The following is a 230,931-nucleotide window of genomic DNA, read 5'->3' as shown; positions in this document are numbered from 1 at the left end:
CTTCTAAATTTATCTTCCCCTGCTCCTAGCTGCATATCTCCTCCTACTCCACTGGCTTTCAGCATTTGACTGACTCTGGCACTTGCCTGGCCCCCTCTGTGAGGCAATTCTGCTCACTAAGCTGGCAGAAAACAATACTTCTGTGGAGGTTAGTTTTTGACTATCATAATTGCAAAAGTACAAATGTGGAGTAAGCTAGGGGCAGAAAGAAAAGGAAGAGGAGGAGGTAGTGGAAAATGTCCCTTTAATGACCAGAAACTGTGGGATAGCTCTGTCTTGTCCAACAGCACTCTTATTTAAATACTCTGAAGATTAACATTAGGCCTTCTTTTATGGAAAACTTGGCTTCTGTGTACTGCAGTTTTTAAAAACAGACTGTAAAATAAGCTTTAACATCCCATGTTTTAATTTTATATTTCCTATCTGGTTCTGGTGCCTTTCAGGTACCTTTTCCTTTCCACTGCCTCATCCACTCTCATCAAAGTTTATTATTTGCTTATATGTATCTTTATTGCACATGATTACAAACTTTTTTTTGTTCAGTGCTGTCCATGCTGCAAAGCAGAAGTGGGAAAAGATACCTTCTAAAGTATGGCCAAGTTTTCAAATGTTATCAATAAAACTTTGCTAGGAAGGCAAAGAAGCAACAGCAAAAAAGTCCAAATCTTCAGATAATTTCAAAGGACTCCAGTATTTTTTCAGCATTATTTTGATTAATGCCCTAAACTTTCTGTTTTCATTTTACTTTTTATTGCTACTGTAATCTTCTCTATTACAAGTGGAATGTGCAATACGTCATGTTTTTCCCAGACAATTTTGGATGTTTATTTGGAAAAAATAATCCTATGTAATTATATTTATTTTTAAAGAAATGGTTTGACTTAATTTTTTAGACAACTAAATCATTCAGCTCTGAGACCCTACCATTTGATGATACAAATTGTCTTACCTATGTTGAATTCCCTTTATAAGGACCTGGCTATTTATTAATGAGAGCGGGTGAATCACTGGCTTCATTTTCTTGGAAAACAACATAGGAGTTAGAATCATTGTTTCACCAAGACTTTAAAAGCTGCAGGCATTTTTAAAGATAATGCTCTTTATCTGTGTCTGTTTGGAAGGCTAGTAGAAGTTATTATGTATAAAAACAAGCTAAGGAGGATTTCTAGCTGTAAAAAATAGGTTCTTAAGAATAAATATTTTCTTCTTGTTTCAGGTCCCAAATTAGTACGTGGGTATGCATCGATTATGAAGTCCTTAGTGGTAGTGTTTGCAACCCAGTTTCACAGTATTTAGATAAATTTATTTTGGACGAGACAGTTTGAAGACATCTGTTTGGTTTTTTTTGTATTATGTAACTCTAATCCTTCTAATATGACTGCTCAGACTTTCTTCAAAACAGCAAAATTCCTTTGTGTTACAGATTCCACGATATTATTGTCAGTCCTTTTTTAATACACTTTCTTCACTTGTGGTACCCATCTGTCTCTGTGATTAAAAGCAGGAGTATGGAAGCTTAGAAGATTCTAATAATACTCAGCAGTAGTTACATTGATACCCTGTTGGCAAGCAGCTAGTTACTAAAGGCTGAAGCCAATGTCATCCTTTTGTTTGTATTACCATGCTGAGTCCAAACTTTGCAATTTAAATTCAACCAGATGTTCCTCAGCAGAGCTACTTTGTATTCAGCATGCTACAGTACAACTTCATCAGTGCTGACCCCACTGACGCATCTTTGCTTTTAGTGCACTCCTGTTACTTTTCTCCTAATTACTGAATTACCCTGAAATGTTTGTACAATACAAGTAAATTTGTACCTTTTATAAAAGAGTTCCCTCCCATTTTACGTAGAGAACTTGTAATAGCACAATACTTTACAGTGGTGGGAACAGTTGTTGGGTGAACAGATGATAAGGACAGCCTTTATTCCCCAAACTTTCAGACTTCTGCAGGATCCTGTAGTTGTATTTGCTCCAAATTTAGGCTGTCTTTAAAGTTTTCCAAAACATAAACCCAAAGACTTTTCTGTATAGATTTCCACTATGTATGCAAATCAAATATGCCTATGCATGTTGACCCAAATTAATACATTTAGCCTATAAAGTGAACAGACTAATGTGTACTCCTTTAAACGTGTGGAAATACAAGTTCTAATTCTTAAGTTTATATAGCATAGACATTCCTTGTAAAATAAACAAAACTATGTTTCACAAATGTGAGATCAGAACCCCCTTGAAGTTCTTGCTGAGTGCTTGCCCAGTGCTGCATGTTCCATGAGTAAGATTTTCAGAATGTCTCAGTATTTAAAAGTACACCTTAAAAATTGAGATGTAAAATATTTTAACTTTAAGAGAGTCTTGAAGGTCAGGGAAATTGCATTTTATTGAAACACAGGACGATTTATTGCCAGTCCATTTACGTTTGCAATAAATAGGATAGCCCTATTAATGGATTTAGTCTTTTGTCTGCCAGCACAGTTGTTCCAATTTCTAATCCATTCTTTGCTAATATTAGAAGGTATTCAGCCCTAAAATTAAAATTATGGTTGGCTTTGCTGACTTTTCAGAAATGATTTCTCAGCAGTCTATTTGTGTGTATTTTGCACTTTGCTCCTTTGTTCCACACTTGGGTCTTGATTACTTGGTGCATAGAGTGTCCCACAGAGCAAATTGTAGTGGACTAATTAAGAACTATCAAGAGTTTCCCAAGTTATGCAAGATCCCCACAGCTATGAAAAGCTCTTTCAGCCTCCCAGTCACATCCTGTGAAGTGCCATAAAACAAACTTTTGAAAACACTCAAAGCTGTGCTGCGTGCACTTATAGGTATATTTTAGTTCCAGAAGAAAGTAGTTACTTTTATTAAAGTTTACTGCTGTTTTTTTTTCAGTACTGTTTTTATTAGCTTAAATCCCACAAGCTAAGAGCATTTTGAATAGCAGTAACATCAATTTAGTGAGACATGATCACGTATGCAACATTGGTGACAGTGTTGTCTTTACTTTCACATGAATTTGGAAGAGTAAGTGAAGTGAGAGCAAGCACTTGGGCTTCTATGTCAGAGCTCAGGCAGTATGATAAAGGAAACTAAATCTCATGGTTATGGGTGTCATATTACTGCTTGTGGAGGTCAGGGAGATATTTTTACCTCGGTGTCACTAGTAAGGGAAAACTTGCAAGACCTCAGCTTATTTTGAAACTACAGGAGATGGCCAGGTTAATTGTTAAGATGGGTCGTAAGTGTCATCTCATGCAACAAACTTTATTGGAGTCCTGTAAGCGTTCTCGTGTCACACTTAAATCGGTTGATCACATAGGTTGCTCAGTGTCACACTGCATCAGCAACTCTCTATTTATCCTTATTGCAAAGGACAAATTTTATTACTGAAGTGTTGTATCACTGGAGAAATTGTTCTTTTGGATTATTCTGTGCTGCAATAACATGTATTATAGGTGTCCATAATGTTTTGTCATTAAAACAAAAACCAAAGCCAGATTTACATTCGGTGGTTGTACTGAAACGGTCAGAAGACAGCTGCATTGCATGCTCTCGGAGTTAAATCCAGTATATATTGTACAGTAAAATACAGCTGTGAAATCCTGATAATTCTATTTTACTTTGTTCTTTAAAAAGGCTTCCTTTGTCCAAGAAAAAACATCTGTGATTAAATAGTCAGCTGTAAAAACAGACAAGAAAAATCGTTTCTACATGCCCAAGCACACATTAAACTAACAAATCCATAGTGAACCTTTACCTCTGCAGTTGTCACTGTGCACTGTAATTGGTACAGTTAATTGGCACTGTTATAATCAGGAGAGGCCTGGCCACAGTGTGTGCACCTTCTCTTGCTACCAAAGATGAACATAAGGAACACTGAACAAGAAATGACAGCTTTCACTGCTGGGGGCTAGTTTGGGTGAAGAATCTGAGAGTTGCCATCAGATTTAAAAAAAAAATTGTCTCAGACAAGCTAAGAATTAATTAAATTGCTATATTGATATACTAGTAATGGAATAGCAGAAAACATTCCTACTAAACACATTAAAATAAAATAAAATGCAACAGCTGAGGAGTTCAAACACTATTATCTCATATAGAAAATTAAATCAAAGACTATCCAATTTTGTTTTTGAAAGACACGGTAATATAAACCAGCATCCAAATCTCTCTTCTCTTGAATATTTCATTAATTCTATACCTAAGTGTGAGATTTCTGTAAAACAAATAAATCTGCAGCTTTGAATACCAGCATACAATTGATTTTAGCAGAGAGAACAGATTTTAGTCAGATGCCAGACTGCATTTGAACCAGCTCTGCAGGAGTCAGAGCAGTAGGGAGGAGACAGGAGTACTGGCTTGTTTTGCAGAACGCTTCCCTGAGTTGAAATATTTCTTTGGCTGTAAATCTTTTTGTCTCATACAGGGTTTGGTAAAACTTGTCCGAGACATGCAGTCTATCAGAAAAACAATCCAATGTCTGTGTGAGGTCATACCAGTTCAGCACAAACAACGCTCTATTTTTTTCCTATGAATTTGTTTGCGTTTTAACATTGTATGTCTTAAGTTTTTCTTTATGTTCTTGTGGTTCTGTGCAAAAAGTGGGAGGAAAATATATTAATGTGAAGATAATCCCATTGTAAAAATAGACAAAGGGGAGAGAAGAAGGTTCAGGGTAATAAAGAATCTTAAACAGTTTTAATTAATTTTTCTAAATGAAAAGATTGCTGAGAGCACCACTAAAACAAGTAAACGTTTAAGAGATTGACAGAAATCTTGCTTGTTAAAGAATGCCTTTTAATACAGAAGGAAAAGATTTTCGTTGTATTTGAGAGAAGATGACCAGCTATGATCTGCAGAGAAGCAAAAACGTAGGAGCGCCTTCTTTTCTTTTTAGAATTCACAGAAACACTAGAGTGGAAGTAGTCTTTGGGGCTCTTTAATTCAGGTTCTCTCCATTCCATCTTCCTGATGCAGACATGCTAACAGGAGCATGACTTCACAGGTAGATTTTAGTGAAATAACCAGTGATTGAGTTAAAGGGCAGTTATAAATATTGATGTTTTGTAACTCCCAGCAAAAAGGCGTTAATTTCTTCCTTAAATCACTTTAAACATTTGTATTTTGCGTAAACAAACTGAACAGGCTGAGGGAAAAGGCTTAGCAAGTCACTGTTGTTTATATTAATTTTGTCAACTAAAACAGTTCTTGTTCAGGTAAAAAAAAGTGCCATGAATATTGCTAATTGCTCTGGGTGTGGGAAAGGAGACTGTCTTCATAACCGCATTTAAATCTTTTTGAGCACCTGCTTGAAAGCCACTCCAGAATCATAAATCCATAAGAACAGACAACTGGTTGGTACTAGGTCCTGTTTCATTACTGGGTGTTTACTACCTCTGCTCCAGACTCCTGTATCTTCCTTGTGCCTCCTGTTTGCTAGACCAAACACACACAATTTTATCAACTTGTTCTTACATGTCAGGTTTCCTCACTGCTTATCAGCCTTCCTCTCCCTTCTGGGCGCTCCTCAGTCCATGCTTAGAGCTGAATACTATTTTCCAGCTAAAACATTGCCAGCATGGAATGGAAAACAATGGTTACTTCAGCACCTTGCACATACACAAGTGAAAGTGGCAGGCGCTCACCTCACAGTGTTTTCCTTCTAGTTTCCTGTTCTTTTGTGACAGGACGCTATCACAGCACATGTAAGTGGCATAAAGACAATTCTGTTGGGAACATATTTTGCAGCTATTCCAAGGTCAAAAGTCTTGTACATTTGTGTGGTGTTTTTTTGTGTTTTTTTGTGGGTTTTTTTGGTTTTTTTTTATATATTTTCCAGCTGTATTCCTTAGTCACTTCTCTCAGCTTTTATTCTCCAGGTAACATTCTAATGAGCTGAGAAAAAGCTTTGAGCCCTTTTTGGTTAACAAAGGAAAATAAATATAATGTTGGTAGTCATTCTGTTACCTAATATGAATGCTTTTCCTTGACATCTAAAGAAAGGACTAACTGTAGAGAACTTTCTGGAATACAGCCAGGTTACTTCTGAAAGGGTGAAATTCAGCTGTGCTTTCTGCTCATATGCATATTGCTGTTGCTATGTGGAAAGTTCAAGACCAACAGTTGGAAATAGGTGTTGAAATACTTTGGAATGGTATCACATTTCAAGGGGTGGAGAAGTTTTAATTCTAAATCACTATCTGCCATTTAATTCAGCCTGTTTGAAGGAGTCCACAGTTTCTTCAACTGATGTATCTCTTACTTCTGTGGAAGAGGAACGGTCAACCTTAAAGCCCAGCAAAGATGGCAGTTTGAGGCTATAGATCTCTGTAACTTACTTGGGGAGTGTATTCTTGGTAAAGAGAAATAAAGACAGGAAATAACAAAATACTGATCACAAGTTTCTGTCATATCAGCACAAGAGCTGGAAATAGTACACCTGAGCTTCTTGTCTACCATTTTTGTCATGTTGGGATTGAGCAAAATGCAATGCTAGAACTACCAGCAGCTTTTCTTCAACACACACTGAATTTAACTGTGCTATTAGTGTGTTCTTGCAGCTACACTAACTTTAATGTAACACAAATAACTCATTTAATATGTTCTTTGCAGACCCTGTCAGGTAGTTTAAATTATGGTGGACTTACCTTCAAAATCCAGGAGTTTTGTTTAACTATGCTGACATACCAGCTGTCAAGTCAACCGTGTGCTCGGTAAAGGGAATGTAGTACCAGGCAAGGCAAAGCAAGGGATTACTTCCTTTGATAAAGAATAAAATCAAAACTCTGCTAAGGCCTTTAGAGCTCCAGCATAGTAATTTGCAAAAGGGGCAGGAAAAGAATGAAATGGAGTATTTCCAGCACAAGGCCAGATTTCTTGCATTAAAAAACCAACAGTCTTAGAAACGACATATATTACTAGAGGAGAGCATAGTTAATAGGTGTATAGCACTATAATCAGTAAGTAGCAGTGAAGAAACCTAAATTCTCTGTACCCACCTTGAGGATGGTTGGGTCCTTCTCTAACATACCATTCCCACAAGTCCCCATATACACACTTAACCTTCCTTACAAATCTTCACGTGAATAGCTCAAGTGACTAAACCTGTGCAAGCATGAAAATGTTTACAAGGTTATGTAGAATTCGGACTTGGAACAATAAAATAAAGATCTTTGAGGTTTAGTATGTTTCGGTTAGTGTTTTAGTTTTTGTACATTTTTACTACCTGCCCGGTGTAAAATTCTTCTGTGTACATTAGCAGTCCATTAATGCATTTTTAAAAATTTTGTGGATTAGTATTTTATGAATATGCACGTGTCTTCCTCTGTTGTTCTCTGGAACTCTGTTTTTGACAGGCACTGGTGACAACTATTGAGTGGTATTTATAACTTGCTTTGTTTTGCTCTCTACTGGAAGGACTAATCTCTTAGACAGTTCATTCCAGTACCTCAGATTAGTTTTCCACAAATTAACCTCAAATTGTGGCATGGATGTTCTTACATTGCAGGAAGTATCCCAGCTAAGATAAAGGTGTTATATAGATAGGAAAAAGGGCAAGGGAAAGACAGCTTTTTACAAGTCAGCAAAAGATAGCTGCAACCAGCATCCAGAGGAAAAATATATTACAATCAAGTCCAAAAAATAACCTTCTGCCTACTCCATTTACTGTTCCTTTAATAAATCTAAATAGCTTCATGGAATTTGGATATGACTTATCATTTTTAACATCTATTAATTCTAGTTTTGTCTTTTCCAAGTAACTGCAAGAGAGAATTTTACTAATCACTTTGTATGGTCAGTCCTGAAGTGACTTCTTTTTATTATTTCCTTTGTTGTTTTCCAGAGTTACTCAGGTTATGTATTTCCTTCCTGGGACTCCAGACATTCTTCAGATTCAGGACTTGTTTCTTCCCATAGATACTAAAGAACAGTTGATTTTTCTATCTTTATCTGTCATTTATTCTATATTGTTTTGTGATACCAAGAGAACTGCAGAACAGAGGCAAGGACAATAAAAACCGTAGCTAATGAACTAGCTTGGATACAAGCAGAATACCATGAGCAATCAACACATTACATTAATGTCTTTGTTACATAGCCAATACATTATAGGCCTTATAAGAGTATGTATTTTTGGTGAGATAAAATGCAATTATGCTAGTTTCAGGTCTCTGTATCCTAGTTTTGTATCTACAAACTGTATTCTTGGGTTATCTTTTAAAAATTTGGGTAAGCGTGATAGTAATAGATCTAACTCTAAGGTCACATCCTATTACAAATACTTAAGTTGGAAAGCTAAATATGAGGAGAACAAAAATACGTCTAGAAAAAACAGATGACTTGAGCTCCCACTGGTTTAATGCCAGTTCTGCAATTAACAGTTAAGATCGAGCGTTAAGTCTGGCATCAGATGATATTCTTAAGTAGGCAGCTGTTTCAAGAAAAGAGCCAAAACTGTTTCTATGTCAAAAACAAAGACAAAAATCAGCATAGCCTGCCAGCTGGCACATCTTTCACAGCAGTATAAAGTGTCCAGCAGAACAACTGAATGGAATAATTTTTTAAAGCTGATAATTAAATTTCAACAATATTGCCAGTTTCCTTCCTAAAAGTCTGTAAATATTTCCCACAGGTGAATGATTATCTGGTTTACTCTGATTATTTTATGCCTTCTAAATAGGCAAAACACCAGGTCAGGAGTTCTTTTTCCTCACAAGCAAGATATCCTTTTTTAGCAGAGACTGATCTAGCCTGTGAAAGTTCTCATTTGAAGTGTGTATTGAAAAAAAGAATTCAACAGTGAAGTAGATGTTTAGCTCCTTTAATAGCAAAACTATTTTGAACACATTCTGATAGACATTGCTTTTAATTGTAAAAATGTTATCTCAAGGCAGTCTTAAAGCTTAATGAATTGACATTAAAAAAAGCTTATGGTTCCAGCAGCATTGTAGTATGTGATGTAACAAATTTGTTGTATCTTAAATGTGCCTAGAAAACACATCATAGCTGTATTTAAAATTGCATCCTGCCAAACTACTGAATTCAATATGCAGTTTGAAACTGCAGAAAGAACACAGGGAAACAGAGTAACGTGGTTTAGCATGTGAAATACTTGCAGATTGTCTAACAAGTTATGTTAATCCAGTGCCATGAAGCTTGAAGGAGTCCCACTGTGCCTTCAAAAAACCAGCATCTTATATAACCTCATTTTCATTATAAGTAAAATAATCTTATTACTTTCCTTTACAGTTCAGCAGAACCACCATTTCAAAATTATCAGCTTGGCACCCCTTCTTTCTGGTTTAATTTTACCTTTCAACTACAGACATACTTAGAGAACGACATGGATGTAAGGTATTAACATTTTTCCATTTAGTAGATACTTTAAGCCCCACCTCTCCAAAGTGCTGCTATCAGTGCCCTGTTTTGAGAGCGTATGACCATTTGTGAGTGAAAATAAAATAATATATATGCATAATATAAAATTTCCAAGTCTTACTTAAGGCCCTGTTGAAGAAATATTTCTTGATTCTCTCTTAAGCCTTTGACTCTAACAGCTGGCTCAGATATGAGGTCAGTGAAAAGCAGTGCTTTTTTTCTCCTCATCCAGTACCCTGTTGTTTGCTATACTTATTTGGAAGGATTTAGTAACAGCTGTTCTTCCATAGTGTAACCTCCAAAAAGTCATGATCCATTTTCCTCCCTTCTAAAAAAAAAAAATCAAGGAAATAAGGTATCATCTGACTTGAACTATATTTGCTCTGGCACACATTGCAGTCCTCCCATCTCTGAGGTCCAAATCAGAATTTGTTATACCAGTCTTGGTAATTTCTGCAGGCAGTGGTTGACTTGACCTTTTAATCCAGCTAGCTTTTTCCACTAGAGGACTAAAATCATGGGCTGTAGGAAGGATTGACTTCAGTCAATGGGTTATGAGGAATTAACATGAATCATTGCCATTCCAAATTACCAGTGCTCTGGTCATGTAACAAACTGCAAAAAAGTAAGTCACAACAACAGCCTATTTACCTTAGGACAGTCTGGACAATGGCTGCCTTGTCCCAGAGAACTACCTTTGATCACTGAAAGTACAGTCACTACAACCTGTGCTGCCCTCTCTCCAAGGCAAAGGCAAGTGTCCAACAGTGCTCGAGCACGACCAGTCACTGTGGGGTAAGAGGTAATTGTTTCATAATCCATTCGGGACAATGTTTGCTGTGAGCGAAGGACATCGAGGATGTGGTTGAGGCGTCCTTCTGTCATGCAGCTTAATATGGTCTGTCTCTGGCAGACTAGTATTTGACAGCAGTTTCCTTTGCAGCAAGGATCTTGAGTGAAAAGGAAACAAAATGAGATAAACTAAGTGCTCTTTTCTTCCAGAAGTTGTAAGTGATAGCATCAACACCAGAAATATAAACTCAGTAGAGGAAAGGAGTAGGAATAGTTTATTTGCATTCTTTGTTCAAAACTAGTCCAATGTACTTTCATCTTTTCTTCAAAACTCATGAAGATCAGATTACAGAAAATAAGTGTTTCCAAAGATTATTAAGCGCTCAGATTGTGTAAGGGGAAGAGATTTTTACGTCTCGCACTGTTCATCTAGCATCTGTATCAAACTTTATGCAAAGCAGCTTGCCTCAACATAGATGAGAAAATTTTGTTCTGTAGAAAGTGGAAGAACAGATAATTGGTAGTTCAGGGTAGTAGGACTGTTTGAAACATGTATTGTGAAACTGGGAACTTGAATATATGTCAAAGGCAAACTAGTAACAAAAGTAATACTCTTGGCAAAACGATCAAGAGCTTTGGGTTCTGTCTCTTTTCACAAACTGATCAGAATACTTGGTGCTGACATTAGGGTTTTTAGTGTACAGTAAATACCATACATCAAGAGAAAATTAATAACCAAAAGCAATTCTTGCTTTGGAGAGCATGCCTCTGTCATTCTGATTTCTGGTTATTGCCAGAGTTCTGTGATGAACTCTTCCTGCATGAACTAGTCTGTTGACTATGTACAAATAGACACATGAGACATTTGTCTCAAGTTTGGAAGAGTTATTACACTAAATACCTGAAAAACGTGCACAAAATGTAGAGAGATTTGTGTCTTCCAAACTTTAAACAATTTAATCACTAAGATCTGACCAAGGAGAATATTGCCACCTCAAAGTGGAAATGGGATCTTACCTGTGACTGCTTGTTCAAGATGTATACGTTGTGGTCTGTGCTTAAGAGCCAGTGGTGAGTCTTTATGCTGACTGCTTGCTTTGCCTGCAGTTGAACCAGATAAAGGAATTGTGCAAAAGGAATTTGATTTTCTACTGTCAGAGCCTGGGTGATCTAGAAAAAAGTTTAAGATGAGTAAGATGAGACCCCTGAATTGAACAACAACAGAACATTATATACATGTCAGACACTGCAGAAGACTGGAACTGAAGTGAAAACTAACTTGAGAGCACTTACTTATTAGCTAGCTGTTCTTTAGGCCCTTGTTAATACATCATTATTCCTAGGAAGATTTTGGCATATATTGCTACATACATCTGACTTTTTCAAACTGTCTGTAGGAATTTGCTTCTGAAGTTACGGTACTTTCTAGTCTGCCCATAAGTCTGACAGCTATTTCCAAGCTATGCTTGGAAATGCAGATGTTGCTATAAATGAATTGGTTTCCTGTGGCTCAACTTTTGTATCCAAAGTCATGAGGAATACAGAAAAAGCTTTTAAGGAAATATATTGCTTCTTGACACAAATTTAAACACTTTGACAGGACAAATCCACATTGGAAAGGCAAAGGAAGTTATTTGTATAGGAATGGTGATTACTAGGAATCATTCACATGTTCCTGGCAACACAGTCTTTTAAAAACATATTTCCTTTTCTTATTAGCAAATTACAAAAAAGCAGTTATTCCTGGTGGCACAAGACACTGTGGTTCCCAGGAGGGACTAGTTCTGTCAAAAGCAACAGGCAATATTTGATGTGCGAGGGAAAGGCAGCTGTACATTACAGGTCAGGGTTAAAAAAAATTTAGCAAAGGAGGCTTTTGATCTATACACAATCAAAAGTTATTGTGGCGTCTGTTTTTTTTTGCAGTGAACTCGTGCTTCATATTATACCAGTAAAGGGCACAGCTGTACTCTGAAGAGGAACAATTTTACATGGAAAATAACGTGTATATGGAACAACTGGTAATATTTATCCTTTTCTTAGAATAGCTGGAGCTGAATATGTTTCAAGGTAGAGACCTTTGTCTGTTGTTGCATTCTGTGGGATAGTATTTGACAGACCCGTCTCAAGAATATTTTCTCTTCCTGCATTATTTGCACTGCTATCAAGTAGAATAGTTGACAAGCTTGGCACTACAAAAGGAATTTTCTTGCTGATTAAGTGGCTCTTTTTTTGTGGACAGATGACCTGAAAAAGATCAAAATAGAGAATTATCATCTTCTTGGAAACTTCTGTTCCAAAACCTTTTCTAAGCAGTTTTCCCTTGGAATGTAAGGCAGTGCAGGGCAGGATGGGTATGCAGCTGTTGAGCCTGCAGACGTACTTAATTCAACTTTAGCTAGTTACCTTGGGTCACTGTGTCAGCACAGATCCATAGGCTAACTGTCCTAGATCACTTCTGCAGCCTGTGCTGCCAGTGGTTGTGGTGTCACTAGAACACGAGCTGCTTAGTTTAAAGCTACCTCTGACATGAAAATAGGAGTTAACTGTATTTTGGAGTGATCACAAAGTAGTTGGCCTTTCTTTAAGAAAATTGGTTGAAAATGCTAGAATTCAACCTAGGACTTTTTCCAGCCATCATTTTGAAAACACTACAAGAAAGGTCAGCTTTTTGCCCTTTCATTAGGATGTCTTCAAGGAGGAGAGATTCAAAGCAACTCTTAAGTGGAAAAGGTTGTTTTTGCAAGAGCAACATCAGAGTTAGCTGCTTGGAAGAAGGTAAAACAGTGGTTTTTGTTGGTTAGCTGGATGGAGTTGTCCTGGTTAGAGGCAAAAAGGGTAAGGGACATTCTGCCCCGGAATGCTTGTATTATATATTGTCAGGGCTGGCAGGAGAAACAAGCAGCTTATGAAGTACTCCTGTAAGACTCTCATGCCATGTACTTACCTCTGAATTGCATATGCCTGTCTGCAATGTGTATGTTTCTGAACCTTTGCATGCATTAAGTGCTGTCTCCTGGAAAAAATAGCACAATAACTCTAGTAAGTATACATACAGTTTGTTTAATTCACAGTTGTCAGGAGCAAGAATTTATCCTGACGCTGACAATTTATACTGACAACATATATTAGACTCTCAGGTGCACTGATATATAGTAACAGTGAATGGCACAGAGTGATTTTGCATTTAACATGTGTAAGTGGGCATAGACTCTGACACACCTCTACCCTGTTACTGTTTCTGGTGTTTCAAATTTATTTTAAAACTCAGTTTTGAATCATGCAGGGGAGGGTGAAAATAGCCCTGTATTGAAAGAGAGAGAGATATTGGGCTAGCTATAACATGTTTTCCTTTAAGTAGCCAAACAGCAGGGCTGTCCTGCGTTTAGTAAGCCAAACTGTCTGCAATAGGGATGTGTCAATACTTGTAACTTTTTTCCATTTTGTACATCTGCAGCAGATTTGTTCAACTATTTTTTAATTTATATACTTCAACACTTATCAATCAATTTTTAAGAATCTCCAGTGGCATTTTCACAGTCATTTTGGACATATTATCAGTTCAGGTGTTTGAACAATAAATAGAGCTGTTTGCTAATTTAGCAAATAGAAAAATAAAACCTTGCTCAAGGGAGACTGAAGCATTAGATTATGGAATGTTTGGCAGTACAGTCCTAAAACTTCAACAGTAGTAAAAATGACTTGGACTATAACTATTGATCAAGTCTGTTCTATAATCCCAGAATGTGATTGCAACATGTAGAAAAAATCCAGCACACATTAATGTAAACAACTCACATAAGCACAGCAATGAAACCGACAACACAGCATGGGTTGTGTAAATCCAGATAGAGTCAGAATACTTGTTCAAGGGCTGAAGCATGTTTGCCCACTGGTTTGCCCACTATGACTAAGTTAACTAAATAGGATATAGTTACATTTGTGGCTGTAAGATTTGTGCCAGATTTCCCACGGCAATGTAGACATATATGGAGTTAGCTGTATCCCTCAGTTGCTGGCCATTGCCCATCCATTCCTGTGATATCGCAGAACCCTCTTAGGCCCTAGGACAAGCAGCGTCTTGTGCCTGAAGCACATCAATTTAGCAGCAGTGAAGCATACAAAAAAAAGTACTGATACTAGTATTGCTGCAGCAGGTACTAGCACTGTCCAGGTTCTGGAATAAATATCTTCTTACCAGTACATACAGCAAAAATTGTCCCTGATTCTAGCCCTGATCTGATCTACTTGAGGCTGATATTTGTTCGCACTCACATGGGCTTACCAGTCTGACTACAGGTGGTGACTGGAAAGGAGCTATCCTATTTTTATAACTGCAGGTTGCAATTGATATAGTTTCTCTAAAATACGTTTTGTGAGGTTGTCTACAATTCCTGAATGAACCTGAAGTGCCAAAGGGTACCCTCCATCTCTCTGACATGTCCAATAAAACAATGAAGACAAAACCTTTCCTGGTTTTGGACCACAAAGATTACAACTGAAAGAATCGGGCAGCATCCTTGTAGGAGAACAAAACTTAATTTTGCACTAACCTTTGCATCCATCAGATTGTAGATTGCGGTGGAAATTGCCTCCTTATTTATACTAGTCAAAATTCCATTTAGAAGGTCTACACATTCTGCAGGGGGAATAAAGCATTTTAAATACCAGATTGCATATGAAAGTGTGTATATATTTAGGCTTCAGTGTATTGCAACTATCTTTACTGTTATGTTGAGTAGCTAGATGAACTATACGAAATAAGTTTAATGCAACTTCCACCTCATATCTCCTCTTGGTTTCCTTTTTAAACTGATTTTAAAGACTGGTTACAGTCACATTGAAATAACATTTTCTTAAATGTTCATACAAATGTAGGGGACTTACTTCAAAAGATTTACACATGACTATAAATCTATCACAGTAAAGGTATATGCAGATTGCTTCCTCAGCACTTGCATATTTCAATTCTGAAAATTTTCTCAAAAGTCCTTAAATATCACAGTTTTACCATTTCTTGGCTATCTTTTTAGAAACAGAGGATAAACATAACAGTTTCACTAAAGTTAAGAATGGTTACACACTTCAAAACGGATCTGGTTATGCATTGGAATCAAGACAGGTTGATATTTGTTGAAATAGTATATATAGCTGACAATATCCCTTCCTTTATTTGTACTCATTTTTACTTTATACCAAACACAATTTTGGAGGTAAGTAAGCACCGCTGGTAGGAAGCTTCAGTTAGAAAAACCATCTACAGTACTCTGATGATCTAAAGACTGCTTTGCCTTCCAGTTCAATTGTTCTGTCATTGACTTAGAGTACTAGAGCAATGTTCCCAGCAAAACTATCTCCATTACAAATCCTGCAAAGAAAGCAAGTAGTGAATGTTACCTGCAGTATGTGGTCTGTAATCTGGTTCTTGATGCCAGCACAGAGTGATAAGGTGCAACAATCTGTTCCTCTCAGGCAAATTGCCTGGTATAAACTTTTCTGAAATGCCAGGCCGCAAACTGCTGCAGATTCCTGTCAAAACTTCCAGCAGGGTTGTCTGACCTGCAATTTATAGGAAAATGTCACTGCAAAAAACATTAAACACCTCAGAACTCTCTTAAGATGATATTCAGCATAAGTTATTTTGTGTATTTTAAAACAAAGAGAGCTTTTAAAAGCAAAAATAAAAAATACATTAACACTCTTGTAAATAGACATGCTAACCTGTAACAATAACCATAGCTACTTATTCCAACAGGCCGTATCAGAATAGATAACTCTGTCCAAATAAGTCACAAATGGCTATGGATACATGCATTGTAAACTACACACACAGATACCTCAGTTATACATGTAATTTTTACGGGTATATTCTAAGCACACAGTTTTATATAAACCCTTACAACTGCATTATAAGAAAATAACTCCTTTTGTACAAAAAAACCCCTGCTTTGGGCAGCCGCAAGATGGCAGCCATAAGCTGTATGAACATTAAGATACTATTCTATGCAGTATTTCTAAAAACTTCTCCAGCCTGTAAAACACAGGGGTCCTTCCCTTTTGTCATGCAGAATGGAGCCCATAGCAAAGAAGCCTTTCATTGATCTCCACCTCCATGAAACAGGGATCATTCCTAGACTGTGACAATTATTATACGATGCTTTGCAAACTAAGCTCTTTGAAACTGCTCACACTTTTATCTAAGAAAGTAAGATTCCCTGCTTACTTAAGAGAATTCAGCATGCACTGGCATTTCTTGATCAGGAGTTGAACCTCATGGCAACTTTAAAAATGAACATTCTGCTCATCCAGTTAGCTGCTTGTCACTAAAATGTTCCCTGATTTTAAAATGATGACTGTCAAATATAAAATGGTACTCTTGCTCACTGAAGGTAAGAGGAAAACCCAACTCAGTAAGAGTACTTGAGCAAGCACAGAGAGATAATACAAGTGGGGTAAGAAGCTATGCCTTTCCCCTGCAGAAAGATAAGCTTCTTTGGAAACACTGAAGATTTGTTGAGGGATTCTAATCTTTACATCCCATAATACAGAGCTATGTGCTGTAACAGTAATATAAGGTAAAGGGACATCTGAAAAGACAGTGCTGTTTGTGTCATAATTTCTGTACAATAAGGGAATTTGTGGAAAAGATTAGAGCAACATAAAGTCTGACATGAACAATAGATATAAATACCTTCAAAAGGTTTCCGTCTGCTTAAGGTCTCCCAACACAGTATTCCAAAACTGAAGAAAAACAGCAAAAGACCGTTCATTAGTTTGCAATCTGCATCTATGTTCTCATTTCCAAAAGCAAGTTTATTAGTTTAAGAGAAAGGAGTTTTTCAGGACAAAGGTGATCTGAGTCTTTCCTAGTTTGATGAGATCCTTTTTCCTGCATTATTAAGTTTCAGTTTTCAGCTGAGCTGTTCTTATAAAATAATGAATCTGCTAGAAATAAATTTTGAAAAATTTTTTTTAAACATAGGAATAATGAGAATTACATTTTGGATTACCACCTTATCTCCATTTGCTCTTGTGAATTTCAGAACCTTCTGTTCTTTCTCTACCATTTTTGGTTTGTTTTCAAGTAGTATAAATAGCAACTCAAAGAGCCAGACTTTTCAGCAGGTACTGACAAGCACGTCCGTTAACCTACCAAAAACTTCATTCTAACCCACTGTGTGTGTTTTCTTCAGCAAATTTTGATGGAGCTCCAAATACCTTTTTTTTTTCCACTAGGAAGTATTCCACTGATACCATAGATATACATATATAACCCACAACTCAGATGGTTTAAAATACAGGTTTTTGATAAAAAGCTCAATCTGCAAAATCAGAGACAGAGGCAAGGAGGCTGCTGGAAGAGACAAAGCAGGCTATGGATGAGTTAAAAGCAAAGCAATCAAAAGCAGGAGGCACAGTTCTAGGATAAATGCATCTGTTTACTCATACATCTTGCTGTAGTGCTGAATTACAGCGTTTAAAAGAACCCTTTCTTCTGCCTTATTTCCACATAAAATCTGAAAGTACTTTTACTTAAATACCCTCTAGGAAAGTATTAATGTAATGTGGACACACATGCAACTTACATGTACTTAAGTAATTTTTCATATATGACACATACTTTTGTTTTCTCTGTTGCACCACTGTCTAGACGTGCACCTATCTCGTGCACTGAGTCACATCTGAGCATCTGAAGTTATATAAGAATGACATGTTGGAAACGAATTTATGCTACCTGAAAGCAAGCCTCCACTCTCCCTGTGCAAAAAATCTTGTGTTTATGAACACCATCAGGTTAGTCACATCATTTGTAGGTCTCCTCAAGTGTATGCTTATTTGACTCATCTTAGAGCCTGCCTCTGTGACAGTAAAGCAGGAGTTTAAATTTGTTGCCTCCATAATAGGTCTGAAAGCAGAAGAGTGGTCATACTTAAAAGTTATTTATAACGTTAGTCCACAGGCTCTGTATGCCAGTTGTAAAGCTGTATGTCCATACAGACAACAGTTGCAATTTGAGGTTCTCTCATTTATTGAGGCAACCACAAAGCACGTAACATATCCAAAAGGGACATGTGGCAGTATGTACTCTTCCTCCTTTGTATAAATCACTTTATTAAAAAGTACGAATGCTTGAGTGACTCAGTAAGTTATTCCAGCAGAGATTCCATAGGACCTTAATGTGACACTATTGAGAGAAAGGTCTTATTTTTACCTGGGCCTCATCTAGGCGTAAACAGTTCTTCCTGAAACTAAGGTCAACGACAGTTCATGCTTATAAACTACATGAAGTAGTTATTAGGTTTCTAAATGTATATGAAAACATTTTGGCAGCGATGTTACACTTTTTAAACATTTCAGTCCATTATATAAATATTTATATGACGAACTTTGAGAACAGTTCTTAACCTTGATATATTATTCACCAAAAATGGAGAATTTCAAATTTAATTCACTGCTATAATTGGCCTCATGTGGAATACTATCCTACTGCATTATGTAGGTCTGGCATTTTTACAGTACTGTCTTTGAAAATAAGTATTTCAGCAACATTATAGACCTGCCTTTAGAAATCCCATTTACCTGTAAATATCACCTTCCTGGGAAGGAAGGCCTCCTTCAAGTATTTCAGGAGGGAGATACACTAAATCCTGGCAGTTTCTCTGATTGCAGTTCTGCAGGTCTGACCTCAGTTGCTGTTTCCTCCAGTTGGTTAGACCATAATCTGATATCTACAGAGACAGGAGAAAAAGTAAATTTTAGAAACAATACCTTAAGTCTTGGTATTAAATGTTGACTGTTAGGATAAATATATGCAACAATAGGATAATCACTGGATTTTAAATTAATAGGCTAAAAGTAGAAGCTCCCACCTTGGCTCTGTACTGTGCATCCAAAAGCACGTTGGAAGGTTTCAGGCTGCAGTGGCAGAAAGCAGGCTCGAGGCTGTGAAGGTGATGCAGCCCTTCAGCCACATCTGAGAGGATCCTTATGAGTAAGGGAAACGGAAGTTCTGGGTACAGTTGATGCTAAGTAACACAAAATATGGGTTTTGTTAGTGTGAAATTGTTATTATTCACGTTTTCATTTGACAACAAACAGAAGTACAGTACAGAAGCTAAAGAACAGATTGACTGTGACTACTGTCCATAATTTACATGCTGATTGCTCTCTTTTGGCTGACCTTGTAATTAATTTTGTCACATAAAAGATTGCTTCTTTTATGTACCTCATGGATGAGTGAGTGGAGGGATCCGTTGTTCATCCATTCAGTCACTATCCCCACAAGTCCGCGGTACTGGTAAATCCCAACAGAAGGCAGAAGACGTTCAGACTCATAGCATCTGACTTTTGCTATATCCTGAAGCAGCAACTTCCACTCTCTGTAAAAAATAGCGAGGGTTAGAGGCAGATTAGACTGAAGGGAATTCCAACTAGAGACGAGATAGTGTAAGATGTGGAAATGAGAGAAAAACATATGGTTGAACAACAGCTAATATAATTTTACCAATAAAATCAATATTATATCATCTTCCAAACAATTCTAAGAAAATGAAGCAATTCCTTGTGTAGTGTATTTTTCTAATATAATGTGAAAGACTTCTGGATGCTTTAATATGAACATAAGAGAACAGTTTAAAGCAGGATTGAAGTGCAAAGGCAGGAAAAAGCTGAATTATATGAAAAGCTAGATTAAGAAAAATCAAGGTTTTTTCCCCTTACTGTCCCCCAAGAACTTGTATCCTTTTTGCTATTAATGAGATCCACATTTACAAGTAAATTATGATCTTCCATGCTTATCTAATGGGACCATGTTATATAAATGATATATGATATAGCATGTCATAGCTTGATATAAAAGCGAAGTCAAATTCAGATTTGATGTAAGCAGTACCACCCTGGTGACTTTGCCAAATTTGGTTCAAGGTCAGCTGTGGTTGGATTGTATACATGAATTCAAACAGAACTTATTTACAGAGAATAACAAAGCTTTGCTTTGAACATCATCAGAAGAATAAAGTTTTGTTGTCTAAGGACTTCAAACAGTTACTTATTTGTGCACAGGAAACACTGAACTATCAATTCAATTGTGCATTTTCATGGAAATAACTGAACTGCTGCTGCAGGTTCAATTTTTGTTAGTTGTCTGTTTGATTTTAAAGATCTGATTATCTCTACTCTATGGTACTTGTGAGCTGAAAACTCATTGAAATTAATTCAAAATTCAGTTGATTTCAACAGACCTGGAGCTCATTCTCATTATTCTAACCAGCCTTTACACTGAGACTTCAGTTTCAGTTTCTCATATTTACTGTGTTGATTCACAAGCCTGTAAACTAGTCACTGGAAGTAATTCACAGCCCCACCTGTTTTAACACTTATTTCCACACATCTAAATATTTATCATCAGCACACAGCCAAACATTTTGCAGCTGGAATAAAACACAGTTTATTCTCCCAGCTTTCCTAAACACTGTGTAGTCTAAACAAGAGATCAGAATGTAGAAAGAGAGAGAGAAAAGCAAGACAGTGGCTTTAGTTTTAGGGAGCAAGTTTGAGTGAAAAGATGCCAAATCAGGATAGCATGTTAAATTCAAAGCAAATTAAATTGTTGACTTCTGTAACTAACTATTTTGTTTTGGGTTTTGTTTGTTTAATTTAAAGAAAAAGTGGACAGGGGACAGAGGAAACTTCTTTCTTTAAACAAGCTACCAAACAAATAGCATTTGTTCAGATTACAAAATTGCTGGACTTCCTTTGTCTAAAACCAAGCAATCCTGCCCTCCAACCACAAAAAAAGACCTTAAAATTTGTAACTGTTCCCAAATTCTGGCAGTGTGTCATTTTTGGAGTGTCACTGACAATTCAAACTGTCAATTTAAAAATATTTGTATGAAATACTGTTTTTTCCTCCCTGCATTTATAATGGAACAAATTAAACACTATGTATTCGAGTAGGACACTTTTGTATTTTACTTTTAACAAAAGCCACCTGAATGGCAGCATTCTCAGTTAACAAGAGTAACTAGTCCCTGGGTGCACGTCAGACACTCCTTTTTTGATAAACAGTCAGGTCAGTGCATTCCCTAAAATTCTTTGGTCTTGCTTCATCAAAAGTAGCTTGTGGTTGTTCTTGGAAACTTTGTCTTTTTGTTGCACGCTGGAATTTTGTGGTCAGTAGGCTTATGCCCATCAGTTACTGCTTATTTGTTTTTATAATTAGGACACATACACATCTCACTGCCGTGTAACTCTAACCATTATCCTTCCCTCCTCCCATTCTCTACTCTCTCACCTGTACATGCTGTTTTAGATCAAATTCAACTGAGATCTCTTCAGAGACCTCCAGAAAGATGTAATACCATAGCATGTGAGTATTACTGATCAGGTTTGTAGACATTATTATAGTAGAGATAATTAATGACTTCAGGATTGATCTCTACTTCTATAAAAATTTGTAAAAAGCCACAGAGCTTGTTTCTCAGTATAACTGCCTCCAACTCGCCTCTTGGCTAGTCAGGATTTCTAGGAATGGAGATGTGTTTAGGGATCAGATGATCCTGGGTATGCCACAATTCATTCTGCTGCCCTCGCTGCAGGTCTGTGCTGCCCACCTGTGTGACTAGTTGACCAAATAAGACACATACCTCTCCGTAGTGTCCTGGCTGGTCAGCAGCTTCACCGAGATGTCAGTGTTCCATGAAATATGAAAGGCTTTGAGTGCAAAGCCCGAGCTTGTTCTGGTCAAGTTAAAGCTATCCAAATCTTCCTGGGCTACTACAGGTAATGATTTGGCCATTTCTTGGTGGCTGGCTTGGGGGAAAAAATGGCAGAAAAGAAAAAAGTTTTAAGGACTTCTTTTTGTCACTACTACCAAAGCACAGTGAAGTTGCACCACTCCTTACCTACCAAATAACTATTACCCTGACAGGCTTCCTTTTACCACTCTGTGTCAGACTTTCCTTATAAAGACTAGAAAAACACACTAATTGCAAAGGAGTGTCCGGACCATAATTTGCCATCTGAGGCTACAAGGTGCTAATTAATTGCTCATTATTATTTCTGTCTGATGACTTTGAAATGTGAGGCCATTGTGTATAATACAAAATGTGATTTTAAAGTGACGCTGAACTATGTAGACAACAAACTAGTATCTTACATGCTAGGCAGAAATAATTTCCCTGCTTCTTATGAAAAAAGGCAATTCAATAATCATGCAAGTCTATTCTGCATCATTCTTGCATACCTTCTTTAATACAACATCATATGTCAACACAAAAGCAAGGTAAAAGACAAATTTCTTGCTGCTGTGAGCTAGCAGAACTCTGCTAAATGGAGCTGTGTCTTTATAGCAGCCACCAATTTGGCCTATACTCTGTACTGTAACTCTCTAGGGCCATCTAAATGTTTCAGACACATTGCGTGGCAATGCACATGGATTAGAGATAACCTCTGCAAAGCATCACTGGGTTACTACATGAGTAACATTTTTAATTACATCTGTGAAGCTACGTTAGACTAGAGAATAACCAGAAGTCAGTGGTGAAAGAAAAAAATGAGCAAGCAAGGAAAAGAGATGGGATAAAACCATTGGTAAGGATTGCTGCAAGATCAGTGGTCAGTGAGTCAGAAGAACTGAAACTGGAGTACTCCCTTTCAGGGTCCAGTAGACCAGGGCTAGAAAAGAAAGCACATGAAGAAACTGAAGTAACAGGGCCAATAATTTGAAGTAACCTGTAAGGACTGTTGAGTGTGAATTGTGTCCTTCTAGAAGATGGGATCTACAAAAAGAGCTCCTGGGATGCAGAAGGCCTGAAAGTCTTCGGACTTTAAGCAGATCACTTATTCTCTGTGACTAAAGTAGAAACAAAATCCTGAAGATAAATTAGCCTGTGCTCATGGGCTGAACCGCTTCTAGTTTATGACCAATTTACTTTTGGTTAATCTCAGTATCTAAGCTGTGCCATGCAGGCATGTTCACAATCACAGAGGGGTACTAAGCTCAGTTTTGCATCTAATCGCAATCAAAATGCCAATGAAAATTCAGCAGCTGATTTACCAGTTCAGCTTCAACAGTATTTAATGTTGACAGGAAAGCACAGTTGAATTTTTTGCTTTTGTTAGATTATTGTAGTTTGAAAGCAATAACTGCCTTAGGTGCCTCATTTAGAGTTTCCTTAAAGAATATATCCACTATGGTATGAGGCTAACAGACAGGTTGAGAGTTTCATAAAATTTGACAAGATTGCTCTGGATGAAGATAAATTTCCAAATGAGCCATTTATCCTTTAAAGTTGCAAAGACAGGCCACACAGATCTACAAATCCTAAATATGAATGAGGTAATCAGAAGGCTGGCAGGAGCAAAATTGTGTCTCATTTTTATTATATAATATGACAAAAAATCATTTAAATAGCCAAAATATTTTACTCATATCCAAACATAGTAAAAGGAAGATCAAACAATGAATACTGGATCTAAACCATTCCTGAAAGGATCTGTTTCTATTTAAAATTGAATCAAGTAAAGCTATAACTGTTTTTAGACTCTTGCTAACTGGCTACTTAGATAAAAATAAAACCTAGCCATCAGGTCCTATTTTGGATTTGCAAAACCTAATTTAACTAGAGATTTTCTAAAAACAAAATGAAAGCCACTTCAATCTTTGTCTGTTACAAACCATGACATGCTAAGCACCAATGTCCCTGTGTCTGAGTTTGTACATCTTTTTTTCACCCCTAGACTTAGAGTGATTCACTGATAATCTCTGAAAGAGTTTAACCCTAAAATGAGAGATATTTTATCTATCCAGGGTGCTACCCAGATTCCTAAAACAATTGGAGGGACTAATCATAGAATACAGGACTATCACAGAATTAGAGATAACAAAGTCTCTTTCTACCGCTAGATTGCAAGTTTGGTACCAAAGCAATTTTTTCAATAGTTTTGCTCTTCTGAATGCCTTTTCTCCTAGACCCTTTTAAAAAACTCACTATCAAACCACAAAACCAGTATTTCTTTGGTGACCTTTACAATGAAGCGTTTTGTATTATTGTTTAGCAAGACACTAAAAGTCTCAGACAACTTTGTCACCTTCCCATAGTTGGGCAGGCAGGGGCAGGATGGAGACTGCTATAAAACTGTTTATTTCAAGTTTCTAATTTTAAAGGTAATTTTTAAAAAAGTAATTCATAGCAAAGATATTTTCCTTAGTATGAGAGAAACTACATTATGTTAAAATTAAGATGTCTCCGTAAAAGAAGTTGGAAACAAAAATCAACTTACCTCTGGAAGTACGGGCATAAAAGCTATGGAACAATGGAGTGAAACTGTTGCAGGTACCAAGTGCGAGTCAGCTCTGAACTGCATTCAAGCACAGCTCGAGCTTTCCTGCGTGAGTCAGCTGCGTTGTTGATCTCTCCTTTTATTGGCTGTCCGCAAACATCGAAAATTTCCTGGTCAGATATACAAGCTGTAACTCTTTAGTGACTGCAGATGGGTTTTCACAGGCTGGTTTGTTAACTGCCTGTAGTTAACGAGAACAATTACAGAAAAAGAGGTTGGGTAGCTACTTTTTGCCACAATGAAGAATGCCAAGAGCAAAAGCTATATAAGAGCAAAAAACCACCATATTGGATACAGCCTAGATACAGAAGCATGTAGAGCTGCTAGCAGATTTTGCAGCTGATGCTTATCTCTGCAGTAGATCAAGCCAGCAGCACAAGTACAAGATCCCTTTAAACTTTTTAAGTCAAGCTGATCTTAAAACAGGATCAAAATTGCTGGGTTTTGTGGTTACAGAGTAGGTAAGCATAGGTAACAGTAGGTTGCAAAGTAAGGATCAATTGGCTGTCAAGTAGCCCTGCTGAAAAGGAAGTAGGGGTTATGATGGAAGTTAAGTTGATCATGAGCCAACAGTGTGCTCTCATTGCAAATGGGGAAGATTGTGTACTGAGCTACATGAGAAATGCAGTCAGCAAAGTGAGAGAAGTCATTATGCCTCAGTACTCAGAAATGGTGAGGCTGCGTCTGAAATACTGTAGTCAACTTTAGGGCCCTCAGTTCAAAGAAAATGTTGAGAAACTGGAGAACACGCAGTAGACAGCTACCCAGATGGGGCCCTAGAGCACATCCCTTACAAGGAGAGGTTGAGGGAGCCAGTCTTGTTTAGTCAGGTGAAGGAGGCTAGGGGAGGGTCTACTAGAAGCCTACAGCTACTTGAAGGTCAGTTATGAAGACAGAGCCAAATTCTTCTCCATAGTGGCAGATACAATTGGCATAGGCACATGTCTCTACTTCAGAGGTTCGAGCCAGATGCTAGAAAAATTTTTTCGTCATGTAGATAATGCAATACTGGAATGGGCCACTCAGGTTGCAAAGTCTTTATCCTTTAAGGTTTTCTAGACTCATCTAGGCAAAGCCATGGCTGACCAGATCCAGCACTGCTGGTAGTCCCACTTTGAGCAGGAGGCTGGGCCAGAAAATGCCAGAAGTCCAGAGTGTCTTTAATTTTGTGAAAACTCTGTAAGGCCTGTGTTCCTGCTAGGCCCCCAGCATATACATTCACACTGGAGGCTGATGGGACTGCTGGATGCAGGGTGGAGACTTTAGGAGAAAGCAGTCATTTCTGTTGACCACATTTATTTGAACTTTCCACTCTGTGAAGACCATCTTTATTTATAGAGTCTGACTTTAAAAGCCAGTGTTGGTCAGTGAGATTCTGTCCACAGACTTCTGTTGGTATTGGGTCAAATCCTAACCCCCCAAGAGGGAAGGAACAAGCAGTATGGCAGTTACCTAATCCTTCTATGATCACAGGAAAGTCCCTTATATCTAAAAATCATGTGGCTAGGGCTTCGTGGCCTGAGAGGAAGCACAAGACAAGTAGGAAGTGTGGAGTACGCCTTCATGTACAATGCTTACTCCCTGAAAGCTGTAGTTATCTGACCAGCATCAGATTTCTCTGCCCAGCACCAGATTTCTCTGCCCATCACACCCCTCCAAAAGTGAAATTAGTATGAAGGAGCTGAAGTAGCAAAGGTAAAACAAGTGGGCTGTAACAGTCCTGGAGAAGGCTGGAAGCATGTCAAGTTGCTGTGGCCACAGGATCTTCCTGCCCTTGGCTTTGATTTATCAACAACATATTCGTGTCCATAGCCTACACTTCTGTAAAAAGTACAATAAAAATGTTTTCCCTGTTTAAGGTATTAGCCTGTCAGGCTCAGACTCTACTGCAGCAGAATCACAGCTGTTCAAAATCCTTACAACTAATTAAAGAAACTTCTTGGGGGGAGTTTTGTAGACAGTTTGAAGGACTTAATTTTGCAGAAATTCTTTGATGCTTAAAGTAGTCTTAGGTACTTCTGTATTTTTAGAATATCACATGCTGGGGAAGCAGAGTACTAGAACAACCCTGCATTACTCCTTTTGACTATTGTTTTCAGCTTAAAAAAAACCCTCAGTATAAAACTATAAAGCTTAATTTTAATCCGTATTTGGAGAAACTGGAAACATACAGGCCACTTTACAGTGCAGGTCTGAACTAATTATAAACATCATTATTACTGAACATGTTAATTAAAAAGAATCAGTTAGTATTTTACCTACACATAATTTGTCCAGAGAAATTTAAAGCCTCTCACATAATATGAAAGCTTATAAGTAATGGGCAAGGAAAAAAACCTCTATAGGCTCACACAAGGGCTGTCTTGTGCAGTAATTAGACAAAATGAAGAAAACTAAAGTTTAGCTTGACTGTCAGTAAGTTGTTAGGTTTTTTGGGTGGGGTTTATTTTTTAATTATGGAAAATACTTGGAATAAAACCTTCCAGCAAGGAATAATGGGTAAGACAGACATTGAATCTTTCTAATCTCGTATGCATAGGATTCATTCATTGCCATACAGATACCTAAACACGTAGATACTGGAGAAGTACAAACAACTCTTGCCAAAACCAGAGGCTGCTTGATGCCTAGAGACTGCATGCTATCATCAAGGACAGGGAAAGACCGAGACCCTAACAGAAATACCACTGAGTGCACTTCCAACCATATGCAAGGGAATCAACAATGAACAGCAAGGTAAACTGAAGAGCACTTAAGATGATCATTATGTGTCTGCAGGATTCCTTATTTAATGAGTGAATCCAGCCATCACAGCAGGACTGGAATTACACATAGCAGATAGTGTCTGACTATAACTGCAGGAAGAATTCAGACACAGTATGTTATTTCTCATATGTACATTTGTTCATGCTAAATAACAACCCAAGTCTTTCAGAAGAGCCATGGATCTCAAAAAACCGAAAGATCAGTTTTTGTTTCGTTCAGAAGACAAAACTCTGAGCCTCTGAGTGTCAGAGAACGAACAGTAAAAAAACCACCATATTTAAATTTTTCAAAGTGTCCAGAAAAGGTCTTTTAAAACCTAACCATAACAATACAAGAAGAACTAGAACATTTGCTTTTCAAATCCAAACTTGTTTTTGTGGCTCACTCACAAGCTAAGACAGTACATAGGGAACACAAACGTGTTCTTAACATCCTGAAAGTGGGAATAATAGTGATGCCTAAAGGATAACACGGTTTAAGACACGAGAGGTTTGTAGGCCTCCCTCTCATAATAGTCATGCAGAGTGAACCCAGTTACAATCAAATTTAAACAAAACAGGAGCTTTACAGGCAGCAGTATTAAAGGACCACAGCATAAGATAAAGCAATAATAGAGCATTATGCACAATAAAAGAATGACACAGTACCAGAAGACTGAAGCATTAAGATGACCCAAATACCAAACCCTCTGATGCATGTTCAGTGAACACTACACTTTGATATTTCAGAAGAGTTCCCATCATCACTTCTCAATCTGGTTATTCCAGTTGAGCATCTGTACAGGATAACTTTTGGCAAAGAGGTGGGTTCTAAGGTGGTATTTATTTGGCACCTTTTGTATTTCAGGAGGTCTTGCAAGAAGTGAATATTAAAATGTTGTTAGGCTTCAGATTTGTGGGATTCAAATGCTCTGTATTTCACCTTTATAAAACCTACACCATAGTGCATGAGCGCAGCCAATGGTATAGTTTTCTTGCTCTAGAAGATCGGACTCCAAACATGCACAATACTTGCCCACTGTAATGGGATGCTTCAAGATACAAAATTACGGTGTCCATTTCATGGATTTGCAGTTGAACTAAGGCTTCCTTTTTTATTTTTTGTTTAATAAAATTGTTTCCTCAAACACCCATACAATGCTGTTTTGGAAAGTAGCCCTAACATTCACCTTGTCATTAATGAGATGATTAAACAAGCGTATCACAGCTGCTGGCCTTAGGCAGCTTCTGTAAAATCAGCAGTGCCAAGCACCTCTGCTAACTAAATTGTACCAGAGAAATGTATGAATTCTTTCCCCAGCTGTTTTAAATAGTGGAATCTTAAACAGTTATCACACAATTAATAATTCCTGTAAATGTGAACAACAAGATGAAGAACTCCTAGACTGCCGAGAGCTTAGGGTATGATACCTCAGCTTGTTAAATGGTTTGCAAATAGTGCCCTAGTCCACATCCCAAGCATTTGCGATCTGCTTTGAAACATGACGTCCTAAACAGTATTAAGACAGGGTGGAGAAATGCTAAACCTCCAGGTCCATCAATTATGTACCTGCAGATAAATAGTTCCAGTAAGCTACTGGTGAAATGACAGAGGCCTAGATTGTACGACCTTGCTGTGAACGTATAGCATAGGTATGTGAGAGAATATAAGCAGGCTTTCAAAGCCTTTACACATACCAAGCAAAATGCAAGCTTTTCTAGGCAAAGGAACATAGTGAGCACTCCCTCCTTGCTCCTCTAAGGATACCTGTTCCAAGGAGAGAGAAAGTACAGCCGTGTTCATCACATACCCAAAAGAAGCCCATCCTACAGAAGAGCACAGCACTAACATCTTTACCAATGCCATGCCTGCATCCTGGATTTTCCACTGGAAAGTGGGCAAGTTTTTAATTGGCTGGATCCTAAGTGTTGTGTTTTCTCTACCTGACAACTCTGAAATATGAAAATATGCAAGTGAGCACAAGTAATCAACAAGGAATTTTTAAAAAATCTAAACTAATTTTTTTTTCCATTGTGAGGCTGGTTTGGGTTGGTTTGTTTTGACATTTTTTGTTTGTTTTTTTCAAAGTGGCAACAACATGTACCTTAAAGGCATCTGAAAGATACAGTTGCTACTGACTTCCTTTTAAGTGTTGGTATAATCAAGTCTGCTTGTAGGCCACTTGCCTTTGCATGGAGAAAGAACTCTGAATTGCAGCAGTAAACATCAGTGGACTTTCAGTCACCTAGGAAAACACCTTGCTTGTGGTGAAACTGTGCTCTATAAAATTGACTTCTGTTGAGTTCATATTCTTTGAATTTGGTCATTAACATACTAAACTGGAATTAAGTCCAACACTGCTGGAGATGATTACATCCTCTGTGTTAGCTGGCTGCTTTCCACAGAAGAGAAGGAAGTAAAAAAAGGAGAATTTACCTTGGTTTCCCAACAGTCTTTCCAGCCACAAGTGTCATTGCCCTTTGCAGATCAAAGAAGCCTTTGTCAACCTGAGAATTCTAGCTGGGCTGGAATCCATGAATTGCATGAGTGATGTGAAGAGATAGCACCTAAAAAAAAAAGAGAAAGCAGGTCTTTTTATACCAAAAAATCTACTTATGGAACTTCAGTGGTGTTCAAAATTTGTTAATAAAATAGTTTTAACAGATCTTGCAGTAATCAAGGGGCTAAGTACAAATTTCAGCTTTCATTTGGAGGCTGCCACATCAAAACCCTCTGAAACTCTATTCATTACAGACCCAAGAGTTTGGAAGACAACTAAAAAGAAGACAAGACATTGTTTTTTATTACACATAGACTCATTGAAAACATATTTGTTTGAGAGGCTGAATTTTTGAATGTTTGAGATGGCAACATTGCATACAAACTCCTCAAAGGAGGCCAAACATTGCAATGTTTGGCTTTTGCTTAGCACTTTCTTCCCGTAAATTTTTAATTGCTTAGCCCACAGAGATCACTATCATTTCTCCTGTGAAAGTGATGAGAGAACAGGGACACGCAGCGAGAGAGACATGCAGGCAGTGTCCAAACAGGCTAGAAAACCCAAGTGCTGTCTGTCCTCAGTAGTGTGTTGCCTCTTTAGCTAGCTTGCCAGCTTTCTTTGAAAGACAGCATTTCATCTGTAGCAAAGATACTTGAGCCAAAAATATAATTATTAATAGTCACATGGTTTAAGAAAATGTTGCAGCAATGCAGCATAATTTCTTTTGGGACTAATATTCTGTCTTTTTAATGTCTCAATTATCTAAGTGTCCATTTTAATACAGGCAAATTAACTTAACTGAAAAGTAAACTGTTCTTCTAATAATATCACCTTAAGTACTTTTCTGCCTTTTGCTTTCTAAAGCTGAAAATAGCAGTGTGGCATGAGTGAAAACAGGCTGCACAGGGCAGGCTTTGTTCTATTGTGTTCTTTCCAGGAAGTAGCAACAAAAAGAAATGACCTGTTGCAAATTCCCCCATTGTACTGTGAGAGACAAAAAAAACACCAAAGCTTATCCATGTCCTGAAGTGACATATACACCCACTTTCTCTTGGCTTCAGTAGGACAGGAAAGCATGTAGCAAACCAGACAGCTGTATGGAAAGCATTAAAAATGAAACATTTAGAAATTGTGCAAGAGAAGGTGATGACCCTTAACACTGGCAGGCATAGGGAAAAGCCATGGTCTTTCTCGCTTGTGTAGATGCCAGATGTAGGCTCAGGTTCATGATTGTGAGAAGCAGCTAGCATTAAGTATATTCGCACAATGGGATGCACATCTCCAGAAAATATTTTCCTCTTAAAGCAAAATACAGCATACATTTGGCAGTGTGTACACCAAATTTAGTGACTCTCTGGATTGGTAGGCAGTAGTCATGCTGCCACTCAGAAGCAACTCAACAGGATGAAGGAACGAGCAAACAGGAGTCCCATGAAGTTCAAAGAGGAAAGCCAAGTTCCACACCTGGGAGGAATAACCCCAAGGACCAGTACATGCCGGGGGCCAACCAGCTGGAAAGCACCACTGCAGAGGAGAACCTTGAGGTCCTTATTAGATAAGCAGCTGAATGTGAGCCAGCAGTGTGCCTTTGTGGCAATGGACAACAAGATCCTGGGCTCCACTGGGAAGAATGTTGCCAGTAGGTCAAGAGAGATCTTGCTCAGCACTGGTGAGACCACATCTGGAGTTGCATCCCCGGTTGTGGGCTTCCCAGTACAAGAAAGACATGGACATACTGGACTGAGTCTAACAAAGGGTCTCTAAGATGATTAGATAAGTAAGCAATTGGAGTATCTGACATAGGAGGAGAGGCCAAGAGAATGAAGACAGCTTAGCTTCAAGATAAGGCTCAGAAGGATCTTACTGAAGTATATAAACACCTGATGAGTGGAAGTAAAGCAGATGAAGGAAGACTCTTACTGTTGCCCAGTGAATGGACAAAAGGCAATGGGCAGAAACTGAAATACAGAAAACTGTTTAAACATCGGAAAACAACGTAAAGGTGATTGAACACTGGAACAGGTTGTCCAGAGAGGCTGAAGACTCCATCCTTCAAGATGTTTAAAACCCACCTGGACATGGTCTGATAAGCACAGCTTGATTACAGTTCTTGTGTTTTTCTGAAAAAAGCTTTCTGCAAAATAACTGTGAAATGTAGCGCTAAGAAAGGATGTGACACCAAACATTTTCAACTGCTTAACATTGTTATTAGCTTTGAAACATTGAAAAGTTTGGAAAAATCTCTGCTAAGAAAAGCAAACTGGGAGGTTTTTAGCTCTTTTGCTGGGTATGCCAGACAAAGCTGTCCAATATTTTAAATCTTGGTGTGGAAAACACTTGCTATAGTCTGGCGCATTTTATTATATAAGATGAGGCACTTCTGGTGAGTCTGGTTAGCTACGTACATATATAGGTAAGAAAGTTGGTGGAGATGAAATTTATCTCGAGAACCATCAAGAGGAAGGGAGGCCCATTTGAGATTATTTTCTCTACAGGTAGTTTTATATGTGTGACATTCAAATCTAATAGCGAGAAAAATAGCACTGCTTGAATTGCTTGGTTTTGCCCAGACTGCCTGTTTCCAGAAAACTTCCGTGTGAAAAGTGATACCTGCAAACAACATTGTAATAAAAATAATGAAATAAATAGAGGCATATTCATGGTTAAGCAACTAAGGTTGTTTTGGTTTTGTTTTTTAAATGTCTTTGCCTTCTAATCTTGATTTTAAAGACTGTTAACATCATCGAAAATGGGGATTTCCACAGTTGCCTCAAGTTTGTATATGCACTTTCATCAGTAGCTGCTGTCTTGCTTAAACAACATTAGAAAGCAGAGCCATCAGAAAGATCAAACTCAAAAATAATTTATTAGGTACTAAATGTTATGTATTATAGCAATATATATATTCTTAAAGTATTATACTAGCATCCTGAATTTTATCTCATCTTGTGCTTTTGACTTTCCCATGATACGGTATTGTCTAGAAAAAATATATATTATTTTTCCATCCTTATTTTCTCCAGACTATAGAGGAGGATACAGACAGTTAGCTTGGAAAGGTTCAGCTAATCTTTATCAGTTTCTAACCGCTTAAGTTTCAAATGACATATAATACCTGTTATCGTTAATATATAATAAATAGGTAAATTGGGCCTGTCAGCCCAATTTGAGTTGTTACATGTGGCTTCATCATATAACCTGAATTATGGTTATGTAAGGTTTTTTTTCATAGGGTTTTTCCCTCCCCGCAATGTCACGAGGAAGTTCGGAGTCAGAGGCGCACGAGTTTCATCACTGCCTTTTCTTGCTTGCCTGCAGAGAGCAGCTGCTTAACTTTCCTGTCTTACATCTTAGAGTCAAAAATTATTGGATCTGCATTGTTAAATCAGATCAGGTACAGCACAACTAGCAACTTCACTATGCTCCTGTAGCTGTAAAAGCTCAGTTCCTGACGCTTTCAAAAAGCACAGCAGGGTCTCTCTGCAGTGTCATGTGGTGATACATGTGTTATAAGCATACTGTAGATAGAAATAAGAGTGAATGAAGCCATCAGAAAGGCTGACAACAGTGATAGACAGAAATACTAAGTCCTACCATTATATGTCACAGTTTATTAATAGCAATTCTAAGTATAATTCTCAGAATTCACAAGCAGGAGTTCATGAGCTTGGTCTACAAGAAACACAATGCTAAAGCCATCATAGCACATCTCAATTTGTACTCTTTCCATAGTATCGTAATAAATTTAAAAGTCTGAACTATTTTTTACTCAGGAAGAAGATTCCCAAAGAAGAGAAAAAGAGAGAGAGAGCACACATGAAGTTGAATCAGCTGTACTACAGCAAGAGGTAAGTTCTTATAAGACTCTGAAGAGTCTATTTGTCAGTAGGTTCATGCTACAGCTTCAATATACCTGAACTTAAAAAATTATTAACCACAAGATGCAAGTCTTCAGAAAATCATGCTGTATTAATTTCAACACCAATGCAACTACTTATAATTAAAATAAGTTTTCAGTTCTGTCTATCCCAGCTGCTCTTTGTCTCACCTAACTTCACACAGGCTTGATTTCACTTCTTTTGTTCACAGAGAAACAAAAACAAAACCGTAAGAGAAAGGCTACCATAATGCTTTATCCTATACTGATGTTATTCTGTATCCATTAGAATGCTTGTTTAACCAAAAGAAAGTTACTGTGTTGCTCCTTTTAGTCAATGTCCATGATTATTCATATGGGAGAGCTGTTAGACTGGGCTGCTCTGCCAGGGAAGGCAAGCAGGAGCCACAGAGGACAGGGTGCAGGCAGGGACCATGTCCTTACCAGCAACAACTGCAGTGCCCAAGCAAGTGGCGTAGAACAGAGCAGGCCTAGTAGTCAACTTAGAAGTCCTGAGCAAAGAGGCAGGTCTGAGTGCAAATCCCAGTGAGCAAGGTACCAGGCTGAACCCAAACACACCAACAAGGTAGCTCAGAGAAAAAACATGACTGAGGGCCTGAGTTTAAATGCAGTTCCTGGGCCAACAGGCAGACAGCATGTGGGTGGAGGTCCCAGATGATACTGATGAGGATAATTAGGAACTGTTGGTGCTCTCAGAGCCCTGACAGAAGATAAATTCCAGTAGTCATAGCCTATCTTCCTTTATAGGTAGGCCCTTTGAAAGCACTGAGTTTGTACTAAAGGGTTTAATGTGGATTAATTAGGATATAATGAATTTTAATCTGTAATTGTTCAGTAGGCTTTGGTAGGATCTGTTCCTGAATGTCTAACACTAATCTTAAAAAGAATTATTTTAGTAATATTGTATGCTGTAATGCTACTTTCATGCAGTTCTGATTAGCTATTGGCCAAAGCTACAGAATTTAATATTGTTATCTCTTCTGAAAAAGGCTCTGATTTTAGTGCTCTAAGTGTCTTCTCCTTTCTCTTTTTGGTGATACTCCCAAAAAAGCATATTTTGACAGACTGGTGAATAAGTTTTGTTTCTTTTAGCACAGGGACTGTTTCATAGTCATTGTAAGCTTCATGTCTGTGATATCCTTCTAGAGAAAACAGTCATAATTTATTTAGAGGAACTTCATCAGCAGGTGAAAAGCCATGAGGGAAGTATCAGAAGAAAATAAGTTCCTCTAAATAGTTTCTAATAGGCTTCATATGAGCTAGCTTCTTCCTAAACTAGGAGTTAACACATTGCAGTCTGCTAGAGACTTTAGGAGATGAAGGCTTTGTTCTTTTTGCATAATAGTAGGTCTGGTCAGTATGTAAAATCACAAAAGTCATGACTAGAATCAGGTTTGACATGAGAATGGTGTTCAGAAAACACTGCATGTAACTTTTTACAAAAGCTGTCTTTAGGCCTCAATGCTGCTTGGCAGATGGAGAAGGATTACCCTGTTCATGAAGCTTTCTATGCAGTCATACAGTGACCACTCAGAAGTGTCTACTGACTACCACTTGACTTGTGGCAGTAGAAGCTACGTGCTCCATGTTCAGGATGACTATAATGAATTGAGAAGAAATACTTAAAGGTGAATAAAGATGTTAAAAGTGAAATCATCCTTGTCATGTAAATATACTATATTGATGTTGTGACACATTACATACCGTTTGAAAGGTTGCTGCTGCTCTGTTTTGTCTTCCAGGAAAATACTATGCATACTTTGAAAAATCAGTGTATATGCTGAATTGCAAAGACAACGATGCTTTGGTTTCATGAGGTCACATATGCTAGTTTGAGCATTCAAATCTGAGAATTGAAAAACTGAGCTTATTTTTAAAGACACTAAATTCACAGTGCTGTATCCACAAGAACAAAAAGATGTTAAAGGAAATCTATTTTTATTTTGCCTTCTTGTACCTCGACATAATTTAATTTTGTCCAGCTACCACATTACCACTACTTCTCTCTCATCCTTTCGGTATTGGGAAAAATGTGGTTGAGGTTTTTTTCCCACTATTTCATCAGTGGGGTTTTCTGGTAAATTTTTGTAGCCTTACTTGCAAAACTTCCACTTTCATTCTGAGAATCTGGGAGCTATTTTTAAATTCACTTTAGAGGCAAAACTGTCCCTTTCAGCATGTGGTAACGTAATTGGTTTTCCAGGCAAGGGCAGCTTGAATGGCTATGATGGAAACTGAGGACGAAACTGGTGTATTACTTCATGTGGTCCAAGGTGTAGAACTGAAAAAAAAAATAAAACGTTAGGATGAAAAGAACAGGCCTGCCTTATTTTAGCAACGGCAATGGCTTGTTCTTAGATGGTGGTAAAACTATTTGTAATTCAGAGATCAGTACTAAAACTCTGTATAAATCATTTATTGCATATTGAGGACAAAAGCAAGAATCTGATTGCTTGTATAAGCTGAGGATTAAAAATCACTTTAATTGTAAAGTAACCACAGAAACTATTAAACAACATCAGCTGTAAGAAATATTTTTCATTTGACATGAATCATTTGCAATCAAAAGTTCTCAAAAAAAGCTGCTGAAGAGATCTCGTCTCCAAATACTTAGCTTTGCCAAAACTTAGAGTACTGGTGATAATCCATTTGTTACCTCCAGATTTAGTATATATATATTTTTTTTTTTCAAAAAGTCAAGCAGATAAACCTTACTGAGTTCATAGATGAAAGATATAATAAGCTGAAAAGCCACCAATTTACATATTACTCCTGGAGGAAGGATGGTATCACACTTGCTGCTATGAACACCACATTGACACCAGTCATGACAAGAGATTGTTCCATGGATCTAGCAAGCTTTGCAGGCACATTTGAATCTCATTTAAGAGGACAACATTCAGGAATGCTAAGTCGATATATATACTCACTGTTACAGAGTATGTATTGGCTTGGTATCCTTAAAATAATCTATTTATCCCAGCTTTCTGGGGTATTTTTACACTTAGCTCAAAGAATGTTACAAATGTAGTGCCAATATGGCAGAAGTACAAAGCATTCTAAACGTGTGAATCCAGATTATTACTTGGCTCAAACATGAAATATGTTGCAGGCATTACATACATTGTAAAACTTGCAGAGTTTTGTGAGAGCCGAAGAGCCAGGATTTACAAAAGGTGAATCCTGATTGATTGCCCAGTTTCAAAGAGGAAATGAAGTAGTAACTGCAGATGACTTTGTTTGACATAAGTTTTGAGCAACATCATAGGAAAGCAAAGATTCACCTGGGAAGTAATCAGAATATAATGTCAGCTAACATATTTTGATAGGAAATATTTATTTCTGAGAAAACTAACTTTATTCTTTGAGATGACAAGTTCAGAGGATAGCTGCATAGATATAACAAACAGTTTTGTTAAAAGCTTTAGTGTGCCGTGACATTTCAAATAAAAAAGTTTTACAAAAGTAAACAGGCATTTTACAAACGTTAAGCAGACATGAAGTTGAGGATGAGCTAGTTTACAGGAAAATCTAAGAAAGTAGTTGTTGGAGAGAACTGCCATTTATTAGATTTACCCTTATCTAATCAGAGACTAAATGTGAAATATGATAAACCTTTGTGATTGATGCAAAAAATAGTAGAATATTAAAAAGCAATATGGAAGAGAGCTAGTTTGCTTGCTGGGCTCATTCCAGCAAAACGCATTTTTTGTAAAGGTAGGGCTGAAGAAAATGCATCGTGAAGCACAAAAAAAAAAGTGAGCCAGCCTAGACAATAAGTCTTCTCCTGGAAAGTAGCACCTCCAAAACTGAAAGGGGGCAGGGGAGATGATAGAAACAGGGCAGTAACATTTGTGTAGAGGCACCAGTGAGGTGGAAATATGCACACAGCTCCAGCATGTCTCTGAAAAGAATGTTGAAAAACTGGAAAGAGCAAAGAATGATTTGCCAGAAAACTTGAAGGTTGGCAAAAACACCTCGCAGCAAGACACTAGAGAATGTTGTATGTTTTATTTGTCAAAAAGACACTGGGAAATAACTTGTTTACAGGTTTTAAGTTCTTCCATGAGGAGGGAAGATGAGGCAGGGGTGCTTTTACAGAAAGAGCAAGGACCCAAGTAATGATCGAATGGCTGGAGGCAGAAACAGGCAGTGTGAAATAGCAGCACACCTTTTTAACACCGGGTGTGATCAACCATGGGGAAAAAACCAAACAGGCACGGAGTATGTGGTCTGCCATTTGATTTATTCAGACAGTAACTTGAAGCCTTTCAGAAGAGGTATGTTACTCAGGTAAAGTTTTCACCTGCAATACAGGAGCTAGGGGATCAAGCCGGATCATATATAGGAAGTCTTACAATCTGAAACAGCATGGACATGTGTGTATGCATAGTGCTACCAAAATACAGCCAGATCATACAAAAACCAAGCTACTGCGGTAGATCAGGGTTCATCTGCTTTTTAAATTGTCCTCACCGTGGCTGTTGTCTGTAGTCAAGCCCATATGGTTAGACACATTACATACCTTTTACTTCTGGGCAGGATGACTGTGCTCTTTTTGCATGTCACTCAGTATATTCTTTTGAAGGCCTGTGTTTCTTCTTCCTTTCAAAGCCTGGTTTGAGGACAGAACAGTTTGCCGTGTTCTTCTCAGCAGAAGTTCCGGAATTTGTGTATTTTGAGAACGGCTGCCTTTGGTCAGCAGTACAGCATATTGTACTAGCTTTCATTTTATATTCTTTAAAAAAACCTTTTCTTTTTTCCATAATTTCCTGATACTGATGTATAAATAGAGATCTTCATAGCAGTCCTGGATGCTCAGTAGTCTAAGTTGAGTAGTCAGAGCCCTCGTACTTCATAAATCCCACCCTCCAGTGCTCTCCTGAGGAAATCCATAGGCACAATCTTAATCCACAGCTGACATCAGTGTTTCCCTGATACCACCAGCAAGCCCGCTTGCCACACTTGCTCACTGCCCTTTGCCTTTGCACATCCGAGATTCAAATTTTGAAAAATCTTTTTACTCCTGTTAGCAGCTGAGTTGTATGTCATTGGCAGTAGTAAATGAGTAATAACTGCACAGTGCTGCCAGGAAGCTTTCTGCTTGTGGCTGGAGGGTTTGAGTGAGTTCGCTGCTTGCTCCAGCGTTGTTTCACCACACAGAGGCAGTGTGGGATCACACAGCTTTGCTCCATGCCAGCTTTAACTTTTTGGGGCTGGGCAGTGTACACTAACGCTGGACTGTTGCAGGGGCCAGACTCAAGCTGCTCATGTATATAATACAGGGATGGGTCCTGGTCCCTTGGAGGACTGAACTTGATGCCTCTGCCATTGATTTTTGGGTGTGACTGTGGCCAAGTCACCCAGTGGCTCATGCCTCAGTTTCCTTCCCAGTAAAATTCATAGGAATACTTTTATGAGGGTAGTTCAAGGTTCATTTAATGCTAATACTGTTTTTGATAATCAATGAAAACATTAAAATGTACTTGTGGTATGTTCATGCCATAACTTGAAAAAATAATCTTCTGTGGCTTGCAGCCCTCCTGTTAGTATAAAGAGGAATGCTCTTACCTTGAGGCAAGAATACTTGCTTTTGAAAAAATTATTGTTTTAACTTATCTGAAAGAGTATGAACAGCAGGTTTAATTTAGCAGAACAGTGTGAAATAGCATCAGCTGTGCAGCAGAGGTCAGTGCTGCATTATCTGGATAAATGTTGCCATGTGGCTGATAGGCCTGATGAAAAGGATTTCTAATTCACAGTAAATATTGTAATTCCAACGAAATAAACATTTCCCTGAATTTTTTGTTTCTTAGAAACAGAAAAAAGCACCAGATGATCTATATATACAGAACTTCCACTCCTGGGATTCTGCAGCTATTTGAAAAAACTTGGTCTTGACAGTTTCACAGGCTGATGGGAAACTCTCACAGAGGTAACACAGACAGCTGTTTTCACATCATGTCTTTCACTCTTAACACTCACAGAATTGACAAGAATCAGTTTTACAGAGAAGTAAGCCCATGTTTGTGTCTCATTGGAAACAGGGCACCCAAAAGGCTCAGGCTCACAGATCCATGGCAGAGATCCTCAAATACCTGCGCTGTGGGGCTGATGGTGTGCCCATAGCTGGTCTGCCCATGCTGTGCAGGGCAAAGTCCTGGGGCTGCTTGGCCTGCTAAGGAACCAGAGGAGTCATGCACATACCTAGTGCCTGATCCTGGAGCTGTTCAGGTCACAATGTTGGGGTGAGTCCACTTGGCAGGTCTGTTTTGGCGACACTGATTTGAGGCACCTCTAGAAGCCTACCACAGAAGTGAACAGCTCAGAGGTGAAAGGATGGGAAAGTAACAAATCCTGGAGTAGTGGACCAGGACTGTAGGCAGGAATTCAGGCAGACCTGTCTTGGTTTTGATGGAAATTCATCATACCTCAGATAACTTGAATCATTTTAGGTTTAATACATTAGCATTTTCAGATGTAGCCAAACTACATCTGCTACATAGAAAACTGCATTTTCTGCAGAGAAAATATTAGGCCTAACGTAGTTGCGCAAAATAGCAAATGAAGCCTGGAAGAGCATCAGTCTCATTTTCCAGTGTTTCAGGCAAGTATCACAAGTGGGTCCTTTTCACATACAAATTATTAGCTCTATCCTATTTATAAATGCATAACAGCAGTAAATGGGATGAGTGAAGCAATTCAGGACAACTGGTGATATTCCTTTGAGCAATGTAAAAATATTATAGAAAAACTATTCACACAATATTTTACCTTTCGAATCAAACATTTCTGAATATTAAAATCACTTATTATAATGCAAAAGGACCTCTTTCTCAATGTACACATTGTGTGAAACAATGTGTTAATAAAAAACAGCTCATGTGACATAAATTTGCAATTCTGTTACTCCTCATGCATTATGCCTTAATAATACTTACTCATTTAAGAATGCTTACCCATTTCACACCGTTCATCACCTTATAGATCCCTGCAGAATTTCAGCACCGTTCTGAAGTGAGGTGGGATAGAAGAGTCTAAGATGTGGTGTCAGTTCTGATGATGTTGACTCAATAGCATCAGGCATCTGAAAGTTTTTTCAGTATGCTTGTTGAGATGAGAAGTAAATTCCACCCAATGTTTTACTCTGTGCAGACTATCGAACCTGGAAGAAAGATGAAGAAAGTGGTATTTTGCCAGGACTTTGTTTTTCCTTATTTATGCAGAAAGATTCATTGGTAACTTTAAATTCAAATCTGTAAATCAGCATTTTTATGCAATCCTGAAAAATGTGAGCCTGTTGCTTCTCAATAATTTTTGGAGTGTTATCAGGGGTTACTTATCAATTTAGTCATGGTTTTAGAGAGTGTTTGGAAGTGTGGTGAACTTCCTCAACAGAAAAGTGTAATGAATGGCCCTTGTCCATTAAACGGAGCAATAATTAAGCACAGCACCAGATCTCTCTGTTCCCACACGTAATCCTGTAAGAACAGTGATCAAGGGATAAGCAAAGAAAAAGAACAGTGACCCAGTGATTATGATTTTCAAAATGTTAAAGACTGCATTGAGGTCAGTCGGGATGCACAGACCTAAGGGAGACAGAGAGAAGGGGGCAGTGCAAGACCCCACTGTTGTGAAGAAGCCTGCCAAAAACATAGCACAGGTGCAAGGAAGAAGAGGTTTGTTACCCTCCTTTGTTCCCAGAGAGCAATCAAAAAGGATTTAAAGCCAGAATTTGGGTCGTGGGAGAAGTAAGTGGCAAAGCCTTACTGAAATGAAAGGAGTTGTGTAGATAAAAGGGTTTCACCTCTGCCAAACAGCTAGCAGGGTCAGTGTTCAAACCATTTCTGAACAGTATTTACACAGAGATTATTTCCAATCACAACTGAGCCAGGTTAGCATTAAAGTCAATTTCTGGGCTTGATTATACAGTGCTGTACATTCTGGCTCCAATCTAGTAGGTTATTTAAGTGTGTCCTTAATCTGCCTGAGGAAGGCTGTAGAATTCAGGAGGTGCGTTGTGAGATGAAGGCCAGAGCTCCTGAGACTAAGCAATACCAAAGCTACTCTGGGCCTTTCTGTACCCCATGCTCAGTGCACCAAGCAAGACACTCTTCATGTGACTGATTACATTGACCACTGCTTCACGTCTTCAGGCTATATTTTTCAACAGGAACTTCTGAATTATTAGATCCTTAGCTCTTCTTTTCCAGAAAAGTCACAAGCTCTCTCTTCTCTTCGTAGCTAACAGTTTGGTGTTGGGAGTCCTCAGGCTCTCTGAAAAATGAGTCCAAACTATTTATCAAACTGAGATACTAGCACAGAGAAAAGTATAAATATAAACCTCTAACAAACATGTGGATCTGCCCGTACCAGTTGCAGTTCTGCAATGGATACAGAGAGTAAACCTCCAGTTATTATGGATCCTGCTGAATTCAGTGCTAGCTGAACATTTTTAAAGCAGGACTGAATATTTCCATCATCACTTTATGCATGGAACTTGTATAACTCTTTCCTGGAACTTTACCAGATTTTAGATAGTAGATTTTTACATGTTATGATCACACTTCAGTGTTAGCATGAGGAAAAAATTCCTACAGTTAATAAATAAAACCAAACTGTCCCAGGAAATCTTAACATGAACACTCCAGAGTGATTTTGGCACTTGTCCCTGGCATTAAAAGTCCTTTATATTGTTCCATTATAGTCTGTTCTGTTCCTAATTATTTAAGAAACCAAGCACCTTGGATAAACTCCCACCTGATAATAGCAGGCAAGTGCTGTGGACTCCTTTATATAACTGTCCTTCAGCTATGAAAGACAGCAAAGCATTAGCAGCACAGGCTGGAGAGCAGCAGTAACAGAGTAAGATTTAGTCAAGTATGGGAATAAGTGCAAAAACCTGTTGGTGTTTTCAAGCAAGTTGCACCGGAGTTGTGCTGCATTCATGGTTTTAGTTAGCCAGGAATGTCTGGACCAGATTAAGTGTTCAGCTGTCTGCAATGCTGACAGTGCAAAGCAATGGAGATGAGTTTTTTTTAGAAGCATCCAAGGGACTTATGTGCTTTCAGAAACCTTACCCAGAAACTTTTGTGTGTAGGAATATCTTGAGTTATAAAAGATGATTAGTGATTTTTTTAGAAAAAAAACAAACAACAAAGCATTGCTTTAGTATTTTAGTTAGCGTTTAAGTCAAGCAAAAAATGTGAGCTATTTCCTGAGTCGATGCTTGTTCTTGCCAAAGCCTACAAAGAGTGGTACTTCATCCTCATGATCCCTGACCATGCTGAAACACAGTTTTGAAACCTCCGGCTCCCTTGACTCCAGTGATTTCCTAGCCCTCCCTCTGATTGTTCCCCTTGGTGTATCTTTGGAAGTTTTTCCAAATCCTCTCTCCAGTTCTCTGGATGTGATTTTCTGGCTCAAATACCTCTTTTCTGCCACATGTTTTGCTATCATTCATATGCAAAATTATCCACCATCACTTGTTGAGGACTAAGAAATCTACCTTTTTATTTCTGTCTTCTATCCAGAAGAGAGCCTTGGCTAAAATTCATACTTGTGGATAATTGTGGATGACTCGTGCAAGTAATTTTATCTAAGTCCCTATGAAGATCATTGTCCTGCTTGTCAAAGAACTCACTTTGGGTTTAGACTTATTTCTAGGTTCTCAGAGTTTCCAGTTGTCGCTACAGGACAAATACAATGACTAAACTTTCACCAAGATTCATCCTGCAATTGAATTCTCAGCCCGAGATATTTTCTTCCTTTCCCCTGATAAAAGTAGTCTTGGCAATAGAGACATTTATGGAAGGGTATTTCTTTTGAAGTCTTCCCAGCCTGCTATGTTGGCTTGTCCCTTTTTATGGTTGTTTCCACTGTAGTTGTCTTGGAGTGATGTAGAGATGGGCTCAATGATGCGCCTTCCCAATTTTCTTAAACCAGGTTTGTCTATAGGAAGGTCAGAAGAACTGCTTGTCTATACTTCCAGATCTGTCTCTGCATGACATGTCATTGGTTATTGTCTGCTCTTGAAAGCTGTCAAAAAAACACTCTTATTTCTCTCTCAAGGTGCACTCCATGCTCAAGAATGATTACTTCTATCACATTGTATGGGTATTGGGAATATGCCTTACCAATGACAAATAATGCTGACACAAAAAGCATATAAAAACTGTGACTTCTTTCTACTAATGTCCAATCTGATAGCCTCATATTCAGCAAATGCAACTGATGTTGAAAGTGATTGTAAGGGACTGTTTTGTGTTCTGTAACCAAGATTTGTAATTAATGTAAAGAATTGGAAATTTACTGAAGCCTTTGGAGTCTTCTGTACCTATCTGCAATTTTGAAAGTTGCTGTCACTTGGTTACTAAGTTATTGTTATTACTCAACACAAAGCATGATCACAAGGGTGAGATGATGGCTTCTTTGTAGAGAGTTATCAGGATACTGATGCCAGTGTCACCAGTGTAAGGGACAATACCTTGACTGCAAGTCTAAGTTCAGAGAAGCAGGTCTGCTATTAAAATAGCAATATAGTCAAAGAGCAAAATCAGAAAATAGCTGTTCCTCATTATTGGATCCCAGCACCTCACATTTCCCCCCAAAATAGGCTTTAGAGCAGCAATCTGAAGGTTGATCCATCACATATTCCAAGACACATCAATAGATCTGTCTTCTACTGAAGATGTTTATACAATCCATTTTCAAAAATCTTCTGTGATAGGGACTCCAAGGCCTCAGGCAGTTTGTTCCAGGCCATCTATTACATGGGTGACTCCATTTCCTGAGAGAGTCCTCTCAAATGCCCCACTTAGATCTTTACTGTAATTTTACAGCACTGCATCCTGCCCTATCTGGTCTGCACAGAGCTCTGCAGCAGCCCTTTATGTTTTTGAATTCATTATCATGCCTCAGCCCAGTCTTCTCTGGAATGAGCAATCCTAATTATTTCAGTAATTGTGTGGGTCATAGTGTTCTCAGTTTCTCTTCTTCGCTATGGACTATACTTTATTTTCTGTATATTCATTACCTAGAAACAGTATGTGGGTTGGTTCTTGGAACTGGAAATGAATCACTGATTCCTCTTCTGGTTTCTGGCTAGACTCTGGACAGGATCTGAAGGCAACTTTCAGAAACCATAAGAAATTATGGTGCAGAAGTTCTTGGGGTGAGATTCAGTACATCATTACATTATTTTTCAATCTGCAGTAAGCATACTGCGACTATTCTAGCTTATCACTGACGTTATTTAGAGTGGAACTGACCTTTTTATTCCTGTTGGGAGTTTGTGGTGTTTTACTTTGAAACCAGCATATACTTAAGTCTTTGTGGTATCCTGTGCATATCATCTTGGATGGAAAAAAGCCTGCACTGTCATGTGACTGAGATAATTTTTATACTTAACATGCTAAATTCATGCCGTGAGCTGTAAGCACCAGTAACAAAGTACATCTATGAGAAGGCTTATTTAAGCTTCTTTGGACAGGTTTGATTTTAGTTTGACTGTTGTCTGCGAGGTGCTGCATACTTAAAATAGAAACTAGAAGGATTTTTTAAGACCAGGTAATGAATCTATGGCATCTAGAACACATATCTCTAATCTGTTTCTGGACTAAAGATCAGAGTGTAGGAGTTATTGGGATTACAGAACCTTTAGGTTCTGACTCGCAGAAAGCAATTGAATTCTGATAAAACTGTAAGTGCTGGAAAGTGATTTTTTGAGAATGCTCACAAGGATGGGAGTTAATAATATATGCAATGAAAGATTGCATCTCATCTCAAACATTTTAGACATGGTTTGAAACACAGACTGTTAGTTCCATGCATATTAACAAATAAGTAAATGTAGTAAAACTTAGAAAAACACTTAAAAGCTTACATTGTATATGAATAGAAAAGGGCCAAACTGAGCAATATAGACCCATAGCAAAATAAAAGTTGCCCAAAGGATCTAGAGACTCCATTCTACTGTTTAGATTCAACTTGTTTATGAAGCAACTGCTTCCTCTCACAAGCCATCAGCAGGCATGCACCTTGGGTGGCTGAAAGTGTCGTTACGTAAAGCAGAGCCCACTGAAGGATTCCAGCTATGGCTTTAGCTCCAGCAATGAGTAAATTAGACACCCTGAGTAGGTTGTTCCTTCTCTAAGTGCTCAGCTTACCTGGAGAGATTTGTGGCTACATCTTTCCTCAGCCCACTTTCCTTTGGGAAAAGTTTCATTGTTTTTCAGCTTCATCTGTTTACAACGCCTTGCTTTTCTTATAGGTTACTCACCAAGCATACTGTCAGGGAGAAGCAAGAAAAGGATGCTCTGCAAGCGATGGTGAACAGGCAGAGGTAATGTCCTTCTCAGCAAAGGCTGCAGTCCTCCTGTACCTGAGTAAGACAGCAGAACATGTCTGGTGGTCCTTGCACAAGTCCCAAGCAGTAAGATAGGCCTGAGAACAAGACAGGAGCAGTAAGGCACTAGGCTGTGCACAGGTCAAACAAGATCTAAGAGTCAAGCCTTGTGTTTAAATGCAGTTCCTGGGCCAGTGGGACAATGGTGCGTGGGTGGAGGCCCCTGATTAGGTTGATGAGGGCAATTAGGACCTGTTGGTGCTCTCAGGGCCCTGACACATTCCAGCAGGTAGAAAAAACTTACACAAATAAGATTTTGCTTTTGTAAATGGAAGTCATATGTTTAGCAATGTGAGGGGCTAAAAGAATGTGAGTGCAGCATTAGCTGAGAGAGCAGGAGCAGATCTGGACTAGGGTGCCAGAAAAGCTTTGTATAAGGGGGGTTTGTTATTCGGACTGTTCCAAGGACGCATGGTTTTGGAATGCCTTGGAACAAGAAAACCAAGTTATTTTTCTAGGTGTTTTTTTTTCTTTTCTTTGCCTGCAGTTATCTAACACTGTCTTGGGTAGCTGGACTTAAGTTACCTTTTTCACTGTCTAAATTTCTGCAGGAAGGCTTTTTCTCTACATTTCCTTCTTCCACATAACTACATTGGTGTAGGTATGTCTTCAACTTAACTCTTCAATACTTTTATTTGGACACTGGTCTTAGAAAACAACAAGGACATTGACCGTTATTTAGTACAGAACACTAATCTGGGTGTATTTTAGCTTCCAGTACAGTAAATATTTATTGATTTTAGCTTCTGCTACAGTAAATATTTATTGGACAGTAAATAAAATTCCTAAATAAATGAATTCTTGCAATGAGGAGGATGGAGAAGGATAGAGTATCCAATCTGAGCTGAGACAAGAATGTCAGTTAAAGTTATTTAAATGTTTGCATGTTGTGGGAAAACAGCTCCTTCATCTAATGGATTTTATTTCTCAAAATATCTTTGCATGCTCCTATCTCATTTAGAATTAATATAAAAATTCCTCTATATAAAAATCCATTATTTCACCAGTTACTGGAAGGTACAAGTACATATAGTACTGTGCTCAAGTTAGTAGACTAGGAGAAGCTGGCTACCGATTTCCCCGAAACAAAAGGCAGAGATCATTTTAAAGCTACTCTGTGAAGAAAAGTCACTTAAACTTATTTGAACCTAGAATAGACATGGCCATTCTCAAGCTAAATTGTTTTCCATTTCTATTAAAACAAGTGCCTGGCAGCAGTACTGTCCTGTGAATCACAGTTTAAAAATCCAATGGAAACAAGTTATCTACTTGAAGTCCTTTCTGCCTGTAACACTGGCATTAGGATATAAATGATAGAGTGAAACTTTTTTTTTTCTATCTAATGAGATAAAGTGAGTGTATAAATCTTGACTAACAAACCTTTCTATCTATCAATAAAGTCTTTGGACTCTCTAGGAACATGGACTTTCTTATTCTCTTCCATTTCCTTTTTGAAGGTAGGCAGAGATCTTAGCTCTCTGAGGATGTTCTGGTGGACCTGGAGGAGTCCTTGTGGATACACTGCACAGGTGAGAGCAGAGAATTATGAACCGGTATTACACTGTATGTCTTCACAATTAGTCAAAGTTTTCACTCTGACAGCTGACAGTCACAGGATATAAAGCCATTACTGAAGTAGAAGCAGGTAAGGTTGGGTAAAGTTAATGTATGTTGAAAGATCTTTCAGTCAGGAAGGGTTTGCTTTATTTTTTCAAGTTAATTACATTAAAGACGAATAATACAGCCAGTAATTGCCTATACCTTGCTATTAGGTATGGAAGCGAATTATGAGGTTGGAAGGAGACACCTTAACACCGAATTGAAGTAGGAAGTATTTCTTAACAATGGATTTATAGCCTATTTAAGGTTTCAGAAGAGCAAAAGATAGTTTAAACGGGCAGAAAATTCCCAGAAGGAACAGAAATTCATCGGAGACATTTTGAAACATTTCGGTTTCAGAGTCAATGCCTGTGAGACTTGCCTGGAACTCCAGGCTGTGCAAGCTGCTGTCCACAGTTTGCTTCCCATGGCACCTGGGCAGTATCCACTGCTCCTGCCACCTCTAGTTTTTGCACCCTGTGTATCGCAACTGGAAGAAAGGGGATTATCAGAGGCGTCAGTGGGATGAAGCAGCCTTAGGAATTCATGGTGCCAGAAGAGGTGTAGAGGGTCAGACAAGGTGACAGGGAACAGCTCATCCTCACATGAGGCTTGAGGCATTTTCTCTCTCTTGAGAATAATTGAGATCTTCTTAGTGCTTGGTAGCCTTGTCATGTGCTCTCTGCAACTGCTTTGCCTAGAGGACATATCAGTGAGAAACTCGTGGGAATTTAATTTTGTATGTTTTATTACAGGAAGCTACACAGCTAAATTCAGCCTCCTCTTGCTCAGAGAATGACAAAATGTTCTGCCATGCCAGACAGACTAGTTTTCTGCTTTTCTACTAGGAGAGTGATGTGATGAGGTAATGAATGCTAACCTGCTCCTATGATTCAGGTAACTCTCTTACCTGTCCCCAGAATCCAGATTTCAGAACCGCCAGTGTCAAGTTTATGTTTTAAGTTTTTTAAACCCAAAATAACAGAGATTACATTGGTCAGAGCACTGGCAGGACAGCAGTAAGGACCAAACAGAGATCCTATTTCATGCAGAAGAAAATAGGCTTTATATTTGAGTGACATGGGATGAACGTGGGTTAAACTGATCTTTATGCATACTGTCGTAGACAAATTTTTCTATTCAATCCAGAGCTGTTCTGGAGACAGCCCAATCTGGTTGGGCTGAATAAAATGTTAAAAATCATAAGTTGTTCCTGAACTCACCTCCAGCACACACTAGTCTCTGCTGTAGTTACCCCTTTAATAACTCCTATTACTCCCGAGAACCGTGTTGTCTGCACTGCTTTCACAAGCGACAACAATCAATACTAAATTCCACACTGTTAAAACCCAAATTTTTCATTCATTTCATGCTAGGAAATTTTAAAGGACTGTTCCACAACATATCTTCACTTTCTTCCATTCTTCCTTTTAGCTTCATTTAGTATATTGAGGCATGATTCAGACTATTGAAGTGAATGAAAAGACTGTTGCTGATTTCACTGGGCTTTCAGTTAGGGCCATAGAGCCCAAGTTAGATACCAGTCATTTCATATGCGTGTGTATATATATATGTACATATATAATAACTACCAAAAGCTTAAGGAGAGCAGTAGTGCTTATGTGTCATTCAGATTAATAACTGTGGAGATGGAAATCACCTATTTATCCATACAGCAAGAGAAGGAAAAGTTACCCGTGTTTTCCTGAATGTGCTTATTTTTGGTGCAGAAAGATGAGTTTCAGAGTATTAGGGTGGTCTTACCGACATGATTTATTTCTTTGCCTCCCTGGACAGACTGATAGGAGACTTGATGGGGCTTATTTTTATAACTGTAAGAACCTGAGGGCAGGCTTTAATGTCCCTGGGCAGCCTCACCTGGGATCTCCATCCCACACCCCCCCCCCACCCATGGGCCCAGGAGGCCATTTAAGCTCACTCCTGGGCCTACAGGCCCTGCTTGAGCTGTGGATGTGCTGGTCTCTGTGCCTGGTGCTGGTTCTTGTTCTTGCTGCTCCTGACTTGTGGACTGACTTTTTATTCTGACCTTATCACTATGGACCTGTTTAGCAGTCACTGGCCTGTGTCTGACCTTGGTTATCCTCACTGGAGCTGACCTGCTGTTGAATTCCTTGCTTGACCTTGGACCTGCATTGTTACCATGAGCCTTTCTCATGATCTGGGCTCTTAGCTGGCCCTGGCTGTTTTCCCTGGACCTGGTCATGGGAGCCTTCAGACAAGGTTTCAGGGCTCTCTTTCCAGGTAGCTACTGATTTTCATGAACTACCTTGATCTCTTTCACTATTCTTAATCAGCTTGGAAGCAATGGAATATTAGTCATGAGATGAAAAGCAAAGCAAGAACCTAACTTGTGCTATGATGACTAATGTAGTGGTTGGAGCCACAAGGCAAAGTGGCTTGGCGTTTACTGACTTAGAGAAGATGCAAGCAAGTTTTTCTTTTTAAAGAGGAATTTGCTCCTGATTCTAATTGGCTGTCACAACAAACTGTGTGTTGATACAACTGAGGGCAGAGAGTGGGTAGGATGAGAAACCACTGACAGGAAAAATGGACAAATAGGAAGATTTAGCTCTTTCTGCTGACAGTTTGTATCATCAAACCATGTTCTGAGAGTCCTTTTCTTAGTTACAGCATGGCTTTGGGGGTTACAGTGGAACACAGTTTATAGAAGTGATTTTTGTGTTGAGATTTTAAGGTGGTTTTGAAGTGGGTATGAACCAGTGCAATGAGATTAAATTCACTGAACAAGCACAAGGGGGTTGTTAAGATTTCTTCCCTTCTGTGCCAAGGCTTCTTCACTTTAACTGTGATGCTGAGTCCATTTTTAAATATAAGCATTAATTAAGAGTAAATTACTTGAATATTTCTTTCATTTGTTTTTTATAGGATTTTAGTACAAGATCAAATATGGGTTAAATAGTTCTTGAAACTCATCTCTAATTTTATAGTAGTGATATGATCTGTGACAGCTAACTGGATCTGAATCTTCTGCTGAATGTTCCTCTCTATAAATATGTTTTTATTTCAGATCTCTATCTAGTGGTGGGCATCTTGCATATGTAGCTGTTTTCTGTGGAGCTGCTAGGGTGGGAACTCACAGGAGCTGCAATCAAGCCGTAGGCAACTGCATTTGTATTGCAATAACATCTAATTGTCAGTTGCACTAAATGTAGTGCTAATAACCTAGTGTGAGACAAACCATTCCTGTCTATGTTAACACTTCAGTTAATCTTTAAAGCAATATTAAGCAGCCATTGTGAACGAAGTTTTTATTTTCTTGGTGTTATCTTTCTGATAGAAAACCTGGAAGTGTGAAGTGTTAGCAACTTGAAACTCTTGCCTGTTTTTTTTTTGACTGAGAAAGAATGCCTACTTACAGGCACCTAAGTTTGCTTTTAGGCCACTTTTAAAATTTTTTTTCAGTGGTTCGGAAAGTACAGATTCCACAGAAATCAGCAATATCTGCCAGGGTGTAATCTCTGAAATTAGGGCTTTGTGATTTTAAGTCACCTACTTGGGAAAATACTGATCTTTAATTGTCCTTATGCACTTACTAATGATATAAAGCAAAGCATTTCTGGTAGCTAAGTGGAAGGTGGTGCTAATACAGAGATGCTATAATGTAAAACACACTGATCTTTCTAATATTGCCTTAGTATATTTAGAAAGCTGGTTAGTTATCTTTGAAGTGGTGTGTATGTGCATGTATATGTATATATTTGGAAATCAGAACAGTGTGCATTACCACTGTGCATAAACAATATTGATGTAATCTAAAAAGGAACACTTCTGATATTGGACTGGAATGTTATAAAGTTTCTGTAAGCTTAGTATTGCAGTAGAGAGAAATAAATGTGGTAAATAAAATGGAAATTTTTTTTTCTGGAACATTTTCTTCTTTGTATAGCTTTTAAATCATAAATTTAATTACTAATGTCTTCTTGAGATGTGAGTAGCTAAAGGTTTTCTCTTCCTCATCTTAAAGTACACTTTATTAAATATAAAAGTCTAAGCTTAGATAATGTTGCAGCTGTTCAATGCCTGCTAGTATTTATTAGCTGTGTATTAATTTGTGTAGTGTACCTTCCCCTCTACCTTCTGCAGGAGCAGCTGTATTAGTTCAATGTAGCGGGTGGTTAAAGGCACAGTGTGCTATTTTAAAGAATTTGTTGGTGTTTTCTTGCCTCCTTTTATTGGAAAGAAAATACTTAATCTTAAAATACACATTTGCTCTTCTTGGAGTTTCATGAGGCAGACTTTATCCTAGCTTTTCTTGGCTTACACTTACGCTATAGGGACTGGAGTTGAGTGTATTATTCACCTCGTAGTTATGGAGCCAGAACCCACATTGTTACTCTTGTGAACTTGGTGGTGTGGTGTTTGCACAGGATTTGTTCTGCCCAATAACTTACAGCTATATTATTTCAAAAGCAGTGTCCTACATAGTGCCTTTCATCCAGAAAGTACCTCATACCTGTCTAGAACCCCCTTTTCCTCTCTTTTCACACCAGCTATTGTTTGTTTACCTCTTCTGGCTGCAGTGGGATGGTTTATGATTGAGCTGGACTAAGTAGACTGTCTTCACCATATTTATTTATCTGTAATGTAGACCTTCTTAATTTACCTATCTGTAAATGACTGACCTTCCACAAGATGGCACTTCAAGTATCCTGATGGAATTTGTTCAGTACTAGCATACAGAAAGCATACTGCATTATAGATCTCAATTAGTAATGTGCTGCCTTTGATTTTTTTTTTTTTCAGTATCTTAGGACTGGAATCAGAATGGACACCTATATCCCCAGGTACAGACCCTCTGAATGCAGTCACATTGTATAATCTCATTCAGACTAGCCTGTTGTGCTTTTATGCTTGTTAAACTGTTTTCCTTGGAAATCTCCATCTAAATATGGCTTGGTCAGTCCTGATGTGAAGCCGTATGAGATGAAAGCTTTAGGAGGTATGGCTGCAGGCCACTTAATAGAGATAATGTGGCCAGAAGTTTTCTGAGGGTGTCAGCTGGAGTTCACAAGGACCATGATGGGTTTAGAGACATGACAATGAAATACCACAGGAAGAGAGGCAGGTTTTTTTATGGAGAGGAATAGGTATTATTGATTCAATACAAATGTAACTGTATATAACTTTAAAAGCCTTCAAGAAACCATGAAAATGTAATACCGGAATATGTTCAGTTTCTGTTGTGGTGTTAATATACCAAGTGCTGGGATTTTCAGATTACTCATCCAGAGGCATGAAAAGTATACTTACATATTTGAAAAGACCTCTAATTATGTGGTAAAAAAATCAGATGTTCATCATTATAGGTCTGTGGAAATGATCCGTTTAAACTGTTTGTATTAGCTTTTCAAGCTGTAAAAGGGATTGTGATCTAATTTTTCTTAATGCTGTACAAACATGCTTTGAAAAATATTCCCTGCCTGTGCAATATAACTGCCATCAGAGGACAGGGAGTTCAGAGAGCTCAAGTGACTTGTCAAATCTCACTCAGGTCTGGAGATAACCTTAATATCTGTGTTTTTATCTATCAGGTAATGCTTTTGTTAACTAAATGTAAACTCTTGTTTTCACATAGATGTCTTCTGTTATTCCTCTGCATCTTTCCCACTTTCCATAGAAAGAGATCAGGAAGTAACTCTTTTTATGCCAGAGTGGTTGTGTCAAGACACAGGACCTCTAAATCGTTCTACCCATTGCTTTTAAAAATCATATTCTGAGTTTAAGTTAACACTTTTAATATCTAGGCATAGCTGAAAAGTGCTCTAAGGCACAGGACAGACAGAAGTAAAGCCTGTTCTGCTGCTGTAATGCGACTGTGGTACTGTCACAACTTCCAACAATTTGAGTGTTGGACAGTGAATAGAGAACATCCAGGGAGCTATAACAAGCTGTGTAACTGAGTTAATCCTTGACAAGGCTAAAAACCTTTTTATCCCTCATAGGACTCATTACTTACTCTTGATCTCCCTGGAGATGCACAAGTCAGTAGCGGATCATGTCCCTAGGCAGACCAAGTGCCAATATTTTCTGCTTTAATATAGTTCACTATCTTAGGAAGCTGGATACCTTTGCAAAGTAACAGGCTTCTGGCTTCTCTGGGTATGAGTCTTTATCTTTCACAGCATCTCTGACTTGTTCAGATTGGATACTAGTTCAAGAAAACATTGGAACCCTTTCCATTTTTGAATTCTCAGATGTGAGTTTCATGCTTTGATTATATAGTAAAGCTGAACTTGAAAGTGAGGGGAATGTGATTGCAAAACTGTGGGTACTGTTGTCTTGATTGAGTTCAGTACTACTTGCAGCTGATCTTCATATGTGAGCTGTCTTCAGCAAATGTTTTCTGCCAACTGAATTGTAGGAAATAGCTGGTTGTTAATCACCCTTGATGATGAGACTTCCATTTGCCTATTCCTTGTTTGATCAGTGTGTGTATGAGATGCAGATAAAATCCATCTTGTAATATAAACAGGACTTTTCAGACACAACTTGATTTTTCTGAGATCTAATGAAACACCCTGAATAGGGCAGTTAGAATAAAGGTAAAGTGAACTCACTGGCAGACATTTAATAAGATGAGTCGGGGAGGAGGAAGTTAAGAGAAAAGTTATCAGTATGGTCTCATCACTGTGGGTGAGGGCTGCATCCTGGCTTTGTCAGCATGAATAAAACCCTGGAGCTGAAAGGTTAAAAATGTACCTGTTGGTCTCAAACTAGCAATTCTGGAGTTTCCTGCCCAGCTTTTGTAAGGGGCTAAAAATGTGCAGATGTTAGATTGGAGAAACTAGAGCCCATCTGTGCTGCTCTCAGCAGCAGTTGGGGAATTGAAAGAGCAGCTGAAGATGTTTTGAAAGCAAAAAAGGGATCTCTGAACTCCTGTTTTCACATAAATTGAAGCAGCATGTGGTGGACTGCAGCAGGCTTGTGTTCAGATCAACTCCAAATTGTTTGCACAGGCTGTAGCCGTGAGCCAGGGGAAGAAAAGACTTGCAGATACAACTTAAAGAAGCTGCTACCATAAATACAACTGCAAGCCAGTTAAGGTTTCTATAATCTGTTTGGTTTTATTTATTAACTCAGTGTTTTGTGCAAACATTTAATATTCTTGCATCATGTAGGGCTGGATATTTACTGTGTGAATAGTCATGTACCTTCTTTCAGTTCTCTTCTCTTCTGAGAAGAGTAAACAAATGGCTTTGGTAGAGCTTGTACCAGAGACAGGTTAGGAGCACATCCCCAAGAAATGGAGAGGGACCAGCAGCCCACAGAGCCATAGGCCATACTTTTTTAACTGGTTACTGTTATTGTGTTTTACCTATGTGCATGGACTGGAAAACATGTGTCTGGGCTTTTCTTTGATAGATGTAGGATGGAGGGAGACTGGTTCAGCTCAAAGCTCTAGAAAAGACTTATGCTCACTTTTAATATTAATTTGTCTTTTTTCCATGCTTAAAAACACAAGTGTGTTTTCTAGGAAAACACAAAACCATACTAGAAAAGGAGCAATCTAATCCTAGTTTGATTAATCTTTTCTTTGCCAGGTTTCTTCCTAAGACTTTGAGGTTACTGCCTTGGTGTATCGAAAAGCATTGTACCTTTTCCTATATTACAAAAGCATAATAATATATCAATTATATAGGAAGGCTATTCCAAATGCCCTTGAAACTAATTGGCATGTTTACCTTTGCTTCAACAGGCCTTTCCATTTAATGTGGTGTAATTTGGCTCAGACCCTTCTTAAAAACAAAACATGCAAGATGTTCCAAAGGCAAGTTTTCAGGAGTGTTGATGGGTACCTTCCCCCCCAACAACCTCATTCTTTTTAGTGTTTCAAATGAGGAGGTTGAAGTGGGTAATTAACATGTATGAGCTGCATTTACAAGCTGAAAAAATGTTTATTGTTTTATCCCTGAAAGACTGTCTGCCATGCTCAACACTAAACTGAGTAAAACCAGGAAGAAAGTGATGCTAGTTTTTATGAAAAATGTCCTTCTGAAAGTAAGGAACTAACTGGCTCAGGGTATATGCCATTCTGGCAGCTATCTTATGGTATCTCAGCTAACAAATCCTTTTATCCATCACTGATACTCAGCCAGGAAGAACTCCTTTGTGATACCTGATACTAGGCTGTTACAGTGAAACTCTATGAACTTGAAATTCAGGCTTGTTTCAATGTGTTGCTCAGACACCTTTTGTATGTCTTGGACTTCTTTCAAAACAGCTTTATGTTTAGGAGTTTAAAAAAACAAACAAACAAACCAGAAAGGTTTTCTTTTTCAGTTAGAGGGATATTAAGGACCTGCTGGCTTTCCAACAGGCGATTCTCTCAGTAGACAAGGTATCTCTGCAGATACGGGCTAGTGTCATTCAAATGCAATACACCATGATCTGTATTCCCAGTTTTTAGAGCAATTCTGGGGTGAGAAATGTCCTGTGGAATAGGATGTATTGTGTGATACCTATCTCCACTGGTGGAAGCTGGTTGCTTCTGCAACCAGCAAGTTTCCTCCCAGGAGTTGTTGCACCTAATCACCCAGAGATGGGTTTATTTCCCTTAAGGCTTTTTCTCCCTCTGCCAGCTGTAACTAGTGAACCTGCCTTCTTGTGCTAGGCACATTCTTTTGATGCACCAAACACTCCTTCGGCAAGCTGCTGAAATATCTGCTCTGCTCCAGTGAATATGCCAGTATTAATCCCAAAACGGTATTGTGCAACTGATTTCCAAAGGCTTTGGCAGAATCTTTAAAGGACTGGAGTCGATATTAGGCAGAAGAGGTTTGGCGTGGAGTTCTGCCTGACTCAATTGTTTCACTTCCCGACAGAGTCCCAAACACAAACTCTCTGCTTTGTGGCATGTTGCTTTTGACGAGCTTATACCTGCACCTGGGCATGAAGCTGTCTTTTGCAAGTTTTAGAAAAGTATATTGCTTTTTGGCTGAAGAAATAAGGAACAGAAAAAAAATCACTTGGTGGTAAGTTTCAGTAAGGAATTTTTGAGGGAAAAACCCTTGGAGGCAGCATAGTTGCAGTATATGAGTCATCTGAAACACATAACATGAATTGGGTAGTAAAGTCACCATCCTCTTCTCAGAAAATTAAGTTAATTATTCTTTCTAGAAGATTAGGAAGACTGGGTAGATGTTTAACAAGTTGACCTTCCAAAGTTCATGGAAGTAATTTCTCAGTACAGGCTAAAGATAAGATCAGAACCTGCGGGACAAACATGCCTCCAGAATAAATGCAGCATACAAATAGTTTTAACACAAAGTTCAACAAAATTGCTGTAATAGCTGCTTGTTTTGGTTATTCACATATATATTAGGAAATAAATGCTTGTATATTGGAAAACATGCAAAATTTCTGTAGAAACTGCAGTTCTGTACAAAATTGCGACATCTTGGGAGAGATGTGAAACTGAAAAATAATGTAGTTATAAAGATACGGGAATATCTAAATCATACTGTTTCTGTAGTGGCCTGTTACACAGGAATTGTTAGGGAGTTTCAGCAAGAGTGACTGATAAGATGTAATCTATCCTGGTGATGCTGAAGGGTTTAGCAGCTGTAGCAGGAGGGATGCCTGTTTACAGCAGAACATACCTGAACTGTGCTTGGGTATGTTAAAGGATGCTGCATGGCTGAGGAGACTGCAGAGCTGTCTCGGGTCAAAAAAAACGTGCTCACAGCATGCAAATGTGAATTCATTCCTGGGGGATCACATTCTGTAATTAAAAATGAATTGGTATTGTAAATAACTATTACAAATCACTTAGTCTATTGTATTAGAAAGGTTTAGCACTTTTTAATGAGCTGCTGGTATTTGTGATCAGGCACAGAAAGGTGTGACTCAGGTTGTTCTCTTGTAGCACAGCAAGAAGTCTGGATAATTTTTGTGCTAAAGTAGCCCTGTGGCTGAAGCATGGGCCAGGTGATCTGGGTTCACTCCTTGGCTCCGTTATGGCAATTACTAAGCAGACACTTAATCTCTGAACTGTTTGTGTTGTTAAAAGATTGACAGCATTTATTTGACACTCAGTCACACCTATGTGATACTCATGTGACAGACTGACACCCTTTTAAGATTAGAGGTTTTCCTTGTATTATGAAATTCTCCTATTGTTTTGTAAGAGGATTTCTGCTTTGTGTGCCACTCACTTACTTGATTCAACTTCTTTCTTTTCTGCTACAGTTTTGTGTATTTGTGATGGACTGTGCAATCTTTGAGTGCATTCTCAGGACAGAGCTTAGTAATGACACTCCGACTTCTAATGGTGTTCCAAGACTAACAGCAGTACTGTGGCAGCAGGACAAGTTTGCTTACGCTTTCCCAAATGACAGAACAGGGAGAAAAACCATCGAGACTTCACACTGAATGCATTTCACTTTCAAGGTATGAAAGCATCCTAAAGCTCAGTGGTACTCAGAATCCTGCAGCGATGTTTTATGGGGAACTAAAAAACCCATGTATTTTCTAAAATGGTGTTCCATTGTCATATGAATGAAAATTCATGAAAATGAAAAAATTCCTAAAAATCAGAGGGATATATGACAATCTTGCATAATTCTATAAATGAATGTAACTAAAATTATTTTGCTAAAGGTACCTTTGTCCCATTCTGCCTTAAAATCACTGACTGCTGTAACACTTGACCTGAAGTGTAAAGCTTTGATTCAGCAAAGAACTTGAGGATCCTAAGCATTTAAATGAATCCTTTCCTCAGCAGAAGTACTTGATCCCATGTCTACCCTTAACCATGAGTGCAGCTGCTCCTTTATAATCACATCTATGCTTAAATTCAAATTAAAAACCATGAAACAGAAAAGGAAAGTAATTCAAGATAATTGTGATAGTTTTTTTGTTACCTTGCAAAATTTCTATGAAGTGCAATTTATTTCCCAGTGTAGTTGTGGTCATAGTTGATATTTTTATTCACAGGCTGAATTGAAGAGTTGAATAAAGTGTCAGGTATATTTATGTACACTGATGGTAGTGGCTTTGGTAAGTGATGTGAGAAAATGAAATTTCCTTTTAGAATGGAGTGAAGCATGTTACTTTCCTTATTTTTTTAATCTTAAGTTTAAATTTTTAGCATTTTTTTTAAAAAAGTAAATGAATAAATAAAATATGCTTTCTTGGTGTTAAAATTTCATAATATTTACAAGTAACTGAAATGATTACATGTTTTCTGCTGAATTTACAAATTCTCTCAACAGTGCTTTCAGTGGAAAACATTTGTCTAGAAACTCAGTTCTCAACTCTGGAGTCTCAATCCTTTTTCCACTACAAATAAAAAGTCTCTGGTAAAATTTTAAGTCTCAACAGATGTTTAGAATTGCATTTTGCAGTACCAGTCAGCATGCTGGAGCGATTGTGGGCCAGGAGCTGAATTCCAAAGTGCCACAGAACATGCCCATGGCAGGGTGTGCAACTTGATTTTTCAGAGGCACTTTGTAATGCACTGAATGACAGGTGCCAAAAATCTAGGAATTAAGATTTCTGTTACAGCTTACCGTACTGGAGACATCAAACATGAGCAAATTGACAACTGGCACATGGCTTATTGCTGCTGCTGAGATATTTATGAATGTCTGGCTGGCTTTCTTCATGGTCACTAATAAAAAAGCTTTTAACATAACTCAGTGGGCTCTATAGGGATGAGAAAAGGGTAGGCAGGTTACCTTGGTGCTGCTCAATATCCATTGTGTCTATTCCAGTAGCTGAGGGTTCAATACATTCACTGGCTGTGCATGTACTTTCTCTTTCAAATATGTGTGAATAACAGCCACTCCTGAGGCAAACCTAGGAGTGACTTCGCATAAGCTCTTCAGGTATGCTTTTTTCCAGGTGAGAGAATAAGAGCAGATCAAGATCCGGTCAGGGGATGGAGTGCAATATGAGCTCTTCGTGCTTTTCTACAGTGTTTACCTAAGACCACCTCCCTCCTGAGGTATAAGGTAAGAACATGCTTCTTCCCACATGCTTGCCCTTCAGTTTTTTAGTTGAGGTTTCTTTTTGTGAACAAGAAGTATCCAGAAAGTCTCCAAGGCTTTCCACTTTGCTTTTTAACAGGCATGTGGGTGACTGCATTGGTTTGAAGTACAAGCTGTGCAATGCTTCTGTACTGTCACATTACTTCACACTTCTGCACAATTCCTATGTGTTGTCTCACAATGATGCAGGTCCAGGCAAGAAAGTTCAGTCAGAGTAGGGACTAGCTTGAACTTGAATCTAAGGACATGATAAATAGTCCTGTGGAACTGTCAGCTCGGTGCTTACTGGTAGTGAAGTGAATGAAGTGCTAGGGAAGGATGGAGGCCAAACCAGAAGGCTGCTGCATAAGCCTGTGGTTCATCTGTGCTTAAATTACTGGATGATATGCTGTTTTTCTCATCTCAGCATATGAGAGATACGGAGAAGGTCTAGAGGAGGTAAAACAGGTTGATATAAGGTATGGAACAGCTTCTGTATTGGGAATAAGTCATAAGACTGAGGAATATAAGTATATAGAGCTGAGTGGTGTGGAGAGGGATCAGTTGTGTAATCTCCCTTCAACTAGTACTAGAGGCCACATGTGAAATCACTAGGAACTAGATGAAAATAAATGGAAAGTGCTACAAGTGAACAAACCTCATCAGATTTCAGCCAGTTCCCTCAGCTGCAGATAGCTGGAGGTAAGGGAAGACACAAGACAAGCATCACATGCTTGTCCTGTTCTATTCTGTGGATGTCTGCTAATGCCCACTGCTGAGGATGCGATATGAGGCTGGATGGACCCTTTAAGTCAGTCTGGCCTGTCTTATGCTCATGCCCCTACATGCAGTGCAGATACAGTGAGCTCTAGTTACGTAGTGTGACAGCTCAGGCACACAGAGCTGCAGAAGCAGAGATGAGGGCATAAGCTCCCCATGACATGGCAGAATAGCTCTGATCTCCAGTTATTGCGGATAGCCTTGAATGTTAGCCTTCAGGGTGTCAGGAGTGCAAAAGAAGGCTTTAGATAACACCCTGGTCAGAGCTCCCAGGGAACTGATATCAAAGATAGCCCATGTTCTGGTCACCTTAGTACCACACCATTCTGCCCTGCTGAGTGCATATCAGTCTGGACTGATAAACAGAGCAGGTCAGGTACGTCATTGTCACGGCTCTGCTGCATGGCTTCAGCCTCGAGCTAAAGGGTCACTTTATATTACGGTCCTAGTCTCTTTGGTAGAGGTTTTGCTTGATGGTTCAAACTTAGCATTTTCACAATCAAGACAAATATTGACCAGGGAACCAGAAACACCACCTCCTTTTCATCAGTGCTTGGGACAATTTCTCTGTGGAAAAAACAGAAAAATTGGGGCATGCTGCAGCTGGTCTGACAGCTCCCAAAAATCTGAGTGGTTTATAAATAAGTAATTTCTCTCTATAGAATAATTATTGGCAAGGGCGTAAGACTGATCTAGAGTCTCTTTTCTAGTCTAGAAATAGCTGCTTGATAGACAAAACCCCACCACACTGGGGGGAAGAAAAAAAACCCCTAAACCAAAGTAATTCAAGTAAAAAATACACCTGAAACAGGAATAGTAAGCTTTTGGTAAAATATCTGGGGAGGAGAAGCAAGGAAGTCACCTTTAGTGAAATTTCTCCCCAAAAAAGCAACTTGAACAAGATCTTCAGGGGATTTTGGTTCTTATCTGTTAGATGCTGAATACATATATTGAAAGATAATTCTTACTACAGCAGCATTGCACACTTGTTTCATTGACCTATGCTCAGCTTTAAGCTTTGACATGTGCAAAAAATGGATGACTATCAGCTAAATGTGGAATTACACAAATTGCTAGTTATTTCTAAAACAATGCATTGGGGAATTAGTTACTGAATGGCTTTATTCTTGTGCAGAAATCCTGCATCTTTTTTTTTCCTGCAAATTCACTGTGCCAAATCTTTTCAGAGTTCATAGGGAGTATTTTGTTTGTTCTTAAACCACAGAAATGACCCTGGAATATATGCATGTATAAAACAGCACATTCTGGTTTACAGCAAGTGGCAGCTCCTTTCATGTTCCAGCCTCCTTAAACTAGTTTAGAAACAGAGCTGTCAATTACGGGTGAGAAACCTTGACCTATGAAATAATTTTGTTACACTTTAATGCATTACTGTTACACTGTGACTAAGTGATAAGACTATCTTTGAAAAAGATACTGGTTTGTCCAGTTCTATGCAGAATAGGGACTTCAAATTTCACTCCTGGCAGTCAGTGTTGCAGCACGTGATGCTACTGTGAGGGGAAACTGGGGTCGAAGAAACAATTCTGTTTGAATGTATCACTTCAGCTGATCTTTGAATGTGCATAAAAGCCCTGTTAAGAGAAAGGAACTTGCATGCTAAAATTTCTTAGAATTTCCCAGAGACTCTTAAAAGTTACAACAGAAAGAAAACGTTGCAAGTTGGGAACATCAGAATTGGTGACCTGGATTTAGGCAGCATCTATCTCTGATAGTCAGTATCAGCTGCTTGAGAGAAAGGTGGAAATAAACCCTGAGGGTGGGAAGCTGCAGGATAACTCCAGCACAGTCCTTTTCTAAACACTCACAGCTAAAAACTATTGTGCTCTGCTGCAGTAATGCTTATTTTTCTTCGAGGAAATCGATGGTGTTGGCTATATTAGCTCTGGATGCCCTTAGCTGTACATGTTTCTAAGCTTTTCAGGAATGCTACTAAATTCTTTACCTTTATTAATTGATTCTTGATCTTGATAAAGTGAAGGGAAGAAAACTTTAAAGTTAGGCTAAAGAGCTGCAGAATGGCTTAAGCTGTGGCAAGGGAAGGAGTCCAAGAATGTCCAAAGGCTCTCTGCAGCCCTCTTTATGAAATTTTGTGCCACTGAATTAAGTGCATTACGTGCTCCTGTTCCAGTTTTGAATTACCCACTTGTATTTGAAAAATCACTGTTTTGCCTCGAGGGAACATACGTACAGAAAAGATGCCCAGTGCTCGCAGTTAGGCTGTACCTCCTGCTTCAAGGTTTCTTTTGTGTTGGTTATTCCAGTCAAGAAACTATGAGCATTAGCTTTTGTGGATATTTTCTGCTTTTGGGCATATGCTTGCTAAGTCTGGCACATCATAATATGATACAGCAATTATTAAATTAAGCTATCAGTTGCCAAATGCCAGTGTAGATTAAAAGAACATAACTGAACACTGACTATAAGATTGTAGAGACTAAAGGCTGTGTCTTCAAATGATCCTGCTATCCTGAACTCATGTAAATATTTATGAATATATTGACATTAAGATAAGAAGACGAAAATTCCCTACCAGCTTCATGTGCAGTTTAATCTTTGACTAGGTCATAGCTGCTGTTTGTTTGAAATGAAAGTGCACATGTTTACTTTTTCCCAAACCACATCAGTGTTGAGATCATGATGGAGGTCTGAGTGCAGTGCACATGAGCTGAGCTTTCCTCTGCATGTTGCACTTGGGGAACAAGGAGTCTGCAAAGGCCCAGTCCTTCTGGGAAACAAGCATGGCTGTAGTCCCTTGAGCCTGAGGACTGTACCTCTTCGCATCCTGCTAGTTTTTGAAAGGAAGCATATGTGCTGGGAGGTAGAAAGCACACTAGATTTGGCTGTCATCCCCATACACTGCGGGGGGATGTCATCTGAGGAGAGAACAGTGATCCTGGCCTGTTTTCTAAGCAGGACCAGGGGAAATGCATGCACAGCCACCCAGCACTCTGCACTGCTTCTCTACATGGACATGTCACATGTGAACTCAGAGGGACTGTATTTTTGCAAGATATCCACTGCTATCTCACAGTATAGCGGGCTACTTTGTACTTGCTAGGGACATCTTTTCAGCGTGTGTTTATGCAGACTAGCCAGACCTCTGCTAATGCTCTCCAGTATTGTTCCCTTAGCCTGGATAGAGCAGATGTGCGAGATCTCCCAATAAGGCATTCTTAGTATGCACTAGAGTGCACACAAAAGTCTTTACTGCAGAGTAACCAAAGATATGAATGCAGAGAGTAGAGCTTCATAGCTGTCCTGGGTAGTATGATCAATTCTCTCCTTCCCCAAGTTTCTTTTGTAATGGATGTTTTCAAGACACAGTGGTGTAAGTGGCTGATGCCTCTGGACAATGAAGGTTGGTGAAAATCTTTGGTTTGGCCTCGTTGATTTAGGAAGACAACCCTCTTAGAACAGACGGAGAATGATTTCAAGGTAATGAGTTGAGAGCTGGGAAGAGCAAAATTCACTGTTTTAAAATGGTTCCAGCAAAATGTAAGGTTTTGCTTTTTACTTTCCCCAAACAATTTTCCAGGTTACTAGGACAAAGTCATTTCAATCATTTATCTGACTGGGAGGTCAATGTTCCTTTGAATAACAAATGGGTGCGGTGAACCTTTAGTTCTCTCCCCTTGGACCCAGCTGCCTAAACACTGCACAAAAAAAAAGTATGAACACAGGACAGATATGGCCTTGGCAGGGACATGGGAAAGCAGGACACGTGCTCTGGGCCAAATCTTTCTTTAGAGGAAGCCATGTGAAAGCACAAACACATGTAGGAAGTCACAAGTATAACTGGAAGCAGAACCAGGTCTCACACTTGCAAAGTTGCCTCAGCTGCTTTTTCTGACGAGCCTAGCAATTATATGGGCTTCCCCATGGCTTTTTTTACCTCTGTTATTTAGCAGAGCAAGTGACATACTTCAGAGATCCAGGTGCTGTCAGAGGTGGCATGGCCACAGCTTGCATATTCTGATTTGGAGGGTGCCAGGACATCTACAGGGTGCATCTTGCTGATATGGGTCCAGGTTGTGGTGTTGGTGACAAATGTGGGTTGTTTTTTTTTTTTTAGTTAAAGCAAAAAGAAACCAGGTAAAATGTTTCACTATTGATGTCAAACCATATATTATCATTAAATATGTGGGTTCTAGTTTTGGTGGATATGCTAACATAGAGTTTTGTAAGTGGAAGTTTTCCTGTGTGAAAAAGGTGGAGCTGCTTTTGGCAGTATCAGAGTGAAGCTGGATTTCAGGTACTGCATGGAGATCATACAGAAGCAAAATACTTGGTCAGGTCTTCTAATGCTTGAATTTGAGATTCTGCCTTAGATTAAATGGTCTGCACTGGAGGGGTGAGTGAAGCACTTAATTTTCTCTTAGACAGAAAGCATGCAGAATTTTATATTTGTGTTTTACCATAATTGGAAGAAACACCAAAGCATCAAAGCACTACCATGGCCCATGGAGGATCACACTGGGAGTGTTCCTCTAATTATGAAAAAACAGCAGAAGATTAAGTTCTAATGTGTGAAACAATGTAGTATGCCATGATAATTTGGCACAGAGTGAAGCCTGGCTAGAGGGGAGGGTGGATGCTAGAGAGGTACTGTAAGAAGTGTTCTGCTGTGAGCTGTCAGCAGCAGAGGTAGCAGCAGTGAATTCTGACACCAGAGGGATGTTACTCCTTAAGCTCCCCCAAATCAGGAGAAAGCAGAATCTGGGCTATCTGACAGGTTGCATGAGTGGGACATGGATGGGTAGAACTTAATGACCTGAGGTGAAAAGTCAATTCGCAACAAGGAAATTTCTTGCAATAGGGAATGGTTCAGGTGCAAAACGTTCCCTCGGAACAGTGCTATGGCTCTGTCCATGCTTCTTGGCATATTCTTCAAATTTTACCTTGGTAAAACACAGCATCAGCTTGTTGGAGTTCTGAGAACTATATCGTGGCTGCCCTAAAGGGAAACAAACTGACCTTGGCAACAAATGCACCCAGGGATTGCTGATACTGTGAACTTCAGAGTGTGACTTGAAGGTAGAATGAATGACTACCAGTGAAGTCTGCCCCTCTTTTCTGCAGGCCAAAACCTTCTCAAGTGAGGACAGATGAGTGGTGCAGTGTTTTGAATTGCTCCCTACACACTGATAGAGGATTATTTGCCTAGCTACCATTATGCTATGGGCAAGGCTCATTCAAATAAAAGCAAATGTAGTGCTCTAACCCTGTGCCCTGTGTTTTTGCAAGTACAGACAAAGATAGAATTGATCCTTTACATTATCTGAAGGCAGTCCTTGATGTCATGGGTCCCATTTAAAAAAAACAAACAACTTTTTTTAAAGAAAGAAGCTTTTCACAGGCTGCTGCATAAGTATTATTTTGCTTTTGCTAGATCATTTGGCGGTGTCTTGCTAATATATCTTAGTATCTGTTTTCTGGATAATGTTTATTAGAGGCTAAACTTTACTATTTTATTTTTAAAAGGGAAAAGTTTAAAGAACAGAAGAGAAACCCTTGCAAATAATTCATTTTACTGACAGTTTCCACTTAAGCCTGAGAAATCCATTTGTGCCCTTGTCACGGTTTAAAGCTGGGCCAGTTATTAAACCTGTGGCAGATGCCCTCTGTTATCCCCCCCCCTCCCCCCAAAGGGAAAGGGAAAAGGGAGAGAGACTTCCGGGTTGGAAAGTTAAAACAGTTTTAATAAACTATAATAATGAAAAAGAGTATAATAATAATAATAGAAATAATCAAATATATACAAATATATATACAAAACCAAGAATGAGCTCCCCTGAAGTCAGCCACGTCACCACCGGCACTGCAGGGCAGGCTCCGGGAAGGCCCAGGCTGGGCCTAGCAACGGTCGAGAGCTGTATTCAGGGATGCACGGATCGGGATCGGGGGCAGCAGGAAAACAGACGGAGTCCTCCTTGGACACCGGCCATAGCAGAAAGGGGCGAGACCCTCGTGATCCCCCCCCGCTTTATACCGAGAATGACGTGTGTGGGATGGAATACCCTCGTTGGTCAATTTTGGGTCACCTGCCCTGTCTGCTCCCCACTGCAGCTGCAACCCCCCTTCAGCTCTTCACTCATAAGCAGTGAGGAATTCAGCAGTGACCTTGGTTTCTCTAAGAATAAGTACAGCAAGAGCCTTACTGCACAACATCCCTACCGGTGCCTCAGCGATAACTACAAACTTCGGGCGTTATCAGTCTTGGAGGCAGACACTGTCTGCAAACATGCAGTTAGTTTCAGAAAGTGCAGTTACTTAGAGGAGACTTAGCTGAAAGCAAAAATCACTGAAAGGAAAATCGGCCTGGTTTAGGCCAAACCAGGACAGCCCTGTGTGACAGAGATGTGGATTCCTCAATCTCAGCTGGAGTATAGTGCAATACACCTCAATGAATGAGCCTACAGATTAGTGGTTTAGAAGAGCTTTTCCTGTAAAAATATGAAGCCCTCTAAAGACCTTTAAATCTGTGTACCAATAAAATGTTTTTGTTTGTTTGTGCGAAGGAAGAAGTTAGTATTGTTAGTCAGCTGCACACTCTGACAGCTATGAATAGAGATAGTGCAAAGTCATGCTGTAAATCTCTAGATAAGCTTTTTTTACTTGGGCTCTTAACTAATCTGAATGATACTGCTTGCAATAAATCAGGAGGAAAATATAAGTGAATGACATAAATTTGTAGGGCAAAGGCTAGCTGCCAGGCCAAGTGCAGATTGCACAATTATTTCCTCTTCTGGAAAGTTTGTGCAAAGTGTTGGACTGAATTATTTGTTTCCAGACAAGGTATGCAAGGAGAAACAGTAACATTGATATATATTCCATGTGATGTGTTTGTTGGCGTATCTAAAAAAAAAAGAATCCCCCAAATTGCTGTATTCAATGATCTTATCATACAAGCAAATAAAGGACAGTGGGTTATTGTTGTACATGAACATTTTCCTGTAAAGAATTGAACTGTGTGTGAAAATATGACAGAGCTTGCGGTTTTGGAAAGACATCCTGGTTTTATTTGCAGAAGTAATGGAGATTCTAGTTTTCCAAATTCTAGTGGGAAATGGAGAGGATCTCCTCTTCTTGTACATAGTGGACAACTTTATTTCTGCAGGTTTGCACACATAAGAAGTATTCCTGATTTTACTACTTATAAAGCCTGCCAAACCATTGTATGGTTTCCTCTTGTGTCTATGCTATGAGCAAGTATGGACTTGAACATCTTTGTTCTAAAATGTTTGACATGCAACACTGCAATATATTGAAGATAGATTGTTTTTGAAAAACCTAGTAACAGGACAGTCTTAAATCACCTCACTAAACAAATGCCTTAGTTTCTCTGGAAGCTTAATTTTTCCTTGACTGATATGGATACATTTGTTATCTGCCAATAAATATTTGAATAATGCATAGAAAAGCCTTTGCTCCTGTCAAAAAATCAGTATGAGTTAGAGCTGTGTGCAAACACTACCTTGGATAAAGGCCCAGACAACTTGAAAGAGACCTTAAAAAAACCACCCCTCAGTCTGACAAGTATATACTGAGTCAGATTTTCAGAGGGATCACTATTAGTTAAATTTTAAGTGAAACTGGCTTCATATTTATTAAAACAACTTATTCTGGTGGAATTAAATTAGATTATGAAGTATCCTACTTTGATGTGGGTCTTGGGAGTAGAGAATTCCTTCTCATCTGTTTTTTTTCTTTTATATCACATGGTTGAAAGTATGCATCTTAAGTGGGTATCAGCAGTCCTTCCGATTATCTGGAGAGTTGCAAGATAGATGACCTCAGATTAAAAATATGCAGTGCTTACTGAACTGCTTGAACTGAACACTTTGGCACAAATTTATGTCATTTGTTTAGGGCACTTTAAATTTAGCAAGCTTGATTGATTATTCCACTGAATTGAGTAAGATAGCTTGGATGAAAATCCTGGGATGTTGTAAGTTTTACAGGAAGTAGTCTGACTCATTTTACTGCTACTGGGCAACAGGTTTGTAAGAGTTTACCTCACTGAAGAAAAAAATATAAACTGAAGTCTGTATTTTTCTGACCCACTCTATCTATGATATAAGGTGAAACAAAACCCACAAACTGTCCAAAGTAGGAAGAAAGTAATCACATTTTCTTGTCCTTTTGTGGCCAAAAAGATAACTTGCTTTAAAACAAGCATACAGTGTTATCATATCACTTTTATTCCCACCTGTAATTATAGCTAGCAGTTTTTCTTTTAAATACAGAGGAAAAACCCAGTTCTGCCCCAGGAAGCATTGCATTTAATGAATTCTCAGGTTTTAATTTGCCCTGAGGGTTAAAAATGAAGATTTGTTCCATGCAGGACTTGGGCCATGCATGGCTTCTATAAGCCTGCTGTTGCTGTGGTCATGTAGTCAGCTGAACATTACTAAGGAAGATCACTACATCATTCATTCACAAGCTGGGAAGGGAAATATTCCTGCTGACTCATGCTTATAAGTATTTTCCTCGCTCCGCCTCCATTCATTTCAGCTCCTCCTCTCCTCTTTTAGTGCTGGTAGCCTACTATATTTAAACAGCTGTCTTAGAGCAGAGGCAGGATTCAAGGCTTGTCGTTTGGTTGGCTTTCCTGAGTGTACAGGCATTTTCATACAGATCTTGCTTCTCATCAGACCTGCTGCTAAAGGTAAGAAGGCTATAAGTAAATGCAGAGAGCTTTGTCTAGCATACTGTAACATTGCTTTCTGAATATCACAGGGGTGTGTTTAGAAAGGTATTGTTTTTATGTACCATAAAGGCAAATTTTTTCCACATAGTTTAATTGTGTTTGTGGGGTAACTAGTTTGGCATGTAAGAGGGATAATGCAAGTGGAGGGGAAAAATCAAACTTCTGAAACTTGTAGGCAAGTATAAAATGTAAAAGCTATTGAGATTTCTGTTTTTTAAAAGCACTAATGAATGAAACTTTAAAAACTGCTGGTGAAATGAATGGGTTGATGAAGAAAAGCTGAAGAAAACTGTTGAATTTGTGTTAGCATTGTTCTTGTTTAAACCTGAGTGTCATGGTAGCTCTTTCTGTCTCTTCCATTATATATAGACTGCACTGCTCTTTCGAACTCTCCACATGTGCTGCACAGGCCACACTTGGTGGTCCTTGAGCAAAGGTCTCATTGATGTTATAGGGAGAGTTACTTGCATATGGCTGATGTAACTTGGCTTTTTATTTCTGCTAAAGATCACTTAGTGTCATTGTCTTGCTAAATGCATCTTTTTCTTTTACTCTTTTAAAACCTGTTTCAGTTGTGCAGCTTGGAACTACTAGGGGCCACACTGACCGACTTTGTGTGAGTTATAGTCCCTCTAGGCTTAAGGCTGTGTCAGGAAGGTATGCAGAGTTTGGCCCAGAATGAGCTGGGTGCTTTTCCAAGCCAGAACAATTATGTAACATCACATAGACATTGAAATGCTTTGGAAGCAGTGAGGAGACAGATTCTGGAGCTTGCAGCATGCTCCCAAATGAAGAAGAGGAAAGAGACACCCATTTAAAGCAGGAAGCCTAAAGCAGGAGCCAAAATAGGGATCAGTGTCACTAAGCTGGCTAAGTGTGAGTGACCAGCAGCCTACTTTACATAAAAGGAGGGTGAGAAGAGCAGTCTTTGGTTTCTTGCTAGCTCAGGCTTTCTCTTGCTGTTAACTAGTTCTGTATAGATTTGAAATGAACTTCAATGTCCTGTAGCTTCTTTCCAATAGCCTCTGCAAGAACAGGCTTTCATCGGCTACACTGTATTAGCTATACAGGTTATCAAGCTATGTGTTGTCCCTTGATTCTAAGATTGAAAAAAAAAAAATTAAAATGATCCACCTTCACTTCTAATGGTAGGAAAATGGAACATTTGGCCTGAAACTGAAATGCCTGAGATGCTCTGAGCTCAGTTTTACCCCCAGAAGTCAAACATTTACCCTACAGGATGGGAATAGCTATAAACAGGTTCAGCATCTGGTTCACTTTCTACTTAAAAAGATGTGGAAGGGAATTCTCCCATTTGTAGAGACATGCTAGGATAAACAGAAGCATCTCTGGTGGTTAATCTTGTGTTGATAGAATTGTCTGGTGTCAAAACTTCAGGAAACAAAGCACATAGCACTAAAATGGTCATTACGGCATCTTGTGAACCGTGATCCTCAATGAAACCACGGCTAAAAAAAAGTCATGTACGTGCATGGATCTAATTTAATCAGAATAACAATTGAGCTCCTCTAGCCATTAGGGTTTGGTTTAATTCCAGCAAATGCTCCTTTCATGTGTCAGAAGGTACGGAACGGAGGAGGAGGAGGGTGAAATGAGGAGAGTGTTATCACTGAGTCTGCAGCTGCTGGCTTTGCTCTCTATCAGGGTGGGGTAGGGTGGCATAGTGCAATGGCCAGGAGCCAAGGCAACCTTCCTCTAAAGCACACAGGATTGCCAGGCTGACTTCTACTGTCTTGTGCCTTTTTTTTGTCCCCTTCAGGCTCCCCCAGAAAAATGCTGGCACACAACAGGATCGCTTTGCGCCCAAGTCTTACAAATGGGCTTGCAGGCTCATTATTTATGTGCTGGCTTTGCTGCTCTCCTGGAACTGTTGCCATGTGCTGTACTGGGTTGGTTCAGCAGTCCTTGCTTCCAGCAAAAATCCCACGAATGTTGCTGGGTTACCACTGTCTACAGAGTGCATATGGCCTTTCTGTGCATGCTGCTGCAGAGTGCTATGGAGCAGAAACCTGGAAGATTGCTTCCAGAGATCTTGCTTCCATCTTCCAGACTCCTGATAGTTTCACAGAAATAAGATGTGCACTCTGTGTTAGAAAAAAATAGTACGAACTTGTCATCTTATGTAGCACAGCCATGGAGAGGGATTTGTTACCATGGAGAAGAAACCTCTGCTAACCTTCAGATAGGTACTGTGGTTTAGCTGGTTTGAGGGGAATACCTTACTGGTCACACCAGTGTCCTGCTCCTTTGGTGTCTGGTCATCCCAGGATGCTAGTGCTGCATTCTACCAGTTGCAACTCTGGATCTTTGTGGTAGGGAATTATTTGGGGGTAAACTTACCCAGCAATCTGCTGAAGGTGGTACAGGTTAATGCTTGGTGCTAGATGCTTGAAATGACTTAAATTAGAAAGCATCACTATTATGTCCTAAGTGGTTCTTGCCCTGTCAGGCAAAATGCGTGAGTCTTAGACTAATGCTTAGTAAAGTGGTAACAGGCAACCAGTAAGTGTTACTAAACTGTGATCAAAATGTTTGGACAAAGCTGCTCGTTCTGAATTCAACTTGTAAGCCTTATGTGTCTCTACTTAGATGAACCTGGTCCTCTTGGAATAGCTTTATCTAGCCCAGTGATGGCTGTATATTGGTGTATATGAGAATTGCCACATCCTTGCAGGCAAATGCACTTACAAGACTCTTCCTGAAGCCTGGGATTCTGCAAATCCTAAACTCACCTGTAGCTTTCTGGCTGCTCATTCAATCACCATGGTCTTACTGCATTACTGTAGTTGCTGGTGACGTAAATGTCAGGCTTAAAGTGGAGCATTACACTTGCAGGATGACATTTGCTTCAGTACCTGTGTCAAAGGCAGTGATGTGCCAGACCTTATGGGAGTGTGCAGTATGCTTGCCAAAGATCTTTCTGTGCTTGAAAAGGGTGTGGAGAGCATGCCCCACTGAACAAAGTCATGCCATTCAGTGAACTTTTACTTAGCTTTCCCAAATGAGTGATCTTTTTAGAAAAGACTGTGTTCTCTGTAGAATAACTTAAAAGCTTATGCTGAATTTAAAAAACTTCACTTTTACTGTGGCAAAAATCTTTTTAACTTCTCTAGATTAGTGACAGTATAGTTGAATTCCCTGGAAACCTAAAGAAGTCATTATTCACATGGTAGGATTTCTGCAGGAATCGCAAAAAACTTTGATTCACTGGTCATTGAATATCTGCCCAACAATCAGATGAGTCTTGTAGATTCCCCTCTAATGATACCTTAGTCTCCAAGATAAGAAATTTGTCGTATATTTTGTTTAAAATGTGTTGTTATTTACTTGTTCAGATCTAGAACTCAATTTTCTGGAAAATTAAGGAGGAAGGTTCAGGAACTAAACTAGCACTTCTCAAAAAAAAAAAAACAAACCACCAAACCTTTAGTGATGGAAAATGCAGCCAAGAGATTTCCAGTCTTTGAGCAGAAGTCTTGAATGAGGTTTGCTCTACTTATCAATAAAAGCACAAGTTGCTTTAAAAAGTACAAAGCATTCATGAATGGATCCATGATAATTAAAGCAATAATATTTTTCATCTTTCAGTATGGGCAGAAGTAAAGTTTAACAAGCTGCAATACATCAGTTACTGTAGTCAGAGGGTTGCTGAAGTTGCCAGCTGTTCTGGAGAGTCTGGAAGTTGTATATGGAAGAGAAAGATAAGGGTCCTCTCCCTTTTTCCTGGTATAATCAGGGAATCATCCTTTGGTTTTGGGGGCAGGAGGAGAAAAAGATAAGCAGGCCTGTCCTGAGTGTGGAAGTGTAATGTGATGGTCTGCAATGCAAGGATAATACTTTAGATCAACCTGGGTTTGTAGGCTGTAGGAAGTCATGTGCTTTGTCAAAAAAAGCAAATAATTAAAAACTTAATATTTTAACAGGTAGACTCCAGGACCTAAATGCTTCCGGACAGGAAGATGTATGCATTATTGAACAGACCCCAAAATAAGAGTGGGTTCAAGCCGTTGCCTGTTGTGATCATAGGTAAGTGTTTTTTCCTGCCAACGTTGCTGTTTTCTCTAGTGCTGTGGTTGCTTTGGACTTGCTGTCCAGCTCTTGTTCAGCATGTTCTTACTCAAACCACTGGCCACTGTTTCTGCCTCCTTTCCCTGAGAGCCAAACTTTCTCTAGTACTAGGAGAATGACCACTAAGAGTTGTGGGAAGTAGAGAACCAGGTATTTGACAAACTAAAACACGTACATCTTTTTTTTTTTTTTTAATAGAAAAATTGCTAATCTTTTGGGCATCAGTTCATCTGGGCCTGTTTTTTTTTCTGTTGGATATTTAGAAGGGTTTGAAACCTTTTCACTACAGATAGTTAATTAACTTGCTGTAAAGTGCTTGAATTGGAGGTGAGTTTGTGTGATCTGTTTTTGTGTTTAGAAAGTGCTTCAGATGCTGTTAAAGTTTCCCAAAATTTTTCGCAGATTTCTTTCAAAATGCAAGTCACTACACTGATTTTATACTGGTTTAATAGAATGGTAAAAAGCTGTGGGTTTTCTACCGGTTTAGAAAACAGGTTATGTAGTAACTGTCTTGTCTCCCTTGCAAGACTGGAGCTTTGTAATGTGAGGTGATTCTTGGAGCAAAGAATGAGTAGTGATGTCAGTGCCTGTCCCTCTGTGACCGATCATGGGCTGTGCTTGAGTGCAGGTGTTGGACTCTGTTCATCTGAGCATGTGTTTAAAAGCCTTGTAGAGCTGGGTTCCTTCCTTATCTGTCATCTAATTTATAGCCCCCAAGAGAGCTAGTCCAAAGTTAGTGCACAACATAAATCACACTTAATCCTTGGTAACAACAAGTTTGACAAGGACACTACTACCAGCATGTTCTAGTTTGAGAGTGACTTTTTACTGCCCAGTTGTACAAATCTTCAGGTGGGAGGGAGGATAATTTGGTACATCCCTAGTGCACCTATACAGGGACCCAGTGTGGATATATCACTAAAGCCTCAGAAGCACCAGTGTGAAGATGTGCACTCTGAGGAGGCTGTTGGACTGAAGCACATCAGTTGTTTCACTGCAGCTGGACATTGCACACAGGTTCCAGCTACTTCCCCAGGTCCTCCTCCAAGAAGGCTGCGGACTCTCTGCTGTGCTGGCAGCCTCATGAAAGTTGCTTTCTAGAATAGTTTGAACCCCAGAGGCAGCTGTGCTTGTGACCATCCATGTCAAAATTAAGTGTGGTTCAGAGTAAGTCCTCTGTGTGTGGTGTTGAGTGCGCCCTCAAATGATTAAGTTTGTCTTAGTTACCTTCTTGTACTTCCTAAAGCAAAGGAGTAAGCTGAAAGGTGTTACATTTTACTATAGCTGCAGCTTAGTTTGCTTTTGTTTCTGTTGCAGTTGGTTTTAGATAACTTCACTGCAAGTGGAATGTTCCAAACACTGACCTGCAGCTGCTGGTCCTTGCTCAGCACAGCAGACTTTGGCTCCAGCTGTGGCATGTAACTGCCCTTCACATAGCTCAGCTCGCTATTAGCTTTACAGCCTGATCCGCCCTCTGTCTCAAATCCTCAAGCAGCAGCCTTTGCTCCTGTTGCTCACACATGTGGCACAGGCACAGTGTCAACACAGCCTGCTGCAGGCTGCCGTGTCACTTCAGCTCTCCTCCCCAACATCGTCACTGCATTATGTAATGGTGGTTAGTCACATACTAATGTGCAGCAAAGCCTGAGCAGCCAGAGAGGCTGACACCTAGTTATGCAGATACTGTAAAATATTAAACATACTGGAGAACAGCCATGTGAAAACTTTCCATGGGCTACTCTCATTGGGCTTTGGAGTCACATATATCAAGTTTTTCCACTGGCTGTTGAGTGATCAGCAGGAGTTCAGTCATCCAGCAATCTGTTCCAAGTGCTCTATTCTGGGAGGTGTCTTGGCATGGCAGAGAGACTTTTTTCCTTAATACACTGCCTGTGGTACCATGGTAGGGCTGGTTCCCATTTGAAAGTGTCCTCAAGACCTGTTAGTCAAAACTGCTATGGCCCGATATCCCTTATTAGATGGGATTTCTTACTGAGCAGAGCTGTTTTCCCTTCACTTCAATAGTCACTCCCTTTTCTGGACTTACTCTGTATCTTGTGCACGATGAACTACTCTGTACTCATGTGAAATGTGCACCCAGGAGACCCGAGACCTTCAGTCAGTATGTGACCAGTTTCTAAACCTTTAAAGAAGTTAATGAGCAATAACTCAATTCATCAATGTGCTAGAGACTTCAAGCTTCAGGTGAGGTTAACCTCTGGCTTGTTTAACTTGATGTCTTTTCAGCAAGTTCTGAAGACCTTGCAATGCAAATAGATGCAACTGAGGAGGAGAAGGGGACATAAGAGGGTAAAATGACTTCCCCAACTCCATCCGATAGGTCAGTGGCCAGCCTGGAATAGAAAGTCCCCTGTGTCTGCAGCAGTGTCTTATCCTTTGAATTGTCTGGATATTAGAAACGTTTCTCAAAGGGCTGCTCTACCTGCAGGAGTATAAATTCTTCTCCATTGTGTCTTTTTAGGGAATGGACCTTCAGGAATCTGTCTCTCATATTTGCTGTCAGGCTACATCCCTTACTTCAAAAGAGACTGTCTTCATCCTCATCCCATTCTTCAGAGGAAACTGGAAGAGGCACCAGATGTCTCCATTTTGGACCAGGTTTGTGTAAAGAGAAACAGTATAACATCATAGTAAAGCATCCTAGGGGTATATTAAAGTGATAACCTCATTTGAATTTTCAAAGTACACGGACAGAATGAACCTTAAGCAAAGTACTTTTAGTTGTCTGTATCCCCTTTGTATGAAATGTCAACACTGCTGAGATCCTTGAGGTAGTCCTTGGGTAATAACAGGGTCTGTGAGCTTCACAGAACACCAAAACCACTGATTATAAATACTAGGGGAACAAGCAGTCTGCTGCCTGGCAGGACATCCATTTTGAGCATCTGATCTGCCTCTCTTTAGGATTTGGAGTATCTGTCTGAAGGCTTGGAGGGACGATCCCACAGCCCTGTGGCTCTTCTGTTTGATACTCTTCAGCGTCCGGACGCAGACTTTGGTGGAACAGCTGAATCTGTCCTCACTTGGTGGCATGAGACTGACAGAGCCATCCCCCACCTGGTCCTTGGCAGAAATGCTCCTGGAGGTGCCTGGCATGTATGTGAATTGAAGCCTAACTGCTTAGGTCTGCATGTTATAAGATAGCCAAATGAGTTGACTGGAGAGGCAAAAGCTCCTCTAATATGCCAGTCAGACATGTTTGATTTTATGTATATAGACAAGCAAAAGTTTAAAAGGAAGAAGAGCATGAGAGACATTTATATTTCCAGTCTGTTGTTCTCTTTGGACGTCATGGATAGTGTCATCCATGACAGCAGATCAGAGGAAATCACTGATTTCATGATCTGTGCCATACTGAAATATGACGAAATTGCATTTCATGTCTTAATAAAATGACAGTTATTTAATGTGTGTTTCTTGTTCCAGTCTATTGAGGGCTCTATGGTTACTCTGAGCAGAGGGGAATGGATGGGACTCCCAGATCTCCCATTCAAGGACTGGCTAAAACAAAAGAGAAGGTAAGTTATCTATGATGTGATTATTTGCAAACATTCAGAGGTTATTTGGGAACGTGGAGTGGAGTGGACTTGAATGTAGCTACCCATCTGTTATGGATGATTCTAGTGAGAGGAAGGATACTCTCCCACCCCCCAGTAAAAGTCACTGACTGCAGAATGGATTCAGGTAAAGTTGCAGTGCTACTTGGAATGTGTCCTTCTCATCACCCACTGGGAGGTGGATCACAGTGACCATGAGTTCTGAATAAAGCTTGTAAAAAGGCATGGTCATCTGACTGCTGTGTCTACTGCTGCTGTCCCTAATGACAAGTATAATCAGCTCTGCTACTGTGCAGACTCTGAGATGCTTCTGCTCTTGAATTGTGTAACAGTTAATCTTAAAAAGTCCAGGAGCTAAAAATGGAATAGAAGCAAGATGTGAGAGGAAGGCATAAATGAGCAACCGTGTTCTTAGGGATGGGATTCATGCTAGAGAAAGCTGCCTCTGTCCAACAGCTTGTGGACGTGAATGTTAGCTCTATATGCCAGGAATAACTTTGCTGAAGTCAGGGAAACTATGTAAGTCTTCTCTGGTAGTGCCAGGGATAGATGGCCCTAGGATACATTCAGTGGCAGAGGGGAGAAATTCCAGTCTCTTACTTAACTGCTGCTTGACCTTTGTACTATATTACAGAGGCCTCAGAAACAATAGAGCCACAGCAGAAGACATTGCTCAGTATTACCAACACTACGTGGTGAAGAAAGGACTGCAGAAGAATTTCAGATGTGGTACTGTTGTGACCTCTGTGAGGAAAGTGACTGCAGAGAACATCTCCAACCACGCACAGGAAGATCTGCGGGAGAATAGTGACTCACTCTGGAACTTCAATGAGAAAAGTACGGAGGTCTTTCAGGTGGATGGATTTTTCAAAACTGTGAAAGGTGATAAAGAGCCCTTCTCCATCTACGCAGAAAATGTGGTCTTAGCTACAGGAACATATGATAGTCCTACTTGGCTTGGGGTCAAGGGAGAGAACCTTTCCTATGTCCATCACCAGCTGTCTGCCCTAGAGGAAGCAGTGAGGAACAACAGCATTGGCATCATGTCAGATCCGGTCTTGATTGTAGGTGCTGGTCTGACAGCTGCTGATGCGATTCTCTTTGCTCACCATTGCAATATTCCAGTGATCCATGTTTTTCGGAGACGAGTCAGTGACCCGGGTCTTATTTTTAACCAGCTCCCCAAAATGATGTATGCTGAATACCACAAAGTCCATCAGATGATGAAAGAACAGTCAGCTGATTGTGCTGGGCCCTATGAGTGTTACATTAGCCTTCCTGAACATCATGTGCTATCCTTTGGCAAGGACAAGAAATGTATCTTTCAAGACAAGAATGGCTACCAGAAAGTTTATAAAATTTCCATGGCTCTTGTTCTAACTGGCTCAAACCCCAACCTCTCCTTTCTGCCAAATAATGGCATTGACTTGGCAATGGACAGTGACCAACCAGTCAATCCAAAGAGGAATCCCATAGATGTTGACCCATTCACCTATGAATGCACTCAGGAGAAAGGGCTTTATGCTCTAGGACCTCTAGCTGGAGATAACTTTGTACGCTTTGTACAGGGAGGGGCTCTGGCTGTTGCCAGCTCTCTGTTAAAGAAAGCAAACAAAAATCCCCCCTAACAAAAAAAAATCCCTATGCTAACTGTCTGAACGGGTTACTGCTGTTTTCTTAGAGAGGCAAGTCATCTGATTCGTATATCCTCAAATGTAAAGCCTGCTCCTGGTATTCTCCAAGGTTATGCAGAGAGTTACCAAGTTCTTGCTTGTGAAGATTGTCACCAAATATAGAGTGGGTTTCACACACAGCACTACCTTCAGTCCCTGGGGATTCAGCTCTGTTCCTGCATAGCTGTGCATGAAAGCTACAGGGGCTTTGAATCTTCTGCCTGGAAAAGTGGGGGGCAAGATCACGATTGCTCTTCTGTGCAGCACCTTCCAGATTGCTGAAAACTGAATTAGGGAACAATCAATTATTTCCAGACAGCAGGCTGACAACCCTGTGTCTGTTAGTGTCTTACAGTGATTTGTCATGAAACAAAGTAAGCCAACATGGTTTTATTTGCTCCTGTGGCTTGGCTGTATGTTTTTATAGACCAGAAATCACTGAAAGATGCTGCAGGTACCTCTCTGGCACATGAAGTGGTACTCTGCAAATAAAAACTGACATAGAAACAGTCAAAACTGTATTGTCTCACTGACACCAGCAACAAGTAATATGTAATATCCTTTAATCAAGAGGTTCCTGTGATGGTTTTTCTTTTTCTCCTCCTTGAGAAGAGATGGTACTGATTTACAAACACTTGCTTTGCCATCTTGCAGCTTTCTACTATCCAAGTCCTAAAACTGTGATGGCCAAATTCCTGGCAGCTGCTGTAGAGACAGCAGAACTAAAGGGGAGCTACTGGTCTGTCTTGTAACTGCCCAGGTACTGTATAGGGCTTCTGCTGCACAGAGCATTTCAGAAAGACGTAATATGTTATATGTTGTGTGAATTTCTAATGTAATGTGATTATTTTTTTTAAGAATACTATTTGTGTAAAGGGGAAATGGCACAGTCACTCTTTGATAGTTTTATACTATATATAGCAATTTTTTATACTGGTTTTCTAAAAGATTTTTATTGGCAAAATATTTTATTACAGGCTTTCAATCAGTGTTTTGAATGAGATGGGGTGGGTGGGAATTATGCCTTGGGTTGCAAAGAGCATTCTCAACAGACCTACATGGCCTTTCATACCTCTCACAGGAAAAATCAGAGTCATAGCTAATCTTATTTGGTGTAAAGACAGACTCTGCTCCCTGTGCTGCACTGAAACTCACTGATGTGACAAGATGCTGCACATGTGTTTGGAAAGCTGAGTATGTGGAGACAGTGGCTGTTTGTCAATGAATCAGTCTCAAGATGTATAAGGTGCTTGTCTGTGGTGTTGCTGTATTGCACTTGAATATTTTTGCCACTGACTGTTCCTGTATGAAATTTTTCAATAAAGTGATTTCAGACTTAGTCTGTGTTTGGTTTTTAACTCTGACTTTGAATCTCTGACCTAGAGAAGATCTAATGAACTGTTCTTCATCAGCTTCCTGGCAAGCACCAGGGTGTGGTTTGATGTGCATGCTGAATCCTGCATCATTCCCCTCCCTAGGAGCACAGCACTATGGATTTCCTTTCTGTGTATCTATCTTCTCTCCTGTAGGATGAAGAACCTTTGTAGAGTGCTTTGGCAGCATCTGTCTCTTGTCAGGCTAAAACACAATACCAAACCAAGCTATTTGCCAAGCATGTTCTTGCCTAGGGTGTCTTAAATCTCTTTCCTGTTACCTAGTGTCTTCTGTCTGGAAAAATCCCAAATCATGGCCTAGTCCAGTAAGTCAATAAGACAGTTTAGATCAGAAGGGACAGTTGAAGATCTCTGGTCCAACCCCAATAAAACAGGGCAAGCTTTGAAGTTAGACCTGGTTGTGTTGCTCAGTGCCTTGTTGGGAAAAGCTTTGAGTATCTCCCAGGATGGCAATTGCACTATAAATGTTTGATTGCCTTGTTCAGCCTTTGACCACCTTTGAGAATTATGGGGTATTTTCTTAACTGGTAGAAGTGTCTCTATTGCAACTTATTGTTTTTTTTACTGCACAGCTCTGAGAAAAGTCTGGATCAATGTGTTAAAACACTAATCCTCAACCTTCTCTGAAGGCTGAGACTGGAGGGCCCTCAGGATTTTGGGGGCACAGAGGTGTGGTGTGGATGAGTTTCCTGGTCTGTGTAATTGCTCGCTGGCCAGAGGGGTGGCAATGCCCCCAGGCATCTCTTTGGCAGCATTGCTTTAAATGAGGTGGTAGTTGTTGCCCTGAATCTGTTATCCTGACAATATGGGGATTCCTGAGCATGGATAATATGTGGTCCTGTGCCATCTTACAAGTTTTTGGTACTCCTTTTGCCCACTTTATGTTCATCCAGACCAGGTCCCAAGCAGTGCAGGATTGTGCTGTTCCTCCCCTGCAGCTGACCTTTGCTAGAAAAAGAAAATCAATGATCTAAAAATACCATTTTGGGCCAGTTCTCAAACTCCCACATCAAAAGCAAATGAAGCAGAGAACAAAAGCCAAAGGGCATCTTAAAAAAACAAGAGGCATCAGAGCATGCTGGGGATAAGGGTGTAGGATTGGTGCCAAGTGAAATGCTGCTCTTCCCATCACTGAGGTCAAAGTCACAGTGTTCGTGCTGATCATGCCTGTATCCTGTATTGCATTACTGTCATCTAATTTGCCCTGTGCCGGGGAGCTCCTAACTAGGGCAGCAGCCTGTGCCTGCGTTGGGGGAGCTTGGGTGACCACGTTTTAAATAGCTGGCTTTCTTGCCCAGAAGGGATGAGCTAGTTGCCTGCCCTGTGTAGGACCGGAATGGTAAGTGGATTTCCAAAACTGATACTTAAAAAATATCCTATGTTCTGCCCCGGAGGGATGTCAAAGCAGAGGACCTCAATAGCAGAGGAGGTGGTTTACTCATCAAGAAGTCCTCAGGGCAAGGCTGCGTGGTGCTAATCCAAGTTGTCATGTAGTTCTCTGTATCCAGGGAGACAAATATGAATTATTGTTCTGAAACATCAGGCATGAGAGTCAACAGTACCAGCTTTGTTATGCATGGGATTCACCTGTGCATTATAACCTTGACCTACAGCATATGATGGGAAACAAAAAAAATTAGTCTCCTCCTGGGCCTTCTGCACATCACATGCCAACCGGTGGGAGTGACGCAACTTTGTCAGGCGAGATACTGAACACTTTCACCACTGTTTCCGTTGCTGCCAGGGAGTTACCTTGGTGAGTTAGCTGGCTATTTGAAATAGGAGACCACTCTGCCTCGTTCCTCTGTCCCCTGCAAGTCCTTTGGTGTCCTCTCCGTGCTGCCCAGTGGGAACCTTCTGCAGCCATGGTGACCAGAACAGGTCACCCTGGGAAGCCTCAAGCAACTCCCTGTTCTGCTCAATTAGGGTAGAGCAGCTACATTTTTATTCAGACCTCTGGCTGCTGCTAAGAGGTGATGTTCGTCTCTCCACGTCAGGCACCCATGTTCTGCCCTTCAGGCCTCCTCAGCCTCCTTTGGTTTCCTCCCTGGTCAGTCCCCATTTTGAGTCTTTGCAGAACAAGCTCCTGAGACCCACTGGCACTCAGCAGGAGCAGGGGAAAATTACGCACCCGGAAAAGAAACAAGGATTTGAAGTTTACCAACAAGGAAAAAAAAAAAAAAGAGAATTGTGATTTTTTGATTTTATTGTATTTGTGAGTCCTTGTAATCAAGGCTGATGTGGTTTAAATAAACATGCCTGCGGGTGTGGCAGAACTGACTGTACAAGTCTAAACTCAGGTACCTTTTATTATGCAATTAACGTACAAACTTACTGCTTCTACTTTTCACTTTGGTGAAGGACTTACAAGATGTCACAGCACGTTCGTTGCGAGCTTTTCCTTCTTAAATGAAGGGGAGAGTACCTTCTTTTTAAAAAAAGCCATCTTTTACATATCATCTGGATTGAAATTATTTCAGTAAAATAGTCTTGGGAACCCCTTTGGTTGTTCAGCATTCCCTTTTTTTGGCCACACTTCTGTCTTTGAGCACAGGACTAAATCCAGCCGCTTCTTGGCCAGACCACTCTATTTAAAAGGTCTACAGAGCATTACAATATATTGCAAGGCCAGTGATTGCATGAATCTTAGCTTTATAAGGACCCTTAGGGAGCTGTCAGACTATTGCAGGCTGTCATGGCTTAAATTAACCTGCTTTATTTGTGAAATAGAGATACTTGTGGGCAGGCCAGCAGCCAGCACACCACCGCTAACCAACATCTCCTGAGGCTGGGCTAAGCTGCTGGTAATTGGGGGGCACTTGGGGGGTAGACAGTGATGGGGAATCTTCTAGCAGAGGGGGTTTCAAGCTGGAACCAAGCCTGGAGGCTCCAGGGAAAAACATCTGGCTTCCAGGGCTCTGAAGCAAGCCACGAGGGTTGAAGCAAGCCATGAGGGTTGAAGCAAGCTCCTGGCTAGAGAGTGGCTAAGTGAGGAGTAAGAAAAGGGAACACAAATTTTGTTGCTGTTGTTGGCTGGATCCTGCCTCCTGCCAGAGCCTGGAAAGCTGCACGGATCTGCTGTCCAGGAAGAGTTCCCTTTGCCATCCCTGGGGACCAAGCCCTGAGGACCAGGACAAAACCTGGATCCTCTGCTGTGCAGCTCAGAGACAGAGAGATTTTGCTCCAGTGTGGGAAGGAAAAATGTCTCACGGCGTTTCTGCCTTTGGCTGCATGAGCACGCCCTTCTGCTGCATGTGGGCACCCGGACACAGCTGGGCTCGGAGGAGCAGGGCCTGCTAATACATCGGTTTACAGCGGCCTGTCCGAGGAGGGGCAGAGCGGGCAGCTCCTGTGAGCTTTCTGCGAAGGAAGCAGAATGGATTTTGTTTTCCAGCCCAATTTTTGCTGATTGCATTCATTTCTCAGAAGCGCTGTTGACAGTTCTGCCTGATTTTATGGCTACACCACGGCAAGCTGGAAACGAGGGAAAGGAGGGGAATCCGGAGCCAGGCAGCACGCGTGCATGGGCAGCGTGGCCCTGCTCTGCAACCGGCGTCACCACGGGCAGGGAAACCCTGCTGGGAAGGTACAAGCACTATTTATTTAAGATATTTACCCCGCAGGTGAATTTCCACACCTCGGTCTCACTGGAAGCAAAGGGGCTGGTGAAATAACCGCAGGAACCGCCTTTATGAACGGGGACGCAGCTGCACAGTGCCGCAGCCCCCGTGGCGGCCGGCCGAACAGGCGGGTTTGAGTCCAGCCCAGCTTTCTCCGGGGCAAATAGAGCTGGTTTGGCCGCGGTGTCAGACCGGAGCCAGGTCAGAGCGGGTTTGCTCGGTGAAATAGCGGCTAAGTGCAAGCCGGGAACAAAGAGGAGGTTCAACGGGGTTGTGAGTGTGTAAAGTTACTGCTGATGACGAAGTGCGGATTTGGGGTATTATATTGGGTAAGTCTCCAAATTTGAGCTGAGCTTTTATAAAAGGCTGCTGAACCTTTTGCCAGGGAGGCAAACTTTAACCGGAGGACAAGCAAAGGGCAGGATGAAATCACTCCTTTAATGGCAAAGAAACAGAAAACCAGGAGAGCTGTGCTTTTTTTATGAGACCACAGGCACAGTTTCAGGCCTAAAACATTCATTCCTTTTGAGAGCCGGCCCAGCGGAGCAAACCTCATTTGCAATTTGGCATTAATACCCGAGTTATCCGGTATTACCGTAACTCCGAGTCAGCAGAGGTCTCAGAGGCACAGATAGCTTTCAAAGCTAATAAACCGAGCGATAGATCTTTCATCTGAAAAAGCCAGGGAATTTGTATGTCAGGAAAAAAAATTCCTTGGTGTTTTTCTGTGGTAATAAATGGATTTTTCAGTTTAAACATTAAGGTCTAGCAAAACCAAGCAAATGACAAAGTGGTGGGATGCTGAATGTGGATGCTCCAGCAGCTGCGGTGCCGGGAGCACCGCGGGCCGTGCCGGATTCAGCCCATCCCTCTCAGGGCATCCTGCCTGGGGACCGAAGGGGACACAGGGGCTGTACGGCCTCACCCAGCCGGGAGGAAAGGGGTACGTGTGATGGGCATTGTGACATGGAAGGGGGTGAGAGGTTTGTCTTCCCAAGCTACAATGGCAACTGCAAAAAAAAGATGAACAACAAGTCAAGTTGCACAAAGTTAACTTAGCAGTGCCATTTCTAAGCAAATTTGAACTGGTGGAAAGTTTGTGCCATGTGAATCCCTTGTGCTGAGCAGCTGAGTGCTCTTTTTCTTCTCCTTTCTTTTATTTTTTTTTTTTAATCTGGTTGCTGGGCTGCCAGCACTGGATTGACCGTTTTATCGAACCGCAGCCTGGGAAAAGCAGCAGCAGCAGACGCTGACACGTCGTGGCTCGGGGCTAGAGGGGTTTCACAGCCGATGCTTCTGAACAGCTTCACGGGTGGGATGTGCTGTGGGCTCGCTCCCACAAGGGTGGTGGGAGGCAGCCCTGCCCGGAGCTGGCAGCCCTCCCCAGGGCACATGGGGGTGTCTGCTGGGTCTGGGGGCCGTGCGGGTGGGAGAGGAGATCTGACCCTGCACGTGGAAAATGCAAGGAAAGAGAAACTGGAGACACGGGGTATCCAGTCCCCAGCAGTTTTCCTGCAGCTGGCTGGGAAGGACGGTGTCGGCATGGCCAGAAAGGCGAGAGCCCGTCCTGGCCGCTGTGGTGGGAGCACCGGGTCCAAGCTCAGATGTTGCAATCAAAGCTTTCCCTGAGCCCCTGCCAGCACCTGTTTGCCAAACTCCCTTTCGCAGGGGCTGCCGGAGCGGCTTTCCTGTGAACGCTGCTCTTGTCACGGCATCTCTGGCAGCTGCCCAGGAAATTAAGGCGATTAATGAGCAATAAAACACATGAGCAGTGAGAGGGAAGGGCGGCGTTTCGTATGAATGAATTACACGTGATTCACGCTGCTTGAAGTAACCTATTTGCAAAAACATACCTCATTCCCCGTATGGCACTTTCACAGGGTTTAAGCAAAAGAGATTTCTCAGGAGCGTGAATAACTGGCGGTATTTTTGCTGGCTGGAGTGTAACTAAGATGGCTTAAGGCAGCGTGTTAAAGCAGGCAGCACACAACCTCTGCCATATATTGACCTGATCAAATGTGTAATGTAAGGTTTTCTTCCCTGAAAACAAAGCCTTAAAATTCTCCGTCTGTTTTACATAGCCGTGGAAGCAAGACCTTTGGGAATTTTTCATTAGAAATAGACAGAAACCAGTGTTCAATCGGGGATTTATAGCAGAGCCTCGGGATTTTAGGGTGGATTTCTGGTTCCCATTTTGGCTAGCGCTTTCATCTCAAGGCTGAGAGACCTTTCCAGATTTGTGTTGCACCAGAACTGATTTCTTCCCCTGTATAATTCTGGTTGTGGTGAACTGGTGTTTGCAAGAAGCAAAAAAAGTTCCCAGGCAGTGCTGCAGAGGTCTGCAGCAACCGCTTGTGCCATTTTACAGCTAAGGCGACTGTCATCCTGCGGTTGATATAAATAAGTTCACGTTCCTGAAAAGATAAATATTTATATAAATATTTTTCAGGAAGATGGAGAAGCAAGTGACTGAGAAAAAGATAAAGTTACATAAACAAATGTTATCTGTGTGATGTAACACTTCAAATACCTCATCCGCTGAGTAATCTGGATATGACATAACAGGGGAGCTGGCCGAGAGCTGGCCAAGTGAAATGTTCTCACCCTGAACAAAGGAAAGCAAATCAAAGGGAGGCAGGATCGCCTGTTCCCAGGCTGCCTGTCCCCTGTGACCTTCCTTGCGCTCTGTTACATCCAGTTCCAACAAAAGGCTTTTTTTTTTTCCCCCCTTCCTTTAATCGACGTAATGGATACCCCTCCGTCCGGGTGCTGGGAAACGGCTCGCTGCAGAGAAAGAGATGCGGTTCTGCTGGAGCAGATCCCAGTTTGCAAGCGGAGCGTGTGCTGCTTTCCCAGCATTAGGTGAAGAAAATTACAGGGCTTTGAAAGCAATCCTGCAGCTGAAACAATAAAGTCTTGCTCTGGTCGAATATCATTATGGATGAACCATCTTTCCCCCTTTCCTCATGTGAGCAGTCCCAATAGTCATTGAATACTGCACTGATGAGGGACTTGGAAATGCACGGGATAAAAGTGCTTGTTCTGTTAAGGGCTGAATGACTGAGCCCCATATTCTTCCTCTCTCTGAGCCCAGAAGGTCCCAACGGCCCCTGCTTGGTGAAAGAACTAATACAAAGCATTTTCCACACAGAAATGTAATTTCCATATTCCTCTGATTCTCCAATACTCAGAATTTGTCAGGATGATATTTCATTAATTATTTATTACTTTGAAGTTTATATGACATGGAAAAAGCTCAGTGAGAAGGATGGTGACAATGTATATTCAAGCAAGCACAGGGAAGAGGTGAATGAGAACATTGCTGTTCAGATGGGATTTTTTTTTCTACTGTCGGCAGAGGATATTTTTTTTTCTTTTTTTTTCTCACCCAGTAAAGTGTTACTTGTAGCTCTAGCTGTCCTTGCTCTTTCCCCAACATGCTGCTGCTTCTGAAGACAGGAGCACAGAGGAATTCTGGTGCAAGGCAGCAGGTGATGGGATGAACGCTGTGTGCCCCGTGACGCAGCTCCTCTGTCTCGTGGTGCAGCATTAGGCTCTGTGCTGATGGAAATTCAGCATAGTTCAGGTTTGAGATCAGAGCGTAGCTGTTCATGCGTGGAGACATGGTCTGCTTGGTGTGCTTACCTCGTGTCGACAGCCTTTGATTTAATACATTCAGACCAGACTGCCTAAACAGATAACTCGACAGCCTCACTTTCTCCACGCAATTTCCCAGCTTGCATCCTCTGATTTCTCCCCAACTCCTACAAGGAATCTCCTGTCCTCTGCTGTGGTTTATGACAGTTTTGAGTCTGTATCGAGTAATTCCTCTCACCATCCCCCCAGATATCTCCCTTCTCCTGAGCCATTTGATCACACCTTGAAACTGCCGCCTGAATGTGGGTTTTTTTTTCCCTTTCTGACAGCTCTTACAATAACAAATGGGAATTACATTCTCTATAAACAGTCCACCCAAGGGAATCTGACTGCCAGCCAAGTCTGGCCTTGAAATCCTTACAGGGGCTGCAGGTAGGCAGCCACTCCAACTAGGAGAAGGATTTGATGTGTCCTAGTGATGGACAGTGCCCGGTTCAGCAAACAGGGCTGTCCAGAACAGGGAGCTGAAGGAAAGGCTTTAAAAGGCCAAAAGGGGACAAGCCTGAAGAAAATGAACTATTTGAGGAAACTTCCTTGGATTGGGGCTGGAGGATCTGTAGGGATGCCCTTCACCAACCCCATGTGGCCCTGGCGTGAAGAGGTCAGGCTGGACCCTGCTGTATTTTTAGTCTGGGAAGGACACTTTGCTGTGCTTCACTGTCATGTAAAGGTGATGTGTTCAACCCAGCCTTTCTGGGAGACACAGGTACACCTGATGCCCTTTTCTTTCCAGCTCTTCTCTCCGTTTTCAGCTATCATAAACCTTAATTACCTCAAGAACGCCTTCAGTGCAGGGCACAGGCGAGCATCCTCGTGCTGGTTTAGGAAGCGCAGTGTTGTATTTATTGCAGCCTGCTCGCCCAGGCTGGGACCGCAGTTCCCCACTCCCCTGCCAGCTCTCCTCCCAGCATGACTGTGACCGTGAAAACTTCCTGGTGTGAGCTGCTGCTTGTGCTTCGGTAAACATGAAAAGAAATCACTGTTTATTTGTTGAAGGAAGGGCCCCAGATACGGCCTCGTGGCAGTATCTAATCCAGCTGTCAGAGCTGGAGGGCACTGCCCATACTTCTAGACATTTTGCGGTTGATACTGGGCCAGGCTGTTACCCAAGCGTGTCGTATTGGGAGTTTTGTTTATAATGTTGGCATGTGAACCGCCATGAGAGATCGAGCACGGGCAGCAAGTCGTTCAGGAGGAGGAGGATGAGTACACGATGGGGTTATGTTGTCATAACTCCATCCCCAAAAGTCATCAGGAAAACCTCCTCTTGGCAGGTGGACTAGGAAACATATGGGACTCTTCTGCTAGCCAAAGCTTTTGTATTTCGTCGTAAAATTGGAGCATCCAGCGCTTTTCTGCAGCCTCCCAGGGTGGGTGAGCATTGGTGTCTGTGGCGGGGGCAGTTTTACTGTCAGGGATGTCGTGATTGCCAGTGTGGAGCTTGTCAGCGTGACAGAATATGAGTAAGAGCCATAAGCTGGGGCTGGAAAAGGGGTGGGTTAGTCAGCCAGCATCACCCGTATGGCCATTTTCCAAAACCCCAGATGGCTGCCTGGAGGGAGTTTTTCCCCAGCCAGTTCAGGACCATGACGTGTGGCAAGCTGTAATTCCAACCAAATGCCTCCGGCACCCATCGATAATTTATCTCCCCACTCCCTGAATTTCCTAGCAACGAGATTAGTCCCAGCAATATGCGGTCGGTGCAGCCACACCAGCCTGGCTGGCCCAGCTCAGGGACTCTGCAGGCACCCGGGTGCTTGTCACCGAGTTTCATGGCCTCTCCCAGTCCTGCTCCCCCTCTCCCCCAGCCAGCAGCCCCCATGTCCTCCAGCCTGCTGGCTCTTCGGGACCCAACCGTGCCTGCTCCCCTCAGGAACGGTTGTTGGGAGACTCACATCTCCCTGCTGCAATCAAAGGCTTCATGCTATTTATGTTTGCAGTGGGCCATTAAGGTGTGCCTGTAACACCATAAAATAAACAACTCTAAATTATTTTTTACAAGGTTGAGACTAACAGCTAGAAATGCTTCACAGCCATAAAGACTATATAGTGGGACAGCAGCATTGCACTGAGAATCTGTCTGCTGGAGGGGGAATGGTTTTCAAGTCTATCATGGGCTTCTGGAGTCACTTGCCATAATCCTGGAGGTAAAGGTGAAGCAATAAATCTGCTGTGACTCGGAGTGTGCACCTGGGAGAGAAACCCTTCGAAACATTACTGCAAGGCACCGGATTTATTCTGGAGGCAGCAGGTGAGGCACATCAGGGAAACCCCTCTAAAATTGCCCAGAAACAAAGGGAACCCAAACGAGGATCGGAAACAGCCCATGGATGCAACCCATAGGCACTGTTTTCTCTGCCAGGAAGAAAACCAGATATTCAGGTAGTTTATCTAGTTGCAATTCAAGATTTCTCTATTTCTGCAGTCATGGATGCAAGCTTTATTCTGCTATTTAATGTAGCCACTCTTCACAAATCTGAAGTGATGCCTGAAGAAAACTGCTGGTAGATCCTGTCAGTTGGGAGCCGTGCGTCCCGGTACCCCACATCCCACCTGATGCTCGCGCTTCCTGGGTGCCCATCATGGGAAACGGGCTTCTACCGTGTGAGGGCTGGTGCTAAGGAACCCGGGAAAGAAACCTCTCCTTTTGAGACAGAGCTTGCTGCAATGAACTCGGGCAATCCGTGTGGCCTAAGAGTCCTTTGCAGTTACAAGTATAGTGTGGTTCCATTTAATAGCTCTATTTCTGCCATTTTCGTGGGAAAAGTCATGTGGTAAATAATTAGCTGCATATTTTTGCCCATGTGTCTCATACTGCTTTGTCTCCTTCTGAAATATATGGACCATCAGGTGCACCTAGAAACTGGGAATGAAGGCACCATTGGAAAGACATTACAATAGGTCTTTTACGACTTCAATTTGTGGTTTGCTTCAGATCTTTTTCCATGATCTTCCAGAAGTTACAAAGTCGGAGTTATCTGGAGTTTAATTGCCACCCTGTGTCTTGCTATCTGAAATCACTGAGTAGCAGTCAGAGGAAGGGTAAACCAAATTGGCTATCTACCTCTTGTGCTGGAAGAGGGGTTTCTCTGGAAATGGGTGCCTGGGAGCCCCCCAAAGGTGCTGTTCTCTGCCGGGCTGAGGGCTCCGCACGCTGGCCTGGCTGCAGGAGCAGACAGCCCAGGCTCTGCCAGCGGTGCTCAGGGTGCTTGCACAGAAATGACGTGGACATCTTCTCCATCACGATATTTTGGATGTTGTAGTGTGTAATTATCTGGGTACAGACATGCTTTCAGGGAGGTGATTAGCAGCCTTGCCAATCCTGAAACACTGATCTGGACTTGCACGGGGCAGTGAAGCTGTCAGGACAGGTTTTGCTGGGAAACAGTTTCAGGCTTCTGAAGGTGTGATTCAAACCCCAATTAATAGGATAAAACCTGTGTGCATGTGCCTCAGGATGCAGTTGGCAATGGGAAGGTCAGAGCTGAGGTCTGTCATTTTGGTAAAGAGACGGTGGGTGGGATGGGGGAGGATGGGCAGATGCCTGGGGGTGCCAGGGTGTCGCACAGAGGCTTTGTGCAAGCAGGGCAGCACCAAGACGGGGGGTAGCGAGCTAGTTAAAAAAGTGATTTTCAGGGGGCCCAAAGTTATTCATAAACTTGCACCAATTTTGTGAATAGCTAGAGGGTTTTTTTTTTTAGCTTCCAAGGAGAGAGGGGAAGACAACTCAAAAAATGTTGATGCATTCAATTAAAACCTCTTTAAATCGATATTTTATTTAGGAAACATGAGCACATCGTGCTGCAAGGTCTGGTGGAAAACAGGCTTTCAGCCCTCCCTGAGGTGTCCATGTGTCTGTCCCGCAGCACACAGCTCCCTCTCCTGACTGCGAAGCTCTCCAGCACGGAGATGAAGGGTTTATTAAAGCCCCTGTGAGACAGGTTCATTTTTGCAGATGTAAGTCCTTTAAAGCACGAAGGCACGTGTCCCTGCCTGCGGGGATGGGCTAGATTAAGACATCCCAAATCCGTAATTATTTCAGGTTCTCTGTTGAACTGCGTGTCCCAGTGGGACCTTCCCCATCTGCAACCATCTTCTCCAAGTCTCATTTAAAGGAAATCTCTATTTTACAGTGGGAGGGCTGCTGCCTAAGGAGGGGGTGATAGGCAGGGTCGCCTGCCAGCAGCGCCTTGGTGCAACAAGTTTCTGACCTTGGCTGCAGCGTGTTGCAGCGCTTGGCCAGGCAACTGCCCTCCCTGCTGCCATCCCATGTCCCGGGGCTCTGCAGGGACATGAGCACTATGGGCACTGTGCAAACAGGCTTTGTGCCTAAACTGCTGATACACCTGTGTGTCAATCTGTGATGCTCTGACTTTTTAGCCCCATGGGGTGGTCTTGAAATCTTGACTGTCCACCTTTCTCAACTGTGGATAGCTTAGATTATCCTCAGAAATATAGTATTTCTGCTTGTGGAAGGGCTTGATGAGCCCTGTTTGTGTTGCCCATGCAGCTTTAATGCACCAGCTTGGCTACGGATAGCTTGGACGGGAGCGTGTCCTTTGGAAACAGGATTGGTTTCTTGTGCTGCAGCCGCGTGGCCAGCTGCATCCCCAGCCACAGTGTTTGGTTAGGATGCTGTGTCTGTGCTAGACTTTGAGGAGCCCACAAAACAGATAGAGGGATAGAAAGGTGGGCGCTGCGAGTAGATGGAGACACAAATCTCATATTCTCATTGGCCATGCTGCGTTACCTGCACTACCCCATGAGCCGTGTGGGATGTGTCGAAGCCAGGCTGGGGAAACGGCCCAAAACTACCCCAACTGGACTTGCCAGAGGAGCTATGTTTCAGGCAAGGGGCCACGGGCTGTCAGGGAGCTCCAGCTGGTGAGACAAAGCCCCATGTCAGAGCCTCGCAGTGACCCTCCTGCCAGGACCCTGCCCTATGGAGAACAGCTGGTGCTGGGCCCACAGGGACTTTTTGTTGCTGAGAGGAGGTAAACCACCAGAAAAACACACTTTGCCGTAACCCAGTCCCTCCTTGCAGCCTCAGCAGCAGGCACTAGATGTCCTTGCATGCCGTGCCACGGGTGTGCACCCTCCGGTGCCGCACAGGCTGCAGGCGTGACATTGCCACAAGGGTGACAACCACGGGAGGAAGGTGGCCCTTTCTAGCTCTGGCCTTGCGGGACAGAGGGGACTTCACGGGGGAAAGGCACTTGCTGCTCCGCTCATCGTCACGCTCCCCTGGGGATGCCAGGTCAGGGGCTGCCTTGCTTGGGGGGACATTTTCCGTGAGATCCCAGCGAGCTCTCATTGTCTGTGTGCATCCCAGCACCTGCAGCTCGAAGTCTCTTAACGGTGATACCGTTAAATTATTTCAAGAGCAGCTCTTTGTTGTGGGAAATCGATAGGTGCCTTGTGGGCCTGTTGATGTCTTGGTGAAACCTATTAAATTACATGAGTTTGATCCCAAAGTGGTGCACACAGCAGCATTTTAAAATAGCTTCACAGCCTGGAAACCCAATAATGTGCTCGTAAAGTGATTTTTGTGGTGTGTCTAGTGGTGAGCAGGACTGGAGAAACGGAAGATGTTGCTCACCCAAACTCTTGGTGAAAAATTATTGGAGCGGTGTAAGATATAAATAATTTCCCCACTTCTGTCACTTTGAAGAGAGCAAATAAGGGCAAATAAAATGCTGCAGGAAAAATGAATGTGCCTGGTGCTTGAGTAGTAAGGAGCAGCCTTGAGTATGCTACTGAACTGATGGTCTGTGCATGAAAGATGGGTTAGCTCCTGGGAGCTGCAGTGAGTACCCTGGGGGAGCCCCGACAGACCGCTCCTCCTCGCCGCCAGTGCTTGCTGCCATGCCACGTGCCCACCCTGAACCTCGCTTACGGTGTGTGCTTGTGGCAGCGGTCCCTTGCCCCTGGGGATCCCATCTATGAGCACAGCCGCCTGCGTAGGTAAATATACCAGCAAACCCTGGAGCTATGTGAAACTTTTGGTCCCGGGTGTCCCCAGAGTGGCTGAGGGCAAATTACAGCCCCCCGGCAGCTGCTCAAGCAGTGCCCGAGCGTCAGCACAATGTGCCAGCCTCCTCTTGTGTTTCCCCATCCAACTCTTCCTCCGGCCGTTCAGTTCCCACAGAGCAGGTCAGAGGATGCTCCCACCCTCCGGCTCCAGCGCCATGCTGGAGCAAGCCTGGCTGGTAGGTTCAGCCTCTTGCAGCACGGGGTTTGTGCCAAAAATGCTCCTGTCCTGCAGTTTCAGCAGCACTTTGAGGACAGAGAGCAATGCAAAGCGACACTCAGGCAACTTTTATGCCCTTCTGAATAACCTCCATGTGTTTGCAGCTTTAGCCACAGGCTAAGTATGTTAAGAATAAAAAACGTTTCTATTTTATTTCTTCAAACCAAGCATCCCCTTGGGCAGCTCTCGGCCAGTGTCCTGCCCATGCCCTGGCTGTGCCCTGCGACCCTGCCCAACCCTCAGCGGGGCTTTGCCATCATGCCTCTGTTGGGTACCCCACAGGGAGTCCCTCTTACATGGAACGCTGTCAGATTTTACCCTCCGAGCAGTAATTAACAGCATTTATTGTCAGTAATAAATTGGGGAAATCTTTCCTCTCACTAATGTGGCCAGAGGTGGTACCTGCTGGGCAAAGGAGGAAATTACTTTAGAAATTAATTATGAAGGGCGTGAGCAATGGGAAAAAATGCCAGTCCCTCCCTCCCCACTTTTGCTATGATGAAGCTTGGTAGCTCTAATTTCAGTGCATTTACAGACACATTTTGTCCACTAAAATAATGTAAATTAACAGTTTTATGTTGCAGTTGGGGAGAACACGAGGTCAATTGTAAAGAGGCATCAATTTATTTGAGTGCAACAAGTCAACTGTTTCTCTAATTTATGGTCATGCCCACACCCAGGCTTACGCCTCTGGAAGTCGGCAGTTCCCCATTTCTGTGCTTTTTACACTGTTCCATACGATCCGATACGGGGTGTACCAGGCACGAGAAACAAAGGGTAATTTTGAAAGGTCACTAGGAATGGATTAGCTTATTCCAAGGGCTCTTAATAGCGCTGACCTAAATTGCATGTTGAAAGGAAAATATTTTGGTCTGCCTTACGTGAACGCTATTATAAATAATAAACATGCAAGAAAAATGTTACAATATCCTTGTTACAATGTTACAATGCCTCTTTCCTACAACTACACTATTACAAACTCTATTAAAGTCAGTGCCCTGTAGCTTTAAGCAAGGGAGGGTCAGTATTGGTGTTAAATGCTCATTTTCTCAATTACCAACACAAGGAGCTGGGTAATGTCCCCTTAACACCCAAACAAGCAGGCTGAAAACCACCAAAACAAGCCCACCCACCGCCTCCGAAGGCATTTAGCAGCCAGCAGCAGAGGGGTTTTCTGCTCTTTGCTTGCAGCCCTGCACCTCCCAACAACAAAAATGCAACATTCTCTAGTTTTTAAGGTTTCCACTCAATGGTGGCGGGTTTCCAGGGGAGGAAAGGCCGTGCCTGGAGCTGGCACGGAGCCCCCAGCTCAGGTGTCCTGAATTTCCTGGGGTGCCCAGAGCCTCTGGGCAGCCCCAGCCAGGAGCTGCGCAGCTCCCAGGCTCTCTCCAGGATGAGCCTGTGTACGTTGTGGGAAGGTGAGTCTCTTGTGATTTGGAGCTTTGTTTTTTTTGTTTTTTTTTTTAATTAATTTGATTTTTTTTCTTGTGCTGGTAATTCCTCGTACTGCTCTGGAGAGCTCAGAGCTCTGGGAAGTCTGAGCATACGAGGACTATGATCTCCCAGTGCTGCAGGAGTGTTATTTGATGATGAGGTTAGTCCAGGTAATTCCTTTACGAGGTTTCCAGGCTGTCTAGGGGTTGCCTTTAGGAATAGGACCAGGAAGAACTTCAGCTCTCACACTGCGCCTGGTCTCCATTTGCCGCAATTGGGTGGGCTGAGTAGTTCCTCAAAACCCCCCTGAGGAGGGGATGTTTGGGTGCAAGCAGGAGGGCTTTAAAAGAAGGGATTTTTTTTTTTGCTCATTAGTGTAACTGCAGTTGGAAAAGGCTCTGGAGGTATTTGAAGTCAAAGTCTACATTTTGCTTAAAGCAAGAACCAGTGCAGCGCTCTAAGATCAATGCGATATAAAATGGTGCATTTGAAGCTTCGTACTCGCTTCAGCTCCTGCCTTCGTTGCAGGGCTGGGATCAGAAACCCGTGATCCCAGTGCTTTATTTGATGCTTTATTAGCAGCGTGGGTGAGCTGTGTCCCCCAAACCACGAGCTCTGCACCCCCCAACTCGCAGAGGGGAGAGGGTTTTGTTGTATTTTTAAGGGTGAACATACATTGCACGTGCACATGGTCTCTCTGGGTCTTCTTCAGTTCAGACCAGTGTGTTACCTTGGTACTGTTGGCAGTGTGGTATTTTCAAGCTGAGGTATAAATTTGTCATAAAATCACCTGGCAATTACATGTTGCATTTTAATAAACATAAATTAGTACAGGGACTAAAGCAGCCTTTCAGCCTCTGAGCTGGGCAGCCAAGGTTGCTCTACCCAATTCCCATCTCTGTAATGGGGTCACCACTTCTTCTTCCTGCCATGGAACAGTTGGATTAACCTCAGTCATTAGTAAATATTAGTAAGTCATATGTGACATTTTGTACCAAGCAGGCTGCAGGTCCTGCCTGTTGGAAGTTTTTAATTAAATAAAGCTCCCTGCTGTGCGCAGAGGGGCAGGGGGGAGGAGGCAGAACTCAAAGGGAGATGAAAGCTGCTGTCTGTGCCTGCCGCGCTGGGGTGCAGGCAGGACTTATAGTCTGTCTTGGACCTTTCTTTTAGAGAAGTCCTTGCGTTCTTCAGGTGGCCTCTCACCTGAAATTACAGCATGGGGTTCGAGCTCCTTCTCCCACACCTTTTCCAGAAGCTGCTGGAAAAATGTTGGGTGTAGCACCTGAAAAAGCCCCGTATGAAAGCTTGTAGGGCAAACATCACTAGTGATAGGGGTAAACCGATGCTTTGTGCTGAGCACCACGTGCACCAGGGAGGACGAACTGCTGGGCCAAGATCAGATCTGAAACTGGAATGGCAATAGCCTTTTCTTGAGATCTCTGAGTTTCTGAACTTGGAGCTAGAGGTGAGGGAGAATAGGTCTGATCTCTCCCAGCCTTCGACAACCTTTCTGTCCTTACTGTATCCTTCATTTATAAGGCTGTAGTGGTCTGGGACCACGCCACGGTGAGGAAGCTCATGGTTAAATGTCAAGGAAGAGAAGGTGGAGCTGCAGGTGCTGCCTTTCGCTCCACAGCTCACCCTTGCCGCTGTTGGGCAGGGTTTGAGCGTGGAAAGCAAACTGCCCCCGGGTCAGCAGTGGGGACAGCGGGCTGTGCTGCGGGCTGGGCTCTGCTGCTGTTGGGCGCTGCACGGCCTGACCGCTCTGGGTCTGTCAAGACCTGTAATTAACACTTACTGCTTTCACTGGGATGCACCATGCCTGGATTTAACTGTGTTTTTGTTGTCTCCTCTCTCTTCTTTATTCCTAAGCCACTCAACATCTGCATTATGCATAAAGCTTTCAAGGCAGCTGGTGGCTGCTTGTGGTCCTGCTCTCTCCACCATTAATGAAAGAGCAGGCAGTGTACTGGACACCAGGCAGCAGCAGCTAAAGGGGCGGGCAGGTGTTGTACAGCAGGCAACACCCTATGGCCTCCACTTGTCCGTCGCTTGTTTGGTTTCTTCTGGCCCTGGTTGATGGCTCCTTGCCTGGGACCTGGGCAGTGCTGTGACCAGTAGCACAGGGTGATGGGAGAGGTTGGCAATGCCTCGATGCCTTGGCTGCAGTCATGTTTATTTGCACAGGACAGTGTCCTGTCGCCCTTGGCAAGAAGCAGGAGATGAGTTTTGGCACACAGAGCCCAACCTGAGGTCTGCGCCTCTGACCCCCTTGGCTGTGGGGGACACGTGGGCTGGCACCAGCCTGAGCGTGTGCCTTGGGGGTTCCCGTGCTTTCTCACCTGGCCCAGGTAAGTACAGAGTTGTCTTTTCCATTTATTCCTCAAAGGGAGACTTAAACCTCACGGAAACCCAGGAGTAACTGAGCTCCTATGATATGGCCAGTGCACTTCCCAGTGTGAATGGCTGTCTCCTTCCTTATGCTGAAACTTTTTCTATCTAGATCCATTTAGGAGGAAAAATGAGTATTTAAATGCCATAGAGCTGGTTTTGACATTAACAAGAACTGATTTTGACAAAAGCACAGAAATAGCCCCAAACTTCCAAGCTGAGTAATGAATCTTCATAGCACACAGAAAGGAAAATTCAAAGAACCTTATTTATAAACTTATTCAATAAATATTTTTAAATAATGAGCATATAGTAATCCTCAACTGGGAGTGATTAATACAGCCTGAACAAGCCATTTAGCGGAGGGATGTCTAAAGGAGAAAGAAGCATATGAATAATCTGAGGATTGTGAAAGTACAAAAGAGCACAATAATTCAGGCCATGAGAGGTACGGGCCGATTGGCACCAGCAGCCGGTGCGTAGGGATTCAGCCCACCTTGCCCTTCCCATGGCAAGGATGGTAAGATGTGTCCTGCCTTACATCTCACAGCAAAGATAATCTAAGCGGGGAATGAGCAATGGCTGGGTTGCACACCAGCCTGCTCTGAGCACCCCTGGAAATGGACACAGAGCCATTAGCATGCTCCACACAGCTCCCATGAGCTGACATAAACTCCCTGAGGTTCCTTTGTTTTCCCCCATTAATTTTGTATTGCTGGAGAAGAAGGAAACCCTGAAAGGCAAGAGCTCGGTGAAAGAGGGGCTCAGCCCACAGGTATCCTGGCCTACTGCCGCACTTCTCTGTGCCCCATCTATTTAAAAGCCTTCCAAGAGCCTCCAGCCATTATCCATGTACTCCAGCAGAGAGAACTGGGCTCCCACTCATTTTCCTTTGAGCAGCAGCTGAGAGGAAAATGTGCATTCTCCCACCTTTCTCCTCAAACACCAAAGTTTCACCCTAATTTACCTGAATAAAGAGGGGTAGTTAGAAGACGAGGCTAAATAATACCTCCAGGGAGGCTTTGCTGGGAGGTCTGGGCTCTGGTGCACTGCAATACATAACCTCTGTTTAAAGAAATCATTTGTTGCTGGTTATTTTCCTTTTAAAGCAGTAGCTGGTCAGCCTTTTGGAGTGATTGTGCTGCTCCTCATTCGGAGATCAGGCACAGGGCTCAGCGTGGGAAGTGCGTAGTGCTTGCACAGGGGTCCCGGGCTCGTCAACTCCTGTGTCCGAGATGTTCAAATCTGGGGACCTGGCGCTTGTGGGGCATGAAGCCCCCTGGAGCTGCCTGCAAGAGGATCTGGCTGCCACGGGTGGGCAGGGTGGGGAAAGGCCATTCGGAGCCTGTGGCTTCTCCAGTGCTCTGGGGAGTCCTCCGAGAGGGTCTGGGTCGGAGCTCTCTGCCTTTGGTGCCTTTCTGAACTCAGACTGGGAGCATCTCCTCAAGCGTGGAGGGGGAGATGAAATGATTTAGTGTCATTTTGGCCAGAAGACTTATTGCCCCTACTGCAAGTGCAGATCTTCACCTGTGTAGGTGAGCACAGGAGCATCACAAAGGAATATCCTCGTAGTACAGGATTACGGGATTAGAAGTATTTGTCCAGCTGAGTGCTGTGATTAGCTCTGTAGCCATGAATGCTGCAGTACCCCAGCTGGCATCGCTGGCTATTCATTGTATAGGGGCTTTCTGGAGTAGGGGTAGAGGGTCAGGGGCAGGTTTTATTTCCTAACAAATTTCTTCTCTGCTATCCTTACAAAGAGCTGCTAAAATCTGTTGTGAGGGTAGGGAGGCTGCAGAGGGGAGGGGGCATGCCATAGGAATACTCTTTTTAGATAGAAAATGCCTAAAAGGATGCTTTGTGTTGGAGCAGAGGGGCTGTATGAGGGGTGGGGGCACGCAGGCAGCACCCACCGGGGTTGCTCCGGGGTCACCTATCCCGCCCCAAAAATCCCCCTCTTACTCTTCGGGCAGGAGCCCCCCCGCGGGCCCGCCCCTGCCCGCTGCCCGCCGTGGGGCGGTGGGAGGAGGAGGAGGAGGCGGGGGAGGAGGGGGGAGTCCCCGGCTCCGGCATGAGGCCGGGCTGAGCGATGTGCGAGCAGGCAGCGCGGTACTGCCGGGCCGGCGTGCAGAGGCTGCTGCGCAAGCCGCCGCCGGCGCTCCGCGGGCTGGACGGGCTGCTGCGCTGGGCCGGGGCCAGGATGGGCGACAAGGGCCTCGCCGAGAGGGAGCTGCTCGGCCCGGGCGCCGCCGCCGCGCAGAGGAAGGGCACCTCTGTCATCCTCGATGTGAGTGGATGGGGGGCACCCCGCACCCCCGGGATCCTGCCTCTCCCCCCGCCCGCGTCCCGCACCGGCTCGGCATCGCGGTTACCCCTCGGGTCCTGCGCGCCCGGGACCCGTCAGGGACGGGCTGTACCCCGGGTCCTGCACCCATCCAGCCAGCTCGGGATCGGCGTCATTGCCCGGGTTCTGCATCCGCGGGGCTGCGCCCGGGTCCAGCATCTCCCGGACCGGCTGGGCAAGAGGCTGCACTCCGGCTTCTGTAACCGCTTGCCCAGATCCTGCAGCCACAGGCTGCACGGGCACGGGGGTGCACCGCGGTTCCTGCACCCCTCGACCGGCTGGGCATCAGCTTTATTCCTCGGGTCCTGCAGCCCCGGCCGGTTGGGGATGGGGTGCAGCCCAGGTCCTGCATCTCCCGGACTGGATGGGCGTAGGGGTGCCCAGATCCGACAACCCCTTTTCCAGACCCTGTTCCCCTGGGCTGGCTGGGCGTGGGGTTGCAGCCCGGATCTCGCACCTCCTAGACTGGCTGGGCACTGGGGATGCAGTCCGGGACCTGCACCCTTTTGCCCTGTACACCCTGGGACAGTTGGGAATAAGGCACACCTTGGTCCTGCATCTCCCGGACCAGCTGGGTGTGCGGGTGCAGTCTGGATCCTGTACCCCCTTTCCTGAGTCCTGCATCCCCAAAGTGAGTGGGCATGAGGGTGCAGCCTGGGTCCTGCACTTTTTTTGACCAGCTGGGCATGGGGATGCAGCCTGTATCCTTTATCTCCTTGCTGGGCATGGGGGTGCACCCTGTTTCCTGCACTCTCTGGACCGGCTGGGCATGGGGGTGCACCCCAGGTCCTGCATCCCCTGGACCAGCTGGCGTGGGGTTGCACTGTAGGTCCTTAATCCTGGTATTAGCTTGACTGGATGGGGATGCAGGACTCCAGGTCCTGCAAACCCCCAATATTGCACCGTGGGTTGTCTCAGGTTAGCTGGGCATAGGGGTGTTCCCTGGGTCCTGTGTCCGCCCCAGGTCCTGGACCCCAGTCCCTGAAGGGCTGTAGCTGTGAGGGTCTGTGCAGCGGGATCGGGGCAGCATGGTCCTGGATACCTGTGAGTGTGTGGGACCCGGGGCTCCCTCGCCCAGGTTTGGGGTGCAGGCAGGGCTGTGCTTAGTGCCTCGGCTGCGGTATTTATAGACTTCCTGATTAGGGAGCTAACGAGGCTATTTGCACTTAAATGAATTGGGAGAATGGGGTGGAATCAGCCGGAGTGCAAACGATGTAATTACAGAGTCTTTCTGCAGCATCTAGTAATTAAACACATACATCCTCAGCTTTGCTACCTCCTGGTTTTAAAAAAAAATGTAGTGAATGCAAAAATAAGCTACTGAGGCATTGGCTATAGTAAAGGATAACTCACACTCTCCTCCAGCCTCTTCGGAGTTAGGCAGTAGTAGCTCTTCCAGGCGAGCCCTTGCATTTTCTTAATAATTGCTGAATCTTCTACCACATCCCCGGTAGGCGTTGGCATGGGCTGGCGAGTCCGAAACTCGTTACATCTCTGAGCACCCTGGGCTGATAGGCATTCCGGTTCCCTGAGTGAACCAGTTTGAGTGTGTCTATTGAGCTGCCTAAAGCAGCTGGGAGAGCAGAGCGCTTGGTGGATGGTCGTGCCTGGTGAAATGGGCGGGCAGGTGGGCAGCTGTGGGAATCGCTGCTTCGTGGGGAAACTGAAAGGACAAATGCAGCTAACACCCTTATGTCTTTTATGTTGACTTGTTTGGTTTGTTTGGTTTTTTTTTTTCTTTTTGTTACCTGCCCTGAAATTACCACAATTCTACAACAATCTGGAATCTGGGTTTCAGAGCATAAATGCAACTGGGAAGTAATGTTAAGTTTATACAAAAAGTTCTTGAGTTAGGACTGTTTTTCCACCAAAACGGTATCTTACCTGCTCGACTTTACCATCTTTAAATGGATTTTCCTTTTTCCTCTTTGAGGTTTGAGCTGAGAAAAATGAGCCATGAACTTTCAGAATAGCTTCACCGGTGGGAAATACAATAGAGCTGGGTGTACAGCACCTGATCCTTTTTCCCTTTCACAATGGGACTGGGAGCCCTTTCTCACCTGCTGAATATAAATGGATGCTGGAAATGTAAGGTTTGAGGGTCTGGGGTTTTTTTACTCCTCTCTTAGAACTTGCTTCTCTCCTTTTTCTCCAGTTACAATAGCAACATCAATAGAAGCTGTGGCTTTGCTGTAACAGACTCTTTAAGTGCACTGTGAGACCCCCCTTTCATACAAAGAGTTTAAAAGTGGAAACACACATTTAGGTTAATTTTCACGCATTAGCAGGAAAGAAACGAGAATCCCACTGAATCCTCAGGGATGAGAACAGTTTTCCAACTAACTCATTCATGTTCTTGCATTACGTGGATGTGCTGGGGAAGCAGTGAGTCCCAGCCACGCAGCAGTGCGGCTCCTCAGTGGGTGGGGATGAGGTAAGAGACCTGTAAGATTTTATTTTTAAGTAACACGTTTGCGTGAGCTGGTGTGCTCTGTAGGCAGTTCTTCGGGGGCTGGGAAGGACGGTTAAGCTTGGTTTTGGCTATGAATTAGATAAGGCGGCTCTGATGCTAACGGTACCTTAGTCACTTTTTCTTCCTCATCTGTTCTGGCTTTCTTTTGACGTGCTTGTTCTGACTCCTCCAGACTGTGAGAGTGGCTGGTGGGTCAGGATGAAGTTGCCTACACCCTTTCCACCAGAGAAACAAAACCGTGGTGTTATGGGGCAAAACAGGGCTGAGGAAGAACAAAATGCAAGAAGGGGGTTAGATATCTTCTGCCGTTAACCTGGCTGCTGCCATTTGGAGGAGGAATCTTAACTTAGGGCTGTTTTCAGTATTTTTCCTTTATTTTGCTTGTGTCCTTTTAGGTAAAGGATTAAAAAAAGGTTGAATACTATTTACTAGTTCAGCTCAAAATCATAGGTTTCCAAGTGTAAAAAGTAGCTAAAATTGCAGATTAACTAAACCCTGGAAACAAACTAATGAAGATATTTAAGTCCTAAGCATTTCCTAAAATAGGTAGCAAGTAAAACTAGGGAGTGACAGTGGTGGTAGTAGATCAAGCGGAGGTGATGTGTCACTCTAGGAGCCTGGAAAACATCACTTTGCCTTTGATGGTCAGCTCTTACAATGCCAGTCAAATCAGCGTAAGGGGTTGAGGTTGAGCAAAGGGTCTGTACCTGCCCTGCGCTCACCCTCAGGTGTTTATCTCTGGGTGTTTGCTCGGGGGGTCTGGGTTGCACACGGCTGCTCCGTCTGCAAGAGCCAAGTGCTTAGGGTTGGTTGGCAGCGTGTGTAATCTGCTGTAGGTAACTAGTGTCTATCCACAGTTTATGATGTGAGTTTGTGATAATGCTACATTCTCTATCTGCCCTCTGGGCAGCTTGAAGATGCCCTCCAAAGGCTCTGAACTTCTCTCTGCATCCATGAGGACAAAACCCCGTTATTAAAAGGAAGCTGAAACTGTCATGGTGCTGCTCAAATGCATGTGTGGTGATGGTGGCGCTTCCAGACCAGAACAAATCTGCAAATGTCACAAGACTTAGGAAAGGGAGAATATAGCATGTGTGAGGGTAAGCCTATATGGGATCATATTTGCTGAGTGTGAGTCCACATGCAATACAGAGCTGCTGTGGATGGCTCCCAAGGTGTGGGAAATGTCCAGACAGGTATTGCTCCATCTGGGAGTACTTCAGTGCTGACTTACTGACTGTCCTTACTCGTCTCTTCCTGCCTTTGACTCTCTTTCAAAAGCCTGAGTTGACAGCAGGAGTGTGAACTGCAGTGAATGCAAGATCTGGTCAGCCACAGCGGCTGCAGGCAGAGGTGCCCCATCTGCTTTACACCAGGGAGAGCCCACTGAAGAGCTCATCTCCCACTTGGTGTCTAAAATAACTCCAGATCGGACAATGTTTCTGTACCAATGACATATTTCTTACTGAAACACCGAAATCAAACGTTTCCCCTTGCATGGGGAAAGGTTGTTAGCCTGATGATGTCTAAAGATGGAGTCCAAGGTGGCAAAGCTTCAGGTCATTATTTTCTCACATTATTACCAGAAAGAGCGATATAGAGAGGCTGTAGGAGAGGAAATTCCTACCTGTACCTTAAGTTAGAGAGCTAAAGGCCATACCTGATATAAAACCTTGTCTCAGCTCCAAATGAGGTGTCAGGACTTGTAGGGAGAGGAACAGAAAGGAAGAGCAGGAATGTAGGAACATAGTGAACCGATTAATCAGGTTTTTAGGTATATCTGGATGCTTTCTCATCCATAGGCTTTCCTCACCCAGGAGACTTAGATTTTGTTTGTCCTTGATTCTGCACCAAGATTATGATGGAAATCAAAACTCTAGCTCAGTTGCACTCTATTTTAAATCAACATCATATTAACCTGCTGAAGGGATAATGAGCTCTACAAGCCCTGTAATAATTCTTAGGCTTGTTAGGGGAGTGCTTGTGTGAATTTAATAAAATTGCCAAGAAAACCTCCATTAAGCAGCCTCCAGTGTTGCACATTGTCATCCAGGAGCTTTGTGAAGGCAGAACTAAATGTTTAAATTTGAAACCATAAAAATTTTTTCTAGTTTATTATTGCCACTAGCGTTTTGAATTGCTTACTTCTGCCAGCCAAATATCTGTAGTAGCCATTTGAGACTAAAGAAAAAATGCACATTTTTAAAAAAAACTATTGGAAATCTTGACAGAGGCACCTTGCTCTAAATAAAATAGATTTTATATTAGTCTAAACACCTGGTAAATGAAACAAGTATGCTGCAGAGAGCAGTGCCTGTGTAAATCCTATAAAATGGATTAATCTGGCCCATATTGTGGGCATCCTGCGAGCTCACCATGCAATTACCCTGTGCTCCAGGAGATTTGCTTAATAGGTTTAAAGCGTAGCTGATGGGGGAGTTAGTTGCTGTAGTACTTCTTGGACTGGATAATTTCTTGTTTACCATCTGAAAGCGGCACGTTACTGTGATGGCTGGAGGACTGGGGGTGATGGAGCAGAGACAGCATCCCTAGTCAGGCTGTGTGGTGCTGCCGGCTCCTGTTTTGCGAAGCCCTCGGCCACTGGAGACAGTCCTCAGCCGGGGTGGAGGCACGGGAAGCCAATCGCCACCAAGGGCCTGGCAGGACAGGGTGTTTCTCCATCAATATTTCATTGTCTCCACTCGCTGACCTCCAGGGCTGCTGCCTTAAGTCTAAGTGACTTTGCTGCTGAGTGAAAATAGCAGCGATGGAGTTACTGCAAGCCTCCAAGAGTAACTGTGGGGCGGGCCAGCTTTGCAGCCTCTGTGTTGGAGATGATGCAGCATCCTTGCTTATACAGGGGAACAGCTTTAAACTGAAAGATTTAGATTAGGTATTAGGAAGAAATTCTTTGCTGTGAGGTTGGTGAGACCCTGGCCCAGGTTGCCCAGAGAAGCTGTGGCTGCCCCCTCCCTGGCAGTGTTCAAGGCCAGGCTGGATGGGGCTTGGAGCAACCTAGTCTGGTGGAAGGTGTACCTGTCCATGGGGGGCGGGGGTGGAACTCGATGATCTTTAAGGTCCCTTCCAACCCAAACCATTCTATGATATTCCCTTCTTCCTGGAGCTGGTTGGAGGTTTCCTTTCCCTGAGATCCCTGGGAGCCTGGCACTGAGCTTCCCTTGGAGCTTTGCCCCGCTGGTCCATAGGGGAGGTGTGAGGGGCTGTGGTTTCCCTTCCCTCACCAGATCTTACACCTTTCCCTTACCAAAAGCACACCACGTCCTTCCCACAGCGGAACAACTAATTCCAGACATGAACGGAGGGCATCTTCAGCTTGTGAGTGGGATGGCACTCCTCTTTGCTGAGCTACAGCGTAAATCCTGGGTCCTCACAGAAGCTGCATTTTTGGCAGCATTACCAAGCTATCACGGAGTGTATTACGTCTTTATCAGCCTCCTGATGCTCATTCCAGTGTTCGTACCGTGATGTACTGCCTGCCTGTGTTGACAGATGACTTTATCTTAAATTGCTTTCCCTGTGGGTGTCCTGTTTTAAATTTTTTCGTGTGTGCAAATTTTAGGTGGTCCAATTAAGTTGGAAGAATAAATCTTGCTTATTAGCAATAAAAACTAAACAGCTTGGTGCTGTAGAATAAACCTTGGTAGATAACACAACTGATGTGATTTTCCATCAACCTGTTCATTTACAAATAGTCATACTTTCTAGGAGTACCTGGGGGAGTTAAAGCCCTAACAAGTTCACTTAGTGAAGCTGGACATAAATACTTCAATTTCTTAACATTTCTTTCATGTCTTAATTTTTATTTTTTTTCCTCTTGCTCCGAGAGTTTGTTGCAAGTTTGGCTTCACAGAGCGGATTGATCCTCGTATGGAGGTGCTCATGGAGAGTGAGAAGTTGGGGTGTCCAAGCCAGGAAAAGAGGAATATTTCCTACTCTGGGCAGGGCATATTTCACATGGCTGGGTGATGGGTGCCAAAGCTGGGGCTGGCTGGGGTCCTGCTTGTCCTGGCTGGATTTATTCTTACTTCCCATAGACGAGCCATGACTGGCTGGTCCTTCAAAACCCATATTTAACCTCAGTGAAGTCCATAAGTACGGAGACAGGTAGGATTTTCCCAAAAAACTTCTAATTGTTCTAAAAAATGAAGGTCAGCCCAAGAAGTACGCAGTTTTGGAGTGGTCACAAGATGTAATCCTTGTAGGGTTTTTATGACCCTCTCTTGAAGCTGGGACTCAGTGACTCCCACCGTTTGGGTTTGGCTTAAGCAGAGGGTGTTTACCTCTGCTGAAGTATGCCAGAAAGTCCAGCTTTGACTTTGCCCTATGCAGCCTAGGAAGAACTTTGGGCAAAAGAATTATTAATGTTCCTTAATTAAGCCATATTCACTTAAATAGCACATTCTGCAATTCAACTTGTCTCTTGGGTTTCTTGTTTTGTGCTGCAGTTTCTCTTCTGATATTTTTTTTTTTGTAATGATTTTATGACCCAGAAAAGAAGAGATTCAATTTTATGGCTGATCTGATCTGTCTTGCTGGTGCTTTTATTCCCTCCACAGGGAAATTTCTTTGTACAGCCAAAATCTCTGTTCTTGCTCAAATTAATAGGGTCAGGTCTGAAGAGACGATGATAAAGTTTTCCCTTTCCTGCCCGGCTCATGAGCATGCTAATTTTTTGGTAATTTATGGGCAAACGTGTGCTAGCAGCCGTTTTTGGCAGGAACCTATAAGATTTCAGCCCCTGCACAAGCCTTTTGTTATTAATTGCATTCTGTCAGGGGACTATTCCTAAGATGAGACTAGTCAGAAAAATAACAGTTGTTTCTGCTGTCTTTCTCCGTGGCAAAGTCTCCTGTACTACACATTATTGCAATTTTTTCTTTCTAAAAGGGCTATCTGATTCCTCTTTGTGGGCTGTTCCTCCACACTGTAGTTTTAAGTCTAAATATAATCTCCTTCCCATGCAGGAAACTTGTGGGGTTTTTTTAAAAAAAATGTAAATAGTTTGTTTCAGAAGTGCAGAACTGTGAAACTTGGTTTGAGAGATAATACTGGTGCTAGAGAAATTGGCTGGGCTTGCTGCATGGCTGTTGTAGGGTTTTTTTTTTCTTGTGTTGGATCCATGTTTTTGGCTTTCTTCTGTGAGGGAGATGTGAGATGCTGGAAGTGCTGGAAGCGTTTTGTGTTATCTTTATTTTGCTAGTTAGCTGCTTTTCCACCGATTAGTCCAAAGCCAAACTTGTTGATACTCTCCCCCAGAGGTGGTTGTCCATTGTGTGGGGTAGAACATGGTCCTGGTGCTGAGGGCTTCACCCATTCAAGTCAAACAACACAGTAAAAATGTTTCTCTCTCTCTTTCAATTCTAGATTTTCAGAAGAGCTGACAAAAATGGTAAGTCTGTACATTCATATTTCCTGTTTCTTGATTAAACTTTTGCCAGTATTACCATTTTTCCTGATAGTAACATCTAACTGTTTAAATGTCCTTCAGTTTACTGGGTCTGGTGCTGACACGGTTTAAGCCTCGGAAAAGGTTTTGTTGTTTCTTTGGCTCAGATACATTAGAGCAGATGTGATACTAATGTGTAAGTCTGCATGGCGAGATCCACCAGATTTGGGCAATTTCACAAAAAGAACATTAAAAAAAATCACAGCTAAGTGAGGATCCAGCTCTTGGTAATCTTGGAACAGCTTTGCAAAGCAGACCTAATCTGTGAATGTTAGTCCGGTTCCTGAAGGACTGGATGGACGCACATATTGAGGAGCAACGTGTATTGATGTGTGTTTTCAGTCTGTGCTTGTAGAAAACTGAACTTTGCTGAAGCCTAGTTTTGTCCTTCGAAGGGGAGTAGCATGGAGATGTCTTCGTTAAATGACTAGGGATCCTGAGAGGAGAGAGCTGTTCTGCTGCGAGAGAACATAGTTATGGGAAAAAGTAGCAAGGGGGTCCAATCCCAGGATCTCTCTTCACCCTGAAAAGCAGTTTAATTTTAGCTCCTAGATAAAATCCCAAGAGCTAGTCTCTATTCTTTCCCTGTTGTACAACAAGAAAATGAAATATGCATCAAACCAGAGTGTGTTTGCAGAGGGACATATGGGAGGGTTGTGCAGAGGAGCACAGGGGAGAGTTTGGGTTTTTTTTCCATGCCGGATTTAAGAGGGAGATACCTGATTTCTGTAAGAGCTTGTAGGTATGATCACTGCCCCTAGGTAAGGCAGCGAAGGATGCTGTGAGCTGGCTTATGCGTATAAGCAGTAAATGCCCTGTTAACGTGCACATTTGGTTATAACAACTGACACTGTAGTAAGACATTGAAATTTGTTACTCGGGTAAGCTGAGCGGTTGTGCGATGGAAGGGGGGTGTTGGGGGGGCTGGCGTGGGGGGAGAGCGCTCCAAGTGCTGCTTACAGGGCAAATGAATTTGTGACACCCAGCCTGTGGTATTTCACGGCCTCCTGAGCACTTAATTGTTGCATAATTGGAGACCCGGAGGTTTTGTCTGATGAATTATAGATGCTGCCTCTGAGAAATGCTGCCTGCTTGCTTTCTGCTGGCTGGCGTGCCTGCCCCCGTGGAGCTGAGTGCCGGCATTGCCAGCTCGTAATGAAGTCTTACCTGTCACTTGCTCTCCATCAGGAGAGTCTGGTGATACGCAGATACTGGGCTAAAATCTGCGCTTACTTATCCCCCTCTCAGTTTGAAGTTGAAGATGCTGCTCCAGACTTCAGCTTGTGAAACTGTTCCCTGCTAAGCCCATGTTTAGCTCCCTCCTGCTGCAGCCAACTTCCAGTTTCCTCTATGTTGGGCAGCTGAAATCAAAAGCTGTGATTTTTCTTTTCAATAACAAATGTTACACCTACTACAGCAAGAGCAAACCTGTTGTTTTTGCCTCTGCCCCTCACCCTGGGAAAAATCTCTCCAGCTCCTCCATGGCCTTCTCCCTGGCTGTTCCTCCCTTTGTAAGGCTCGAGCAAGTGATCCATGTGGATGGCAGGTGGGATCACTCCACTGCACAGGGAAAGGAGGACAGCAAGCCGCTCAGGTACAGCGTGACACTTAAAAATATTTTCTTGTCCTGCTCATCCGACCAGAGGGAGTTTGGGTTTGGGCAAAGAAGCAGAGAGTAATACCCCAGAGCTGACCTTGGGGTGTCCATCGGCCACCCTGGGCACCCAAACACCTCTCCATGGTAAGCGTATGTCTGGCACAGCAGACATACCCTCCTGGGAGCCAGGTACCCCATAACCTAATGCCCCCAGGGAGCATCACTCATGGATGAGCAGTCTCTTTGGTTGGCCATGCTGTGCAGGCATGAAGAGGTGTTCACCCCTTCACAGGTATTCCCCTGGGTGCTGTTTGTCTGAACACCTTTATTCCATGTTAACGCGTAACAGCCCAATTAAAATTCAAACAAGGATGCTTGCACGGATCAGAAGAACTGGACCTCTTCTTGTCTAGGTCCCAAAATATTAAAATGAGAGTGGATTGTCAGTGATGTGCCTGCCACGTGGTAGCTGTTAATGTTTAATATTTAATGGGTGTGAAGGTGATGAGCTGATGTGTCAGGACCCATAATCAGCTTGGGGTGGTGTGAATAGGCACCAGCAGGACAAGCCCTACTCTGATGTCTGATGGGTAGGTTGGTGGTTCTGTTAATAAAGGCCAAATGTTCTCAGAAGAAAGAGTTATCTCCATCTCCACTTCCACTCTCATTGCTTGCAATGCAGGTGACCTACAATTTCATTGTTTGGACAACAAAACATGGTGCTCTCCATGGGACTAATGCTGCCAGGCAAACTGGATGCTGTCTTCTCCGTTTTATGACCTGGATGACAAGCTGTCACAAAGTAGTCTGGATTTAAGTGGCAGTTCTATCTCCATGTTGGCTCCTGCAAGGTGAGGTGGCCGAGAGTGTGTCAATCTTGGCGTGGCTGCTTTCCACCCCACTGAGTAGGGTTGTTTCTGCGATCTTGGGGCTGTCTTCTTGAAGGACTGTATGTCCTGCAGTGCCTTTCCCTGCATTTTTCCAGATGTTGCTTTTTTTTGTTGCGATATCTGCCAGTCATAGTGGCCAGCTTCACCAACCATTCGTATTTGCTTAACTCTTGATAACAGAGTTTGCCACTCTTCATAATTAGCTCAGTATGTTCCTCCACAGCCTTTTGGGGTCACAGCTTCCCACAGCCACCCTCCAGCACCCCACAGCTCACAGCAGCTGCTGCAGGCGACGTGCAGGAATATTCCCCTTGGTACAGCCTCCCCACAAACTGTGGCTTAGAGGTTTCCAGAGCCAGCGGTAATATCTTTGTATTGCAGATCCCTAGGGATCTCTTTTTCCCAGTTTTCTCTTTGACATCCTCACCTTTAATTTATTGATTTGTTGAAATTCGGTCTCTTCATGGCTTTACCTGGTACAGCTCCAAGGAGCAGTGGAAGCATCAGCCTGCTGCTCGCTCGTTTCGCCGCAGGTGGCCCATGTGCCGTACAGAGCCCTCTGCTGAAAAAGGAAACCTTACACTTTTAGATGTTGGTTAGGATCCCAGGAAGGGGCTCTGAGCCCTGTACGGGCTGCTGGAAACACAAGCTCACTGGTTCCCCAAATATATTATTCTGTTAACAGGCTCCTGTCTCCACAGCTGCCGAGGTCCTTGTCTGGCAGGGACTTTCTAACTTACCAGCTGAGACAGTCATTATCCGGTGCTGTGTGACGGTGGCATACGGGAGGGGAGAGCTCCCAGGGCAGGGAGCGCTGGCAGCTTTACCCAGAACTGGCAGCTCTTGTTTTCCTCAGCTGTGCTAAAACCACCCTTATAGACCTGGATAGGGGGCCTACAGATATAGAGGGGGCGAACCTGAAGAAAGCTTCAGCTCTTGCTCTCTAGTTTAACTAGAACATCTCATTTAAGTTTTGCCATCCAGAGATCAGATCATTAAATGGTCACCTAAAAGACAAAGCGGGGGTCGTAATCTTAAGGAATTCTCTCATTTAATGTGCAGCTTCCTACAGTCAAGAGGTCATAAATTTGGAAATTTTTCAGCATCCTGATTTCCCCCCTGCCCTTCAGCCTGGTAAAAATGGCACGTATTGTGTTAATGCAACATGGCTGGGTCAGACACGGTAACTATGGAGCCTGATCATGTGAATTCAAGAGCTTCTCCCTCCTCCCCTTCCTGCCAAAGCTCCTCAGCATAAATTGTTAATTCATGTAAAATTGGATGTTTTCGGTGTAAGATGCTAAAACACAATATTGTTCCTGCCATGTTCAGGTACTTGTATCAAGGTGATGTGACTCAGTGCCTACATGTACTAAGAGACTTCTAACGAAGCAGCTCTTGCTTGTTAAAAGACCTCTTGGTCTCCTGCCCCAGAGAAGTAAGATTCTGTGTCTAATGGGAGTTAAGTCCCCAGCCTTTCCCCCACTGATAGTACCAAGCAGCTGGACTTACAACTATATGTATGATAAACTCAGCAAACGGTCTGAATAGCACACCTTGAAATGGTGAACACATTGGAGACATGGGGGTAAACTGGCAAATGGTCTGAAAAAAGGGAGAAGGGCTGAGGTGTAACCTCCTGACAGTGAATAACTCAGCTAGCTCTAGTCGTGCTTTGCAGGGGCATGGCTGTTAGTCATTCAAAATAATCTTTTTTCTTCTGTGTGGGAGTGTTTTTCCTTTCTCTGCTAATAAATCCACCTACTGTCTTGTAATCCTCCCGGTCCCAGTAAACAATACTTCATCGTTTAATTGGCACGTGGTAGGAAAACGGAGGCATCTTGGTTTAGGCTGGTGAGGCAGAGCTGTCAATCATCTGAGTTATCTACTGTGTACTTTAATCCTCTCATTAGAAAGCTGTTAATCAATTATAAGTTAAATAGCCCAGGATTCTCTTTGGAAGATTAAGATGGTTTTATTTTGACAGAGCAGCCTAATTGCTAACGATTCATTACAGAAAAGTTGCTTCCCGAAAACTGGAGTTTTATTATCTTGAAATCTCCAGTCACTGCAACTGCCCAACTCCCATGTCTTGAGCGTAACTAAACGTGAAGTGCATCCAGTTTTAATCTTGTGGTTTAGTTTGGAGGTTTTGCCATAATTACTAGGTCTTGTTCATGGCAATGTCTGTCAGTCTGCCCCATCCATGGGGCTGGCTTGCTGGGCACTGGGGGTTAGGTGATTCCTCTGGACCTCTGCCACAGAAGAAGAGAGATGCAAAAGAAAATGTGCCCAAAATTCTGTGTATGGTTGTAAAGCACCTACAGAAAATGGCAGGAGGAACTGGCGGTGGTGCAGTATTTCACTTGACAGTGACAAGGAGTGAATGAGTATCGTGATTAAGTCAACTCAGCACCTTCCTATTGCTACTGTCCTTGTGACATTTGCACCAAGAATTGGCCCAGAAGGTTGCCCTCCTTCCTTGAATTTATCAGATCTAGGGAAGGTGTGGATGGGAACAAAGCCATTCAGCACATGCTGTCTTGGATAGCTTCTGTTGTTACCAGAAATGAAATACGATGAAGTGTGAACATGGATTAAACTGATTTAATTTATAGATTTAACATAGAGATCTGGAGTGTAAATGATGAGAGGAGTTTTTAGTTGATCTGGATGATCAGCTGAAGGCCTGCAGAGGACGTAGCAGAACTAATAAAGGGAAAAAGGAAGCATGAATGGAGCAGGAATATGTGGTTGGAAAAGGCTTTTTGGTTAAGAGCCATCAAGGACAATGGAACTGTGCCCGTTACTATCCCAGTAGAGCTTGTCCTTTAAATAGCTGCACACAGATATCTTGTTAGTCACTTAGGAGCCCATTAAAGGAGGTTTGTGCTGTTATTCTTTGTAAGTGAAGGGCTGCATATCGCAGTGTCGCAAGCCTCGTAGCAAATTGTGCTACAAATGATGGGGGCACAGATAGAGCCACTGACAAGCAGGGAACTTAAATATCTTTGGACATCAGCATCATAACAAACTGGCTAAGGACCCTGGTTAGCTGGCAGTGGGGTTGTGCCCTTGGGAGTAGAGCAAGCACGTCCTCTTACATATAAACCAGCAGCGCTGCTCTGCCTGATGGCTTTGTGCCGGTAGTGCCTCGTGCCACCACTGTCCCCTTGGTCTGTGGAGCTCACAAGCTTGGCAGAAAAAGAAAACCAAGTAAACAAAAAGCTTCAGGCGAATCTCTCAGCACCAGCTCGATGTATTAAGGAACTGAGGCATGTGGTAAGTGTCACCTAAGTAGAAATTGGTCTTGTTAATCACCAGTATGCAATAAAGAGACTGAGGCTTGAGATTCTTCCATGGAATGGGTTTCTTGGTTAAGGGATGGTGGTGGGAGAGTAGGAAAAGCCCTGGGCTCTCAGCAGAGGGCTGAACAAGTCCTAGTGTGGTGGGTCTCCAAAAGAGTGTGTGGGTGAAGCTCCCAGCAATTTCCAGCCCTTCCCAAGTGCCATGTGCCTGTCCTCTGTGTCTTGTTTGTAGGCAGAGACTGTTCCTCTAAGGACTTTGGGGATCTGGGAAATTTGCAGGATTTGTAATGGTACTAGTTCTCCAAGTCTCACCCACCCTTTCTGACCCCCACTTGGAGAAATGATTTTGACCACCTCTAGTGAGCCCAGAACAGGAAGAAAGGGGTGTTTGTCTATGTGTGTGCTTAGAGCCCAAATTCACAGCAATCAGACCCAGATCACCGTGTAAATGTTCCCTTTGCCCCATTTCAGAGGGTGCCTCTTGCTGAGCTTGAGTCAAATTTGGGCAAAACGGGGTGAAAATGGCTCTCCAGATATAGCAATCGGGGAGCACAGGGAAATGCAGGAGGGAGGGAAGGAGAAAACTGACACTGGTGAGTATTTGGTCTAAAGACTCCATTTTTAGTATTTGCTTTCAATGCTTTGCATCCTCATGGGCTCCTCGCCTGCGGGGCTGCAGGTCAGAGGAGTCACTTCTGGGTCAGGAAAATCGGATTACGGTCCAAGCACAGGACTGCTATCGCAACGTGTGCCAAATGTCATGTATTGCTTGCTTGGTGTCCTACCTGCGGTGGTGGTCTTACCTTAGTCCTTTCCTTGTTTTGGAAACCCAAGGAGCTGTCACCGTTCAGCTCACTCGCCCTGCCTGGGGCCATCTTTTTTTTTTTTTTTTTTTATGGCATCTGATTGATGGGTAGAAAACTTTCATTTTGGAGTTGTTCTGAGTTTAAAAATAGCAGGTGTCTTATTAATTACCTTCTTAATTTATTGAAACATTTTTAGAAAACTAGTTGATCAGAATTCAGCATGGTAATTGTCCACAAGGTGGTTTTAAGACTCAAAGTATTTATCTCCCCATGTTCCCTCATCAATTTGAGGCCCTTTTGGAAAATACCCTTGCAAGGACTTGAATGGTAGCAAGCAGCTGGGACTTCACTAATATGGCAGCCAGAGCATCATGGAAGAAAAATGAAGACATGGTAGCTTTGGGTGCTTTTGTCAGGTCTGGAAAAGATGCCAGGCTAGGTCTATGATATCTCGTGTTATATATCAGATTAAAAAAATCCCAAACATCTAATAAGCCTCCTGTTGTGCACACAACTCTTCCTTCCACAGCCACAACTGTGCACCTGTTTTGAAACTATGCTTTTACTCCCGGGAGCCTCACAGTCCCTGCCAGAATGGGCTACCACTCATCAAAACCACTTATCTTCCAGTCCTGAGTAATCACCTTCTGCGTGGCTACTGCTCCTCACGTACAGGGAAAACCTTCAGCTATTCATAACTCACTGGTGCGTCCAAATTAAATCATTAGTTCTAAGTGAGAATATTTATAATTCTTGCATGACAAAAACAGTATTAGCAGCCACCCACATATAAGTGGAAAAATGCAGTGATGAATCAGGTTTTCTAAGTAAGGATAAATCTGGCCGGTTCTTCCATGACCAGACGACTAGTCTAAATGTATTTATCTTGTGTAAAAAAAAAAATAAGTAAAAAAAGATTTGCATATAGATAGTCTAGATTTCGTGTGACAATCAAAAAAGCACCTTGTAAAACTGTGTCATGACATTTATTTACCAGGAGAAAGTTTGGATCTGTTTTCAGTTATTTGGACTCCTGTATAATTTCCTGGCTCTCTCTATTGCATATTCAGTTATCCTTCCAAGTCCTTGCAAAGTTCACAGCACATGGTTTTGAAGAGATGACATCTGTTTAAATCAGGACATGCTATTCCCAAAATAATAAACAAACCTATCATCAACTACATGATGAATTTTGAGATAACGTAGAAACCGTGAAATGTGATTGCTAGCCATGCTCTACAGGCTGTCATGAGATGTGTCTGGCACTTCTGTCCACCCTTTACACTGATGAACTTAGTGTACTGAATCAGGGTTTGACTTTCTTCATTAACTAGGTTGAAAGCGCAATTCTCGGCTGCTTGTGCCCTTTCAGAGCTGCTTTTTTCTTTCAACAAAGATATGAAGGTATCTGGTGCACACTGTGTGCAGCACGAGTGAAGAGCTGAAATTTTTTAGGACTTGTTTTGCTTATCATGTCTCCTCTTGTTATCAAATGCATGTTAGAACCATGCTTTTCTTGTTGTTGTTTGTTTTTTTTTTTTTTAAATATTTTTCTGGCTGGACTACCTTAAATCTGCAAAGTCGATTCTGAATTGAGTGCATAGGCTTAGGACTTGTATCCTCATGTGCTGCAGGCTGTCAGTTATGCAGCAGTCTGGCTTTGCCAGACAAAGTTTGAGCTGGGCAAGGTTTGAATCCAGCCCAGAAACCACCTCAAGAACTCAAGCCAATGGTGTAGCAAGCACATGAGCCTTAGTTTCCGAAACAGAAACGTCCATATCCCACCTATTTCTGCACAGCATCAATTTATGGCCCATCACTCTCTAAAATTGTTATTCCTGACCTGTTCCTAAAGATTTTCCCTGCTAAAAGAGCAGGCTACCAAAATAGAAGGTGTCATGAAAGCCTTCATGGATGGCGGGCAATGGAGGCGCTGTTGGTCCAAGTGTGACCTGTACATGTGGGAATGGTGGTGGTGGGGCTTCCCTGCATGGCAGGGGGGGGTTATCCACAGCTGGGAAACTTGCTCTATTTGAACAGAGTACTTGGCCGTACATGCAACAGGCTTCCTGATGCTTCAGTTGATAGCTGATAGCTCAGGTGCCTGACTGATATCGTGCAGAATGTCCTTTCCTCATTATTCAACGTACAAATCATTGACCGTAGTTGCAGTGTTGGTGGCCATCACCTGTGTCCTCGCCTTTTTGCTGTAAAACCTGCAGGTAGAATATCAAGCCAGACTTAAAGAAAAAATTAAGAAGTCAGCATCACCTAATATTTGGCCTTCTTCAGGCCTGCTTGCCAGTCTGTGGTACTTACTGCTTTGTGATTAAAGCATATCTGCACATTGGTCCGCCCTGGGGCTGTGCTGGCAGCTCCTGGCTGCCCTCTCTGCCCAGCACCTTCCCTTCTTGAGGCTGTCGAGCCTTTCTCTCCACTCTGTCTCAAAAATTCAGCTGCTGAGCAAAACCCATGGGGAAAGTCAATAACTGCTGTAACCTTCAAGGATTTCTGACATTTCTGTGTTGACGATAAACAGATTTGAATGTCAAAGACAGTGAGATACTTAAACACATGTCATTTTACACCTTCATGCTTTCTTATTAGGCTGTCCCTCAGTCCATCAAAAACTCGGATGGTGGTGCTGACCTGAAGGGTTGTCTTCCTACAAGAGCTGTCTGAGCAGACGTATCAGCCCTGGGGCTGCGCTGACCTCTGCTCTATGCCAGACCTTGCTCAAAGGGGACAGACATGGAGGAGCAGGCTGGATCAAAGGTTTTGCATTGGAAACCACCTACCAGTTTGCCCCAGTGCCAGGATTTCCAGCCTGACCCATCAATTGAACCTTCTTGCTGCCTGTGTATGTCACTGTTAGAGGTTCAGGGTGGTCTGAGACCTGCCCATGAGCATCCTCCCACGGTTCATCAAACCTCTTGCTCTCGGAAAATGTTTCTTCCTGCATTTAGCGAATGCTGATCCGGCAGAGCAAAGAAGTGTCCACATTTGGGCTCTGACTAGTTAATGCAATCGTGTTGCATTGGGAAGTGGGGCAGCGTAGTTGTGTTCAGCCTTTGACATGGGTTTTTGTGTGAGTGTGTGAGGGAGCCTGAGCGTTTCTATAGGCAATGCTCTTTCTGCTGTATCTGTTCTCTTGCTTGGCTCCTCCTTTCAGTTCCTTTAACACAGAGTCAGAGACAAACAGCAGTGCTTGGGTGTCCCTGGGAGATTTGGGGAGGGGACATGGAGCAGGAATTACTGCTTTAGCCTGGCAATTTGAGGCTGAACATTAGATCTGGATGGCAGCGTTTCCAACCACTCTCACTGTGCTTTGAAGTGCACCAAGTAAGGTTTCACAGACAATGTAACCCAGAGAAGACAGGGTTTATTTTCTTCTTGTCTCTGTGAGCTGGGAGATGTGGGGTTTCTTCTGCAGCCTTCATTAGAGACTTCAGGCTAGACAGGAGTGAATGGGATATATTCAGGTGACAGATTTAATGGCCTTGTTGGAATTTGTGGAGAGTGGGAATAAGGGATTGCCATTTCCCAAGGAGCCTCTGGAAAGTCACCCAATTAGCCAAGAAGATTTTAAAAGATGCTTCTTTCTGGAGCCAAAGTTGAGAGATTTAATTGGGGGCTGCACAGCAAGTGTCTACGTGGCATGACGACTGCCAGCAAAGGGCACTATGAAACATTTACGATGCTATTACCTGCTTGTGATCCCTAGCCAAAAAACGTGAGCTTTATTGGTAGTGCCTTAAAAGCCATGGTTCTTGCGCTGGCTTTTCTGGAGCATGGAGGTTGCTAGATGCTGCCAGCTGGCCTGGAGAGCTGCGGCTGTAGCTGTCCTGAAGGCCGTTTCCGTTGAAATGTTACATTCGTACATTTCCCATGCCGATGGGTCAGTCTTTGTGCAAAACCACCCTGCCATCTCTCCTGCTGAGACACAAATAGAGCAGGCTCGGTGGGGAGGGGGGAGCTTCCCCCACCGCAGTGAAACTGTGAGCCCGTGGAGATGTCAGTGTGTGCATTGGCCTAACCTTACCGTAACGCCGTGCTCCGGTTTCAGGAGAGGCGGGTATCTACAGGAAGGTCTTCTCTGCGTGAAAATGGCAGCACGGGGCAAAGGGAAGGCTCTGGCTGTAATGGCAAGCCAGGGATTGATGGGTGTTGAGGGCTTAACACCTACAGTGCTTTTTGATCTGTCTCATTAATAGCTCATGTCACTGTATCCAGGAAGCTTTTCAAAGTAGATCCAGCAAATCAATATTCTTCCTCCTAAATTCTTCATGTTGTTTTTTTTTGGCAGAGATGAAATTTTAAAGTGCTTGGAAAGGACTTTTTCAACTTGGCTGGCAGATTAAATGGGTGCAGCTCCCTGCAGGCTTTGGGGACTCAGCTGATGTGTAGCAGTGGCCATGGGGCACGGCTTGGGTGCAGGGACAAGCTCACAGGGTGGACGTTTGCATTTTGAGTGTTGGGAGTTGAACCCTACAAAGTGTGGGGCTCTGACTGCTTTGTGTAACTCTCTTCTCCTTTGGCAGGCAACGCACTTGTCCCTCACGCAGGACAGCCAAGGAGCTTGCTGCTTCCTTGTGCATCAAAGCTAGGTGTAGCTCTGGTTTGAGGCTCTTAAACCCTTGCGATATCTAGTTTCACTGCTAGATGTTAGTCTGAAGGATCTCAGCTGCTCCTCCCTGCTCTGTATTACCATCCCTGCTGCCCGTATGTGTCCCTTAACAGGGGGATGTCATACAGGGCGGCAGGACCTCGCCAGGCACTGGAGCTGATGGTGCACACCGCATCTGCCTGCCCTGAAATTTTCCTTGCAAAATCTGAGCCCTTTTGCCATAACTGAGCTTAAAAAAGGCTTGTTTTTGTCCTGCTCCATTGGTGGGAGGGTGTCACGGCTGCAAGTGTTTCCCAAGCTGCATTCAGAGGCGCGGGGTGGCTGTGAGATGGTTTTGTGCGTAGCTTCTCTCGTTAGTGTTCAATGAATTTCCCTTGGAAGCACTTATGCAGGATGCTGCCTTTGGTGGAGAGACGTTCCAGCCTGGATGTTTTACCTTGTTTTTAACTGGATCAGTGATGTGGTTTGTGTGGTCCCAGTGTATTACAAATGAGTGACAGGGTGCCGTGTGGCAATGGCAATACACACCTGGGTGGAGGTGACCAGCACGTAGGAACTCCTTAAAATGCCTTTGCCACTGCCGCAGGCATCTTGTGTGACCCCCAGCTTGTGTTATTTCCCTGGTCACCCCACCTAAATCTCACTTACAGCTTCTATTGCTACTTCTGTCTCTCGGTAGCAGGACTTTCCTGTGTTGGCCTGGGAAGCACAGTCCCTCAGGGGGCAGCGGACCAGATCCTGCATGGAAGAAAATCCCTGCTTGTGCCTCCTGCCCCGGTGCCTGCATGCTGTCCTCTGCGTGGGAGCAAGGGGCAGCACCTGGCTCTGGCATCACTTTTAATTAGGTATCTTCTGCAGATCAGCTGTATTTATTGAAGATGGTTTATTATAGCTGTTAAAATTAAATAAGGCAAAAAATTGAATCCAGAACAAATACACTGCTGCAAGTGATCCTTGTAATTTGCTAGCAATTTTTGCCAGACAATTGTGAGAAAATATGTTCTGGCAGCCTGCATTCAGGCAATTGGCCAGGAACAGCTATAAATCATGTGTATCTGTTTCTTCCTATTATCTTTCTCGCTCTTTTAAAATCTATGGGTTACCAGATAATATACATTGGAGAGAGGGCAATAATTATCTTACTGACTTGCAGTGGGGAAAGAAATGTCTGAAGCTAAAATAATGATACATCCAGATCTGTGACTCCCAGCAAGGACAATCTGGGGGACAGAAACAGCTAATTTTTTTCCTGGGAGGATGTGTTAGTGAAGATGGATGTTCATGGATGTGAGATGCAGGAGCTCGAGTGTCTTTGGTTTATGCTTGGTTGTTTGCCCTGTGGGAAGGTACAGTGTCCCTCTGGAAAAAGCCTGCAGTGCTTTCAGGAAGTTTTACAGGTGGAAGTCATTGACTATTACTTCTAGAGTGGAAATTTCTCTTCTGTGACCCTGCTGCAGCCTCAGTGCAGAGGGGGAAACCTGTCTGTGATTCGGCCAGAGCTCAGCTGCGAGGGAAGATGCTCTGGCAGCACTTCTGCTGCTCAGCAAAACTTTTAAGGGCAGGTACATGCTGGGCTCGGGTTCAAGAAACAACTCAGCCTGGGCTTTGGGTTTGGATCTGAGATCGGACCCTGCTGCCAAGTTTCTGCCTTAATTAGACACTGGTATTGAGGCACCCAGCCTGGCACAGCGCAGGCACGAGTGGTTCCAGCCTTCTTGTTACTCATCGCTTCTTAACCTCAGTCTGTGAAAGGGGGCAGGTTGTGGGGTGCTGCTATCAGTAATGATCAGAGTGGGTGGGTGGCTTCCGAGCGCTTCTGGTGCTGGGCATGTAAACATGGAATTTCTTTCCCTTAAGCCAAAATAATTGACTCCAGGAGCCCACAGAGCCTGTGTATTCTTTAGGCACATTGTGGTTTGGTTATGGATTGCTCTGCTGTACCAGCACCAAAACACAAGGTTGCACCTGGTCCACTATAAAAATAAATATGTTGAGATTTATTTTCCTTTGCAAAGGATTTTCTGCTCATCATGGAGATGTTACTTTTCCAGCTGCCTGGTTTGCTGGCTTTCAAACATGCTACAGTCTGTTAAGCAAGCTGCTTTTCCTTCCTTGCCTTTGGAGTACCATCCGTTGCTTTCTTTGCTTCCTTACACTTCCCTCTACAGTTTCTAAAAAAGGTTGAATTAATACTGGCAAATAGTCCAAGATTAACCGAAATCAGTGTATTTACATTATATGCTCCTCACAGTATAATATGCTCTTTGCTTTCTTAATCTGTAATACACACACCTGTTAGGAATTAATATCTGATGCTATCTAGTGGTTTGTTACTCTTAGTAGAGCACGGAGGGATTACTTTTGGCTCTGTGGGAGATAAATGGGGCAATCGGTGCTCTTGGCAAGCTCAAAATGGTCCTGTTATACCTTTGTAGCTGGAGTGATAGTGGTATTAATTAGTACACTTGGTATGTGTTAAACAGTGGGAGAAAAAGATGTGTACTGTAATTGGAGGTACTACAGATCTGTATTTTTTTAAATATCAAGAACCTTAAGCTGTGGGCTGCTGGAACCACTCACTTCCTTCCCATGTGCTATCTCTGAGAGCCCCGCACTGAACTGAGCAAGTGCATTCATACAGCGAGCGACCCAATAACCACGGCAACATAAAAGCAAACAGTTTTCTTATATTCATAAATCGCTACAGAGCAGGACTGGGACGTTGCAGTAGAGCTCATGTAGAGGGTTTTTTTCCCCTTTTAGCTCCTGTCTTCTACAATTTTGGTGTTCAGGTTTTAAGCCCACAGTATGTATTTCTTTGCTCTGATACTTGGATGTTGGGACTGCTGAACCTTTGAATTACCAACACACTGAGCATTTTGATCCTTCTATAAAACAAGAATGAGGATTAAATGTTTCTCACGGCACTGCCACTGCAGCACTCGGCGCAGATAGGTGCAGGCTGATCTTGCGGTAGGAGCTGAGTTGTTCTGTAGCACAAACATCCCACGGGACTTGGGCAGGTAGGAAACCACTGAGCCGATCCTCTGCGAGTGCCTTTCTCTCTGCAGCAGCACATCGCTGTGCTCCATGAGACAGATGGACGAGGTTTGGAATTAGCTGCTTTGTAATTAGGGTGGAAATAGCAGGCAACAGCAACTGCTGTGTCATCTCCCATGGCAAATGTCATTTCAGCCCTCGGTCACAGGTGAATGCGTGGCACCAAACCCCACAGTCACCCTGGTCACTGTGACCCGCAGCAACACCAATGTTTTTGTGAAGACTGTTTTGTTTCCTGTATCCTAGATTATTCTTATATCTTTTTTTTTTTTGTCTGTAAATAAGACACAAACATTTCAAGCTCACATGTCTACAAAGAGGCAAACAGGTCCCTAAGGATGTGGGATGGCTCAGACATCCTGTTAATTTCACCCATAGCTTTGTGCATTGAACTGGCCTAGAAATCCAGCTTGTGCAAATAGTTTGGAAATGCAGGTAGGTTTAGTGGGTTTCCTGCAGGCAAAGGAGAGCCCAGAGAGAGCTGTGCTCCTCCGAGGCCGCGACGACGTTTGTCTGCTTTCTGAAAAGCTTTTCCATGACAGGTTTGGCAGTGACATGTGAGCTGTTAGTGCTGGGAGACAGAAAACATCTCTAAACTGTTCCTTTGATGGCACTCTTAGATGAGTTTTCTCCTGCACCAGGATGCTTATTGCTTCAAATGGGTCCACTCTCTGCTAATAAATCACCTCCTCCACATGAGGAGGGTTTGATCTAACATCACAGGAAATATCATCGAGGGTTAAACCTAATGTTTTCTATTCCATTAGCTCGTCACGCTGACTATTTCAAAGATATATCGTGTTCCCTCAAACGTTTCTATCGCCAAGCCAGGCAACCCAAAGTGAAATCTCTGTGTGCGAAGTCACTCCTGGTTTTTCTTTCTTGGTTGCTCGGTTTTCTTTGCTCCTGTTGCAAGTCCCGAGCAGAATGGAGCAGGGCTCTATGCTCCCCGTCTCAGGGCTCCCCAGCTTTGGGAAAAAAAAGCCAGCAGTTTAGATTTCCCATGGGTAGCCTGTATAATGTTTCCTGGGATAGTGCTTTTATGAAATCTAGATGCTGTTGGGGTTTGATGGGATTTTTTTTTTTTGTTTTTTTTTGTTTTTTTTTTAAAACTTCAAAAGGATTCCAGTGATTTTGTTACCAGACCTTGAGGGAAGAGAAGAAAGCTCGAATGAGGGTGTTTTATCTTGTAAACTCTTGAGCGTCACTGTAAATGCTGGAGACCCCCAGTGCTGCCATGCTCCTGTGTTAATTCGGTTCTGCCAAAAGCAGAAGGTCGTTCACACCTCACCCTTATGTTAAACAAGATATCTTGACTTCCATGGCCCACACTACCATTTTCTCCACCTTCAGGCTTTGTAAGACCTTGAAGAGAAGAGAAGTGAAGAGCGCAGCAGTTCCCTGTGCAGAGGCTGCACACAGTGCTGTGCTGGTGGGTTCGGAGATGCCCGTATGAGCAGTGTTGCTGTGTGTCCCTGTGGGTGCGTCACCTGAATCCACGTTAAACCTGGATGGTGCCTCGGGGAGTTTTGCATCGCAGAGCTCTGCAGCAGGGTCTGGCAGCACCTCCCTGCGCTGCCCGTGTGCATCCCCTTGGGATCTGGCTGGTCATGCCGGGAACGGCTGTGTGCTGCTGCTGCAGGTCCCATAGCTGCAGCGGATGCTGCTGAGATGGCACGGAGAAAATGTGGATTCAGCAAAAGCTAAGTAGCACACAGCATTAAAAATTCACAAAGGCTTCTCTGAAACCCGGTCTCCTGGAGAAGTGTTTTAATGAGCTGCAGCCTGGCTGGGTGAGAGAGCTGTGTTAGGAAACAGCCTCCATACACTGGTCACCCTCATCGGTTTATGCATTCATGGTTCTCAATTTTCAATGAAAAACTACACCAGAGGGTTTTTCTCTTCTTTTCATGCTGTCTTAGGAACTCAGAGGGAACTTATTCAGGTTTGCTGTGGAAAAGTAAAATTAAAAATTGAGGGGCTGTTGCCAGTGTTCAGGGGAAAATGTTTGGGTTAAACTGAAACACTTTGGGTCTGGGATTTTCAGATGTTCCTTTGAAAGCTCCCTCTAAGAAGAGAAGCCAGGTAACCCCATTTTCCCCTGGAAAAAAAATAAACCCTTGTGGGCATTTTTCCAATGGCTTTGTCCTTCAAATACTTTTTTTCCTCATTTTAGTTTAGCCAAATTAAAGCAGGCCAGGCTGAAGTGCAGAGCCCCAGAGCCAGTGGCTGGGATGCCGGGGATGGGGGCTGAAAGGAGCCAACTGGGAGATGATGAGACAGGGCAGGGTCAAGATGTGCTTTGAAACAAGAGTCTTGGGTTGGTACACAACCTTCCCTCAGCCTTTTGTGCCGATACTAACAGGCTTTGGCTGCTTTTGCAATTAAATCATGAGTGGAGCACATTGAACGGGCGCTTTGGGGATGCTCCGCCTCAGCCTTTCTCAGTGCTGTGCCGTAACCTACTTGTTAAACCAGCGCCCGTGTGGCCTGGGTCGGGGGGTGGGTTGTGCAGCTCGATGCTGCGGTGGTTCTTGTACTTTGATGTGGCTGGTTATCTTATTCATCATTTGTTCTAATTTACCCTTTGTCATTTGTGCTTTATCCCCTATTCTCTACAACATGGGGCATTGTGGAAAACACAGCAAAATATCTTTCACCTCCCTTAAAACCGAAAAGCCTGGTAAGAGTCCTTTTTTTAAGCTACTTTTGAAACAAACTGCTACAAAAAAAATAAGCAGAAACAATATTAATGCTGCAGCTTTGTTAAAAGCTAGTTGCAGAAGTATGTGATTAAAGATGTGCTCGTTTAATTCGCCGGAGCAGAAAAACGTATTTGGGTTTTTTTTTCTTTGCAATCTTTTCAGAGCAGATGTGCCTTCCCTGCAGGACTGCTCTACTTCTGTGCTGCTCAGCTGATTTGCTGAAGCAAACGGATGAAAGAGTGTGGAAAAGATCTGTGTTGTTTGGTTTAGAGACATTAAATATCTCTGACAGGGCTGAGACACCCATCCTGCCCTGGACAAATAGCTGGAGACACTGAGCATAGGGCTTCCATTTATTTTTGGTGAAAATAAATGAGAAATGCAGAAGCTTATTAAGTGGGAGCATAAAATTACGAGCAACTGTGCTGGACTGAGCCAGGCTTTGCTTGGCTGCTTTCCCTGTGCAACCCACAGGGAGCCGGGATGGGCAGCGCTGGAGACCTGCAGGAGCATCCTGCGGGGAGGGACTGCTCTGGCTCTCGTTTACACTGAGTCCTAAAGCAAAGATTACCCCAAAAAAAGAAGTTTGTGGAGGAAATCTGGCTGTTGCCAAAGTAGGTTCTCAGAGAGGGACAGCCAAACATGAGCAGTAGTTTGGTTTAGATCCTGAAACTTCTTCGACGGGAATTTTGAGACCATCGAGTTTCGAGAAACAAAACGTTCATGTTGCAAGAGATCAGCATTGTAGGCTTATGCCTGGACTTCACTGTCCACGGCTTAAGACGAGGATGCAAGTTATTAATTATGCAGGTTCTGATTTGCCATTGAAATAACTCCTTGTCAGTCCTGGCACAAGGACCTGCATATCCTATATGCGGCAATTGATAATGCAGCAGGGTAACTTTTTCTGCCTTCTGAGAATGCAAATGAGGGATCTGCTTTTCGCATTAGTTTAATTTGCTGTCTTCATCTCTGCGCAGCTTGTTAGCTGAATGGAAAACTGTTGATGCTGCCAGCGCAATCTGGATATTGTTTCACGGGACTGCAGAAAGAGATGAGCTTGTCGCTCTCTAATCTGCACTAATTTGCTGCTAATTTGTCAACAGTCAACAACTCCAGTGGCTACCGCACCAGAACAGCCACGAACTCCCTGCCTTCCTTTATCGGTGATAGTAAAAGGTCATTTATGCTTTTCATCCACTGCGAGTGTTCTACTAAGCACAGAATAATGCTGATTTTACAAGGGGCAAGAAAAGTCATGGTGTGACTGTTGCCAGTGACAGAAACCGGGTGAGGTTTCACGCTTGCCCGTGGCTGGGAGGCTCATTCCTGACGCAGAGAGACCCCTCCATCCCACTGGGACCCGGTGCAGCCGTTGCACTGCTGGGCTGGTTCTGGCTTGTGTACTAAATCCTTCGGTTAGGACGAGAGGAAACGGCCTCAACTTGTGCCAGGGGAGGTTTAGATTGGAGATCAGGAACAATTTCTTCCCTGAAAGGGTTGTCAAGCACTGGGACAGGCTGCCCAGGGCAGTGGTGGAGTCACCATCCCTGGAGGGATTTAAAGGCCGTGTAGATGTGGTGCTGAGGGACTTGGGTTAGTGGTGGGCTTGGCAGTGCTGGGTTAATGGTTGGACTCAAATCTTAAAGGTCCTTTCCAACCAAAATGATTCTATGATTCTATGATACTAAATGCAACTTCTGCTATCACAGATCAGGAAATTAAATAAAATGTTATAGTTGCATTCATAGCAAATTTTTTTAACTTAGTACTCTGCTTCCCCGGGAAAGGGCAGCAGCTGAACAGCTGCCCGTGGCTCCTGGCCGGGCTGTCCTTGCGAGAGGCCAGCCCCATGGCACAGCAGCAGCCATCCCCGCTGAGCGGCTCACGGCGGAGCTGGCAGCAGCACCGGCTCTGCTGTCCAAACCAGATTGAGTGCGGTGGGGCTGTGAGACCCACGGAGAGCAGCCTAAACCCCAGGGAGGTCCTCTCCCTGCCCTGCTCCGGCCACACCAGGACCACACTTCTGAGAGGTAACACCATGCGTTTTCATACATTTTTCCTCTTTTGCTCAAACATTTGCCTCTTCCTTTTTTTGAAGCCGAGTGCTGGGTGTAATGAGCTGAAAACAGTGCAAATCCTACCCTGGCCCTCTGAAATATTCATTTGCACCTTAGAAAAGAAAAAGCAAGTGAGAGTGGCTGGTTAATGAGAAGCAGAGAGGGATTAGCGCTGTTTGGTGCCTGTTTCTGAGCTTTCCAATAAATCTGGATTTAATAGGCTGTTGCAGAGCTGGGGTGTAGTGGAGTTGGTAGCGTTGGCCTCTGCTTTGGATTGATTGAAACCTCCCGATATGTCATCCTAGGTTCACTTTTTTTTGATGTTGCTGCCATAGTTTAATGATCAAATTTGAAAACTTCTGTGCTGGCTGGCTGCCTGGAGCTGGTGGCTCCTGAATGTTTCAGCTAATGCACTCCCAGCTGGGGCACAGCGCAGAATTACATACATTGCCTTTCTAAATCTGCTTTCAGAGTTGTCCCCACTCAGAGGCAGGGACATTAATTTGGCAGAGGAGATCAGTATGATGCCAAGATCTTCCTTTCTTTCTCTTCCAGTGAAACAACACCCAAATTTGGACAATATTGTAGTCTCAGAGAAATGGCTGCGTACACGCTCGCTGGACACGCTTGCTGCAGGTCTGCAGCCCCGTGGGCTGGGCTCTGCTGTCGTCTGCTCTTCTGCAAGTATGGTATATATGGTCCTCTCCCCTCCCTCATCAGAGAGCGGCTGGTTTTTCTGCTCTTTGGGGAGTGAGAGGGCCCTGTACAGACCGCAATGTGTTTTAGGAGTATGTGAGAAGTTACTGTTGGTAAGCAATGGTGTTTCCACACATGATATGACTTAAGATGGAGAATCTGCTATCTAAAATCATAGAATCATAGAATCATAGAATGTTAGGGGTTGGAAGGGACCTCTGGAGATCGAGTCCAACCCCCCTGCCAGAGCAGGACCAATCTAGGGCAGGTTACACAGGAAAACATCCAGACGGGTCTTGAAAGTCTCCAGAGAAGGAGACTCCACAACCTCTCTAGGGAGCTTGTTCCAGTGCTCTGTAACCCTTACAGTAAAGAAGTGCTCTAGCTTGCATCCATTGCCCCTTGTCCTGTCGCAGGGCACAAGTGAAAAGAAGTTGCCCCTTTCCTCTTGACACCCAGCCCTCATCTATTTATACACATTAATCAGATCCCCTCTCAGTCTTCTCTTCTCCAGACTAAAAAGCCCCAGGTCTCTCAACCTTTCCTCATAAGGCAGGTGTTCCAGTCCCTTAATCATCCTCGTAGCCCTCCATTGGACTCTCTCTCTAGTAGATCTCTGTCCCTCTTGAACTGGGGAGCCCAGAACTGAACGCAATACTCCAGGTGAGGTCTCACCAGGGTAGAGTAGAAGGGGAGGAGGACCTCCATGGATCTGCTGGACACACTCCTCTTAATGCACCCCAGGATACCATTGGCCTTCTTGGCCACAAGGGCACATTGCTGTCCTATGGATAACTTGTTGTCCACCAGGACTCCAAGGTCCTTCTCCACGAAGCTGCTCTCTAGCAGATCACCTCCTAACCTGTACTGGTGCATTTTATTACTCCTTCCCAGGTGCAGGACTCTGCACTTATCCTTGTTGAACCTCATTAGGTTCCTCTTTGCCCAGCTCTCCAGTCTGTCCAAATCGTGCTGAATGGCTGCACAGCCTTCAGGTGCATCAGCCAAACCTCCCAGCTTTGTATCATCAGCAAACTTGCTGAGAAGACACTCTGTCCCATTCATCAAGGTCGTTGATGAAGATGTTGAACAGGACTGGGCCCAGCACTGATCCTTGGGGTACTCCACTAGTTACAGGTCTCCATCTGCACTTGGCATCATTGATTACCACTCTTTGGGCTCTATTGTGTAGCCAGTTCTTAATCCATCTCACTGTCTGTTCTTCTACCTCACACTTCCTGAGTTTGCTCACGAGGATGTCATGGGAAACTGTGTCAAACGCCTTGCTAAGGTCAAGGTAGGCTACATCCACTGGTCTCCCATTCAGTCACAACATCATAGAATGCTATCAGGTTAGTCAAGCATGATTTCCCCTTGGTAAATCTTCTTCCTTCTCTCTTTCCTGGTCTTTGGCAAAGCATGTGTCTGCTTCTGCTGTCCGAGGAGACTGAACGCTGGGTAAGCTCCATGGTCCGCATTTGCTGCTGGTCTCAATGCACAGAGCTGTGGGGCTCCTTGTCTTTGAGCTGTTCCCTAAATCCAGTGGGATACGGAGAACATCCGACAGCTGTGCTGGAGCTGCTGTGCCCACGCTGTGGCTGCTCCAGCAATTTCCTGCGATTATCAGTCGTCCTCTCCTGGTCTGGCTGGGTGCAGGAGGGAGCTGTAACTCCAGGGTCTGTTTTTCAGCAAAACGGAGCTTTTGGCTGCCCTCGCAGAGATGGAAATGAGGTGACCTTCTGATAAGCTCCAGAAGTGATGTTTTGACTTGTCCCTACAGAGGAACCCAGGTTTCCCTCTTTGCTGCTGAACATGGCAGGAGATCAGGCACTGGTGTGTGTATGTGGTCTGTCCTCAGCCACCCTGGAGAGAAGGGACTCTGCAATGTGTAACCCATGGTAGCTTCTTAGAGGCTTTTTGTTCAGATAAGGTGAAGGTAACCTAGAGTTCAGGAACACACGAACTCCCTTAGGCCTCATCTTCAGCCAGGACAAGAGCTGGGGAGCACTGTACTAGGTGGAGAGGAGGTAGAAAAGCTGCTTTTGACAACTGGAAGTTGACTGTCGTGGGCCAGAGCTGAACCCAGCGTGGGCCAGAGGAGGGAGAGGATGTGTTAAGCAGGGGAGTTGTGTGCTCTCAGTCAGCAGCAAGGTGCACACCTTCCAGCAGCTCGGGTTGTGCATCTCCTCTATTTACAGCTACGTATTGATATTCAATCAATTTTTAAAATTTAATTTAATTCCTCTGCTCAACAGCTATAATGCAGCCTTCCTCACGCGCTGCTTGCATGCAAGGCAGTGGTTCGATACGGGAAGAAATGTCAGCCAGAAAAACTTCCTTTTACAATTATGTATGGGGGATGAGGGGTGGAAGGAGTCTTTACAGGCACTTCTTTGTTATGGCTTGGAGCATTTGCTTGGCATGAGTTTGGGTCATTTGGAGAGATGTGCATGAGAAGAACTTCGTTTAAGTGCAAACTTGAGTGGTAGGAGACCTGAAGGAGAGCATGCCGAGTGCTGCCGTGGTTTTTTGTCTCTGCCCATCACCCTGAGCTTTTTCTGCCTTTCAGCCTGTCCAGTGTGATGCATCTGGAGGAGGACCGTGACATGGCAGGAGAAAAGAGCCTTGCAATAGCCCGAAACCATGTGTGGCTTTTGATGTGTGTGGGGGGAATTGCAAAAAAAGTCTTCCAATGCACTCCGCTGCTTTGATGGTGGCAGAGTTCGTAGCAGATGTAAATATCTTTCTGTGATTCCCAGGTCACCGCTATTGTGCATACAAAGAAATCCTTAACCTTGCAGGGAATTACGTAGAACACTGTGGTTTGCTGATGCATAGAAATTAACTATTTGTTGCATGCAAAAGTAGCAGCTATACTATTTAATATTTTAATATACGTATCCAAATACCAGTTTTTCTCCCACTGTTTATTTTAGTGTATTTTTCATGGTTTGTAGTGCTTACCATGCAGAATAGTCATCTTCAGGGCACTGTAGGAGTTCTGTTCTCTTTTAGCAAGGTCTCCTTGGGAGAATTTTCTCTTAAGTGGAAGGAGGAAGTTTTGAAGTCAGGATTTACAGCTTTGGGATTGCTGGAGCACGGAGTGGTCTCGTATTAATGACAAGCTGTGCTGTCTTTGTGTTTTATTTCCCCTTTAGATCAATTGTTTAGAGAGGCTGTTGGTAGCTCATGTGCTTTGACAGGGAGTTTGGTAGTGGAGAGCTTGCTGGTGTTCTTGAAATGCAGCGTTTCAGAAGGGTGACTGACGAAGGGGTCTTCAACAAGGCTGCCTGGGCAATAAACAGACGTTTTGGGGATCAAGTGGTAGGGATCAAAGGTTGATGATGTTTCAGCCACTTCTCTCCATGCAATCTTTTCTAAAACAGAAATCCGAGTTTTGTTCTACTGCATCCCCGACTCGAGATCAAAAAGGAGAAGAGGGTGGGAAGTGTGGGGAGGGAAGATGCTGAAGGCCCATTAATGGAGAAGGAAGACAACATTCAGGATGACAGAGAAAGATGGGGCTGAGTAACACCGGAGAGAGCAAGGCAGATGTTTGACTATGTGGAGAATCAAAGCCTTTGGGAGACAGAATTGGGCTCTTTGGGTCAGGAGGCTGCAAGCTCTGCACAGGAATCAGCTGCTTCACCGTGGTAGCTTGTGCTTGTGTAACTCACAGGGGAAACAGTTTGAATGGGCAAATAAATCAAAGGTGCTAAAAAGCTGTGGTTGTTCAAAGTCAGTCAGCCATTTAATAGCACCTGATATAAAGGAGGCAGGCTGAGGCCAACTAAGATGAAAAATAACTGAGAGGCAGTGGCAATTGTATGTCTGGAGCTGAGCTGGCTCTGCTGATGGCTGCAGCAGCTTGGGAACAGAGATCTCCTCTGTGACTGATGGGGAGAGTGAGGAAAGGGGGGAGAAGGTATATCCCCAGTCTCTTTATATTTTACTTATTTATTTATTATATATAATATATTTATGATATTTAGCTCAGAGGAGCCCTGAGGTCTCCTGTGTGCCACCACACGGACCAGTAAATACCCTTGGTGCACGTTCATCTGGGCTGCGTCCCCTCCGGCCCCTCTCACATGACCAGGCTGGAGCCCAAAGGCATCGAGAGTTCGGGTGTCTCCTCTTAATGTGAACTGTTTACCAGGAGGTCGCTTAATGCAAGCTACGGGGTTTTTTCACGAATGTTTTCCCACCAGTCTGCCCTTAGCTAAACCAGCATGTTCATGTACAAAGTGTCCCAGGGGCCCGATCACCTGCGGTTTTCATAAATTATTCCAGAGCAGCAGCATGTGGAGGGGCTGACTCAGTATTTTCTTATGCCACTACAGTTGTGAAGCGAATGTGTTGAAATCAGCAGTTGACATTCATTTTCTTTTTAAATTGCAAGAAAAGAAATCTAATTAGTGAGACGAAGACTGAAACAGGTTACCTCCTGGTTTCCATAGGAAAATGGTGGATTAAGAAAGCTTTGTGGGCTACTGGCATCTCTGATTCCTCTTCTAAATGTTCAGGTAGGGTTTGTTATAGCCTCTATAAAGCAGCAATTGCATTGAACCTGGCCAGGCTATTTGCACCCTGGGGAAGTCTGATCCCAGTCTTTAATTTGTAAAGAACTGGGAATTTCTTTGGAAGACATTCCTAAATAGCTGTGATAAAACACCCAAAGTCAATATATTGGGGAAGCACAGAAAAAAATCCATTTAAATCAGCTCATTATAGCAGGGTGAGGATTATCTGGGAAACTGAAAAAAGTAGAGTCTTCACAAAAGACAGTGGGAGAAAATGTGCTCTATCACTTCTGCAAGTCTCCCTGCTTACCGGCCTACATTTGATATCTATCTATAGCTGCTATTAAAAATAATTTCAAAATTACTTCTAATTCTAGGATGCCAAAAGGCTTGATTTGATGATAAAAGCTGAGCAGCTTGGGGAAAATTCTGGCATGTTAATGGGCATTGCTGGATACCCGGGCTATTTCTGGTGAGAACGAAGTGCAGGTTTCTGACTACAACAGAAATCCCCACTTGTCCCCAGGCCAGGTCCTGCAGGGAAGGTATTGCCAGCTATTGTCTGCTTGGTATGTGCATACTCATTATCCTAGACAAGAACCAGGCTTTAAGTCATGCCTCGACATCTCATGTTGACTGATGTGGTCATTTTGAAATGAAAGTCACTTTTTCCCCTTTTTAAATGGAAATTAAAAGATTAACCCTGGCACAAAAAGGAGCCTCAGTCCTGCTATATCAGTGTCTGTGAAAGATTTTGCATATGCAGCCGTTCCAGTTGTACCACAAAACTGCATCATCTGCTGCAGAGCAGAAAGAAAAAGACCAAAATTGACTTAATATTTTATTTGATGAACTCTGTGCTTTGATACAGAGAGAAGTACCTTCAAATTACTGAAGAAGAGCCGATCTTTATTACTGGGGTAAATGACTTAGGGGACTGGATGAAGGGTCCAGGCTAGAAGCTGGTCTGTGTTCTTGCTGGCTTGTGTATCTGCACACACACTCCCAAGAAAGAAGGAAAAATGCAGTCATGATTTTTATTCAAAGGCCACAATAAAATCCAGTTTGCTTACCCATAGCTCAGCTGTGCTTGCACACTAAGTGGGGCTTAAAGCATTTTAGAACTCATAAAGTAATAAAAATAAGTAATGAAGTATATTTGTAATATAGCTAGAAAATGTATGAGCAGTCTCAAACTGATGTAACTGAATAAGGATTTAGGAAAATCAGGCTCAGAACAGTGACCTTATTTTGTAGATGCTTTAAGCTATTTGTATTGCTGAGTGAATTTCCAAAAACTCAGCCATCAGATTTCCTATATTTTAGATAACTTATGATCTTAGTTTGTTTTTTTTTTTTTTTCCCCACTGGCTGCATTAGTGGGTAAGAACAGCCTGATTGTGTGAGCTAGAAGGTGTAAAAGCCGCCTCTAGACTCCTCAGACTTTCACGATGGCAAATGGAGCAATACCGAAAGCTGCGGCTTTGTGATGTTCTCTGTTATATCCTCCTCTCTTTGGCTAGTTGTAACTTTGATAACTCTGGCCGGTAATTTGCTTTGGTCTTTGACTGTGATTGAACTATTTTGAGAAGCTAGAGTAAAATGAAGATTACTCTCTCAGGACAAAATGATATCGAAATAGCTGTGGCCTGATTATCTCTTTTCTCAGCCGATTGGTGCTAACGTAGGCGATTTCTAGTTGGTGGCATTTGTCCTTGCTGCCAGCTTAGGTGTTGACTTCAAGTACTGGGTTTAAAGGGGAGGGGGGTGAGTAGGAGAAAGAAGGTTGTCTGCCTTTAATGTGCTCATCCAGGTCAAAGTTACAAAGACTTCTCTACATCTTAAAACTGATGGAAGATTTATTTTGTTGAATGAGATTTGGTGTGGAATCTCGATTTTTCAGTTATCCTCCCTATCAAAAGTAGCTACCAAGGGCTGAAGTGTCCCCAGACGAGCTGCTACATGGGTGAGGTCCAACCGTACGATTGATGCTGTCACTCTGGTATGACGCCTGACAGTTCATTTAGAGAATTTCTCTCTCTCACACCCAGGAGCTTTCAGCAAAAAGCAGGTTTCTGGAAGTCTTATCCATTCGTTGGCGAGCGCAGACACTTCTGCTTTCAGAAAAAGCTTGCTTTGCTGTGGCTTCCCTGATAAGGCTGCTCCTGGAGCACAGCGTCTCCATCAGCTCTTATCGCAGCACATGGCGGCGGGTGAACCTGGTGTCAGTAACGTTGTGGTCAACCCTCCTTGCCCAGGATTTTCTACCAGTTTAATTTTAACTCCAAATCCCAGCCCAGTCTGCTTCCTCTTATCGCCCGAGTTCCCCAAAGACTTCCTTGCCTCCTGGGCTCCAGCAACCCGTGGCTTTCAGGCTGTTTCACAATTATAGATATGCAGCTCAAGGATTATCAGGCTGCCCAGAGAGGTTGTGGAGTCTCCTTCTCTGGAGACATTCAAAACCCGCCTGGACGCGTTCCTGTGTGATATGGTTTAGGCAATCCTGCTCCGGCAGGGGGATTGGACTAGATGATCTTTCGAGGTCCCTTCCAATCCCTAACATTCTGTGATTCTGTGATTCTGTGATCTTGTTACGCTGGAAGGCTTTTGCTTTGTGTGTTTGCAGACAAGTATTCCAGCTTGTATTAAATAACGATCAGCTTTAAGCTGGCTGGTACTTTACAGTGTTGTTTGTTGGGGGCTGAAAGTCTCCAGCACTGTTTAGGAGTAAAATTTGTACTTTTATTCAAATTCCTGCCAGGGCCAACCAGTTCTGGGGGGTCTCCAAACAACAAAAATGAAATAAAATTCACTGTCACCTCCTCCTTCCTCCTAGATCCTTTCCTCATCCTGTATTACTTTGTGCTGTTAAATGCCAACAAATATTTGGCGTGTGTTGGTTTTCAGTGATCCCACCTGTCATGGTAGTTGGTACCTGCCTCCCTGTTCTCTCCCGTGACTCCGGAGGCTGCAAGATAGGAGTCAGAGCAGAGTTTTGGTGCAGATTTTAAACATTGATGTTTCAGAAGCTGCTGCAAAAATGTAGCCCGGCACACGTTACTCAAAAAAAAAAAAAAAAAAAAAAATCATCAAGCAAGAGTAAAATGAAAGAGACAAGTTATAAGATATAAACTAGGTGAAGGAAAAAGCCTTTTTCCTTAAACTTAGAAACACCTTTGTGCCTTTCAGAGGTGAGCAAACTGTAAATTCGGATTAAAGCACTCTCCTGAAAAAAAAATCACTTGATTTTACAGTTTCTCTTTCCCAGTAAGTTGATTTATGTGACTTCCCTGGGAATTTAATTCTGCCTGCCCTCTCTGCGGAAGGACAATTTTGAGGTGAACAAGCACTGATTTAAGGTTTGCAGGAATTGTACACTGATAAAGAGCTGTTTGGCCCTCGTGGGATAGAAATGCTGTTATCCTTTTGATCTTGATGCTTGAAGACATATATTCATTGCTAGTGAGGATCAGAAGAAAGCAAACCTTGATCTTGGCTAGGGTACTGTATAAATAGGAGCTCTGTGGGGGAAATTTCTCATCCAGTTGTGCAATATGCAGAGGTGGAGATGGATGGCATGGACGGGGCTCTTGCTCTGGGCACAGTCTTTTATCTACTTGAGCTACAGAGTGTCCCTGCTGGGTTGGCCTCCAGGTGACACTGGTGGGATGCTTCAAGCAATAGGTACTTGTAGTATTTTTCCCCCGGCCAGATGCTTTAGTTTTCTGTCATCAGAAACAGACAGCAAATCTGGGACCCATCCTCTGAGCTGTGCATTGGCATGCTGCATGCTGCCTGCTGCAGAGAAGTCACGTTTTGGGGAAGGAACGCAGAGGAGCAATACAGGCAGCTGGGCGCTCTCTATAGCCATTGTGGTGCTCTGACAATGGTACCCTTTTCACCCAGTGTTGCTGTGGATTGTGTTCTCCTGCTGTGTTCCTTTCGTAATTGCCAATTAAATAAGTATCTTGGACTCTTTATTTAGACCATTTATCACTGGTCTAAATTCATCTGTGTCAGGCAAGGGAAACTGGGTTAGCATTTGGCAATGCAGGTATGTTTTAGGAACAGCAGACTTAAAGTTTGGGGAAGAAATATTGATGCGTATGTGGTAAGCTGGCTGATGTTGTCCTCTAGCATCATTTCCTGGAAAAGAAGCAACAGGGTTTATAATTGGTTTGATTAAATAATAAATGATACATTCTCCTACTGCAAAGTAGGCAGCATTTCCAGTCTATGATTCTTCTGTGGATATGAATGGAGAGACTCTAAATAGAACGTGACCTCGGGTAGTTATTCCCCCCAGGCACTGCTGCACACCAGAGCAGTGTCAGCTGCTTGAACAAGAAATTTGAGGTAAATTAAAGTTTCCTTAAAGTTTCTTTTGTCTCTCTCCCATTGCTTTATTGCTGAACATCATAGGGGCTTTCTCCAGACCTTCTCACTTCCAGCTGTGGCTTTAAAGATGTGCTGTACCTGTCCACAGCACACAGTGAAAGGCTCCAGATTTAACAGTTAAGTGTAAGCTTTTGTCACTTTATCAGCAAAAGTTGCAAAGGAGTCCTCCTTATATCCTCTTGTACATGGATTTGATAATTTTTTTCTTTCTTGGTCATTTAAGTAGGCTGTAGTAAGCCTCGTATTAAATTAACACTGGGGTCAGTGTATAAAATAACATACAAAGTGTATGGCCAGATTTTCAAATCTGGATTTTTCAGTCTCTGAGTTGAGACCAGAGACACGTTCCTCCAAGCACTGACTATCTGCAGGGCCGTTTCACACAGCTGGGGCTGAGGCTGCTGAAGTGCCTGTGCACTTCTGGCCAGAGCCAGTATCGAAATAAACGTTTAAGGATGAGCTTGAAGCTTGCTGCTGAAATTACTGCAAGTTCATCTCTAGGTGCCCAGGAGAACATTAGTAAACCTCTGTTTTGTGACTCCTTCACGTGCTGGTAGGTTTGCCAAAAGGCACCCAGCAAGCTGTAGCCCGTATGGCCGGGCAGATGGATTCCGTGCGTCATCAGGTCCCTTTAGAAGTAAAGACACAACATTAAGGTGACACAGTCCTCATGTGTTTAAACAGTTGACAGCTGAAGCAAGATGTGTCTTGTTATGCTTGGTAGCTGCTATTTTGCATTTCTGTGCAGAGCTGGAAGATGCGCTGTGTTGGAGAAGATGCAGCTGGGTGGAGATGGCAAAAGATGCTGCTGAGTCTCTTGTTAATTCCAGCCCTGGGTCTTCTCCTATCTATTAGATGTCCCTTAATGAGCATTTTGCATCATTTGAATGTACGGTAGACAAAATGCTCGATAATTTCTTAAATGTAATTCAGTTTTAGGATGAAGCTTGCAGACTTTTCCTCTTTAGGCTTGAGTCGTGCTTTGGGTTAATAGCCCAATTAGTTGCTAATGGCCAGTATATCCATACGGAGGAGCAATGAAGCTTCACCTGGCTCCGGTGCTGCCAGGTCCCACCCTGTGGCCGGTGAGCTCTGCATTGGTTGAGGGCCAGTTCTGCAAAAGCACTTGGAGATAATTTTGGTCTGAATCTTTAAAACTGAACATAATTCTTGATTTGCAGTCGTTGTGCCCCTTGCTTTGCCTGTTCCCTAATAGCAACTGTGTTGCTGTTTGCAGATGATGGGAAGCTGTCCCTGGAGGAGTTCCAGGCCTTTTTCTCTGATGGGACACTCAACGAAGAAGAACTTGAGAAGCTCTTTCATACCATTGACTCGGACAACACCAAGTAAGTTCCCCGTGCTGACACCGCCCCGTTTTACAGAGCCTTTGGGTCGTGGCTTTCGCTTGCAGTGGCAGTGCTGCTCTGGAGAGCTGAGCGCCGCGGAGGCTGCAGGGGTGCAACTCGCTTTGCAAAACTTTGCAAAATCTCCATTCCTGCTTGGGTCATGTCTCATCGTGATGGCCACTATGACTCCTTTTGGCTTGGCGGTTTTCTCAGGCCATTTGCTTTAGTGCAACCTGATCTTTACGGCATCTGAAATGATGCTTAGTTTCACCCAGGAGGGCATTGAAATGGCTCTTCAGTTTTTCCACTTTACCTAAAAGCTTTGCTGTGCTATAAAAGGCAACTGTGTGAATCTCTGCAAGCATTGTCCTATCCAGTTACTTTATACACAACAAACTGGAATGATTTGCCGTCTTGTCTCTCTGTGATCTCTCTATATCCCCTGCACTTGGACCGTGCCCGCTTTGCCTCCCATCCCAAATATCCCCCAGTGATTCCTCTAGCACTTAATAGCAATGAACCCCCTTCTCTTCAAGGTGAAGTTCAGCTGACGGAGGCCAGCCCAAGCCCTGCGGCCGCTGTTGTAGGTGCTTTGCCTCTGCTCTGATCCAGGCAGCCTGATGTGGCTGTACTTCTGTCTGTGCAAAGCCTGGGCAAGGCAGCAAGGGGGTGGATCCACGAGCAGCACTGTGCTGTCTGCCTCACAGCTGCAGTAGCAGCAGGGAAAAATGATGGCAGAGGAGGGATCTAGGCATGCTTTACTTTGAAGTTACATCAAGGTTGAAACTAAATGTGGCACCTGACCGCTCTCACTAAGACTCAAGCTTTAGCAGGCTGCGCCAAGCTATCAAGCTAAGGTGACAAACTCGTTAGGAGCTGATGTTTCCTTTCCCTCCACCTGCCTTTGCTGTCTCTCCCTCAGCACCCACTCTGACTGCCTTTGCCTTTGGGGGGATCTGAGATGTTTGTGGGCCTCCTGACAAGTGTCTGGCACCAGCAGTGTTTGGGATCATCATGAAGCCATGGGGTCTCTGGAGCCCCAGTGGGAGCCCCCCCGCCAGCAGGTAGTGACGGCCCTGGGCACCGGCACAAAGGATGCAGCTCACTGGTGGGTTTCCTCTTTCCGAGAGGAACTCATCTTCAAAAGCCTGAGTAGTTTAGGCTGTTTGGAAATATAAACGAAAGCCAGATTTGAGTCATATTCCAGTGTGACTCTTATTCCTCTAGGGAGAAAAAAATCTGTCCAAAAAGCAGATGAAAAGAGAATCCGATTTCAAATGAGAAGTCTTGCTGTAAGTGCTTAAAAAAATAATAGTCTGGTTAATTATAAAGCCTTCTGGCAGCAGGCAGATAGAGTACTGCCTGTGTCAGTGGTGCATGCTTTGCCACCCATCCAAAATAACCCCTGGAAAGCAGTGATCGTCCTAGAGGCGCTGGCACCAAAGCAGCAGATTGGCTTTACCAATCTGAACTATCAAAAAGACGAGTAGATGTGGTGCTTAGGGATATGGTTTGGTGGTGGGCTTGGCAGTGCTGGGTCAACGGTTGGACTCGATCTTAAAGGTCCCTTCCAACCAAAATGATTCTATGGGTCTATTCTGTGAAATGGGAAATGCTGCCTTATGCTTTGTGGGTCTAATTATTGAGCTCCACGCGATGCTGCTGGGTGGGCTCTCTGTAGACTCTGGGACTTGGGTGCTCACCTGCCTCTATTCTGAAATAAGTTATAGGGTTGCCTGAGCTTATCAGTTTTCATCTGGCCTTTGAAAGGAAGCAGGCAGCTGATCCACTGAGGTGGATGGAGTTTAGTGTGTGGCTTCTCAAAATGGGAAATGGGGTTGCAGCCCATTTTTGCTTGGGGATTGTAGAGAATCTGCAGCTTGCTCTGAGCCTTAGTAGGGGATGTCTTCTAAACCGGACAGAGAGAAAACGTGCCATTTCTAAATGTCACGCAACAGTGCTGCTGGCAAGCGGGGTCTCGCTGGGCAGCACCTGAGCGTGGCAAAGAGTTACCACGATTCAGCAGTATTTTTCTGTTGCAAAGCTGGCTTGATCCAGTTATCAATACCCTTTAGGGACTGATACTTGCACAGAGCAGTGTGGCATCTGCTGTTCTTGGCTGTGAGGAAAAGCAACCAGTTGGTCACCCTTCCAAGTTAAATCCTTGCATGAAATTGGCACTTGCTTATTGATTTGGAAAGCATAGACACCTACAGCAAATTTATCAAGTTGGGAGAAGAAAATATTCCTCATTTTTTATCTGCAAGAGCTCTCTCAGTCTCCAGAAAACCTATTTCAGAGCCAGGCTTCCTTGTGCAAAAGTGCTTTTCACTATGAAAGAATAGTTTGCTTGACTGCAGTCTTGCATCTAGTACAGTCCTTCAAGCTGTGTGTGTGCTCTTCACCTTGCCCTGTCTTCTGCTCTCCGCACAGTAAATTGGCAGGTCTGTGGGAGGTTGGGCAGGAAGGATGCTGCCCCCAGCCTCCAGCATGCCCAAGCACTAGGGTTGCAATTTTGAGTGCTGCCGTGCCACCAAGCAAGAGGAGTGGAGCTTTCATTTTTACATTTTACAGGGGAACATAGGAACAATATTAAGTTTATCTCTCCAAAGGGCTGTTTGAATGACAATTATTTGCTATTTGATAGAAGTTTATTTATTATTAAAGCTGTTTTCTTTATATTCTGTTTTATCTCTGTATTTTTCTCATATTGCCCATCATGTTTGCTTAGCGTGCAAAACAGTTTGCTATTGAAGTTACATTACAGCTAGCGTAGAAAATGAAGAAAATTATGTACCTGCTGATTATTAGTAATTGCTGTAACCAGCCAAATTACAAAATGTTGATTCAATTTCCTGGAGTATTTCCAGGGAACTGCCTTACCGGAGAAGACAAAATGAATGTCTATACTGTTTTTTGACTTGCTTTGGTTGGGCAGATGGTGGAAAGGAGAAAAGTTGGGCAGACGAGCGGGAAGGTGAGGTTGGTTACGGATGCAGGAGTAGCTGTTCTGCTGCAAGGAGGAGTGCATGCTTCTGTCTTGGGCATCAGTCCCCCAGCAAAACACCTCATTGCCAGCGAGATGTGGTTAGGAGGATGCTGAACTGCAATGAGATACCCCAAAACAGCCCAGGGGCATTAATGAGGCTCCTCTTTTCTTCTTGACTACCTGGGAAGCGTCTCTAGGAAGTTAATTATGTGGCGTGGTGGGCGTGGGCTCCAAACACCCGACTCGGGGATTTAGTACCAGGTACCTCCATAAGAACCTACCATCCACGACTGCGCTGTGAGTCCCATCATCGCTGGTTATTTCATCTGGCAGCAGGAACGTGCAAAATGTGTCACGTATTTCAATTGGTTTTGGCAAGATTATATTCATAAATCTGCTGTTGCTTAAAAACGATGATCAAGTGGTGTTTTTCTCTCCGTTGCTCATGCTGGCTGCCCTCCTTCCCTCCTCCCAGCTGGAGCAGGAGGTAAAAGCAAGGCGTTGCTAGGTGGTTTTTTGTTAGTGGTTTTAGCTGCTATTTCAGGAGGTTTCAGCGGTGCTTCATGGGGAGTTGCCTGAAGATTAATGGGGAGGTAATGATATGTTACTATTAATATCAGTGCTACTGGAATCACACAAATTATGTGTATGATATGTAGACATACATATTTAAACATATTTATTTGGTTTAGTGGCAGAACAGGGCTTTAGAGAACATTAGACTGATGTTCACCTGGGAAATCCTGTTACATTTGCAGAATTATCTGTACTTTTTCTTACCTTTTCTAATGATATGTATCGATCTTAAAAGGCAAAAGTCATTGCAAATGGAAAGTCAAACCAGTTTTAGGATCACAAATGACCAGATGAAACCCTCTCAAAATGTTATTGCGATACTGGACGAAACTTGCATTGCCTGACCCACAGGCCCCATCTTCTTCCAGCTCCCTGGGCCAGTGCTTATACCCTCTCTGCGTCCCCTCAGAAGCAAGAAGCACCTCTCAGTCCTTGTGAAAGCAGGGGGAGGTCAGACGTGGCTGTTGACCAAACTAATTTAGTCCTGGCAGGGGATTTTAAAAATTCCTTTTCTCTCTCGTACATTTTCCATAACTGCAGAGAACAATCCTTTGGGGAGAGATCTGCTCGCTGGAGCAGGACTTCTCCGATGAGCTGTACAGGTCCATTCACAAGGAGCCAAGAACAAGGCATTAGCATTCTGCTGCTCTGTCGTTTGTTATCTCTTAGCTAGGCTTATAGCTATTCTTTTAATTACTTTATTTTTTTTTATGCCCTCTCTCTAAATGAGCTCTTCTCTCCAGTGGCAAACACTAAAAAAAGATTGGAGCATGCGTGTAGGATAATTAACAGAAGCAGTGCCTCATCTCAGGAGCCCTTCACAGCTTCCCCAGACTGTCACTTTTGCTGGAGGATTGTGACACATGGAGAACCAAAGACGATCGGGTTCTCCAGCCTGTATCGCAGTCGGCAGCATGCCACCTCCTGCCCTTCGTGGTGCTTGCGTAGGGCTGTACTCAGAGGGGCAACGATGTGGGATGGATGGGAAAACGTGAACCTTCAGATGCTGGACATCATCCTTCTTGGAAACGTGGAGCCACCTTCCTCCCTCAGCTGCTCAGATACCACAGGAGCTGTATTATAAATCAGAGTAATTTGGGGTGGCTTTGGGGTGCAGGGCTGTGGTGGGGTACGGCCAGGGCAGCTGCCAGCCTGGGTGCTGTGTTCAGCCCCAGAGCTAAGGGAGGCATGGCTGTTGGGGTAACCCCGGAGGCAGGTAGCAGTGCTGATGAGCTGCTCTGCCTGCGCTAATTAGTCCCGCAGCGAAGCGGAGCGTGTCAGCCCGGAGCGCGCTGTGCTGCCGTGCTGCTTCCAGCCGTGGATCCAGCTCCAGCATTCCCAGAGACCTGCGATGCCAGCGCAGATGGGGTGAGAGCTTGGGGTGGGAGATTTGTGGGGAGATGGGGTGTACCTGGCCCTGCGCTGGGTGTTTAAACGGCTGCAATCCCAAGCAGAGCTGTTGGTGGGGGCAACCTGCTGCCTGGCAAAGCGAAGCTGGCTGGGATGGGTCCAGCCCTGGGCTGGCAAGGTGGGGCAGCTGCTCCTTGGGGCTCGGCTGCAAGCACCGCTTACTTAGGGTTGATGGAAGCAGAGCAAACGAGGAGGGACAAGTCTAATGAGGAGTATGAACAGGGGTGAGCTGCCTCCTGCAGTTGTGAAAGGAGCGGGAGGGAGCACAGCAGCCTGTGCTCCTCCTGCCCAGCCTCCCCAGGCCCCTTCCTCCTCTAACTCAGCTAGGAAAAATACCCCAGCTTGTCTGATTTCTACCCTCTGCAAACATAATCAGGGCATTTGTGGGGCCAGAAGCTCTCAAAATTGGGCTGATAGCTTGCATGAATGGATTGTGTTTCTCCATTACTTCAATTGCATCAATACCCAGAGAGTAAAATTGGTTTGCATTAGACCCTGTGCAAACACAAAAGACAGTGCCTGTAGCTATGGAGCTTAATGCTCTACAACGGTGAGCAGCATCCAAAGACTGGGAGGAGGTGCTAGCAAGGTGCTGCTGGTGTAGTTGAGGTCCGGTCTGATGCTGTTCCCCACAAGAGGAGCCAAAGGAAGATGCCTCAGTAGCAGCCCTGCAACTCTGGCTCAGTGGTACTCTGAGCTCTGAAAACTCCTTTTTGGTGCTGTATAAGAGCAGTGTGGCATTCTGGTGGATTCAGAGACTAAGGCGAAGGAGCTCAGAATCTATTCCTGAGCAAACAGCAAGCAATAAACAGCTTGCAAGGAAGCTTGATGTGTGCAAGCTAAAGCTAGACCTTGTGCTCCAGCTGATAACCTGGGCAGAAATGGAGCTTCCCATCATCACAAGTGAACGTGAGGTTCTCAAAGCCCTCTTTCCTGCACACAACCCTGCTCCAGACCTGGAGACCTTTAGTGCCTTCAATCACACAGCAGCTTGTTGTCCTTCTGCTCCAGTAATTATTTTCATTTGGTGGAAAAGGTCTGTTGTTTGGATACCACAGTCCGCCCAGACATACCCTCTGAGGTGCTTTGCCTTCTCACAACCTACGTCAGGTCTGGTGTCCTTTGGTGTGAGAAGACTCCATCTGATAGAGTCCACTGTGGGCTTTAGCCTGTGCTGCCCATGCTTTTCTCCAGGCCTCTGCAGTCCAGTCCTCTCAAAGTTGAACAGAAAGTACTTTCACTTCTTGAGCAAGGAACAACGATGATTATGAATGAGTATTTTTTTTCCTGTTTTTTTTTCCCCCCTTCCCTAATCTTGGCTATTTGCATTGCAAACCTGATTCAGTGGAGTGCTGGATTCGTCTGGGAGCCGAAGCCCATGCTACGGAGATGGATGTACCCATTGAAACCAACTTAATTTTTGAATATTGAATGTTCTCAATTAGCTCTCTGGGAAACAAACTACGGATGCTATAATCAGCTGAGGTCTTGATTAACTGATTCAAGAGACAGTTCTTGTCTCTTTTGAAAGGGACAAAATGATTGCATAGAAATTATATGTCTGGCTCTAATTTCTGGCTCTCGAGAGTGTGGGCATTTGGTGGATTTTGTTCTTTCTGTTTATGTGGAAGATGTTTTTTGAGTCCTAGCTTATTCTTCTCTGTGCAGACATGTCACTTAGGCTACACTGTGCTCTGCTTTTCATTTAAGCGAAGAAATACTTGGTGCCAAAGCTGGTGCTCAGCAACTGCGTGCTGATAGAGCTGCAAACCATCTCAGGCTTACCGAAGAAAAGGGGTTTTTAAAACAAATCACTCGCCAGGAAGGTCACCAGGAGAAACACAAAGCTGGAAAAACTGCACAGAAACTTGTTTGAACAAACATTTGAGAACATTTTTCTGTTTCTAATCCTATTTCCCAGGTGTTTTCCCAGGCAGCCTCTCTGCAGGGTCCATGGAGGGAGCCTGTTTAATGTGGCAGCGAGGCAGATTGGAGCTGGGAGCAGCGGGCTCATGTTTACTGCGGAGGGCAAGGATCAGGGAGGGTTTATCTGTGCAAACGGAGCGGAGAAGTATGACACTGGAGGGTTTTCTAGCTGGGGCTGGGGCTAGGCAGCTTATTTTTCGGACTGTGCAGGGCTGTTCTGCATCAGAGGTTTTCTTTTCTAGGGAATGGAAAGCTACCAAGATCTTGTATTAAAACCATAAAAGTGACTAAGATATTTAATTCTAATCAGCCGCTTGTGTTTGAGTCACGTAGGCACTCAAAGAGATTGTAGATTTTAGTTTAAGCTCCAGTCTTACAAATTTGTCTGTGTATTTCTTCTGAATAAGTGTGCCTGGGGCACTGCTGGATCAAGCAGCAAACACGTCCAGCTGCTGCTTGGTAGGCAGAGCAAGCCATCTGCCTTGGGATTGAATTTGGGAAGAGGTTTTTCCAGATCATTTTTCAGTGGCAGGAGAGGAGAATACATGAGAAAAAAAGATACTGGGAAAATACAGGCAACAGAGTACAGGGATTTCTTGCTTTACTATTCTTTTACTAGTTCCCTGCCAGTTGTGTGTCACATATCCAAACCTGCACATTTGTGGCTCTGATTTCTTCCCCTCCTACATAAAACTTCGGTGATAACAAAGATACCTGCAAAATCTAAGAGGAGGAGGAAGCTGATTTAATTTTAACTCATGCTCTCAATGTCTTACCATTTGCTTCTGACAATTAGCAAATCATTCAACTGAGCTCTGAACAATTAGTTTTTCTCTGTCTCTTTGCAGTTCAATATTACAGAGATTACAAATAGAAATCAGATTAGTCCAAGCTTCCATATCAATTAGAAATAGGCAAAAAGTTGAATGTTCATTCATCAAAAAAGGCCATTTCTGAGTGAGTCATACTGTTGGCAGTTTGTGCAAAAAAATCCTTGAGAGACCCTCTCCTCACAAAAAAAAGGGAGGAGTATTTCATTGTTTTAATGTTTTGCTTTGAAAATTGAGCTAAAAGAAATAATGAGTGGTTAAAAACATGTGTAAGTGATTACTTCTTTTGAGGGAAACAAGGCGGCCAAGAAGTAGAGGGAAGTTAGTGAAAGAACAGATGAAGTATTGCTTCAGTGCAAGCCACAGGGAGTGATTTGTGCTGTTAACCTGCCCCTGTGAAGGCGAAGAATCACAGCATCCCTTGGCTTTCTTGCCCAGGGAGGACTGGGTCACCAGCACCCCAGGGCGGTGGAGCAAATAGCTATAGAAGATGCAAATAGCATCTAGAAGATGCAAATAGGTCTTCTCTGGGTGACTCAGCCCTGCAGAGTCCAGCACAGTACCGCTCAGAAATCCAGGCAGTGATTTCCAGTCCCTGTTGTGCACACATAAATCTTTTCCACCTTTATAACTGGTTTGTCACCACATTCACATGTCTATCTTGTTCTCGTCCCTGTCATGGTGGGCACTGGAAGATCAGCGTTGGCTTTGCAAGGGTCCTCAAGTTCCCTGCCGTGGTATTTGGTGGGGAGGTGACCCGAGCCCCTCCAGTGGCTGCTTAGCATTGCAACTCGGAGAAGAAGAGGTGCTGCATAAATGGGAGCGAGCAGTACCTGATAGCTGCTCAGATTGCCACCCCTCCTGCATTCAATGTATGGCACTGTAGGATGGCTCCCTGCGTGCAGCAGTCCTCTCTGAATGCTGATTGGGCTTTAATGTGCTTGTGGATGTTGTTGGCTTTTAACAAAGCAGCTGGGGAAACATTATCGAACTGGCCAGACTGGGAAAACACTCGTAGGCTCAAAGGCTGAGCGGTGGATGGGAGCCCATCCCAAATTTTTCCCTATTACACTAAGCCAAAATATTTACAGTGACTACCCCAGTAATAGGGCTGACATTACACAGCAGTCCGAATGCATCACAAACAGCTGGTATTTAAAAGTGTGTCTTGAGGCTGATCAATTTGAACGAGACTGATCAATTTGAACAAGGCTGACAGCAAAATTGATGCGTTGTTAACTCAGACACAATTGCTTTACTCACTCTTTGTGAAACACGTATGTGAGATGAAGGGCTCAGTTTAAAGGGGGCTGTGATGCAGGACGCAGGCTGAAGGTACTGGCTCTGCATGGGACCAGGGTGCCAAAATTAAACAATTATCTCAATGCAACATGCCGAAAATATCACAAAAAATCATGCTGTGTTTCCGAAGCGGAGCTGGTGGAAATACCCTGAGAGCAAAGGGGTCGCCTGTGTCCCCTCTGTGCTGGCTGTGGCATGTACAGCCCGTTCTTCCGAGGTTTATAGTCCCATTTTTCCCTGGTACTATCTGGGGATAAATTAAGCGAGTGCTGACATAACCCAGTGTATACACACACTGGACCCAAATGTGTATATAATAATCAGCAACTCAATAAATTTGGAAGTGCCATCGCTCCTAGGAGCTAAGTTACTTGTAGGCTGTAATTAAACCTGCCTTCTCTTTTCTTTGATGTACTTGTGGGCAGAGTGATATTTTCAAGATCAAATCATCCACCCAAAAAAAAAAAAAAAACAATTGAGGAATTAGATGCAATTTATTGGGGGTTTGGCACATGCAGAGACTTGAAAATGTTTAGTATGGTACTAAATGTCTGTTTTATTTAAGGTGATGACTGTGCTTAGAAACCAACTGTTGGATTAAGCTTAGTAAATCAGTGTGCTGCATTGATATATTTTTCAGGATGTCAATTGCACGATAAAGAGGCATTTTATTGTGGTGTTGGCTTGTTCGGAGTTTTTATGAGCTTTTCAAGAGATTTTTCTTTTGTAAGTGAGTGGTTAGAGGTTCTGGCCACAAAGTAGAGAGAGAAGACGTTGATTATTTTTAATAGACTGTGAAATGGTTTTACGAGGTACAAAAAGAGACACGAGAGGAGCATGCCTTAATCACCCAAAATTTTCTTCCATGGGCAGAAACAACCCCACCAATTTTTGCTCTTAACGTGAAGGTCCTGGGTGGCCTGATCAGATATGGAGGGGGAAAAAGAAAATGCCCTTGCCCACAACTGAGTCACAGAAGGCTGCCGTGTCCCCAGCCCCGCAGGCAGGGAGAGCGGCAGTGGGATGTCTCTGCCTTGGGCTTCTCCTGCACTCCACGGAGTTTGGGGATTTGGATTCATGATCAGCACTTTGTGGAAAATTGTACCTTTATGTTGCATTTTTGATGTTAATTTATAGAAGTGGTAGGGCAGGGAGGGCAGAGCCTCACCGATGGTGAGCCCGGCTCATCGGCGGTACCCAGAGCCCCGCTCTGGAGCTGTGCGACAAAGCAAGACAGTCTAGCACCAGCTGACAGCCAGAAATGCCATATTGCAGTCGGTGATGAATGAACAAACAAATGTCTGGTACTCCGCAGGTACCAGTTTATTGCCCCTGCCTTTTTTTGAAGTGACATTTATTTCTCTTTTAACTAACGAGAGCTTAGAGCATGTTTTCCAACAGCATCCAGAACATTTGTTTCATTTTTATCCATATTCAGTCTCTTTTCTTGGTGCCCTTGATGATCAGAGCTGGGTGTTTTGTTCTGTCAAATACTTCACTGTACAGAAAATGTCATTTTGGTTGTCTTGAAACCACTGATGAAATAAAGCGTCTGGTCTGCATCAGGGATGATTTGCACCTCGGGACGTTTTGAGGGCGTGGGAGAGGCAACCAGGGTCTTCACCATGCTATTTCTGAGCCGTACCTGCAGCTGTATGTAAGAAATCAGGTTGCGTGATGGCTTACATGGCATCATCTAGGACCTGGTGCTTCATAAATGTCTGTGGCTGCAGAATAAATCTGTATGGCAAGGGAGTGAGGAGCTGAACCGGCCTTGAAATACAGCAGCAGGTGGGAGTCTTTAAAAACAAGAAACTAAGCAAATAACACATCATGTTGTAGTGGTTTTTATCTTTATGGTAGATATCGATTGCCTGAAAGGAAACGGGAACTCTGAGAGCTGTGCTGCTGAACGAGCACGTTACAGCCGAGGGGTGTTTAATCCTCCCCACCCAAAGTGCCCAGCTGGTTTTATCAGCTGCACGAGCAAAAGCAGGAACATTGCGTTAGCAGACGTTGTCGCCAACCCGAGCCCCAGTGTGCATGTGTGAGCCTTGTGCTCGTCACACCTCGTACACAGCCCTCGCCCACAGCTGTGGGGAGGGGAACGGGGCACGTGGCCCATGGGGGCCAGCGGGGCCGCTCATGGGACCCTCTGAGAAAGCACAAGCCATCATTGCAGAAGAGCTTTCCCTTTTCCAAACCTGGGAAAATCCACACCAAAAGCCTTTCCTCGAGGATGGTGATGGGTGTGAAACCGTGGCTGAGGTAAGGGGCTCTGCCGGGAGTGTTGAGGACAGATCCCATGGGAGAAGACCAGCAGTCGAGACGGGGTCGCGGCGGGGCAGAGATCCCTTCTGCCACTGCGTCCGTACCTTGGCTTTGGTGGTTTTGGACTTCAGAGATTCTGTTTAACAAGTTGACTAGCTTCTTTACATTGTTTTTACGTGGTTTATTACTGCTACAAGGACAATGCAATTGCACGGCGGGTCATTGGCTGGACAAGACACCTTCCCATCACGTCCCTAATCACCACTCACGCCGAGCGCTGTGGCAACTGCCTTTCTGCACCACGCTGTCAGGCAGGACACCTGCCCTCGGGTATTGCAGGCTTTTTGGAGCAGGGCCAGGCTTTTTTGGACCTGTTGCTCCCCAAAATGTGCTGCCCACCTGAGGGATTCAGCGTCATGACGAATCAATTAGGAGTTAGTATTCAGTGCTAACCATCCTTTTTTTTTCCCTTTTCTGTTGCAATCAGAGCTGGAACAGCCTTCATAAGGCACATGCCCTACTGCTGAGCTATGACAGCTGCTCCAAGCTGAACTGAGCATCTTCGGGCATGGTGGGAAGGATGCCAAAGAGCAGGTCTGCTTGTAAACCCTATGTCCTGGGCTGTGTGGTGGCCGTAAGGCGATGTGGCACTTGGCTGAGGGTGTGACTGTCCCCGGGAGAGCAACCAGCCACGCTCACGGGTCTGCACAGGGGCTTCCACATCGGGGAGGAGGAGGGGAAGGACATGAAGGTCTTCTGCTGATCTTCCCCATCATGCTAGAAGGTCACCTAAAGGAGACTCTGGTGATGCTGAAACCACAGATGTGGGTATCTGAGATGCTTTTTGGCTGGTTTGGGCAGGGAGAGCCCTACCTGCCGGTGCTCAGCAGTGAACCAGGACCTTGTGGTTTCTCTCTGTGTTTCTGCAGGCAGAGCAGGTCCGTTCTGGCCTCCCTCTGTGACACTGCAGCAACTTCATGGGGAGTCCTTGGGTAGGGAGAGAATAGCCTTGAAGCAGGATGAGGAAAGGGGTATGTTTTATCCTGAGCCTGCCAGATTCACTGTGCTTATTTGCATTGAAGGGCAGTTTACCTTGAAACATGGGTGTGTTCCAGGTTACTGGCTTGTAGTGAGGACTCTGCTGCCCTGCTGCACAGCTCTGTGTGCTAGCACTTCCCATGAGTGTAGTCTTATGGTTTGAAAACTGGATCTGGGTAGTGCCTGTATTAATGAGAACGCAGATGGCTTGTCAAGGCCAGGAGCCGTGGAGAAAGCCATAGGAAAATATTAATATTTTAATATTCAGTGGGTCTGAATACAGGCTTGCTGTGCAGCCCTGGTGCTGCTCACCTTCTGTCTTGCTGAGCGGCATTAGCTGCCGTGGCCATGTGTTGTAGAAAAGAAGTGAAACTGTCCCTGTCTTGGTCATCATCTGCCTAAATCCAGAGGAAATCTGTGCCAGGAGCTGGCAGGATCCGCACCCTGGGTGTAGGTGGGCAAGACATCCTCGGGGACATGAGCCTTTAGCCTTCAAACCAACGGGTGAATGAAAATCCTGATGATAGCAAGGGCGAGTAGGAGGAAAGAGATTGTCTCCCAGAGTACCTAGCATCTGTTCTGATCCCAAATCATGCACCATAGGTGATGAGGCTCTTTGTAATACAAAATCTGTATGTGAAACTTCATACAAAATCCTCCTTTTGCTTCTCTCTGTTCCTGGGCAGTTCTTTGTCCCTATTTTTTCTCCTCTGTGGTACCAGCACTTTGGGGAAAAACACAATTCACTGCTGGGCTTTCAGACCCCCTCACTGTGCTCCCCAAGTGCTCAACGATGAGCACATGTCAAGGGAAGAATAAAGTTATTAGTTTTGCTTTGGAGAAGGCAGCGTTTCTCCTTTTCAGGAGCCCCCATGGGAGCTGTTCCCCGTTTTAATATAAATCATCGTGCTCCAGTGCTGGAAACATCCCAGTTACGTGGAGATCCATACGGACTCTGCAAACACGCCCCTGTTTCATATAACATGGATTTTGGGGGAAACCTCTGCCTGGAGTGAACAGTGAGCTCTGTGTCAGCTCGTGCAAATGGCCTTTCCTCCGTCCACTCTGGGAATTTAAGTAGGTGGTACTCCTGGCCTTGCTGGAAAAAGCAGAGCTGGATGAAAAATACCTGCTGGGTTATTTAAGACTCGCTGCTCAATCTTTATTGGGTGTACTGAATTGTGTGCAGGGCAAGGTGCCTGCACCAATGTAGGCACCTTTGATTTATTCCTGCTGAAGCACACCCCAAAATACATTTTAAATTTATTTCATGTGGGAAGCAGGAACATTTGGCAGGAGATAAAGACCATCCTTTAAGGTAAGAGCCAGGTGGGCACAAGAGCCCTCATTGCCAGCTTGCCATGGCTAAAGGAATTAAAGCCAAACCTGACATGTGTTATGAATATTTGTCTGCCTGTGTCATGTGAAGCTGCAGCTGGCTGGATGCACTCCTGGTTGTGGACAGCCTTGGCGTATGGGTCATGCTGTTCCTTTGCACGTGGCACCTCAGATTTTGGAAGTCGTTTTTTTTACTTCATACCATAAGAGTGAGGATTTTTAAAGCGAGTGGGCAGGTGAAGGAGGTACTTGGGTAGGTCTTGGGAAGGATTTAGCAGGGTTCTCCAGAAGAGTACGATGATGGGCTTGGAAAGTTCCTTAGTTCTTTAGAATCAGTTATTCAGCTCCTGGCTGGTATCCAGTATTTGGTCCTTCTGTTGCTCTGCCTGGAATAATTTCTCTCACTCCAGGGTTTGTGTAAAAATGTTCCTTTGAGTTCAGAAACTAATGATCAAGAGTGACCATCTGTGACCCCTTACTAGGCATCTGGATGTACATTTTCCACTTCTGAGCTGTAGAGATAACACAGCGCCGTTGCTGCTGGGACTAGAAGGCGTATCATCAGATATAATAATACTTTCCAGCTGCACATGTTGTTTTTTAGTCTTTCCTAAATGAAAATTAGTTTTGCAGGTGGCTTAATGCTACATAATTTGTTTCCATGCTCGTTTGAAGCCTTGTAGCAAATCCAAAGCTGTGAATTGAAGATGGAAATAAAAGTAGAACGTGATTTCAGAAAAACCTCCATTTTCTGTGCTGGTGAAGCAACTAAGCCGTGTGGCTGTTGATGCAAACCTTTCATCGGCCCAAGTAAAAGGGTTATTATCTTCAGCTGAAGCCGATCAGGTGTTGAGTGGCATTTGAGCAGCACATCCAGGCAGCTATTTGCATGAGAAATACGCTGTGAAGATGAGACTTTGATGTATTTGCAACCTCTGAATTCCCATTATGTTTCTGATTGTGCCGCCTGTGGGGAGAGCCTGGGACATGTTCCCTTGGCTGAGCTGGAACCAAAGAAGGGAATTTCACGCTCCGCTCCTCCACGTTATCTTTCCATTATTCTCATAACTTTCCTGCTCCTCTCTCTAATTGAAGAGAAGCCTGGAGAAACACATTAACGACAGCAAGTCAGAGGCCATCCACCTTGCCTTAGGGAGACGGGGAGATGCTGGGAAAGAGAAGGAGAGATGCTGGACGGTAGAATTATGGCTGTTTTTGTTGGAAGGGACCTTTGCAGGGCTCTAGTCCCTAGTAGTGGGACTGTCACCAGCACTGGGCCAGGACAGCCCTGGCTTTGCCATGCTGAGTCCTGAGGACATCCAGGGATGCCCTCTGGGTAAGCTGCACTGGGCTGCTTCTTAAGAGCTAAAGCAAATAACCGTGGGAAAATTCCAGAAGTACCTTTTTCTTTCCCTTTCCCCTTTCCCCTTTCCCTTTTCCCCTTTCCCCTTTCCCCTTTCCCCTTTTCTTTCTTTTCCTTTTTTTTTCTCCTGTTGGAAAATGCTTATTTACTCAAAGTGTTGGTCTGCTCTGGGTCAACGTAGCTGGAGCTTCTGACCTGAGACCTGGAGGTTATGGGGGGGACCAGCACCCACCCAAAGATCTGGCTGCTGGGATGCTCAGCTTGAGCTTGTAGTCCCTGGGCTGTTGGACACATTTCTACAATGTGCCCTCTCTCTGGTGTTGCCATCCCAGTTTTCCCTGGGAGAAAGTCTCAAAAATGGCAAGGTGTTTTGAGAAAGGCAGGTAGAGAAGAAAAATAGCTTGTAAATGCTTTGAACTGATGGAAAAGCAGCAGAACGTCAGTACAGGGACAACTCTGATAAAAACCCATCCGCTGGATGATCTGCAATCAAGGACGAGGCGAGGCAAAGAGGTGACTTCCCAGGGATCCTCGTTAGTTCAGGCGCTGATCAAGCTGCTTGCTCACATTTTGATGTTGGGTGGGATTTTTGGGGGAGCAATGTAATTTCTTTCTGGAGTACGCAGGAGGCACAGCGATTACTCTGGGCAGCCTCCTCCTCTTCCTGCTCGTGCGGCAGTAATTACTCTCTGGGCGAATTCACTTAATTAAGCCCACTGAGGAGATGCTCTCGCAGCATGGTTGTTGTTCTTTAAACTCCCACGTACGAGGCGGGAGTATCACGCTTTGAGGACTTTTCTTTTTCTTCAAAATAGTTCGATGTGAACCAGCAGGGAAAACTATTTCCCTCTTGCTAATATGTTTATCTGGTCAAATTATCCCAGTGTATTTAAATGGTGGTGGGTGAGGCAATAAACAGTCCTTTTTGTGGTCAAATTAATTTATGGCTTGGATTTGGATTTTTCCGAAGATGCTCTAGGTTGAAAGCTGAGTGCCTGTGTTTGGCTCCTATTTCTGTCAGAGAGATTAGGTCCCAAGTGGCAAACGGAGGATCTTTGCCTTGGAAAGTAATCTCAGAGGATGCACATCCCCAGCAAGGATGGGGATGCAAGGTTCTGCTGCTCCACGTTGCAGCTTCACTGGCTGGAAAATGGAGAAGAAGGTCTGAAACCAAAAAGACTTGTATTTTCTTGATTTTTCTACTTTGAGGAAAGACAGACTTTTGTTTTGGAAAGGAATCAGAGAGATATGGCCTTCAGTATGCAGAAAAAACTGTATTACACAGAAGTCTTTTAACGATTTCTTTATTTAAAGTTTCACTTGAACATTATAATATTCTGCTTAGCTGGCTGGGTTATGGCTTCAATAAGTTCTTTAATTAGTCATACTATTAATGTAAGAATGCTTAAAATTAAGAAGCTAATTCACAGCCAAGTGTTCTGGTAGCTGAAAGACTATTTTCTTTTTTTCTGAAAATGAGAACAACTTGTGATTTTTCTTTCTAGTTTATTGTAGCTTATGGGAAGGTTGAATATTTGGCAGCTGAAAAAAAAAGTGGTAACTAATGCTGATCTAAATGTTTTAATTTCAAAGGACTTCATGATGTGTGACCACTCCAAAAATCTCCACTGAAGGGCAATGCTGGGAAGAAGGGTTAGGGACAGTGAGGGTATTTGTGGGGAGCTGAGGTTTGAAACCCAGATCCTGAATACTTGTGTCATAAAAAATCCTCCTGGCTTAACCCGTGCCAGGGAGGTAGTGCACTTCCCTTGCGTGTGCAGTGCCCACAGTGGGCAATAAACCCCCTAACACCGATGGGGACGTGGCTGCGTGTCAGTGATGTTCCCGACAGGCACGCTCCTGCGGGATGGACACATCCCAGGGAATGCCATGGGTCGTGCTCAAGTACCCATTGGGTTCTCCTTAGAAATTTTCATCTGAACGTTATCATATTTTTTATTAATCAGCTTATGACTTCAGTAATTTCTTTTATTAGGCTTATTCTTAATGTAAGATGGCTTAAAATTAAAAGCAGCTTCTCAGCCAAGTTGACATTCAAGCACAATTAAGTTAAATAATATGATGGCAGAATGTCAGGCAATAAAAGACCATTTTTGGCAGCAGCAGATCAATTATTACAATGCAAAACCACGTGGAATACTGTGCTGGTGTTCAGTAACTAGCCCGTGAGAGCTTTGATGAAAGACCAACCGTGGTTCTTGGGTGGGCACGGGGCTGTGCTGGTGTTGGAAACGCATCTTCTGGGTTTCTTCCCTCACCTGAACTTTCTGTGCCTGTGAGTTGCTGATGCTCCGTGTTAGCAAGCACGTGCTGCCGAAGCACTGGGGACTGTTCGGTCAGGAGTCAGCTCCTCTGAGTAGGGTTTCAGGTCTGCGTGATTGGTGGATTTGGGCATGAGAATGTCAAGTCAGGGAAACTGAGCTCACAGCATCCCCGGGGTGTTTTGTGGGATTCAGTGAAGTAATTCCAGGGTTTGAGAAAGATGATAAATCTCTGAGGGAATTAAGATACAGTAGAGCAAAAGCTCATTTTGCAGAGAGACGCACATGCCACCCGCACCTCCAACTGAAGCTTGTGCCAGTGCATTTGCTGCCAGCAGCTTCCATGCCATGTGTCCTGCACCACGAAGGTGTCTGAGCTGAGAGACGGCCTTTTCATACCATGACAGACATCAGTTACCCAAAAGGGTGCGTGATTCAGTAACACGTGCTTGTACAGCGTGAGCCAGGTCAGGTGGCACCTTTCTGGCAGCCGGCATCTCACGGGATCGAGATGTTCGTGTTCACCTCCAGCACCCGGCAGGTCCCACAGCTCAGGACAAAGAAAATGCTTTATAATGCTATTTGAGTGGGAAACGCAGCCTGTGCCCTATCCCACTGCCACGCACAGCCCAGCGAGGCTGCTCCGCTCACGTGGGCTCTGAGCCTGCTGCAGGAGACGGCAAAAGATTTCAGCAGAGATGAGGTTTTCCCGGGTGCTTTGGCTTGCTGCAGAGGCACCACGCTTTGTGTCGTGAATCCTCGATGAGAGGGTTCAGCGTGGCCTCAGTATTGAAGAGCCATCCCAAATTAACGCTTCCCCACTGTGCATCGTCCCTTCAGAAGGATATCTCATCCCAGGAGGGGGCCAGCAGGGACTGAAAGCTTCACATCACGGAGGGAGGGAAGAGCCCAGGGTTTGGAGCAGACCTGTCGGTCAGGGCACAGGCACGCGGGCGGGAGGATTTCGGGATCCAGGGCAGGGCTGCGGGACGATGCTAATGAAAGTGGTATTGAAAACATTTATTTCCCTAATCCACTTACGTTGACAGGTCAGACAGAGCAGGGATGAGTTTAGTTAAAGAAATATCTTTCCAGGACATAAATGGATTGATATAATATAATTCTATTAAGAGATCGTTCCAGTGCTTGAACAGCACTAATAATAGTGTGGGAATCTAAGGCACAAAGAGATTAGCAGCAATCTTTATTTCCCGAGCAGGTTGGCTGTTGAGATGTCGTTACGTAAACTAAATGTTCATGTATTAAGAAGTAATTGTGCAATTTTGTCTGGAGGGAGTCCCGGGTGGGAACGGTGCACAGCCCCGTGGATGCTTCATGGGGGCAGAATCGGGAGGATTGCTCCATCTATAAAAGTAAATTGTGACATTTTTTATTCCAAGCAAATGGAATAAAGATCCCTGTGCCACACTGGGATGTTGCCAGGGTGGGTATTTGGGAGGAAGGCAGAGGAGTTGCTGTGCCAGGTGAGTACAGAGTCCCCCGTAGGCACGGGTCCACCCCCCGGGGGATGCACAAGTCCCCTTTTTCCCCTCAGGGAATATCCAAAATAATGTGTGAACCCATCCTGGCCGTGCAGATGCTGAAGATGCAGAGGTGTGTGGATGCCCTGAGTGGCATCAACCATTGCCCTCTCCTTAGGCTATCCCCACTGGGGGCTGGGGGATGCTGAGGGGGCGGGTGACGTTGCAGGTGGGTGTTGGGGTTAAGCCTGCAGAAATCCTAACTGTAGCCTTTTCTGGCCTTTACATTAAAATCCTCTTTCTCTCTCTTTTTTTTTTTTCCTGCGTCCTCCCCTTCTTCCAGCAACGTGGACACCAAGGAGCTGTGCGGTGAGTGCGGTCCCTCTCTTGGGGCAAAAGCAATCGTTACGTGCACGTGGGCTTTCAAAGGATGCCTGAAACCCATTACAAAGCTGGCAGTGCCGTGGTGGCTGCGGAGCCGGAGGGTCTCAGCACTTCTGCTGCTTCACCCTTTCTTCCACAGGAAAATTGGCAAAATTTTTCTACATTTTCTTGCAACACAAACGGGGTCAGAGCTGAGCGGAGCACCTGGCTCCTGTTCAATAACAAGCTGGAGTTTAATTTCTGGTGATGTCATGGCTTCCAGCTCCGCTCTGAAGTTCAATAAACTGGTATCCCTCTGCAATACCCATAACGTGTTTGTCCTCAGGCAAACCTTCGTGTTTCCCAGCAGGCTGCCTAAGGCGTATGCCACCTCTGCTGCACCTCCCAGGGCTCGCAGAAATTAAAGGCTGAAAAGAAAAATCTCTGATAATGTTTTGTCTCACACCTTGACCAGAAAGGGAATATTTCCTGCCGGGATTTCTCAAGGGCTTTGCTTTGATGCGAGGTGACTCATGCACAGGGCTCCTGCTGCTCACTCGGGTGTGTTTTTCCATGGACACTTGGTATTGGGAAACATTTCCTGCACCCCAGCTTTTGGGGGGGAGATGGGAAGACAGAGGTGTGTGGCCTTGCAGAGGACTTGTCTGTCTCTTCTCCTCCCCTCCTGTGCCAGGGTGCAGAAGAAGATATAAAGCTGCCTCGGCAGGTCCTCACCATGTACCTTCATCACTTTGCCACCAATTACAGCCTTCAGAGGTCTCGCTGAGAGTGGTTTACGCAGCCAGAAAGGTGCTTGCTGGGGTGCCAGTGCCAGAGCCAGCTGGTTACTCATTATTCCTGATACTTTGAAGACCTCTCTGTCCCTCGCAGCCTGCAGGTCTGCGTTGCACAGGGTTTCTCTCCTCCCGGTGTACTCAATCGCTGCCCACCCCCTGCCTGTCTCACCCCGCAGGATTATGAGCGTTCGAGCCTGCAGCAAAGGCAGCAGCTTTTCAGCTGGTTATCCCCGCTTCTTGTCCTGTTGGTACACAAGAAACTAAGCCTTCCCTAAAATCCTTTTGGTTTGCTGTCAACACGACGGGCTTGTTCCCAGCACTCCTTTCTCATTGCATTAGGTCTCCTTGCCAGCTGACCCGAGAAACCAAAACCCCTCAGCTCGTACCATCAACTTTGCTAGAAAATACAGGGATACTAATGTCGTTGCTCAACCCCACCCTGCTTTCTCCATCAGTCTGATAAAATCAGAAAATCACATGGCTGTCACCCAGCGTGATCCCACCTCACTGCCTCTCCCGGGCTGCCAGGAGAGGAGGGAGATGAACCCATCACCTCCTGCGGGAAGCTGGAGGAAGGATCGATCAAAACGAGATCCTGCCTAGATCCCTTATCTGCTGAGTACCTGCTCTTGCCTGCAGTTTCTTATTTGCTTGCTACTCTTTTAAGTGCTGGTTTCAATACAAAACTTCATTTTGGCAAAATGGAAGCTGTGGTCTCTCTCTTGAAATGGGTTGTGTGTTGTAGGAGGTTGAGAGCATCTTAAAAGGGATTTCTTGATCCCTGCAGCTTATATGAGAAATTTGGTATGGCTTAATCAGTAGCAGGTAGGATCTTATAAAGTTCTGGGTTTTTTTCCTGCCCAAGAATGCAACAATCAGCAGCACCCAGACTGCCTTAAACAGGGTTGTGTAGCTCTTACCCCCAGAGGAGCTCGCAGTCATACCTGGGAGCACTTAATATGCCCAGAAAATGCACGTACAGCTACCAAATTGTACCTGCCACCCTTCAGCTTAAATGAAACACAGACATTGCATGCAACGGTACAAGCTGTCCGGGGGATGGAGATGTACGCTACAATGGGAGATGCACATTGGTGCAGCGTGGGCGATGGCTCTGCTGGGGAGAGGCGGGCAGGGACACCCACCTCCTCCCACTCCAGCCCCAGGCTGCAGTGGTGCTCATCTCCTGATCTTCGAGCCCACTGGTCTCCGCAGGCGTGCAGGAGCCATGAGCAAGAACCAGGTAGGATAGGAAGAGCTGCTCTCAGATGTTCCCGTGAAGAAATAAGGCTAAAACAGTGGAACTGAACACCTGGGTTAAGTTCTCCTCCCAGGCGCACCTCAGTTGGTCTCGAGGGCTGTGCTCTGCCTGCAGTAGCTCATTTCTCCTGAAGTACAGCTTTTTATTTCAGGACTTACAAAAATGGATTTCCTTTACCTTTTAAGATCTGCTCAGTTTTTCTTTCCCAAGTAAAGTAATAATAAGAAGAATAACACAAATAAACACGCTGCAGTGAGAATAAGCTGTTTGGCTTATCATGGTACAGCAAACAGCTGCCGTCAATCACGCTGTGACATTCCGGTTTCTGCCAAAATCTTCTTCCCCTTGGATATGTTCTCGGGCTGTAAATAGCCATAGGCGCTTCTAATTAAGCCAAGAGAACATAATTAGTGGGATTGTTTCCTGGAGTTTATGTCTTGTTTCATTCCACAGAGATGTCACCTCGGTGTGAATCTTCATGTCTTAGCGCTAAGAAACGGTGCTGGTGACTTTTAAGGAACAGCTTTTTGCTGTAGTCTGTGTCAGTCACCCAGAAACTGGGTAGCTTCGCATCTAAGCTGCAAACTCACTACACACTCCACCACCATGCTCCGCTTCTCACTGTTTCCTTTGTGAATGGCAAATTTCAGGGCTCCATAGCTCATGCATGAAACCGCATTGGGGCTCGTATGTGTCATGGAGCCATCGGCCACGTGGGGACACACCGATTTTGGCTGTGTTTTGCACCAGTGAAGAGCAGCTGGGATTGCATCTAGCCGCTGCCGGAGCTGCAGTGCAGCCTGGTGTGGATCACCCCTCCTACAGGAGGGATGATGTTGGCATGGAGAAAGCATGGACACCCTCTCCATGGAGAGCACGTGCTTTCAGGCCCATCTTGCAGCTCTGTTCTTTTCCTTTCGAGGCACATTTTGCTCTCAGAAGCCTGCGTAACCTGTGATTGTGGGCTGAGGTGCAAATGTGATGAGAATATAGGGAAAGATGTAAGGCCAGTCTCAGCTTGTATAAATTGGGGTGAACCTGGCAGGTATTTGGTTGCTTTGAGTGGTAAAGACTGTCAAAGGAATGGAAGGGGAGACACTTGAGACTTTTGAGACTTCTCCCTCCGTGTTGGCAATAGGAGGGAGAGAGCCAAGAAATGGTGAAGTGCAGAAGTGAGCATGGAAATAAAGCACCTACAAAGTTATTTTCAATGGGAGGTACTGTGCCTTACATCTCTTTTTTACAACAATCCCAAACTTCACGGGACCTTCCCATCCCTGCAAAATAAGTTGGCTCAGGATATAGAATGTAAAAATATACCTGACACCACCTTCTCAGTTTTTTCTTTCCACCAATAAATAGACCTTGCTGTGTCATGTAGCCTTGAAGCGTTAAGTTACATCAACAGTTCCCATCATGTCCCTCTTGGTTTTCCCAGAATATTTTGCTGATCATATGGGAGACTATGAGGACGTCTTGGCCTCGCTGGAGACGCTGAACCTCTCCATCCTGAAGGCGATGGACTACACCAAACGGGTGAGTCCTCCTTACTGTGCCGTGTGCTCCACGGGCTCAGAGCAAACGGTGCAAATGTTACCAGAGCATCTAAATCCCAAGATCTTCATCCTGCTCAGCAGCGTTGTCTCCTCATGCTGTTGTGTTTGTGCGGTAAGCGGATCATCGCAGCAACAGGACGACAGTGGATTTTTTTTTTGTCTTAACAGCAAATGAACCTTGAAAATCTTGGCCAGATTGTGAACCAAGGTGCCAATGTCACGTGCAGTAGATGGTGGCATGGAGGCTTTGTGGCAGAGCACTGTACCTTCTCAGCAACCTTCCTAAGTCTGATAGGTGGTCTTGGCTGTGCCATGGCTTACACTCTGTGTGGCCTGAAGCATGAACGTGCTCCAGTTGTCTTCAGACAACACAGCCCATGGGTCTCTTGGGTGGGACTTTGGATGCACAAGTTCTTGTTAGCATCATTATGAGTGCTTTTGGAAACATCATATTATAAAACTGCTGTTAAATACAGCTTGCGTGTTGGAAGGCATCCTGACTTCCAGAAGTACGGGTGTTCATTTGCACAGCTGCTGTGTTAGAAACTAGAGGGCTGTGTGTTTGAAGGCCTACTGGGAAAAAATGGTCTATTTTATATATGCAGGGTACCTCCAGCGTCTTAAAAAATCCACCATGTACCTTAATGATACTGTTTGTAATGGACTGCTAGACAGTGACACTGATCAAGAAGCATATTGAAGTTTATTTACAAATACCTAGAAAATTTGAGCTGAGGTACTAAATAAACATCCCCACTGAGAGGTGCACCATCCATTTGGTGTCTACCAGGAGGAGAGAAGTGTTTGTAGAGCTCTCGTTCCTTTGAAACCATTTCCCTGTCCTTTCCATACCACTTAATAAAGTAACTGGGCTGTATCGGTGATATTTATTACCTTAGGATAACCAATCCTTCTCCCACTTCTACCTTCAGCTGTATTTGCATCATTCTTTTGTGCCACAATGAAAGGAAAGTAGCCTTCCCCTTCACGGGCGAGCAGTAATGCAGTGCACCGAGGACTGAGCCAGGTTTTGCTTTTTCCAAGCACCCGTGAGGGCCTCCCGATTCAACTCCAGTCCTCCTCTGAGTAATCCAAATTGAAATCTCCCTTCCGTTTATCTTGGAAGATAAAGGAGAAACTCAAATTGCTCCACATGAAAGATTTGGTAACGATAAGAAGTTTTAGGAGTTAGAATGGGAAACGGCACGTTTCTCCCCGCTCTGGTTGCTGAGTAAAGACACTGATTTCCTTGCTTTATCCAAATCCATCCTTTTAAATGTGTGTGAGGCGGGCAGCGTGGGAAGTGTAGCCATGTATTTTACATATTGATGTCTTGCCATAATAAACTGAAGGCAAAAGTTTCTGGCCGAGCACTGGTCTGAAGCGTTTGTGGATTTTATATCGACATATTATGAGGGGGTAAAAAAAAAAAAAAAATTGGGACAACAGTAATAGTTCATTTTTTTTCTAATTAAGTTGCTAAGTCTATTCATGCCTCATTTATATTCTTTATTAGCAAATATTCTGGCAGTGAGATTTGCCAACTGTGTATTTTAAATACATGTTAACAAGCTAATAGATGTCGCAGTAATTCACTCCAGTTTGCCATTTGTGATGCCTTCCACCATCGCTTTTCAAATGTGAGGTTAATATATGTGACGAATTCCTCCCAGTACTTTGCAAGAGGAGGATGGCTTATTCCCTGTTTATAAATTAGGCATCTGAGCATGTGGGTACTACCTTGCATAAGAAACCTGCAGCAGAAGCAGGATGGTTATTCGTAATCCCAAGCCCCAGCATCTCCTCGTCACCCTCGTTTTATCAGCCATGGGGGGTGTTGCTCTCAGCCGCCTGGCAGGCTTTTGGCAAGCGAGCAGACGGAGCAAAGCTTGTCCACAAAGAGGAGCAGGCGAAGAAGTATTTCATGAAAAACATCGGCTCCCTGCTGTGATGTTGTGAAGAATGTGGTAAAAACCTCATCAGTGAATTGTTCAAACACAGGAGCTTTGCTCAGGTAAAGAACTGAAGGGAAAGAAAAAAACAAAACAAAACAGAAAACAAGCTGTTGTAGGTGGTAAAGAAACTCATCTCCAGTGTTCAGATAGGACAGAGGTCCAGGCAGCGTCAGAAGCTTTTCCTGAGTACAAACCATTAGTGCTTTTTTTTTTTGAGATCTGAGATTGTTTCACTATATACTTTTCCTACAAAAAAAAAAAAAAGAGTACTTGTTTACTAGACTTTCTGGTTTTAGTGTCAGGATTGCCAAAACAGAGTGTCAGAAGAAAGCTTCTTAGGATCTGAATTGATAAAATAATCTGGCTGAGGTCTTCTCACCAGGTTCGAGCCCATGTGTTCCCATACCCCAGCCTGGGGGATGTTGCAGGGGTGTTTTATTTCCTCCAGGGCTGGGACCACACCTCCAGGGTAAGGCTTTGGCCCCAGGAGAAGGCTCTGGGTCCCAGGATTGCGAAGGCCGGTGTGAGCTCCCACGTGTCTGATGAGTCCTCCCATACCGGTGTCCTCTGCTCCATCTCCTCCCCGCGTGATGCTGTAACCAAGAGCCTCGTGCTGATATCAAGATGTGTAGGAGATACATCTGTACAAATCGATTTTTAGAAACACTGGGTCAGGGGAAAGACTGCCAAAGCAGCAGGCTTTGGTAGGAGCCGAGGATCCTGCAAAGGGCTTGGTGCTGGTGCTGAGCACGCTGACTCGCGAACGAACTGCTTCGCTTGTGAGATGCTCCTGCTTCTCCGTATTAAAATAAGTATTTCATCAGCTGGAGAAAACTATTGCTCATTTAATCACGGTCCTTATTCCCTCCCTCTCCCCTCCATTAAAACAAGCATTCGGTGGACGCTAAATGAAGCCCAACCTTCTTCGGTGCCGCTTTCTGACGAGAGGTGCCTGCTGACGAGAGGGGCTGGAGAGCCCTGGTATTTGATTGCTGTTTGTATTTCTCATCTTCAAAGATAACTGATTATTTCTTGCTCATAAAAAGAGAAAGCAGCAATTATCTTGTGCCGGAGGAGCTCATAAAACATCAGCAGTAATTAGATTCAATAGTGGAAGGTCTCATACAGCAAAACAACATCCGTCATTGTAATCATTTTCCGATACGGTGATGTCCGTGCTGCATTGAAATGACTGCCGGTGACAGTGGGAAATACAAAGGTAAATTGGAGAGAAAGGAAATTAACTTTCAGGGTCTAAAAAAGGCTGGTGGAGGGAGACGTTCTTTTATAATTCTCATTTACTGTTTTATACTGGAACGGGGGAGCCGGAGGGACGGCGCTGAGGTGGTGGTTACCACCGAGCAACACCCTCACCCAGGCACCCCAGGAAATGTGCTTTAGCTTGGTAAAAAAAGCATATTTTGTATTTTTGAACCCAAGAGGCTCAATTAGCCCCATTCCTGCCAGGTGCAGCTTCCGCAGCTGCCGCACGGGGCTTGCTCCTGCTCCCCGCTTTCGCCAAATAAACATTTTGCAGCACCGAGCATGGAAAACATTAACACAGCTGACCTTGAGCGGTGAGACAAGCTTCAAAAGCAAGCGGCACAGAAGTCCCAAAAATGCTGAGTGAGGAACTCCCTCAAGGACAGAGAAGCTCAGATTTAAGGTCAAATCGCTCCTTTCTGGAGAAGCTCCTGTTGGGCACCAGACAGGTCCAGGGAGCGCTGGTGACCGTCCTTGGCATGTGCCCTGTCCAGCTGGAAGGGGAGTGCTTGGAAAGCAAAATTGCCCCAAACAGGAGCTGAAATTGCAACAACCCCCCATGCACGTACTGAAATGAAACGGAGCTGATCTCTCTGGTGCTCCTCGACACGGTGCAGGGAAAGGCTGCGCCGCTCTGCTTCAGCAAGGGCCAGGACAGGGCGACAGAGCAGGGGTGAGTGCTGACTAATTAAGGGGGATTTGGAGACTGGCTTCAGGAAGGAGTGAGGGGCAGCAGGAGGGGTTCACAGAGGAGGTCTGAGGACCTGCGAGTGGCCCTGGACCACCCTCTGCTTGAAGTTTAGCATCACATTTGGTCCTTGAGGGGGGCAAAAGGAGATGTGAAAGATGATGTTTTACTCCTTACTTGCTTGCTGCCAGCTCTGCTGCCAGTCTCTCACTTACCAAAATCCTTTTTATCTCATTTAAAGGACCAGGAGAGGAACTATGACCAAATGGTGACACCTCAAACACCCCCCAAGAGCCTTCTCATGTCAGGCTGCCACAGGCACCACATGGGTGCTTATGGACAGGTGCTGTACCCAGACCAGCTGCAAACACATTTTCCCCTGAGCATCATTATTTAGATGAAAGAATATGTAAATCATAAAGGGAAAACTGAGCGTACTGACCTTCAGCACCAGCTGCTGATGCTCCAGCAGCACCAGGGAGCTCAGAGGTGTATGCATATGGGTGAAGAGGTTTGCATATGTTATTTGTGAGTTAAATTGTTCCTGTTGCAATTCATCCTTCTTGTCCCTGCCTTATGACATGTCGTCGCAGTGAACAGGAGATGCCGGGCTCCTGGGGCTCAGTGGGGGCTGCTGAGGTGGACCTCCTCTCCCTGCTGCTGGTGCCGGCATGGCTGTGGGTCTCCCCCAGCTTCCAGCCACCAGCAGCACACCGCAAAGGAGTGCTTGTTTGAGCAGCTCAGCCACAGCCCCAGAGCGAGCACCATCTGCCACCAGTCTTGGATGCTAAAAATGATGGATGGCTTTTTTTTTTTTTTTATAGCACAGTCCAGAACAGCAATATAGAGCATTCTCACTTGCATTCTTACCTGCCAAAATTAAGCTTGCCAAATATGATATTGCTCTTTTTTTGAATGATGACACCTCGAGATAAAATAGTCAGTAGAAATAATCCTTAAAAACAACCTTTTCCTCCCACCCTCCAGCTAATCGTTTATCTCGTCCTTTCATTTTACTTGAGCAGGTTTTCTCCTGCTCTGCTGAACAAACCTGATGCTCATACCGGGATCATCAGTGGCTCCTGGAGCAGTGCGTTGCTGTAGCAGGAGGTTGACCCACGGCACGGTGTAACAGCAACACGATGCCAGCAGCTCTGGTAGAGCCCAGCCCAAACAGCGTGAGCTGCTCGGCGCTTCCCATAGACATCGTGTTCTGGCCCCAGCTCAGCTCGCACCGAGCCGTGGTGGTTCCATGAGCATCAGCTGAGGTCTTCTGGTCTGGGCATGAAGCCCTGGGGGTACCACTGCAGCGCAGCACATCTCTTGCTTCATCTTTCCTCCTGGGCACATTCGTACCCTGTCGCACGTCAGGCTGTCCTTCGGAGACCTGCTTCTCTGGCTTCCTTGCTGCCGAACACAGGAACAGCTCATCTCCTGGTGCTTTGTACCTGGCTGAACCCCGGGAGATCCTGCAGTGCCATCGCCTTCTCCCTTTGCATTTGGCTGTTCTTTAGGAGTCAGGGTGGATGCTCAAATGGCCAGTTTGCCTTTTCTGGGGAGCTCAGAGCATCGTCCCTCCTCACCTTTGCAGCACAGAGATCTGCCCTGACAGGGAGGGAGTGGTTTTAAGGATTATTAGCTGCTTTTTTTGCCCCTTGCTTGGATGGGTGGTTTTATGATGAAACACCAGCTTTGAAACACTCCTGTAATGTAGTTAAAGATGTGTTCATGGTGAATGGTTTTGGCTGAAAAAAGAAAGGAGTGACGATGGGGTGGTGAATTGTTAAAGGCTGAGTCACCTTTCCATACGTTTTGAATGATACATTTCTGAACAATTTCAGTATCAATTTCTATAGCAAAAAAAAAAAAAAAAATTTAAATTTCTGGAAAAGTTATGGAACTGTAAGAATAACCCAAAAGGAAACAAGGCATATTTATTTACCTTCTCAGAAAGTATTTTTGCAACTCTTCTCTGAAATTAATTTAAGAAAATATTGCCCTGCAAATTAAAGCAAAAAGTGCTACTCCAGTTCTGCAAGAACTGAATTTTCCCCAAATTTCCTGTTCAGACTCGAGACCAGAAAGCCGCTTCTCTGTGTGATGCCATCTAGAGCGATTTCCTTGCCAGCCTCCAGGGCTGTGCGTGAGATCCAGCCAGGCTGCCAGACTGCCGGGGAGCACAGCGGGGCTGGCAGGGAGATGAATCTTAAGAAGGTCTCTCTTGGAGCTTATTTTTAGATGAAGATGTTTATTCATTGCTCTTTGGCTTGTCTGTCGCTGCAAAATTCATGTCCCTCCACTCGCTCTGAGAAGGAAGAGCATCTTCTCCGGAGGTCCTGCTCGTGCTGCCCTGGCTCCAGCTCTCATGGACCTCCTGTAGCATATGGTCTTCCTCCTCCTCCCTCCTGTTTTAAGGCTATTGCTTCTGGGATTAGATAAATTGTAGGGTGAAGGGAATAAACCCACCAGACATCAATGCTGTTGATCTTGCCAAATAGCCTGAGAGCAGCTTTGAAGGAGCCACCAAAAGCAAAGGCAGGGACCACATCAACACATAACCAGCTGGCACAACCAGGCTGAGCCTTCAGCAGCTTGACCAACCCACGTCGCTACGTCTGTGGGGTCTTTTGAGTAGGTCCTGTTTGGAAAATAAAATCTGTACTTTCCTCAGAAAACTGAAATAAAACATGTATTATTTTACAGTCTTGTGGATACTAACTACAGCTAATTAGGAACTTGTGTGAAGGGAAAGGCTAATTATAGCCAGGGTGTTCAGGAGTAGGACGCCATGCTTTGTTTCCAAGTCTCTTCTTTGCCTGCTAAGTAAGTGGACAGGGTGCAAAAATGCCATATGCCTCTCGAGCCGTAGGTGACCTCGGGGGGGGTGCTGTACAGCACATGGATGGGCCAGCAGTTACCTGCCCTTCACATCCACGTGGCTGCAGCAAGAAATGATGGGGTCATAGTGCAGCAAGGAGGTTTTCTAATAATGAGAAGAGGAAAGTCCTGTGATAAATTGCTTGGGAAGGGTCCATGGCAGGAGACCTTCAGGACCAGACAAGGCAAACATGAGCTGAGAAGGGTCCAACACCGAGATTTATACAACGAGGATTTTATAGCAAAAGACTTTTAAAACATGTGTGATGCCGTCGTTATTTTTTATCTGAACAGGTGTCTCATTTTTTAGAGCCCTTTTGGGAAGACTGAGGGTCTTTCATATGTTAATGCTTTCATTTATCAACTAAGTGTCTGTTCTCTTTAGGTTTCTTCTACTGATTATGTGCCAGGCAATCAGTTTTGGGGCTCCGCTTTTGAAGGGATTTAAGAGTCGAGGGGAGGGAAAGGAGCGAGGAGAAGCTCTGAGTGTATTTTAAATTCTGCATTCTAATTATCAGAAAATATCTCTTGGAAGAAAACAGACAATTATGAGCAATGAATTTAAATCAGCTGCTCAGAGGTTAAAGCACAACACATGCCTGGTTTTTAAAGGGGTGAGTGGGTGGAAGATAACCTCTGTCATCCTGGGATGAGGTTTGACAGGGGTGTTTCATGGCATGGCAATGGGTTTGTTGTTGGGTTGGGTTTTTTTTTTTGACCTGGAGGAAAAGTGTGGGTGAAACAGAACTGGCTTTGGTTTCCGTTTGAAAAGCCTCCTCGGTTCAGTGCCATCACTCCATGGGCATGCTTCGGCGGTGGCTGGAGTTCATAAAAATTGGAGAAGCCGTCATTGTCCCCAGGCTTGATAAATGTCATCCAGTTTGGCCAATCTTGCTTAAAACCAGCACTGGAAAGCCTCACTGGTCGGGCTGCAGTGCTGCGAGGCGAGGGGATGGTGCAGGGTTGTCACAGGGGGGTCTCCGCGTCCATAGGTGGCACAGAATCATTTATATTTTACACCCTGTAGCCTTAACGAGCTAAATAGTGACCTTTAAAAATGCCAGCAAAGAAGCTTTGAGATGCTGAACAACATCGAAGAATCTTTTCCAGTCATTTGGTACCCACAGGAACACAGCCGTGAGAGCCTGGTTTTAGGCAACAGTTTGCAATGCCAGGTGAGGGATGCTCGACGATGCCAGCAAAACACTCTGCAGCAGTGTAGCATCTGTGATGCCAAAGTCTTTCTAGCCTCGAACTAATGGACTAGCTGGATGGAAAAGAGCAGGCTTGGAGATGCAACCCCCCCCAAGAGCTTCTGGCACAAAGCGGCTTCATTGAACAGCAATTATTATATTATCTCCATAAATATTTTAACTTCTCAAGCAAAGCGAGGAGGAAATAACTCTTCAGGGTGGAATTAATAAGACCAAACCTCATTAAATCTCCCTAGGACAGACTGACAAATGTTTTAATAAGGCGATGGGAAGGATTCCTTCGGAGCTGGTCTTCTTAATGGCTTGTTTTTGCAACGCCAAATAAGACATTTGCTAGAGGAGAGCCTGAGGGACTGCTGAAAAGCCTCTGAGCACACGTGTTTCAGACCAGGCTCCTGAGAGCAAATGTCACAGCTGGGTTGGCAAATCGCCAGAGTTAGTTAAGTGGGGAAAAAAAAAAACCCACCATTGTTTCAATTTCAGAGCTATCGGACTTGCTGTCCTGCCAAAAATCATCAGATCTTCATGGACACCCCAATGTTCCTCTGTGCTGGCTAGTGTAGCTTTGTACCCAACATCCATCCATCCAACAAATCTTGGTGTAGAGGATTAAGCTGATTTAAATGAATGTGGGAATCAGCTGTATGATTTTTGCTAAAGCTGAACCAAGGTTATAGGCTGTAGTTATGTAATAAAACCCCAACATTTAACTATGCACACGCTCATAGCCTTACATCCTAGTACCCAGAGCCAGTCGGTGTGATCAGACAGCACTCACCATAGCCTGCGTCTTCATCAATGTGATCTTTCCAAAAGGAGCAGGTTCCCGTGCTAGGGAGAGCAATCTGTTCCCATGAGGCATGGGAAGGGTGGATGAGGAAAGTGTTTGGTGGCATTTGCAGGAGACAGGCTATAGAGTCTGGGAGAGCAGCAGCGAAGTGGGGATAATAGCAGCACATTACCCCATGTATTTGATGTATGGAATGGAAAAGCAGTGGGGCACTCCTTGCACACCTGGAAGGGGAACTGGGTACGGGATAAACGGCACAGAGTGGGTGTAAAATCAGTCGGTGGGCTTGGGGCATCCGTGGGGGATGTGGTACGTGGTTTGGCTGACTATCAGAGGAGAAGAGGACAAGGCAGTGGTGGTGCAGATCTCACGGGAGAGGGACATTAATGGGGAATTACTGTGTCTTTGCAGTGCAGTAGTGCTTGGAGCAGCAGTGGGGGTCTTGGGGCACAGGGACCTGGGTGCAGCCCCCAGCTCCGGCCAGCCCCGTGCTTGCATCCAGCCCCTGCGCTCAGCAGGGCAAATCATGTCCCAGAAAACCCGCACTCTTAATTAAAATAATAATCCAACCAGCCACTGGAAGGAGCACGCACAGCTCCATGTTTAGTGGCGGCAGCTCCCAGAGACTGCATATATGTATTAAGTCCACAAGGAGGGATGTAGCCCGCAGCCGCCCTCCGCTGAGGCAGCAATCAGACCCCCAGCGCCAGCAATCAGAGCAGGGCTGGGTGTGAGAGTTAATCAAACCCTATCTGTAATTACAGCAGAGCCTGTTTGAGCACCTGATTAATACATTGTTGCCTTCATTGCGGGCAGGCTGCTGGCTGCGGGCAGGGGCGTCCACGGGGGGAGACGTGGGGAGGGAAACCGCAAAAGAAATTGTTTCATATCCCAAATGCAATGATATGTCTTGGCCAAGGAGATTTATCGATTTAATACAGCCTCCTTAGCCAGAGCGTGGAGGGTGGAAGAATGTATTAAATGATAAAATAATTGCCTGGGTGAAGGGGTGGATTTGGTGTGGCGTGGGGCTCTTTCCAAAGCACGTTGGCAGAGGAAGGTGAAGGGTGAGGTACCTTGGCAGTGAATTTAATACACTCTCTATACAGCTGTGTTCAGATGTGATATGTATGTCTGCATGTGTATGTAAAATATGGTACTTGGAAAGAATACACACATATATATATATATATATATATATATAGTATATTGCATGTTCTGAGCGAGTTGTATTTTTCTAGGGAGAACAGAGATCATCCGGCTATCCAGGAATATTTGTAACTGCATTCAATTTTTTTTTCCCAGTCCAAATGCTCAACAAATGTTTTCACATTACTCCCTTGGCTCTGCTGCTGTTTATTTGTCTCGTGGTGGCACCCGTGTCTCCCACAGAGCGGGGCTGGTATGGTGCTCCACCAGCTGCCGCATCTGTGGTCCCAGGCTGTTCATCACTGTCCCTGTTGGATAATGGTGGTGCTGGTGGAGCACACTGGGCTGTGCTGGGGAGCACCGGGGCTGCGGAGGGGAGCACGGTCCTGCTTGGAAAAAGGCTCAAAAGCGGGCAGGGTCCTGAGCGCATCCCCCAAACCCAAGGAGCATCCCAGTGCTTGGTCCTCATGCAGGTCTGCTGCAGCCCACGGAGTGCCCTGAGCCGGTCCCATCGCCGTTTGACCGGTGTCCTGGGATGGGTTGTGCTGGTGAAAGAGCACCGCAGCGCATTGATCCCTGCCCTCCTCATGTCTCCCCCCAGCACCCAAGGGTGCTACACCTGCAGCTGCAGGAGGTCATGAACACGGCACGGTGCCTGGCTGTTGTCACCGTCTGGCGATGGGCACCACATCATGCACATCCCCCAGCAACACTGTGGCTGTGGCGGGGAGGGGAGCTGGTATTCTGTGTCAGAGAGAGGTCACTAACGGCCGCCCTAGTTGGATGCGTGAGAAGCCGTCAAGAAACTCGTGCTCCCCCACCAAACAAGGGGTGAGAAATCAGCTCTGCAACCTGTTTCCCCAGAAGTGTTTTTCTTCAGCTCATTCTTTTATGATTTAAAATAGGAGATAAAGGCCCTCCAGGTTGTTGCGGAGCCACTCCGGTTGCCATGGAAATAACCCTCGTTAGTCGCTTCGCCATAAAACAAGAATAATTTGCTTTGGGGAGCTTGGGGTACCCATGTAGTGCCGCTGCGTGTTCAGATAACTGGTGGTGCTGGGACCACTGGTCTCACCCCTCAGTTGGGTCATTGCCGGCGGCAAGCAGGGAGCTGGGAGCATCTGTCCCCATCTCACGGTACCAAAAAAGTCGTGAGTCCTGGAGGAGTCCTGTGCCAGGAGGTGCCGGCACGCAGGGACGGGCTGCCCGGCGGGGCTTTGCCTGGGCCACATGTTGTCCCAGCAGGCCCTGATGGGGTGGAAAGAGTCCAGGGAAAAAGTGATGCTGGCGAGTTTGGGTTTAGAGGAGGCTTTTTTTCATCACAAGTTTTTTTAGCTCTGATGCTTAGTGGTTAGCTTCATCCAGACCTGGTGTGGCCAGTGGCCTGGCTGGGCTGGTCTTGGGCTGGTTGGGCTGGGGTCAGACCGGTTGAGCTGGTGTTGGGCTAGTGTTGGACTGGTTGGGTCAGTGACGGACTGGTTGTGCTGGTGTCAGTCCTGTTGTGCCAGTGTCAATCCAGTTGTGCCAACGTCAATCCAGTTGTGCCAGTGTCCCGCCTCTGCCAGTGGCTGGCAGGAGGTGGAGGAGGACCATGCCATGGGCAGGGCGCGGCCAGGTTGTGCTGGGGAAGGGGTCCTGGGGGCTTTAAGCTGATCCGTTGTGCTGTTAAAACCTTTCATTAAGTGTTTTCTGTCTTGGGAAGGTTTGGATTACCCCAGGAGCTTCTGTCGCTCGAACAGCTCGTCCTCCTCCACCAAAGCTCCCTGGCAGCAGCCTGTCTCCTGCTGAAGGCATTCCTGCTCTGCGGGCTGTCTCTGTCCTGCCTCTGGCCTCAAATGACCAGAGCTTCCCTTTTCGCCCTCTTCAGGGAAAAAAAAACCCCTAATGCTGAAATATACCGAGGCTCTTGTCTCGCAGTGGGGGACAGGAGGGTGGCTGAGTGGGGACTGCCAGAGCTTGCTGCTGCTGGCTTGAAGGCATCTTCCCGGTGAGAGCCATGTTAATTGTCCCAAACCTCTTTTAATTTAGTGCTGGGTTGGCCATACTGTTGTGGACTAAGGCACTAAATAACATGCTGAAGCTCTCGGAGTAGGGATCTCCAAAGCACAGGCGGGGCCACTTTTCACTCCTGCACCCACCGGCTCTCACCCTGCAAAGCAATAGTAAATATTTTAAGATCACAGTAAAGAGAGCAACTATGGTCTTTGGGTAATGGCCTCTTTACGTTGGTTTATTTATCTGTAGATAAAGCAATGCTGATGTGCCTCGCTGCTGTCACAGCCTCTCTAAGTCTGTCCCAGGGTGATGGATGCTGGAGGGCTATATGCTGGGTGACCCATGGGTTCTATATGCTTCCTGTGGGATGGGACAGCACGTGCTCATTCCTGCTGTGGTCCCTACACTCAGGGACATGGAGGGGACCAGCTTGCACATTGGACGGATGCTGTGCCAGCCGGGGTGCCTGCCAGTGCTGGGTCTCACCGAGCTCGCTGTCTGCCTTGGCAGGTGTACGAGAGCGGCAGCAACGTGGACCAGTTCGTGACCCGCTTCCTGCTGAAGGAGACGGCGAACCAGACCCAGTCGCTGCTGAGCTCTGTGGAGAGTGCTGTGGAGGCCATCGACGAGCAAACCAACCCCGCCAGGTCTGCAGGACCCCCTGCCCTCCCCTCTGCCTCCCGGGTGGTTTGGGCGCAGGGGGTGGAGGGAGAGGTGGAGGATGCTCTTGTGGGGCGAGGGAGAACTCAGCAGCCGGTGTGCAGGAGCAAAGGGGAGCCCGGTGAGCGGCTGCCTTTCCCTTTGCCTCCCTTCCCGGCTTCCTGGGAGCTCTTGGGGCTTTCCTCCACTGCTGTGTCCTGCCCTGTCCCTGACTCTCTCGCAGCCCTGAGGGCCCTGCTCGGCCCCCCGACCTGCAAACGGTGTGGGGAGGGGGATGCAAACCGGGGGATAGCACCCCAGGACTGGGCTGGGCGGTGCTGGGTGCATGGCGCTGCATCTCTGAGCAAAGCCACCGGTCCCATCCAGGGTGAAACACGGGCACCACGGCATGGTGGCTGTGTCTGGGGTGTGCTGGGGGCAGCCCACAGTGGGCTGCTGTCCTCCTGCTTGGGCACCCGGCTGGTGAAGCCCTCCGCAGAGGTGGAAGGTGCTCGTGCACCAAGGATCGGTACCACCATCTTTGGGTCCCACGGGGAGGGGACCGTCCCCAGCCCAGCAGCCCGGCACATCCTACCGCGCTTGGAGAAGACAGAGCAGATGGTTTCAAGATTTCTCAAGTGCTGCCAGGGCTAAAATATAAGGGGTACCCAGCAGCACAGCCCAAACTTCAGCACAGCCGCCCCCTTGGTGTCACTCTCCTCCCCGGAGTACCACCGTCACCAGCTGTATCCAGGACACGTTGCCATGGAAACCGTTCATCAGATGCCCATGAAGCAAATCCCTCTCCTGCCGCACCTGCAAACCAGGAGGCCATGGGATGCTCAGGGGGGAACCTTGGCTTCCCTGAGCCATGGGCGGGCAGAGGGGGCCAAGGCACGTGGGCTACAGAGAGTGAAAATCCCAGCTCCCCCTGGGACACTGCAGGGGCCAATGTGCCCAAACACTTCATTGCAGCCAGGTCTTGGCGTCTTGGGCTTTAACATCAGCAGCAGTTGCATCCCAGCCTGGTGTCAGCAACTGGTGTCACAAGAGCCATTGCTGCCTGGGACACAGCGAGACCCTGGGCAGCTCTGGTGACATCTCACCAGCTTTCCTAAGAGGAATGCTCTGGGTTTCTTTACCCCACATCGCTTTCTTCTCTCTGTTTTGGAAGGAAACAGCTGGTCTGTGGCAAACCTTGAACAAAACTCTGAAAAAGTAAAGAGTTCCTGGGAAACAATGAGGAGGAAACAAGCCCATCATCAGACGGAGCAATTAGAGCCCATGAAAGGCTTTGCTGGCTTTTATTTGCCAATGTGTGGGCCCAGTTCATAATGAGGAGCATTGTAGTTGTTTTCTCATGGTGATAATAGCCAAAAAAAACAACCCACAAAAAATGATCTCACACATCCGCATGAAGACAAAGAGGTGGCCTAAAAAGCACCAAAACAAAGGGCTGTAAAACGAAGTGCAAGAGCAGAGCATCCAAGCCTGAGCCACTTCATTAAATTGTGATTAAAAAGTGTGTGTCTGTTCTTGCCTAATTTCCTGCCTATTGACAGGGGATTATTCAGCACCAGCAGTGGGATTATTGCACAGCCTGTAGCGACGGGGATGTTCCTACCACCTTTATCGTTGTTCTTGCTTCCTTGTCTTGGGGATGTTCTTCAGGACCAGCTCCACTCATCGTGTTCCCGTGTGGATGGTCAAGTCCACACTGGCCGGTTTTGAGGGACAACAGCAGCCTAGACGTTGCTCCCTCGGCACCAAAGGAGCCAGCCGAGATTGCTGAGGGCACCCGGCTGCTGCACTTCGGAGGGAGCCGGCTGCCTGGGGAGGGACAGGAGGGCAGGGACGATGCTGGCTCGTGTTGTGCCCATCGGCTCCCCGGCGCTCAGCGTGTTATCTCCAGCCAGGAGCTGCATGGCTGTCAGGAGATGCCAAGAGGAACAGAGGGTCCTGGGCACCTCCATCAAGCTGCACGAAGCTGTTTTTTGCCGGAAAGAAATGCTGGAAACCCTTTGAGCAGCTCAGCCTCTCCCTCTGCAGCTCCAGCTTCCATCGGTGGAGGAGGAAGGAGAGGGAGGGCCATCCCTCCCCAAACCCATTCCCATCTCACCACACATGGGTGGCAGCTGCAGACCCCTGTGGGGATGGCAGGTCTGAGCACCCTCTCCGTTTTGCAAATGAACGAGGGCCTGGGGGGGCCACCGAGGCGCTGGGCTGGATGGGCATTGATGTCTCAGGGGTACGTGCATACCTTTTTCTCCAAGAGTTGTTGCAGGATGAGCCAGGCCAAATGGGCTTTGTAGCCCCAGAGGAAGCAGCAAGGTGGAGGATCTGCTGTGGTGGATGTGTCTCCATTCTCCAGGAGAGCCGCAGCTGCAGGCTGTTGGTGGGCTGCACGGCCAGGCTGTCCCTGCTCGCAGGCAGCAGTTCAGGCGCAGGCAGCCCCTGTGCTGCCCGTGTGACAGCAACTTTTCCCATGTGCCACTTGCCAGAGCCGTCCACCTGCAAACCCAGCCCCGCTAAGGCACAGCCAGCCGGCTGGGCACAGCCGCTGCCCGAATGCCCAACGGTGTGGGTGTCTGTCTAGGGGAGAAAAAAATCCCTGAGGGCTGCAGGAGGTGCTGGAAAGAAAAGGGACAGCTGCTGGGAGCAGGCCACTGATGTTGCCCTAATTCCAACCCACTCCCCACACCGGGTGATGCTGAAGGACGGTGCGGGAGGGAAGCCCGTGCTGCCTGGGCACGGTGCGGGCACTGCTGCTCACCAAGGGGGCTGGCAGCGGCCGCAGAGCCACCAAAAAGGACGCTCCGATGTTGGCTGCCCGGGGCCGGCTCACGCCACGCTGTGCGTGTCCAGCTCTGCCCTCCCTGACCACCTGGATGCTCTCTGGTTGCAGGCACTACCCCAGCAAGGCTGGCCACGGGCTGGTGGACACCTGGTACGACAGCCCCGTCCCCAGCTACTCTCCCACCAGCCGGATGGTCCCCAGGGAGCATGGGAAGAGCTTCCAGACTGGTAAGTGATGGCCCCTTCCCGCCTGCACCGGCAGCTCAGGCTCGGGGCACTCAGGGAGGGGAGCTGCAGTCCCAGTGGCGGCATGGAGATGATGCTCGACTTCCCCGGAGGGCAGCGGGGCTCTCAGGGGTGCCTCTCGCTCCATCACTGCCTCCTGGCTCCGCGCAGGTTCCCCCGACACCAAGGCGGAGGGGCTGGAGGGGCAGATCAACAGGCTGGCCGAGCTCATCAGCAGGCTGGAGGACAAGGTAAGGGCCGGCGTTTCCACACGTGGGGCTGTCCCTGGGGTGTCCCCGCAGCCCCACCACCTCCTGGCTGGGATGGAGGTGGCCATGCCCATCCCCGTGCCATGGCATGCACGGGCCGTGGGTTGGAGCTGGGCTGGTGGTGGTGGATATTACAGAGCTGACGGCAGCTATTGAGTGTGGGATGATTAACTGGGAGTTTATTTAAATAAGAAAAACCGTAAGGAAGGAGGCAACGTCTCGTGCGGAGGCAGCCTTACTCCATCTAGGGCCTGAAGGAGAAAACATGGCAGTGCAGGAGATGTTCCTGAAATCCTCCTGGTTTGCATCTCCAAGGGGAAAGGTGGGGCTGTACGTGGGGCAAAAAAATGTCGCTCTTGGTTGCCAGAGGAGATAAGAGCGTGCCCGGGGCTGGGACGGCGTGGGTGAGCCCTGAGGAGGGGTGGGTACCCCTGCTCCTGCCACCCCAGGGACAACTCAGGGACCATGAAAAGGTGACAGCTGCTTTGGGGCTGATGCGAGGACACAGTGTCGGGGACATCGGCTGCTCTGGGAGCCTTTGCAGAGGGTCCTGACGGGGGCGGGGGTGAACCTGCAAACAGCTCTCGGAGCCATCCCCTGCAGAGAAGGGGGCACAGCCCGTCGTGCCAAGCGCTGGGGACAGGACCCCACCTCCCCAGGAGGGACGCGCAGCCCCAGCCCACCCCTCCCCGCTGCTTCTCCCCCCTTTTCCCAGACGCTCTGGTTCGACCTGCACCAGCGGCTGTCGGACAGCGAGGGCACGGCTTGCGCGGTGAGAGCCCGGCCACTGCCCGCGGGGTGCTGGGGGGGGGGGGCACCGTGTGTTTCGGGTCTCACGTGCTGCTGTGTTTCGGGGGGGCCCGGCAGTACCTGCTCCTGGTGCGGGACGAGATGACGGTGTCGCACAAGCACCTGGGCGAGTTCTGCAGCTCCCTGAAGCAGTACCTGAAGAGCGTGGCCGAGGAGCGGGACTGCTTCCAGTGGGTACCGCCGGCAGCCGCCCCTCGGGGGGCTCGGGGCGGCTGGGGGTGTCCAGCTGCCCTCGCAGCAAGGGGCACCCCACCAAGTGAAGGGTTGTGGCGAAACAGCCAGGATTTGGGGTGTAGGGATGCTCGGCCACTGAAACCCTTCTGCATGGGCTGGGGAGTGCTGTGGGGGGGGGGGGGTCCCCCAACCTGGGCTGCTGGGGCTGGGGTCACCCCTCGGTGCTGCAGGGGCCAAGGGGGGAGGGATGCCCCATGGTCGGGGCTCACCCCTGTCCCCACGCCCACCAGTGTCACCGCAGTGAAGCTGCCCGACGGGGTCACCTTCATCGTCTACGAGTTCTGGGAGACCGAGGAGGACTGGAAGAGGTAGGGGAGGGGGTGCAGGAAGCTCATTTTTGGGTGGGGTGTGGGGGCACGGTGGGGTGTTGGAGCTGCCGAGCCCCAAGCTCTGTTCCCTGTCTGATGGCAGGGGCGAGGGTCGGTCAGTCTGTCCTGGGGCTGTCACTGTAACGGGGACAGGGGGCTTGAGAGGTCTCGCTGTCCTGAGCTGTGGCAGGGTGCTTTGCCCATGGGGAGGGTGAGGGGGATTGCTGGCACCCAGACCCTCCCAGAGCCGAGGGGGTGGCAGGGGGCTGGGATGGTGATTTGGGGGGGGCTGTCACACGCTCTGTCCCGCCCGGGTGCAGGCACCTGCAGAGTGCCACCTGCAAGGGCTTCCAGCATGTCAAGGTGGACACACTGAGCCAGCCCGAGGCCATCGCCAGCGTGGCCGTGCCAGGTAGGAGGGCGGCCGCCCCGTGGGGTGGGGGACAGGGACCCCCCGGGGTTCCAGCACTGCTCCTGCTGTCGGGGAGCAGGGGTGGGCAGGGGGCACAGGGAGGGGACAGGCGTGGGCTGGGCTGGGTGGAACGGGGAGGGGGGCAGGGGTGACACTCCAGTGCCATCCCCCACAGCTGCCTGGTGCACCCTGAGCCGAGAGTGACCGCCGGTGCCGGGGGGCCCGCCAGTGCCCGTCCCTGCTATGGGGTGGCCGTGACCCCCTGCGTGGCCTGGGGGGTGGGAGGTGTTGGTGTGACCTGTCTGCAGTGAAGGAAACCCCCATGTACGTCCCCAGCACCCCAGAGGGTCCCTCCGCCCCAGCTACCCCATCACCTGGGTCACCTCTCCTTGGAGTGGGGTGGGCTCTGGGTGTGGGGGGTGCCCCCCTGGGGTCTGCTAGGGAGGAGCTGGCAGGGTTTTGGGTGGGGCATCCCTCAGGCATGGACAGGCAGGGAGTGGGGGGGGCAGGGTGCAGGCAGCCGGGCGCTGGGCAGGGGGCAAGGCAGGGGTAGGGGGTGGTGAGGGGCGGGGAGGGAGTGGGAGGCTGGAGACCACCTGGGGTGGGGGGGAGGTTGGGGGTCACTGCTGGTCCCCAGGGCTGGGGGGTGAGGCTGTGCCTTGGGGGGTGTGTGTGTGTCTGCAGGGACAGGGACCCATGTCCCTGGCGGGGGCCAGGGTGGTGTCAGAGGGGGGGGTATCCCTGCTCCTGGGGTGCCCCTTACTCCCAAGGGGTGCGGGTGGTCCCAAGGGGTTTCCTTCATGCGTGGAGGCAGTGGGTGCCTCGCAGGTGTGAGGTGGCTGCCCTCCCTTCCTGGGGTCCGTGTGTCTGTGTCTGTGTGTGCAGCGCTCACTGCCTGTCCTGCCCCACCCCCCCCCCGCCGCTGTGCCCGGGGGTCCCTGGGGTGAGCGGCGGGGCCCTCGCCGATACCCTGTCCCGTGTTTATTAGCCGCTGTACAACAGGGACGGTGACGCCAAATAAAACCGCGATGGGATCCAGCGGTGTAGCCGTGTCTGTGGAGGCCATCCGGGGCTGGGGGGGCACGGTGGGGGGCACGGTGGGGGGTCAGCGCAGCAGCCCCAGCACGGCCAGGGCAGCGCTCTGCCCGCAGACGAAGGCACCGCCAAGCACGGAGAGGACACCCCAGGCAATGAGCGCAGCCCTGTGGGGACACGAGCTGGTGGGACAGAGCCAGCCCCCAGTGACACACCACCCCCCCAGCCTCCCAGGTGTGAGGCGCGCTGCGGGGTCTCAGCCTCTGCCACGCTCCTCTGCATCGCTCCCGGCGGGCAGCCGAAGACCCCAGCGTCCCCTCCGGCACGTCCCCCATGCCTGCTGCAATGACATGCACCCAATGGGTGCCCACCTTGGGGCACCGTGCCCCTCCGACCCCCACCCTGACCCTCACCGGGTGCCCCAGTGCTTCCAAATCCCGCAGCGATCCTTCCCTTACAGCCGCCCTGCCTTGCAAGGCGCTTGGGACCTGGGCTCCTCCCTGGTACCCAGGAGCACCCCCGATACCCGGGCACATCCCCAGTGCCTGGGCTCCTCCCTGGTACCCAGGAGCACCCCCGATACCCGGGCACATCCCCAGTGCCTGGGCTCCTCCCTGGTACCCAGGAGCACCCCCGATACCCGGGCACATCCCCGTTGCCTGGGCTCATCCCTGGTACCCAGGCACACCCCTCCATACCCACCCTTCAGCCCCACCACACGCCCTATGTCCTGCAGCGAGTGCTACTGGTTTCAGTGCCTACAGGTGCCCCCACTCCCCCCTCCTCGCGGGGCTCCCACCTTGGCCGGGCTGTCCCTGCCCCTGCCCACCGCCGGGCCCGCAGACACTCACCTTTTGCGTGGCCCGAGGGTGCAGGTCCCGGTCATGCACACCAGGCACAGCCCTGTCACCAACGCAGAGGCTCAGCCTCGCCGCCACAGCACCAGGCCCTGTCACGGTGTCCCCCCACAAGCACGTCCCTGCGTCCCTGAAACGGGGCCAGGACGAGCCACCCGCCACCGCAGCCCCCCCCGCCCGCAGGGACAGTCTTGGCACCGGTGACCCCTTCCCTCCGCCCCACCGCTTGCACTTGCCTGGGAAGATGAAGATGAAGAAGGCGCTGATGCCCCCGATGAGTTCGATGACCTTGCCAATGTCCGGGACAAACAGGGCAATGGCGAGCGTGGCGGCCATCCAGGCGACCGTCAGTGCCACCCGGCTCCGCTGCTCGTGTGCCTCGGGCACCGCCGCGGCCCCGCGCTTGGATGTCACCCAGACGTCCCGCACCACCGACCTGGAGGGGTGCGGGTGGGTGGGGGGACGATGGCACCCAGCGGAGCCACACCGGCTGGGGGGGGACAACCATCTCTCCACCGCCCCCCTCACCTGCCCAGCAGCACCACGATGGGGTAGATGGTGACGATGGAGACACTGAAGAGCAGGCGGGCAACGATGACGACTGGGTCGTTCCCTGGGTAGGACATCAGGACGTCGGCCGCCACGGCCTCGCCGAAGGTCAGATAGCCGTAGAGCCCTGCTGACGGGGGGGCGAGGGTGGGTGGCAGCAACCCCCAGGGAGTGCCGGAGAGGAGGACAGAGGAGCCCCGAGGAGGATGGAGGAGCCCCAGGGACAGGGGACCCTCGGGGCAAAGAGGGGGCAAAGGGCTCTGGCTTTACCGGTGAGGGAGTAGATGAGCAGGCAGATGAGCATGGAGAGCACGGAGACAGCAACCCAGTGGGAGAAGCTCTGGTTGCGCATGCTGCTGTAGATGGCCACGCAGGCCTCGTGGCACTGCAAGGCACAGGGGGACAGCGCTGGCGCCCTAGGCAGGGACAACCTGATGCCCCTGGCTCCTTCCCTCCCATCCATGGGTGCTCCATCCCACTCCTCCCGTCCCCATGGGCTTGTCCCCTGCCCTGCAGCCACCTCTGGTGACAGCCACGGTTCCCCTGCCCTGCACCCCCACCCCAAGGGATGGTGTCCCGATGGTCCAGGATGCCGCAGGAGGCTGACAGCACCACTGTGGCAGCCAGTGATGGTGGGGCTGGGGTGACCTACCTGGAAGCCGAAGCAAATGGTGGGGATGACGCTGAAGACGGAGGCCCAGGAGGAGGCCCTGTGGTATGGGGGGAAGAAGCGCAGAGGGGACCTGGGTGGCATCAGCTGTGATGCCCAGACACCACCATGGGCACCTCCTGCTCAGTGATTTTTGGGAGAAGGGGGATTGCTGGTGCGAAAGCTGGGGCTGGGGGCTGCAACCCGCCCACCACCCCGCCAGCACTGTCCCCAACTCACCCCCTAACCCAGGGCCACCCCTGCACTGCCTCCAGCCCTGCCCCATGCCACCGCTGATGCCACAGGGGATAGGGTGGGAGGGATGCGGGGCTGAGCCCCCCCTTACCTGGAGGGCTGGGGGGGCTCAGGTGAGCCCAGGCTCTCTGTCTGCAGGTGGTATTTCAGGACGATGACCAGGGTGAGGTAGCAGGCGGCCAGCGTGCCCAGTATGCTGCCGGGACAGGGGACAGCATCAGCGCACAGACCCCCAGCAGTCGGGAGGGAGGTGGGGGTCCCATGGCCCCACAGGGACATGTGAGGAGGTGGCCTGGGGTACAAGGTGCCCAGGGGTGGGCCACCGCAGGGGTAGCCCGGGTGGTACCTGGAGTACTTCTGGAAGCCGATCTCCCTGGGGACGGAGAGTGGGAAGATGACGAGGACGCAGAGAGCCGAGAGGGTGAAGCGCTGGTCCACGTACCAGGGGGGTGGCGGGGGAACCCCGCTCAGTGTCCCATTGGGGTACAGGGAGTCGCACACTGTGGGGAGGAGCAGGGGGGTCAGCTGCACCCCAAAAGGTGGCCCAAGGGGATCGGGAGGGGTCCTCGGGGGGCCCCAAGAAAACCCCGGGGCTGCCCCCAGCCCACATGGGACCACCTTCCCCTCACTCCCGGGAGCCACCGACCCCAAGCAAGCCCCGAGTGTGGCAGGGGACACAACTCACATTTCTCCAGCTGGTCGCCCACCACCCTGAGGAGGGCCACGGAGATCATGAAGAGGTTGAGGAGGAAGCAGATCTCGCAGACCTTCCCCGCCGCCGCCCCGCACACCGCCCGGACAACCCCCTGGTAGGTGGGCTGGGCGCTGAGGGCCGCCGCGTAGCCCAGCACCACCAGCCCGCTCACCAGGAAGACCAGCGAGCCCTGCGGGGACAGGACCCGGTGAGAAGCACCACGCTGGCCCTCTGTCACGTCCCAGACTGGGGGGACCCAGCGGGGCCAGGGGAGCAGATCACTGGCCAGGTTGCCTTGTGACCCCGGGTACCACGGTTCAGCTAAGGGACGGAGAAAAAGCTCTATGTGATATTTTGGGTTTAGATTTGGGGGGTTTGGGGCATGTAGGGGACCACCCACCCATTTTATTTTAGGTTGGGCTAAAAGCCAGCTGGGAGCGTGGCTGCGGGTGCAAAGAGCATCTCTAAGGCAGGTTTCGCACCCCTGCGCTGGCCGCTCTCCCTTTCAGCACGGGTCGGGCCCCGCACCCCGGGGCAGGTGAACTCCCCCCTTCGCCCCTCGGCCTCCCCCCAGGGCCGAGCCCCCCGCAGTCCCCCGCCCCGGTGCCCCCTTACCAGCTCCACGAGGAGCGCGGGGCGGGCGCCGCCGGCCCTGCTGAAGGCCCAGGGGAAGCTGAGCAGCCCCGCGCCCAGCGCAGACTTCAGCATGATGCAGACGGCGCCGGCGGAGGAGAGCCCGGCGCTGCCCCCCGCCCGCAGCAGGGGCCGGCCCTCGCCCGCCGCCCGCTCCATCCCGGTGCCTCCCCGGCGGGGCTCTGCGCCGGGCCGGGCAGGGGGAGCGCAGCCCCCCGCCCCCGCCGGGCCCCGCGGGGGCGGGCGCGGATGGGTGAGCGCGGGGGCTCCGCGGACCCTCCGCCCCCCTCCACAGAGCGGGGCACCGGGGGACGCACCCCCGTCCTGACCCCACCCCGGCTCGGTGCAGGGCAAAGCCCCCGTGGAGAGCGGGGGGCACCACGGGTCATGCACCCCTCGGCTCGTGACCCGCGGTCCACGTCCCGCTGTCTGTGGGCATCCCTGTCCCAAAGAGCTAGATCAGACCATTGTAAAACCAACAGCCCCAGCAGCTCCCAGTGCGGGGCCCGGGCTGGGGGCTCCCTGTTCCCCCTGGGTTCACCCCATCCGTGAAATTCCCCGTGGGTCTTTGGAGCATCGCGGGGCGAGGGAAGGCGGCTGCGGGGCTGCAGGGAGCGCCTTTCGGACCGTTGGGCTGGTGGATGCTCCACCACCCGGGTGCGGGCTGCGGCCAGGCACCCCCCGGCACCTCTGCAGCGGCTCAAAGCCCGCTGCCGTGCTCAGGACACCTCAGCGAGGAGCCACCCCATCCCACCCCCTGCTCCACACAGGAACAGGAGGTGCTGGGATAACAAGATGGGGTGACTGATGCTGAAGGGGACCAGCACGGAGGGCTGCACCCCACAGGGACGAGGGGCCCATCCCCTACACGGGGACACGCGGCAGCTCCGTGCCGCTCCCGGCACATGCCACCGCCCCGGGGCTCAGCGCACAGGCCCCCGACGCCAGCCGACAGCCCCTAATGCATTTTTGATTTCCCAAATATGTGCCCTTCTGATCTCGGTAAGACGGATAAAGAGACTTTAATCAGCTGCTGGGAGGAATTATGGATGGCTAATTGTGCCTGCCACCTCCATTACATCTCTGCTGCCTATGGGGCTTAGAACCATAAAAGGGCCCTTCCAGGCCTTCATTAGCTGCACACCAAAGGCTTCAGAAATAATTGGCCTCCATGATTTAGAAATTGGCCACTGGGCTGTAAAATACCAGCCAGTGGGAAAGGCTCTTAATTCGGACTGGCGCTTTGATACAGCTTGACTCTGGTTTCAAGGCTGCGGAGGAGCTGTAATCTCTCATTAGCGCTGCCATGAGAGGAGCGAGCCTCCTCATTAGCACTGACCATCACAGCAGCACCAAAGCCTTCCAGGCCCCCTCTGACAGGAGCAGCCCAAACCAAAGGGACGCAGCCCACCTCCCACACCAGCACAGCAGCCCTGGGCAGCTTCTCTGCTGGGGCTCTGGGCTCCCTCGCTCATATTTCCCCCCGTTTCTCCCACTTATCTGGGTGCTCCAGCCCCCAGGCTGCGAGCCATAACCTGAGGGTCCTCATGGGCTGGCAGCTTTACCCGCTGCTGTGTCCCCTCGGCAGGTGCCCTCCTCCCCTCTTTTTGATGGAAAAAAGGCTGCCAATGTATTTTCCACTTGCTGCCTTCATTTGAAGACAGTCAAAGGTACAAAGGTGCAAATGGACAGTCCTTGTTCCAGACAAATAAAAACACTGACCACAATCACGCTTTGCTACCTGCAACCCCTTCAGAGATCTGTCCCTTGAGATTTCCCACCTGTACAGACAGCTCTTTCGCCCTCGGTATGACTTGCAGAGCTGCTGCTCATTGGTCCTACAAGAGATCCCGATGATGCCACAGGTGAGAACCATTTGTACGGCTGCCCAGTTAGTGCTCTGAAGGGAAGTCTGCAGCTTGGGACGCTGTTAAGGATAAAGATACGGGGGGAAGAGGGGAGACATGAAAATTTTCACTACTCAACAGCTTGCTCCTTATGACTGGCAGTGGAAAGAAGAGCTATCTAGCACATTATCTTAGCTTCATATAGATAACATATTTATTGAAAATCTGCTTCACCAACAATGGCGAAATCATGACCAAAAATTACAAAACATCATGGTAGTTGGCTTTATAAAAATAAACTGCAGGAGTATGTCTCACGGATTTGTACTGCTCTCTCTCGCGCCCCCCTCCTTCAATGGCGTACGTTATACTCTTCAGCGTAATAACCTTCTAGAAAATTGCATTCCGTCCAAAAAAATGCACTTGTTTTCCTTAGCAGAGGTCCTTAAAGTGACTTTTCCCCCCGCCCTCCCCAACAATAAATATAGAAAATAGCCTCTAAAGAAATAAATTTTAGTTTGGTCAGCTTAAAAAAAAAGGTCCATTTTCCCCCTCTTGGGACATGTAGTGACTAAGCAGCCATTTAAACAGGACTCGAGTCTTTGGTGGCTTCGGCTGCTTAAAGCTGCAGTTTTATGTACAGACGATCAACTGAGGTTCTTTTTTCTCTCCAGACCAGAGACTATGAGATGATGTCAGGTGCGAATCACCAGTACGATCAGCGCCGCATTCGCTGCGCCTTCCCCGGGAGCGAGCGATCACCCAAGAAAGCAACCGGCAAAAGGAGATCATCTTTGGCAAGCGAGAGCTTTCAAACAGAAGGCGTCTTTGGTGGATGAACCTGTTGCATAAGCTGCGGTCGCTTCACTCGCGGTTTCCGTCTCTTTGGCCTGCTCTTCGCTTTGTTGATCTGCACCACAAAGAACGCCAGAACCACCATGGCACCAAGAAAAGCAAAGACTGGAATAGTCTGTCCTACGTCCTGGTTGTACCGGCCAGGCATTATACCTGGAAAGGCAAAGAGGTTTGGAAGCGACTACTGACCGCGTGAGCGACGACGCCTTTGCAGTGTTAACGCTATCTACCAAAACGATCCGACGGTAATTCTTGTTCAAAGCCAAACCAGCTATTAATCAGATTACATTTCAGACAGGAAGATTAACAACTGCAGACCGATTAACGAAAATAAGACAGGATGCTAACGTTACAGAAAAGCACTGGCATTTCCACCTTGACCTATTTAGGCACACGAAAGTATCACCCAGAATTCCCCTGCAACGACCACCTTCTGCTCTGCATTAGAAGAGAGATGCAAATGCTAAACCATAATTTGACCACTAAGTAATTTCTATAAATCACACCAAATCCTGACGCCATGAGGAAAGTGATTTCGTGCTTCCTCCAGAGGCCGTGCACACACACGGATCAGCTGTAGAACCAAACCCTTCCTTTTTACAGGCTGCTTTTGGTCTGGCAGCTCAGCCTGGGAAAACAGCATATGAGGCTTTCAAACCACTTCCAGCTGGGCCTGCAGTGCCACGCTTGTACAGGAGGGCAGCCCGCCATTAGCCTGAAAGCTGTTTCAAGTGCTCTGCATCGTTCGTTAGTGTAACACCTTGCCCAAAGCACCATTCACACCAACTCTTCTGGACGCTGCTTTTGCGCACTCACACAAGGGATTTTAATTAGCAGGAGGTATGTAGCCACAGCTCCCAAGGACAGGGACTGCTGCTGACACCCGTCGGTCCCAACAGCACCAAAACAAACCTCCTCTACCCAAAAATCACCTGCCAAGATCTTCCTCCCAGTACGTCACGCATGCTTTCTTCTGAATAAACTATTCATATGCAAAAATATTTCTCTCAGGCTTCATCAGTCAGCCTTTTACAACACAGCCAAACTATTATTTGCGCGTTTTTCACAACCGAAAATAAACACGTGGCCTCTCTTCTGGCTGCACCATGTTTGTTTTTTTTTCCCAAAGCTTATACAAAAAGCAAAGCAAAACAGCGACTTTCAAACTTTTCAATATTTACCTCCAGGAATGTCCCATGCTCCACTTTCTCCAGGGGACAATGGTCTCACCTGGGGTCGGTTCTGTCGAAAACTGGGCAGAGCCACTTTATCAAGGTCAATTGACAGTAACTTTTGATGTTTCCAAAGGTTGCTAGAAGAAATTTAAAAGACAGAGGTGTCTGCCCACTTACTTCAGTAAAGCAAGTAATTTCGTAGAAACCTCCAGAGAAAGTGACACCTGGAACCTACAAATAACTCACTAGTTTGGACCCAAATGATAATTTGATCCGATCCACTCTTTAGGTTCTGCAGTTTGCAGGCCTCCAAAGTTAACAGACGCCACAGGGATACACTTAGATTGGCAACTATTTACTAACAACTCTCTCTCTTGCACACAGACTACCTGAAGTCCCCATTAGCAGCTCAGCAGACAAGTATGGGCTATATGCTGATGCATTTTCCTCAAATGACTTGACAAATGATACAGCAGAAGGCAGAGTTAGGTGAGCTGTCCAAGAAGCTGCTTCAGAAAACTATTTCAAAGGCATGCAGTGACGATGGATTTAAGCCAGACCATTCACTCTAAGTTGGGATCACTCAATCACAACAGTGAATGACTTGTGAAGCTATTTTTAAAATCCCTTAGTGTCATAGCATAGCTATAAGGTGAGTCAGAATTATTCACTGAAGAGGCATTAACCATTATTTCCTCTTTGCAATTTGCTGTTTCTCTAGGAAAGGCATTCCAGCTGTCCCTTTCAAAAGCAGATGGAACAAATAATTTTTCAGCTGAACTCAAAAGCAAGAATTCTTGTATAACCATAAGACAGACATATACCAACCTGGGGGCAGTTTCATTCAAAGGCTGTGGTTTGGCCCAGGACAGGTGAGGACACGCAGGAAGGGACCGGGGTTTAGGGTCTCCCAAGTGAGCCTCAAGCACCTTCGAGTATCGATGTAAATGGTTACCTGCAACTCACGGCAGAGACAGATTGGGTTACCAAAAGACTGGTAGGATAAGAGCTGTCACCAAACTAACCTTACTGACATATAACTCAAGGGGTCTGCCTGAGTCTCCCTAAATCCCACCCTGACGCTCCCTCAGTTGTGGGCTCTGCTTGGTAATTAAGGCTCTCACCTTCCATCCGCTCGGGGAGAGAGTAGCCTGCTCCCGACGGCGGTCGCTGCCTGTTTTCGGAATGGCTGAGGCTCGGCGGCGTCACCCCGTACGAAGTGTACTGCAGGAGGGAATCCAGGAGCCAAAAGCAATCTGTGGATTTCATAGCCCCAAGCCCCAAAGTAAGATATGCATTATGCCACACTGAAAACAGCTTATCTTTCTGTTAAGAAGGCTGTAACGACATTTGGAAGTACAATCAGGTTTTCTGGCTCTTGTTTTTTTTTCCTTCTGGAGTTCTAGGCCCAATTTCAGCAAGATGCGACTTTCAACACACACTCCACATCTCCCCTCCCAACACACAAACACAAAAATAATCTGTTCAGTCTTAAAATATCTTCTCTTGTGTACCAAATCAGGTTTGTTTGGGAAGTGGGACATAAAACGAGTCTCAAATATAGGAATTCCAGATTTTGCAAGGCCATCCAAGTCCCTGCAAAAATTATGAGGTTTTTTGGCATGGAAACACGGGAAGCTCAGAGCTTCTGATATCATTTTTAAGAGGGAAATGGAGAACCAACTATTTTTTTGAAAGGACAAAATAAATACCTTGCAAAGAAAAGTAAGAATTTTCAGTGGAAAGTTATGTCTCATTTGCTTTCCCAAGCTTAAAAAAATAAACAAACAAACAAAGGGGAAAGGTTCTGGCTACATCGCAGCTAAAGCAAAGGCAGTACCTACAGGAGCTGTGGTACAGACCAGGCCGGGAATCAATGCCTCAATACAGCTGATTGTAGTTTTCCTTTGCACTTCAACAGCACATGAGCTCTCGTTTTATTCTCTCCCGCATTACTACTACCTTAATCCAGAGCTACCCCTAACGAACAAGCAGTCCAGCTAGTTAACATCACAATTCTCTAAAACTTCCATCTGCAGGAGTAGGACAACGACTCATCAACTATTTCCACCACACAGGAAACTATTTTTCTCAGAACTTCTCCCCCCAGGAACAGCTGGCTGGGAATGGGAATTAATCTTCATAATCCTGGTGTTCCTTAAATCCTCACCTTTGATTTTTAAAGAGGTCAATCAGATTTTAGGGATTTATATTCACAAATGTTAGGAATTTACCTCAGTTAAAGCCACCGATATCCCTGCAGGAGACATAGCTCATGGTTCACAACTTAAAAGCTAATTTTAAAGGATTTCTTTAGAGCCTTCCACTTTTTCTTGCTTCACGGGTCACACTGAATTTAACAGCATTAGGGAGGTCACAAAGCGTTGTTTTCTATTACTTAATTTAAAGCTATGTATCTTCACTTACGCTACGTGCTTCCAATAACCTACAGCAAGCACATAAGGCACCGATATGTTGGTGTTACGGCAACTCAGTGGAAGCCTCCCAAAGATAAGCAGAAACCCAAGAACTCTCAAAGAAAAAGAAAATGTTTTGGGGAGAAAGAAATGAGCTACAGATGTAGAGCCCCCTTAGGCAGTAAGTTCCTTTAAGCTTAAATAAACTAGGCTAGGGATAGATTATATAACCCAATATTTTAAAATGTCGGTGACAAAAGCTTAAAAAATTATAAATGTACTTTTCATCACAAAAGAAAAATTCAGGTTGAAAATCACAGTCAGTAGAAATGCAGCAAAAGACCTCACATATTGGATTATCTTCAGCCTCTCGAGCCACAGATCTACCAGCTTGTGCTTTACATGTCAGGAGAAACGCAATCAATCTCTTAAAAATTGTAAAAGTCAGAACAAAGTGCTAGAAAAAGGCTTTATAAGGACCAACCACACAGAGAGAATGGCTTCTCTGGGAGTCACAGAAACCACACGCACACACAGCTCACACACTCGCTACCTAGAGTTGCAAGCAAACGCTTTGAAAACCCAAACAGAAATTCCTGCTTTCTGACACAATTACACCAGCTGGTTTGTGTCAAAGTAGAATAACTTGAAAATAGTAACGTACAACTGAAACGTTGAACATTACCATATAACCTCACAGGAAACACTGCAAAGGGAACAAGGCACGCTGATGACCAAACTCAAAAGATAAAATCTACTGTATGATGTAAACATTCTGAAAATGCAACTGGGGAAAAAGTGAAGGGATCCCCTAATGGCCTCTTCACAACTTCAAATCGAGCATGTGTAACCGTTAGTGCTTTCTGGAAACAAAATCACCCCAAAGAAGCAAAAAACCCCACCAACCAACGCCCTCCCCTGCAACAAACCCATGCCAAAACCAGCCCCCAAAGCCCGTGCAATGGAAAAACAGGCAAGGGGCCTGGGGGCAGGGTGGGGGGAAATACTCCCATCTATCAAAGGGCTATTTAATGTGGGGTGCTCTTTTGTTGTAACTGCAGCTTACAGCATTTCCAGTAGAGCCCTGCAGACCTGAGATCAATCCCCAGTTAGGAATATTTAGAGATTCCCTAGAAAACAGCTACTTCTGATGGGAGCTGTAAAACCCCACTGGACAGTTGTCAGCTTAAGACAATAATTCTTCCTGCGTGTCAAAGCTTACACACCTTTCTGTCGATGGCTGTCATCCAAGCAATTAGAGTCACCGTACAAAACAATTCTGCCACCGCCATCGGAAGGAACTTGGTAAAGTCCCAAAATAGGGACATTTTCAATTACTGCAGTCTCCTGTTTTAAAACTTCAAGACCTAAAGCAAAGCACAAATAAATTTCATAGCCTGCAAAGCATCAACATCCATTTGCCTACAAGTCAACACGGCCTACACTGCAAACTTACAAATGTAGCTATGCCACTCTTCATGTAACACACTTATGCAAAATGTTTTCAAAAACTTCATGATGTTATGATAAAACCGAAACTGCTCCAAGACCCTGATTGTGAAGCTTCCTATTGTACTAATGTTTTTCTTTGTTTGGTGGAGAAGCAGAAAAAGATCTCACAACCTGGATTATCTTCAACATTCTTGAACAAAAAATCCGAATATTTTCAGCAATAGGTTTAAAATCAAAACAATCTGCCTCACAAATTACTTTATGTTGTTTTAGTCCTTCTGCAGAATACTGCAGTACACAGTAACTTAAAAATCAGCCACCGCAATGCACACTGCTCTTCGTCAACTGACTTTGCTGCCATGCCTACCTATTCCTACAAGAAAATTGACTATGGAACTAAGAAAAGCGAATAGAGACATTCCATGAAATACAACATCTGTCTCTGTAAGCAGCAGCTGCAAGACAAAGGCTTTGATTGAACTCGTCTAAAGCAGCCGTTCAGAGGAAGCCCATTTTAAAGACTGCTGGGCTTGCATCTCTCGGCAACTCTGCAGTTACTGGTTACCCTTGCGCTTTCCCTGTTCAGCTTTCAATTCAGGAACAAAGAAAAGTATTGTTTAGTATGGATACCTAAGCCAAAAAGGAAAAAAACCCACCAAACTCACGTAAGTTTTTCCACATTCCCCCTCTGCTTTAACTTTCAGCAAATTTTACTTCCCCCTCACGGCAGCTGCTCTTTGAACTGGCAGGTAGAGACAGGTTTCATTCCATGCAGCCCTGCCACGGTTCAGAGATCTGCTTCTCAGCCTTTTCTGAACCACTTGTACCAATATCATAAAGAGCAATTTTTGAAGGCGTACCATTTAAAAGCCTGCCTCCAAAAGCGCTGTAAGTATGTGAGTAATAAGCTGGCAACCTAAAAGGCATGTTTGCGAGATATTTACTATTATAACTGAGATAACTGATAAACAGAAAAGATGAAAAAAGCAAGCACAGAAACCTTCCCAGCATGAATGGGTACATGCAGCAAAACCCAGAGGACACCTGGCTATAAACCTGCCATTTGTATCTTATAAATCCATCGAATCATTTTGTCTCCTGTGAACTGAAAGCTCTAATAAGCAGCAGGAGAGAAAACACCCCAGTTCATGAAGGAACTAAAACGAAGCCTGTAGAAAGCTGTTTTTAGGTTAAAGGTTTCCCCCCTTTAACACCCATTTCAAAAAAACAAAATAAGACAAACTTCAAATTCAGTATTTAGTCTTCTTTACTTTAGACACTGCCTGTAGATAGCAGAAGCAAAACACAGAGCTCTTTTGTGTCATAACTGCAATGAAAAGGATTCAACATAGAAAGCACGTCTAGCAGGCTACTTGTCACATTGACTCTCTCTCACGCTCCGCCCCACACAGATATGTTTACACACAGCAAACACAATAAGACTGCGTATATACACTTGGATATTGCTGTACTATATACAAATTGTAGAGTCATATTGCAGCTGCCTATCAGGCATCCAACTACATGTTCTACACAAAGTGAAAAAAGCCTTACCCTGTCAATGCATTTTTCACTCCGTTGTTTTTATGCCTTTAGACTTTGTAACTTTGCTTGTGCATCGACTCCAAAGCTCTACTTAAAAGACAGAAAAAAGACAAGGGAGCGCATACCTTGATCCTTAAAGGTCTGTGCAATGACAATGCCATCTTCTGGAAACTTTGCAATACTGCATCCTGATGCATAATTCACTGAAAGATACCACAAAATCCCAGTTTAGACTAAAAATGAGACTCCTTCCCTTCCCACCATATTTCAGTGAGCTGTTAAAACAAGCACAGAAGAAAACACTGCCAGGAACATTGCTCTGAATTTGCGTATTTTGACCAATATGTGTATTCACAGAGAAGGCATTTCTAAGAACAGCTTTTGCAGGTTCATCTTCACATACTGCTTTCAAATCTTCCCATTTAGGAGGGTGACATTATCTTTTTTAAACTGAAAAGCTTAATCAAATGTCATGAGAAACGTAGTATTTCACACTAACATTCATTATTTATACTATAGAGAACCTGTCTCCTTCAATCAGCGCTGGTGAGCATAGAGAGACCTCAGCACTGGAGCCTTCTCTTTTCACATACACTTTCCAAATGAACCGTTCAGAAGATAGAGATTTGGAAACAAAGCATGAAAATGTCAAGTGACTTGGTCAAAACAAAAGAAAGGCTGGCTAGACCTAGAAAGTCTGAAAACAGTAAGGTCACTGGCCTGTGGCCTAACCACAAAGACTGAACTTGAAACCAATCACATACTCATTTCAGGGGGAACAATTCAAAAGATTACAAGAACGGGAATTTACAAAACATCTCAGGATGTTGTGATGCATGTCTAAATTGGTGTATTCCAAGGAAAAAGTCCCTATTGATTTTCTTCCTCCAAAATTTCAAATTTCCACGTAACTGCAAAATTAAAACCACAGGTTTCATCTTAGCAACTAATATTTATAGTCCAGACAAATACAGACACAACCCAACAACACTCTTCAAAGTATCAGCACCTGGAACGCAAGCCAAAACTGAGGACACCCATTATCTGGTCTGAAAATTTTTCACATACAGTCTACGAAGGAAGTACCCATTCAAGCATGCTTATGAGACTCTCTTCACTGAATTTGAGTGGTTCCCTTGACTTTCGCTCAATCCCTTTCTCACAGAAAACTATTCTCCAAACACCACTCTGTAGCCTGAGTAGGCAATGGACTCCAGTACTCACTTTCATGATTTGCCATGGTAAAATCGCCTTCATACAGCCCATCACTAAAGGCCATATTCCAGACAGAAAGCAGATCATTGAGAGCTGGTATATTAGCACCTCCAGTATCAGGCATCCACCACTGTCTGTAAAAATTACAGCATAACACAGTTTATTAGTATACAGAATACACTCCTAGAGTTTGCATAATGAAAAGTCAGGTGTCTTCCCACATACAGACGTTTTCAAAGTCACTTAAATAATGAACTACATCTCAAAGCCTTATTTAACTTCAGGGGCACCTGAGCAGCAGTCTCACTGACACCAATGCTTTTGAGCAAAAGTTAAGTCATACTAATGTAAAGTTCTCAGTGCGTTCCAGTTCCACGGAAGACTTTAATTTGCTAGAAAGAAATTCAGTCTTACGCTTTTTGTTTGGCTAAGATGAGGCAAAACCGACGGTCACATCATTTGCTTCTTTTTCTAACGAAGCAAAACATTACTTGCTCACAAACTGCAGAACAGATCTTTCTAGCTCAACGGTAACACAAAACAGGCTGACAGCTACAATAATTACAAGGGTTTTTTTCACCACTGGTGATATTAGCGTATTTTCCCTTTATTCGATACACTGGAACAATTTCAATAATGGGTGTGCAACCTGGCGATTCTGTTTGCATCTCATGTTTTTTTTCTATTCTGCTCTCCGGAAGTGAAAATACAGTCATTTTTCTTTGTTTGTCAGTCTCTCATTTCTTACTTCTTTTCATTGTAAATGTTTTTCTGGGCTTTTCAAGAAGATTACATTACCAAGGGGGCCTTTGCAATCATGATAAAATAGGTAGCTATTCTCCTTAAGCTGCAGCTTAACATTAGTTTTGCTCTTCAGGTAGTCCCTTCTTACAGGTAGCACGCAAGCGCTTAAGTACAGCCTCTCACATTTGGGTTTTTTAGGGTAATGTGCATAAAATGTCAGTTCTATGTCATTTTATTTCCCAAAGAACTGACACAAATCAGTACCTTGTGTTTTCATCATAAAACTTGACTTTTCTCATCACGGATGTGTTGTACCAGTCACTAAACACTATAAGTGAAAGTCCGTTATCAACATCCCTCCTCAGCTTGGTGATCTCTTCGGGAAAATACTCTTCCTCACTGTCCACCATCAGTAAAGTCCCTGTGTGCAAAAGCAAAGACAAGAGTTCACCGGGCTGTTCACTCTAATGTTATCACTATTCACGCAACCCATGCAAAAGTCAACACAAGCGCCCATTTCGTACAATATCTGGTCCATGTGCCCTGGTCTGGCAGCTCACCTAAAGAAGTCACATTTAATGATGGGAAATATAAGACAATTCAGTTTACAAATGTAGCCAAAATTAGTTTGGCAGCACAGTATGCCTTTTAAGGGTGTTACTTGACTCGTGCTTGTGTGGTCTCATGAACTGAATGCCCGCATACATCAGGTGAGTATTTTGCAGTTTGCTCTCACCCAAATGCTCCATAAACCGAGCCAAACGGTGGCAGAAGAGGACAATCAGGAGATTCACTGCTGATCCAAACTAAAGTGCTACTGTAGATGCACACTAGTCAGAAGGTTTTTCACTGCTTCAACTCTAAAAGGTACTCGGCTCACTTCTGCAGATTTGTAGTCAGGTAAACAATTATTCTGAGACTTGGTTTGATTCAGACCTTGAAAACTACAGCTGCATTTTAGTAGACCTGACTAAAGTGCCACTGCCACTTTCATATAACCCTCTCCCACTCCTGTGAAAAAGGAAGCACAACCTTCTCTGCATCACTGAAAAACACAACCAGAAAAATATACTTTTATTCCCTGAAAATATGTTTATGCTTTTACATTGCTTCTAAATATCTAGTCATTTTGTTTCTTCACTTCCTGACTGCCCAGAGAAGTGGTGGAATTTCCATCCTCAGAGACAATGCAAATCTTGACAGGATGATACCCTGAGCAATCTGATCAAGCACTGATCTTGCCCCGTGTCTCACATCCCTTGCAACCAGGCCAATTCTACAAGTCCAGGCAGTCTGTGTTTGAAAAGCCTTCTGATAAAGATCCTGTACTAACCATGTTAATGACATGGACGACGAGACAGTGCACCCTCACCAAGTCTGCAGAAAGTACAAGCTAGGGAGAAGTGGTAGACGGACCACAGATCACAGCATTTTTTGCCACTCATTTCTTCCGGTTGAGGAAATTCTGGAAGCCCAACAAACTACTAATCAAATGAGGTACAATGTAATGACGAATCAGAGGAGAGAGAAGTCGCCTAATGCTGCTCCCTATCAACTACAAAACTAGCAGTCTCAGAAGAGAAACTGTTTTGTTACTTTTTTAAGGGGTACCATTTCTGTACCTAGTTGCACATTCACTGAACTCAAAAAGCAACAGTGAGATATTTATTGAAGAACCAAGATAAACAAAAGATTACTACTGACAACCTCTCCAGAGCTCGAAAACTGTCAGGAGAACGCACCCTCACTTTACAGTCCACTGAAGAACATCACAGCCCAAAAGAGAAGAGGGTCTTGTTGGAGCATGTCATGGTTAAATAGGGGCATACTGGAAAAGAAAACAGCACGGGCAGCTTGTTTTGTCCCCTGCCTGGCAAATCTATCAAATCTCCTTCCTGATGAACACAGAAGAAACAAGCCACATACTACTTTGCCATCACATATGGTTGAACAGAATACTTTCCCCACTCTCTTACCTATCCACAAAGATCAATGTTTTAAAATGCCACTGCAAAAAAAAAATAAACAAACACAACAGAATGGACACTTTTGATTTCAGTCTGCTATTCACATCATGCTTCATTTTGACTGTGCCAGAATCTTTTGGCAAATACAGTTCTGCCTTTGTGGGATGGCAGACAGAGGGGCTTTTAACCCACTCACAGATGGGCTTTCCCTCTCGTTTTTTTCACGATAAGGATACAAAACTGCACTAATTCTACTAAACTCCCAAGCAAGTTTCTGCAGCAACACTTTACACAACTAAATACCAGCATATACATAATAAATACACCCACTGTTGTAATATTTTTCTACTACCATGAGAATTTTTCTTTGCACCCCCGCAACATTTCTGGTCTTCCAAAAACCAGGCCATTTTAGGAAGTAGTTAACAGTATGGAGAACAAGGCAATTAACTCATGCTTACCATACTGACTTGCATCAAAACATGTAAACGGGGAACCAAGAACCTCAACAAAGTACCCCATGCTCCTTAGGTGCTGGTACATGTCCCTGAAGTTTGTGTGGATATGGTCACCATTCCTTAGGGAAAGAGAAAAGTGTTGAAGACATTTAAATCTGGCATGCAGAAATCCGATTTTAATCCTCTAATTATAGATTACTTCCTAGTTTCCTTTCTAAAAGGTCCATTTTTTTTCAAATGATAACCTGTAGTTTTCCAAGCACCATCTCCTCTTTGCAAAATTCTTCACAAATTACACTGGTGTGCTATAGAGAAGAGTTAGTTATACAGTCAAAGGAAGAGATTGAGTATGTCCCTTACAAAGCACAATTCTACCTGTTTGCATCACACCACAGAGAAGCACTGCTGCAATAAAACCAGATGCTCTTTATGGGACCTTCTCCTCGCAAGAGTCAGTAAGAGCAGTTTTAACTACTAACTGGAAGAAGCACGTGGGACCACCCGTAAATCATTGCTGAAACTGAGCAGAGAGTTCCTGTCCGTTCGCCACATCTGCATACTCCAAGCAGGTTTCCAAAAGGCTCTGTCTTGGTCACTGACCCAATTAATCCTCACTTACACATTGTTGCATGATTCTACCTATGGATGCTTTCCCTCTCCATCTATGACAACAGGCCAGCTGAGCCTCACCCTGCTTCGAAGACAGTCTCCCTCAACAAACAAGGAGTTTCTTTAGGATTCAGTCTTTCAGATTTCTCATAGTTTTTTGATAAGCAAATGCTGAAGCGGCTGATAAAGTGCTACCCCCCCGCCCCTTAACTTCCTGGGAGAAATTAGGGCAGAAAAGAAAAATGCTACACTTGGAAAGCCAAACAAAGGTCTCAGTGTCTTAAACGTGCATTTTAAAAGCTTTTCATTTCATGTGAATAGAACCATAGAGCACAAAAAAAAAATCCTGCACCAAAAGCATGCAAAGTCCAAGTGCTTTTCATGGATTTCTTAGAAAAGATAATCCCATGCCACACGGAAAAAGGCCAGAGCTCTCCGGCATTCAGTAAAGTTATCCCGTATCATTAGCACACAACCAAGAAATACCGATTTAATAGAACCTGAGATAAATACCAATCTAACGGATCATTCTTCATCCTCAAATTATCCCTGGGGAAGTATCCTGGTGGATAACGGAGATTATGATATTGATCCCAAAGGACTCGCTTACTACGAGGTGGAGTAGGAATAATCTTCACTTTTATTGGAAGCTTCACCGTTGAAGTCTGCTCTGCACCATTCTTAGACTGAAGGACAGAACAAACTACAGTGAAATCCTTTTTCCCCACAGGAACATTCACCAGTTAACTGTGGATTGTAAAAGACCAAAAAAATGGAGGCTTCAAATCTACTTTCAGTCACCAGTACCAGCTCTGGAAACAAAGAGGTGACTTTTGCCTTAAATCACCATAGTATTTTTTCTGCACTCAACAGTTTATATTTATGCTCAGAATGTAAAATACTTAAACTATGTTGCAACTGTGATTTGGTTCAATCGTTCAAATTCTTAAAAACTTCTCAGGAACAATTAAGCATGGTTCTAGAAGAAATATATTTAAGTAATCTCTTTTTCGAAACACATTCCTTAGAATTCACAATAAACAAATGAAATTCTGAAGTCGGTCTCAAAGAGAGGTTTTCTGATTCTAAAAAGCATATCCAGTGTGAGGTTAATCCTGCTCTCAAATATAAAGATCATTTTCTTCAGTTTCCTGACCCCAGTCTAACTTATGCGTCACATGACGGGACCAGAGCAACCCCTTAAAAAGAAGGTATTTGTATATCAGGAAACAGTTTTAATAATTATTAACACAGAAAAACCAAAATGCGCAGAACTTACTTCATTTTCTGCAGGGGATGATACTGTGATCATAACATGACCTTGAGCAATGCCTTCCCAAGATGCTGCTTTCTTTGCCACGGAGATGGAAATTGCCAAGTATCCAGACCAAGGCCACAATACAGGGGAATAGGAGAAAGCCACTTCGATATTATCTCCATTTTGGGGGAGATAGGGTTGCCAGTCTGGCTGTGAAATGAAGAATATAGAACATTGGTAAAACGGTATTTGCAGTCACTGATTTTTGCACACGTAGCCCTCTTCCTCTGCACAAAGACATAACAAATCTTAGCTTTTCTGAAGATTATGTCAAATTTAAAAGTGTGTACAAAGCCCAAAAGGCTGGTGTTGTGTCAGTGAATCAACCTAATTGTGACAGCCTTAATTATCCGCACTACAGGCTTTCAAGAGGCAGGACTCTCTAAGCAGCTATCTGAATAACATGCTGCCTAAGTGCACCTGTTTTAAAGTTTTGGGGTCCTGTGCAAAAATTTATTGGTAAGAACACAAAATTTCCTGTCAGTAACAAAGAAAGCTATCACTATAACAGACACAGGCAAATTACATCAGCTGTGTCTGAGTATTACCGTAAGTTAACAATGTTGGATAAGAGCTTCAATGCCCTCTAACGTAGGCTTAAATCTAAAACAGACCTCAGGATTCACACTCAAATGTTGAAACTAAGCTCATTTACACTGGCTAGAGTTTTGGGACAGGTGCCTTAGTTGACTTGTATCAATTCCCAAATGTGTTCTACATTTAAACTTACTTAAAGCTTAATAAGAAAAAATTAAAAACCTACTTAGTCAACCAACATGCTCAACATCACTGTTGTAAAAGAACAGGTTTTGCAGCAGACCTTGGTAAGTCAATACATTCAGGTCGTTTTGACCCATAGAAGAGGTGTGATTTATAATGTCAGGATTCTTTACTGAGATTGCTTATGCTCCAGACAAAAAAAAAAAAAAAAAGAGATGAGGAAAATCTATCCAGAAGATTTTAAATGCTATCAGAGAATACAAAGAAATCTCTAAGTACCTGCCCATCCAAACTGGTTTTACAAAGATAAGATGCTACACACCCCTGAAACCAGTGCATTGCTTGAAAACTTGCAGACAGCTCATGTTGACAAAGTTTACTTAATCTGGGTACGTCCTTTAAAATTAAACATTTTGCATCTCTTGCTCTCAGCAGTAAGAAATCTGATTTCTATGAAATTCATAGCTAAAAGAGTCTTTTCTGGGAAGCTTTTAGCAACATTAACAGTCAGGACTTGGAACAATGTTAAGTCTTACCTTGTCTACAATTCTCCCAGTGACTCCCATACCATTAAGGATAGTAACATTAACAATGGTTGGCATCCCTCCATAATATATGGGCTGAGAACAATAGGGCCACATGTAGGGACATTCCGTCAAGTCAATATAGCTTGGACTCAAACTACAGCAGGATGAAGGAGGTAAAATTAAAAAAAAATCAATAAACAGAACAAGAACATGCCACTACACATAACTATGAGAAAATTACAGATAAAACATGCCACTCACAGTTACTCTATCAAGCTCTCACTTCGCTTCCCAAATTTGCCCCAAAATCTTCTTCCCTCCCCCTCTAATTTTTTTTTCTTTTACATTTTAAGTTTTGTGGAAAGATTTTCACACACACAAAAAAAAGAAACTTTTCAGCACAGTGAGAATGTTCTTATTCTGGAACTTTAAAATTTATGTGCAAATGGACCACTTTTACATTGTGTTCTAGGTTACATTATTCATAACACCTGAGGCTAGAAGAGAAAGTAAATTTAGCTCTCATGGACACTTCATCCCCTACACTGCTCTAACTCAGGCAGAAAATACTTTGACTTTTCACCCCTTCTCTTGTCAAAAGTCATGTTTCAGGATTACGTAAGATCTGTGAAAGTTCTCTTCGTTGCATAAGCACAGATTGCTCAACTGAGATACACGTGCATCACCTGCTCTCTTAAAATAGCGTATCGTTGATTAATTAAGGATTAAAATTAACCTGGCCTGTGGTTTATAGCTGTTGAGGATCTGATAAGCTCTCAGAAGATCCAACTTGCCATGTCCTTGTTCAAACATGTTGACTCCAGGAAGTCTACGTGCTGACGCAATAAGTGCCTGCTTCATACTTGCCGGATTCACCATTTCACGCTTCTGAACCGTGCTGAAATAGGAAACAATAGATCACATTAGGTGGCCTTTACTCTAGTTTCTAGATAGTTTTGTTTACCATTGTGCCTTCACAGTCATTTGATTTAAAGAAAATGCAGTCAAAAATCAGTTTGCTGTGAGTAACATCTTCTGTTCATATTTGTCTATTAATACCTGATATCCCACTGGAACAGCTGAAGAAGAACGACAAGTTTCTGACACTTTTTTCTTAAAAACTAATATTACATGAATTTTTCTCCATACAACGTGCTCCAAGACCAGCAGTCATTACAATCAGGGCAGTATCTTTATGTGCTAAATAAAATATTCTGAAAATCAAAGCCTCTGTAACTGGAAAATTGCTGGTATCTTCTGCAACATGACTCTTCCGGGTGGGAAAAAAGGAAAACACACCATTTTATGGAGGAAATACGATGACGACTTTGAATTTTTGGCGTGTTTCTCAAAGGTTTGTCTCATCCTTACATAGTAGCAATGACAAACACAAAGTACAGCCTTCTAACTCCCACCTTCCTTCAAGTTCTTCAGAATGCAACAGATGACTTACGCAACCAGATAATAGCCATAAAACCTTAAATCCTATAAAATTTACAAGTACTTAGGTAATTATCTGCTACAGGTGCTTACTTTGAGCAGCTGCTCTTCTAGAACACAACTGACAGAAATTCAGCAATTCAAAATGATTAAAAAATGTGACAAAATTGCTTCGTAGTACTGTTCTCCCTAATTATATTTTCAAAGACGTAACTATTATTCAAAACAGTTCACAAGTTTTTCCCAGGAAACTTACAGCTAGTCAGACAAGGTAATGTCTCAGGCAGAGTAACTGTGATTTTATCCTCCAAGCTTGTTTTTCTACATCTAAACACAATTTAGTTTTATTTGGTGGGTTCCTTTACAGGGCCTTTTATGAGCCTCCTGCATCAGTATCCTTTTAGAGATTCTTATCTAACACATACCTCACTAACAACGTAACAGCTCCTGCCACCACAGGAGATGCTACACTTGTCCCAGAGAGCGAGCGGCATCCACCTTTCATACCAGAACCTCTCACTCCAGAGCCATAAGTAACAATATCAGGCTTCACTCTACCGTAACCTCCAGGCAGCTCCTGTGAAAGAAAACAGATGGATTATTGCCCTAATATGTAATCAACACTGGTTGCTTCCTTTGTGCATTTAAATTAACTGCAGGTCATTCAGAAGTAAAATTATCAACTAAACTAGTCGAGGTTCAGGATCACGGAATAGCAAGTAACACCTAAAGAAGGACTCAAGCCGTTTATGACAAGTTCTCAATATTTCAACGTTAACATCACTGCCGATTAGTATCTATGCTAAGCATGAAACCACTGACAAAATGATAACCACACTGCTACCTGCCTAATGAATGAGACGCAGAACAAACAAAAGCATAGAATAGTCCCCTTAATCAAGATCACAATGCAACCTCATCTGAAATCATGTGTGCAGTACCTGTCACCTCAGTTCAACAGGCAAATAAATGCAATGTTACATGTAGCATCTGGAAATCCTAGGATTTTTAAACAAATGGAAGGACAAGAGCAGGCCCTTCACTTCTGCGGATTTAACCACACAGGCAAGTCCTCAACGTAAGTCAAAAGGTACTGGACATTTTACAAATACATCAAGAATGTCAATAGTGGTCAAGATTAATGATGAGAAACCCTGCAAAGAACATTAAGCTTCTTGCCTAAAGACTTACAATCTCTAACTATTCTATCTTTGATGAAATGTACTATCACTGGTTACTCCAACGCATACCATCTGCATGGGATTATCCCTTCAAAAAAGACTCCCTTTCCGAGGCTCTTATTTTGGCTGCAGATGTGGCTGGCCACAGTCAAAGTATCTTACCCAGGTGGTCATTCCCCTAGATGAAAAGCGAGCTATGTTATCTTCAAAGTCAATGCCACCTACTCCAATCACATCCATCTGGTCGGCAGGGTTATTGAGAGTCCTAGAACAAGTTGGGAGATAGGAAGACCAAAAAAACAAAAAACAAGACACAGTCATAAGTTTATCTTGATAATGGACATGCTGCCATGAGATTTTTGTCAGACACTCTTTGTAACCTCCACAGAAACAAATTTTGGTCCTACCCGATACAGTTATACTTGCCAGTGAGAGCAACTTTTCAGGCAGTTAGTAACTCAGTAACTACCAAACCATGTATGTTGAAGACAAAACAAAATCTATTTTTAGGCATTTATTTTAGAAATATACCACAAATCATTCTGGCTTGATCCCTTCTATATTCCTTAAGCCCAGGATCAGTAGCCAAAGATGTCTGCTCACACTAACAGGGAAATGTCAGCTGGAAGTACTGCCATTCTTCTTTTACTGACTTTCCACTGTTTCAATGAAAAATATTTAGCTAAGTACTTCACAAATTGCTGTACTACTACAGCAAGAGATAAAGACAGTGGAAACAAGCAGTTTAACTTGCGTCACTTTCTATAAACAGATTACAGCAAAAAAGAGGGAAAACTTCCTGACCAAGCACAACTACTTCCAAAAACATATAATAACAACATACATGCTTTTCTTTGAAGTGGTCATTGAAACCTACCCATACAAAGGGCCATCATTGCCAATAGCAGAGACCATGATGACGTTGTTAGCCGTCAGTTCCCATACCTACAAAAAAAATGTTTGCAATAAGGCTCTGCCACAAAAAAGAGGTTTTTCTAACACATGTACACTCCATGGGGCCTGACATAAGCGAACGATTGTTCCAACCCCTCTTTCTTACTGAGACTTATAAAACACATCTCACTGGTATATTCATTATTAAGCTCCAGACTTTCTCGAGATTATGTGAACAATAACCCAGTCTGGACAGCAACACTGCTGATGAGGTTACACCAAAGGAAAAACTCCTGCCCATAACAAAGCACTCCAGATGCCAAAGTCAAGTTACTCTGAATCCCCTCCAGTAATACTCTGGGGAGAGTAGGGAAGTCACTGCCAAACTAAATTTCAGTGCAGGTTATCATAAAAAAAAGGAAGAATTTCTACGCCTCAAATCCCTTAATCATCCTTTACAAAGAAAGATTTTATCCTTTTTTAAAATATAAATTAATTGACTTAATACTTTTGAAGGACAGATCAATAATGCAGGGAACCATGACATTTAAAAAGACAAAAACCTAATTCCATCTCATCCTGAAACAAATCTCTTATCACACAGCTGAATCAACTACCTGTACTTTTTACCTATTTGTTCTTAAACAATTTGCTGCTAAATTCATGCTATATGTATTTTTACCATGAAATAAATTAACCATGCAGCGATTTAAAAAAAAGGCAAGGGTGGATTTCAGTTAAGCTTCTTCCATTAAGGGCCCCCTTAGTTGCCTGCTTGGGAGTCACACTTCCTAGCAGTACATACAGCATTTTGTAACAGGGCATGCTTCCATAGCTCTGTAAATATTTGGGTTGTGTTTGGTTTTTTAAAATCCATTCCTTAAATATATTCCTAAAAGCCTGTACACTGTACAAAATTTCTCTCACACAAACGAAACTCCACAGGAACTGTCAGCAGCACCAGAACTTGTCAGCAGCTGTGGCAAACAAGTAGCTCTGCCAGTCCAGCATTTGTGAGGGATATAAACACCATGACCACTTTATTTCCTCGTACTAACCTTGTCAACAAATGGATGATCCATGAAGTCTGGACCACCAATACTTAGATTCAATACATCTATCTTCTTTAAAATTGCATAATTAAAGGCATCCAGAAACCAAGATGTGTATGAGACCTGTGTAAGAAAGAGGGGGGGAAAAGCCATCATTGGAAAACCCAGTGGTTCCATGACAGTATGGACTTCAGACAGAGAGGAGAAACACCACCAAAATAAAGCACAAAAGTGACAATAGTTCCTAGTATTGCTAGTGCTCAGTACATTTGAGTGACTGCTCCAACACTATACAGATCAGACTTCCACACATTATTTCTGAAAAATATACCAGATTTGGAAACTGTAAGACATGTTGTATTAAGTCTCTTTCAAATAGAAATATGTATCCTTCTCACTTACCAAAGAAAATATGTCAACATTTACAAGTACAAAGGAAAGGATTAATACAGCATTAATCTGGAAGGGCAGAAACTGAAACACACGTAAAATAGCTACCTGGTTATTGGTGAACACTCTAAAAATGTGCAGTTCTGCATTTGGAGCAAATCCCTGGCATTCTCTCATGCTGGCTATCACACCTGCTACAAATGTCCCATGGCCTAAACCTACCACAGGGAGAAGGAAACAAGGTAAGATGTTAAAAGACAAACCATTTCATTGTCAAGGATTTGTACTATTAAACACTGTCTGTACCAAAAATCACATCAATCTAACACACTTCACAACACTGGGTTCAGTCCTAGTCGTCTTCATTCATATTTTGCTGCTGCCTTCAGTGGGGCCAAAATTTCCAGCACTGTGCAGCCAGGCTATCAGCTGATGAAACTCTGTTATACACTGTGCTGTCTACCCACTCCTGATTGCTACCAATGAGACCAAGAGCCACACAAAGCAATCATGAGAGAAAAAGGTTATTTAGGAATAATGCAAGTCACAAGGCCAATGTATTTTTACATAAACTTCTTAAAAGGTTTTTATCCCGACTCCGCAATAACCATATTTTGTTAAGGATGAAAAATGAGACAAGAAAAGACATTTTTTTTCTCTCCTCAAAAAATAATTTAGCTTTTGTTTTATGGGACCGCCTGTATTATATTTCTGTGCTCCAAATCTGCCTGTCCAGCAATCATCTAGGCACGGAACTAATAAAAAGTACTACCAAAAGCAGGTGCTGCAATGCAAAGAAATACTACATATGATACATGTGTGCAAAGACTGAGCAAGATATGCATATACCTTGAACTCTAAAGGGATTAATTGCCAACTGACTCGCTGACCCAGACCCTATGAAGTTAATAATCTGTGAAAGCATACGGTCAGGGCAAGTTAGGGTTGACATATGAAAAAGGAACACAAACATACTGCAGAAAATAAAAAGTTCTTTGGAATGTTGATGGGCACGAGCCAGCACAGTGTTTGTTGATGAAAACTATATAGATTAGAAAAAGCTTACAAGAGGCTGCCAAAACTCTGATCAGTTTAGGACTGCACAGTAAAGAAGGAAAATGCTCTCTCTTAAGTATGGGAATATGTATGCACTGTGAAACAGCAGAACACATAAAAAGGAATAGGAAAGAAACAGTTTTGTGGGGTTTGCTCTCACCTCCACCTACTTTGACCATGTCCTTATGCCTGAATAACGTCTTCTTGCCCTGACATTTTTCAAAACTACGATGAAACATCACATATGATTCAAAGGAGACTTATGCAACACCCTCCTGGAACCTTAATACTCTTTGTAGAATTTGGTATGAGTACAAAGTGCTTGGGACACTGCAAAATTAAGCTTAAAATCACAAGATACACACTTTCAACAGATGTTAGCACCACAGTAGCAACAGCAGTTTTACAACAGAGAACAGAATACACCAGTGTCAGGAACAGCTGGACAACTGTGCACAGTAGCTTACCATCATCCAAGGTTCTCTCGTTAGTCCAGTTTGTTCTCTCCTTTACATTTTTGAAATGTGGATGTTTCTCACTCAGACCAGTGTCAAACACCGCTACTCTTACACCAGCACCTGTAATAGAAAAGCATTGCTTTTTCTGATGCAGCTTCACACAAAATCTATTCTATCAAGCTACAGATAACTTTTATGCTTAACCTAGCATGCAATTTACAAGCTCCGTAAGTTACAGCTTTTAAAGAAAACTCATATTCCAACTCAGAAATTCAACCACAGATCATAAACATGACCAATTTCTCTTAAGTACAGTACACACACACACACACAGAGCACTCCATAACTATACAATGCATCTCAAAACAAAGTATTTCTCAATCTTTCAGGAACTGGCACCCAATAAGAGATTAACACATAGGAGCCAATTAGCCTTTCCTTACACTTCACTTGTTTTTTCAAAGAAGGTAACTGTTCTAAGCCAACAGACAAAAGCATACCTGTGTAACCCATCTGCCAGAGGACGTCTGCCTGCAGGGTCTGAGCAACTTGGCGTGGGATAGCTCTCAGCAAGCGCCTGCTTGAGTGTCGACCTGTTGCATGCCAGAAGCCAGAACCTAAAGAAAGACTTGCTCTTCTCAAGGGACGAGATGACTGCCATTTTTGAGTCCATCTGGTTTCATTGCAGTGCAACATTGGATCAGCTACACAGAATTAGGACGAAGAAGAGAAAAAACAGTATGAGGAAAAACACATAATATTAGATTTTTATGCAGATATACACATATTGTTATTAAAAAAGTTTTAGATGAGGGAGTATCCATTTTCTCTAACCAAAATCAGTAAAAGCTTCTGTTTTATCTACTAGGGATAAAGTGGTCCATAGTCTCAGGTAACTCAGTGCTGCAAAAGAAACGTTTCTATGTTGTAGGTAGAATCGCCATGCTTTAGCAAAGGTATGAGAAGACCACGACAATTTTTTAGGCAAAAGAATAGATTTATGTAAATTAAAGAAAAACTGTAGTGTACTTTGCATTTGTGTAATGCTAAGTTGATGGCCTGAAATAAGGCTAAGAATTTTCCAAAGCAGATCTCATGCAACCACGCAGAAAATTACTTACACTCCGAATATTTGAGCGATCGGAAGACCTTCCGCTGAGGTGTTACACGCTTGATGTTTGGATGATCTTCCAGCATCAGTACTCCATCTTTCTGTTTCTCATTGATCTGAATAACTTCAAAATCACTAGGATAGTCACTGGCTGGGTTGTTGCGAGGTACAATCCTCCAGTTCTCAATATCACTACTTTTTAGTGCACTTGAAATAAATTTACTTCTAGCTTTAGCTGTGAAGTATCCATTAAAAGCCACGATATACTCTGGAACAAGAGCACAACTTATCAGAACTGTGTTTAAGCAGCCTACTCATGCATTCACATTACAAAGGTTTGAATATTTCTTTTTTTCTTTATCCAGAACAATCGCAATTTGAGGCACTTTTTTGTTGCTATTAGAAATCTGCAATTTATTTCTGCACTACATAAAGCTTTTCTTTTTTTTTTTTATCAGGAAATGTGCAAAATATGATCAAAACCTTTGAAAGGAAGGTAGAATTGTAAATATCATGAAAAGGTGGTATGATGTGGGGGAAGCAGGGGAGAGCGAGCAGATTTACTGTTACATCCAGCAGTACAAACTGCTTGGTATGTCAATTCAATATGCTTCTTGACATGTATGATTTAAAGCATCTAGCCTCTACATGGTATTGACTTTTAGTGCAAATTACTGACACCAACTACAACATAGAGAACAAAGCCAGTCCTGACAGCCCAGTCCTTGATTTGCATCAGTGATCTGTGAGTGGACCTCAGCCCCAGCGCACACCACCACATTCACCTCACTAAGTCTTTGGCTAACTATGCACAGAAGTGTCACTACTGACATCCTGCCTGAAAGCACCCAGGCACACACACAGCTTCACTGTGGGAATATTATGGGTACCCAAGGCAACAAGTGGACACAGGGTCAAGGAGTCCTACTGCTATCCTTTGTCAACTCAGCAGTGGTATCTGCCTCACTTTGCCTTTCATCTGCTCCCTTCACAGTCATCTTTGCAATTTTTCCACGCATGTATTATCACTTCCAAACTTTTTCTTGAACAAACCCACAGAGATTTCTTGCCTTTCTCACCCCTTCAAGGCCCACTTGTGGTTACACTTCATAAAAGAGCCTCAACCATACCACCAGCCAGGTTGAAACAAACAGCTACTAAACACACCAAAGTGACCAGATTTGCCCACCTGAGCCTTCACACTCCATTTTCACTTTTAACATCCTCTTTTATTTCCCCCTCTCTTCCTCCTCTTGTTCTTTGAATCTTGTCTCCCGTTAAGCCAAGAACCTTTGAAAAAATCTGTTTCTCTTTTTGAATAAAGAGAATTTAGCAGATGATACACTTCTACAGAAACTCTCTGAATGTTACAATTGCACAAACACCACAAATCAGCAACATACACTCGAACTTCACAGGGATTTTTTTTTTTACAGCTTAACTCTTTATTACCATGCTCCACGACTGTCGAAGTGAATTCCACTTTCAAAGTAAGGCGAGAACATCCAGGACATATGTGAGCCTCATGAGAGGAATTCCCTAGTCTGGTACCGAAGTGTTTTTTGCCACAGAGTAAAATAACAACCAGAACAAACCAGATGTTTGCAAACTTCATGGTCATAGAAGAAAATGGTTTCATTTCAAAAACTCCATATATTCAAATCACAATTTTCTTCTTTATAAACTAGTTCATTTTTGTTTCAGTAAACGTTGCTTTCACTGTGCCGATCAACTGGATATTCTTAAAGCTGTGTCCAAAATAAGCAGAGATTTCATGGTCTTTTGAGGTAAAGCCTTATAAACAGGCTCATTTCTTTCTACGCTTCTTCTCCATTTTGTATGAAAGGATTCGGTCACTCAGGATGTGGCAGCTGAGTCCTGTACTCCATTTCTGATGGCAAAGTTAACTCCCTAGAAGAACTGGGACAGCTGACTGCAAGCCAACCTGTAAGGCAGGGCAATATAGAAAATAATTAGATTCATATGTGTGCAAATGTATAGCCTGAAAATCACAAAAGATAGACCCGTTTGGCAGTTAGCATTAGAAATAATATATAAAAAGTTGTTCATATGTTTCACTTAGTAATTTTTCATGAATGCTCAAGTCTCTTCCTTGCTTGCCCAGAGCACATGTGGAACACTCAGGCATTAACCTAACGACAGAATAGTCAACAGTGACAACCAAACCCTACCACTCTTCGTGTAAGGGGAGAAGAGAGAACAAAACAACACGCCAGGCCCATGGCAAAGAAAAAGTAGAGTACAAAATAAAATATTAACATGATAAAAAGTGTCCACAGGCACTCAAAAAAGCATGGCAGCTTTTTTCCAGTCAGAAATGTGGCAAACAGAAATTCTGCTATGGTATACCATTTTACACAAGCAGAACCAGATTCAAACACTATGCCAAGGGCTAGTAAGGACAAGGAGGTACTACAGGAAGCAAACTTTCAGTCCCTGCAGTTGTAAGAGAAAATCAGCATGAAAGAAGTCTTTCAAATTTTCCTTCGGTGGAATGTGAGTTACTACAATGTGGGCACCTGAGAAAATAAGGGCTGGGATTACAGATGTAATAATGTGAAGTTAAAGGTAAATGTTTAAAGTGTTTTTCATATGGAGGCGAAGCTTCTTCCCTTTGTGTTTCAAGGTGCATGAAGCATTCAAGAAAAATTGCAATGCTAGTATTTTTTTTAATTCCAAACATTTAACCAGCAATTGACAGATAAAACACCATTAAGAAACAAGTGAAGAGAAACATTTTTTGGCTGGTCTGTCACACCAGGTGGAGAAGCGGAGCAGAACTATACATTGCTGTGGTGACCAGGATTGAAGAGTAGGAGCCTTATTAGGGGATTCACACTATTTAGGAGAATGATGGGCTGACCTCAGTGCACAACAGAATGAATCAAGTCTGCATGTGACAGCTGTTACTTGATTTTGATTTAATTTTATTTAGCATTCTCAAATATTTACTTCTAACAGGGATAGAATTCCCCTCTATTTCTAGCTGACTGACAACACTATGGCCAACTGTGAACTGCTTGTGATTACAAAGTTTCCTCTTCATCCCTAAACTAGACACAGTTGAGGTAACATTGACCAAGCTCTGCCTACCTCATCACTTCGTTGGTTTACAACCCCTAAAGCAATAAAATAATCAACTACGCAAATGAGAAAAATAAACATTATTGCTGATAACAGGTTGTATGTAAGCATGACGCTGAAATATGATGGGAACTGCGAGCAAAGGAACAGCACGCTCACAACTTTATTCTGTATAATACCCTTACCGTGTGGAGCTGGACAGGAACCCAAGCCTGCCAACTCGCCCATCTCCTAGAACAGCTAACTCCGAAGTCACTCCCTGCTTTTTCTGAAGCGAGGGAGCCCCAGGCCGAGGGATGGGAACTGCGCAGAGATCGCCGGCTGAGAGAGGCCCAGGGAGAGTCGGCGCGGAGGCTGCGGGCAGCCTCTCCTCCGCAGCTTCGGCCCACCGGGCAGCCATGCCGTTCGGGGAGCTCTGCCCGTGCCACGGCGGGGCCGCTGGCCGCTGCCCCCGCCCGCCGCCAGCGAACGGGTAAACTCGTCTATCCCGTGCCCGTTACCGCAGGCCGCCAGCGCCGTCCCGGCCAGAGCAGCCGGGCGCTCCCAACCCGCCCCTCATCCCAGAGAGGCTGAACGGGAGCGACAGCCGGCCGGAGAGCGAGGATGGCTCCGCGCAGCACTCGCCCGGGGCGCGCGGAGACGAGGGCGAGCGAGCGAGCACCGGGAACAGCAACCCGATGCTGCAGGCCCGGGTGCTGCCCGCCCCGCTCTGCGCCCCCCAAAGCTTGACGACACGGCGCTCCCCCCAGCCCGCACACAGAAGCGGCGATGGCGGAACCAGCAGCAGCGCCGCCGTCCCGCTCTCCTCCCCCGCTCCCGCCGCGCTCACCGTGCCGCCGCCGCCGGGCCTGCCGCCGCCATTTTGTGCGCTGTATACCACGGCGCTCTCGCGAGAGCCCCATCGCGGCCCGGGGCGGGCGCATGCGCAGGGCGCGGAGGGTCCGTGCTGCAGCGCGCATGCGCGGGCGGGCCGGGGCTGAGGTGAGGCGCGTCCCGCCGGAGCCGGCACGGGGGGCGCGCAGCCGCCGCCCTCGAACGAGCGTGTTTGAGAATCTCATGGCTCCGATGTGGCTCAGTGGGGTCTAACTCCTGCCGGGAAAACGTGAGATGCGGATGTTACCGGCGGGGACGGGCAGGCACAGCCCGGTGAGCGTGAGGGAGAGCCGGGCGTAGAAATGTTCTACAGCCTCACATTGCCTCAAGCTTCCGTTAAGCCCTTGCTAAAAATAAATGCATTTTTTCCACCCAGCCTCATTTAAATCCTATTTGCAAACAAGCATAAATCATTATTAGCAACACCTAATACATACTTTTATACTGCACGGTTTAAGCAACAGCTTTCAGGGCGCGCTGAAGAGATGATCGGCAGACGAGTCTCTGCCCCGATATCCCCCCCCCCGACTGCTCCCCCTCTGCCTCCTCCTTCCCACACGGACTGAGAACAGAGGGCTGCAGCAACAGAGCAGCAACAAAGTGTCAAGGGAGGGGGCTCCTTCATTACAGAAATCACAGCCTGAATTTCACTCTGGACAGTAATTCAAACAGCATCTTCCTTCCTACTGGGTAACTCAACAGAACACTATCATGAAAGCTAGCAGTATTTTCATCATACGAAAAAAACTCAAAAAAATCCAGATGCTTAAAGAGCTGTAATCAAGATTTCACATGATACAATGTAGAATTAAGTTATTTACAAACAGATTCATACCCAGTTCTGGATGGGGATAAGTACTAAATTATCCTCTACAAAACCTACTCATAAAAGCTTCATGGGGGACAGCACTGTTGGAACTCCAGGTCCTAACATCACCAGTCCAGAGCTACTGTAGAGGAGCGAGATAACCACTTCGTAATCACGATTGCACTATTCAGCAACACAGTGCAACTGGTGTATGTCCTCCAGCAGCGATTTCAGGGAGCAAGCTAGTGCCTGACCTCCCCGTGTCACCATCAGGAAATACAGCACCGTAATGTTCAAGCAACAAATGCTCGCGCAAATGAGGGGAGGATGGTCCTTGAGTCATGCTGCTGTTTATAAGATACTGCATAGTTATTTCATGGGTTTGATATTTCAGTATAACATCACAGAAGCAGTACTAACAAGCCCCTGATAATATAAAACAAAACGATTTAGAACATTCTTCCTAAGCCGTGTCCCTCTTTCATGTAGCAATTATGCGTACACAGAAAGGACAGCTTTCCTGACGCTCAGATGTAGAGCCTGCAACAAATATGAACCGTGTATGATACCAGATGAATTGTAGTAAGTACATATGCATAAACATACTTACTTATAGAAACAAAAGCATCAAAATCATACATCATCAAAACTTCAGTAAGGTTTTTTATCATCTTGGGAAACCAATCAGTATTTTTAAATCAAAACATTAATTATTCATTATTTTTCTTTAGCTAATGTGTTTTTACATTCTTTATTCCATTCTCCAGCCATATTTCAGATTGCTGAAGGAATATTTAAAGTATTATCAAGATCACTCACACTTGGAATAACAAATCAAACAAGCTTATCTCCAAATGCCTTTACAGCTCTATAAGACCTTTTCAGTCATTTAAACAACCTACAAGTCAATATTACCTTACCATACACCTTCATTTTGAGAAGTTCCTTAAATAACATCATTCTGTGATTCAAAAGCAACGACATTTGCACTTAAAACATACAAACACCTGCTGTTAGAAGACCAGAAAAGTTACACAAAACTACGTAATAAAGAAACTTAATACAGTTGACTGGGATTGTCTTTTTGAACATCATGATTTTTTGGGGGCCCATATCTGATGGATTTGGAGAATTCTCAAATTCTGTCATCTTTACAAGATGACATGTACTACTATGCAAGAGACAGTAATTTACTGTCAGAATTAAAACTATACCTGCTCCTACCCAATTACCTTGAAAAGAAAGTGAACAGAGACGAACCTCAACAAGATCAGCTCTTTGTTGTGGAGGAAAGCAGCAGAGGAGCTATTTAATACAAGGATACAAAGACGATCCGGACTTCTGATGTCTAGGTTTCACATAGCTTGTTTAGCAAGGTATGGGTAAGTTACAGTAAGTCCAGCAAGGTTCACTAGACATTTTTGCAGCACTCTGATCAGAATATAGTACTCATTATGCAGGACATCTGGATATTCCTATTTCACTTTGCATGTTAAAGCTTCCTTGCGTACAATTCTGCAAAAGTACTGTGCAAGCCACACCCAGATCCATTCAGGTAGGCGTTCACCCACTGTGAACTGTGGAGAGGCACCGGGAGATGGGAGAAGAGAAAAAGAAACAAGCAAGGGACAGATTACGATATATTCCATTGAAGTAAACAAACAGTTTCTCAAATTACCAGTAAAGCAAGGAAAAACCTGCTTGAACATCAGCAACTAAGCCTTAAATTCAACCCCCGGAAGTAAATATATTTAGCCATTTTGGAAGTAGCGCACACAGCTGAACAGTTAGGTTCTGCAAAAAAATCCTAAAGTGGTTTGTTCAAGTACGCAACAGTGATACTGTCCACCTCCTTTAATTGCCACTTCTTGACAGACTCCTTCCCATCTCTTTATTCCTTTTGGACTAATCCCCACTTCTTCAGTTCCTTCTACTTGACCTAATGCTATAGAAAGCCATGAGGCAGGACACATGAGATGTGACCAATGCTCATAAAATCACTTTGAAGCCCACAGTCTGCCCCCCAAAATGAAAACCTAACGTACAGAGGACCTGCTTCCAGGTAGCTTAGGATAAAAATGTGGGCTTTTTTTTCTGCTATTATTCCGTCCTCCCTACCCACTCTTCCCCAAAGTAGAAATACGCTCAATAAATTAAGATTGTAAAAAGCTACTTCTGTTCATAGAAGACAGTGAAATGCTTGCCCAGTCAGCAACACCCCAAGTGAAATGAGATACTCTGTGCTTTTGAATAAAAAGTTGTCTCTTTCCCATTTTTGCTGCACACTTCAAGTGGGAATTGGATTCACACTCTAATTCTGAAAGCAAGCATGACCGAGCATAATTTTCTACTGCAGAATCAGTGAGAAAATATGACACAACGCCTTTAAGTCCTACAATATATATGGTACTTTTTCAGAATACGGGCATAGTTTTCATTCGGGCTCCTAACAAAGTAAACAGCTTATTTACTTCTATTGACAAACACGAAATAGTTTAATGAATTCTGTTACCTTTATTGCATGCTTCCAGTAACCAGCAGTCCTTGTGGATAACCCAAGAGTAGAAATAGCATGACTTGCATATTCTTCAGCAGAAGGAAAAAAGAAAGATCTCTTTGATGTAGCGCTGCCGCACGCTACCTTTTTTGTAGCAATTACGGATGGAGTTAAACTCTGAACAAAAATTCCTTTTGAGGCATACTCATAATGTAGTGCTCTACTGAAATAGTCCAAGTAGGTCTAGAAAGACAAAAGAGACATCATTTTTTTTTTTTTTTTTTTAAAATAATCAAGTCTCAGGTCAGAGTTTTATTAAAATTAAATGTGGCACCAACCACTTCAAACACCTTACACTGCTAATGCACAAAGAGGCTTAGGATGCTACAGCAGCTTGTTCCCACTCCTGTGCCAATGTAAATGCACAGAGGCCAGGCTTTAAACTGGATTGCTGATCTAGGATTTGGATTAATGATGACAGCTAAAGGGAAGAAACTTGGGTACACTTGGTTTTGTTCTTTTTCATTCAGGTGTTTTAATTGTTTTAGTTCAGAGTGCAGTTCTACATACACTTAGCATAACCAAGGGGGGAAATATTCTGCAACAGAAACAGGAATCTTAAGCCAGTTTCCACACTGAAGAAAATCTGCAAGGAGTTTTATACCTTGGGGTAATAAGAGCTGGTTTTGCTTCAGGCAAAAGGAAGTACTCCCAAGAGCTACCCCAGGAGTAAGGCTGCACAGGGGTTAGGCTACAGCAGAGGGCAGTCATCGGCAGCTGGGAGCAATAACCGCTTGTGTTTAGACACCAGATCGAGACAGGATCCTTCTACAATCTCAGTTGCTTTTGTGGATTCAGCAGCAAGTCGTCCAGCGTAAATCCACATCCCCACATATATTCATACTTCCAGCATCACCCAGCTGCCCCATCCTATTCATTATTGACTGGATCTCCTCAGGAAGAATAATTATGGGGGTGAAAGTTCTTTTCACTTCTCCCCAAATACGGTACAGACAATGTGTAAGAAGCCTTCTGCCCCTTGGTGTTAGGTGAAGCAGTGGCTTCATCTGGCCACAGCCCTTGTCACAGTGGTGGCTTACGCACCAGCATAGCCCCTCTTGCTACCAAACACTAGTGTGTAAGTAGCTTGAGATATGTCTGCACAGTTCAGCTGAAGGATATATGAAATTCCTGACCCTTTCAATGGGTCACAGAACAGCCACTTTACTTTGCGCATCATTCCTCTGAGGAAGATAACAGTTCTCCTAGAACTACTGTTATGCCACAGTTCACACGTAATCCAAATAGCATGGACTTTGGTTCAAAGCCCAGTATTGGTGAGAATAAAGAGTTTACTGCATAATACACGTAACATTCACCTCTAATATTTGAACAAATCCCTAGAAAACTTTCATTTTGATATCCTTGCTGAATGTGTTTACAACCAACCAACCTATGATGCATCTACTTGTCGGTGCACACCACTAAACATCATACCCCAACTTACTTTAGAGGCTCCGTACATCGTCAACATTGGTGTTGGCTGACAACAGGATGCAGAAGAAACATTCACAATTGCCCCTTTCTTCTTCTCTACCATGCCTGGCAGGACAATATGTATCATCATGTTAGCAGAAGCAATATTTACGTTGATCATGTCCCACAGCATATCCTCAGACAGGTTGGTAAAATAGTCCGGGTAGGGATAAAATATTCCTACACTATTCACCAAAATCCCAATTTCTCTGTCTTTCAGAGCCTCCTTAATGGCTGGGTAAGGCTCACGCCCCTTGCTGAAGTCAGCTACTATGAAATCTGTTTCCACTTTATAGGTTTCAGATATGCTTCTAGATACAGCCTTCAGCTTCTCTTTGTTTCGGCTGATTAAGATGATGTTGACACCACGCTTTGCCAGTTCTTCAGCATATGCCTTCCCGATACCATCTGTGCTACCTGCAATAGAAAATAAAAAACCAAGGTGAAAATCAGAGCAGCCCCAGCCTTCTATTTTGACAGTTTTTTCAATTACAGCTTTATTCCCTTCCCTGAAGATCACGTAGCACTGCATATGCTGATCTCAAAGCCACGTTATTAAAGACAACGTTGTCAGTATCAATCTTCTGCAATTCCCCCATACAAGTTTTATATTTTCTATGACAACAACAGAGATCTTAGAGTAGAACCTTAATGAAAGGTGAGGGTGTCAGAGGTACGTGACTTAAATCTTGTTGAAGAACTTGAGCACACATGAAAAGCCCATAGCAAAAAAAAAGGATCTTGTCTGCATCTCTGTCTATGCTTGGATATGTTTGGGGTGTACCTTGCATTTTTTAGAAGAAAATTGCTCCGTGATTCTTTCCCAGAAGTCAGTCACCCCACTGAGCTTGCCCATCTCCTGCAGAACTGAATTTAGTAAGGCACTGAATGACTGTCACTGCTCAAGCAGATTAACTTGCAACCTGAGATAACACAAGCCCCAGCTCGTGACACAAATCTCACCCAGCAATACAAGCTAGCACGTTTTACAATACCGGCACAGTGTGTTATACAAACATAAGCAAATATACTGCTCAGTCTCTTACCAGTGACCACGGCCCATTTTCCATACTGCTTGACAAGGTCAATCTCACCGGCCAGCTTTGGCATTAAATGCAACCTAAACACGCTGTAAGTGTCAAACGCAAGCGAGACACACTTCCTGACTGCATACCAAGCTCCGACTATAGCCAGGGCCTCCACGTAAGAGTTGCAGGAACGACTGATCTCTCTGTACAAGAGGCAGAAACGATCCACTGCAGCCATGATGATCACAAGCCTGGAAAAAAAATAAGAGACATGGGCAATTACAACTGCTTCTTGGGCCACGTAAACTTTTCAGACTGAATGGACAACCTTTGAGATTCAGCACGTTACAGTCTGAGCACCATTTTGATGCAGAAAAGCCACGAGTCAGCTTGCTAAAATTTGGGTATCACCTGCCATTGTCCTCACTGGTTTAGCTACTGTTTAGCCCTTGATCAAGGATTTAGCTGCTACTCAGTTACACTGCAATGACACCGATCAATGATACTGTAAATAAAACAATTCAAGCAGATCGGGGAAGCTCAACACGTAAAAACTAATTTTGGAAGATTAAGATCCACCTACAAAAGAGGCAAAGGCGACCAGAAGGAGAGAGCTGAGCACACGAGAAACAGAGATTATGGTTTAAAAATCCTTGAGCCACGGGTTAATGTCACACCGCACACCGGCTTGCAGCACAAAGCTTGCTGTGCCTCACAAGGTTTTTACTAGCGAATATTTTTTTAAAACAAGCACAAAACCGAGCCGCCGCCTCCCCGGCAGCACCCGATCCACAGCCGGAGCCGGCAGCTTACCGCCACCTGCCTCAGGGCATTACACACCGCCCTGCCCTCGCCCTGCCCGACCGGGCGCTTCGGGCCGCAGGCCTCACCCCTCCCGGGGGGGATAACGGGCTCCCGGCGCGCCTTTGCCGACGACCCCAGCGACAAGCGGGCCTGGCTCGGCACCTCGGCCCCTCGCTCGGCCCCGGCCCCGCCGGACCCTGCCCGGGGCAGAACAGAGGGAAACCAACCCCCCCAGAACCCCGCGCAGAGCCGGCGCCCCGAGGGGCTGCTACCCGCCCGGAGCGTCGCACCCGCGGCCGCGGGGCCGGGCCAGGCCGGGCCCTCCGGTACCGCCGCGCTCCCCTCGCGCGCCGCCTCCTGCGCCGCTCCGCGGGGCCGCCGGGAGCGGCCGCGGGGCCTTGTGGGCCTGCGTCCGGCGTCGCCATGGCGACAACGGCCGTTGGGGCGGCTGGGGCGGGGAGCGCGGCGGCCGGCGCCTCGGCGGGAGCGGCGTCGCGGTCGGGGCCGCCCCGTCCCGTCCCTCGCGGTTTACTCTCCTGCTGCCTTGGAGGTACCGCGGCGAAGCCAGAAGGGGCCGTCAACCGCGTGAGCCGGGGCCCGGGTCAGGTAAAGGGAGCTGGCGGTTTAACGAGAGACGCAGCATTGTGCTCTAGGCCACCGGTCTCGTCCAGAGAGCTCCCGGGCTCCAGCAGCGAGGAGAGCAGGGCTGAAACCTACCAGCGTCCGTACTCCTTGTGAGGAGGCTAAAACTCCCCTCGCCGGGAGCCCACCTGGCTCGCAGGCGTTCACCAGAGCAGGCCGTGCCTTTTGGTACTTCCATCGTGACTTGACCCAGGTTATCATGCAAGCTTGATAATTTACTCATATGATCTTTTTATCTGGTTTAACAGGTTCTACTGAAGCCTTTACACATTTTGTCTGGAAGTTGGATTGTAAGTCAAATACCAGCTTGGCTGACCTAAATCACATATCTTAAAATGCAATCACAAAACGGGGACTCGGACAAGGGCCTTGGAGGTGAGGTTTCTGCGCAAGAGGTGTCAGGAGAGTCTGTGAATGACCCCAGTAACACAGCCACCCAAACAGAAAATGAAGGCAGTTCTGTCAACACAGGTGAGCCCTTCCAGCTGGCTCGCAAAGGTGAATTCAGGGAACTTCAGTAATCATAAAGCCTAGAAATCAAGTCTATCATTACTCATCTGGATGCAATATGAGTTTATTCTTTCTCCCACTGAAGTCACTGAAATTGTTGCCATAACTGAGGCTTACTCAATTGCTATCTTCTTGTGCTTTTTTTTCCCCCCTGTTTCTTTAGTTTTCTTCTACCTGGAGAGATACCTTTTCCTGTGTTGCAATCATACACCTAGCCTGACCTCTAACAGTTTTAATTACAATCATATTTAAATGAGCGGGTACAATCATCTTTTTTGCACTGTCTCTTTTTAAGTGTGTGGACTACAAGTGCAACCAGAAGGTGCAGAGCAAGAATCTGAAGAGAACAATATTGAAAATGCAATGAATCAAACGCAGTCTAAAGACAGCTTGAATGAGTATAGCACTGGAGACACCTTCCAAAGAGCGCAAAAGGGTAAATTTGTAGAAGAGATAGACTAACAAACAGTGCTTGAGATGACTCAGATATGCCATCAGTGTAGTCTCTTTACATACAAAGTTAGCAGTCTTGGTAAACTCATATTATTGTTAATTAAATGTAATATATAGTAGCTGTCTAAGACTGTAAGAACATTGATGCCAGTACTTTGTCACTGTATGTTATTATAATCTTAAGACTACTGGGTACTACCTGACTTCCAGATGTTAAAAACCAAACCCACAAATTTCAACAATTTATTTTGCTATTACTTATTTTACTACTTGGCTTTCTAAAGAAGTCAAGTTTCCTTTCACTAAAAATGTCAGCAAAAATCTTGGTTAGAACAATTCTTTTCTGGAAATTCATATTCAAGTGCTCTTCAATATTTCTCTAAAGTCATTGCCAACATGACACTTTTTCCCCACTCACGCTGTTAAACTGCAACTTGCTTTCTTACTTACAAAGATGTTAAAGCTCAAGAGAAAACCATCAACTGCATGTCCAGAGCAGATCAACAGAATGAACAAAAATCAGATGGTGATCACAAATCGGTAACCAGCTCATTCAGTCAAAAGACAGAAGAAAAGAGGGGCTGTGTAAGGTAATACATTGTTTGTGGATGGTTTTTACTTAAATCTTGGCATCATTGAAGTCAATGGGAGTTTTGCTATTCTACACATTAATCTTAATTCAGGAGAACAATTTTGAAGATGAATTTGAGAATAATCGATAAATCAGGAATCGGTGATATTTCCAGCCAGTGTACAGCTTTTTCGTTATGGCCACAGTAGCAAACTACATTCTACCTACATGATGTAGTCTGTTTAATGGATCTGGAGAAAACTGCAAACTCTTGTGGGAATCACTTGGCAGTAGATTTGATGATTTCTCAGCATTAATTCCGACAATGCATTACATTAATTCATCACAATGTAAATATTACAGTTGTCAAGATAGTTTTTAGCAGGGGAAGTCCAGAGGTACCTCAGATGGTTAACAATAAGACACATCTCCTTTGTAAGCTCTGGCTCTAATTTTGGTCCAGCCTAAACCAGCATACACTGCAATGGCTGTTCATCAATAGTTGTGAAATGAAATTATTCCTGTGTTATAGCTGATTAAGCACATTGTAAGGAAATAATAAAATGAAACCCCATATTTGGTACTATTTAATAACATTGTTGAAAGTGGGGTCATGTGGGCTAGTTATGGAGTGATCTATAAGGAACAATGAAGATTTACCCTCCGTTCCTGTACCTGCTTACACATTGGTGAAACTTCCCTGTTTATGTTGCTGCTAACTTTAACATAGCTCTTCTATTAGAGTCAATTTTTCAGTCCTCTAAAGTCAAGGAAAAGACTCTCACTGAGTTATCAGGAGGTAGATTGGACTGTACTTACATAGAAAACTTCATTATCCCAGGCTAATCAGCCTGGCACACTTCAGAATAAAGTTCTTATGAAGAATGATGGCAGAGAGCAATAACTGCACGTAAGATAATTAGTGTTTTGAAGGAACACGTTTTATGATCCTATAAATTGCCTGAGGATGCTAATAATTAGATTAAAAGCTACTATTAATAGCACAATGAAAAACAATGGGATATACTGCAAGTAGCTAGCATACAGTAAAGTACCTGGTCTGACAATACAAGAAAACAGTACATATTTGAAGATTTTGCTCAAAGTTTATAAATTTTTCATTCCTTCAGGGATTTATGTCAGGCACATTTGGCTTACAGGGCAGTTACAGGCTGACAATCGTATTTTATATTGCCTCAGGAGCTCAACTGACTAGTTGACTGTATTAGTTTGGTTCCTCAGCAATATTGAGATTTTTAGTGTAGTAAGTAAATAAATCTAAAAGCAAATTCATTATGAAAGGTTTAACTTCACTGCCTTTGCTCAAGTTCTTTTGTTATTTTGAAAATATCTTTCTGCCAAGAAAATCTGTTACAAGCTTTAGTCCTAACAAATACTTATGAACACAAATGCAAAGTTCAATTTGTTAATATGGAATTTAGAAGTATAAAATAATTTTGGACCATTTAACATTGTACTTCTGCAATATGTCTTTAACTGAGGAATGTCTACGAGAAGTTTTATTTTGGAATTTTATTTTACCGAATCTAATCTTTATAAACAGGAACATATAAATATTTTCTGCTTTGGAATGTTTTTGCTAGGTGTTTTCCTGATGGATTCCCAAGTTTCTTGTCTATAATGTTACTAAATTTTTTGTAGCCCTGGACACCTTGCCTCCAAAGACAGTGTCTTGTCGCTCTTCGCAAAGTCCCTGATCAGGAACTACCAATCCCTACCCACTTTCCTATGTACTCTCTTTTTTTTTTAGCAGAAGAGCCACTCTTCAAACAGGTAGAAATGGAAAGCCACTCTAAAAAACCTACTGCTTTTTTATTTTGAGTATAGTCTTGAAAGCTGTAGCCATTTATCTTGCATAAAAGAACTATTAATTGTGTTGCGTTGAAATCTGTTAAAACCCCAGAGATTTCAGAATGTGCACTGAAATGCATTTTTTGTTTTGCTTCTGCTTCCCATTATTATTTTAGAATGACAAAAAAGATTCTGCGAGACATTTGTAAACAGCACAAATTATACTGGACCCCATACTTAAATGATACGCTTTACTTGCATTATAAAGGTAAGACGTGGACGTGACTGTTTAGATTTATTATCTATGTAGCATTTTAGCAGGGAATCTAGTTTATGGCTCACTGAAGTAAAGTATCTAATAATTCTTTTAAATTAGAAACATAATTTTATATAATAATGAAATTGTGAAACAAAATAAGTCAATGTGAAGGTAGAAAAGTGAACTGATTATAGACCTAATTCACTTTGTAGAGTCATTCAAAGGAGCAATAGGAATCAAAGGAAGCTTCCCCCCCCCCCAAAAAAAAACCAACCTAGTAGCCTCTGAGAAATGTCTTAAAATACTGGTCTGGGTTGCATTCAGAAGGAAATATATATATTTATTCTTAAATATGTTTGTATAGAGAAGCTGTTTCCCAGCTTTGGGGACTTTTTTACTGCCAAATAAAAATGATCAGGAAGAAAATGGACAGTAAAGTCTTGCTGCATGTTCTCAAATACTACTGAAAGAAAAAGAAGTTGCTAGAATGAACGTGGATCATCCTCTTGTGATCTTGGAGCAGGTTTTTGCATGATATGGTTAGCTGGTTCAGGTTAGCCTAAGAATTGTTTATAAATAGGACATGCTAAATCTACCTTCTACATTTGGCCTTATTTTTGCTTTTTTCTCAATACATATTATTTTAGCATCTAAAGGCCTGCACGAGATATAGACCAGAACAGGTACCTATATGCTTTTGCCCTTATGGGCCAGGTAGCGTACCATTAATTCAGTGGAAATATTGGCAGCAACTTGTGTACAAGTGTGCTCACAGGCTGTTTCAGCAGCACTGGTTTGATGAAATTTACTCTTCCAAAGACTTGTTTTCAGCCAATGCAATTTCAGTTTGAAACATCTTTTTTTTCTGCAGGATTTGACCGCCTGGAGAATCTTGAAGAGTATACTGGATTGAAGTGTTTATGGCTGGAATGCAATGTCTTAACAAAAATCGAGAATTTGGAGGCTCTGACGGAGTTGCGTTGCCTCTACCTGCAAATCAATTTAATTACCAAAATTGAAAACCTTGAACACTTACAAAAGCTGGATTCCCTCAATATCAGCAACAACTATGTCAAGACCATTGAGAATCTCTGTAAGAACTGTTGGTGCAACATGTTTTAACCTACAACAAGCCCGTATTCCTAAGCTTTGACTAAGCTAAGCTATTTTTAGTGGCACTAGTTTCCAGAGTTTTTTTTTTCATGGTAAAATTTAGCACAATATCCCATACCAAAGTCCACAAGGCTTCTACTGAAGAGTCAAACCTATGTATTTTGTAATTTAAGTAGATGAGAAGACAGAAAAGACATAGTAATTCCTTTCACGTGGGTACCTAGGACAATTAAGTAGTTTCTCCTCACTGCTTAATACCATCTCAGTACTTATCTGTGTTGCAGACAGGCTGACAATCCAGTTTGCACCGTTTAAGTTACAGTTAAGATGTGTTTTGGCAGTTGAAGACATGATTACCAAATCTTTTCTGTCTGTTAAAGGATTTATTCCATTTTCAGCAGAAAATAAAAAAGAATACCTTATTATTTGTGTACATTGGGAGTAATTTGAAACACAAACACTTGCTTTTGTATAACTGATTAGTTTGAAACATGAATTAAAAACAATCACCATCCTAAAACCAAATAACGATTTTTCCCAGGGTGAAGAAAGCAGCTTTGGAGGCCTAGCCAAAAAGTGCATATAGCAGAATAACAAATGTAGAAAAAAGCTCCCCACAATTCAATAGAAACAATTATTTTGACAATGCAGTTTCTACTTGCTCCAGAAAACCCTCCACGAAGCAATGACTCTTACCTTGCCTCTCGTTGTACTGTTCTTGTCTGACAGCTTGCCTGAAAGTCCTGCACACTCTGCAGATTGCTCACAATAAGTTACAAACAGTGGAAGACATACAGCACCTGCAAGAATGCCCAAGTATTTCTGTTCTTGACCTTTCCCACAACAATCTAAGTGATCCAAGTATTATCACTGTTCTGGAGACCATGCCGAATTTGGTAAGCCGAATATAGCTGAGGGTTTGTATCCTGTGTGTGGGTGAACCCCATTAAATGGTTTTGTCAAGCAGTCCATTGCACAATAGGTTGTGGTCCAAAAGAAATATTATTAAACATTGTTTGTATTTTGTAGGTTACCTGTAACACCCAGGACGTTTTATTCACTTCTTGGTTTTGAAATGATAGAGAAAGTACATATCCAGATTGGGATTTTTTTGCTACTCAACTTTTAAAAATTGTTTCCCTTGTTTTTCTAGCATGTGCTCAATCTGATGGGAAACCAAGTGATAAAGAAAATTGCTAATTATAGAAAAACACTCACTGTTCGACTAAAGGTACTAACATATCTGGATGACAGACCAGTTTTCCCAAAGGACAGGTAAGAAAGAGAGCCATCTTCTTTACACAGCAATAAAGCTCAAATGCTAGTGATCATTCATCCATTTTTTTGTCAATATTGTCACGGAAGGAAAGGAAGACTGACCGGTATAATTTATTGAGGGTGGGTGACTGAGTACAAGAGTATTATACTATGGAATTCTACATCTAACATACCTAGAAAAAACCATGTATTTTTTTCACAAGAGAATTAACTCTTGAACAGCATTGCTTTACACCAAGTCTGCAGACCAGAGGCAAATCCCGATTTCAACAGAAACCGAACAGGTGTCTGGAAAAGCAGAGCCAAGATCAGCACTCCTGGCAGAGCTCTGGTGGTGTAATCACCAGCATTTGGATATCTTTGTTTCTTTTGTTGCAGTTCCATGTACAAATAAGATAGAGGTGCATCCCTGTTGCGTAGGGATTGTCATTGTTGTATGCTTTTTTCTCTTGCAGCTATTTTATGCTGTTGCAAGCTATTTTAAATTTCTCTTTCATTATAAAAATGGTCTTTTATAGCTATATTAGCGTGAACTTTTGTGTTTTCATTAGAGCCTGTGCAGAAGCCTGGGCTGTTGGAGGTCTTGAAGCTGAGAAAGCAGAAAGGGAAAAATGGGAAACCAGAGAAAGAAAAAAAATCCAAGATAGCATTGATGCTTTAGCAGCAATCAGACGAAACGCAGAGGAAAAGAAAAGACAAAAGTATATGGAAGAAAGAGATGCAAGGGCAAAATGTGGCAATGGAGGTGCAACAGACATCCTAGAAGGTTTGTGGCTACTGTTTTGGAAGATGTCTGTGCTTCAATTTGAATGTTTAAAGTAAATTAATAGTTCCCAAATGTCCAGAAGCAGGCTGATGCAATTTTTGGAATATGTTTATGAATCTTCTTTTCCCATACTAAATACTTCTATACATACTACTAATACATTAATCTTGGTGCATCTTAGATTAACCAGAACGAATATAAGCAATCATCACCTTCCTCACTGCTGATAAAGCAAAAAAAACCCCAACAAACCACTTTCTGTCCCAGCACTTCAAGCTGTTGTGCTCTTCACCAGAGCAACCAGGTGCTAGTCAGGGCAGTAATGGTCCAGCAGGCATTCACGGGTGGAGGCAGGCAATTACACCCCAAGAGCGATATTTCCCCAAGATGCAGAATAGGGCTGGCTTCAGTAGGCATGTGGGCTCTGGTAAGAGCCAGTGACAGCTGCCTCACCAGTCCCCATCCAGGCACCTCTCCACTGCTGCGTTCACTAAGATCTTCAGCCTAGAGCCTACAGCAGTGCTAATACAGGCAGTAAGAGGAAGGACTTTAATGGTTTGCTTCACTTACTGCCCTTTTTCATGCTACAAGTTCTCCTGTCACATTATTCAAGGAGGCATATGTTTATGACCAGTAACAGGTCTCAACTTAACGTTTCTAGAGAAGTGTGCATGTTTTAGGACAAACAGGACTGAAGCCAAATAAGAAGGCAGTACTGCAGTGCAGAGGAGTGTTTATCTATCTGATACGGTTTTGGGTTTCACAGGCTTCAAAATCAAACACGGTTGACTAACAAGTAAAACTTTTTCTGCAAGCAGGTAGAGGATAAACTCAGCATTTGTCACTGATCCATCAAAATGCTCATGCATATATTTAAATATGTAGTCACTTGTGAGTCTTTTCAAAGTTAACTACAGATCCCAGACAATTATTTACTATAGTGTTTACTCCAGATGAGTTTTTTGCTGGGGAACTGTATTTGCCAGGCAGTTGAGACAGGAAAACTCAGAGCATTGCTGCAGTCTTGGGAGGACTACTGATCCACAAATAGCTGCTCAAACAAAGTAGGAGCTTTTGATGCATATTTTAGGCCAAACTATTAGACCTTGTAGTGAAGTTTGGATATTTAGAATGAGTAATTGTAGATTAACTCAGCAGTTTTAATGAACTTGTTTCTTCTGTAGGAGCACCTGCAAATTCAGATGGTAGTGATGGAAATTCTAATACATCAGAGACTTCAAATATTTCGGAAGAGGAAGAAACTCAAGAGAAGACTGAAAAATTTAGAAATGAAAGTTTTGATGCTCATGATGAAGTGATAACACCTCTACCAAATAGGGGAGATAACACAGATTTCACATCTGGAAATACTCCTGCTACAATTCAAGAGGACGCACAAGAATCAAACTCTTACGAACACTCAAACTTCAATAAGACAACAGACGGTAATGTACACAGCGAAGAACCAAACCAAACTGAGGATGCAGAGACGATGAGCCAAGCTCTATCTTAGTGTAGCACTGCCTCTGTCGTGATTCAAACCAACTGCTTCACAGATAAGAACATCCCATTAGATTTCTACAGTGACTAGTTGAAAATCAAGTAATACTGGATAAAATGTTCTTTAAATACAACAAACAAAAAAAATTCCGAGGGCTCAACCTGCAACTTCTGCTACATAAAGGTGGAATTCCACTTCTCATATGTGCCAGGTTTGGCAACAGGACAGGAGAGCTTGCAGGCTTCCCTTGCTCCCACAAACTGTGCAGTCTGCCAGCAAAAGCAGGACATCACTCTAGAGGTGGTTTTGTGCCTTCACACATGGAAGAATGCTTTTGTAGATTTGTGGAATATGTTATTGCAAAATGCAAATATTAATTTATACAATATAAGGGAGACCAAGAATACGGTGGAAAGACAAAGCGTGGGATTCAGCTGTCAGTTCTGCAGTGGTAGTCAGGTCCCCAGCAGTCTGGTTTCGTGGTGATTGCTGTTCCAATATAGAAAGTCTTTTATTCAGTTAGTTCCCTGCAAATGACTATTGTTTATTCTTTAGATTTACCAAGAGAGAAGGCAACTACTGAAAAGGCCATGCTTCCTGAACTGGATGAATATGCTGAAATGGAACAAATCAAACCGGAGACAGCAGAGAAACTTCATCTTGATGTATGTATTGGATTCATATTTTGGGAAGTTCAGATTTGGGTGTTGTCTGCACCCAAATTTATTCTTGTAACATCCTAGCTAATAAAACTATATGGCCAGGTTTCTAAGAAAGGTCTACTATTAGGAAAAGTAAAAGGAAAGAAAGAAAAAAAAAAACCCAAAAGTAAAGTTGTAGGGGTATTCATTCTCTCCAGTGTGGCATGCATAAAGAATTTACCACCACTTCCAAAGTTTATTTTGTGCTTTAGCCATAAATCACCTGAAGCTGACCTTCTGTCTCCATGATTTCTCTGGAGAAGTTAACAAGGGCTCTCATTTAAAAAACAGAAATCACAAAAAAAGAATCTAGTGGATACATGTGTCCTCTTAGGCAAAACTCAAATGAAATATGCAGTTGAAAATGTGAACTGTTGCAGAAAAAGCATAAGGAAGAAATAGCCACCCACATACTGCAACTGTTAGCTAGCAGTATTAGATACTATAAATTAATTCTCAAAATAAAACTTTTAGGTATATTTCCAAGAAAAGCAGAATGTGCATTATTCAGGTACGTAGTAAGCGATTGACATTTGTAATACGGTCTTCTATTATTTAAGATTTCTATCTGACAATGCAAACATTTAAACATGTTTAACCCCATTTAACCATGAGGAGGACATGGATACCGCTGAAAAATACAATCTCACTTCAAAGGAGAACTATTCAATATGTCTGAATTATGACACTGCTGCTAAACTGAGTGTCAGATTATGACGTAACTAGCGATAACAAACTTCTGAGATTATGATTTCCCAGAGCACTTAATATACTCTTTGATCCCTTTACTGCCACTGTTAACTAAATTCTTACTGGAATGTTTTAGAAAAGTCTGCTATATCTTTCCTGTGCTCTTAATTTCCCAGGAAAAAATTCCATCCTGTTATCGAAGGGCTCAACTCACTGCTTCAGTAGAGGGCTTACTGCTGCATCCTCCTGCTTGGCTATTTTTAATAACAGGTTTAACAAAGATAGTGGAGAGAACTGGCAGCAATTCCAAGTATATACAATATTATTTTTATAAGCAGATCTTGCCAGGTCTGAAATCAAAGCTTTAAATAAACAGCAATACTGTAGGTACCCACAACGTGAAGATCTCATAGATTCAGCATTTGTTTTTTCCTTGGTGTTATATGGCACCATAGCACGCTCCTTTGCATAAACTTTAATGCAGTATAAAAGGCACTCTTCAGCATATATGCATGGAATTTCTTGTGACACATAAAAAGTGTGACTATTCTAATTCTACAGAAGAAAAACCAAACCCAAATCACATACTAATACACATTTCAGTGGTCTATGCTACATTGTTCTCCAACTGATGTTTAGTTATGGAAAGGGTTTCTCACAACAACCCCCAATACTTACGCCGTTGCAGATTTTCCAGAGACTTAGCTGACATAGCAGGGAATGGCTGTGAAGATTCCGGTGGTGAGAAGCTCTGGAGCAGCACCGTCATCTTTATTCATATCCTGGAGTCAGTAGATGGTCTCAGTAGTAATGTAAGGGAGAAGAGTGGAGGAGGATTTGTAATGCTGTGGTTATGACATCCCTCTGTCAAGCAGAAACAAGCCCCTGTTGTTGCACATGCCTTGGTGGTGGTTGAACTACATTCTGTGTACCTAAACCAGGATAACTTTTCGTAAGCGATTTTGGTTTGGTCTGCAAATGCACCCTGCTCATTGAAACAAGACTAACAGCTATGTCACTTCCCTATTGACATCCAACTCCACCTGCTAACATTAGTCTCAGATCTTAATTTGTACACATCTAATGCTATTCTTACGAAACTGTGTGACTTCAGGACACGCTGCACTAGCTACAACCATATCAGGAAACCGAAATTTCCTTTGTTGATTTTAATTCTCTAATAGTCTTCAATACACAAGACAGTACAGATTAGACGTTCCTAATGCTACCATGCCAAGCAGCTTGCTACAAAATCATTAAGCTCTAAAAACATCTGAAAACAAAAGGAGATGCTTTTACCAGTATCGACCTGCACTAAAAAAAATGGCAAAAAAGGTATTACTTTCTACCTGTGATTTTTATGCCCACCGTCTATTTTTGCAGTTGTCTTAGATAATATTTTCTAATGGAAAGCTGAAATAATTGGACCCATCTGAGGAAAACCAGTTCTCAGCAAGTTTCCTGTTCTATATCCTTAATTATGAGGCATTCACAGTAAAACATTGTTTTATTAGATGCATTTAGGTTAACAGCATTTACTGATAAACAGTTTCAGGTAGACTACACATCTTAATTTGGCTCTTACCTCTTACCTGCAGTTGAGATTAAGTCCGTTGAATAGATAAGAAACAGCTAATAGACATAAATCACGTTTGCTTTTAAAATCCTGTTAATGCCTCGCTGTTTATCTTTTTATCTTCTTCTTTTCCATAATCATACCGTATAGTAGAAAATAGCATTCAGTCTGACATTAAGGTTATTGCCTTCCCATCTGCTGTTTCTAGAGACAGATGAATTTTCCTTTTCCCACATGTGCTTAATAGAGAAAACTGTCATCTCGGAGAAGATGACAGTGCCGTGTTCCTGGCTGTGGCCTCTTACCCTGAAAAGCATTGCTCTGAAGAAGATTCTCAATGAGACAGAGATGTCATATTTTATTGGCTACAGTAGCTTTTCCCACTGATTAATGATCTTCTGATTCTCCTCAGGAACTGCCTGATTTAGAAGATATAGATGTAAATGAATTTCCCCCAAAAGAGGAAATCTTTGTTCAAAAGGTAAGATTCTTATTAATTGCAGTGATGAAGCTTCCCTAAACACATTTACAAATGCTTTGCAAAATGAGGATAATCTAAGTTGTGAAATGCTGTTTTGGGAGATGCAATCAGTTATGCCTTTATAAACTAAAACAGAAGTTTCAGCAGATCTTCTCTGTCCACTTGTAAATATTTTTCTAATCTGATTTTTTATATTATTGTGTTGCAAATATAGGAGAATGAAAAACTAAGATCAAGTAATGCAACAGTTAAATAAGATTAATTTCTTAGTAGCATGTAGTATTTTAATGAAGATTACTCTTAAAATATACTTTAGCAGTATTAATATGCTGCAAAGGACTGAAAAGATAGAACAAATAGCCTGCTACTGAATAAAATCAGGCTTTTCAACTGAAAACACAGAGAGATTGCAACTCCTCTGCTCCACTGCAGGCTGATCAGATACAAGGCAGTTCATGCCCACATTAGCCTTGTGCTATGCTCAACCTGATCTTCTAGGCAAGAGCCTATAAACAGAAACAGGAGAGCAAAAAGAAAAAGAAAACAGCAAAGATGAAAGGCACAGCTCTGATTCTCGTGCTGATGTTGACTCATGCTTGCCTTGCTGGAGACAGAGGCTGATACAGTACATGTTTGTACAAGTCCCGCCAAGATAATTCAAACTTTTCCTACTGTCAGTGTAAGGCATGGAATGGATTTGCTCTTTTGGTCACAGACTCATGGCAGTCTTGCAAAATGTCTTGGGCAACAAAGCCTCCAATTAAAAGAAGATAAAGGGAAGGGAACAAAGAGGATTATTGAAGGAGTACATGTTGGCAGCTCTCACGCTTTGAAGTGCGTTCAGTTCTT

General features: G+C 44.3%; 7 protein-coding genes across 10 annotated transcripts in view; 3 read left to right on the top strand and 4 right to left on the bottom strand.

Annotated features, from left to right (window-relative positions):
• Positions 1-8,797: 8,797 nt before the first annotated feature.
• Positions 8,798-24,479, bottom strand: LOC137669494 (receptor-interacting serine/threonine-protein kinase 2-like). The gene is made up of 12 exons (XM_068411596.1): positions 24,450-24,479; positions 21,812-21,977; positions 19,393-19,546; positions 19,037-19,192; positions 18,747-18,895; positions 16,858-16,907; positions 15,564-15,725; positions 14,720-14,805; positions 13,114-13,182; positions 12,245-12,413; positions 11,184-11,336; positions 8,798-10,324 (listed from the first exon to the last, which is right to left on the bottom strand). The coding sequence occupies exons 2-12, from the start codon at positions 21,961-21,963 to the stop codon at positions 10,005-10,007; spliced, it is 1,620 nt and encodes a 539-aa protein (XP_068267697.1). The 5' UTR covers positions 21,964-21,977; positions 24,450-24,479; the 3' UTR covers positions 8,798-10,004.
• Positions 24,480-57,950: 33,471 nt separating this feature from the next.
• OSGIN1 (oxidative stress induced growth inhibitor 1) lies at positions 57,951-79,861 on the top strand. Of its 2 annotated transcripts, XM_068411174.1 has the most exons (8): positions 57,951-58,088; positions 58,635-58,697; positions 59,544-59,653; positions 73,127-73,229; positions 75,754-75,890; positions 76,197-76,388; positions 76,719-76,810; positions 77,484-79,861. In XM_068411174.1, exons 4-8 carry the CDS (start codon positions 73,145-73,147, stop codon positions 78,475-78,477), a joined length of 1,500 nt encoding a protein of 499 aa, XP_068267275.1. In that variant the 5' UTR covers positions 57,951-58,088; positions 58,635-58,697; positions 59,544-59,653; positions 73,127-73,144; the 3' UTR covers positions 78,478-79,861. The 2 variants fall into 2 exon arrangements, with proteins under 2 accessions (XP_068267275.1, XP_068267274.1); XM_068411173.1 differs by lacking the exons at positions 57,951-58,088; positions 58,635-58,697; positions 59,544-59,653 and adding an exon at positions 69,048-69,140.
• A 19,496-nt stretch (positions 79,862-99,357) lies between these two features.
• Positions 99,358-178,207, top strand: NECAB2 (N-terminal EF-hand calcium binding protein 2). Its single transcript, XM_068411537.1, has 13 exons — positions 99,358-99,555; positions 107,471-107,495; positions 137,460-137,568; positions 156,718-156,743; positions 160,234-160,331; positions 172,793-172,929; positions 175,827-175,945; positions 176,114-176,193; positions 176,927-176,983; positions 177,079-177,191; positions 177,486-177,563; positions 177,884-177,975; positions 178,151-178,207. The coding sequence occupies exons 1-13, from the start codon at positions 99,358-99,360 to the stop codon at positions 178,177-178,179; spliced, it is 1,161 nt and encodes a 386-aa protein (XP_068267638.1). The 3' UTR covers positions 178,180-178,207.
• Positions 178,208-179,080: 873 nt separating this feature from the next.
• On the bottom strand, positions 179,081-182,806 carry SLC38A8 (solute carrier family 38 member 8). Its single transcript, XM_068411545.1, has 10 exons — positions 182,630-182,806; positions 182,006-182,204; positions 181,667-181,820; positions 181,412-181,516; positions 181,069-181,126; positions 180,687-180,801; positions 180,396-180,546; positions 180,104-180,303; positions 179,862-179,916; positions 179,081-179,177 (listed from the first exon to the last, which is right to left on the bottom strand). The coding sequence occupies exons 1-10, from the start codon at positions 182,804-182,806 to the stop codon at positions 179,081-179,083; spliced, it is 1,311 nt and encodes a 436-aa protein (XP_068267646.1).
• Positions 182,807-184,691: 1,885 nt separating this feature from the next.
• Positions 184,692-208,935, bottom strand: MBTPS1 (membrane bound transcription factor peptidase, site 1). The gene is made up of 22 exons (XM_068411023.1): positions 208,531-208,935; positions 207,089-207,346; positions 206,468-206,671; positions 205,977-206,087; positions 204,562-204,671; positions 204,070-204,186; positions 202,995-203,062; positions 202,280-202,382; positions 201,362-201,513; positions 200,233-200,394; positions 199,506-199,650; positions 198,211-198,399; positions 197,445-197,617; positions 196,326-196,441; positions 194,162-194,318; positions 193,163-193,287; positions 192,064-192,141; positions 190,168-190,308; positions 187,649-187,780; positions 187,353-187,479; positions 186,531-186,661; positions 184,692-185,502 (listed from the first exon to the last, which is right to left on the bottom strand). The coding sequence occupies exons 1-22, from the start codon at positions 208,715-208,717 to the stop codon at positions 185,306-185,308; spliced, it is 3,183 nt and encodes a 1,060-aa protein (XP_068267124.1). The 5' UTR covers positions 208,718-208,935; the 3' UTR covers positions 184,692-185,305.
• A 2,878-nt stretch (positions 208,936-211,813) lies between these two features.
• HSDL1 (hydroxysteroid dehydrogenase like 1) lies at positions 211,814-218,094 on the bottom strand. 2 transcript variants are annotated; one of them, XM_068411024.1, is made up of 5 exons: positions 218,020-218,094; positions 216,944-217,176; positions 215,869-216,314; positions 214,377-214,604; positions 211,814-213,441 (listed from the first exon to the last, which is right to left on the bottom strand). In XM_068411024.1, exons 2-5 carry the CDS (start codon positions 217,161-217,163, stop codon positions 213,340-213,342), a joined length of 996 nt encoding a protein of 331 aa, XP_068267125.1. In that variant the 5' UTR covers positions 217,164-217,176; positions 218,020-218,094; the 3' UTR covers positions 211,814-213,339. The 2 variants fall into 2 exon arrangements, with proteins under 2 accessions (XP_068267125.1, XP_068267126.1); XM_068411025.1 differs by lacking the exon at positions 218,020-218,094 and adding an exon at positions 217,739-217,998.
• Positions 218,095-218,196: 102 nt separating this feature from the next.
• The window catches only part of DNAAF1 (dynein axonemal assembly factor 1), a 13,566-nt gene continuing 831 nt past the window's right edge, over positions 218,197-230,931 (top strand). The window contains exons 1-12 of one of the 2 annotated variants that reach the window (XM_068411493.1): positions 218,197-218,335; positions 218,620-218,842; positions 219,177-219,317; positions 219,789-219,924; positions 221,894-221,985; positions 222,848-223,069; positions 223,819-223,985; positions 224,243-224,364; positions 224,919-225,133; positions 226,318-226,578; positions 227,190-227,299; positions 230,014-230,082. In XM_068411493.1, the coding sequence (XP_068267594.1) occupies positions 218,707-218,842; positions 219,177-219,317; positions 219,789-219,924; positions 221,894-221,985; positions 222,848-223,069; positions 223,819-223,985; positions 224,243-224,364; positions 224,919-225,133; positions 226,318-226,578; positions 227,190-227,299; positions 230,014-230,082 (1,671 nt within the window). In that variant the 5' untranslated portion in view covers positions 218,197-218,335; positions 218,620-218,706. Of the gene's footprint in view, positions 218,336-218,508; positions 218,565-218,619; positions 218,843-219,176; positions 219,318-219,788; positions 219,925-221,893; positions 221,986-222,847; positions 223,070-223,818; positions 223,986-224,242; positions 224,365-224,918; positions 225,134-226,317; positions 226,579-227,189; positions 227,300-230,013; positions 230,083-230,931 lie in introns of those variants that run through there. The other variant, XM_068411494.1, reaches the window with a different exon arrangement.

This window comes from Nyctibius grandis, chromosome 12 (assembly GCF_013368605.1).
Source record: "Nyctibius grandis isolate bNycGra1 chromosome 12, bNycGra1.pri, whole genome shotgun sequence".
NCBI classification, from domain to species: domain Eukaryota; kingdom Metazoa; phylum Chordata; class Aves; order Nyctibiiformes; family Nyctibiidae; genus Nyctibius; species Nyctibius grandis.
The sequence above is the reverse complement of the archived record's forward strand: the minus strand, read 5'-3'. Positions and strand labels throughout refer to the sequence as shown.

What these genes read in the sequence shown, in the direction of transcription:
- LOC137669494 (XM_068411596.1), bottom strand. Translation starts at nt 21,963, where the DNA reads ATGGCCAAATCATTACCTGTAGTAGCCCAGGAAGATTTGGATAGCTTT. An exon ending in GAATGCAACAACAGACAAAG is followed by an intron (nt 11,337 to 12,244) that starts GTCTCTACCTTG and finishes ACTTTTTTCTAG; the next exon opens with ATCACCCAGGCTCTGACAGT. An exon ending in TCTTGAACAAGCAGTCACAG is followed by an intron (nt 10,325 to 11,183) that starts GTAAGATCCCAT and finishes TTTTCACTCAAG; the next exon opens with ATCCTTGCTGCAAAGGAAAC.
- HSDL1 (XM_068411024.1), bottom strand. Translation starts at nt 217,163, where the DNA reads ATGGCTGCAGTGGATCGTTTCTGCCTCTTGTACAGAGAGATCAGTCGT. An exon ending in AAAATGGGCCGTGGTCACTG is followed by an intron (nt 216,315 to 216,943) that starts GTAAGAGACTGA and finishes TTTCTATTGCAG; the next exon opens with GTAGCACAGATGGTATCGGG. An exon ending in ACTGGAAGCATGCAATAAAG is followed by an intron (nt 213,442 to 214,376) that starts GTAACAGAATTC and finishes GCCTCTCCACAG; the next exon opens with TTCACAGTGGGTGAACGCCT.
- MBTPS1 (XM_068411023.1), bottom strand. Translation starts at nt 208,717, where the DNA reads ATGAAACCATTTTCTTCTATGACCATGAAGTTTGCAAACATCTGGTTT. An exon ending in AAGAATGATCCGTTAGATTG is followed by an intron (nt 196,442 to 197,444) that starts GTATTTATCTCA and finishes TCTTTCCCTAAG; the next exon opens with GAATGGTGACCATATCCACA. An exon ending in AGCATGGGACATTCCTGGAG is followed by an intron (nt 185,503 to 186,530) that starts GTAAATATTGAA and finishes TTGCCTTTCCAG; the next exon opens with GTATAATGCCTGGCCGGTAC.
- OSGIN1 (XM_068411174.1), top strand. Translation starts at nt 73,145, where the DNA reads ATGCTTCCGGACAGGAAGATGTATGCATTATTGAACAGACCCCAAAAT. An exon ending in ATGTCTCCATTTTGGACCAG is followed by an intron (nt 75,891 to 76,196) that starts GTTTGTGTAAAG and finishes GCCTCTCTTTAG; the next exon opens with GATTTGGAGTATCTGTCTGA. An exon ending in CTCCTGGAGGTGCCTGGCAT is followed by an intron (nt 76,389 to 76,718) that starts GTATGTGAATTG and finishes TTCTTGTTCCAG; the next exon opens with TCTATTGAGGGCTCTATGGT.
- SLC38A8 (XM_068411545.1), bottom strand. Translation starts at nt 182,806, where the DNA reads ATGGAGCGGGCGGCGGGCGAGGGCCGGCCCCTGCTGCGGGCGGGGGGC. An exon ending in GCTCATCTACTCCCTCACCG is followed by an intron (nt 180,547 to 180,686) that starts GTAAAGCCAGAG and finishes CCCCCCCGTCAG; the next exon opens with CAGGGCTCTACGGCTATCTG. An exon ending in ATCGTGGTGCTGCTGGGCAG is followed by an intron (nt 180,304 to 180,395) that starts GTGAGGGGGGCG and finishes GCACCCCTCCAG; the next exon opens with GTCGGTGGTGCGGGACGTCT.
- NECAB2 (XM_068411537.1), top strand. Translation starts at nt 99,358, where the DNA reads ATGTGCGAGCAGGCAGCGCGGTACTGCCGGGCCGGCGTGCAGAGGCTG. An exon ending in ATTGACTCGGACAACACCAA is followed by an intron (nt 137,569 to 156,717) that starts GTAAGTTCCCCG and finishes CCCTTCTTCCAG; the next exon opens with CAACGTGGACACCAAGGAGC. An exon ending in GCGAGGGCACGGCTTGCGCG is followed by an intron (nt 176,984 to 177,078) that starts GTGAGAGCCCGG and finishes GGGGCCCGGCAG; the next exon opens with TACCTGCTCCTGGTGCGGGA.